Source organism: Rutidosis leptorrhynchoides, chromosome 5, assembly GCF_046630445.1.
Source record: "Rutidosis leptorrhynchoides isolate AG116_Rl617_1_P2 chromosome 5, CSIRO_AGI_Rlap_v1, whole genome shotgun sequence".
In the NCBI taxonomy this organism is placed as follows: Eukaryota; Viridiplantae; Streptophyta; class Magnoliopsida; order Asterales; family Asteraceae; genus Rutidosis; species Rutidosis leptorrhynchoides.
Genome location: NC_092337.1, coordinates 202,428,319 through 202,716,676, shown reverse-complemented (window position 1 = coordinate 202,716,676; position 288,358 = coordinate 202,428,319).

Genomic DNA, 288,358 nt, shown 5'->3' with positions numbered 1-288,358 from the left:
AACCATTATGTAATGGTCGTGTGTAAACAGGATATTTTAGATTATCATTATTTGATAATCTACGTAAAGCTTTTTAAACCTTTATTGATGACATAAAGGTTATGGTTTGTTTTAAAAATGAATGCAGTCTTTAAAAAATGTCTCATATAGAGGTCAAAACCTCGCAACGAAATCAATTAATATGGAACGTTTTTAATCAATAAGAACGGGACATTTCAACCGGAGGCATTTGTTTTAGGCTAAACAAATGTCTACCAAATTGGCTTGATTGTGAACATATTGTTTTGCATGCTTGGTTGTTTATTGTATGATTGTGGATTGTATGTTTGTATGCTACAAGTTAATCACACAAGTTAACAACAAACAAAACTAAAATTTAATTGGTTAAATTAGACGTTATTAAACACATGCAAAACGACAATTTAAATGGTTAAATTGAAATGGCAAAAGGACATTAATAAATGGTTATTAACAACACCAAAAGGATTATGATAATCGGTTATTAAAGCATAATAAAATGGTTTATTCCAAAGTAATAAAATTGGCTTTATTACATGACATGAAAAATGGATTTTCAAATAGACCATACACTAAATGCATGTTGGTGTATGGTACAATAGTTTTCTTAAACTAGAATTATTGAAAACTTAAAAATCCCTTATTAACAAGGCAAACAAGTTAATCGCCATCCTTTTGTGTAACACTTAAAAATATTAGGGAATTCATAATGGGATAAAGGTCACCTAACCGTTATGAGCAAACTAATACGATTAAGGTAAATTTCGCACACTTGTGGGATAAAGGTCACCTAACCACTTGTATGTTGAATTTACACGTTTACACAAGTAGGACGACTTGATTTGGGAATCAAGAACTTAGGGTCACCGAAGCATGATGAACAAATAGGCGTTGATGGGATAAATATGCCATGCAAAAGGATTGCATGATCCCATAACTTAGAAGTTACAAAAGGATTGCAATTGTCATATAATGACTACTGTAACGACCCTGGAATTTCCAATGTTATTTTATTAATTATTATTATTATTAATACGCATGTTTAAACGAATGTACGTTATTACATTTACATGTTGCCATGATTGCCCGAACTTGACTTTAATGGCCCGAAACGTCTTTGTGACACCCGGAACTTTCACGAATAATATTTTTAGATATTATTTACATTCATGATTAAATTTATTAATCATTTTAATTAACTAAGACTATTAGTTAGTTACTTGGGCTTTAATTGGTTTAACTTGTGATTTATTGAACTTGGGCTTTGTTTGATGTTGTGGACTCTTGATATTGGGCTTCCAAGCCCACCCTACATTATTAGTGGACTTAGTTAGCCCACTCTTCCACTTGTAAGTATTACTTGAACCTTAACTAGTTAGTTTGGAAGACTTGGAATCTAGTTGGCACTTAATCCCCATGTACACCATTCTATTAACCAACTTTTGACATCTTTACATGCATGTAACCATCAAACAACTCTCCCCTCCCTTTTTTTGCTGCAGAACCGTGGGGTACCATGGGGGGGATGGGATTCAAATCTTTTCTTTTACATCCCTTGTTCATTTGTAAATCTCATTCTCAAACACACACATTACTTGCATCTTATTTTCTCTCTTTTCTCTTCATACTTGTTGAGGACTTCGGACCGTTTACTTGCACACCTTTCCCGACTACTACTTTACCGCTACATATCATTGTGAGTTATAGCATTCCCTTTTTACTTTAAACTTATTTTGGGAACTGAGAATACATGCGGATTTTATGTTTTACATACTAGGCACGAGTACTTAAACTTATATATGTGTGGGTTATACAACGACATAAACATTCCCTTTAGCTCGGTAACATTTAATCATTGGTTTTTGAACCGTGAACGCGAATCTTAGATATGGATCCATAGGATTTTACATCCCCACTCGGGCTAGTAGCGCTAGCATTTAACGAGTGTTTAATACTTCGTAGACATACGCACTTGCCAAGTGTACTTTCAGGGGGTATAAACGTTAAGTTAGTTACCAAGTACCCACGGTTAGCATATACTTTTACATACTTTCGAAACGCTCTTTGTAGCACTGAAATATCGTGGCCTACTTACGTTGCTGTTATACTTAAATTATAGCTCACCAACCTTTGTGTTGACATTTTTAAGCATGTATTTCTCAGGTGCTTGAGGTTGCTTCCGCCGTGTACTAGTTTGTGCTGTAGACACCCGCTGCTTAGAGTTGTCAACGCATGAACTACTTTACTTTGCATTCAAACATTTGTACTTTTGAATTATGACTTGTAACGACCTTTGTGGTCACATACACTTATTTATTGCTTCTACTTAGTGAAGCATACTTTTGGATTGTAAAACTTTCGATGTTGGTTTGACATCACTTTTAATTATGAATGCAAACTCTTTTTGAAAATGCATATAGTACTTAACCTTGTAATGATCCTGTTGTTGATGGTCCGTACATGATGATTTGGTACGGGGCGTCACAACTACCTAGCTAAATCAAATGACGGGATAAAGGTCACCTAAGCGAAATTTGGTTTACCGTTGGATTCTAAAATTCAATAAATATCAATTGGATTTAAAGGGTATTGATTGTTAAAATTAAAATTGATACTTAAACAACTTTGTTAAAATTTTGTAGATGGCCGCCAATAACAACAACATTCCAAATGCACCAATAAACTTTAACAACCTATCGTTGAGGTCAATCCTCGAAAAGGAAAAACTCAACCATACGAACTTCATGGATTGGTTCCGCAATCTAAGAATTGTCCTCAAACTAGAGGACAGGGCGTATGTGTTGGAAGACCCCATTACCGATCAACCGGACGAGGATGATACGGAATGCATGGCTTATTGGGAGAAATATTGCACCGATTCCTTGCAAGTTTCTTGCCTCATGCTTGGGACTATGATACCCGAACTCCAAAAGGATTTTGAGCATCATAGTGCATATGAAATGATCACACAGTTGAAGGAGATGTTCCTTCAACAAGCTCGTGTCGAGTGCTTTGAAACGGTCCGAACGCTTCATGCATGTCGGATGGACGACTCCCAATCCGTTTCATCTTATGTCCTTAAGATGAAAAGCCTAATTGATCGAGCGAACCGTCTAAACTGCAATGTGTCTAATGAATTAGCCACGGACCTTATCCTTAACTCTTTGTCAAAGAGGTTTGACACATTTGTAATGAATTACAATATGAATGGATGGGATAAGAGCATTGGCAAAGTACACGCCATGCTTAAGACAGCCGAAGCGAGCATGGGTAAAAGGGCTTCACCCATGTTTATGATCAATGAAGGCGGGTCCAAAAACAATAACACTTCTAAGCCAAAGGCGGCTAAGAGGAAGGGACCCGCCTACCAAGGCAAAGGCAAGGGAAAAGGGAAGATGGTTACCCCAACCAACCACAACAAGAAGCAAAAGGTTGCCGGAAAGGCTAACCCCAAGGAAGATCCGTGCTTTGGTTGCGGTGAGATGGGTCACTGGAAACGCAACTGCCCGGTCTACCTAAAGGAGTTGAAGGAAAAGAGGGATGCAGGGCAATCCTCAGGTAATGTATATATGGTATACATTGAGCTTAGTATTACTTCTTCTAATACATGGGTATTAGACACGGGATGTGGAACTCACATTTGCAATTCTATGCAGGGGTTCAAAAGAAGTAAACAAGAAGCGGGAACATCAAGTCTCTACATGGGAAATGGAGCTAAGGTGCTGATAATGCTAAAAACGAACATATATTTCATAGCATTATTCCTCAAGAAAGACAAGCTTTTAGTTGCAATTGTTCTATTTAAAAGTGATATTCGTTTAAATAATAAAAGGTGAAGACAAAAGACAGATTCGACGAATTGAAGACGCAAACGACCAAAAAGCTCAAAAGTACAAAAGACAATCAAAGAGGTTCCAATTATTGATAAGAAACGTCTCGAAATTACAAGAGTACAAGATTCAAAATGCAAAGTACAAAATATAAAATTGTACGCAAGGACGTTCGAAAATCCGGAACCGGGACCAGAGTCAACTCTCAACGCTCGACGCAACGGACTAAAAATTACAAGTTAACTATGAACATAAATATAATATAATATTTAAATAATTCTTATAATTATTTAATATATTATATTTATTTAAAACCGTCGGTAAACAAAGAGCCAAACTCCTCTTTGCTGTAATTTCAAAATCCGCGACTCGCGGAGTTTGAAGACAAAATTGGCCGCGAGTCGCGGACCCCCAAAATGAGAAACTGCCTATAAAGCCAACCGAATTCTGAGCATTTTTCATAATCTTTTTCTTCTCCTCATTCATACGTAATATATATATATATATATATATATATATATATATATATATATATATATATATATATATATATATATATATATATATATATTTATAATTTATATTTTAATTTTAATTATAATTCTAATAATAAGGGTATGTTAGCGAATGTTGTAAGGGTGTAAGTCGAAATTCTGTCCGTGTAACGCTACGCTATTTTTAATCATTGTAAGTTATGTTCAACCTTTTTATATTAATGTCTCGTAGCTAAGTTATTATTATGCTTATTTAATCCAAAGTAATCATGATGTTGGGCTAATCACTAAAATTGGGTAATTGGGCTTTGTACCATAATTGGGGTTTGGACAAAAGAACGACACTTGTGGAAATTAGACTATGGGCTAATAATGGGTTTTATATTAACTAAACAATACCTTGTTAATTTAATATACAAACTTATAATTCGACGTATTTATATATAACCACATACGCTTGACTGGGTACGGTGGGCGGGATATCTATAAATACCAATAATTATTCATTTTACCGGATACGGAACTGGATTAATAGTTAATAGACCTGTTGAAACAGGGGTGAATTACATTCAAGGGTAATTGGTGTAATTGTTAACAAAGTAGTAAAACCTTGGTTTACACGTAGTCGATAACCTGGTGTAATTATTAAACAAAGTATTAAAATCTTGTTACAGTTTAAGTCCCCAATTAGTTGGAATATTTAACTTCGGGTATAAGAATAATTTGACGAGGACACTCGCACTTTATATTTATGACAGATGGACTGTTATGGACAAAAACCAGATGGACATATTAAATAATCCAGGATAAAGGACAATTAACCCATGGGCATAAAACTAAAATCAACACGTCAAACATCATGATTACGGAAGTTTAAATAAGCATAATTCTTTTATTTCATATTTAATTTCCTTTATTTTATATTTAATTGCACTTCTAATTATCGCATTTTTATTGTTATTGTATTCAATTGCACTTTCAATTATCGTACTTTTTAATTATCGCAAGTTTATTTTATCGCATTTTTATTATTCGCAATTTCATTATCATTATTTACTTGCCGCTTTAATTTAAGTCTTGTATTTATTTTTAATATTTTACATTTGGTTTTAACTGGACTAAAGTTTTAAAATCGACAAACCGGTCATTAAACGGTAAAAACCCCCCTTTATAATAATAATAATATTATTTATATATATATATATTTGTATTTTTATAAAAGTAAACTAATATAGCGTTTAGTTTTGTTTAAAAAGATTCCCTGTGGAACGAACCGGACTTACTAAAAACTACACTACTGTACGATTAGGTACACTGCCTATAAGTGTTATAGCAAGGTTTAAGTATATCCATTCTATAAATAAATAAATATCTTGTGTAAAAATGCATCGTATTTAATAGTATTTTCTATAAATGTTTAATAGTATTTTATACCCCTTAGCTTCCACATCAAGTATTTTTGGCGCCGCTGCCGGGGAGAATTCTTAAACGCCGGAAGCGCAACGCTAATATATAAAAAAAAAAGATTTTTAGTTTACTTTTATTAAAATTCGTTTTTGTAAAAATACGTTTTAAATATTCGAAAATATAAAAAGAAAAACAAAAATATAAATATTTTTAAGATTTTGTTAAATATTTAAGTTTTATAAAGTATCTTTATTTTGTAAAAATATAAGTTTTATTTAATTTATTTTATAAATATATTTTATAAATAAAAAAAAAAACCGAAAAAAAAATAAAATAAAATATATATAAATCTATTTTTTTTATTGTTATAAAGTATTTTATTTTTATCTTAGTTATTAAAGATAAGTTTTATTTAAATTATATAAATATTTTAATTAATATAAACAGAAAATATAAAAATTAAAAACAGAAAATAAAAAAAAATATAAATAAAGAAAAACGCGTTGAATTTAAATAACCTGTCAGTTGAAAACTGGAACCCCGCGACTCGCGGGGTTTGATGCATTAAGTACCGCAACTCGCGGAGTAATCCTGACACGCTGACAGAAACCCTAAACTGAATTAATTACGGGGTAATTAATTATTATTATTATTATTTAACCCTAATTATTATTATTATTATAATTAGTTTTATTTTAACTTTTACTTTTTATTTAATTTATGTATTTAGTATTAATTAGTTTTATTAAATTGTAAAATTAATAGTTTTAATAAATAAATAATATAAAAATAATATTTTTATAAAAATTGTAATTTTTACAACTTTTTGTATATTTTTATATTTTGTCCCTTTTTAATCGTTGTAGCGTAATATTTGTATTTTTAGCTAGTTTTTAGTTTTAAACTTAGTTTTTGCCATAGTTATTTTTACTTCTAGATTTTTAGGCTTTGCCGTAAAATCCCTTAAGTACTTTTTCTTTAGACTAAGATTTACGTGCTTTAGAATTTTGCGACGCCTTTTTAAATTTTAGTTTCTTTTTAAGTTATTTCCATTTGAGATTTAGTTTTTCCTGTAAGCTTTAATATTTTTAGACACCTTTTACTATGTACCAATTATCATTCCAATTAGTAATCTCAATTTGCGATTATAATTTTAAGTTAGTTGTAGTAATAAGGTTAGGTTAGTCAAGTATTTTTAAGTTTTTATAAGTTTCTTTAATTTTTTTTATTTTTCCGTCACCTTTTTATTTTTCAACCATTTTTCTTTTTCGACCTTTTTCGACGAACTCATTTTCTTTCTTATTTCTCGCTATTCTAGTTTTTAGGACATAGATTTTTATTCTACTTCTTATCTAAATTTCTTAAAATTACGAAAATTTATTTTAAGTGGTTAAATTGATAGACATCAAAATTTTCTGGTTCGTAGTAATAGTTGGATTTGTACGTGGACCGGGTTATTGGAGCCATACAGTCCTCAATTATATTGAGACCAAACGAATCCTGCCCCTCTGCTGCATCTTTTGGCTATTCGAAACGTGGGCAAAATCAGAAAAGTCTATTAATTGGATAACTTATTATAATTTTTCTTTCCTTTTAAAAACTAATAGGATATTCAGTGAATGCACCGAGCAAGACGTTCACCACCTTTTGTACGTTCACCACCTTTAACTAGATCAAGACATTTAGCAAATATAACCGCCGTTGATTTTTTTTTAGAATCGTCATCCAGTCGACCAAGTACTTCAGTTCAAATTTCCGATAATCCATTTTTTGAACCCGACCTTACAATTGAGAATCCGGAGAATATTCAGGAACGGTTCGTAGATCCTGAACCATTAAACTTTCCTCCGGAACCACCAATCATTCAAACAGAGATTGTTGAGGAACGAACCATTAAATCAGAATCCTCTAGTGATTCCGATTCAACAAATTCAATTATGGAGAATCTGGAACCTTTAAGTATGGAAGGCCGAATGAGAGCTAAACGCACTGGCCAAGGTCACACAATTACTCATCCAGAAATTAATGCGCCAGATTATGAAATCAAAGGACAAATTCTACACATGGTGACTAATCAATGCCAATTTAGTGGTGCGCCGAAGGAAGATCCAAATGAACATCTACATACCTTTAATAGGATCTGCACACTATTTAAAATCCGAGAAGTGGAGGATGAACAGATATATCTCATGTTATTTCCCTGGACTTTAAAGGGAGAAGCCAAAGATTGGTTGGAATCGTTACCTGAAGGGGCGATTGATACATGGGATGTTTTAGTTGATAAATTTCTTAAACAATTCTTTCCTGCATCTAAAGCCGTAAGACTTCAAGCAGAAATTGTTACGTTCACACAGAAACCAAATGAAACTCTATATGAGGCATGGACATGATATGGAAAGTTATTAAGAGGATGTCCGCAACATGGTTTAGACACCTGTCAAATAGTACAAATATTCTACCAAGGATGCGACATCACTACAAGGAAAGACATAGATATAGCAGCTGGTGGTTCTATTATGAAGAAAACCGAAACTGATGCTTACAAAATTATTGATAACACTGCTTCCCACTCACATGAGTGGCACCAAGAAAAAGATATCGTTAGATCATCTAAAGCAGCTAGAGCCGATTCTAGCCATGACTTAGATTCCATTTCCGCAAAGATAGATGCTGTGGAGAGACGAATGGAAAAGATGACTAAAGATATTCACTCAATACGAATTAGTTGTGAGCAGTGTGGAGGACCACATTTGACAAAAGATTGTCTCAGTATTGAATTAACAATGGAACAAAGAGAGAATATTTCATACATAAACCAAAGGCCTGGAAATAATTATCAGAATAATTATCAACCGCCAAGACCGATTTACAATCAAAACCAGAATTATAACAGAAATATTCCATACAACAACCAACAAGGTCCTAGCAATCAACAAGTATCCAATAATACTTACAATCAGCAAAGACCTAATTTTCAAAACAAACCACCACAACAAACTGATGATAAAAAGCTGAATTTAGAAGATATGATGACGAAGCTAGTTGAAACTCAAACGCAGTTTTTCACACCTCAGAAACAAACCAATGAACAAAATGCTCAAGCATTTAGAAATCAACAAGCTTCTATTCAAAATCTAGAACAAGAAGTAAGTAACCTAGCAAGGTTAATAGGTGAAAGAAAACCGGGAAGTCTACCTAGTGATACAAATGCTAACCCCCGGAATGAAACAGCTAAAGCTATTACCACAAGAAGTGGTACAACACTTAAACCACCTGAAATACCTATAACTTCTGATGAAGCTATTCCTACTCCACAAGAACCACAACCTGATCAAGATAAGGAAAAAGAACCGGTAGTTGAAAAGGTTAATGAAGATAACACAGTTAAGGCTAAACCTTATGTTAAACCATACCAACCACCACTTCCTTACCCGAGTAAAATGAAGAAAGAGAAACTTGAAGCCGAGCAATCCAAATTCTTGGATATGTTTAAACAAATAAATGTAAATCTTCCTTTCATTGATGTGATTTCAGGAATGCCTAGATATGCTAAATTCTTGAAAGATCTAATTTCAAATAGAAAGAAAATGGAAGAACTCTCGGCTGTTACTATGAATGCTAATTGTTCAGCAGTGCTGTTGAATAAGATACCAGAAAAACTATCTGATCCAGGAAGTTTCACAATTCCATGTTTTCTGGGTAGTCTTAGTTCAATAGAAGCATTGGCAGACTTAGGTGCTAGTATAAATCTAATGCCGTATTCACTATACGCTAAACTAGACCTTGGAGAATTGAAACCAACCAGAATAAGCATACAACTAGCCGATAGATCAATAAAATATCCTAGAGGGATAATGGAGAACATGCTAGTTAAAGTTGGTACTTTAGTATTTCCAGTAGATTTTGTTGTTCTGGACATGGAAGAAGATTCTCAAGTTCCTCTCATATTAGGAAGACCATTCTTAAACACGGCTAAAGCAATGATAGACGTGTTCGGTAAGAAATTGACCCTAAGTATAGAGGATGAGAGTGTTACCTTTTCAGTTGATAGAGCAATGCAACAACCACAATCTGCAGATGATACATGTTATTATATTCAAACTATAGATGCACATGCAGAATTATTAGAAGAATTTCCAGAATTACAAGGAACAGGAGAATGTTCTTTAGGAGAAGGTAATGAATCAATTGATGAAGCTGAAATGTTAGCTACACTTATAGCTAATGGATATTGAAATGTCCCGTTCTTATTGATTAAAAACGTTCCATATTAATTGATTTCGTTGCGAGGTTTTGACCTCTATATGAGACGTTTTTCAAAGACTGCATTCATTTTTAAAACAAACCATAACCTTTATTTCATAGATAAAGGTTTTAAAAAGCTTTACGTAGATTATCAAATAATGATAATCTAAAATATCCTGTTTACACACGACCATTACATAATGGTTTACAATACAAATATGTTACAACAAAATAAGTTTCTTGAATGCAATTTTTACACAATATCATACAAGTATGGACTCCAAATCTCGTCCTTATTTAAGTATGCGACAGCGGAAGCTCTTAATAATCACCTGAGAATAAACATGCTTAAAACGTCAACAAAAATGTTGGTGAGTTATAGGTTTAACCTATATATATCAAATCATAATAATAGACCACAAGATTTCATATTTCAATACACATCCCATACATAGAGATAAAAATCATTCATATGGTGAACACCTGGTAACCGACATTAACAAGATGCATATATAAGAATATCCCCATCATTCCGGGACACCCTTCGGATATGATATAAATTTCGAAGTACTAAAGCATCCGGTACTTTGGATGGGGTTTGTTAAGCCCAATAGATCTATCTTTAGGATTCGCGTCAATTAGGGTGTCTGTTCCCTAATTCTTAGATTACCAGACTTAATAAAAAGGGGCATATTCAATTTCGATAATTCAACCATAGAATGTAGTTTCACGTACTTGTGTCTATTTTGTAAATCATTTATAAAACCTGCATGTATTCTCATCCCAAAAATATTAGATTTTAAAAGTGGGACTATAACTCACTTTCACAGATTTTTACTTCGTCGGGAAGTAAGACTTGGCCACTGGTTGATTCACGAACCTATAACAATATATACATATATATCAAAGTATGTTCAAAATATATTTACAACACTTTTAATATATTTTGATGTTTTAAGTTTATTAAGTCAGCTGTCCTCGTTAGTAACCTACAACTAGTTGTCCACAGTTAGATGTACAGAAATAAATCGATAAATATTATCTTGAATCAATCCACGACCCAGTGTATACGTATCTCAGTATTGATCACAACTCAAACTATATATATTTTGGAATCAACCTCAACCCTGTATAGCTAACTCCAACATTCACATATAGAGTGTCTATGGTTGTTCCGAAATATATATAGATGTGTCGACATGATAGGTCGAAACATTGTATACGTGTCTATGGTATCTCAAGATTACATAATATATAATACAAGTTGATTAAGTTATGGTTGGAATAGATTTGTTACCAATTTTCACGTAGCTAAAATGAGAAAAATTATCCAATCTTGTTTTACCCATAACTTCTTCATTTTAAATCCGTTTTGAGTGAATCAAATTGCTATGGTTTCATATTGAACTCTATTTTTTTGAATCTAAACAGAAATGTATAGGTTTATAGTCGGAAAAATAAGTTACAAGTCGTTTTTGTAAAGGTAGTCATTTCAGTCGAAAGAACGACGTCTAGATGACCATTTTAGAAAACATACTTCCACTTTGAGTTTAATCATAATTTTTGGATATAGTTTCATGTTCATAATAAAAATCATTTTCTCAGAATAACAACTTTAAAATCAAAGTTTATCATAGTTTTTAATTAACTAACCCAAAACAGCCCGCGGTGTTACTACGACGGCGTAAATCCGGTTTTACGGTGTTTTTCGTGTTTCCAGGTTTTAAATCATTAAGTTAGCATATCATATAGATATAGAACATGTGTGTAGTTAATTTTAAAAGTCAAGTTAGAAGGATTAACTTTTGTTTGCGAACAAGTTTAGAATTAACTAAACTATGTTCTAGTGATTACAAGTTTAAACCTTCGAATAAGATAGCTTTATATGTATGAATCGAATGATGTTATGAACATCATTACTACCTTAAGTTCCTTGGATAAACCTACTGGAAAAGAGAAAAATGGATCTAGCTTCAATGGATCCTTGGATGGCTCGAAGTTCTTGAAGCAGAATCATGACACGAAAACAAGTTCAAGTAAGATCATCACTTGAAATAAGATTGTTATAGTTATAGAAATTGAACCAGAGTTTGAATATGATTATTACCTTGTATTAGAATGATAACCTACTGTAAGAAACAAAGATTTCTTGAGGTTGGATGATCACCTTACAAGATTGGAAGTGAGCTAGCAAACTTGAAAGTATTCTTGATTTTATGAAACTAGAACTTTTGGAATTTATGAAGAACACTTAGAACTTGAAGATAGAACTTGAGAGAGATCAATTAGATGAAGAAAATTGAAGAATGAAAGTGTTTGTAGGTGTTTTTGGTCGTTGGTGTATGGATTAGATATAAAGGATATGTAATTTTGTTTTCATGTAAATAAGTCATGAATGATTACTCATATTTTTGTAATTTTATGAGATATTTCATGCTAGTTGCCAAATGATGGTTCCCACATGTGTTAGGTAACTCACATGGGCTGCTAAGAGCTGATCATTGGAGTGTATATACCAATAGTACATACATCTAAAAGCTGTGTATTGTACGAGTACGAATACGGGTGCATACGAGTAGAATTGTTGATGAAACTGAACGAGGATGTAATTGTAAGCATTTTTGTTAAGTAGAAGTATTTTGATAAGTGTATTGAAGTCTTTCAAAAGTGTATAAATACATATTAAAACACTACATGTATATACATTTTAACTGAGTCGTTAAGTCATCGTTAGTCGTTACATGTAAGTGTTGTTTTGAAACCTTTAGGTTAACGATCTTGTTAAATGTTGTTAACCCAATGTTTATAATATCAAATGAGATTTTAAATTATTATATTATCATGATATTATCATGTATGAATATCTCTTAATATGATATATATACGTTAAATATCTTTACAACGATAATCGTTACATATATGTCTCGTTTAAAAATCATTAAGTTAGTAGTCTTGTTTTTACATATGTAGTTCATTGTTAATATACTTAATGATATGTTTACTTATCATAGTATCATGTTAACTATATATATATCCATATATATGTCATCATATAGTTTTTACAAGTTTTAACGTTCGTGAATCACCGGTCAACTTGGGTGGTCAATTGTCTATATGAAACATATTTCAATTAATCAAGTCTTAACAAGTTTGATTGCTTAACATGTTGGAAACATTTAATGATGTAAATATCAATCTCAATTAATATATATAAACATGGAAAAGTTCGGGTCACTACAGTACCTACCAGTTAAATAAATTTCGTCCCGAAATTTTAAGCTGTTGAAGGTGTTGACTAATCTTCTGGAAATAGATGCGGGTATTTCTTCTTCATCTGATCTTCACGCTCCCAGGTGAACTCGGGTCCTCTACGAGCATTCCATCGAACCTTAACAATTGGTATCTTGTTTTGCTTAAGTCTTTTAACCTCACGATCCATTATTTCGACGGGTTCTTCGAGGAATTGAAGTTTTTCGTTGATTTGGATTTCATCTAACGGAATAGTGATATCTTCTTTAGCAAAACATTTCTTCAAATTCGAGACGTGGAAAGTGTTATGTACAGCCGCGAGTTGTTGAGGTAACTCAAGTCGGTAAGCTACTGGTCCGACACGATCAATAATCTTGAATGGTCCAATATACCTTGGATTTAATTTCCCTCGTTTACCAAATCGAACAACGCCTTTCCAAGGTGCAACTTTAAGCATGACCATCTCTCCAATTTCAAATTCTATATCTTTTCTTTTAATGTCAGCGTAGCTCTTTTGTCGACTTTGGGCGGTTTTCAACCGTTGTTGAATTTGGATGATATTCTCGGTAGTTTCTTGTATAATCTCCGGACCCGTAATCTGTCTATCCCCCACTTCACTCCAACAAATCGGAGACCTGCACTTTCTACCATAAAGTGCTTCAAACGGCGCCATCTCAATGCTTGAATGGTAGCTGTTGTTGTAGGAAAATTCTGCTAACGGTAGATGTCGATCCCAACTGTTTCCGAAATCAATAACACATGCTCGTAGCATGTCTTCAAGCGTTTGTATCGTCCTTTCGCTCTGCCCATCAGTTTGTGGATGATAGGCAGTACTCATGTCTAGACGAGTTCCTAATGCTTGCTGTAATGTCTGCCAGAATCTTGAAATAAATCTGCCATCCCTATCAGAGATAATAGAGATTGGTATTCCATGTCTGGAGACGACTTCCTTCAAATACAGTTGTGCTAACTTCTCCATCTTGTCATCTTCTCTTATTGGTAGGAAGTGTGCTGATTTGGTGAGACGATCAACTATTACCCAAATAGTATCAAAACCACTTGCAGTCCTTGGCAATTTAGTGATGAAATCCATGGTAATGTTTTCCCATTTCCATTCCGGGATTTCGGGTTGTTGAAGTAGACCTGATGGTTTCTGATGCTCAGCTTTGACCTTAGAACACGTCAAACATTCTCCTACGTATTTAGCAACATCGGCTTTCATACCCGGCCACCAAAAATGTTTCTTGAGATCCTTGTACATCTTCCCCGTTCCAGGATGTATTGAGTATCTGGTTTTATGAGCTTCTCTAAGTACCATTTCTCTCATATCTCCAAATTTTGGTACCCAAATCCTTTCAGCCCTATACCGGGTTCCGTCTTCCCGAATATTAAGATGCTTCTCCGATCCTTTGGGTATTTCATCCTTTAAATTTTCCTCTTTTAAAACTCCTTGTTGCGCCTCCTTTATTTGAGTAGTAAGGTTATTATGAATCATTATATTCATAGATTTTACTCGAATGGGTTCTCTGTCCTTCCTGCTCAAGGCATCGGCTACCACATTTGCCTTCCCCGGGTGGTAACGAATCTCAAAGTCGTAATCATTCAATAATTCAATCCACCTACGCTGCCTCATATTCAGTTGTTTCTGATTAAATATGTGTTGAAGACTTTTGTGGTCGGTATATATAATACTTTTGACCCCATATAAGTAGTGCCTCCAAGTCTTTAATGCAAAAACAACCGCGCCTAATTCCAAATCATGCGTCGTATAATTTTGTTCGTGAATCTTCAATTGTCTAGACGCATAAGCAATCACCTTCGTTCGTTGCATTAATACACAACCGAGACCTTGCTTTGATGCGTCACAATAAATCACAAAATCATCATTCCCTTCAGGCAATGACAATATAGGTGCCGTAGTTAGCTTTTTCTTCAATAACTGAAACGCTTTCTCTTGTTCATCATTCCATTCAAATTTCTTCCCTTTATGCGTTAATACAGTCAAGGGTTTTGCTATTCTGGAAAAGTTTTGGATGAACCTTCTGTAGTAACCAGCTAGTCCTAAAAACTGGCGTATGTGTTTCGGAGTTTTCGGGGTTTCCCACTTTTCAACAGTTTCTATCTTTGCCGGATCCACCTTAATACCTTCTTTGTTCACTATGTGACCGAGGAATTGAACTTCTTCCAACCAAAATGCACACTTTGAAAACTTAGCATACAATTCTTCCTTCCTCAATACTTCTAACACCTTTCTCAAATGTTCACCGTGTTCTTGGTCATTCTTTGAGTAAATAAGTATGTCATCAATGAAAACAATGACAAACTTGTCAAGGTATGGTCCACACACTCGGTTCATAAGGTCCATGAACACAGCTGGTGCATTAGTTAAACCAAACGGCATGACCATAAACTCGTAATGACCGTAACGTGTTCTGAAAGCAGTCTTTGGAATATCATCTTCTTTCACCCGCATTTGATGATACCCGGAACGTAAGTCAATCTTTGAATAAACAGACGAGCCTTGTAGTTGATCAAATAAGTCGTCGATTCTCGGTAGTGGGTAGCGGTTCTTGATGGTAAGTTTGTTCAACTCTCGGTAGTCGATACACAACCTGAATGTACCATCTTTCTTCTTGACAAACAAAACAGGAGCTCCCCACGGTGATGTGCTTGGTCGAATGAAACCACGCTCTAAAAGTTCTTGTAATTGGCTTTGCAGTTCTTTCATCTCGCTGGGTGCGAGTCTGTAAGGAGCACGAGCTATTGGTGCAGCTCCTGGTACAAGATCTATTTGAAATTCAACGGATCGATGTGGGGGTAATCCCGGTAATTCTTTCGGAAATACATCGGGAAATTCTTTTGCGACGGGAACATCATTGATGCTCTTTTCTTCAGTTTGTACTTTCTCGACGTGTGCTAGAACAGCATAGCAACCTTTTCTTATTAGTTTTTGTGCCTTCAAATTACTAATAAGATGTAGCTTCGTGTTGCCCTTTTCTCCGTACACCATTAAGGGTTTTCCTTTTTCTCGTATAATGCGAATTGCATTTTTGTAACAAACGATCTCCGCTTTCACTTCTTTCAACCAGTCCATACCGATTATCACATCAAAACTCCCTAACTCTACTGGTATCAAATCAATCTTAAATGTTTCGCTAACCAGTTTAATTTCTCGATTCCGACATATATTATCTGCTGAAATTAATTTACCATTTGCTAATTCGAGTAAAAATTTACTATCCAAAGGCGTCAATGGACAACTTAATTTAGCACAAAAATCTCTACTCATATAGCTTCTATCCGCACCCGAATCAAATAAAACGTAAGCAGATTTATTGTCAATAAGAAACGTACCCGTAACAAGCTCCGGGTCTTCCTGTGCCTCTGCCGCATTAATATTGAAAACTCTTCCACGGCCTTGTCCATTCGTGTTCTCCTGGTTCGGGCAATTTCTAATAATGTGGCCCGGTTTTCCACATTTATAACAAACTACATTGGCATAACTTGCTCTGACACTACTTGCTCCGCCATTACTCGTTCCGACACCATTTGTTCCTTTCGTTCTATTAACCCCTGGTCCGTAGACCTCACACTTCGCCGCGCTATGACCATTTCTTTTACACTTGTTGCAAAATTTGGTGCAGAACCCCGAGTGATTCTTTTCACACCTTTGGCATAGCTGCTTCTGATTGTTGTTGTTGTTGCGGTTATTATTGTTGTTGGGATGATTGTTGTAGTTGCTGTTGTTGTTGTTGTTGTTGTTGGGCCGTTTGTTGTAGTTGCGATTGATGTTGCGATTGTTGGGATAATTGTTGCGATTATTGTTGTAATTGCTGTTGTTGTTGTATTGGTGATTCTTATCACCGTTTTCCTCCCACTTTCTTTTGACTTGCTTCACATTGGCCTCTTCAGCAGTCTGTTCTTTAATTCTTTCTTCAATTTGGTTCACGAGTTTGTGAGCCATTCTACATGCCTGTTGTATGGAGGCGGGCTCGTGTGAACTTATATCTTCTTGGATTCTTTCCGGTAATCCTTTCACAAACGCGTCGATCTTCTCTTCCTCATCTTCGAATGCTCCCGGACACAATAGGCACAATTCTGTGAATCGTCTTTCGTACGTGGTAATATCAAATCCTTGGGTTCGTAACCCTCTAAGTTCTGTCTTGAGCTTATTGACCTCGGTTCTGGGACGGTACTTCTCGTTCATCAAGTGCTTGAATGCTGACCACGGTAGTGCGTACGCATCGTCTTGTCCCACTTGCTCTAGATAGGTATTCCACCATGTTAACGCAGAACCTGTGAAGGTATGCGTAGCGTACTTTACTTTGTCCTCTTCAGTACACTTACTTATGGCAAACACCGATTCGACCTTCTCGGTCCACCGTTTCAATCCGATCGGTCCTTCGGTTCCATCAAATTCCAAAGGTTTGCAGGCAGTGAATTCTTTGTAGGTGCATCCTACACGATTTCCTGTACTGTTAGATCCAAGGTTATTGTTGGTATGTAGCGCAGCCTGTACTGCGGCTATGTTTGAAGCTAGAAAAGTACGGAATTCCTCTTCATTCATATTCACGGTGTGTCGAGTAGTCGGTGCCATTTCCTTCAAAATAGTTAAATGGAACAAGTTAATCATACAGAATATTAAGAGTAGTTAATAGTATTTCGTAGCATAATATGAACTCATTTATAAAAGCTTTTTCTTCATATTAGCGTTTTATAAGTTTAAATTCGGGTAGTACCTACCCGTTAAGTTCATACTTAGTAGCTAATATACAATTCAACTACTACAATTCTATATGAAAAACTGATTATAATAATATTTCGCGTTCAAACTTTTATACAATATTTTACAAACTTACAATACCGCTTATTTTACATAAAGCTTGAAATATAGCACACAATAACTTTGATACAAGATAGTTGTGAAGATAATTCTAGCTAGTACACAAGTCGTTCAGCAAAGGCAATAAAGACACGTAATTCATACGTCCAGAAACAAGTCATGCATTCTGGTTTTACTAGGACTACTTCCCATCCTTGGTCTTGTGCAACATAACCGTTATGGCCGTTTATAAGACAGCGTGTTGTAATGTCGTCAAATGGACGAGGGTTACGTAATGTCCAACAGTCCCGTAACAATCTAAAAACCTCATTTCTTACCCCAATTACCGACTCCGTCACTTGTGGGAACGTTTTGTTTAATAGTTGTAGCCCGATGTTCTTGTTCTCACTTTGGTGAGAAGCGAACATTACTAATCCGTAAGCATAACATGCTTCTTTATGTTGCATGTTAGCCGCTTTTTCTAAATCACGAAGTCCAATATTCGGATATATTGAGTCAAAATAATTTCTTAACCCATTGCGTAAAATAGCATTTGGGTTCCCCGCAATATATGCGTCAAAGTAAACACATCGTAACTTATGGGTTTCCCAATGTGATATCCCCCATCTTTCAAACGAAAGTCTCTTATAAACCAAGACATTCTTGGAACGTTCTTCGAATGTCTTACAAACTGATCTCGCCTTAAATAGTTGTGCCGAGGAATTCTGACCGACTCTAGACAAGATTTCATCAATCATGTCTCCGGGTAGGTCTCTTAAAATATTGGGTTGTCTATCCATTTTGCGTTTTTATACTGTAAAATAGACAAGAGTTAGATTCATAAAAAAAAATTTACTTATTAATACAAGCAATTTTTACATATATCATAAAGCATAAGCACACTACATTACATATATTACACCACATGAATACAACTATCTTATTCCGACTCGCTTGTTTCTTCTTCTTCGGTTTTGGTTCGTTTTGCCAAGTTTCTAGGGATATATGATTTTCCCCTAATACGAGCCGTCGTTATCCACATTGGTTTAGAAAAACCTGGTGGTTTAGAGGTTCCCGGGTCATTGTTACAACTTAAGGACTTCGGGGGTTGACGATACATATAAAGTTCATCGGGGTTGGAATTAGATTTCTCTATTTTTATGCCCTTTCCCTTATTATTTTCTTTTGCCTTTTTAAATTCAGTTGGGGTAATTTCTATAACATCATCGGAATTCTCGTCGGAATCCGATTCATCGGAGAATTGGTAATCCTCCCAATATTTTGCTTCCTTGGCGGAAACACCATTGACCATAATTAACCTTGGTCGGTTGGTTGAGGATTTTCTTTTACTTAACCGTTTTATTATTTCCCCCACCGGTTCTATTTCTTCATCCGGTTCCGATTCTTCTTCCGGTTCCGATTCTTCTTCCGGTTCCGACTCTTCTTCCGGTTCCTCTTCGGGAACTTGTGAATCAGTCCACGAATCATTCCAATTTACATTTGACTCTTCATTATTATTATTAGGTGAGTCAATGGGACTTGTTCTAGAGGTAGACATCTATCACATAATATCAAACGCGTTAAGAGATTAATATATCACATAATATTCACATGTTAAAAATATATAGTTTCCAACAAAATTTGTTAAGCAATCATTTTTCAAGTAAACACGGTCGAAGTCCAGACTCACTAATGCATCCTAACAAACTCGATAAGACACACTAATGCAAAATTCTGGTTCTCTAAGACCAACGCTCGGATACCAACTGAAATGTCCCGTTCTTATTGATTAAAAACGTTCCATATTAATTGATTTCGTTGCGAGGTTTTGACCTCTATATGAGACGTTTTTCAAAGACTGCATTCATTTTTAAAACAAACCATAACCTTTATTTCATAGATAAAGGTTTTAAAAAGCTTTACGTAGATTATCAAATAATGATAATCTAAAATATCCTGTTTACACACGACCATTACATAATGGTTTACAATACAAATATGTTACAACAAAATAAGTTTCTTGAATGCAATTTTTACACAATATCATACAAGTATGGACTCCAAATCTCGTCCTTATTTAAGTATGCGACAGCGGAAGCTCTTAATAATCACCTGAGAATAAACATGCTTAAAACGTCAACAAAAATGTTGGTGAGTTATAGGTTTAACCTATATATATCAAATCATAATAATAGACCACAAGATTTCATATTTCAATACACATCCCATACATAGAGATAAAAATCATTCATATGGTGAACACCTGGTAACCGACATTAACAAGATGCATATATAAGAATATCCCCATCATTCCGGGACACCCTTCGGATATGATATAAATTTCGAAGTACTAAAGCATCCGGTACTTTGGATGGGGTTTGTTAAGCCCAATAGATCTATCTTTAGGATTCGCGTCAATTAGGGTGTCTGTTCCCTAATTCTTAGATTACCAGACTTAATAAAAAGGGGCATATTCAATTTCGATAATTCAACCATAGAATGTAGTTTCACGTACTTGTGTCTATTTTGTAAATCATTTATAAAACCTGCATGTATTCTCATCCCAAAAATATTAGATTTTAAAAGTGGGACTATAACTCACTTTCACAGATTTTTACTTCGTCGGGAAGTAAGACTTGGCCACTGGTTGATTCACGAACCTATAACAATATATACATATATATCAAAGTATGTTCAAAATATATTTACAACACTTTTAATATATTTTGATGTTTTAAGTTTATTAAGTCAGCTGTCCTCGTTAGTAACCTACAACTAGTTGTCCACAGTTAGATGTACAGAAATAAATCGATAAATATTATCTTGAATCAATCCACGACCCAGTGTATACGTATCTCAGTATTGATCACAACTCAAACTATATATATTTTGGAATCAACCTCAACCCTGTATAGCTAACTCCAACATTCACATATAGAGTGTCTATGGTTGTTCCGAAATATATATAGATGTGTCGACATGATAGGTCGAAACATTGTATACGTGTCTATGGTATCTCAAGATTACATAATATATAATACAAGTTGATTAAGTTATGGTTGGAATAGATTTGTTACCAATTTTCACGTAGCTAAAATGAGAAAAATTATCCAATCTTGTTTTACCCATAACTTCTTCATTTTAAATCCGTTTTGAGTGAATCAAATTGCTATGGTTTCATATTGAACTCTATTTTTTTGAATCTAAACAGAAATGTATAGGTTTATAGTCGGAAAAATAAGTTACAAGTCGTTTTTGTAAAGGTAGTCATTTCAGTCGAAAGAACGACGTCTAGATGACCATTTTAGAAAACATACTTCCACTTTGAGTTTAATCATAATTTTTGGATATAGTTTCATGTTCATAATAAAAATCATTTTCTCAGAATAACAACTTTAAAATCAAAGTTTATCATAGTTTTTAATTAACTAACCCAAAACAGCCAGCGGTGTTACTACGACGGCGTAAATCCGGTTTTACGGTGTTTTTCGTGTTTCCAGGTTTTAAATCATTAAGTTAGCATATCATATAGATATAGAACATGTGTGTAGTTAATTTTAAAAGTCAAGTTAGAAGGATTAACTTTTGTTTGCGAACAAGTTTAGAATTAACTAAACTATGTTCTAGTGATTACAAGTTTAAACCTTCGAATAAGATAGCTTTATATGTATGAATCGAATGATGTTATGAACATCATTACTACCTTAAGTTCCTTGGATAAACCTACTGGAAAAGAGAAAAATGGATCTAGCTTCAATGGATCCTTGGATGGCTCGAAGTTCTTGAAGCAGAATCATGACACGAAAACAAGTTCAAGTAAGATCATCACTTGAAATAAGATTGTTATAGTTATAGAAATTGAACCAGAGTTTGAATATGATTATTACCTTGTATTAGAATGATAACCTACTGTAAGAAACAAAGATTTCTTGAGGTTGGATGATCACCTTACAAGATTGGAAGTGAGCTAGCAAACTTGAAAGTATTCTTGATTTTATGAAACTAGAACTTTTGGAATTTATGAAGAACACTTAGAACTTGAAGATAGAACTTGAGAGAGATCAATTAGATGAAGAAAATTGAAGAATGAAAGTGTTTGTAGGTGTTTTTGGTCGTTGGTGTATGGATTAGATATAAAGGATATGTAATTTTGTTTTCATGTAAATAAGTCATGAATGATTACTCATATTTTTGTAATTTTATGAGATATTTCATGCTAGTTGCCAAATGATGGTTCCCACATGTGTTAGGTAACTCACATGGGCTGCTAAGAGCTGATCATTGGAGTGTATATACCAATAGTACATACATCTAAAAGCTGTGTATTGTACGAGTACGAATACGGGTGCATACGAGTAGAATTGTTGATGAAACTGAACGAGGATGTAATTGTAAGCATTTTTGTTAAGTAGAAGTATTTTGATAAGTGTATTGAAGTCTTTCAAAACTGTATAAATACATATTAAAACACTACATGTATATACATTTTAACTGAGTCGTTAAGTCATCGTTAGTCGTTACATGTAAGTGTTGTTTTGAAACCTTTAGGTTAACGATCTTGTTAAATGTTGTTAACCCAATGTTTATAATATCAAATGAGATTTTAAATTATTATATTATCATGATATTATCATGTATGAATATCTCTTAATATGATATATATACGTTAAATATCTTTACAACGATAATCGTTACATATATGTCTCGTTTAAAAATCATTAAGTTAGTAGTCTTGTTTTTACATATGTAGTTCATTGTTAATATACTTAATGATATGTTTACTTATCATAGTATCATGTTAACTATATATATATCCATATATATGTCATCATATAGTTTTTACAAGTTTTAACGTTCGTGAATCACCGGTCAACTTGGGTGGTCAATTGTCTATATGAAACATATTTCAATTAATCAAGTCTTAACAAGTTTGATTGCTTAACATGTTGGAAACATTTAATGATGTAAATATCAATCTCAATTAATATATATAAACATGGAAAAGTTCGGGTCACTACAGATATGAACCAACAACAGAAGAAATTCAAATGCTAAAAGAAGAAGACAGATATCGATACAAATCATCGATAAAAGAACCTTCGAAATTAGAGTTAAAGCCACTTCCAAACCATTTGGAATACGCTTATTTACATGGTGAATCTGAATTACCTGTAATAATATCATCTTCTCTTATTGAAAATGAGAAATCACAACTCATTTCTGTGTTGAAAGCTCATAAACCAGCCATTGCATGGAAGATTCATGATATTAAAGGAATAAGTCCTTCGTATTGCACACATAAAATCCTTATGGAAGAAGGTCATAAAACGTATGTGCAACGCCAACGAAGACTAAATCCTAATATGCAAGATGTAGTTAAGAAAGAGATTATTAAACTGCTAGATGCAGGTTTAATTTATCCAATCTCTGATAGTCCATGGGTAAGCCCAGTTCAATGCGTACCTAAGAAGGGTGGCATGACTGTCATTATAAATGAGAAAAATGAGCTTATTCCTACTAGGACTGTAACAGGATGGCGTGTGTGTATTGATTACAGAAAATTAAATGACGCCACCAGAAAAGATCACTTTCCCTTACATTTCATAGATCAAATGTTGGAAAGATTAGCCGGAAATAGTTACTATTGTTTTCTAGATGGATTTTTCGGATATTTTCAAATTCCAATAGCACCAGAAGATCAAGAGAAAACCACATTCACGTGCCCTTATGGTACTTTTGCTTACAAATGCATGCCATTTGGACTTTGCAACGCCCCTGCAACCTTTCAAAGGTGTATGATGGCGATTTTTCACGACATGATAGAAAAATGCATGGAAGTTTTCATGGATGACTTTTCAGTCTTCGGTGATACATTTGAATCATGTCTAGTTAATCTGGAACAAATGCTTCTTAGATGCGAACAATCAAATCTAGTACTTAATTGGGAGAAATGCCATTTCATGGTTAAAGAAGGCATCGTTCTTGGTCATAAAATTTCAAAAGAAGGAATTGAAGTGGATAGAGCTAAAGTAGATGTAATTGCTAAACTTCCACATCCCACCAATGTTAGAGGAGTTAGGAGTTTTCTAGAGCATGCCGGTTTTTACCGACGTTTCATAAAAGATTTTTCTAAAATTGCCACTCCTATGAATAAACTCCTAGAAAAGGATGCTCCATTCATCTTTTCAGATGAGTGTATCAAATCTTTTAATATTCTTAAAGAAAAACTTACTAATGCACCGATCATGATAACACCAAATTGGAATCTACCATTTGAATTAATGTGCGATGCAAGTGATTTTGCAATGGGAGCCGTTTTAGGACAAAGGATTGAAAAACGATTTCAACCTATATATTATGCTAGTAAGACGTTACAAGGAGCACAAACAAACTATACAACTACTGAAAAAGAACTCCTTGCTATTGTCTTTGCTTTTGACAAATTTCGATCATATCTCATTCTAGCAAAAACGGTGGTCTATACCGACCATTCTGCTCTTAGATACCTATTTTCAAAACAAGATGCTAAACCAAGATTAATCCGTTGGATCTTACTCTTACAAGAGTTTGATATTGAAATCCGAGATAAAAGAGGAGCAGAAAATCTCGCCGCTGATCATCTTTCTCGTCTTGAAAATCCCGAATTAGAAGTTCTAAATGAATCGGCCATACAAGACAACTTTCCTGATGAATATCTATTGAATATCTATTGAAGATAGATTATAAAGAAATACCATGGTTTGCAGACTATGCAAACTATTTAGTATGTGGATTCCTTGAAAAAGGATTATCGTACCAAAGACGAAAGAAATTCTTCAGTGATATAAAACACTATTTCTGGGAAGATCCACATCTGTTTAAAAGTTGTCCCGATGGAATAATACGCCGATGTGTATTTGGAGATGAAGCTAGTAAAATATTAAACCATTGTCACACAGGACCAACAGGAGGGCATTATGGGCCTCAACTAACAGCAAGAAAAGTTTATGATGCTGGATTCTATTGGCCTACAATTTACAAAGACGCACACCTTCTTTGCAAATCCTGTGATGCTTGTCAAAGGGCCGGAAAAATAAGTCAACGTGATGAAATGCCACAAAATGTCATCCAAGTATGTGAAGTATTTGACATTTGGGGTATTGACTTTATGGGTCCATTTCCAAAATCTCATAATAATCTATATATACTCATAGCCATTGATTATGTATCTAAATGGGCGGAAGCACAAGCTCTCCCAACTAACGATGCACGAGTTGTAGTCAACTTTTTAAAACGTCTTTTTGCAAGGTTTGGAACACCGAAAGCTTTAATAAGTGATCGGGGTACTCATTTCTGTAATAATCAACTTGAGAAAGTTCTTAAAAGATATGGAGTAACTCATAAAATCTCCACCGCATATCATCCACAAACAAGTGGACAAGTTGAAAATACCAACCGAGCTTTAAAACGTATTCTAGATAAAACCGTAGGATCAAATCCGAAGGAATGGTCCATTAAATTGGAGGATGCACTCTGGGCTTTTAGAACAGCCTACAAAACTCCAATTGGAACCACACCTTTTAGACTTGTTTATAGAAAAGCATGTCATCTTCCAGTAGAAATTGAACACAAAGCATTTTGGGCTTTGAAAACATGTAATCTTGATTTACATGAAGCTGGACGTCTACAATTAAGTCAACTAAACGAATTAGAAGAATTAAGACATGAAGCATACGAAAATTCTTTAATCTATAAAGAAAGAACGAAGAAATGGCATGATAAAAGAATCAGAAGTTCAAAAGAATTTAAAGAAGGAGACAGCGTTCTTCTTTTCAATTCACGATTCAAGCTATTTCCTGGAAAATTGAAATCAAGATGGTCTGGACCATTCATAGTCAAAAGAGTTTTCCCATACGGAACGATAGAATTAATAAATTCAAATGGGATTGAATTTAAAGTTAATGGTCACAGAGTTAAACATTACATACATGGTCCGATGGAAGTCGACAACGAAGTTAATCACAATTTCGACACCACAGCTAACTAAGTGTGGGGAGAATCAAGTCTTTAAAGGATAATATGTATTTCTGTTAGAGTTAGATTGTCTGTTTTCGTGTAGTTCTCGAAAATGGAACCCGAATGGTCTTTCCCTAGCAGACCCTAAAGAACTAGTCTTCTCCCCCCATTCTGAATTTTTATTTTTTTTTAGGTTTTTACGAAATGAAGACTGCCTGTGAACTAAACCATGGTCTAATGCTACACGCTTTGATCACTAAACGAAATAATGACATACTACCGAGTGAATTAGTATCAGTAATCAGAGAAAGAATGGACGGAGTTAGAAAAGAATCCAGATGCGAGGATAATAAGTTACAATTTGGTAAAGGAAAATCAAAATCCGCAGCGAAAAGAAGAGCACGACACCTAGAAAGATGTCACAAATGCGGAAAATGGTCACATGGAGGTAAATGTTCAAATAATCAAACCTATTCAAATACCGAATTTGTTACTTTATGCAGAGACGGACCGTTCATATGTTTAGAAGAAAAGACACTGAATGCTCGAGGTTACGCCTATGTAGCTATGGAAAACCAATTAAACCGACTATCTTATGAATGGGATAGATCATATAACTAAGAAATCTATTTCACAGGTATGTTTGTATAGTTTTTATTTTATTTTATTTTTAACCTTTTGATAATAAACGCTAATTTGTTCGCTAAAAAGTATTAAATTGGTATTGAATAAAATTAGGTTTGGCGACCGAAATTATTGATATCATTCAAAAATTTATTACATCACTGCGAAATTTAACGTTTATTCTTAAGGTATAAATATCTTTAATCAATCAACTCAAAATATTTCAAAAATTCGTCATGAGTTAAATTAGGTTTTGGAACCGAAATTACTTTACCGAAAAGAGGGGCGCATATTTTTGATAATATTTGATTGATTAAAGTGGGATAAAAAGCCAAAAAGATTTTTAATTTTATTTTTTACCATGTTTTTAAAATTAATATATAAATCTTAAATTAATATTGTAAACTTTGTAAAAACAATATTTTTAAAATTGTAAATATTTGAAAAATTAAAATAAGTTTGGTGTGAATTTTTAATTTTTAAAATATGAATTTTTAATTTTATGCATTTCAAATTTTTAAGTTTGGTGTGAATTTTTAATATTAATTTTGAATTTTATAATTAAATTGTGTGAATTTAAAAACAAAAATTTACTTTATCTCATTAAGTTAAAAATATGATTTTTAAAATTCGTCGTAAGTTGAAGACTAGGTCTTTGAACCGAAATTGCTTTACCCGAGGGAGGGACGAGAACTTTTATTATCATTATTTTTAATCTTATTGAATTAAAGTATGCCAAAAACATTAAAAAACCAAAAAAATCTTAGCTTTTAAAACAATCGCTACAAAAAGACAAATTTTAAAAATTTTGTCGAGGGACGGACTAGGACATCGATCCGAAACGACCTCGTCCTAAATAACAAGGGAAACAAAATTTTAAAAATTAATTACTTAATTATTTTATAAGTTAATGATTATATAAAAAAAAAAAAAAAAAAAACCAAACTCCGCGACTCGCGAAGTTTGAAGGCTTAAATGCCGCGAGTCGCGGAGGGGTCGGATTACAGAAAAAAAAATAAGAGCTGAAACAGCTCATTCCACACAAAACCCACAGAAAAAACTGCGAACATACTGCCGCAAAAACCCGAAAAATACACCCCAAAATCACAATTTTTAACCGTTAATCACCAAATTTTTTACTAAAATCATGTTGAGAAGGATGCTATCTAGGAATTACTCAAGAAAAACGGTAAATTTCTACACCTAAACACCATTTAATCCGAAATTTGGTATTCTTGAGCAAATTTGGGGCTTTTTGATATAAATAGGTTATGGCCGATTTTTGTCACGAATTGTTGCTAAATTAAGTAGTGTAACATGTTTAGGTAGTTAAATGATCCAAACTTTGAGCCTAAACATGATTTTGAGAATTAAAGTGGACTTTTTCAAGTCTAAAAATTCATGAACTTGATTTTTGAAAGATAATGCCATTTGAGACTTGTTTAATTTCTAGTAATGATTATTTTGACATGTTATTTGAGTTGAATGCTTATGAACTTGGCGAACATTTTCGTATATGCTTATTTGAAAAAGTGTAGATTTGATGAAAATATGAAAATGAGCTTAAGTTTGATATAAATTGATCATGTCATTGTAATTATTTTGATTGATGATTTTGCTGACACTAATGCATATTTGGATGCACAAAAATTGTGTTTGATGTGTTTTGCAGACTGAAAGGGGTGAATCTTCATCCCAAGCTCGCAATGCTCCTGCTGAGAATGCGGAACAACAGGAGGTGGATAACTACTACAAGCAGGATATACCTCATCCAGTCATGACCTTTTCTGATATGCACTTGGAAGAGTTGCACCCGAACCTGAGATTTGACAGACTTTGGATAGATTATCCAAAATATCAAAGGGGTTTGCATACTCTTCATTCTAAGGTTGTTGAGGTACCGAGGGTCATAGAATGGGGACCCTTAGAAGCTGTAGAATTGGCCGGGCCAATTAGGAAATTACTTGTACAGAGGTATGGTAATTCTACTTTTAATGACTGGGTACATTTATTCACCATGCGTAGACCTGTATATAAAGTATGGTGTGAAGAATTGTTGTGTAGTATAGAGTTGAATGATCGGGTAACTAGTTTAACCGATCGATCTTTTATTAGATTTTTGTTAGGCGGTTCGATGCGCCACATGTCTTTACTGGACATGGCTCAGGCTTTACGTATATATACGCCTGAGGAGTTAGCATCTGCCGATTGTAGAGGGTTGATACTAAACGGTAGAAAGATAGATGAAAATTTTGATACACACGGTGTGTGGAGTCAAATGACAAGCCATCACCGTTTCAAAGGGGGAAATTACTCTTATTTGGATATAGATAGAGCCGAATTAAGAGTAATTCATAGGTTTTTAGCTAATTCGATTACACAAAGGGGTAAGAACAAGGAAAAGGTAAATGAACAGGATTTGTTTTACCATATGTGTATTCGAGACCCACAAAACGCTGTAAGTATACCGTATTGTGTGGGTTATTATTTATCAGCTATGGTTCGGGGGATGAGACCGCATAGCATAATAGGAGGTGGTATTTTTATTACTTTGATTGGTGAATATCTCGGTGTGGATATAAGTCGGGGGGGATTATTAGTCGAAGAACCAGAACCCCGCGATACTATAGGTTTAAATGTATACCATGGTGCGAAAGTTTTGAAGAGGCGAAATAACGCCGCAGTACCATACCATGGTAGACATCCACAGGTTGAGAGAAACCAACAGCAAGGTAATGTAGGAGGGGGGAATGAGATGCAAGAAATGCAAAGGTTTATAGCTTCTCAGGAGTACGAAAATGCTAGACAGAGAGCATTTGAAGATTGGCAAGTTCATCAGAACCAAATCAGAGCTCATTGCCAACATATAGGTAGAAACTATATTCCTACACCGAAACCCATCTTCCCTCCCTGGACTATAGAGATGCAACCACCGTATCCTACGTATAACCCTGCCGAAGCATTCTATAGCACCTATGGTTATGCCTGGAACCCCTATTGGTACCAGTATCATCCCTAGTATACTTAGTTTTATTTATTTTGTAATTTGTAATGATTGATACGTTTAATACTTTTGTTAATATTGTAATAGTTTTTATAATTGTCTAACTTTTATTCTTAGATTTTAATAATTTTTGAATGTGGGGTAATATACCAAACTTCAAAAATATGTATATATGTTTGCAGTTTATCTTATGTACACAACAGGGTAAAACAACGCATTTTCAAAGACTGGCATTAAGTTCAGCAAAAGCAACTAATTTTGACGACAAGATGCAAAATATATGTGAAATAACAACAAGACGGAATGAACAAATGATGTGCACCATTTATCATTCAGCAAACAAACGCCAATATATTTGGAAACTTTGGTAAAAATTTAATCATTTTCACACAAATCAACCTCAATAATTTAAATTATTACTGATTTCTTGCAAATGAGGGCATTGCAAGATCTTAAGTGTGGGAAGGGGTTAAATTCTTTCGGATTTTAAAATTTTTTACTTTATACACTTGGTTACCATTAAAAATACTAGTAAAGCAGTAGTTGTATTAGAATCTAGTGCTCTTTGATAAAAAAGAACAGCCCTAGTCTTATATACTGACTACCCAATTCTAGTAAAATTTTTAAAAATTTTCAATTAAATGAACTCAAAATCATGTTTATACATATTTATGAACGATAAAACTAGGTTTTAACACCGAAATTATTGTAACCTCGGAAAGAACATAAATTGAGAAACAAACCAAAATGTTAAAATTCATTTAAAATGGAATAGAGGACGATAAAAAGGAAAATAAAAGCCAAGTGTGGGAAAATTTACCAAGTTATCTTAAACATATATCACATATATCTGTAACAAATAACTGAAAATACTTTTGCTTGGGACTAAACTAAACTGTTTTACCCGATGAAAGAAAAGAAGAGATGGATCTACACGATGAATCAATTCCATCATTAAAAGGAAGTAAAGTCTTCCGAAAAAGACACGCGCTTCTTGATTTAGGTCATGAAGTTGTCGTCCAGACCAGCTGTAGGTTGACGAAAAATCGAGAAAAGTCATCACTAAAATCAGCAGGAAATCCACGGACCTCAGCATTAAACAGGGTCGCCAAGTGGTCAGATTTATCCTAACCATGAGAAGGATTTATTTCGTAAAATGGGGGGGCACCATGCAAATTAGCTGGATAAGACTAATGAATCAGATCCCCAGAAAGGATAATCTCCTTAAAGATTAAAAATCAGCTTTTAAGCCTGATATTACTCAATCCTAGAGATTGACCTTAAAGATTGAGAATTCAAACTCATGGAATTCAATGATATCTAAACTCGAGCTTGAACGAGAAAATATTTTGATCAAAATTACAAACCGATTTGTTTTCTGAAAACCCTATTTTCAATGCGTTCATTACCATTGAACGTAAAATCCTAGGAATTCACCTGGAATTCATTAGGTCACCTGAACTAAATCGGGTGTCAACCGTAAGAACGGTGGTTGCATAGTGGTCAAAGACAGGACCTTGTGCCATACCGAAAAATTATAAGGGTGAGCTTTACTATTGCTCCTACCAAGGATAGTAATTGCGTCCGACACGTTATAGACCATAATTAAAAGCATGTCAGGGGACATTGCCTTAACAGTTGCTTGTTCAACGCTTTCCTTTACAACTGGACTGTAGTTTATCGAAAAGTAATATACGAGACAAGTAAACTGGACGTGTTGCTTTCCAAATACAAGGTTAGCAAGTGGGTGACACAAAACCATAAGTTTTGAGCTAAAATTTTCAAATCTGAAACCCACCAAACCCACAAAAATATTTTGCAAACACCGGTAAAGGGTTATTCCGGAAAACTTATCTAGGGTAAAAACTAGATTTAATTTTTTTTAAAAAGATCAAATGTTTTCATAAAGATCCAATTTCCTTAATGGATCTAAATTTTTATAGTCATGTGGGACTGTAAACCATATCGTTACTACCATTGTTTATACCGCCGTATAGAAAATCACTGATGCACAAAGTGTGAAGAATAAAGAAGTGATTCTAGTATTTCAAGACGATATTGCTTGAGGACAAGCAACGCTCAAGTGTGGGAATATTTGATAATGCTAAAAACGAACATATATTTCATAGCATTATTCCTCAAGAAAGACAAGCTTTTAGTTGCAATTGTTCTATTTAAAAGTGATATTCGTTTAAATAATAAAAGGTGAAGACAAAAGACAGATTCGACGAATTGAAGACGCAAACGACCAAAAAGCTCAAAAGTACAAAAGACAATCAAAGAGGTTCCAATTATTGATAAGAAACGTCTCGAAATTACAAGAGTACAAGATTCAAAACGCAAAGTACAAAATATAAAATTGTATGCAAGGACGTTCGAAAATCCGGAACCGGGACCAGAGTCAACTCTCAACGCTCGACGCAACGGACTAAAAATTACAAGTTAACTATGCACATAAATATAATATAATATTTAAATAATTCTTATAATTATTTAATATATTATATTTATTTAAAACCGTCGGTAAACAAAGAGCCTAACTCCTCTGAGCTGTAATTTCAAACTCCGCGACTCGCGGTGTTTGAAGGCAAAATTGGCCGCGAGTCGCGGACCCCCAAAATGAGAAACTGCCTATAAAGCCAACCGAATTCTGAGCATTTTTCATAATCTTTTTCTTCTCCTCATTCATACGTAAAATATATATATATATTTATAATTTATATTTTAATTTTAATTATAATTCTAATAATAAGGGTATGTTAGCGAATGTTGTAAGGGTGTAAGTCGAAATTCTGTCCGTGTAACGCTACGCTATTTTTAATCATTGTAAGTTATGTTCAACCTTTTTATATTAATGTCTCGTAGCTAAGTTATTATTATGCTTATTTAATCCGAAGTAATCATGATGTTGGGCTAATCACTAAAATTGGGTAATTGGGCTTTGTACCATAATTGGGGTTTGGACAAAAGAACGACACTTGTGGAAATTAGACTATGGGCTATTAATGGGTTTTATATTAACTAAACAATACCTTGTTAATTTAATATACAAACTTATAATTCAACGTATTTATATTTTACCACATACGCTTGACTGGGTACGGTGGGCGGGATATCTATAAATACCAATAATTATTCATTTTACCGGATACGGAACTGGATTAATAGTTAATAGACCTGTTGAAACAGGGGTGAATTACATTCAAGGGTAATTGGTGTAATTGTTAACAAAGTAGTAAAACCTTGGTTTACACGCAGTCGATAACCTGGTGTAATTATTAAACAAAGTATTAAAATCTTGTTACAGTTTAAGTCCCCAATTAGTTGGAATATTTAACTTCGGGTATAAGAATAATTTGACGAGGACACTCGCACTTTATATTTATGACTGATGGACTGTTATGGACAAAAACCAGATGGACATATTAAATAATCCAGGACAAAGGACAATTAACCCATGGGCATAAAACTAAAATCAACACGTCAAACATCATGATTACGGAAGTTTAAATAAGCATAATTCTTTTATTTCATATTTAATTTCCTTTATTTTATATTTAATTGCACTTCTAATTATCGCATTTTTATTGTTATTGTATTCAATTGCACTTTCAATTATCGTACTTTTTAATTATCGCAAGTTTATTTTATCGCATTTTTATTATTTGCAATTTCATTATCATTATTTACTTGCCGCTTTAATTTAAGTCTTGTATTTATTTTTAATATTTTACATTTGGTTTTAACTGCGACTAAAGTTTTAAAATCGACAAACCGGTCATTAAACGATAAAAACCCCCCTTTATAATAATAATATTATTTATATATATATATTTGTATTTTTATAAAAGTAAACTAATATAGCGTTAAGCTTTGTTTAAAAAGATTCCCTGTGGAACGAACCGGACTTACTAAAAACTACACTACTGTACGATTAGGTACACTGCCTATAAGTGTTGTAGCAAGGTTTAAGTATATCCATTCTATAAATAAATAAATATCTTGTGTAAAAATGTATCGTATTTAATAGTATTTTCTATAAAAGTTTAATAGTATTTTATACCCCTTAGCTTCCACATCAGGTGCACGTAGTAGCTCAAGGAGACTTTATTCTAAAGCTTCCAAGTGGTTTGGAACTTATATTGAAAAATGTTTTGTATGCACCTGATTTATCGCGAAACATTATTTCTGTATCCCGTTTAAAACAATATGGTTTTTATCTTAGTTTCATTAATGATGATATCCATGTTTCTTTAGATAATGTGTTCTATTTTAAGGCTTCGCCTTTGAATGGTATTTATGAATTGGTTCATGATGACACACCACATGATAGCTCAATATTCCATGCAAACACCAAGAAACTCAAAAGGGATTTGAGTGATTCCTACTTATGGCATTGTCGCCTTGGTCACATAAACAAGAATCGAATGCATACACTTCAAAAGAATGGACTTTTGAAATCAAATGAACTAGACTCGTTTGATGTGTGTGAATCTTGTTTACAAGGCAAAATGACTAAAGCACCATTCAAAGGGACCTATGAAAGGGCTAAGGACTTATTGGGATTAATACATTTGGATGTATGTGGACCCTTTAAGCCCATGACTAGGAATGATGAAAGATACTTCGTTACTTTCATTGATGACTTCAGTCGTTTCGGATATGTCTACTTGTTAAGACATAAGGACGAAACTTTTGAAGCATTCAAAGAGTATCAAAACGAAGTACAAAATCAACTCAATAAGACAATCAAGGTACTTCGTACCGATAGAGGAGGTGAATACCTAATCGATGCTTTCCAATATCATTTTAGAAGTTGTGGGATTATATCGCAACTTACTCCACCCGGGACACCACAACTTAATGGTGTATCCGAAAGGAGGAACCGAACCCTAATGGATATGGTTCGATCTATGATGGCTAGAAGCTCGTTACCTCTATCATTCTGGGGTTATTGTCTATGCTCCGCGGCTCGTATTCTAAATATAGCCCCAACCAAGAAAGTGGAACGAACTCCTCATGAGATGTGGTTTGGAAAACCTCCATCTCTATCATACTTAAAGGTGTGGGGATGTGAAGCTTATCCTAAGCGTTACGTCCCTAATAAGTTGAATGCTCGATCCATGAAGTGTATCTTCATAGGATATCCCAAGGATAATATGAGATATTATTTCTATGATCCATCCGAGCAGAATGTATTTGTTGCTCGGAAGGCGGAATTCCTTGAAACTAAGTTCCTAATGGAAGGAAATAGTGAAAGAAAGATAGATCTTGAAGAGGTTCAAAATCAAGTAGATGATACACAATTGGCTGACACTAGTACTCAACATCAAAATGTTGAGAGTGATCAAATGGATGATCAAAATACACAAGACGTTCGCAGATCTAGTAGGATTAGTAATCCTCCTGAGAGATATGGGTTTCTCATGGATGGTTGCTATGTGGTTGATTTGGATGAACCAACAAACTACCAAGATGCTTTATCAAGGATTGATAAGGATAAATGGCAGGAAGCCATGAACGCTGAGATGCAATCCATGTATGACAACTAAGTTTGGGAACTTGTTGAACAACCTACTGGCTCAAGGCTAGTTGATTGTAAATGGCTTTTCAAAATGAAAACCGACATACATGGAAACTTGGATACATATAAAGCTAGACTTGTAGCAAAAGGTTTCACTCAAACTCAAGGGGTTGACTATGATGAAACTTTTTCGCCTGTGGCAATGCTAAAGTCTATTAGGATATTACTTGCCATTGCTGCTCATTATGATTATGAAATATGGCAAATGGATGTCAAGACCGCTTTCCTAAATGGACATCTTGAGGAAGATGTCTATATGGTTCAGCCTGAAGGTTTTGTTGATCCGAAGTGTCCTAAAAAGGTATGCAAGTTAAAGAAGTCAATCTACGGATTGAAACAAGCATCTAGAATGTGGAATCATCGTTTTAATGAGGAAGCCAAGAAATTTGGCTTCATTAAAAATGGTGATGAAGCTTGTGTATACAAGAAAGCTAGTGGGAGCACTATCATGTTCCTTGTATTATATGTAGATGATATATTATTATTTGGGAACGATATTCTGAAAATGCAAGGTGTTAAAACTTGGCTAAGTAAATGCTTCTCCATTAAGAATCTTGGAGAAGCACAATACGTTTTGGGGATTCGGATCTACAGGGATAGATCCAAGAAACTGATAGGTTTGAATCAAAGTGCATACATTGAAAAGATCTTGAAAAGGTTCAAGATGGAGAACTCTAAGAAAGGTTTGGTACCTATTCAAAGAGGAACGCTCCTTAGTTCATCTCAGTGCCCCACCACGAAAGATGAACGGGAGAGAATGAAGAAAGTCCCATATGCGTCTGCCATTGGGTCAATCATGTATGTAATGATATGCACTAGACCGGATGTGTCATGCGCTTTTAGCCTGACAAGTAGATACCAGAATAACCCAGGAAATAGTCATTGGATTACTGTCAAAAGTATATTGAAATACCTTAGGAGGACTAAGGATATGTTTCTGATATATGGGTCTGGTGAGGAGGAACTCGCTGTAAAAGGTTACGTGGATGCGAGCTTCCAAACTGATCGAGATGATTCTCGATCACAATCCGGTTATGTCTTCACATTAAATGGAGGTGCGGTCTCTTGGAAGAGTTCAAAACAGGATGTTGTTGCTTTATCCACTACAGAGTCAGAGTACATCGCCGCATCATTGGCAGCTCAGGAAGCTGCATGGATAAAGAAATTCATCGACGACTTAGGAGTAGTCCCTTCCATTCAGGACCCTCTTGAGATCTTTTGTGACAACGAGGGTGCGATTGCTCAAATCAAGGAACCTCGTGCTCACCAAAAGACCCGTCACATTGAGCGGAGATTCAACTACATAAGGGATGAAGTTGAAAAGGGAAAGATATGTATTCGCAAAGTTCATACAGATCTTAATATAGCGGATCCTCTCACGAAGCTCTTACATGGAGCAAAACATACTGGACTTGTTTGTGCATTAGGCCTTCGATATTCTAGTGATTGGTCATGATCTGTTTTAAGTATTGTATCGGAACAAAATTGTTCAAACTCATTAATATAATTATGGCATTAATTTATTTTGAGTTATGTTCCTATTTTGCATATTTTATCCATGAATAAGTAATTATTCTAAATTCCGTAGTCGATCACATTTGTGGGAACAAGTGTGAGGTTTAGATTATTATGAACTTGGATTGGTTTACATTCATGGGATGAATGTGGGGCAAGGTTGCAACCAAGGTTCATAGATATTTGTGGGATACAAATATTGGAAGACCCGCCCTCAAGATTTACTAAATGGAGCATTTGTGGTTGATCACATGTAATCTTGAGTAAAGGCGAATATCATTGTATCCTCTGACCTGAGATACATATTGGATTCGGATATCTACCAAGTATTGTGCCTTGATTCTTTCCTTCGCTATTCTGAAATATGGTAGTTCATAAGGAGGAGCTCAGGTATAATGCAAGGTATATATTAAGGACGTATGTAGTCAAGATGGAATTTGTCCCTCTTATTCGTTGAGAGTCAGATGTCTAAGGCCTGATAAAGTTAAATCTAAAGGAGAGTGATCACTCTGTATCTCTTGGATTTAACATGACATCCAGGACGAAAGGATATAATGAAAAGATTCACCTATTCATATTTGAGATGGTAACTCGAAAGGGATGATGTTATTGAATGGCACAAAGTCATAACATATTGGGGGTGATGGACGGTCGTTAGGTGGTATCCATCACTTGCATTAATTTCTTATGTTTCTCGTGCAAGTGGGAGATTGAAGGTATTTCGTATGCCCGAGAGACATATTAAATTAACGTGGCTAATATGTTTTGATCCAAGTCGGGTCATACCCAATAACAAACTTACTGACACCTTATTCGTATTTGATCTTAGCGATTGGATCATTGATTAAATACGTGACACTTGAACTTTAAGAAAAATGGTTTTCTCAAATATTACTTGATGTGTATATAAATTATGGAATAATTTATATAATAAGGAGTTAATTATTTATAGGTTAAATAATTAATTATGTTATGTTACATTTTATAAAATGGGTTTTATATATAATGTGTACATAATTTATAAATTGCAAGTTTATAAATTTGTTATAAATAAAACAAATAAGTTTATAAATGTTGCTAGTTTATAAATTATGCCATGTATTATAAAACTATTTTATAAACAAGGAAGTGGCATTGGAAGTATGAGAGGCATGCTAGAGATTTCAAGGCTTTCCCATTTCCATATACATGCATACTCCTTGACCAAGAAAGACACACTTGCAATTAACACTTCAAAAATTCTGCAAAAAAACTGCCATATACAGCAGCTGAATGCCGTGGGGTTTTCGGTCCAAAGGTGGTTCACAAATTTAATTTTTGCAAGCTATATTCAAGTGTTATCAGATACTAACCAAAGTACAAGGTGTTGGTGCAAAGTTTGGGGTATATCTACTTGCGGTTTCATACTTTTGGAGCTCCATTCATCATCATCTTCATCATCATCTATCAACTAGCTAGGAGAAGGTATATACTCTCTTCTTGCTTCTAGTTTGTAAGTATGTTTCACAACTTGATCCTAATTGGGATTTAACTTCAATTGGTTAAAGTATAACAAGTTCTAAAATGGTAATACTTCATGCTTCCGCTTAATTTGATCTTTAAATGTTTCAAGTATGTTTATGAACTTGTTAAATCACAACAGGTTTGAGGCTAAATTGATGGTTCAAGGCTAAAGGCCTAGCTTGGTGCAAAATTGACCAAGTCTTGAGCCAAATTGTGTGAAAAATGATCAAGTACTAAAAATTGGAACCAAGAACATCGTTCTGACTTTTGGAAGGGCGTTCCAATGTGCTTCATGCTAAGAACGACATTTTTAATTTATGGAATGTCGTTCCATTACGAAGGAAATTGGGAAAATCACATCAGAAAGTTTTGGGCCATTTCATGAACGACGTTCTACATCTAAGAACGACGTACCTCCTTCGTGTTTTCAAGAACGACGTACTTGATCCAACAATGACGTTCCAGTTCCACGTTTTGAGGAAACACATTCCTTAAGTAGGAACGATGTTCCTACCTGCAGTTCAGAAATCTAGTTACCCGACTATAAATACTTAATGATAGGATTTTTGGGGAGAGGAATCATTGTAGCTGCAGTCTTATCCTAAATTTCACCCTAAGAACCCTGATTTCATCAATTAGTTAGAAATTAAGGAAGATTTGAAGGATCAAGCTCAAATGGGTGTTAGTCTAGCATTATATATTCGATTTGGGTTGTAATTCCCACCTTTGTTGTTCATTTACTTCACTTATTAGTTAGCTAATGATCCATTGCTAGTGATTTTTTGAACTTAATTTTGATTATATAAGTTGTTGATCATTTGTAAGTGATTTTAAATGGGATGTAATTTATACTTCAACATGTTTTGCATGATCTAGACAATCAAGGAAAGAATTTCAAGTGATTGTGTCCTCTAATTGGATTAGTTTTCAAAATGTTCTTAGTCAAAACTAGTGGTGTTTAGTTTCCTTTAGTGATTTTGATTACTAAAGACTTTTAAGTGATTTTAATCCAAGTATAATCTCAATGACTTCTCATGATACAACTTTGTTAGGTCTCTAGAAAGAGCTAACTATATCCCTTAGATTGTAAGGGAGGTGTTCTATAGATGAGGGCTATATATAAAACACCAAGCCTCCCTTAGTCACTAACATTAACCACCGATTTGTAATGTATTCAAGAGAGCTGTGGAATATAGTTGACTAGTTTGACTAATGCTCTCTACATTCATGTGGTTAATTGTTCACATTCATGGTATTCATGAGATCTAAGATCCTACAATTGGTATCAGAGCTCCCAGGGAGTGATATTACATCACTATATCGATTCAGAGATGGAAGATTACAGAATATTATCACATTCGGTTAGATTGAATTAGATTTGGTAACATTGAATTTGATAATCTGACGCTCAGATTCTTGTGATAAGTTTAGTGAAGGTTTATTAGATTGATTAGAAAGAGTTTTGATCATCATTACAGCTTTTTAACAACAATTATGGAGAATCAATTTGATTTTTAGAGTTCGTGTCTAAAACTCTCGGTATTGATCAATTCCAGCTTGATTCTGTATTTTAGAGAAGGTTTGTGGATTCAGTTGTGATCGTGAGGTATTTAATCACATTGTTGACGGTTCAATTTCTTCAATTATTCAAGTTTTGAAGATTCGATCAACATTCGATATCTTAACTGCCATACCGAATCTGCTTCATAGTTGGGAATTCATCTTAAGTGTTACATATTGTTGTGTGTTAGTGATTCTATCACATTCGATTTGATAATACGCAGCTAATTGGTGTGGTTTGAGATAAGATTCGATTGATTTTCTAATTTCTATATTAGACTCGATTTGTCAACTGCTACAGTTGACATTCAGTATCCTTTACATTCGGTATCATTGATATTCTATGTGTTACTAACTTGTTTCCTTGTGTAGCAAGGTTACCGAATCTAATTCAAAGGAATTGGATTGTGTTTGCATTCAAAATATTACAGAATTTGACTACCGAGTCAAATACTGAACCAGAATCTCGGTTACTTTTAATCCTTTGGTTTTAAGTGTTCTGAGGCTTCAAGTCTTGTGGTTACCGAATTTATACTGAATCTGGGTGTGATACTTGTGTTACTGATCAGTTTCTGATACAGAATCTGCTACAGTACCGAACCAATTACCAAATCTGCTACAGTACCGAACCAATTACCGAATCTGCTACCAAACAATTAACCGAATCTGTTACAGTACCGAATCTGACACTTTTGTTCGATTTTTGTGCACCCTCATCTTAGATTGTATTTAATACCGAATCTTTATCGAATCTACCTCAATTTTAAGATGTCTACCCAAGATACATTGATCGTTGAATCAGATTCTCGAGCTCCAGTGTTGTTTGATGGCAAGTACACTCAGTGGCTCCACCGTATCACTCAGTACATAGACTACAAGGGTGAGAAAGCGAAGTACATATGAGCTTCTCTGAGAGATGGTCCAGTTATATAGTATCATCCGGATACTGGGATGCCAATTCCAGTCTATGAACTTTCTGGTGATAGATGCGAGAGAGCTCAGGGTGACATAGAGGCTAAGAACATTATTATGCAAGCTATCCCATATGAATTGTTTGAAAATGTTGATAGAAACACCACAGCAAAAGACATATGGGATGAGATCAAACGACAGCAAGAAGGTTATGACATGTCCGATGTTACTAAACTGAATAAGGCTCTTGGATTTTATAAAGATTTTGTGACGATCCGGGAATTTCTGACTAAATTTAAACTTAATCTTTATATGATTTCGATACGATAAGCAAAGTCTGTAATGTTGAGTCTAGAAAATTTTGAAACGATGTTCATATATTTCAAATAACCTTTGACTATTTCCGACGATTCACGAACAATTATGTGTAAATATATATGTATATATATATATATATATATATATATATATATATATACATATATATAAATTCCATACATAAGGAATGTTATATATATTGTAAATAATAAATATTAAAGATCCAATATATTATAATTAGTAAAATTGATAAAATTTATAAATTCTATTATATTAAATGTAATTACAAGTTAAAACATAAATATTATATTAATAATGTTATTATTACTATAAAAACTTATTAAGAATATTATATATATGGAAATAAAGTTTAATACATGTAAAATGTTATATTAATGTTATTATTATTATTATTAGAAAATAATAAAATTATTTTTATTATTATCATTAATAAGTAATATGATATATAATACAATATATATAAAATGTATAATTAATATATGTTATCATATAGTATTACTAATTAAATTCAATTACAAGATTGAATATAGTTGTTATATTAATGTCATTAACACTACTTTCATTATAAAGGATAATATTAATATTTGTACTATTAATATTAATATAAAATATATATGTATGAAGATGTAAAATTTGATATATACAAGTATTATTAATATTATTATCATTATTATTTCTATTATTATTATTATTATTATTATTATTATTATTATTATTATTATTATTATTATTATTATTATTATTATTATTATTATTATTATTATTATTATTATTATTATTATTATAATTATTATTATTATTATTATTATTATTATTATTACTATTATTATTATTATTATTATTATTATTATTATTATTATTATTATTATTATTATTATTATTATTATTATTATTATTATAATTATTATTATAATTATTATTAGTTTCATTATGATTAACAAAATTAATATTAATATTAAATACTAAGGTTTGTAATTAATATTATTTTGTTTCTTTATATAATCAATTTACAAATATACATATATATCAAAATATATTGATACAGATGCCGATATATACATAGATACACATATTGCTTACATATGCTACTGAGGATAGTATACACGTATTTTTTTTATTTATTTATCCACATCTGATTCAACTTTGTTCCTTATCTATATTTCTGTTATACCCGTGAGAGATGTCGATTTCCAGCAACCCTACCATAAGACTTTGATAGATTATTATTGTGGAATCAATTATTTGAACATCGATTATATCAACCACTTGTATTCTAAATATACCTACTGCAATTCGTAGGAAATCAAAAAAAGAAGAAGAAACCGTCGGTTCCTCTCTTGTGTCACATTTTGCTAAACCACGAATTCAATTACAACTTGAAAATCTATAAACGCAGTCTTGGTAGGAATCATATGCTCGAACTATCTGTAAGTTTTCATTCAATAATTTCTCAAATTACTCATGAATTTTGAAGTCAAACCTTCAAAAATTAAAAGTCAAACCTGTGTTCTTCCATCAAATTAAAATTTTATAGATCGATTCTGTTGAAATTAATGATTGAGAAAGTTTCTATGAGTCATTTGAAACACAATACATGTTATAGGTATTTTCTAAAACGATCGCGAATTAAAAATCAAATGTTGAGTTCATACTTTTTTTTTCACGAACAGTTATGTTCTTTCTTTTTATTATTATTATTATTATTATTTTTTTGGTTGTTAATCCAAAACGAACACAATTATGGTTGATTCTATTCTAATACCACGTTTTAATTCGAAGTTGTAATTTTCAATTTTAATTGTTTTGGTCACAGTTAGTTTTAAGATAGAAGAAGAAGAAATAGGGAGGAGATATACGGGATTTAAATAATTAGGGGGAAATAACTTTAGATAAGTTTAACTGGACGAATGGTTGGGTGTTGGAGGTTTGAACTGGAGGTCTGGGGTTCGAAACCAGGCAACTGCAAGAATTTTTTTTATTTATAAAAGCTTTCTTGAGATGTTGGGCTTGTGGACTGGGCTTGTTAACTTGCAATTGGACTGCTATTATGTTGGACAGTTATTGAATTGGGCCGAGCTCCATACTTTTCTGATTGGGCTGCTATGATTAACAATAAACAATGTTAGCATAAGTCAAAAGAATATAACGTGATAATAATAATAGAAAATCAGTGGCAGATGAATGGTTTAGGGAGTTTTGGGTTTGAACGAGAGGTTATGGGTTCGAGCCCTGTCTGGGGCACTTTGTTTTTGGGAAAAACTTTTGAGGTAGTTAAGATATATTTGTTATTATTAATTATTATTGTTATTATTGTTATCATTATTATTATTATTGGTTAGTGTTATAATGGTTAAGATAACTATTATTATTACTATCATTAATACAATTAATATTATTATCATTATTATTATTATTATTATTAATAATATCATTATTATTATTGTTATTATTATTATTATTATTATTATTATTATTATTATTATTATTATTATTATTATTATTATTATTATTATTATTATTATTATTATTATTATTATTATCATTATTATTATTATTATTATTATTATTATTATTATTATTATTATTATTATTATTATTATTAATACTATTAATATTATTATTATTATTATGATTATTATTAATATTATCAATATAAGTATCATTATTAATAAAATTATCATTTTTAGAATTATTATTATTATTATCAGTATTATTATTATGATTAGTAGTATTAATAACATTCTTATATTTTAACATTATTATTAGTATTATTATCATTATTAGCATATATCATTATTTTTATTATTATAAGTATTATCATTTTTATTAACATTACTATATAATATCAAAATATTTTAAATAAATATTTATAGAAGTAAACTCACTGTAGTAATAGTACATACTAATTAATTATTTAAAGTGAATAATATAAATATATCTAACTTAGTATTTAATATAACAAATTATGAATTTTTAAAGCTATATAGTATTAATTATTTTAAATATATATACAAAGTAAGTATATAGGACATATAATTTAAGATATAAAATATAAATTTGTTCGATTACAATTATATGTGTTAATATAAATATAAATGATATAGGTTCTTGAATCCGAGTCCAACCATGCATTGTTCAATGACGTCATATGTATTTTTACTACAAAATACAGTATCGTGAGTTTCATTTGCTCCCTTTTAAATGCTTTTGCAATATATATTTTTGGGACTGAGAATACATGCGCTGCTTTTATAATTGTTTTTCGAAATAGACACAAGTAATCGAAACTACATTCTATGGTTGGATTATCGAATCGAATATGCCCCTTTTTAGCTTGGTAGCCTAAGAATTAGGGAAATGGCCCCTAATTGACGCGAATCCTAAAGATAGATCTATGGACCTTGACACGTCCCATTCGGGTTACGAATGCTTTAGTACTTCGATTATCATGTCCGATGAGAGTCCCGGAATGATGGGGATATTCTATATGCATCCTGTTAGTTTGGTTATTAAGCGTTCACCATATGAATGATTTTTATCTCTATGCAGTTTGCAAAATGCCTGATATGAGATGTATATTTATGGGAAATGGAAATGAAAATCTTGTGGTCTATTAAAATAATGGAAATAATTATTTATGATAAACTAATAAACTCACCAACCTTTTGGTTGACACTTTAAAGCATGTTTATTCTCAGGTATGAAAGAAATCTTCCGCTGTGCATTTGCTCATTTTAGAGATATTACTTGGAGTCATTCATGACATATTTCAAAAGACGTTGCATTCGAGTCGTTGAGTTCATCAAGATTATTATTAAGTCAATTATAGTTGGATATATTATGAAATGGTATGCATGCTGTCAACTTTCGATGTAATGAAAGTTTGTCTTTTAAAAACGAATGCAATGTTTGTAAAATGTATCATATAGAGGTCAAGTACCTCGTGATGTAACCAAATGTAATGCATTCGTCCAGATGGTTTAGATTTCAAGTAGGAACTCGAAGAATAACTCAAGGAAACCTACCGTCGTTTCAATGGTGTTCTCAATGAGTTGAAAAAGTGCAAGATTACAAAAGTAAATGCTGAAATCAACATGAAGTTCCTCAAAAAGCTCAATGTTGATTGGCTTCCTTATGGAACCATCATTCGATCTACCAAAGACATTGACAAGATAACTATTCATGAGCTTGTTAGAGTTCTTATGCATTATCAATCAGAGGTGTCTAAACTTCAAGAGGGAAGGAAAGAGTCTTCTCCGGGTGATCCAATTGCTCTAATTGCCAAAAAGAAGAGCAAATCATTTACTACTTCCAAAAGCTTATCCAAGAAAGTGCTTGTTGAGGAATCAACTGATTCTGAAGAGTTGAATCTTTCTGATGTTGATGATTCTCACCTTGAATTAGTCAAGATGGCCGCCATGTTCACCAAAGCCTTAAACAAACACAAGTTCAAAGGTAAATCAAGCAATCAACGCAAGAACTCATCTTCTTCCTCCTACTACAAGAAACCTGATCAATCAAAACATCAACGTACTGATAATTCCAAGAAGGAAGATTCAATCTGTTTTAATTGTGGCAAAGCTGGTCTTTACTCTCGTGAGTGCAAGATGCCTAAGAAAAAGGATGCAGCTTACTACAAGAAGAAAATGTTGATTGCAAAGATTGTAGAAACTGGAGGAGAGCTGAAACCGGTTGATGGTACTTGGTTTAACTGGACCGATGATTCAGATTCAGAGATGGAACATGCAAATGTTTGCAAGGTGACTAAGCTCATCAAAGTAAAGGAAGCAATGGAGAATTCTGACTCAACATCTGATGACGATGAGGTACAATCAACTGAAATCCCACCTGATTTTAATAAATACAAAATGACTTGATGAAGAATCTGGTCTCAATGTCAAAAGAAGTTAAAGGCTTAAAATTTGAAAACGAGGTTTTAAAAGATAAAATCAAACTTAATGAGACCAAACCTTCATCATCTAAATTACAATCGGAGATGCAAAGATTGAAAGTCCAACTCAGCTTTACGAAAATTGAGTTGGAAGATTTAAAAAGACAATTCATCCGATTAAAATCGAAAGGGCTGATTATCGTCTAAAATCAGAACGTCTTGCGGAAAAAGTTCAATTCTTAGAAAAAGATTTTTCTGATTTGAAAAACCAACATGAACCCACACTTTCAAAGCTAAACAAGAAAATTATTCAATTGAAGACACCATAATTGAGAAGAACACTGAAATTTCTTCATTGTCAAAAGAGTCTCTTCAAATGAAAGCTCAACTTGCTCGATATGAGGAAAAACTCTATCGAACAGAGCAACCTAAAGCTATCATTGATATGGAACTTTCAAAACAAAAAATTTTCATGAATAGACAAAAAATGATTCATGGTGATAAGTGGGGGTTGGGTTATGAAGATCCTAAGATTTTAGATGATGCTTCCAAAAAGATTCCAGGATTATATCATTCTGATTATTTTCAAGCTGGTTTACCGTCTCATTTTGTGCATGTATCTGATGCTGATTTTGATGATATTATTGTTAATCGCAAATCTAAAACATACCATCAAATTAGCTTAATGTATGAGAAAATTAATGCTAAAATGGGTAAAATCAAATCCTGATTTCTTAAAAGAACTTGTTGAATCTTAAAAGAATATGCAACATGCTAACTATGTACCTAAACGTAGACTGGTTTATATTCCTACACTCATGCTAGAGAAATATATTTTAATGCTTGAGAATGAAGTGTTTAACAAACCTAGTTTTAGCATTATTGCCATAGATGAGGTGTTTGATGAACCAACTTTTGATGTAAAACCAATGCTACCGGTCTTACCTACATGTTCTATTTTTGATGACTTTATCTATGAAGACCTAGCACATGAACTTACTATCTTGTTTGAGTCAGTATCACTAGGTCACACGGCTTCTGATGTTAAGGTAGAACCTAAGGTAGAACCAAAAGTTGAACCTAAGGTAGAACCTAAAGAGGAAAAACCTGCAGAATTAGATTTTTTTTCATCTAGTTGACAAATTTGAAAAAGAGAACATAGAATTGCAACTTAGATGCAAACACTTGAAACAAATGTGTGAATTGTGTGAACAATTGCCTAAACTTCCTAAGAAAGAATATACTTATGATTTTAAGGAAGGTGAAGTTTTAGTATCTGCTGAAGATTTATGTCTTGAGATTAAAAGCTTGAATCGAAAGATAGTTCAACTAAAATAGGTAACAACACAACAGATTGCTATGCAAGCACACACATCACAAATGCTTACTAAGTGTATGAATACTATTTCTGAGTGTAATGGTGATATGTAACTAACGGACGGTTTTATTTATGCGATGTCGTTAGGTTGCTGGATGCCCGATTCAGTAGCACACAGTGTCTTCGTTTATTTATATTTTGCGTGGCCTAAATTTACTTTTACTTTCTAAGGTGTAGAAGGTGTAAGTTAACCTAGTGTCGAATTTTATGCTGATTAACGAATTGAATATCAAGTGGATAATTATCTTTTAGTTAAATTACCTGGATAGAAGATAGTAGTTGATTTTAGGTAAAGGTCCTAAATGCAGAAAAGTAAATAAAGTGGGAGGATATCTAGAGTATGCAGATCAAGGAAATGTTGACCAAGATATCAGTATTGGGTTAGGAAAAAGTAATTATGCTTATGTTAAGACTATGCTTGGATTGTTGTAGATCTGGTTGGATGAGCCAATTACAGAGACCTACTTATCTCTGAACTCTCGTAGTTCTCTTTGAGCAGTGAGAAGTATGTCACTCGGTCGTATAACTGAAGTGTAACAATACCTCAGAGGTTATCCTCAGTAAAGTACTAGGTTTATTAGTGAGTTAAGCTCTAATCCTAACCCTCGTTATCAGTCCAGATAACTGAATAACAACGTGCTGTGTTGATTGAACACTGATCACAAACGGAAGGAGTCCGTCGGTTTAAGTTGGCAAAACCTTAAGTGAAAACTAACAACCATTACATCATACTAATGAGATTACAACAAATCAAACATTATACAGCATTACAGTTAATATACTGATAGTAAAGCAGATAGAAACCTACTGAGTACCTAAACAGTTGATATGACTAAGACCTAGGGCAACAATCAGACAAGAACATGGAATAGGTTTGAGTCATACAGTTAAGGCACTAACTAGATCTTAACATCTCCTAAGAGGTCTCTTCGGAACAGTTAATAGGCATACTAGGTCATTCATGTCTCAATTCCTAGGTTCCGTGTCCTAAAAGTGCATCAGATGCCTCTCGGGAACTCCGGCTATACCGAGTTCATAGAATCTTCAGATACAGTATAACCAGGGGTCTTAATCCTATGAAGTAGCTAATTTCATATAGGTGGACAAGTCCTGATCACAACTTAAGTTGGTCAATCCTTAAGATGCTAGCATACAAATCTATCAGACTTCCTAGTTCAGCATTATAACAGTAACCGTACTATATTAACATAATTACGCTAACCCAAACTTCTATCATGGCAACATACAGATAAATTAAGCTATCATGGCAATATCGGAACGCATTATTAAACATAAAAGATAAGAACACATGTTTAATACAAAAGACAAGCATTTCGGATAAAAACCTGAAAGAGCCGAACTAATCTGCCCGGGATCGCAGGGACTCGCCGGGATATCCTCCGGAAAATAAAATCTAAGCTAACTACTAACTAAAAACTAACTAAAAATTGAAAAAAATAAATTGAATTGTAAGTTGAGTGTGTTGGAATGAATGGAGAAAGGCCCTTAAATAGACCAGAATTTGGCCAAATACAGTCGGCAAGCCGTATGGCCTTGCAGGCCGTATGCAAGGCATGCCATATGGTGGCTCGTTTGTTGGCACGTATTTGGTAGGCCGTATCCATATGGCAGGCCGTATGGCAGGCCGGATGGCAGGCCGTATTTGGTGCTGACCAGCCTTGATTCACTGGATCATAACTTGATTTCTTGTCTTTCACCGTTTTTGCTCTAGAATCTTCATTTTAGCTCCGTTTTACTTGATTCTTTTTGCATTGCCTTTGTAATCACTTAATCTACAAAATCAACCGAAAAAGCGATAATTTTTTCGACAAAGTTTTAATCTTTATTGTTTTAGGGCTTAATTTAGGGGGTAAAAACGTGACTTTTTGCCCGATATCAAATACCTCACACTTAGCTTTGCTTGTCCTCAAGCAAGAAAGCGAGAATATCAGGATCTTTTTACTAGATTCTTCTCTGCCCTACCCGTAGATCTTTTATTATGCCTTCATCAGAAGTCGGCACATCTTTCAAAAGTATTAGAAAAGTTTCGAGCTCCGATGATTTGGCCTCTAGATTTCAATTGCGTCTATAGTAGAAAAGGCGTACTTTCCAACTCTCGGATGTAGAGTATACATGATCAGGCTCCTCACTGACAGATCACTCATATCACTCAAGTGTTTAGGGTGTCCTATTCTAATTGTATTATAGCTCAGAAGCCATTCGTGTGATAGTTCTCATCATAGGCTTGGTAAAGCATCGATATCTCCACCGGTTAACTAAGGACGGCACTGATCTTCTTCCTAAGCATTCTTTCAAGAGGAAGATGGGTTATAGGGTTTGGATGGAAATTTATGACTTTGGTGAAAGATATCCAGATCTTTTGAGAGAATTGATAGACTTTGATTCTTCAGAGTATCCATTTTGGATAGATAATGACTGAGAATTTCGTAAAGGTTTTCTTCGGAAGAGACGGATTTTTCTAAGACTTTGTCTAGAATTTTCTTTTGCTCTTCCAGCATTCTTCTTCAGGGCATCTTCTCGGGTTTCTTTTTGCCTTATTAGAGACTTTTCTCTTAGAGACTTTGCTCTTTCATAAACAATTTTGTTTTTTTTTAGCATACCCTTTCTTCATAACTTTTGTCTTTCTTTCCTGGTGTCCAGAGAGGAATTGATAATCCACTAAAAATAGGTCTTTGACCTATCAAAAACAATCAGGGGTTTGGAATCTTTCGACTAGTGCTTTTGAAGCGAATTTTGATCGATCTATCTCTTCATTTATCTCTGGATCTTTGGATGAATGGAAAGGGGAATGAATGGTGTATTTTGGGAGTGAATTTGGGGTGAATATTTCTGATTCATCAACTCTTTATGTGAGTTGGTCGGTTTAAAATTGCGTGGAGTGGAAACGGAAATGGATGGCTTTTTGTCTTCTCTATTCAGAATGATTTCGGAAGGAGTATCGCACCTGCACCACGTATGGCGCTTACTAACCATTGGTCTTGAAACGTATGTCTGAACCAAGTTCTAATTTGAACCGCACACCGGCACACTCATCAATTGAAATAACAAAGTACTGTAGATTTGATAGGTCATACAGATACTTTGGGTCCAAGATTCCTCATTTTTTAGAGTAGGGGTCGTGCTTGATCATGCGTAGCCTTTAACATATTTTCTTAAAAGAAATCTTTTGACACAAAACATTAGTTTTAGCTTAATCGTTCTGTTCTAATGAATGTTCCGAAAACCGATTTTTAGCAATTTTATTAGATCTTTTGGGTAAAAACAAAGTAAGAATTTTTCAAAATTACCCAATATCCATTGCTTAATTACTTTTGGACAAAAGAATTTTTCAAAACCTGGCATTTTATGGTTACTTGACTTTAAAACTTTCGACCTTTAAAAACCTTACCCATTACCCCACACTTAGAAGAACATTGTCCCTAATATTCTCTTAGAAAGAATATTTTGATACTATAAAAATTAAGGACATGACTTCTAAAATTCTAGGTTAGTTGCGGGGGTTACCCCACACTTAGATATTTTAGCGCGTTATAGTTGAAATAGGTTTGAGGAAGGATTACTTCCCTATGGTCGTGTTACTTTCCTAGTGCTGGACCTTCCTACGGTCAATCTCCTACGTACCAGTCTCTTTTAATAATATTTCTACATGAAGAAAAAAGAGAAAGGCAGCATTTCCACTATATATAATTTTTTTTAGTACAATGCTTCAAAAAGAAAAAAAAACTTAAAAATAAAATAAAGATAAAGTAGTCTATGGGATACTATCCTGGTCAATGTGTGTCGGCTCCGCAAAGTATCTGAAGATCTCGTCATCCTCTAGGTTCGGCAAGTGCTCGAAATGCTGCCCTATATCCATCTCAGGGCCAAGTATAGACTCTAGACATAAGTCTCTCAGCATCTCCAGGTGGGATAAGTCTGGGAAAGGCTCCTCGTCAGGTATGCTCCCAGTGATCTCAAATGCCTGGGCCGTTGGCGGCTCCACTGAAATAGGAATAGTGACTAAATGACAACCCTCTGGTAACACAGTGACTGGAACTGGAACTGGCTCTGTGACTGGGGCAGGAGGCGTGATGGGGATAGGAGTAGCATGTGCAGGCATAGCAGCTGAGGCAACAGAGTGAACTGAAGCTGGTGTGGAACGCCTGGGTGTAGCTCGTCGTGTCGGATGAACAAGGCGTGCTAGCCTAAATGAAGATGGGCCCAGAGTGCTGCGTGGCATCCCCTCACGCTGGAGGTATGCTCTCAGAGCCTTGTAAAGTCTCTGCTGATCTCTGAGTAGTGCCCATGCAACATCAGGGTCACTCAACGTAGCTCTGTAATGTATCACTATCTCTGGTTCATGCGTATCTGGCAACTGTGTGTGCTCGGCTGGTCTCCTGGCTAGATGTCTAGATCGTAGGACGGGAGGAGCTGGCGGTGCTGTGCCAATATCCTCCTCTACACTCTCTAATATCAATCACCTTGGGCCTAATTGCCCTGTTGACGGCCTGTTCTGATCAGTACTGCTTCCGGATGAGTAAACTACAGGAGTCCTTCTCCTGCGAACGGGAATGTAAGCTGAAATAATATCTTAAGATTGAAAATAAAAGTGAAAAAATAAGTAATAAAAAGGATAAGCAAGGGGTACCTCCCAAGAGCGCTTTGTTTATCAAGTCGTTACAGCTCGACTTTTCCTTGTCAGATCTTCAGAATGGATCAAAGGAGAAGAGGTGCTCCTCCTTATCGTGGTCTTCTAAATAGGCTTTCAACCGATGACCATTGACCTTGAAATTACCAGTAGGTCCTTCCAACTCCACGGTTCTGTGTGGAAAAGCGTGTACAACTTTGTATGGGCCACTCCATCTTGATCTAAATTTTCTCACAAACTTCTTGAACCGAGAATGGAATAGAAGAACTTTATCTCCAGGGGCGAACTTTGTAGGGATTAATTTTGCATCATGCGTAAGCTTCGTTCGTTCCTTGTAGATGTATGAAGTTTCATATGCTTGGTCTTTCAATTCGGCGAGTTCGTTTAATTGCATTTTCCTATGTCTTCCGGTAACTGAGGGATCGAGGTTGCAGGTCTTCAACGCCTAGAGAGCTTTGTATTCGAGTTCTAGCGGAAGGTGACAAGCTTTTCCATAGATCATTCGGTAGGGTGTAGTTCCTAGAGGATTCTTGTAAGCAGTCCAGAATGTCCACAGAGCATCATCTATTTTTTTGGCACATTTATTTCCATGATGGCTGACAGTTCGTTCTAAGATTCTTTTGAGTGCTCTGTTCCTGACCTCTGCTTGTCCGTTGGTCTGTGGATGATAGCCAGTGGACATCTTGTGGGTAACTCCGTATTGTTGCATCACCTTCATACACTGAGTGTTACAGAAGTGTGTGCCTCTATCACTTATTATCGCACGGGGAGCTCCAAATCTGCAGAATAGTCTCTTCAGGAAATTTGTGACGACTTTGGCATCATTAGTCGGAAATGCTTAAGCTTCGACCCATCTGGAGACGTAATCTACTACTACGAGGACATATTCTTTCCCGTTAGACTTTGAGAATGGGCCCATGAAGTCTAATCCCCATATATCGAAGATCTTGTAAGCTTGGATATTAGTCCTAGGCATCTCGTTCTTCATAGAGATATTGCCTTGTCTTTGGCATGCGTCGCAACGCTTTACCAGCTCTTGCGCATCTCGAAATATAGACGGCCAATAGAATCCTGATTCGTAGACCTTCCTCGCGGTTAAGTTTTCTCCATGATGACCTCCAGTTGGTCCATGGTGACATTGGTGAAGAATCCCTGCTGCTTGCTTTTCATATACGCATCTCCTTATTATCTGATCAGGGCAAATTCTAAACAAGTAGGGATCATCCCAGTAGTAGTACTTGACATCCCTGAAGAACTTCCTTCTCCGGGAGGTACTCATCCCCTTTTGTACTACTCCGGAAACTAGGTAGTTGGCCATGTCGGCATACCAAGGAGTGTCATTAAACTGTGATCCTATGTGAGTTTGTCCTAAACTCATAAGCTGTTCTTCCAAAAATTTATCTCTGATATCTTGATCGGCAAGTTTTTCCATCGTTGTGTTTTCCAAACGACTAAGATGATCTGCTGTGATGTTCTTTGCTCCTTTCTTGTCTTTAATCTCAATGTCGAATTCTTGAAGGAGTAAGATCCATCGGAGGAGTCTTGGCTTTGCATCTTGCTTTGTGAATAGATATTTGAGGGCTGAATGATCTGTATAGACTGTAGTCCTGGACAGGATAAGATAGGAACGGAATTTGTCGAAGGCGAATACTACGGCTAGCAGCTCCTTCTTCGTGGTAGTGTAATTCTCTTGAGCTCCGGTTAAGGTTTTGCTTGCGTAATAGATTGGATGAAAGTGTTTATCTACCCGTTGTCCAAGAACTGATCCAACTGCGAAATTGCTCGCATCACACATGATCTCAAAGGGTAGACTCTAATCAGGAGCTATCATGATCGGTGCATGTGTTAGCTGCTCTTTCAGATAGTTGAATGCTTTTCGACATTCTTCATCGAAGACAAACGGGACTTCCTTTCCTAAGAGGTGAGTGAGAGGTCGTGTGACCTTTGAAAAATCCTTAATGAATTGTCGGTAGAAACCGGCGTGTCCTAGGAAAATCCTTATTGCTCTTACTGTGGTAGGTTCTGGAAGTTTAGTGATAGTCTCAATCTTTGCCTTATCAACTTCTATTCCTACTTTAGAGATCTTATGTCCTAAAACTATCCCTTCTTTTACCATGAAGTGACATTTTTCCCAATTGAGAACTAGATTTGACTCTTCACACCGGGTGAGCATCTTGTCAAGGTTTGATAGGCACGAATCAAAGGTACTACCATAGACTGAGAAGTCATCTATGAAGACTTCCATACAATGCTCAATCATGTCGTGGAATATTGCTACCATGCATCGCTGAAATATAGCTGGTGCATTGCATAACCCAAAGGGCATACGTCGATAAGCAAATGTTCCATAAGGACACGTAAAGGTTGTTTTCTCTTGGTCCTTTGGATCGAGGGGAATTTGAAAGTAGCCAGAAAAACCGTCTAGGAAACAGTAGTATTCATTTCCTGATAGACGTTCCAACATTTGATCAATGAAAGGTAATGGAAAATGATCCTTTCGGGTTGCATCGTTTAATTTACGATAGTCTATGCAAACCCTCCAACCGGTGACTTCCCGAGTTGGAATAAGTTCATTATTCTCATTTTGAATTACGGTCGTCCCTCCCTTTTTGGGTACCACTTGAATAGGACTGACCCATGGTGAATCGGAGATGGGATAGATCAGACCGGCATCCAGAAGTTTGATTACTTCTTTCTTGACGACTTCTTGAATCATAGGGTTGACCCTTCTTTGCCTCTGAACTGATGGTTTGAAATCATCCTCCATGAAGATCTTGTGGGTGCAATAGTTGGGGCTGATCCCTTTGATGTCGAAGATCTTCCAAGCAATTGCCTTCTTATGTGATTTCAATACTTGAATCAATTTCGCCTTCTCTTGTGGCACGATGTCTTTCGATATGATCACATGGAGTTGCGATTCTCCTTCTAAGAATGCATACTCCAGATTGTCGGGTAACTTCTTCAATTCCAATTCCGGAGGCTCCTCGATAGATGGCTTCATTCTAGCTATCTCCTTTCGGTCTAACGAGTCGTATCTCTCCTGGAATTCTGAATCTTCAGTAGCGGTCACTGATGCTATCTGTTCTTCATTTCTGGAAATTGTCCTTCTTAATGCTTCCTCTTCAGAAACATATTCTTTAGTTTCGAAGGTAGGTTCGGGAAACTCCTCATAGTCTTCCCTTGACTGGGGTTCCTGATATACCGGAATGAAATCTGTTTCTTCATTCGGTCTTCTCCTTAATAGGGGTAAAGGAATGCGTTGTCCTAGCGGTGCTATTTGAATAGTATTACCAAGAATGTTACTTTCAAAGAGGGGAGATATGGGATGACTAAGGTCTATGGCTGAATGGTTGTCGAGATTTCCTTTAGGAGATGTAAAGAACAGATCCTTAGAAATTTGATCTTGACTGCATATGGCCATAGTCTCTTCCAGGTATCCGTTGATGAGCTCTTGAAAAGAATCAGAGAGATTCACATCTTCTTCCGCAGGATGGTTCATGAGGCGATCAACATTAAATGTGATTTCTTCTCCTCCAACCCTTAACTTTAGAGATTTCTAGTGAACGTCAATTACGACCTTGGCAGTATTTAGGAATGGTCTGCCAAGAATGAGTGGGACCTTCGTGTCTTCCTTAATATCCATAATGACGAAATCAACAGGAATCTTAACTGATCTGTCCGCGAGTTGGATAGTCATTCTGGTTGGTCTTAAATCATTTAATCCTAGCTTCTTGAATAATGAATAGGGCATTAGGTTCACACTGGCTCCTAAGTCTGCTAACGCATTGCTAATTTGGACATCTTGCAAGTAGCAAGGTACCGTAAATCTTCCTGTATCTCCTAACTTAGGGGGAATTCCATGCTGTAACACTAACGAGCATTCTTCACTTAAGGGCAAGCTAACTATCTCTCTTAATCTCTCTTTGTTTGAAAGCAGTTCTTTGAAAAATTTAGCGCAGTTTGGCATCTCTACTAAAGCATCTACTAGACGTACATTCAAATGCAAATTCTTAATAATATCCCAATACTTAGCAAATTATGCTTCTTGTTTTTCCTTCCTAAGCCTACCTGGGAAAGGTATGCGGGCACGCGGAATGATTTCCGGGGCCTTAGGAGAGATAGGTTCCAGTGGATTGATGACTGGGTCAATTGGCACAGGTTCCTTATCGGAAAAATCTTGTATGGGTATGTTGACAGTTGTTTCTTTTCCTCCTCTAGTAATTACTATGGCATCAAACTCACTACACTCTATATCAATTTTAGTGGTTAATCGTTTAAGTGTAAGCTGAAAATTCGTGATTAATTCTTCAAAAGTCTATATCAAAGTGTCGAACTTGTTCTGGCATTCTATGACTTGAAGGTTTATCATATATTGTTTTTTCATAAATTCAGCTAAAATTTCCTTAGAGTGGAGAGTAGGTTTGTGCAATGGAAAAATCATATTATAATCCGAGCTATTTTGCTGTTTGTGTGCCCATCTAGGGTAAGGATACCTTAGATTGGTTCTAGTAGCATCGTGGTTTTTAGGAATTTGTAAACTTTGAAGAGTGAGGGTGAGATCTTGTAACCTGGTTTCCAGTATTTTTACCGTAAGAGCGAAGACATCATCCTTCTCAGCAGCTTCATTGTTCCAATCTTCCTGTTGTGCAGCTATTGTGTCCAAGAGATCCCATGCTTCATCCGCCGTTCGAGATATGAAATTGCCTTGCGAAGCCATGTCTAGGAGAGACTTATCATCCTTGGTCAAACCATTATAAAGCGTACAGACTATGTCTGCCCGACTTAACAAATGATTCGGACATCTTTTAAGCATAATCTTTACTCTATTCCATGCTAGACACAATGACTCATTTTCTTTTTGAGAAACGTTAGTGATGTCATTTCTTAAACAGGTTTGTAGGGATGGTGGATAAAATTTGTTTAGAAATTTAGTGGCTAAATCCTCCCATGTATGATTTGAATTCGGATTAAGTGCGTCTAACCAAGCTGAAGCGTGTGCAGAAAGTGAATATTGAAAGAGATGAAGTTTTAAAATGTTTTTCATGTGTGATTCCTCCTTAAAAGAGTCAACCAGACTGATAAATTTGTTTATGTGAAAGTTAGGATCGTAGTCGGTAATTCTTGAAATTTACAAATCATACTAACTAGTTTAATCATGTGTGAACTGATTTCAGGAATTCCTTCGGTTCCTAAGGTGATTGGTCCTCCTCTTTCCTCTAAGCATGACTTATGCGTAGAAGCAAGGGTGTCTTGTTGTTCCATTTTTTTTAGTTTTCTGTTTAAAAAGACTTAAAAGTAACTTTTAGAAAATATTAATTTACTAAAAGGATCGATAATTTAATAAAAACAATTATTCTTGAAATTCGGTCGCTAACCAGATCGAATATCTTAACTGATAGGACTTCTCACAGATTACTTGTATCTAGGTGGCCAGGCCGACTATGGAGAGGCAGGATCCTTTTGGTTTCAATATAATTGGAGACTGTTCGGAAAATCCAATAACCAAGTCCGTGTATAATTGTCTTTCTTAGACACCACCAAACAATACTTTGTCTATTTAAAATCTTTCTCGATCAAAATATTCGATCCCCGGAAACGGCGCCAAGAGAAACAGTGATATGTTACTAACGGACGGTTTTATTTCTGCGGTGTCGTTAGGTCGCAGGATGACCAATTCGGTAGCACACAGTGTCTTCGTTTATTTATATTTTGCGGGGCCTAAATTTACTTTTACTTTCTAAGGTGTAGAAGGTGTAAGTTAACCTAGTGTCAAATTTTATGCTGATTAACGAATTGAAGATCAAGTGGATAATTGTCTTTTAGTTAAATTACCTGGATTGAAGATAGTAGTTGATTTTAGCTAAAGGTCCTGAATGCAAAAAAGTAAACAAAGTGGGAGGATATCTGGAGTATACAGATCAAGGAAATGTTGACCAAGATATCAGTATTGGGTTAGGAAAAGGTAATTATGCTTATGTTAAGACTATGCTTGGATTGTTGTGTATCTGGTTGGATGAGACAATTACACAGACCTACTTATCTCTGAACTCTCGGAGTTCTCTTTGAGCAGTGAGAAGTATGTCACTCGGTCGTATAACTGAAGTGTAACAATACCTCGAAGGTTATCCTCAGTAAAGTACTAGGTTTATTAGTGAGTTAAGCTCTAATCCTAACCCTCGTTATCAGTCCAGATAACTGATAACAACGTGCCGTGTTGATTGAACACTGATCACAAACGGAAGGAGTCCGTCGGTTTAAGTTGGCAAAACTTTAAGTGAAAACTAACAACCATTACATCATACTAATGAGATTACAACAAATCAAACATTATACATCATTACCGTTAATATACTGATAGTAAAGCAGATAGAAACCTACTGAGTACCTAAACAGTTGATATGACTAAGACCTAGGGCAACAATCACACAAGAACATGCAATAGGCTTGGGTTATACAGTCAAGGCACTAACTAGATCTTAACAGCTCCTAAGAGGTCTCTTCGGAATAGTTAATAGGCATTATAGGTCATTCATATCTCAATTCCTAGGTTCCGTGTCCTAAAAGTGCATCAGATGCCTCTCAGGAACTCCGGCCATACCGAGTTCAGAGAATCTTCAGATACAGTATAACCAGGGGTCTTAATCCTATGAAGTAGCTAATTTCATATAGGTGTACAAGTCCTGATCACAACCTAAGTTGGTTAATCCTTAAGATGCTAGCATACAAATCTATCAGACTTCCTAGTTCAGCATTATAACAGTAACCGTACTATATTAACATAATTACGCTAACCCAAACTTCTATCATGGCAACATACAGATAAATTAAGCTATCATGGCAATATCGGAACGCATTATTAAACATAAAAGATAAGAACACATGTTTAATACAAAAGACAAGCGTTTCGGATAAAAACCTGAAAGAGCCGAACTAATCTACCCGGGATCGCAGGGACTCACCTGGATATCCTCCGGAAAATAAAAGCTAAGCTAACTACTAACTAAAAACTAACTAAAAATTGAAAAAAATAAATTGAATTGTAAGTTGAGTGTGTTGGAATGAATCGAGAAAGGCCCTTAAATAGACCATAATTTAGCCAAAAACGGCCGGCAAGCCGGATGGTGGGCCGTATTTGGCAGGCTGTATGCAAGGTAGGCCGTATGGTGGCTCATTTGTTGACACATATTTGGCAGGCCGTATCCATATGGCAGGCCGGATGGCAGGCCGTATTTGGTGCTGACCAGCCTTGATTCACTGGATCGTAACTTGATTTCTTGTCTTTCACCGTTTTCGCTCTAGAATCTTCGTTTTAGCTCCATTTTACTTGATTCTTTTTTTATCGCCTTTGTAATCACTTAATCTACAAAATCAACCAAAAAAGCGATAAATTTTTCGACAAAGTTTTAATCTTTATTGTTTTAGGGCTTAATTTAGGGTGTAAAAACGTGACGTTTTGCCCGATATCAAATGGCGGGATTGATAAGACGGTTAAGGGTAAATCACAATCAAATGTTTCTAAAGTTTCAACACCCATTACCATTCTTAAAAATCCTTTACGATCTCAATTTGAGAAAAGAGTTTCAAAGGTTACACCTTCACCATAATTCATTGTGAAGAAGGTACATCATCCAGATGGTTCATGTTTGTGATGACCCGACAAAATCGCTATTGACGGCGCTGTTAACTTAGGTCCCGTTACGTGGTCATAAGTCTTTAAAACAAAGTTTGACAAAAAACATGTCGCATTCATTTCAAATGTAAGGATGTTTCAAGGTTTACAAAAGTAGTTCGATAACTAGTTACGTTACAATGTTTAAGTACAAATGAAACCTATGCGACACAATTTAAGTAAAGTTAAAAGACGCTCCATGTATGCATGTATACTCGACATCCAAGCAAGTATCAAAATATTGTGATAAAGCATGTACCACTTAGCATTCAAGAACCTGAGAGAAACATAGAAAATCTGTCAACGAAAAGGTTGGTGAAATCATAGGTTTAGTAAGTATGTATATTGAACCACAAGATTTATAACGTTGAAATAATAGTAAACCATTCCAAAAGTTGTTGTATCACGAGCACCCAATTATCAAGACTTAACTGTATACGAACCCCGACATCATAGTGTTAGAACTACACTATACTCAAAAATATATTTCATCCGCTAACAGTAGCTAACCGTCCGAATGAGGGTTTGTCAAACCCGTATGGATCCACACAACATAAGTTCTCGCTTACACCCTACAAGTGTAACTAATGATAATTGAATTGAGGCTTTTTGTTCTAACTCGTACGTAGAATGTTTGTTTTTGTACTTGTGTTCACTTTGTAAAACGGAAAGTTTATGTTTTCTCATCCCAAGTATAAGTGTAAAGGAGTAAAAGTGGGACTATAATCTCACCTTGAGTGCACGAGTATAAAGGTACTTTACAAAGTAAACTTGTGCAAGAACGAATGCTAGTTTTGACCTAAACAAGTAGATTGTATCAATACCGATACAATACGGTCGGTCAAAGTTGTTCAATTAGTCCTATGGTTCGTTACGACTCGATTAATATAGCATGTGAGTCAAATTGTCAAGTTTCATGCAAGATATAAGTATAAAAGAAGATTAGAACGATTACATAAGTTTTTGGTTAAGTTTGACTAAAAGTCAAACTTGATCAAAGTCAAAGTCAAAGTCAATGAGGTCGGGTATCCGACTATTGTACATAAAAACGTAGTTATATATAAGCATGTTGGCCAAGTTTCATGTTAATCGGAGTTGCGAGTAAGCGGGAATGAAAATTAAAAAACACAAAAAAAAAAAAAATTGGGACAGAGGATATCTCGCGATCGTGAGGTTGCAGGCCTTCCAGGCTTCGCGATCGTGAAGGTTTGGTTTCCAGGTGCTGAATGCTGTTTTTTGTCAAGTCTCGAACCAAACTTCACCCAAACACATTTTATGAACCGAAAACACTAAAAACGCATACCATACATCGTTGGAAAGGTATTTTAACAAGGAATACAACTAGATACATATCATCAATCATTCCAAACATTTATTACACCAAAATACATCATTAATGTTCTACATAATTACTCCAAGTTCATTAAATGCATTTCATGATTCGGGAACCCAATTTACATGCCGTTTCGAAGGTAATTAAACATACATTGCAACTAAACACTTACCAACAACATTTCATATTATTCAATGCATCAAAAGTTCATATTTAAGTCTATCAAACCCTAACTAAAAATCACAAAATCAATAATCATGTTAGTGAAGTTTTTCAAGTCAACCTACACATCAAATTGAAGCAAATGATGCTAGTAACACATTTAATACATGAACTTTAACATATAACAACATTTAATCAACCAAAACTCAAGATTAAACTAGTCACTTTTCAAATTCATGCAAGTTACACCAAAATGACAAGAACAAGCATACAAATCACATATTCATGTTAGACTCGAGCCATAGACACTAAATAACACACTTTTAAGTTCATAAATCGAATTTAGAGAAATTTGAGTTTTTATAAAATCTCACCCCAAGTAATGAAATTGGTACCAAATTAAAGGTCTTGAGTAGTAGATCACAAATATGTAATTTGCTTTAATGTTAGTTTCCTTGAAATGATTTAGATGATGATTCTTTGTTAATGAAGAAAATGGAGAAAAAGTGGAAGTAGCAAAATGGAAGAAGAAGTGGGAGGTGGAAATGAGTGGTGGGATGTGGGGTATGACTAGTTAACCTAGTCACTAGTTTGGCCCCTTGGCAATATTAGTCCCTCGAGTTTAAAAGTGGGTGCGTGAATTAACCATACGAATTCTTTTAAATATGCTAGAGTAAACGAGAGATGTTATAATTAAATAACAGACTTTAAAATAATTAAACGGAAAGTAAACGGAAAAAGAGGGTTATTACAATGTTCAAGTGAAAAACTTCCTCTGATGTTAATGATAAAGCATACAAAGGAAAGTCTTTTACCAAAACCAAAGAAGTCTTCAAAACAAACCACGAGTCCAAAACCTGATTTGAGTGAGTTTGATGCAAAGGAATGTAAACTAAAAATGGAAATTTTGCAAAATTGAAATACTCAAGTGACAACTGAAAAGTTCGGACGTCTAACTAACAAAGGTGTTTTTCTTGTCACAGGTTATAATCCTAACTTGAATTACAAGTCTGTATGGGTTCCTAAGTCCACGACTAAGAAAGTAGCAAACTAAAAAAAGAAATCTGCTATTCGATCTAGGAAGTCATCGCATGTTTTTCAATTCTCTTGTGTGAACAAAACATCTACTTGGAATAAATTGTGTGTAAAGACTTCTGTCGATGATGTAAAAATTGATATCACTTATGATGCTTCATGTAATGTGGCTTTAGATGATGCTTTAATGTCTAAATTGCATGCTTCTTTACGTGATACATTAATCTGTGATCCAAAGTTTTTTGTTGGTACTAATCGTAGAGGACCCAAGAAACTTTGGGTACCTAAACTCTAAGAAAATTAACTTTGACAGGCTTTCAACGTCAGTGTGTGGTACATCGAATCCGGTTGTTCTCGACACATGACGGGCGATAAATCCTTGCTTGTCAATTTTGTTGACAAATTCCTAGGAACGGTTACTTTTGGAAATGATGAGATTGCAGCGATAACGGGTTATGGAGATTATGTGAAAAATGGCATAACGATCAAACAGGTCTCATATGTTGAGGATTTGGGGTGCAGTTTGTTTAGTGTCAGCCAATTTTGCGATGGAGATCTCAAAGTTCTGTTTGAACATCGTCAATGCTCGGTGCAATCCACTGTTGGAAATGATCTCCTTGTTGGTAAACGTTGTGCTTCACTATATACTATTGACCTCAATATTGCACCATCACATGGAAACATGTGTTTGGCTACTCGTTCTACAAAAGAAAATTCATGGTTATGGCATCATCGGATGTCACATCTGAATTACAAGGGTATTAATCGACTAGTCTCTAAAGACTTAGTTGATGGTATTCCCAGCTTTCAATATGATAAGCATCATGTATGTCCATCATGTGCGATGGGTAAGCTGAAATGGACCAATCATCCGCTTAAGCAAAACCCCAGTACTTCATCGTCTTTGCAATTATTGCATATGGACTTATGTGGACCCATGAGAATTTCTAGCCTCGGTGGCAGGAAACATGTGCTTGTCATTGTATTCCCAACTCAATCGACTACTGTCAAGACCTGTCCTAATCCATCCGGACTAAGTCCATATCGATTATAAACGATTCGCAACAGTTGATTACATCGCGAGGTACTTGACCTCTATATGATACATTTTACAAACATTGCATTCGTTTTTGAAAAGACAATATTTCATTACATCAAAAGTGGACAACATGCATACCATTTTATAATATCTAACTATAATTGACGTAATAATAATCTTGACGAACTCAACGACTCGAATGCAACATCTTTTGAAATATGTCATGAATGACTCCAAGTAATATCTTTAAAATGAGCAATTGCACAGCGGAAGATTTCTTTCATACCTGAGAATAAACATGCTTTCAAGTATCAACCAAAAGGTTGGTGAGTTCATTAGTTTAACATAAATAATCATTTCATAATTTTAATAGACCACAAGATTTCATATTTCCATTTCTCATAAACATACGTCCCATGCATAGAGACAAAAATATCATTCATATGGATTGAACACCTGGTAATCGACATTCACAATATACATATAAGAATATCCCCATCATTCCGGGATCCTCCTTCAGACATGATATAAATTTCGAAGTACTAAAGCATCCGGTACTTTGGATGGGACTTGTTGGGCCCGATAGATCTATCTTTAGGATTCGCGTCAATTAGGGTGTCTGTTCCCTAATTCTTAGATTACCAGACTTAATAAAAAGGGGCATATTCGACTTCGATAATTCAACCATAGAATGTAGTTTCGATTACTTGTGTCTATATCGTAAAACATTTATAAAAGCAACGCATGTATTCTCAGTCCCAAAAATATATATATAAAAAGGGAGTAATGAAACTCACCATACTGTATTTTGTAGTAAAAATACATATAACATCATTGAATAAGTGTAAGGTTGGCCTCGGATTCACGAACCTATATCATTTGTATATTTATTAGCATACGTATTTGTAATCGAACAAATAATATATTTTACTATTAGTGATATAATTTTTATATTGATAAATTATATGTTATTTTATATATATTTAAATAAACAACAATTTTTAATATAGTTAAGTTTTATATTATATATCTTTTTATTTAAGAAATCTTTTGTCTACATAATATAGTTATAATAATAGAAGAATAAGTATACTGATAAAATAATAATTTTCTTAATAATAATGTTAATAGTATTTATAATAGTTTATATATATATATATATATATATATATATATATATATATATATATATATATATATATATATATATATATAAATACATATTCAAAGCAATGATACTTTTTAGTAATGATTATATTAATTTTTAATAATAACAATACTCGTTAATGATAATCATTTTAATAAAGGTGATACTATTAATAATACTTATGCCAATATTAATAATTCTAATAATTATAGAAAATGATACTAATACTAATAATATACTTATGTTAATAATAATAATTCTAATATTTATAAAATGATAATAATAATAATCATAATCATACTAGTGATAATAATACTTAAAATGATAATTTTTGGTAATGTTATTAATAGTACATACAATATTAATATGATAAAGTTAATAACAATATTAGTAACGATAATAACAAAAATACATAAGGACATTACAAAATAATAATATTATCAATGATGATAATATTTATAAGATTATTAATAGTAATACTAAAAATATAATACTAGTAATAACGCTAATGATATAAATAACTATATTAATGATATTCATAATATTACTAATACCTAATAATAATAATAATAATTGATAATTGATATTTATTACATATATTAGTAGTATTCTTAACAATAATAATTACAATACTAATATTAATAACAATAACTATAATAATCATATTTATAATAATAATAATAATAATCATAATAGAAATAAAAGAACTACCTTAATAAGCTTTCAACAAAAAGAATGTCCCAGCCCGGAATTGAACCCAAGACCCCTCGTTCCTCATCACAACCTGGTAACCATTGATCTATTTTGTATTTTCTAATTTATACCTATAACAATTATATATAACCTATAATTCTGTTTTCTAATTTACTCATCTCCTTCTTCCCTAAATCCCACGACCAAATTCAATCTATAACCAATCAATTGGTTTACCAGCTATTTTTATCAATTCGTATCCAACACGGAAATACTCAACTGAAATTAATTGGATTAACAATCAACAAAAATAAATAAATAAATAAATAAAAATGCTGCTGTCGCAGCTTTTAGATAAAAAAAATAATGTTCTTCGATTTTTATTGAGTTTTAGGAAATTGTTATAACACGAATTTGTTTGCAAATTGCTTATAGAAACTAACGGAATCTTCAATTGGACTTGAATCATCAAAATGAGTTCGAATTTCCTCAAGAACAATTTGTTTGACTTTTATTTCAAAAACCTTTGACTCTGAAATTCTAACTCGATATAAAAAATTGGGATTTGAGGTTTTACAGGAAGTTTACATATATGATTCCTAACACAACTGCGTTATTAGATTTTGTAGTTTGATCCGAAAATCGATTTTAGATAAAATGGGTTTTTGAAGAAGAAAGAAAAAAAAATATAAGAGAGTTATTGAATGTGGTTTTTCTTTCACAATTGCATTAGTTTAATATCTATATTGAATCTGAATAAATGAGTAATACACTGGTAAATCACAGGTTTTTGTATTGTGGTGTAACAAAGTCGACACACTCACATGTAGAACAGAAATATGAAAAAAAAATATATAACTGATTGTAATATCTATATATCGTGTACTATCTGTTTTGATTTGCAATTTATTTGAATATTATTTAATTATATATATATTTATATTTATATATTTAGTCCTAATATTTGTGTATATCTTTATTTATCTTTAATAACTAAACTTTTTAATTAATACATATAACAATGATAATAATATTCCTAATATCATAACTATTAATAATAAAATTTATGGTAATCTAATGATAATAATAATAATATTATTTTTAATAATAATGATAACCATAACTATGGAATTTATAACAATAATATTATTTATATTTATAATAATACTAATATTATTAATGATAATAATAATATTAATAATAATACTATAATAATTTATACAACAAATTTCATGTCTATATGTTATATATTGAAAATAATACTATTAATATTACTGATTTTAATATTAGTATTAGTATTGATAATACTTATGAAAGTAATAATAATATCCTTAGTATAACAACTATGTTTTTAATTTGTAATTAACTTTGATATATTAATATTTTATAATATTTAATTTTTATATATAATAACTTATTTTATCTCAATGTTTAAATTTATATTCTTATAATTTCAAATTATTATCAATACTTATATTTATACATATTTATTTACAAATAATTGTTCGTGAATCGTCGGGCATGGTCGAAGGTCAAATGTATACATGGACGCAGCTCAAAGGATTTTGAGACTTTAACATTACAGACTTCGCTTATCATGTCGAGCTTATATAAAGATTTAGTTTAAAATTAGTCGGAAATTCCCGGGTCATCACAGTACCTACCCGTTAAAGAAATTTCGTCCCGAAATTTGAGTGAGGTCGTCATGGTTAACCATAAAATTTTTTTCATGACTAATATGAGTTGATAAATAGAGTTTTATCATCATTGAGTAATATGGATAAAATGATTCGTTTAATCGAAGCGTATGAATGAAGCTATCACAAAAGATCGAGATGAAGAAATGGAGATTTTCTATAACTTTTGTCGTAGTCGTAATTGAATTCCGGAATTCAAGGGAGTTAAAGAAAATCTTCGAAATCTGAGAGATTTGATTCTTCGACGAATAAGGAGATTAAAATCTCTATAATTAAATACGGTAATCTGCCTCGATTACTCTGTCTAATATTTCCATTATAAATTAAGTTCTTACGTTCCATTATTCTCACCATTCCTATACTCTCTTTCTTAGTTCTTACATCCAAAAGATTGTGAAAATGCTTAATCCCGTTCTAATCCTTGTCCTTATCCTTACTATCACAACAATTATTCTCCTTTTCCAACTTCCACCGGCGGAATCTGTTTTCTTCTACTTCGCTCTTGGGGTTATAGTGTTTTTAATTCTCCCGTGTCTTTATGTTGCGTTAAACATTGATATACACGGTTTGTAGTTTATGTGTTGTTATCGGGATTTACATCTTCCCTTATACTTCGAAGTCCTTTATCCTGCTTTCTATAATCATTGTCATCCCCAGTTAATACTCCTTCCTATTTGCTGCGATTTATACTCCAAGTAACGGTCCAGAATTCATAGGTGTGGAGTTTCGAATGAGCTTCATGCTTTTGTTTTCTTTTTGCAAGTAACGGTCCAGAATTCATAGGTGTGGAGTTTCGAATGAGCTTAATGTTCTAAACAAGAAAGAACGTAATAGCATGATTTGATTTGTCAAATTACCAGAATCACTGAGAATAGAACTATCAAGAATATATTTTCTTGATATGTTCAGAAGTCAATCAGAATGAAAGATTATGTAACATGACACATGATGACGTTATAATTTGTGAATCATCACGTTTAATTAGAAATTCAGCATGACTTACTGTAATATAATCACGTTGATCAAGTGTCATTATATTATACTAACTCATGCATCAGTTCCCAACATTACTTCAATAACGTTCATATTTTAAACTTGAAAGTTTACAGAATATAGAAACTAACAGTTTCTATATGATGTAACACTGATAGCACGAAGAGATTAATGATTTCAGATAAGAATAGTTATGAAAATATCTTCAGAAATATGGAGGATATTTATAATGAAAGATACGATAATATCTTTGAATATCTAAGATCAGAGGATGATGGAGACTATTGTCCGCAAGAGTTTAGAGTAAGGAGTAAGATATTAGCTAAAGACTTCAGCAGGCATTGAATCATTTGGATTCTTTGAAGTTAAACTTATTCTTTGTGATTTGTCCACGGTTTCCTTCATAGTTTCGCATAATCCGTTTTCCAGTTCCAACTTTTCTGAGCTTTTCCAACATACTATTCTTTATCATCAAACTTCCAGCGATTAAGGTCGTTTACAGTTGCCTACAGTTTCTGCTGCTTCATTCAGCTTTTTCAAAGTTCAATGTATTAATTTGTGGAATCGCTGAGAATTTCGAGATTATCGATTGATGCATTCCGGTACTTGGTATGGTAATTATTGTTACAAGATGCCGATGAGTTCATGATAAGACTTCAATAGATAAATATATTGATTTGTCGTAGAGATTTGAGCCAAGGAGCAACGAGGTTGTGGCTACATGTACTGGTGATGTGGTGGAATATAAAAGGTTCCCCAATAACAATAAAAGAGAACACATATATATCAAGGTTATAATAAGGTTGTTTCGAATGAAAAGTCGAAGTTGACTTGCTGGAGCTGTGACAAAATTTGCTACTTTGAAAGGAATTTTCAAGTTATTTTGGGTAATAATAACACTAAGGAATTAGCACAATTACGTGTTAAACATTTACTCAATTTTCGAGAGTTTTTCAAGTGCATAACTATATGCATGAATCTTTCCTTCCGTAGATGAAGTGCGGTTGGTTCATCCTCTCGATTGAGGTGTTTTCAAGAATCATAAAAGGTTTGAACGCAGGTTGTAATTGTCAAGATACAAATGGGGTTTAAGATGAAATCAAGTGGCAAACTTGAAGAATTGTTTAGTTTCATATGTTATAATCAATATTTTAATTCATTTTTAATTGTCCAATCTTATTAGTCCACAGTCGATAGTCCATAATTGACAGTCCAATAATTCATATATAGTTTAATATATAATATTCGAATTAATTAATACATATCGTGACCCGTGTACATGTCTCAGACTCGATCACAACTCAAAGTATATATATTATTATAGAATCAACCTCAACCCTGTATAGAGAACTCGATCATTACTGCATATAGAGTGTCTATGGTTATTCCAAATAATATATATATATATATATATATGCGTCGATATGATATGTCAAAACTTTGTAAACGTGTCCCGATATTTAAAGTGCGTAAAATAAATAACAGAAATTAAATGACGATAAATAAAGTTGCGAGAATGTAAATTGTGATAATTAAATTTCGATAAATAAATTGCGTTACGGAATTAACAGTTAGCTAGGATTTTGTTAGCGTGGATTCTTAACAAAATTTCATATTGTTAATTAGTCTGTTTCTAATCAATTTTTATTGTGTTCATTATTTCTTCATTATGCCACTTGTTGGATTCTGGTAAGTCAAAATCCAAATATGAAATTGAATTTGAATGAAAATGATTATTCTGCGGTGAACGGATTCATATATCTGTGGATGTAAATAGGATGGTAAACGACTGTTGAATCAGATTCGAAGAATGTACAGTGTATCTTATTAACGTGAAATCTAAATATTTCTCGGGTATTACCTACCCGTTAAAATATTTTCACCATTAATTGTTTGTACAAAATAATTTTTTTTTTTAATTACAATCTTTATGAAAATGTACTTACATATATATTCTCTTCAGATGTAATCATGGATTTAATGAGTTAATATGATATTAAACTCATTTGATTTTCGATTTAAGCTAGAATAAATAATCTCTAAAACTTTTAGAAACCACATATTCTTCGCAGAATATTTCTTCAATGAAGTTATAAATTAGTACTTCATCGTTCATTGTTGTTGGTACTCCTTGATTTCTATGGTGCGTATGACGTTGATGTTCGTGTGACAGATGGTGAAGTTGAGATTTGCGATACGGTTGTTGTTGGTGGTGGTAATGGTACTGTTGGCATTGATGATGGTGGTACTGGTTATGCTGCTGGTGCTGCTGCTGGTGTTTGTAACCTTCGCACCATATTCTCTAAAGCCGTTACCCGAGCGCGAAGTTCGTTGACTTGTTCTATTACACCGGGGTGATTATCGGTTTGGATGAGCCGATAAATATAATCTAGAATTTGGTATAGTATATAATCGTGACGAGATACTCTGGAAATGAGAGAGAAAATTGTGTTTCGGACAGGTTCGCCGGTAAATGCTTCAGGTTCTTCGCCAAGAGGGCAATGCGGGGGATGGAAAGGATCGCCTTCTTCTTGTCTCCAGTGATTGAGGAGGCTACGAACCCATCCCCAATTCATCCAGAATAGATGATGACTGATTGGTTGATCCATTCCGGTTACACTATTTGCGGAGCTTGAGTGGGATTCCATTTCGGAATCAGAGTGGCTTGAACTGGTGACGAATTCCATTTCGTACGATTGGATAAAGGATTTTCGATATGAAAAGATTTTCGGCTATCGGATGGTATTCTATATATATATATATATATATATATATATATATATATATATATAGAATAAAAGTTTCGTAGATTATGGAGGAATTTATGGGATACGTCAGGTAAAGTTTACAGTAATAAATACGATAAGATATGATTTAGCAGATACGCTAAGATATGAATTTTGTCTATACACTATTCATGCAATCAATGCAGTAAGATGTGTCTAAACTAAGAATGATAAGCAAGTGATTTTTCGACAAGAAATGATAAGAAAAACTTTTAACATGCAGACACGGTCGAAGTCCAGACTCGCTAATGCATCCTAACGACTATCAGTTAGACACACTAATGCAAGACCTGGTTCGCTAAGACCACCGCTCTGAAACCAACTGTCAAGACCCATCTTAATCCATCCGGACAAAGTCCATATCGATTATAAACGATTCACAACAGTTGATTACATCGCGAGGTACTTGACCTCTATATGATACATTTTACAAACATTGCATTAGTTTTTGAAAAGACAATATTTCATTACATTGAAAGTGGACGGCATACATACCATTTTATAATATCTAACTATAATTGACTTAATAATAATCTTGACGAACTCAACGACTCGAATGCAACATCTTTTGAAATATGTCATGAATGACTCCAAGTAATATCTTTAAAAAAATCAATTGCACAGCGGAAGATTTCTTTCATATCTGAGAATAAACATGCTTTCAAGTGTCAACCAAAAGGTTGGTGAGTTCATTAGTTTAACATAAATAATCATTTCATAATTTTAATAGACTACAAGATTTCATATTTCCATTTCTCATAAACATACGTCCCATGCATAGAGACAAAAATATCATTCATATGGATTGAACACCTGGTAATCGACATTCATAATATACATATAAGAATATCCCCATCATTCCGGGATCCTCCTTCGGACATGATATAAATTTCGAAGTACTAAAGCATCCGGTACTTTGGATGGGGTTTGTTGGGCCCGATAGATCTATCTTTAGGATTCGCGTCAATTAGGGTGTCTGTTCCCTAATTCTTAGATTACCAGACTTAATAAAAAGGGGCATATTCGACTTCGATAATTCAACCATAGAATGTAGTTTCGATTACTTGTGTCTATATCGTAAAACATTTATAAAAGCAACGCATGTATTCTCAGTCCCAAAAATATATATATAAAAAGGGAGTAATGAAACTCACCATACTGTATTTTGTAGTAAAAATACATATAACATCATTGAATAAGTGTAAGGTTGGCCTCGGATTCACGAACCTATATTATTTGTATATTTATTAGCACACGTATTTGTAATCGAACAAATAATATATTTTACTATTAGTGATATAATTTTTATATTGATAAATTATATGTTATTTTATATATATTTAAATAAACAACAATTTTTAATATAGTTAAGTTTTATATTATATATCTTTTTATTTAAGAAATCTTTTGTCTACATAATATAGTTATAATAATAGTAGAATAAGTATACTGATAAAATAATAATTTTCTTAATAATAATGTTAATAGTATTTATAATAGTTTTTATATATATATAAAAAAAATACATATTCAAAGCAATGATACTTTTTAGTAATGATTATATTGATTTTTAATAATAACAATACTCGTTAATGATAATCATTTTAATAAAGGTGATACTATTAATAATAATACTTATGCCAATATTAATAATTCTAATAATTATAGAAAATGATACTAATACTAATAATATACTTATGTTAATAATAATAGTTCTAATATTTATAAAATGATAATAATAATAATAATCATAATCATACTAGTGATAATAATACTTAAAATGATAATTTTTGGTAATGTTATTAATAGTACATACAATATTAATATGATAAAGTTAATAACAATATTAGTAACGAAAATAACAAAAATACATAAGGACATTACAAAGTAATAATATTATCAATGATGATAATATTTATAAGATTATTAATAATAATACTAAAAATATAATACTAGTAATAACGCTAATGATAGTAATAACTATATTAATGATATTCATAATATTACTAATACCTAATAATAATAATAATTGATAATTGATATTTATTACATATATTAGTAGTATTCTTAACAATAATAATTACAATACTAATATTAATAACAATAACTATAATAATCATATTTATAATAATAATAATAATCATAATAGAAATAAAAGAACTACCTTAATAAGCTTTCAACAAAAAGAATGTCCCAGCCCGGAATTGAACCCTAGCCCCCTCATTCCTCATCACAACCTGGTAACCATCGATCTATTTCGTATTTTCTGATTTATACCCATAACAATTATATATAACCTATAATTCTGTTTTCTAATTTACTCATCTCCTTCTTCCCTAAATCCTACGACCAAATTCAATCTATAACCAATCAATTGGTTTACCAGCTATTTTTATCAATTCGTATCCAACACAGAAATACTCAACTGAAATTAATTGGATTAACAATCAATAAAAAAAATATAAATAAATAAAAATGCTGCTGTCGCAGCTTTTAGATAAAAAAAAATGTTCTTCGATTTTTATTGAGTTTTAGGAAATTGTTATAACATGAATTTGTTTGCAAATTGCTTATAGAAACTAACGGAATCTTCAATTGGACTTGAATCATCAAAACGAGTTCGAATTTCCTCAAGAACAATTTGTTTGACTTTTATTTCAAAAACCTTTGACTCCAAAATTCTAACTCGATATAAAAAATTGGGATTTGAGGTTTTACAGGAAGTTTACATATATGATTCCTAACACAACTGCGTTATTAGATTTTGTATTTTGATCCGAAAATCGATTATATATAAAATGGGTTTACGAAGAAGAAAGAAAAAAAAATATAAGAGAGTTATTGAATGTGGTTTTTCTTTCACAATTGCAGTAGTTTAATATCTATATTGAATCTGAATAAACGAGTAATACACTGGTAAATCACGGGTTTTTGTATTGTGGTGTAAAAAAGTTGACACACTCACTTGTAGAACAGAAATATGAAAAAAAAATATATAACTGATTGTGATATCTATATATCGTGTACTATCTGTTTTGATTTGCAATTTATTTGAATATTATTTAATTATATCTATATTTATATTTATATATTTAGTCCTAATATTTGTGTATATCTTTATTTATCTTTAATAACTAAACTTTTTAATTAATACATATAAAAATAATAATAATATTCCTAATATCATAACTATTAATAATAAAATTTATGGTAATCTAATGATAATAATAATAATATTATTTTTAATAATAATGATAACCATAACTATGGAATTTATAACAATAATATTATTTATATTTATAATAATGCTAATATTATTAATGATAATCATAATATTAGTAATAATACTATAATAATTTATACAACAAATTTCATGTCTATATGCTATATATTGAAAATAATACTATTAATATTACTAATTTTAATATTAGTATTAGTATTGATAATACTTATGAAAGTAATAATAATATCCTTAGTATAACAACTATGTTTTTAATTTGTAATTAACTTTAATATATTAATATTTTATAATATTTAATTTTTATATATAATAACTTATTTTATCTCAATGTTTAAATTTATATTCTTATAATTTCAAATTATTATCAATACTTATATTTATACATATTTATTTACAAATAATTGTTCGTGAATCGTCGGGCATGGTCGAAGGTCAAATGTATACATGAACGCAGCTCAAAGGATTTTGAGACTTTAACATTACAGAATTCGCTTATCATGTCGAGCTTATATAAAGATTTAGTTCAAAATTAGTCGAAAATTCCCGGGTCATCACAACTACCCTGGAGACTCAACCAAGTCTCTTTGATGAAGATTCAACACCAACTGATTCACATGTTGTTTCTTCATCCTCCCTCCCACCTCCTGATGATAATCTTGAACCAATTCAAGATACTTCCGTTGATACAACTTCAGTTGTTTCTCCAGAAACTTAAATGAATCCATTAGAAAATGTTACATCAGCATAAGAGGATCATGGCTCAACGTCAACAACAGTTGATGTTTCAATGGATGCCACTGATGTTCAACCTCTTCCACATAACAACCGATGGACTAAAAGTCATCCGATAGATCTTATCATTGGTGATGCATCTGCTCCAGTTTCAACTCGAAGGGCTACTCGGAATATGTGTTTATGCACTGCCTTTCTTAGTAAGATTGAACCAACAACAGTTGCTCAAGCTTTACTAGATCTGAACTGGGTGGTAGCAATGCAAGAAGAGATCAAGCAATTTAAACGATTAAAAGTATGGCGATTAGTTCTAAGTCCAGCGGGTCAACGACCAATAGGGGTTAAGTGGATTTTCAAAAACAAGAAGGATTTTGATGGAATTGTGGTTCGAAATAAGGCACGTCTTATGGCTAAGGGATACCGACAATAAGATGGTATTGATTATGATGAAATGTTTGCTCCGGTTGCAAGGATTGAGGCTATTCATCTATTTATTACATTTGCTTATCATATGAAGTTCACGTTGTTTCAAATGGATGTCAAAACCACTTTTCTGAATGGTAATCTTCAAGAGGAAGTTTATGTTGATCAACCCGAAGGCTTTGTTGATCACATTCATCCAAACCACGTTTACCACTTGGAGAAATCTTTGTATGGTCTAAAGCAAGCACCGCGTGCATGGTACGAGACCTTGACAAAGTACTTACTGGATACTGGCTTTTCTTGTGGAACGATTGATACAACGCTCTTCATCTGTAAAAACCACGATCACATTCTCTTGGTTCAAATTTACGTTGATGACATTATTTTTGGTTCCACGTCCCCGACTTTATGCAAATAATTTGGTGACCTTATGGCCAAAAAATTCAAAATGAGCATGCTTGACCAGCTCAATTTCTTCTTGGGGTTACAAGTAAAACAATTATCAAACGGGATTTTTATCAGTCAAACAAAGTATATCAATGATATGCTAAAACATTTTAAAATGACTGCTTTAAAACCAATGACAACCCCAATGAGGACATTACTGGATGCTGATACTAATGGGGAACCCTTTGATATTACGCTTTATAGAAGCATGGTTGGTTCTTTAATGTAATTAACTACGAGCAGACCGGACATTACACTTGCTTTAACAGTCAGTGCTCGCTTTCAGTCAAACCCTAAGAAATCACACTCCAAAGCAGTGGTTAGAATTTTTCAGTACCTTAAAGGTACACCTAACCATGGAATCTGGTATCCTCATGGATTCGATTTCAATCTCACTGCTTACACAGATGCTGATCATGGCGGTTGCCATGTTGATAGGAAAAGCACATCTGGATCAACTCTGATGTTTGGAAATAGACTAGTCGGTTGGTCATACAAAAAGCAGAACTGTGTGTCCTTATCAACAACTGAGCCTGAGTATATTGCTGCAGCTCACTGTTGTTCACAAGTTTTGTGAATGCAAACTCAACTTTTGGACTATGGCTTTAAGATTTCTAAGACCCCAATTTACTGTGATTCACTAAGTGCTATTGCAATAACTAGCAACTTGGTCCAGCATTCTAAGACTAAAAACATAGATATTTGTTATCATTTCATTAAGGACCATGTAGAAAAAGGAGATGTAGGGTTATACTTTGTGCCTATCAAAGTGCAATTAGCTAACATGTTCACTAAACCATTAGATGAACTTAGGCTAAAGTTCTTGATAAAAGAAATTGGCATGGTAGAATATAGTGCTTGACATTCCTTAGCTGTATTGAGGGGGAGTATATACTTTCTAGGGGGAGCAAATGATTCCTTATGCTTTAGAAACTTTCTTTCAAGGGGGAGCTTTTATTTTCTGATAACTTCCTGAGTTTATTGTTTCAATAGTTACGAAAGGGGGAAGTAACTAATTGATATCATCTTTCAAGGGAGAGTTAATACATTTTCTTGGGACAAATCAAAATGCTGATTTACTTAATTGTACATCACATTTTGAGGGGGAGAAAAAGGGAGAAAATGAAAAGAAAATTGTTTTTCAAAAGTGAATTCATAAATTCTTTGTTTTAAATCTGAAATAATTCACAGAGGCTTGTATACATATCAGTATGCATCCCGCTTCAACAATTGATATCACTGAAGATTTATACTTTGTAGATAATTCAAAGTGTTTTAAGTACAAATCTTGTTTTGAGAAAATTCATAAAAACTTGAAAAGTTAAAATCCAAAAAGAATTGAATTTTGACTGAATAAATGCTATTTTTAGCATTATACCGAATCTGACAACCAACAATGCAGATTTGGTAAGTTCAAAACTTTCAAAAAGTATCTCAGAAAAGTTGTTCATTGAAAATGTGATAAACTTGTTATATCCTTGATAAAGATTTGTCAAGATTTGAAGTAAAACTGATTAAAAGTTGAAAAATGGACTGCATTCGGTAAATTGGCCCATTCGGTAAGGCCCATGTTTTTAAGTGTATTCGGTATCTATAAATAGGAGGGTCAAAGTCAAACTTTCTCTCACATTGAGTTAATTGCATACCGAATCTGATTAAACTTACCGAATCTGCTTAATCTACCGAATCCGTCATTCTCTATCTTCAAATCTTTGGTATTTCTTCATTTTAATCAAGTTTAAGATGCACATGTTGTATATCTGAGATATATAATAAATATAAACCAGAAAAGATCAATAACAACAGGATTATGACACTTAATTTTGAAATATTGTTGATTATACCGAATCTGAGTCTGAAATCTTTAAGCTTAGATTAAACTCAATTGACTAGGTTGATTGACATGAAATCTTTTCTAATCTGTGTTAAATTGATTGATCTATCAATTGAACGAGTCGAATTGCATGATTAATTGATTATTTAATGGATTATGTATATACTGAATGTCTTCATGATACAGTACCGAGTCTGTTCAAACAACTAACATGTCTTTCTGATTTATTCGAGTTGTTAATTGATTATAGTTATGATTTTGCGTGATATGAGACTGAATATGCATGTTTGAGTGATTATCTGTGAATTTTGGAGTTACCGAATCTGTTCTTGGCTTGTTACCGAGTCTGATGTTTGGTACATTGAAATAATTTGTTTTTAATTTGAAAAAATTAACATGCTTATTCTAAATCATTGAAATGGAAACTCAAGCAAATTTGGTGATCGAATCTGGAATTTTTCATGAATACTGAATCTGCGTTGTATGACTAAGTGTTGTTCTGATTCTTTATGTAACATATTTGATTATACATGATGGTTTAGTAATGTGTTGAATTTCATTTGGATATCATATTTGTCAAATGTTAGTGCATAATTGGAATAAATGATGTTTATAACTTCGAAAATCCATAAAATTTATAAAATCTGAAAAATACAAAGGATTTCAAAGGAAATAAGAATAGAAATATGTGCTTTGTGATAACATCTTGTGGTCTTATATTTCTTATTTATACAGCTAAATGGCGAACAATCACTTCATCAATTCTGAAACCAACATCCATTGCAACTACTGGACTGCTATTCTAGAGAGGTATACTTTATGGCCTGCTCTAAGCTCAACTGTTAGTGTACCTATTACAGACTTGAGTCTTCTTAACCGAACAATCAAGTTTGTAGAGGTTATACAACCTACTGCTGCCAATCCATAGGGAGACCCTACTAGATTTGAATTTGAGCTGAGAGGGGTACAAGGATTGAGGAGAATTACAAAAGCTGACTTTAGGAGGATCTTTCAGCTTCTTCTAGTATAAAATACTCCTGCTTTTCCATCTACTCAACAGATGATGAACTCAGTATTCCAACTTGGATATGCTGGAGACACTGGTGTTCCTATGGCTAAGTTTCAAAAGAAATACTTACACTCCCGATGGTATGTTATCTTCTCGATCATCAACAGATGTCTACTAATGATAGGGAGTGGATCAGACAGCTTGACAGTGCCAATGCTTAAGCTTTTCTACTCATTCACACTAGTGGAAAACCCAGATTATGCAGAACTCTTGTGGGATCTGGTTCAAGCTCAAGTAGATAAAATAAGGAGTTCTTACATTCCTTGTGAAAGGTTTTTCAGTATTTTTATCCATGATGCTATAAATGGTTGTAGAAAAGAAAATATTTTTGTACCAGGTACACATGGATTACATATGAAGAGATTTGAGGAGTTAAAGATGAATACTCAAGTGATTTCAGAAAATCAATTCACTGCGCCAATTCCAAATTGGCTAGTGATGCTAGCTGAACCCCAAGACGCTCGAATGCATTCTTATTTTGAGGCGGTAGGTATACCTCTTTCGAACCCGGTACAACAAGAACAAGTTGAACCAGCCGCGGTTCCAGTCCCAGAGGTCGTAGAAGAACCTATAGTACAACCACCCGAGCCAGCTAATCCTCCACTTGGGATAAACCTCAAACGCCCTAGGGTAACTCAACAAGCTCAACCCGTGAGGATCAGGGAACCTAGTCCTCTTAGGATTGAACCTACGCTATCAACCACACCTGAGGATAGCAGTGACACCGATTCATCAGCAACTGAATCATCTTCAGAAAATTCTCCAAAGAGAACACGATATATGCCCGATGAGATGATTCAGACTCCGCCAACCCAACGAGTAACTAGATTTAGGACTTCGACTCCTATCGTCCGCCAAACAGTACTCCAACCAGTGGTAATATGGATCAAGACTTAGAGCCAACTTGGTCACCTTCACCCATCTCCGTATCACATCCAACAATAACAGTAAGCCCTACACTAAATGAAGCGCAAGCTTCGGTAGGCAAGAGAGCTGAAAGCATGGATGGTAAAAATACCAATCAGCCCATCCAACCTAATCATGACTTAATAATAAATTCTACCAAGCAAGATGCTTCGGCATCTAAAGAAGTAAAGTCTTCCTCTGCAGTAATGTGACATCTCGGAAATTTTCGACTAAATTTAAACCTAACTTTTATATAATTCCGACGATTCACGAACCATTAATTATAAGTAATTAAGTATTAATATTAATTTGTTATATTAACATTATTGTTATTTATCATCATTTACAAGTATTACAACTATTACTAATGTTATTATTATTATTATTAATAATTATTAATAACATTAATATTATTAGTATTATCACTTTTACTAAAAGTGATAAGATTATTATTAAGATTATTATAAATATCTTTATTATTAATACATTTATTATTAAAAGTGTTATTAACATTCTATAATGATTATTATTATTAATTATAAATAAAATTATCATTTTTATCATTAATATTGTTATATTAATATTGTTATCATTATTTTTATTTATCATTAATAATATTATTATTATCATTATTATTACTTTTATTATTATATTATCAAATTATTATTATTAATATATTTATTAATTAGTTATTATTAAAAATAAATAAAAAGTCAAGAACAATGTACTAAATCAGTATATATAAATCTGTTTTATTTTTTTAATTTTTTTCTTTCCCTCTGTAATTGACTTCTGTGTTTTTTTATGTATTTTATTTATCTGCTTTTATTTTTTATATATAATCGTGATATTTTTCTGCTTCTTTTCCAAAACAATGAGCGAGCTTTAATTTTTTATTGAATCCATTCAGTCTATAAATCAATTGATCATTCTCAACAGATTTAATAGACTTCCTCTCATCAATTATCAAATTTAACATATATATATATATATATATATATATATATATATATATATATATATATTAATTCTTATTTTTTTATTTTTTTACCATCGGTCCCTCTGTTATTGCTCATTTTTCTAAAAGCTAGAATTTTAATCCATTTCAAAATCCTTAAATGTAGAGTTGTTAGGAATCCTCTAAATGATCTTTCTCTAAAATTTGAAGTTCCAATTCGTTGTATTAATCACGAATTTTTGAGTCAAAGTTTCAAAATTTAAAAGTCAACTTTTGTTCTCAATCGAATTCGAGATTCTGTTATAATTTAAGTTAAATTGATGATTCCTAAAGTTTCTAAGAATGATTTGAACTTATTTCATGTAGTAGCCTTTATCTAAAACGAGCTCAAATTCAAAAATCACATTTTTTTTAAAAGTTGCGACAGCAGTAGCTGTTTTAATAATTTTTTTATTTTTTATTTTTTTAAATTATCAAGAACACTCTTGTTAGTTTATGGCCGTTACAAGTTGTAATTGAATTCGTAACTCGTTATCTTGATTGTTGAAGTTCCATGGTAGACTAGATTTCAAGAAGAAGAAGAATATGAAACAAATAAGAAAAACGGGTTACATTTATATTATTTGGGTGTAATTCCAGAAAAGCAAGTATGGAGTGATGGTTGAGGGTGTTAGTGTGCGAGCGGGAGGTCTCGGGTTCGAGCCCGGTTCGAGACATTTTTTTAAAGGCTTATAAGGCAGTTCTTACTATTATTATTATTATTATTATTATTATTATTATTATTATTATTATTATTATTATTATTATTATTATTATTATTATTATTATTATTATTATTATTATTATTATTATTATTATTATTATGATTATTATTATTATTATTATTATTATTATTATTATTATTATTATTATTATTATTATGATTATTATTATTATGATTATTATGATTATTATTATTATTATTATTATTATTATTATTATTATTATTATTATTATTATTATTGTTATTATTGTTGTTATTATTATTATTATCATTATTATTATTATTATTATTATTATTATTATTATTATTATTATGATAATTATTATTATTATTATCATTAATCTAATTAGTAGTATTATCATTATTATTATTACTAGCATCATCATTAAGTATTGTTATTATTATTTTTATTATTATTATTATTATAGTTATTATTATTATTTTGAAAGGAATACAATTTATTATTATCATTGTTATTACTATTAGTATCATTTTATATTTATAAGTATTATTATTAATGTTATCATTATTATTATTACTAATATGTTTATTTTATTAGTATTATTATTATTAAAAAGTATTATCATTATTATCATTTTTACAAAAATTATTATTTTTGAAATCATAACACTATATTATTATTATTATTATTATTATTATTATTATTATTATTATTATTATTATTATTATTATTATTATTATTATTATTATTATTATTATTTTTATTACTAGTATCATTATGAATATTACCATTATCATTATGAATATTATTATTATTATTATTACAAAATAATACAACTCTTTATTCATTATCATTATTAAAATCATTTTATCAAACAAATACTTATATATATATATATATATATATATATATATATATATATATATATATATATATATATATATATATATATATATATATATATATATATATATATAGAAATATATAACAAGTGAAATAATATATATAAACTTATTCGATTACAAGTATATGTGTTAATATATATTTGATATAGGTTCGTGAATCCGAGGTCAACTCTGTACTTGTTCAGTGCCATCCTATGCATATTTACTACAAACTATCGTATCGTATCGTATCGTGAGTTTCATTTGCTCCCTTTTTATCTATATTTTTGGGCTGAGAATACATATACTATTTTTATAACTGATAGACACAAGTACAAACTTATTATGCGACCAACATGAGTATTTTTATTGTGTTCATTTGAAACATGCAAAACCCTGCTTTATAATGTCATTAATTGCTAGATGAATTAAAGTGGCAAACGGAATTATTATAGATAGCACTATTGGGAGTAACGTCCCGCACTGTTGACCTCAGGTCAATTGGTGGTATAATAATGATCTTGACAATTACATATGTATTGTTACGGGGTAAAATCATTTAGTTTTGATATTATACGCTCATGGCATACTTTTGATATACATGATATATCGTCTTTTATTAAATCTTGTGATCTATTACTGAAATCATTATTTATGACAAACCTATGAACTCACTCAACCTCGTGTTGACTTTTTAAGCATGTTTATTCTCAGGTACTTAAATATTGCTTCCGCTGTATATCTACTACTTTGATGATGATTTCTTGCCATGCTTGGAGTCTACATGCATTACTTACCAATTCATTTAAAAATATTTAATGTCCTAAACACAATGTAATCTATTTATCTTCCGCTGCAAAACTCAATAAAACGTCTCATATAGAGTCGTTCTCGTTTATACAACTGTGATTTGATATAATTAGTCACAAATACCCAGGCCCTATTTGGGGGTGTGACACAAATGGTATTAGAGCAGTATTGTTGTAGAGAACCAGGTTTGCATTTTATGTGTGCCTTATACAATTAGGTACCCTAGCAATGTAGGACTACAACTTTTCTTGACCATAGTGCCTTTAATTGTTAAATTCTACACTATACCTTAGAAACTTTACTAATTAAATTCTTTAATCTTTCTTAGAATGTCGAGCCAACCTAAGAACTCTGCTCACTCTCCTAAGTACTATCCAATTCCGCCACCACATTTAAATGCGACACCATGATTTCTAAAATTCTTGACATTACTTTGTCATCTATCATGGTTTTGTGTATTACACATGTATTACATGAAATGTTAACCATGATTCTTGAAATCTCTACTATTCATATTCATTACTTTCAAAATCTTTGCTTTCTCGTTATTTTTTATCATTGAATTTTCTTGACGAGCGACGTCTACGAAACTCTAGAATGGAAGGGTTTGGATTACCGACTTAAGAGATCCTATAGCTCAAGCCCCTAGACCTGAATAGGCCATTACGAATTGAAAGTCTTTAATCAAAAGTTTATCTGATTACATACTTATCATTTTTTTTATCTCGACATGTCATACTGCAATTATTCCATAAATGAAGTATAAACAAATCATATCTTATCATATCTATCCCAATAGACTTTGTCTAACACTTTTCCTAAATTTCCTCCGTAAATTACGGAATCCCTTTGCTATATATATGTATTCAAGGAAACGAATATATCATTCAGTATCCAACACCCATTTCATATCAAACCTTATTCTAGCTACATAATATGGATTTCTCACTTGATTCCTCGAGCTCCACAGACAGCGTAATCAGAATGAACGAACCAATCAGTCATCATCTTTTTTGGATGAATTGGGGATGGGTTCGTAGCCGACTCAATCAATGGAGAAGTGAAGAAGGTGATCCTTTTCACCCACCACATTGCCCTATTGGCGAAGAACCTGAAGCACTTACCGGCGAACCAGTTCGGAACACCATTTTCACCCTCATTTCCAGGATATCCCGCCACGAATATATAATATCTAGAATTCTAGATCTTATTCATCCCCTTGTCCGAACCGCCAATCATCCCAAAATAATAGCAGAAGTCAATGATGCTCGAGTGGTGGCTCTAGAGAATATGGTGCAAAATCTAAGAGCATCAGCAGCATAACCAGCACCGACAGCACCACCAGTATCAGCAACAGCAACATAAATACCAACAACAACATCCGTATCCCACACCTCAACATCACACTCGGTACCTCAAACATCAACATCATATGCCCCATAGAAACCAAGGAATATTAGTAATAATGAGTTAAGATGTATTGACTCATTTTTCCTGAAGAATTATATATGTATACCTTATATATATATATATGGTTTGGAACAATAAAAAATCTTTTCGTACTAAGCTATTACGTGTGAATCTTAACTAGTACTACTTGGTTAATTCATATCACTAATATGCTATGATGTACATCCTTCGTTAATGACTTAACAATCGTTAATCACTGCTTCAACACAATAAACTCCATTTCATAATAAATCAAGTGTAACAATGAAGGTATTGATTCATAACTTCATTTGAAACATCTCATTTTCTTCATACGTGTCTTAAGGTACTTATTTAATCGTTAGAACATTTATAATTCGCTTGTTTATGTGATTAAACAATTTAAAGTGTTAAATTGATGTATACGAGATATATTTATATATTACGTTGGAAATTGGATGCATGTTGAAATGTCCCGTTCATATTGATTATAAACATTCCATATTAATTGATTTCGTTGCGAGGTTTTGACCTCTATATTAGACGTTTTTCAAAGACTGCATTTATTTTTAAAACAACCATAACCTTTATTTTATCAATAAAGGTTTTAAAAGCATTACATAGATTATCAAATAATGATAATCTAAAATATACTGTTTACACATGACCATTACATAATGGTTTACAATAGAAATATATTACATCGACATATGTTTCTTGAATGCAGTTTTTACACAATATCATACAAACATGGACTCTAAATCTTGTCCTTATTTTAGTATGCAACAGCGGAAGCTCTTAGTATTCACCTGAGAATAAACTTGCTTTAAACGTCAACAAAAATGTTGGTGAGTTATAGGTTTAACCTATATATATCAAATCGTAACAATAGACCACAAGATTTCATATTTCAATACACATCCCATACATAGAGATAAAAATCATTCATATGGTGAACACCTGGTAACCGACATTAACAAGATGCATATATAAGAATATCCCCATCATTCCAGGACACCCTTCGGATATGATATAAATTTCGAAGTACTAAAGCATCCGGTACTTTGGATGGGGTTTGTTAGGCCCAATAGATCTATCTTTAGGATTCACCGACATTAACAAGATGCATATATAAGAATATCCCCATCATTCTGGGATACCCTTCGGATATGATATAAATTTCGAAGTACTAAAGCATCCGGTACTTTGGATGGGGTTTGTTAGGCCCAATAGATCTATCTTTAGGATTCGCGTCAATTAGGGTGTCTGTTTCCTAATTCTTAGATTACCAGACTTAATAAAAAGGGGCATATTCGATTTCGATAATTCAACCATAGAATGTAGTTTCACGTACTTGTGTCTATTTTGTAAATCATTTATAAAACCTGCATGTATTCTCATCCCAAAAATATTAGATTTTAAAAGTGGGACTATAACTCACTTTCACAGATATTTCCTTCCTCGGAAATAAGACTTGGCCACGGATCGATTCACGAACCTATACAAATATGTACATATATATCAAAGTATGATCAAAATATAATTACAACCATTTTTATTATGTTATAAAGATTTGAGTGTATTAAGTCAGCTGTCCTCGTTAATAACCTACAACTAGTTGTCCACAGTTAGATGTACAGAAATAAATCGATATATATTATCTTGAATCAATCCACGACCCAGTGTATACACGTCTCAGGCTAGATCATAACTCAAAGTATATATATTTTTGGAATCAACCTCAACCCTGTATAGCTAACTCCAACATTACTGCATATAGCGTGTCTATGGTTGTTCCAAATAATATATATACATGGGTCGATATGATATGTCAAAACATTTTTATACGTGTTTATGGTATCTCAAGATTACATAATATATTAGAATACATGTATAATACAATATAAGTTAGCTAGGATATGATTTGTATAGAATTGTTAAACATTTGCCGTAGCTAAAAAGAGCAAAAATATCCAATCTTGTTTTACCCATAACTTCTTCATTTTAAATCCGTTTTGAGTGAATCAAATTGCTATGGTTTCATATTCAACTCTAATTTAAGAATCAAAATAGAAAATGTATAGGTTTATAGTCAGAAATTTAAGTTACATGTCAATTACTAAAGAGGTAGTCATTTCCGTCGAAAGAACGACATCTTGATGACCATTTTGAAAAACATACTTTCACTTTGAGTTTAACCAAGATTTTTGGATATAGTTTCATATTCATATGAAAAATCATTTTCCCAGAAGAACAACTTTTAAATCAAAGTTTATCATAGTTTTTAATTATCCAAACCAAAACAGCCCCCCGGTTTCACTACGACGGTGTATATCCGATTTTATGGTGTTCATCGTGTTTCCAGGTTTTAAATCATTAAGTTAGCATATCATATAGATATAGAACATGTGTTTATTTGATTTTAAAAGTCAAATTAGAAGGATTAACTTTTGTTTGCGAACAAGTTTAGAATTAACTAAACTATGTTCTAGTGATTACAAGTTTAAACCTTCGAATAAGATAGCTTTATATGTATGAATCGAATGATGTTATGAACATCATTACTACCTCAAGTTTTCTGGATAAAACTACTAGAAATGAGAAAAATGGATCTAGCTTCAAAGGATCCTTGGATGGCTTGAAAGTTCTTGAAGCAGAATCATGACACGAAAACAGTTCAAGTAAGATTTTCACTCGAAATAAGATTGTTATAGTTGTAGAAATTGAATAAAAGTTTGAATATGAATATTACCTTGAATTAGAAAGATAACCTACTGTAAATAACAAAGGTTCCTTGATCTTAGATGATTACTTGGAATGGATTAGAAATCTTGGAAGTAGACTTGCAAACTTGGAAGTATTCTTGATTTTTATGAAACTATACTTATGGAATTTATGAAGAACACTTAGAACTTGAAGATGGAACTTGATAGAGATCAATTAGATGAAGAAAATTGTAGAATGAAAGTTTTTGTAAGTGTTTTTGGTCGTTGGTATATGGATTAGATATAAAGAATATGTAATTTTTTTTTCATGTAAATAAGTCATGAATGATTACTAATATTTTTGTTATTTTATGAGATATTTCATGCTAGTTTCCAAATGATGGTTCCTAAATGTGTTAGGTGACTCACCTGGGTTGCTAAGAGCTGATCATTGGAGTGTATATACCAATAGTACATACATATAAAAGCTGTGTATTGTACGAGTACGAATACGGGTGCATACGAGTAGAATTGTTGATGAAACTGAATGAGGATGTAATTGTAAGCATTTTTGTAGTAGACCTGATGGTTTCTGATGTTTAGCTTTGACCTTAGAATACGTCAAACATTCTCCTACATATTTTGCAATATCGGCTTTCATACCCGGCCACCAAAAGTGTTTCTTGAGATCTTTATACATCTTCCCCGCTCCGAGATGTATTGAATATCTGGTTTTATGTGCTTCCTTAAGTACCATTTCTCTCACATCTCCAAACCTTGGTACCCAAATTCTATCAGCCCTATATCGGGTTCCGTCTTCCCGAATATTAAGATGTTTCTCTGATCCTTTGGGTATCTCATTCTTCAACTTTCCTTCTTTTACAACCCCCTGTTGCGCCTCCTTTATTTGAGTAGTAAGGCTAGTATGAATAATTATATTCATAGCTTTTACTCGTATAGGTTCTATGTCCTTTCTACTTAAAGCGTCAGCTACCACATTCGCCTACCCCGGGTGGTATCGAATCTCAAAATCATAATCATTCAACAGTTCAATCCACCTGTGTTGTCTCATATTCAGTTGCTTCTGATTAAATATATGTTGGAGACTTTTGTGGTCGGTATATATAATACTTTTGACCCCATATAAATAATGCCTCCAAGTCTTTAATGCAAAAACAACAGCACCCAATTCCAAATCGTGAGTCGTATAATTTTGCTCGTGAATCTTCAATTATCTAGACGCATAAGCAATCACCTTTGTTCGTTGCATTAATACACAACCGAGACCTTGCTTTGATGCGTCACAATAAATCACAAAATCATCATTCCCTTCAGGCAATGACAATATAGGTGCCGTAGTTAGCTTTTTCTTCAATAACTGAAACGCCTTCTCTTGTTCATCCTTCCATTCAAATTTCTTCCCTTTATGCGTTAATGCAGTCAAGGGTTTTGCTATTTTGGAGAAATCTTGGATGAATCTTCTGTAGTAACCAGCCAATCCTAAAAATTGACGTATATGCTTCAGAGTTTTTAGGGTTTCCCACTTTTCAACGGTTTTGATCTTTGCCGGGTCCACCTGGATACCTTCTTTGTTCACTATGTGACCGAGGAATTGAACTTCTTCCAACCAAAATGCACACTTTGAAAACTTAGCGTACAGTTTTTCTTTCCTCAATACTTCTAGCACTTTTCTCAAATGTTCTTCGTGCTCTTGATCATTCTTTGAGTAAATAAGTATGTCATCGATGAAAACAATGACAAACTTGTCAAGATATGGCCCACACACTCGGTTCATAAGGTCCATGAACACAGCTGGTGCGTTAGTCAATCCAAACGGCATAACCATAAACTCGTAATGACCATAACGCGTCCTAAAAGCAGTTTTTGGAACATCATCCTCCTTTACTCGCATTTGATGATATCCAGAACGTAAATCGATTTTCGAATAAACTGACGAGCCTTGTAGTTGATCAAATAAGTCGTCAATTCTCGGCCATGGATAACGGTTTTTGATGGTAAGTTTATTCAACTCTCTGTAGTCAATACACAACCTAAATATACCATCCTTCTTCTTGACAAACAAAATAGGAGCTCCCTATGGTGATGTGCTTGGTCGAATGAAACCACGTTCTAATAGTTCTTGCAGTTGGCTTTGCAGTTCTTTCATCTCGCTGGGTGCGAGTCTGTAAGGAGCATGAGCTATTGGTGCAGCTCCTGGTACAAGATCTATTTGAAATTCAACAGATCGATGTGGAGGTAGTCCTGGTAATTCTTTCGGAAATACATCGGGAAATTCTTTTGCGACGGGAACATCATTGATGCTCTTTTCTTCAGTTTTTACTTTCTCGACGTGTGATAGAACAACATAGCAACCTTTTCTTATTAGTTTTTGTGCCTTCAAATTACTAATAAGATGTAGCTTCGTGTTGCCCTTTTCTCCGTACACCATTAAGGGTTCTCCTTCTTCTCGTACAATGCGAATTGCATTTTTGTAACATACGATCTCTGCTTTCATCTCCTTCAGCCAGTCCATGCCAACTATTACATCAAAACTCCCTAACTCTACTGGTATCAAATCAATCTTAAATATTTCACTACCCAGTTTAATTTATCGATTCCGGCATATATAATCTGCTGAAATTAATTTATCGTTTGCTAATTCGAGTAAAAATTTACTATCCAATGGCATCAATAGACAACTTAATTTAGCACAAAAATCTCTACTCATATAGCTTCTGTCCGCACCCGAATCAAATAAAACGTAAGCAGATTTTTTGTCAATAAGAAACGTACCCGTAACAAGTTCCGGGTCTTCCTGTGCCTCTGCCGCATTAATATTGAATACTCTTCCGCGGCCTTGTCCATTCGTGTTCTCCTGGTTCGGGAAATTTCTAATAATGTGGCCTGGTTTTCCACATTTATAACAAACTACATTGGCATAACTTGCTCCGACACTACTTGCTCCGCCATTACTCATTCCGACACCATTTGTTCCTTATGTTCTGTTAACCCCTGGTCCATAGACCTCATACTTCGCCGCGCTATGACCATTTCTTTTACACTTGTTGCAAAATTTGGTGCAGAACCTCAAGTGATACTTTTCACACCTTTGGCATAGCTGCTTCTGATTGTTGTTGTTGTTGCGGTTGTTATTGTTGTTGGGATGATTGTTGTAGTTGTTGTTGTTGTTGTTGTTGTTGTTGTTGTTGTTGTTGTTGTTGTTGTTGTTGTTGTTGTTGTTGTTGTTGTTGTTGTTGTGCCGTTTGTTGTAGTTGCGATTGATGTTGCGATTATTAGGATAGTTGTTGTTGTATTGGCGACTCTTATCACCATTTTCCTCCCACTGTCTTTTGACTAGCTTCACGTTGGCCTCTTCGGCCGCCTGTTCTTTAATTCTTCCCTCAATCTGGTTCACTAGTTTGTGAGCCATTCTACATGCCTTTTGTATGGAGGCAGGCTCGTGTGAACTTATATCTTCTTGGATTCTCTCCGGTAACCCTTTCACAAACGCGTCGATCTTCTCTTCATCATCTTCAAATGCTCTCGGACACAATAGGCACAATTCTGTGAATCGTCTTTCGTACGAAGTAATATCGAATCCCTGTGTTCGTAACCCTCTAAGTTCTGACTTGAGCTTATTGACCTCAGTTCTGGGACGGTACTTCTCGTTCATCAAGTGCTTGAATGCTGACCACGGTAGCGCGTAAGTAGCATCTTGTCCCACTTGCTCAAGATAGGTATTCCACTTTGTTAACGCAATACCTGTGAAGTTATGCGTAGCGTACTTCACTTTGTCTCCTTCAGCACACTTACTTATGGCAAATACCGATTCAACTTTCTCGGTCAACCGTTTCAATCCGATTGGTCCTTCGGTCCTATCAAATTCTGAAGGTTTGCAGGCAGTGAATTCCTTGTAGGAGCATCCTACACGATTTCTTGCGCTGTTAGCTGTATTGCTAGATTCAGAGTTATTGTTGGTATGTAGCGCGGCCTGTACTGCGGATATGTTTGAAGCAAGAAAGGCACGAAATTCCTCTTCGCTCATATTCAAGGTGTGTCGAGTAGTCGGTGCCATTTCCTTCAAAATAGGCAAATGAAACAAGTTAATCATACAGAATATTAAGAGTAGTCAATAGTATCTCGTAGCATAATATGAACTTATTTATAAAAGCTTTTTCTTCATATTAGCGTTTTATAAGTTTAAATTCGGGTACTACCTACCCGTTAAGTTCATACTTAGTAGCTAATATACAATTCAACTACTACAATTCCATATGAAAAACTGATTATAATAATATATCACATACAAATATTCATCAAACTTACAACTTCGCTATATTATTTATAACATGAAATATAGTACACTATGATACATGACAGTTTTGAAGATAAATCTAGTTAATACGCAAGTTGTTCAGCAAAGGAAATAAACACACGTAATTCATAAGTCCAGAAACAAGCCATGCATTCTGGTTTTACTAAGACGACTTCCCATCCTTGGTCTTGTGGAAAATAACCGTTATGACCATTGGCTAGGCAGCATGTTGTAATGTCGTCAAAAGGATGAGGGTTTCGTAATGTCCAAGAGCCCTGTAATAATCTAAAAACCTTGTTTCTCACCCCAACTACTGAATCCGTCACTTGTGGGAAAGTTTTATTTAAAAGCTGCAATCCGATGTTCTTTTTCTCACTTTGGTAAGAAGTGAACATCACTAACCCGTAAGCATAACATGCTTCTTTATGTTGCATGTTAGAAGTTCTTTCTAATTCACGAAATCCTATGTTGGGATATGTCGAGTCAAAATAGGTTCTTAACCCGTAGCATAAAATTGCATTTGGGTTCCCCGCATTTAATGCTTTAAAGAAAACACAGCGTAACTTAAAGTCTCCCCAATGTGATATACCCCACCTATCAAAGGAAAGCCTTTTATAAACTAAGGCATTTCTGGAAAGTCTTTCAAAAGTTTGACAAGTTAATTTCGCCATAACTAAATGTGCTGATGAATTCTGACCGACTCTAGACAAGATTTCCTCAATCATATCCTCTGGTAGGTCTTCTAAAATATTCGGTTGCCTACCCTTAACATCCATTTTGTTTTTATATTTTAAAATAGACAAGGATTAGATTCGTAATAACAAACAATACAAGCAATTTTTACATAGAACATAAAAGTACAAGCACACTATAATACATTTATTACACAACATGCTCACACCCCTCTAATCTGAATCACTGGTTTCTTCTTCTTCGGACTTGGTTCTTTTTCCTAATTTTCTAGGGATATATGATGTTCCTCTAATACGAGCCGTCGTTTTCCACATTGGTTTAGAAAAACCTGGTGGTTTAGAGGTTCCCGGGTTATTGTCACGACATTGAAAATACGGGTGTTGACGGTACATATAAAGTTCATCGGGTCGTAATCAGATTTCTCTATTTTGATGCCTTTTCCCTTATTATTTTCTTTTGCCTCATTAAATTGGGTCGGGGTAATTTCTATAACATCATCGGAATCCTCATCAGGATCCGATTCATCGGAAAATTAGTAATTTTCCCAATATTTTGCTTCCTTAGCAGAAACACCATTGACCATTATTAACTTTGGTCCATTGGTTGAGGATTTTCTTTTATTTGATCGGTTTTCTGTGGTTCCTACTATTCCCCCCTCTGGAACCTCTTCTTCTTCCGGTTCCTCTTCTTCTGGTTCCTCTTCTTCCGGTTCCGTTTCCTCTTCTTCCGGTTCTTCGGGAACTTGTTAATCTTGCCAATATATATTCGACTCTTCATTATTATTAGGTGAGTCAATGGGATTTGTGCTAGAGGTAGACATCTATCACACAATATCAAACATGTTAAGAGATTAATATATCACATAATATTTACATGTTAATAATATATAGTTTCCAACAAAAATGTTAAGCAATCATTTTTAAAGAAAACACGGTCGAAGTTCAGACTCACTAATGCATCCTAACACACTCGATAAGACACACTAATGCAAATTTTCTGGTTCTCTAAGACCAACGCTCGGATACCAACTGAAATGTCCCATTCATATTGATTATAAACGTTCCATATTAATTGATTTCGTTGCTAGGTTTTGACCTCTATATGAGACTTTTTTCAAAGACTGCATTTATTTTTAAAACAACCATAACCTTTATTTTATCAATAAAGGTTTTAAAAGCATTAAGTAGATTATTAAATAATGGTAATCTAAAATATACTGTTTACACATGACCATTACATAATGGTTTACAATAGAAATATATTACATCGACATATGTTTCTTGAATGCAGTTTTTACACAATATCATACAAACATGGACTCCAAATCTTGTTCTTATTTTAGTATGCAACAGCGGAAGCTCTTAGTATTCACCTGAGAATAAACATACTTTAAACGTCAACAAAAATGTTGGTGAGTTATAGGTTTAACCTATATATATCAAATCGTAACAATAGACCACAAGATTTCATATTTCAATACACATCCCATACATAGAGATAAAAATCATTCATATAGTGAACACCTGGTAACCGACATTAACAAGATGCATATATAAGAATATCCCCATCATTCCGGGACACCCTTCGGATATGATATGAATTTTGAAGTACTAAAGCATTCGGTACTTTAGATGGGGTTTGTTAGGCCCAATAGATCTATCTTTAGGATTCGCGTCAATTAGGGTATCTGTTCCCTAATTCTTAGATTACCAGACTTAATAAAAAGGGGCCTATTCGATTTCGATAATTCAACCATAGAATGTAGTTTCACGTACTTGTGTCTATTTTGTAAATCATTTATAAAACCTGCATGTATTCTCATCCCAAAAATATTAGATTTTAAAAGTGGGACTATAACTCACTTTCACATATATTTCCTTCCTCGAAAATAAGACTTGGCCACGGATCGATTTACGAACCTATACAAATATGTACATATATATCAAAGTACGATAAAAATATAATTACAACCATTTTTATTATGTTTTAAAGATTTGAGTGTATTAAGTCAGCTGTCTTCGTTAAAAACCTACAACTAGTTGTCCACAGTTAGATGTACATAAATAAATCGATATATATTATCTTGAATCAATCCACGACCCAGTGTATACACATCTCAGGCTAGATCACAACTCAAAGTATATATATTTTTGTAAATCAACCTCAACCCTGTATAGTTAACTCCAACATTACTGCATATAGAGTGTCTATGGTTGTTACAAATAATATATATACATGGGTTGATATGATATGTCAAAACATTTGAATACGTGTCTATGGTATCTCAAGATTACATAATATATTAGAATACATGTATAATACAATATAAGTTAGCTAGGATATGATTTGTATAGATTTGTTAAACATTTCGCTAAAAAGATCAAAAATATCCAATCTTGTTTTGCCCATAACTTCTTCATTTTAAATCCGTTTTGAGTGAATCAAATTGATATGGTTTCATATTGAACTCTAATTTAAGAATCCAAATAGAAAAAGTATAGGTTTATAGTCGGAAATTTAAGTTACATGTCAATTACTAAAGAGGTAGTCATTTTCGTCGAAAGAACGACATCTTGATAACCATTTTGAAAAACATACTTTCACTTTGAGTTTAACCAAGATTTTTGGATATAGTTTCATGTTCATATGAAAAATCATTTTCCCATAAGAATAAATTTTAAATCAAAGTTTATCATAGTTTTTAGTTATCCAAACCAAAACAGCCCCCCAGTTTCACTACGACGGCGTATATCCAATATTATGGTGTTCATCGTGTTTCCAGGTTTTAAATCATTAAGTTAGCATATCATATTGATATAGAACATGTGTTTAGTTGATTTTAAAATTAAAGTTAGAAGGATTAACTTTTGTTTGCGAACAAGTTTAGAATTAACTAAACTATGTTCTAGTGATTACAAGTTTAAACCTTCGAATAAGATAGCTTTATATGTATGAATCGAATGATGTTATGAACATCATTACTACCTCAAGTTTTCTGGATAAAACTACTAGAAATGAGAAAAATTGATCTAGCTTCAAAGGATCCTTGAAAGGCTTGAAAGTTCTTGAAGCAGCATCATGACACGAAAACAGTTCAAGTAAGATTTTCACTTGAAATAAGATTGTTATAGTTGTAGAAATTGAATAAAAGTTTGAATATGAATATTACCTTGAATTAGAAAGATAACCTACTGTAAATAACAAAGGTTCCTTGATCTTAGATGATTACTTGGAATGAATTAGAAAGCTTGGAAGTAGATTTGCAAACTTGGAAGTATTCTTGATTTTTATGAAACTATACTTATGGAATTTATGAAGAACACTTAGAACTTGAAGATGGAACTTGAGAGAGATCAATTAGATGAAGAAAATTGAAGAATTAAAGTGTTTGTAAGTGTTTTTGGTCATTGGTATATGGATTAGATATAAAGGGTATGTAATTTTGTTTTCATGTAAATAAGTCATGAATGATTACTAATATTTTTGTAATTTTATGAGATATTTCATGCTAGTTGCCAAATGATGGTTCCCAGATGTGTTATGTGACTCACATGGGCTGCTAAGAGCTAATCATTGGAGTGTATATACCAATAGTACATACATCTAAAAGCTGTGTATTGTACGAGTACGAATACGGGTGCATACGAGTAGAATTGTTGATGAAACTGAACGAGGATGTAATTGTAAGCATTTTTGTTAAGTAGAAGTACTTTGATATGTGTCTTGAAGTCTTTCAAAAGTGTAAGAATACATATCAAAACACAACATGTATATACATTCTAATGGAGTCGTTAAGTCTTCGCTAGTCGTTACATGTAAGTGTTATTTTGACACCTTTAAGTTAACGATCTCAATTAGTGTTGTTAACCCAATGTTTATTATATCAAATTAGATGTTAAACTATTATGTTATCATGATATTATGATGTATGAATATCTCTTAATATGATATATACATTAAAATATCGTTACAACGATAATCGTTACAACGATAATCGTTACATATAAGTCTCGTTTCGTAATTTTTGAGTTAGTAGTCTTGTTTTTACATATGTAGTTCATTGTTAACACACTTAATGATATATTTAAATATCATTTTATCATGTTAAATATAGTGTATCAATATCTTAATATGATACATATGTATTTAGTAGACGTTATCATAACGATAATCGTTATATATATCATTTCGAGTTTCTTAACTTAGTAATCTCATTTCTTATGTATATCACACATTGTTAATATACTTAGTGAGATACTTACTCATCATAATCTCATGTCAACCATATATATATATATGTCTATATATACCACAACATGTAGTTTTTACAAATTTGTAACGTTCGTGAATCGCCGGTCAACTTGGGTGATCAATTGTCTATATGAAACTTATTTCATTTAATCAAGTCTTAACAAGTTTGATTGCTTAACACGTTGGAAACATTTAGTCATGTAAATATCATTCTCAATGAATATATATAAACATGGAAAAGTTTGGGTCACTACACATGTATAAGTATATGCATGGGTTTTGATAGTGTTAAGTCATGTGAGACTTAAAGACGAAGTTCAAACGAATATAAGAAGCGTGAACGAGGTGTACAAGTTGAATAAATCAATGTTGATTTAAAATAGTGGAAATGGTCAGTTGCAGCACAACGCCGCGTCACGATGGAGTGGGCCGCGCCGCGGCATCTCACGTAAATCAGAGTCAGGGGGCGGGCTAAAGAGGATCTGATTTCCTTTAATTGTAGCGCCGCGACGATATGGGCCGCGCCACGACAGACCTGCCAATCTAACTCCGAATTTAGTTTTAAAAAGGGTTAATTTGAGGGTGTTTTCATCTTTTCACGTTTGAATCCGATTTGTGGCTCAAATGTCAACCACTTATCTCATTTAATTCATTATCATTTCCCTTTTCTTTCCAATTTCTCTTCCAAAACACAAAACCCTTTTAGATTAAAAGTGAGATTCGAAGGTGAAGACTTGTGATTCCATCTTTGGAGCAAATAGGAAATTTGTTCTCCTCGTTCTTAGCTACGACTTGATAGTGTTGGTAAGTCTTAACTCCATGTTTTAAGTTTTAGTTAATTTATGGCTAGGGTTTGGGCCATTTGAGACTTGAAATACCCATTTGGGAAATTAATGGGTGAATTTGTGATATATTGATGTAAGGAAAACCCTAATGGCTATAATCTAGGGGTTGGTCATGAAAATTGGGATTTATAAGTGTTAAATGTGTTGTTAGTCACTAATACACTTGTTTAATGATGAAAGATTTGTTAATGGGTTTAAGTTTGACCAAAGTTGAAAGTCTATGGGTTAAGATGGGTCAAATGGACAATTGTTGACGTAGTTGGGTAAGATGGGTATGAAATACTCTAAGTTGTGTTAGTTGGAGTTAGTAGATTCTAATCACTAGCTTTTAGTGATTTATGATGAGTCATGGCCATTAATGGGCAGTTTTGGGTGGATCTGAGTCATTTAATGCATTAGGTTATTAAATGCTCAAGTGTAAGTGTTGGTGGTTAATTCCACTAGTTTGTATGTTAATTAAATGCATAATGTGATAGGTGCATTACATTGAAGGTTGCGAGCTTGATTTCCTAGTTCACCAAAGATGATAAGGTGAGTGGAGTAATTATACGTATGTGTATATGACGTATTTATTTGTGAATGTTATGGTATGAACCATCGAGCCAGTTTTGCCATAACATGTATGTGACAAGTGTCAAAGTGTGAACCATCGAGCCGGTAGCACTATAAAATCATGATGTGAACCATGGAGCCGGTAGCATCAAAGTGTGAACCATCGAGCCGGTAGCACTATAAAATAAGGCATGAACCATCTAGCCAGTAGCACTGAAGTGTGAACCAAAGAGCCGGTAGCACTATAAAATCATGATGTGAACCATCGAGCTGGTAGCATCAAGTGTGAACCATCGAGCCGGTAGCACTATAAAAGAGTATGACTCAAATGCGTATGGTGTGAACCATCGAGCCGGTAGCACCATAGAGTTTATGTTTAACCATATGGGGGTTTGTTGATTGTTTAGAATATTATATATATATTGTATTGAGTATATGCTAATGCGGTTTTGTGATATTGTACAATTTGTTAGTATTACAAGTATGATGACATGCTATTTGAGTTACAAGTTTGTATACGATAATGTGTAAGTGGTTGTAAGTAAGTAGGTTATATTTGTATATGTATAACTATTGCACTCACTAAGATTTAGCTTACCCTCTCGTTGTTTACATTTTTAGGTGCGAACAAGGAGAAAGGAAAAGGGGTTATTGGGCATTAGATTCCCATGGTGTTTGCTAGTTAAAGCTTTTGGAAGATGACCTAATGTTTTGGGCAGTTTAGCCCCAAACCATGCTCGAGTGTAGTTTGGATTAAAACTATCATTTTAAATGGGTCGAACTTGTAGTACATTTGATTAATGGCCTTAGTGCCTTTTTGTAAACATTAAACTTGTTGTACATTTTAATGGGTTGCATGGAATGGTTTATATCATTCCAATGGCACGTTAATGATCATAAAAAAAAATATATCCGGTTGAATACGGGTTGGGTTGTTTCAAGTGGTATCAAAGCATGGTCTAAGGGATTTAGGCGACTTGAGATAGGTGCCTAGACTTAGACTTTATTGTGTATGCGTTTTATGCGGGACTTGTAGGAGACGGGTCGGACCGGGTGTGGTTAGTGCGTAGTTTATGTGATCTAACCTTGTACTAATTGTTTTGTATTATGTTTTGAAATCATCAAGCGAGATAGACGTTGTACTAGCGAGTTAATGCGACGTGCTCGCATAACAATGATTAGTTACCATTGTTACGGGTTCAAGTCATGTCAAGCAAGCGATGTACGATGATTGTTGAGCAAGATGGAGTGGTGTGGTATATTTATGACTTGTCCTTCGTTTCGTTGGTTAACCTATTTCTGTTTTGTAGAATGAAGATGAGAAATGGTCATTATACCGAAAATGAAGGCCCGAGCGATAACTCCGAATTCACGGCCAAGGTCGAGGCCATCATAAAAAAGCAAAGAGCGGAATTCATTGGGATGTCCAAAAGGTTTTCCAAGAATCGGTTGATGGGCAAGTAACCGAGTTAATAAACGAACGAATGAATGCCGCGATCGAAGAGGCATTAGAAGCTAGAAATATTCATCCTAGGGGCGAAGGGGGTGATGGTAATGGTGGATATAGGAGGCGAGACTTCCATTACAAAAATTTCAAGGATGCTCAACCTCCTATATTTAATGGAGTGAGAGATCCATTGAAAAGCACATGTTAGATCTCCGACATCGAGGGGGATTTTCGTACCGCCGAATGTCCTCCCGAGAAGAAGACGAGATACAGTTCTAGTATGTTGCGTGAAGAAGCTAAGTTGTGGTGGGACAATAAAATTAAGTTTTATGGTGAAGAGCAATGCATGAGCTTGACTTGGGAAGAGTTCAAAAAGGAATTTTTCAAAGAATACTGAACTCCTTCCGAACTTGATAAAATCCGGGATGAGTTGCACAATTTGCGACAAGGTTCAATGGACTTGGTTACCCTCAAGTCGACCTTTTTGGCAAAGACTCGTTTTTGCCCGGAGTATGTTGGCGATGATCACAAGTTGATGCTAGATTTTTATCGTACACTAAGCGATGAGTTAAAGTGTAAGATTAGTCGAGGAATGGCTAAGTCTTTTGAGGAATTGTTTGAGTTAGCCCGGGGCTTCGAATCGGAAGTCCCAAAGCAAAGCGATTTCTATTTCTCTAAGAGAAAATTTGAAGGTTCGAGTCATTCGAACTTTTCGAACAAAAAGAGCAAGAAGGGTTCCGAAAGTGCTAATAGCGTGAAGAAGGGTGGTTCTTTGAGTTATAGACCCACGTGTTTCAATTGTAATCAAAGGTGGCACTTGGCCCGTGATTGTACCAAAGCGCCGAGTAAACTTACTTGTTACAGTTGTAGTAAAGAAGGGCACCGAAGGCCGGAGTGTCCCGATTTGAACACCGATCATGTTAAACGGTTAGAAAAGGCGGCGGGTATGACTAGGGGATGCAATTATTTGATGACTAATGATGAGGCCAAACAATCCAACGAAGTTGTCTCAGGTACTTTCAGGGTTAACTCTAATCCGGTAAGGTTCCTATTTGATAGCGCTGCTAATTTATCGTTTGTTTCTCCAAAATTTGTGCCTAAACTTAATAAGCCGCTAGCTAAGTTAAGTCATCTGGTAGAAGTTGAAATAGCGGATGGTAAAACGGTGCTAGGTGTAACATCCCGCATTTTTCCGTTAAATTATTTTAACGCCCGTCTTTTTATTTTAATAATATCTTCCGTATATAGATTCGTATCCTTCGTTAGCTAACGTTCTTAATATTTTCCGTTATTGAATTATAACAACTTCCGTTTACTCTCGCTTATTTAAGATATTCGTTCGATTAAATCACGTACCCGCTTTTAAACTCGAGGGACTAAAATTGACACGGGGCAAACTAGTTGACTAGGTCAGCTAGTCCACCCCAATCACCACCATTCAATCATCTCCATCTCTCTCACTTTCTCTCTAGCAAGAACACACACACATTTACCAAATTCATTCAATCATCATCTAAATTCGATCTAGGAGGCTTACAACAAAATAAATTACATATTCGTGATCCTCTCTTCATCCTTTTCATTTTGGTACCAACTTCATCTCGTTTGGGTAACATTTCTAAAACTCTAGATTTCTCTAAATTCGTATTTTTGACTTGAAATGGTGTTAGTTAGTATCTATGGCTCATTGTGATGTCGTGTATGTAATTTGTATGCTCGATCTTGTTATTTGGTGTAACTAGCATGAACACTTGAAATGGGTTAGTTTAACCCTTGATTTTGATTGATTTAACGTTGTTAGATGTTAAACCAATTGTGTTAAAAGTGTTACTAGCATCGTTAGTTTCGTTTTGGTATGTTGGATGATATGAAAACCTTGCGTTAACATGCTTATTGATTTTGTGATTCTTAATTAGGGTTTGATGAACCTTAAAATGAACTTTTGATTCATTGAATGCTTGTTAATGTTGTTAGTAAGTGTTTAGTTGCAATGTACGTTTAATTACCTTCGAAACGGCATATCGTATGTGTAGATTGGACTACCGAATCATGAAATGAATTTGTGAACTTGAAACTTGGAAAACGAACTCTAAATGATCACTTGACGAGAATTCGGTTATTTTAAAGGATAAACTCGATTGATGATATGTGGTTAGTTGTATCCTTTGTCAAAATACCTTCCCGATGATATAGGATACATGTTTTGATTGTTTGCGGGTCATAAATTGGGATTGTTTGAGTTTTGGTTCGTGCATTTCTTTGTTGCAGCAAAACAGGGCCTGGATACAGATCTGGACGCCGTCCAGATTCTTGGATGCCGTCCAGCCCTTCAGACTTGGATGCCATCCAGTATTTTGGACGCCGTCCAGGCCTTCAATACTGGACGCCGTCCAGCCATTTTGGACGCCGTCCAGATGGCCTATCAGGTGCTGTCCAGTTTGGTCGTTTTTCGATTAATTCTAACTATGCTACGCACCTCCGATTAACATGAAACTTGACTAACATGCTTATATATGATTAAAAACCTCAGAAAAATAGTTCGGGACCCGACCCGAACGTGTTGACTTTTTCGTTGACTTTGACCCGACCAAGTTTGACTTATAGCCAAACTTAACCGAATACTTATGCAATCTCTCTAACTTGCTTCTATACTTGTATCTTGCATGAAAATTGACAATTTGATTCACATGCTACTTAATCGAGTCGTAAAGAGCCATAGGACTAATTGAACATCCTTGACCAATCGTGTTTACCATTATTGATACAACTTACTTGTTTAGGTCAAGACTAGCATTGTTCTTTGCACACGTTTACTTGTTGAAGTACTTTATTACTCGTGCACTCAAGGTGAGATCATAGTCCCACTTTTACTCTTTTGAATTTACATTTGGGATGAGAAAACATAAACGTTTCTTTTTACTAAGTGAACACTAGTACAGGAAAACAAACATTCTACATACGAGTTTAGAACAAAATCCTCAATTCAATTATCATTAGTTACACTTGCCGGGTGTAAGCGTGAACTTATGTTATGTGGATCCATATGGGTTTGACAAACCCTAATTCAGACGGTTCGCTACCGTCTACGAATGAAATATATTTTTGAGAATCAGTGTATGTTCTAACACTAAGGTGATGGGGTTCAATGGGAGAAATGTTAAGCATTGATAATTGGGTGCTTGTGAAACAAATTTTGGAATGGTTAACTATTATTTCGATGTTGCAAATCTTGTGGTTCAATCTACTTATTTACTCACTTACTTACTTAAACCTATGATTTCACCAACGTTTTCGTTGATAGATTTCTATGTTTTTCTCAGGTCTTTGAACGATATGTGTTACATGCTTCCGCTCATTATTTTGATACTTGCTTTGGATGTCGAGTATTTATGCATACATGGAGCATCTTTTGGCTACTTTTAAATTGTGTCGCATAGGTTTCATTTGTACTTATAACTTTGTAACGTAACTTTTGGATGAACAATTCTTGTAAACTAGGGAACAATCTTTACTTTTGCAATGAATGCGACATATTTTGGTCAAACGTTATTTTAAAGACTTATGACCACGTAACGGGACCTAAGTAGTCGGTGCCGTCAAATGACGATTTTGTCGGGTCGCTACAATTGGTATCAGAGCGTTGGTTGTAGGGATTTAGAGTTCATTGGTGTCAACCCTGAGTCATAGGGTACATTAGTGAGTCTAGACTACAACCGGCATATAGACTTGGAGTAGGAATTACTTGACTACTTGTGCATTTATACTCGATCTCTTCTATTCACATCTAACTCTTATTCTACCTTAATCTCACGTGGTTGATTTGATTGACACGCCACCTTGACTATATGAAATGATGTCGAATGCACATATGAATCAGGGTAATATAATTTCCGGGATTATATTACGGTGACTCATATGAACATTCCGACATTATGACATAAAGAATTTAAGGCGAGTCAAGGAAAAAAAAAAATTTCCTCTTTATCTTGATTTCCATATCACGATTAGTATTATTAATAATACTAAACAACGGTATTCATGTGTCATGAAGGAACAATGGCTCACCAAGGTCAACCCAATACTCCTTCCGAAACTCTCGAACAAGCTCTTCAACGAATGATAACCACCACCGTGGGTGCGGCCGTGGCCGATCACTTTTCCAACAACAATAATCATGGAGCTGGTAATTCAAACGAGGGGTGCTCCTACAAGAACTTCATGGGGTGCAAACCTCCCACTTTCGATGGAACCGAGGGACCGGTTGCTCTCACCAGATGGTTTGAACAAACGGAAGCCATTTTTAACATAAGCGGTTGTCGGGACCAAGATAAGGTCAAGTTTTCCACCCTCACTCTCACCGGTATTGCTCTCTCATGGTGGAACACGTATGTACAATCAGTGGGTATCGATGAAGCCCACGCACTCTCTTGGACCGAATTAAGAGAAAGAATGATCACCGAATACTTTCCGCGTAACGAGACTCGAAGGCTTGAACAGGGGCTAAGAAATTTACAAACGGTCCGGAATGACCTTGAAGCTTATAATCAACGGTTTGCTGAACTAGTCTTAATGTGTCCAAACCTCATGACTCTCGAGTCCCTAAGAGTTGAACTTTACATGGATGGCCTTCCGAAGAGCATTCAACACAGGGTGATGTCATCCAAACCCACCAACCTACAAGAGGCTTTAACGATGGCTCGCCAATCTATAGAAACGGTGGATGAAATTGAAGCACCGGCACCAACGGCCGAGGACCAACCGGGTAACAACAAAAGAAAATGGGAAGCCTCTCAATCCAGCAACTACAACAGCAACAACTTTTCCAAGGAACCTTTCACCTCCGTCGGCAAGAAAAGTTATGCTGGAACTCGACCTTTTTGCAACAAATGCCACAAGCATCACTTTGGTGAATGTGGCAAGCTAATTTGCCACCGGTGCCAGGGAAGTGGTCATATTACCAAATATTGTGGGAGTATCGCCCCCGTCAGTCAAAAGGGGCCCAATGTACCAAAAACGGGTGTTTGTTTCGAATGTGGCCAACCGGGTCATTTTAGGAATGCGTGTCCAACGAAGAAAGCCAACCCCAACACACGCGGCCGAACTTCCAACATTAACACCGAGGATGCCCGAGACGACATGAACTAGTCACGGGTACGTTTCTTCTTAACAACTCCTATACTTCATGTTTATTCGATTCGGATGTCGATAAATGTTTTGTATCCAAGGCTTTGGAGCCTACTATTTGCACTCCACCACCCCCCCTAGATATTACTTAGGCCATTCAAGTGACCAACGGAAAACTATTGCGTGCCGACAAATTTTATCGGAGGGTGTACGTTAAACTTATTGGGTGGATAATTTGAATTTTGATTTGACCCCTATAGAACTAGGGAACCCAAAACCTATTCGTTAGGAAGGGAATGTTTTCCCCACATATATGTGATTTTAGTGAACTAAATATTTTCCGTTTAAGAACCGATATCCTCTTCCCCGCATCAATAACCTCTTGAACCGTTACAAGAATCTCACGCATATTCCAAAATCGACCTCCATTCTAGTTATCATCAATTGAGGGTTAAGGGAGACGATGTCTCCTAAACCGCTTTCCAAACTCGCTACGATAGTTATAAATTTCTTTTAGTGCCGTTCAGTTTATCTAAGGCTCCGTCCGTACTCATAGACATCCTGAATCGCGTATGTAAACTTATATAGACAATCCGTCATCATATCCATGGGTGATGTCCTAACCTATTCAATTCACGTGAAGAAGAAAAACAAACAACATCTTCATCTTACGCTCGAACTCTTGAGAAAAGAACAACTCTATGCCGAATTCTCCAAGTGAGAATTTTGGTTAAACGAAGTCCAAATTCTAAACCATGTTGTTAGTGGTCAAGGTTAATTTTGGAGAAACCCTCACGACTCTGACTTGTATTCGTAAAATCCTGGATCTCGCGGTTATTACCGAAGAATAATTTCCGATTTTTCCCGTATCGCTCGTCCTCTAACCTCGTTAACTTACTAAGGGAAAGATTTATACATTTTCGTGTCCGAACTTTGAACGTGATTTTTCACACCAACCGTACTAGCTAAATTCGTGTAGCACAAAATGGAACTCAAATATGGAAATATTTCTGCGTGAACGCCTGAAGGGCATCCTCTTTCGACTCAAAACCAAGGAAACTGAAATTCGTTATTTTTGCCTGAAAAAAAAAATGTGGAATACTTAATTATAGATCCGATCAATCTTCTCGTCATCACGTACCACGATACATAACTCTGCTATTTCACTATTACCGTCTGTTATTACTGGGACCCAAGATAACAGACAATTCAAGGATACCCCTTTACTTTTGACTTATCGTCCTTATGCTTCTGATATGGCCAACTACTACTCAACTCCGAACTATACAACTACGTGTACTATCTCGTTTCCCACCAAGTCTCAACATTTGGCCACTAGATGCGCGATATGGCTACCTCAAGATATAAACTCATCCTATTCTAAGTTATCATTTCACTCCTATCTTTTCGCTCGTACTTCCGTATACGAAAACCTTTTTATATAGTTTCTCAATGGAGAGAGATGCTCTTCACGTGTCACTAGTATTCACCACGAGGGTGACTAGCCCTTACGAACGTTTTTCGGTAGCCGATAAGAAACTTGTACCAACGGACGCTTTCGAACCCTAACTAACTTGTCCAAGCATATCTTAAGAAATTATATTCCAACACGGTGTATCATTGTCAATTATCCCGGATCGAAAATACTCGTTACACATCTTGTTTACAAGAAGCCTTCGGAACACGTTTAGATGTGAGTATTGCGTATCTTCCACAAACAGACGAGCTAAGCAAACGAACAATTTACATCTTGGAAAGACATGTTACAAACTTGTATTGTCGCCTTTAGTTGATCCCTCTTACAACAGTAGTTACCACTTGCGTGTTAACGCGCACTTTTCGAAACTTTATATAACCACAAATGTTGTTCTCCTATTCGTTGGACCGAAGTAGGTGACAAGCAAATCATCAGATCTGAAATCATTCAAGAAATAACCTTTGAGATAGTTCAAGTCCGAGAAGGGCTCAAGACGGCCCGTGGTCGCCAAAGGAGTTATACCAATGTTAGATGAAAATCTCTCAAATTTAAAGTCAGTAACCGTGTAATATTGAAAACCACACCTTGGAAAGGTGTAATCCGTTTCGGGAAATCGAGGAAATTTATATCCACAATATTGATCCTTTTGAAATCTTGGGGCGTATTGGAACCGCTTCCTACCGTTTAGAACTTCCTACTCAATTAAGTTTCCGTTTACCTTACGTTTCATGTAACAAACTTAGATAAGTGTCCTGCGGAATAGGAACGTGCTATCCTTCTAGATAAACTTACTCTTGATGACAACTCCTCTTCGTAGAAAGACCGGTTGAAATTGTGGATCGTAAAACCAAGCATTAATACAACATAAAACCCCGACTGTCCAAATTTGTGGGAATGCCCAAGGACGTATCTTCACTTATTCATAGCATTGACAATGCAAGGTCTCAAGGAAGAGACATCGACTATTACTTCCAACTAAATTTCGGGACGAAATTTCTTTTAAGGTGTGGGTAATGTAACATCCCGCATTTTTCTGTTAAATTATTTTAACGCCCGTCTTTTTATTTTAATAATATCTTCCGTATATAGATTCGTATCCTTCATTAGCTAACGTTCTTAATATTTTCCGTTATTGAATTATAACAACTTCCGTTTACTCTCGCTTATTTAAGATATTCGTTCGATTAAATCACGTACCCGCTTTTAAACTCAAGGGACTAAAATTGACATGGGGCAAACTAGTTGACTAGGTCAACTAGTCCACCCCAATCACCACCATTCAATCATCTCCATCTCTCTCTCTTTCTCTCTAGCAAGAACACACACACATTTACCAAATTCATTCAATCATCATCTAAATTCGATCTAGGAGGCTTACAACAAAATAAATTACATATTCGTAATCCTCTCTTCATCCTTTTCATTTTGGTACCAACTTCATCTCGTTTGGGTAACATTTCTAAAACTCTAGATTTCTCTAAATTCGTATTTTTGACTTGAAATGGTGTTAGTTAGTGTCTATGGCTCATTGTGATATCGTGTATGTAATTTGTATGCTCGATCTTTTTATTTGGTGTAACTAGCATGAACACTTGAAATGGGTTAGTTTAACCCTTGATTTTGATTGATTAAACATTGTTAGATGTTAAACCCATTGTGTTAAAAGTGTTACTAGCATCGTTAGTTTCGTTTTGGTATGTTGGATGATATGAAAACCTTGCGTTAACATGATTATTGATTTTGTGATTCTTAATTAGGGTTTGATGAACCTTAAAATGAACTTTTGATGCATTGAATGCTTGTTAATGTTGTTAGTAAGTGTTTAGTTGCAATGTACGTTTAATTACCTTCAAAACGGCATATCGTATGTGTAGATTGGACTACCGAATCATGAAATGAATTTGTGAACTTGAAACTTGGAAAACGAACTCTAAATGATCACTTGATGAGAATTCGGTTATTGTAAAGGATAAACTCGATTGATGATATGTGGTTAGTTGTATCCTTTGTCAAAATACCTTCCCGATGATATAGGATACATGTTTTGATTGTTTGCGGGTCATAAATTGGGATTGTTTGAGTTTTGGTTCGTGCATTTCTTTGTTGCAGCAAAACAGGGCCTGGATACAGATCTGGACGCCGTCCAGATTCTTGGATGCCGTCCAGCCCTTCAGACTTGGACACCATCCAGTATTTTGGACGCCGTCCAGGCCTTCAATACTGGACGCCGTCCAGCCATTTTGGACGCCGTCCAGATGGCCTATCAGGTGCTGTCTAGTTTGGTCATTTTTCGATTAATTCTAACTATGCTACGCACCTCCGATTAACATGAAACTTGACTAACATGCTTATATATGATTAAAAACCTCAGAAAAATAGTTCGGGACCCGACCCGAACGTGTTGACTTTTTCGTTGACTTTGACCCGACCAAGTTTGACTTATAGCCAAACTTAACCGAATACTTATGCAATCTCTCTAACTTGCTTCTATACTTGTATCTTGCATGAAAATTGACAATTTGATTCACATGCTACTTAATCGAGTCGTAAAGAGCCATAGGACTAATTGAACATCCTTGACCAATCGCGTTTACCATTATTGATACAACTTACTTGTTTAGGTCAAGACTAGCATTGTTCTTTGCACACGTTTACTTGTTGAAGTACTTTATTACTCGTGCACTCAAGGTGAGATCATAGTCCCACTTTTACTTATTTGAATTTACATTTGGGATGAGAAAACATAAACGTTTCTTTTTACTAAGTGAACACAAGTACAGGAAAACAAACATTCTACATACGAGTTTAGAACAAAATCCTCAATTCAATTATCATTAGTTACACTTGCCGGGTGTAAGCGTGAACTTATGTTATGTGGATCCATATGGGTTTGACAAACCCTCATTCAGACGGTTCGCTACCGTCTACGAATGAAATATATTTTCGAGAATCAGTGTATGTTCTAACACTAAGGTGATGGGGTTCAATGGGAGAAATGTTAAGCATTGATAATTGGGTGCTCGTGAAACAAATTTTGGAATGGTTAACTATTATTTCGATGTTGCAAATCTTGTGGTTCAATCTACTTATTTACTCACTTACTTACTTAAACCTATGATTTCACCAACGTTTTCGTTGACAGATTTCTATGTTTTTCTCAGGTCTTTGAACGATATGTGTTACATGCTTCCGCTCATTATTTTGATACTTGCTTTGGATGTCGAGTATTTATGCATACATGGAGCATCTTTTGGCTACTTTTAAATTGTGTCGCATAGGTTTCATTTGTACTTATAACTTTGTAACGTAACTTTTGGATGAACAATTCTTGTAAACTAGGGAACAATCTTTACTTTTGTAATGAATGCGACATATTTTGGTCAAACGTTATTTTAAAGACTTATGACCACGTAACGGGACCTAAGTAGTCGGCGCCGTCAAATGACGATTTTGTCGGGTTGCTACACTAGGGGTTGATGTTTGTAATGATTGTGATATTGTGTTCGGTTCCGAAACGTTTAAAATCGATCTCATTCCGATGACTTTGGGTGAGTTTGATATTGTCGTTGGTATGGATTGGCTCGATCGTTATAGAGCCGATATTGCATGCCATGAAAAGTCTATTAGGGTAAAGACCCCAAGTGGGGGAGAACTAATTATTCATGGTGAGAGACGGAGAAGACTTATGCCGATATGCACTCTTGCACGGGCACGTCGTTTTCTTAATAGTGGTGCTATGGCTTTTTTTACCCATGTAGTTGATACTCGCAAAGAGCCACCATCCATTCGTGAAATTTCGGTGGTTAGTGAATTCGAAGACGTTTTTCCGGACGAATTACCGGGTGTCCCGGCAGAAAGACAAGTTGAATTTTGCATTGAGTTGGTTCCGGGTGCTACTCCCGTTGCTAAAACTCCTTATCGTTTAGCGCCGTCCGAAATGCAAGAATTGTTAAATCAAACCCAAGAGTTACTTGAGAAGGGTTTTATTCGACCGAGTGCTTCGCCATGGGGCGCTCCAGTTTTATTCGTGAAAAAGAAGGACGGTAGTATGCGGATGTGCATCGATTATCAGGAGTTAAATAAAGTGACGATAAAGAATCGTTATCCATTGCCTCGGATTGACGATTTGTTTGACCAAATCCAAGGTGCAACTTATTTCTCTAAGATCGATCTACGGTCCGGCTATCACCAAATGCGGGTCCGTAAGGAAGATATTGAGAAAACGGCCTTTCGAACGCGTTACGGGCATTTTGAGTTTGTAGTTGTGCCTCTTGGTCTTACGAATGCACCGGAGGTATTCATGGATCTTATGAACCGAGTGTGCCAACCTATGTTGGACAAGTCGGTAATTGTGTTCATTGACGACATACTTGTCTATTCGAATAGTATGAAGGAACATGAACATCATTTGCGTGGTGTGTTGAAGACGTTGCGGAAGGAGAAGTTGTATGCAAAATTCTCCAAATGTGAATTTTGGCTAAGGGAAGTTCATTTCCTTGGCCATATTGTGAACAAAGATGGTATTCAAGTAGATCCGGGGAAGATTGAGACGGTGAAAACTTGGGAACGACCGACTACGCCTACGGAAATTCGAAGTTTTCTCAGATTTGCCGGTTATTACCGTCGGTTTATCCAAGACTTTTCTAAGATTGCTTCTCCATTGATGAAATTGATGAGAAAGAACGCGAGATTTAATTGGGAAAACGAGCAAGAAATTGCTTTTCAATTGTTAAAAGAGAAGTTATGTCAAGCTCCAGTGTTAGTATTGTCGGAAGTGGTAGAAGACATGATGGTTTATTATGATGCTTCTTTAAATGAGATCGGTTATGTTCTAATGCAAAGAGGTAAAGTCATCGCGTATGCCTCTCGACAATTAAAGGAACACGAAACGAGATATCCGACTCATGATCTTGAGTTGGCGGCGGTTGTTCATGCATTGAAAATTTGGCGCCATTACTTGTATGGTGTCAAGTGTACGATTTATTCGGATCACAAGAGCCTAAAACATCTTTTTGATCAACGAGATTTGAATTATCGTCAACGTAGATGGATGGATGTGGTAAAAGACTATGATTGTGAAATACTTTATCATCCGGGCAAGGCGAATGTGGTCACGGATGCGTTAAGCCTAAAAAGTCAACATCCGGCGATACGAGTAGGATCGTTACGCATGATTATTATGAACGTTTTCCTTGTAAAGCTCGGTGAGATTCAAATTGAAGCTTATGTTAATAATAAGCATGAAGAACGAATCGTGGGGAAAACGGAGTCTATTACCTTAGGCCCGCATGGTTTGTTATCCTTTCAAGGACGGGTGTGGGTGCCTAAAATGGGTGATAATCGACGAGTGCTACTTGATGAAGCGCATAAGTCAAAGTATTCCATTCACCTGGGCGCAACGAAAATGTATCTTGATTTGAGAAAGGAGTATTGGTGGCCGGGCATGAAACGTTATGTTGTTAAGTATGTTGAACAATGCGTCATGTGTTTGCAAGTTAAGGCCGAACACCAAAAGCCGTATGGTATGTTACAACCGTTAGAAATCCCGAAATGGAAATGGGAGCATATTACCATGGATTTCATTACAAAGTTACCAAAGACGGCGAGAACCAAATTTGATTCGATTTGGGTGATAGTTGATCGATTGACGAAGAGTGCCTTATTTCTTCCCATTCGGAAAGCGATATCATCGGAGACTTTGGCTAAGTTATTCATCAAGGAAGTGATATCAAGGCATGGGCTTCCTATATCTATTATTTCGGATCGAGATACTCGTTTCACATCTCGATTTTGGGAAAAGTTTCATGAAGATATGGGTACACAATTGAAATTGAGCACGGCGTACCATCCTCAAACGGATGGCCAAACTGAACGTTCGAATCAAACATTGGAGGATATGTTACGGACGTGTATTATCAATTTCGGTGGTAGTTGGGATGAGCACTTACCGTTGGTGGAATTCTCGTACAATAATAGTTATCATACTAGTATTGGAATGCCACCGTACGAGATGCTTTATGGGCATAGGTGTCGAACCCCGATTTGTTGGGGTGAGGTGGGTCAAAAAGAAATTGGGAGTACCGATTTAGTTCTAGAGACGAATAGTAAGATTGATATGATTCGGGCTCATTTGAAAAAGACTCAAGATAGACAAAAGTCGTATGCTAACAAACGAAGGCGACCGATCGAATTCCAAGAAGGCGACATGGTGATGCTTAAGGTTTCACAATGGAAAGGTGTTATTCGGTTTCAAAAATGAGGAAAGTTAGCTCCTCAGTTTATTGGTCCTTTTAAGATTTTAGCTCATGTTGGTGAAGTCGCGTATCGTTTGGAGTTACCCGAAGAGCTTGCGGGGATCTATAATACATTTCATGTTTCCCACCTCCGTAAGTGTCTTGCGGCTGATTCTTCGTGGGTACCTTTAGACGAAATCGAACTAAACAACAAGTTAGAGTATGTTAAGAAGCCGATTGCTATACTCGATGAGAAGGTAAAGAGGTTAAGGAATAAAGAGGTGAGGACTTTTAAAGTTCAATGGAGTCGTAGTAAGGGTTCCGAGTTTACGTGGGAACCCGAAGAGTTTGTATTGGTGTATCTTCCTAATTGTCATGCGGCTTGGATCACGAGGACGCACTCTAATTCAAGTGGAGGAGAGTTGTAACATCCCGTTTTCTTCATACGTGTCTTAAGGTACTTATTTAATCGTTAGAACGTTTATAATTCGCTTGTTTATGTGATTAAACGATTTAAAGTGTTAACTTGATGTATATACGAGATATATTTATATATTACGTTGGAAATTGGATGCATGTATAAGTATATGCATGGGTTTTGATAGTGTTAAGTCATGTGAGACTTAAAGACGAAGTTCAAACGAATATAGGAAGCGTGAACGAGGTGTACAAGTCGAATAAATCATTGTTGATTTAAAATAGTCGAAATGGTCAGTTGCAGCACAACGCCGCGCCGCGATGGAGTGGGCTGCGTCGCTGCATCTCATGTAAATCAGAGTCAGGAAGCGGGCTAAAGAGGATCTGATTTCCTTTAATTGTCGCGCCGCGATGATATGGGCCGCGCCGCAGCAGACCTGCCAATCTGACTCCGAATTCAATTTTAAAAAGGGTTAATTTGAGGGTATTTTTGTCTTTTCGCATTTCGATCAGATTTGTGGCTCAAATGTCAACCACTTATCTCATTTAATTCATTATCATTTCCCTTTTCTTTCCAATTTCTCTTCCAATACACAAAACCATTTTAGATTAAAAGTGAGATTCGAAGGTGAAGACTTGTGATTCGATCTTTGGAGCAAATAGGAAATTTGTTCTCGTCGTTCTTAGCTACGACTTTATAGTGTTGGTAAGTCTTAACTCCATGTTTTAAGTTTTAGTTAATTTATGGCTAGGGTTTGGGCCATTTGAGACTTGTAAGACCCATTTGGGAAATTAATGGGTGAATTTGTGTTATATTGATGTAAAGAAAACCCTAATGGCTATAATCTAGGGTTTGGTCATGAAAATTGGGATTTTTAAGTGTTAAATGTGTTGTTAGTCACTAATACACTTGTTTAATGATGAAAGATTTGTTAATGGGTTTAAGTTTGACCAAAGCTGAAAGTCTATGGGTTAAGATGGGTCAAATGGGCAATTGTTGACCTAGTTGGGTGAGATGGGTATGAAATACTCTAAGTTGTATTAGTTGGAGTTAGTAGACTCTAATCACTAGCTTTTAGTGATTTATGATGAGTCATGGTCATTAATGGGCGGTTTTGGGTGGATGTGAGTCATTTAATGCATTAGGTCATTAAATGCTCAAGTGTAAGTGTTGGTGGTTAATTCCACTAGTTTGTATGTTAATTAAATGCATAATGTGATATGTGCATGTAACAACCCGACTTTTTCCGTTTACTATCGTTAATTGTCCGTTAAATATTTAACGGTGATTGCTTAGATTTATGTGTTTAATAGAATTAAATACATACTTATTAGAGGAATGTTTGAATTAATATGTTATATTAATTTACGAACTTATTTTGGTTAGCCAAATAACTAGAAATGTTACGATTAAGTTTATCGTCTAAAATGCTTTTCAGTTTACGGAACTCAGAAAAACGACACAATAATTATTTTCGATAATTATTGACTTTAAGAAAATTATTTTTAATTTATTATTTATTTAATGAATTAAACTCGGTGATTGTGTTTCAATGACTAGTTAATGTTTCGGAGATCCGGTACGATTAACGGCAACGAAACGGACCACGCGTGTACAAGTAAATTAGCAAAACGAGCCCAGGACACCCCTGTAGAGCCCCATTCGGCTGAATACCCTATGGGCACCCCTTTTGGACTTTTAATTTCTTATTTGGGCTATGTAATTAATTGGTGGATTAGATTAAGGCCCTAAAATAGGATATAAAAGAAAAAGGAAACTTGTAAACCCTCACAATTCACAAATAGAAGTCGACATCTACCTCCTCCCTCCCCTCTCTTGGCCGTCGGCCTTCACACACAAACACATTCAAAACTCAAATTAGAAGAAAGCTTGTACACGAACGTTGTTCCAATCGTCGTTCTCTACGCGTTAGTGTGTTCGATTTAATTTTTTGAGGTATAATTGTAAACCCTAATCTTTATAAATCAGTTTTTTTGGTCAATTACATAGTGTATTAGAGTCTAGTGCTCAATTAATGATGTCTAGTGTTGTTAATTGTTGATTGATTGCGTAATTAACGTTGTTTGATTGAAAAACGAATTTGTTTATTGATGATCTGATTAAATTGATATGATATCTGAATTTGTAATATGTTTAATTAGAAAGATATATTAAAAATGTATTAATTTTAGACTCCGATTTTGCGTGATTTCGTTATAGTATGCTCAAGATATGCGTAATCGAAGTTTACGTTAGGGTTTGCATGAAATATTAATTTTCTGAGTTGCATGCTATGTGTTTTAGCTTATATAAAGTGTACTAATATATTCCTTGTGAAAAGTTATGCAATTTGGACTAAAGATTTGCGTCGAAAGGTTATGTAATGCTCCCGTTATGATAAAACGAATATTTGATTTGTAAAGTATGCTGAATCTGTCTTTAAGTTCACATAAAAATTTCTAGAATGAACTAGGAATTAATTTAGACTTTTATCTTCTGGAATATGTTATTTTATATGTTACTTGACATGTTTCATTTTTATGCAAACTTGCGAGAACGTGATTTTCCATGAGATAAATGCTCGTCTAAATGATATGTCCGATTGATGGTCAGAAACTAATGAGTCTGTAATTTTTTGAAAATATTTACGAATTGGCTAAATAAATGCTTCTGATTATTTTATCCCTTAAATTATGAGATGTATTGAGATGATACCAATTGGCCGTTCATTAAAATGTATTTTCTATATTTTTTGAAAAATGTTTAAAAATTGACGCGCGAGCAGAAATTTCTGTAATGAACTCAGACTTGATCCCTTCTGAATTCTGACTTTTAATTATCGTATGAGGCTTTGGCTGGACTTTTTGGAATTGATTTTAAGTCTAGTTATGATCTGGAGTTGGTCCTAATTTTATGAATTATGTGCTATGTGCTATGAGTGTATTTCTTTACGACGTATGATTTTCGAAGGATTACTTTAAGGTACGGAAAATGCGATATACTAAACTACGAGCGTTAACATGTTATGCGACCTATGTTTGACTTATTGACCATGTTTGCATGACCTACTGATATGTTTGACTTTAGTTGATGACTTTGACCGAGTTGACTTTTGGTTTGACTTTGGTTGACTTTTGTTGACTTGCTTGGATTAGTTGACTTTTACTTATTCGTTGAGTCAGTCTGAGCACTAGGACTTCGCGTACACTATGGGTTGACGAAGTTTGACCTATTAGTGTATACTTAAGATGATTTACTTGATTAGGTTGCGTTGTTCAGTCGAGAGTTTCGATAACAGTACGATTTGCTAAGATCTTTACGAGTGCTTTTGCTAAGGTGAGTCTACACTCCCTACTATGTTTTTACAGGGATGAGATGCATGATTTTTACAAATTTTTTACGTGTTTGGCACAAGTAACTTACTAAGATTATACATATGAGTTCAGATCAAAAATCCCTTAACTTGATTATATTAATTACTCTGTAAGCTCGACTTATAGGGACGGTACCGTTAGGTTTGTCAAACCTTACCGCAATGTTAAACAGGTGCTTATGTACTTGTAACACGTACACTTGATCGGTGTATTGCCTGTATAGGGTAAACTAAAGACGTGTGCTCGGCTCACGCAAAGGTTAAAGCTTTATAATCAAGTGCTCATGATAATGTATACTTTTTCAGTGATGTTTTCTAAGAAAATATTGTGGCCTTACTTAAGAAATGATTTACTAAACCTGTAGATTCACTCAACGTTTTTCGTTGACATTTTGCATGTTTCATCTCAGGTACATAGAGCTAGTGCTTCCGCTTTATTTGAAGTTATATGATGTTTGCTGCTAGAACTGGACGACGTCCAGCACGTTTACCGTTTTCATTTCAAGAACATATATTCGCATTTAAACAGTTTTCTTTTAAGATGTTTGGGTTCATAGACATTAGTCATTGACGTCAAATGTTTCCAGTTACATTTTCTTTATTAAATGACTTTGTTTAAATGATTAATGCAAATATTTTTCGAAAACGTCTCATATAGAAGGCGTGACCGCTAAACTGTGGGAGCAGGAGTTAATATTCCGTTAGTGGATTCTGATAGGGTATTACATTTGGTATCAGAGCAGATCAGTTACCTAGGACTAGGCTGCATTAGAGAGTCGAACATTAGGACAACTAGTGCGTCTAGACTGTAACCATAGACTTGTTAAGTTACATGAACCCTAGTTAAATAAATTACTATGTTACTTGGTATCTATTATGGTATGATTACTAAGTGACTAACTTTGTGTTTTTCCTTGAGTGCTAAATGACTTCTTCCAATCCTATCATTCTTACCGACTCCGACATGGAATCCGAAGAAACCATGCAAGCGCAAGGAAATACGATACTGGAATTTGTGGATGATACCGAATCGGAACTCAAGATGGAAACCGAGCATGAGAATGAGCCTAAAGGAAAGGAACCGGTGAAATGTCCCGTTCTTATTGATTAAAAACGTTCCATATTAATTGATTTCGTTGCGAGGTTTTGACCTCTATATGAGACGTTTTTCAAAGACTGCATTCATTTTAAAACAAACCATAACCTTTATTTCATCAATAAAGGTTTAAAAAGCTTTATGTAGATTATCAAATAATGATAATCTAAAATATCCTGTTTACACACAACCATTACATAATGGTTTACAATACAAATATGTTACAACAAAATAAGTTTCTTGAATGCAGTTTTTACACAATATCATACAAGCATGGACTCCAAATCTTGTCCTTATTTAAGTATGCGACAGTGGAAGCTCTTAATAATCACCTGAGAATAAACATGCTTAAAACGTCAACAAAAATGTTGGTGAGTTATAGGTTTAACCTATATATATCAAATCATAATAATAGACTACAAGATTTCATATTTCAATACACATCCCATACATAGAGATAAAAATCATTCATATGATGAACACCTGGTAACCGACATTAACAAGATGCATATATAAGAATATCCCCATCATTCCGGGACACCCTTCGGATATGATATAAATTTCGAAGTACTAAAGCATCCGGTACTTTGGATGGGGTTTGTTAGGCCCAATAGATCTATCTTTAGGATTCGCGTCAATTAGGGTGTCTGTTCCCTAATTCTTAGATTACCAGACTTAATAAAAAAGGGCATATTCGATTTCGATAATTCAACCATAGAATGTAGTTTCACGTACTTGTGTCTATTTTGTAAATCATTTATAAAACCTGCATGTATTCTCATCCAAAAAATATTAGATTTTAAAAGTGGGACTATAACTCACTTTCACAGATTTTTACTTCGTCGGGAAGTAAGACTTGGCCACTGGTTGATTCACGAACCTATAACAATATATACATATATATCAAAGTATGTTCAAAATATATTTACAACACTTTTAATATATTTTGATGTTTTAAGTTTATTAAGTCAGCTGTCCTCGTTAGTAACCTACAACTAGTTGTCCACAATTAGATGTACAGAAATAAATCGATAAATATTAAGTCAGCTGTCCTCGTTAGTAACCTACAAATAGTTGTCCACAGTTAGATGTACATAAATAAATCGATAAAAATTATCTTGAATCAATCCACGACCTAGTGTATACGTATCTCAGTATTGATCACAACTCAAACTATATATATTTTGGAATCAACCTCAACCCTGTATAGCTAACTCCAACATTCACATATAGAGTGTCTATGGTTGTTCCGAAATATATATAGATGTGTCGACATGATAGGTCGAAACATTGTATACGTGTCTATGGTATCTCAAGATTACATAATATACAATACAAGTTGATTAAGTTATGGTTGGAATAGATTTGTTACCAATTTTCACGTAGCTAAAATGAGAAAAATTATCCAATCTTGTTTTACCCATAACTTCTTCATTTTAAATCCGTTTTGAGTGAATCAAATTGCTATGGTTTCATATTGAACTCTATTTTATGAATCTAAACCGAAAAAGTATAGGTTTATAGTCAGAAAAATAAGTTACAAGTCGTTTTTGTAAAGGTAGTCATTTCAGTCGAAAGAACGACGGCTAGATGACCATTTTAGAAAACATACTTCCACTTTGAGTTTAACCATAATTTTTGGATATAGTTTCATGTTCATAATAAAAATCATTTTCCCAGAATAACAACTTTTATATCAAAGTTTATCATAGTTTTTAATTAACTAACCCAAAACAGCCCGCGGTGTTACTACGACGGCGTAAATCCGGTTTTACGGTGTTTTTCGTGTTTCCAGGTTTTAAATCATTAAGTTAGCATATCGTATAGATATAGAACATGTGTTTAATTGATTTTAAAAGTCAAGTTAGAAGGATTAACTTTTGTTTGCGAACAAGTTTAGAATTAACTAAACTATGTTCTAGTGATTACAAGTTTAAACCTTCGAATAAGATAGCTTTATATGTATGAATCGAATGATGTTATGAACATCATTACTACCTTAAGTTCATTGGATAAATCTACTGGAAAAGAGAAAAAAATGGATCTAGCTTCAACGGATCCTTGGATGGCTCGAAGTTCTTGAAGCAGAATCATGACACGAAAACAAGTTCAAGTAAGATCATCACTTGAAATAAGATTGTTATAGTTATAGAAATTGAACCAAATTTTGAATATAATTATTACCTTCAACACATAGAATGTAATTCTCTCTAACTATAAACTATAAACTATCTTAATTCGAGTAAAAATCTTACTTGAACTTGTTTTTGTGTCATGATCCTACTTCAAGAACTTTCAAGCCATCCAAGATCCTTTGAAGCTAGATCATTTCTTGTCACTTCCAGTAGGTTTACCTACTAAACTTGAGGTAGTAATGATGTTCATAACATCATTCGATTCATATATATAAAACTATCTTATTCGAAGGTTTAAACTCGTAATCACTAGAACATAGTTTAGTTAATTCTAAACTTGTTCGCAAACAAAAGTTAATCCTTCTAACTTGACTTTTAAAATTAACTAAAAACATGTTCTATATCTTTATGATATGCTAACTTAATGATTTAAAACCTGGAAACACGAAAAACACCGTAAAACCGGATTTACGCCGTCGTAGTAACACCGCGGGCTGTTTTGGGTTAGATAATTAAAAACTATGATAAACTTTGATTTAAAAGTTGTTATTCTGAGAAAATGATTTTTATTATGAACATGAAACTATATCCAAAAATTATGGTTAAACTCAAAGTGGAAGAATGTTTTCTGAAATGGTCATCTAGACGTCGTTCTTTCGACTAAAATGACTACCTTTACAAAAATGACTTGTAACTTATTTTTCCAACTATAAACCTATACTTTTCTGTTTAGATTCATAAAATCAAGTTCAATATGAAACCATAGCAATTTGATTCACTCAAAACGGATTTAAAATGAAGAAGTTATGGGTAAAACAAGATTGGATAATTTTCTCATTTTAGCTACGTGAAAATTGGTAACAAATCTATTCCAACCATAACTTAATCAACTTGTATTGTATATTATGTAATCTTGAGATACCATAGACACGTATACAATGTTTCGACCTATCATGTCGACACATCTATATATATTTCGGAACAACCATAGACACTCTATATGTGAATGTTGGAGTTAGCTATACAGGGTTGAGGTTGATTCCAAAATATATTAAAAGTGTTGTAAATATATTTTAAACATACTTTGATATATATGTATATATTGTTATAGGTTCGTGAATCAACCAGTGGCCAAGTCTTACTTCCCGACGAAGTAAAAATCTGTGAAAGTGAGTTATAGTCCCACTTTTAAAATCTAATATTTTTGGGATGAGAATACATGTAGGTTTTATAAATGATTTACAAAATAGACACAAGTACGTGAAACTACATTCTATGGTTGAATTATCGAAATCGAATATGCCCCTTTTTATTAAGTCTGGTAATCTAAGAATTAGGGAATATACACCCTAATTGACGCGAATCCTAAAGATAGATCTATTGGGCCTAACAAACCCCATCCAAAGTACCGGATGCTTTAGTACTTCGAAATTTATATCATATCCGAAGGGTGTCCCGGAATGATGGGGATATTCTTATATATATGCATCTTGTTAATGTCGGTTACCAGGTGTTCACCATATGAATGATTTTTATCTCTATGTATGGGATGTGTATTGAAATATGAAATCTTGTGGTCTATTGTTACGATTTGATATATATAGGTTAAACCTATAACTCACCAACATTTTTGTTGACGTTTAAAGCATGTTTATTCTCAGGTGAATACTAAGAGCTTCCGCTGTTGCATACTAAAATAAGGACAAGATTTGGAGTCCATGTTTGTATGATATTGTGTAAAAACTGCATTCAAGAAACTGATTTCGATGTAACATATTTGTATTGTAAACCATTATGTAATGGTCGTGTGTAAACAGGATATTTTAGATTATCATTATTTGATAATCTACGTAAAGATTTTTAAACCTTTATTTATGAAATAAAGGTTATGGTTTGTTTTAAAAATGAATGCAGTCTTTGAAAAACGTCTCATATAGAGGTCAAAACCTCGCAACGAAATCAATTAATATGGAACGTTTTTAATCAATAAGAACGGGACATTTCAGTTGGTATCAGAGCGTTGGTCTTAGAGAACCAGAAAATTTGCATTAGTGTATCTTATCGAGTTTGTTAGGATGCATTAGTGAGTCTGGACTTCGACCGTGTTTTCTTTAAAAATGATTGCTTAACATTTTTGTTGGAAACTATATATTTTTAACATATGAATATTATGTGATATATTAATCTCTTAACGTGTTTGATATTATGTGATAGATGTCTACCTCTAGAACAAGTCCCATTGACTCACCTAATAATAATGAAGAGTCAAATGTAAATTGGAATGATTCGTGGACTGATTCACAAGTTCCCGAAGAGGAACCGGAAGAAGAGTCGGAACCGGAAGAAGAATCGGAACCGGAAGAAGAATCGGAACCGGAAGAAGAAATAGAACCGGTGGGGGAAATAATAAAACGGTTAAGTAAAAGAGAATCCTCAACCAACCGACCAAGGTTAATTATGGTCAATGGTGTTTCCGCCAAGGAAGCAAAATATTGGGAGGATTACCGATTCTCCGATGAATCGGATTCCGACGAGAATTCCGATGATGTTATAGAAATTACCCCAACTGAATTTAAAAAGGCAAAAGAAAATAATAAGGGAAAGGGCATAAAAATAGAGAAATCTAATTCCAACCCCGATGAACTTTATATGTATCGTCAACCCCCGAAGTCCTTAAGTTGTAACAATGACCCGGGAACCTCTAAACCACCAGGTTTTTCTAAACCAATGTGGACAACGACGGCTCGTATTAGGGGAACATCATATATCCCTAGAAACTTGGCAAAACGAACCAAAACCGAACAAGAAGAAACGAGCGAGTCGAAATAAGATAGTTGTATTCGTGTGGTGTAATATATGTAATATAGTGTGCTTATGCTTTATGATATATGTAAAAATTGCTTGTATTAATAAGTATTTTTTTTTATGAATCTAACTCTTGTCTATTTTACAGTATAAAAACACAAAATGGATAGACAACCCAATATTTTAAGAGACCTACCCGGAGACATGATTGATGAAATCTTGTCTAGAGTCGGTCAGAATTCCTCGGCACAACTATTTAAGGCGAGATCAGTTTGTAAGACATTCGAAGAACGTTCCAAGAATGCCTTGGTTTATAAAAGGCTTTCGTTCGAAAGATGGGGGATATCACATTGGGAAATCCATAAGTTACGATGTGTTTACTTTGACGCATATATTGCGGAGAACCCAAATGCTATTTTACGCAACGGGTTAAGAAATTATTTTGACTCAGTATATCCGAATATAGGACTTCGTGATTTAGAAAAAGCGGCTAACATGCAACATAAAGAAGCATGTTATGCTTACGGGTTAGTAATGTTCGCTTCTCACCAAAGTGAGAACAAGAACATCGGGCTACAACTATTAAACAAAACGTTCCCACAAGTGACGGAGTCGGTAATTGGGGGTAAGAAATGAGGTTTTTAGATTGTTACGGGACTGTTGGACATTACGTAACCCTCGTCCCTTTGACGACGTTACAACACGCTGTCTTATCAACGGCCATAACGGTTATGTTCCACAAGACCAAGGATGGGAAGTAGTCCTAGTAAAACCAGAATACATGACTTGTTTCTGGACGTATGAATTACGTGTCTTTATTGCCTTTGCTGGACGACTTGTGTACTAGCTAGAATTATCTTCACAACTATCTTGTATCAAAGTTATTGTGTGCTATATTTCATGCTTTATGTAAAATAAGCGGTATTGTAAGTTTGTAAAATATTGTATAAAAGTTTGAACGCGAAATATTATTACAATCAGTTTTTCATATAGAATTGTAGTAGTTGAATTGTATATTAGCTACTAAGTATGAACTTAACGGGTAGGTACTACCCGAATTTAAACTTATAAAACGCTAATATGAAGAAAAAGCTTTTATAAATGAGTTCATATTATGCTACAAAATACTATTAACTACTCTTAATATTCTGTATGATTAACTTGTTCCATTTGACTATTTTGAAGGAAATGGCACCGACTACTCGACACACCGTGAATATGAATGAAGAGGAATTCCGTACTTTTCTAGCTTCAAACATAGCCGCAGTACAGGCTGCGCTACATACCAACAATAACCTTGGATCTAGCAGTACAGGAAATCGTGTAGGATGCACCTACAAAGAATTCACTGCCTGCAAACCTTTGGAATTTGATGGAACCGAAGGACCGATCGGATTGAAACGGTGGACCGAGAAGGTTGAATCGGTGTTTGCCATAAGTAAGTGTACTGAAAAGGACAAAGTAAAGTACGCTATGCATACCTTCACAGGTTCTGCGTTAACATGGTCGAATACCTATCTAGAGCAAGTGGGACAAGACGATGCGTACGCACTATCGTGGTCAGCATTCAAGCACTTGATGAACGAGAAGTACCATCCCAGAACCGAGGTTAATAAGCTCAAGACAGAACTTAGAGGGTTACGAACCCAAGGATTTGATATTACCACATACGGAAGATGATTCACAGAATTGTGCCTATTGTGTCCGGGAGCATTCGAAGATGAGGAAGAGAAGATCGACGCGTTTGTGAAAGGATTACCGGAAAGAATCCAAGAAGATATAAGTTCACACGAGCCCGCCTCCATACAACAGGCATGTAGAATGGCTCACAATCTAGTGAACCAGATTGAAGAAACAATTAAAGAACAGACTACTGAAGAGGCCAATGTGAAGCAAGTCAAAAGAAAGTGGGAGGAAAACGGTGATAAGAATCACCAATACAACAACAACAGCAATTACAACAATAATCGCAACAATTATCCCAACAATCGCAACATCAATCGCAACTACAACCAACGGCCCAACAATAACAACAACAACAACAACTACAACAATCATCCCAACAACGATATTAACCGCAACAACAACAACAACAACAACAACAACAACAACAATCAGAAGCAGCTATGCCAAAGGTGTGAAAAGTATCACTCGGGGTTCTGCACCAAATTTTGCAACAAGTGTAAAAGAAATGGTCATAGCGCGGCGAAGTGTGAGGTCTACGGACCAGGGGTTAATAGAACGAAAGGAACAAATGGTGTCGGAACAAGTAATGGCGGAGCAAGTAGTGTCGGAGCAAGTTATGCCAATGTAGTTTATTATAAATGTGGAAAACCGGGCCACATTATTAGAAATTGCCCGAACCAGGAGAACACAAATGGACAAGGCCGCGGAAGAGTTTTCAATATTAATGCGGCAGAGGCACAGGAAGACCCAGAGCTTGTTACGGGTACGTTTCTTATTGACAATAAATTTGCTTACGTTTTATTTGATTCGGGTGCGGATAGAAGCTATATGAGTAGAGATTTTTATGCTAAATTAAGTTGTCCATTGACGCCTTTGGATAGTAAATTTTTACTCGAATTAGCAAATGGTAAATTAATTTCAGCAGATAATATATGTCGGAATCGAGAAATTAAACTGGTTAGCGAAACATTTAAGATTGATTTGATACCAGTAGAGTTAGGGAGTTTTGATGTGATAATCGGTATGGACTGGTTGAAAGAAGTGAAAGCAAAGATCGTTTGTTACAAAAATGCAATTTGCATTATACGAGAAAAAGGAAAACCCTTAATGGTGTACGGAGAAAAGGGCAACACGAAGCTACATCTTATTAGTAATTTGAAGGCACAAAAACTAATAATAAAAGGTTGCTATGCTGTTCTAGCACACGTCGAGAAAGTACAAACTGAAGAAAAGAGCATCAATGATGTTCCCATTGCAAAAGAATTTCCCGATGTATTTCCGAAAGAATTACCGGGATTACCCCCACAGCGATCCGTTGAATTTCAAATAGATCTTGTACCAGGAGCTGCACCAATAGCTCGTGCTCCTTACAGACTCGCACCCAGCGAGATGAAAGAACTGCAAAGCCAATTACAAGAACTTTTAGAGCGTGGTTTCATTCGACCAAGCACATCACCGTGGGGAGCTCCTGTTTTGTTTGTCAAGAAGAAAGATGGTACATTCAGGTTGTGTATCGACTACCGAGAGTTGAACAAACTTACCATCAAGAACCGCTACCCACTACCGAGAATCGACGACTTATTTGATCAACTACAAGGCTCGTCTGTTTATTCAAAGATTGACTTACGTTCCGGGTATCATCAAATGCGGGTGAAAGAAGATGATATTCCAAAGACTGCTTTCAGAACACGTTACGGTCATTACGAGTTTATGGTTATGCCGTTTAGTTTAACTAATGCACCAGCTGTGTTCATGGACCTTATGAACCGAGTGTGTGGACCATACCTTGACAAGTTTGTCATTGTTTTCATTGATGACATACTTATTTACTCAAAGAATGACCAAGAACACGGTGAACATTTGAGAAAGGTGTTAGAAGTATTGAGGAAGGAAGAATTGTACGCTAAATTTTCAAAGTGTGCATTTTGGTTGGAAGAAGTTCAATTCCTCGGTCACATAGTGAACAAAGAAGGTATTAAGGTGGATCCGGCAAAGATAGAAACTGTTGAAAAGTGGGAAACCCCGAAAACTCCGAAACACATACAACAGTTTTTAGGACTAGCTGGTTACTACAGAAGGTTCATCCAAGACTTTTCTAGAATAGCAAAACCCTTGACTTCATTAACGCATAAAGGGAAGAAATTTGAATGGAATGATGAACAAGAGAAAGCGTTTCAGTTATTGAAGAAAAAGCTAACTACGGCACCTATATTGTCATTGCCTGAAGAAAATGATGATTTTGTGATTTATTGTGATGCATCAAAGCAAGGTCTCGGTTGTGTATTAATGCAACGAACGAAGGTGATTGCTTATGCGTCTAGACAATTGAAGATTCACGAACAAAATTATACGACGCATGATTTGGAATTAGGCGCGGTTGTTTTTGCATTAAAGACTTGGAGGCACTACTTATATGGGGTCAAAAGTATTATATATACCGACCACAAAAGTCTTCAACACATATTTAATCAAAAACAACTGAATATGAGGCAGCGTAGGTGGATTGAATTATTGAATGATTACGACTTTGAGATTCGTTGCCACCCGGGGAAGGCAAATGTGGTAGCCGATGCCTTGAGCAGGAAGGACAGAGAACCCATTCGAGTAAAATCTATGAATATAATAATTCATAATAACCTTACTACTCAAATAAAGGAGGCGCAACAAGGAGTTTTAAAAAAGGGAAATTTAAAGGATGAAATACCCAAAGGATCGGAGAAGCATCTTAATATTCGGGAAGATGGAACCCGGTATAGGGCTGAAAGGATTTGGGTACCAAAATTTGGAGATATGAGAGAAATGGTACTTAGAGAAGCTCATCAAACCAGATACTCAATACATCCTGGAACGGGGAAGATGTACAAGGATCTCAAGAAACATTTTTGGTGGCCGGGTATGAAAGCCGATGTTACTAAATACGTAGGAGAATGTTTGACGTGTTCTAAGGTCAAAGCCGAGCATCAGAAACCATCAGGTCTACTTCAACAACCCGAAATCCCGGAATGGAAATGGGAAAACATTACCATGGATTTCATCACTAAATTGCCAAGGACTGCAAGTGGTTTTGATACTATTTGGGTAATAGTTGATCGTCTCACCAAATCAGCACACTTCCTGCCAATAAGAGAAGATGACAAGAAGGAGAAGTTAGCACGACTGTATTTGAAGGAAGTCGTCTCCAGACATGGAATACCAATCTCTATTATCTCTGATAGGGATGGCAGATTTATTTCAAGATTCTGGCAGACATTACAGCAAGCATTAGGAACTCGTCTAGACATGAGTACTGCCTATCATCCACAAACTGATGGGCAGAGCGAAAGGATGATACAAACGCTTGAAGACATGCTACGAGCATGTGTTATTGATTTCGGAAACAGTTGGGATCGACATCTACCGTTAGCAGAATTTTCCTACAACAACAGCTACCATTCAAGCATTGAGATGGCGCCGTTTGAAGCACTTTATGGTAGAAAGTGCAGGTCTCCGATTTGTTGGAGTGAAGTGGGGGATAGACAGATTACGGGTCCGGAGATTATACAAGAAACTACCGAGAAGATCATCCAAATTCAACAACGGTTGAAAACTGCCCAAAGTCGACAAAAGAGCTACGCTGACATCAAAAGAAAAGATATAGAATTTGAAATTGGAGAGATGGTCATGCTTAAAGTTGCACCTTGGAAAGGCGTTGTTCGATTTGGTAAACGAGGGAAATTAAATCCAAGGTATATTGGACCATTCAAGATTATTGATCGTGTCGGACCAGTAGCTTATCGACTTGAGTTACCTCAACAACTCGCGGCTGTACATAACACTTTCCACGTCTCAAATTTGAAGAAATGTTTTGCTAAAGAAGATCTCACTATTCCGTCAGATGAAATCCAAATCAACGAAAAACTCCAATTCATCGAAGAACCCGTCGAAATAATGGATCGTGAGGTTAAAAGACTTAAGCAAAACAAGATACCAATTGTTAAGGTTCGATGGAATGCTCGTAGAGGACCCGAGTTCACCTGGGAGCGTGAAGATCAGATGAAGAAGAAATACCCACATCTATTTCTAGAAGATTCGTCAACACCTTCAACAGCTTAACATTTCGGGACGAAATTTATTTAACGGGTAGGTACTGTAGTGACCCGAACTTTTCCATGTTTATATATGTTAATTGAGATTGATATTTACATGGTTAAATGTTTCCAACATGTTAAGCAATCAAACTTGTTAAGACTTGATTAATTGAAATATGTTTCATATAGACAATTGACCACCCAAGTTGACCGGCGATTCACGAACGTTAAAACTTGTAAAAACGACATGACGATATATATATGGATATACATATGGTTAACATGAGATTATGATAAGTAAGTATCTCCATAATTATATTAACAATGAGTTATATACATATAAACAAGACTACTAACTTAAGGATTTCGAAACGAGACATATATGTAACGATTATCGTTGTAACGACATTTAAATGTATATATATCATATTAAGATATATTAATATATCATAATATCATGATAATATAATAATTTAACATCTCATTAGATATAATAAACAATGGGTTAACAACATTAATTGAGATCGTTAACTTAAAGGTTTCAAAACAACACTTACATATAACGACTAACGATGACTTAACAACTCAGTTAAAATGTATATACATGTAGTGTATTTAGATGTATTAAAATACTTTTGGAAGACTTCAAGACATATATCAAAACACTCATACTTAACGAAACTGGTTACAGTTACTTTCCCATTCTTTTCTTTCATCAAGAATTCTAGTCGTATTCTTACCCGTATTATACACACCTTCATAACGTACTTACTATGGGTATATACCAATAGGAACTAGCATGGGATTCCACTCTTGATTATGTCATGTATGACTAATCAATTTTAACTTCTACCATGAGCTAGTCAACTAACTAGAACTCCTTTTAACCCCACTCACCACTCACCAATTACCACTCATCATTCACTCCATTTCACTTCTAATTCTCTTTCTAATTCTCTCTCAACACACACACACACACTATTATGAATGTATTTTTCCAGTAGTTAATCATCATCTTCATCAAAAATCACTTCAAGAATCAAGCTAATATCATCATAGGAAGAACACTTCAAGAACACTTCAAAAATCCCTTCAAGTTTACTAATTTACTTCCAAGCTTTCTAATCCATTCCAAGTAATCATCTAAGATCAAGAAACCTTTTTTATATACAGTAGGTTATCTTTCTTATTCAAGGTAATATTCATATTCAAACTTTGATTCAATTTCTATAACTATAAACTATCTTAATTCGAGTAAAAATCTTACTTGAACTTGTTTTTGTGTCATGATCCTACTTCAAGAACTTTCAAGCCATCCAAGATCCATTGAAGCTAGATCATTTCTTGTCACTTCCAGTAGGTTTACCTACTAAACTTGAGGTAGTAATGATGTTCATAACATCATTCGATTCATATATATAAAACTATCTTATCCGAAGGTTTAAACTCGTAATCACTAGAACATAGTTTAGTTAATTCTAAACTTGTTCGCAAACAAAAGTTAATTCTTCTAACTTGAATTTTAAAATTAACTAAAAACATGTTCTATATCTTTATGATATGCTAACTTAATGATTTAAAACCTGGAAACACGAAAAACACCGTAAAACCGGATTTACGCCGTCGTAGTAACACCGCGGGCTGTTTTGGGTTAGTTAATTAAAAACTATGATAAACTTTGATTTAAAAGTTGTTATTCTGAGATAATGATTTTTATTATGAACATGAAACTATATCCAAAAATTATGGTTAAACTCAAAGTGGAAGTATGTTTTCTAAAATGGTCATCTAGACGTCGTTCTTTCGACTAAAATGACTACCTTTACAAAAATGACTTGTAACTTATTTTTCCGACTATAAACCTATACTTTTCTGTTTAGATTCATAAAATAGAGTTCAATATGAAACCATAGCAATTTGATTCACTCAAAACGGATTTAAAATGAAGAAGTTATGGGTAAAACAAGATTGGATAATTTTTCTCATTTTAGCTACGTGAAAATTGGTAACAAATCTATTCCAACCATAACTTAATCAACTTGTATTGTATATTATGTAATCTTGAGATACCATAGACACGTATACAATGTTTCGACCTATCATGTCGACACATCTATATATATTTCGGAACAACCATAGACACTCTATATGTGAATGTTGGAGTTAGCTATACAGGGTTGAGGTTGATTCCAAAATATATATAGTTTGAGTTGTGATCAATACTGAGATACGTATACACTGGGTCGTGGATTGATTCAAGATAATATTTATCGATTTATTTCTGTACATCTAACTGTGGACAACTAGTTGTAGGTTACTAACGAGGACATCTGACTTAATAAACTTAAAATATCAAAATATATTAAAAGTGTTGTAAATATATTTTAAACATACTTTGATATATATGTATATATTGTTATAGGTTCGTGAATCAACCAGTGGCCAAGTTTTACTTCCCGATGAAGTAAAAATCTGTGAAAGTGAGTTATAGTCCCACTTTTAAAATCTAATATTTTTGGGATGAGAATACATGCAGGTTTTATAAATGATTTACAAAATAGACACAAGTACGTGAAACTACATTCTATGGTTGAATTATCGAAATCGAATATGCCCCTTTTTATTAAGTCTGGTAATCTAAGAATTAGGGAACAGACACCCTAATTGACGCGAATCCTAAAGATAGATCTATTGGGCCTAACAAACCCCATCCAAAGTACCGGATGCTTTAGTACTTCGAAATTTATATCATATCCGAAGGGTGTCCCAGAATGATGGGGATATTCTTATATATATGCATCTTGTTAATGTCGGTTACCAGGTGTTCACCATATGAATGATTTTTATCTCTATGTATGGGATGTGTATTGAAATATGAAATCTTGTGGTCTATTGTTACGATTTGATATATATAGGTTAAACCTATAACTCACCAACATTTTTGTTGACGTTTAAAGCATGTTTATTCTCAGGTGAATACTAAGAGCTTCCGCTGTTGCATACTAAAATAAGGACAAGATTTGGAGTCCATGTTTGTATGATATTGTGTAAAAACTGCATTCAAGAAACTGATTTCGATGTAACATATTTGTATTGTAAACCATTATGTAATGGTCGTGTGTAAACATGATATTTTAGATTATCATTATTTGATAATCTACGTAAAGCTTTTTAAACCTTTATTTATGAAATAAAGGTTATGGTTTGTTTTAAAAATGAATGCAGTCTTTGAAAAACGTCTCATATAGAGGTCAAAACCTCGCAACGAAATCAATTAATATGGAACGTTTTTAATTAATAAGAACGGGACATTTCAGTTGGTATCAAACCGTTGGTCTTAGAGAACCAGAAAATTTGCATTAGTGTGTCTTATCGAGTTTGTTAGGATGCATTAGTGAGTCTGGACTTCGACCGTGTTTTCTTTAAAAATGATTGCTTAACATTTTTGTTGTAAACTATATATTTTTAACATATGAATATTATGTGATATATTAATCTCTTAACATGTTTGATATTATGTGATAGATGTCTACCTCTAGAACAAGTCCCATTGACTCACCTAATAATAATGAAGAGTCAAATATAAATTGGAATGATTCGTGGACTGATTCACAAGTTCCCGAAGAGGAACCGGAAGAAGAGTCGGAACCGGAAGAAGAATCGGAACCGGAAGAAGAATCGGAACCGGAAGAAGAAATAGAACCGGTGGGGGAAATAATAAAACGGTTAAGTAAAAGAGAATCCTCAACCAACCGACCAAGGTTAATTATGGTCAATGGTGTTTTCGCCAAGGAAGCAAAATATTGGGAAAATTACCGATTCTCCGATGAATCGGATTCCGACGAGAATTCCGATGATGTTATAGAAATTACCCCAACAGAATTTAAAAAGGCAAAAGAAAATAATAAGGGAAAGGGCATAAAAATAGAGAAATCTAATTCCAACCCCGATGAACTTTATATGTATCGTCAACCCCCAAAGTCCTTAAGTTGTAACAATGACCCGGGAACCTCTAAACCACCAGGTTTTTCTAAACCAATGTGGACAACGACGGATCGTATTAGGGGAACATCATATATCCCTAGAAACTTGGCAAAACGAACCAAAACCGAACAAGAAGAAACGAGCGAGTCGAAATAAGATCGTTGTATTCGTGTGGTGTAATATATGTAATATAGTGTGCTTATGCTTTATGATATATGTAAAAATTGCTTGTATTAATAAGTATTTTTTTTTATGAATCTAACTCTTGTCTATTTTACAGTATAAAAACACAAAATGGATTGATAACCCAATATTTTAAGAGACCTACCCGGAGACATGATTGATGAAATCTTGTCTAGAGTCGGTCAGAATTCCTCGGCACAACTATTTAAGGCGAGATCAGTTTGTAAGACATTCGAAGAACGTTCCAAGAATGCCTTGGTTTATAAAAGGCTTTCGTTCGAAAGATGGGGGATATCACATTGGGAAATCCATAAGTTACGATGTGTTTACTTTGACGCATATATTGCGGAGAACCCAAATGCTATTTTACGCAACGGGTTAAGAAATTATTTTGACTCAGTATATCCGAATATAGGACTTCGTGATTTAGAAAAAGCGGCTAACATGCAACATAAAGAAGCATGTTATGCTTACGGGTTAGTAATGTTCGCTTCTCACCAAAGTGAGAACAAGAACATCGGGCTACAACTATTAAACAAAACGTTCCCACAAGTGACGGAGTCGGTAATTGGGGTAAGAAATGAGGTTTTTAGATTGTTACGGGACTGTTGGACATTACGTAACCCTCATCCCTTTGACGACGTTACAACACGCTGTCTTATCAATGGCCATAACGGTTATGTTCCACAAGACCAAGGATGGGAAGTAGTCCTAGTAAAACCAGAATGCATGACTTGTTTCTGGACGTATGAATTACGTGTCTTTATTGCCTTTGCTGGACGACTTGTGTACTAGCTAGAATTATCTTCACAACTATCTTGTATCAAAGTTATTGTGTGCTATATTTCATGCTTTATGTAAAATAAGCGGTATTGTAAGTTTGTAAAATATTGTATAAAAGTTTGAACGCGAAATATTATTACAATCAGTTTTTCATATAGAATTGTAGTAGTTGAATTGTATATTAGCTACTAAGTATGAACTTAACGGGTAGGTACTACCCGAATTTAAACTTATAAAACGCTAATATGAAGAAAAAGCTTTTATAAATGAGTTCATATTATGCTACGAAATACTATTAACTACTCTTAATATTCTGTATGATTAACTTGTTCCATTTGACTATTTTGAAGGAAATGGCACCGACTACTCGACACACCGTGAATATGAATGAAGAGGAATTCCGTACTTTTCTAGCTTCAAACATAGCCGCAGTACAGGCTGCGCTACATACCAACAATAACCTTGGATCTAGCAGTACAGGAAATCGTGTAGGATGCACCTACAAAGAATTCACTGCCTGCAAACCTTTGGAATTTGATGGAACCGAAGGACCGATCGGATTGAAACGGTGGACCGAGAAGGTCGAATCGGTGTTTGCCATAAGTAAGTGTACTGAAGAGAACAAAGTAAAGTACGCTACGCATACCTTCACAGGTTCTGCGTTAACATGGTGGAATACCTATCTAGAGCAAGTGGGACAAGACGATAATCGTTACATATATGTCTCGTTTCGAAATCCTTAAGTTAGTAGTCTTGTTTATATGTATATAACTCATTGTTAATATACTTATGGAGATACTTACTTATCATAATCTCATGTTAACCATATGTATATCCATATATATATCGTCATGTCGTTTTTACAAGTTTTAACGTTCGTGAATCGCCGGTCAACTTGGGTGGTCAATTGTCTATATGAAACATATTTCAATTAATCAAGTCTTAACAAGTTTGATTGCTTAACATGTTGGAAACATTTAATCATGTAAATATCAATCTCAATTAATATATATAAACATGGAAAAGTTCAGGTCACTACAGTACCTACCCGTTAAATAAATTTCGTCAGAAAATTTTAAGCTGTTGAAGGTGTTGACGAATCTTCTGGAAATAGATGCGGGTATTTCTTCTTCATCTGATCTTCATGCTCCCAGGTGAACTCAGATCCTCTACGAGCATTCCATCAAACCTTAACAATTGGTATCTTGTTTTGCTTAAGTCTTTTAACCTCACGATCCATTATTTCGACGGGTTCATCGATGAATTGAAGTTTTTCGTTGATTTGGATTTCATCTAACGGAATAGTGAGATCTTCTTTAGTAAAACATTTCTTCAAATTCGAGACGTGGAAAGTGTTATGTACAGCCGCGAGTTGTTGAGGTAACTCAAGTCGGTAAGCTACTGGTCCGACACGATCAATAATCTTGAATGGTCCAATATACCTTGGATTTAATTTCCCTCGTTTACCAAATCGAACAACGCCTTTCCAAGGTGCAACTTTAAGCATGACCATCTCTCCAATTTCAAATTCTATATCTTTTCTTTTAATGTCAGCGTAGCTCTTTTGTCGACTTTGGGCGGTTTTTAACCGTTGTTGAATTTGGATGATCTTCTCGGTAGTTTCTTGTATAATCTCCGAACCAGTAATCTGTCTATCCCCCACTTCACTCCAACAAATCGGAGACCTGCACTTTCTACCATAAAGTGCTTCAAACGGCGCCATCTCAATGCTTGAATGGTAGCTGTTGTTGTAGGAAAATTCTGCTAACGGTAGATGTCGATCCCAACTGTTTCCGAAATCAATAACACATGCTCGTAGCATGTCTTCAAGCATTTGTATCGTCCTTTCACTCTGTCCATCAGTTTGTGGATGATAGGCAGTACTCATGTCTAGACGAGTTCCTAACGCTTGCTGTAATATCTGCCAGAATCTTGAAATAAACCTGCCATCCCTATCAGAGATAATAGAGATTGGTATTCCATGTCTGGAGACGACTTCCTTCAAATACAGTCGTGCTAACTTCTCCATCTTGTCATCTTCTCTTATTGGCAGGAAGTGTGCTGATTTGGTGAGACGATCAACTATTACCCAAATAGTATCAAAACCACTTGCAGTCCTTGGCAATTTAGTGATGAAATCAATGGTAATATTTTCCCATTTCCATTCCGGGATTTCGGGTTGTTGAAGTAGACCTGATGGTTTCTGATGCTCAGCTTTGACCTTAGAACACGTCAAACATTCTCCTACGTATTTAGCAACATCGGATTTCATACCCGGCCACCAAAAATATTTCTTGAGATCCTTGTACATCTTCCCCGTTCCAGGATGTATTGATTATCTGGTTTTATATGCTTCTCTAAGTACCATTTCTCTCATATCTCCAAATTTTGGTACCCAAATCCTTTCAGCCCTATACCGGGTTCCGTCTTCCCGAATATTAAGATGCTTCTCTGATCCTTTGGGTATTTCATCCTTTAAATTTCCCTCTTTTAAAACTCCTTGTTGCGCCTCCTTTATTTGAGTAGTAAGGTTATTATGAATCATTATATTCATAGATTTTACTCGAATGGGTTCTCTGTCGTTCCTGCTCAAGGCATCGGCTACCACATTTGCCTTCTCCGGGTGGTAACGAATCTCAAAGTCGTAATCATTCAATAATTCAATCCACCTACGCTGCCTCATATTCAGTTGTTTCTGATTAAATATGTGTTGAAGACTTTTGTGGTCGGTATATATAATACTTTTGACCCCATATAAGTAGTGCCTCCAAGTCTTTAATGCAAAAACAACTGCGCCTAATTCCAAATCATGCGTCGTATAATTTTGTTCGTGAATCTTCAATTGTCTAGACGCATAAGTAATCACCTTCGTTCGTTGCATTAATACTGAAAGGACCCGTTCATATACATTATAAACGATTCACAATAGTTGATTACATCGCGAGATATTTGACCTCTATATGATACGTTTTACAAACATTGCATTCGTTTTTAAAAGACAAACTTTCTTTACATCAAAAATTGACGGCATGCATACCATTTCATATTACATCCAACTATAATTGACTTAATATTAATCTTGATGAACTCAATGACTCGAATGCAACGTCTTTCAAAGTATGTCATGAATGACTCCAGGTAATATCCTTAAAATGACCTAATGCACAGCGGAAGATTTCTTTAATACCTGAGAATAAACATGCTTTAAAGTGTCAACCAAAAGGTTGGTGAGTTCATTAGTTTATCATAATCAATCATTTCCGTAATAGTAATAGACCACAAGATTTCAGTTTTCATAAATATCCGTACACTCGCAAGTGTTTAAAAGCATTCTATAAGTTGTAGGCACCCGGTAACAAGCCTTAACGTTCATGTTTTACCCTCTGAAGTACACCAGATCAGGTGTGTTTAAACTAACCTCGAAGTACTAAAGCATCCCATAGTCAGGATGGGGTTTGTCAGGCCCAATAGATATATATTTAGGATTCGCGCCTACCGTACATAGACAAGTAGTTTAATGTTACCAAGCTAAGGGTATATTTCTGGTTTAAACCCACGTAGAATTAGTTTTAGTACTTGTGCCTATTTCGTAAAACATTTATAAAACAACGCATGTATTCTCAGCCCAAAAATATATATTGCAAAAGCAATTAAAAAGGGAGCAAATGAAACTCACAATACTTTATTTCATAGCAATTATGTATATGACGGCACTGAACAAGTGTAGGGTTTGTCTCGAATTCACGAACGTATCAATATTGTGATTCAATATTGCAGGAAAGTACGTAGACGCAACGAAAATGATAAACGTTAGGTTGACCTCACGAGCAATACCCTCGATCAATACCCATAACCTCCATAGCTATAACCCATAATTTCCTTAGCTCTATCACGTTTGAAAACTTATTTTGAAATCGTCTGAGTATAACTCCGTCGTAGTATTTTATGTATACTAATAATATCTTGAAATAATACAAAGAAAATATATATATGTAATTCGATTGAGAGAGTTTAGAGAAATATATTTTCAAGTTTCTATGAAATAATGAAACCTATTCAATTCTATTTATAATAGATTTTTGAATTATTAAAGTGAATTATTAAAGTATGAATTATTAAAGTGAATTATTAAAGTGAATTATTAAAGTATGAATTATTAAAGTGAATTATTAAAGTGAATTATTAAAATATGAATTATTAAAGTGAATTATTAAAGTATGAATTATTAAAGTTAAAGTAAAGTTAAAGTAAAGTAATGGTAAAGTTAAAGTATAGTAAAAGTATAAAACTATATACGTATAATACGCGTATAAATATATATAATATTAATTTAAATCGTTATATAAATTTAATAAAATAAAATATAAATATCGTTATCTTTATCATACTGGTTAAGTAATGGGTTGTCAAAAGTGATTCTAGATATTTATAAAAGATATATACGTTTTAATAATAAAGTTCTTTTTAAACTGAAAACGTTTTTTGTACTTTTAAAACTAAATCAAATAAATATGATAATTTTGTTTTCTAAAACTAAATATATTTAAGAATCATTTTGTTAAAAGGTTAAAATAATGGAAATCGTTATATAATAAAACATTTTAGAAAAGTAGAATTATATATATTCATAATAGGTTTCAAGTTTTTAAATTACAGTTTATTGGTGAAGCATGGGATAAAGTCCAAAGGTTAAATAAACGTATGAAATTATCTTAATGAAAAATGTCGAGTTACTTAACTTGTCGATATCCAACATCTAAGTTATTTACACTCCACGTTCTTATTTTCATATTAAATAAAATGAAAGTTAACATAGTTATCTTATCAAGGTCACAAGGAAAATATTATAAAACATGCCTTGGAAATTAAACATGAATTTCCACTAACCCTTGTCTAGTTCCTGTTAATAGACACATTTGTTCTTATTTATAAATCACTTTACCATTTTCCAAATGTTGTCAAAAAGAATAGATTTCTTAAATCACAGTGGACCTCATAACATAGGCCCGTAATCATATCATAATGTATCTGATAATTCAATCATTTGATATTATCTCTTAATTCTGTCGATAAATATATCGAAATAAATACGTTCATGTAAAGTATCATATATCTAATACTTTGTTAATGTTTTCAGTTAATATTATATATTATATATACATATCTATATACTCATAATTGTTCGTCAATCGTCGAACACGGTCAAAGGGTAATTGATTACATGAATGTAGTTCCAAACTTTTTGAGATTCAACATTACAAATTCTGCTTATCGTGTCGGAAACATATAAAGGTTAAGTTTAAATTTGGTCAGAAATTTCCGGGTCGTCACAGTACCTACCCGTTAAAGAAATTTCGTCCCGAAATTTGACCGAGGTCGTCGTGGCTAACAATAAGAATGTTATTATGACGAATTAAGTTGATTCATAGGGTTTTATCATGATTGAGAAATATGGATAAAATAATTCGATTACTCGAAACGTATGAGTGAAGCTATCGTAAAAGAGTGAAATGAAAAAATAGGGATTCATCTTATCTTTTGACGTCATCACGGTTGATCTCCGGATTAAAGAAAATCTTTGTAATCTATATAGGATTTGATTCTTCGGTGATTAAGGAAATTATGATCCTCTTCGATTTAATGCGATGATTTATCTCAATTTTTCTGTCGGATATTTCACTATAAATCCACCTCCTTCGTTTCTTTTTAATTCACACCTTCTATTCTATCTCCCTCAATTCTTACTTTAAAATTATTCGTCAATATGCTTCATCCAGTGCTAATTCTCGATATACTCCTCACTTTCATATTTGTCGTTCTTCTTTTTCATCTACCTCCAGAAGAATCTATTTACTTCTACTATACTCTTGGTTTTATAGTGTTTTTAGTTCTCCCGTGTCTTTATATTGCTATATGCATCGATATATACGGTTTATAGTTTCTGGGTTGTTGTTGGGTTTTATATCTTCCCTTATATTTCGATGTCCCTGCTTCTGTCTTCTATAATCATTGTCATCCCCAATTAATGCTCTCTTTTATTTGCTGCGATTTATACTCCAATTTCTATTTCGGAGTTTTTTCCTTTCGTTTCTTCTTCTTGCGATTAAGCACCGCTTGTAATGGTCCAGAATTCGCATATATGAATTTTGGAATGAACATTGTTAATGTTCTAAGAAGGAAATTGTAATGGCACGATCTCGACTTGTCAAATTACTAGAATACCTCAGAAAAGGCCGAATCTTCAAGAAATATTTTCTTGATATTTTAGAGGTTAAAGAGAATACAAGAGTCGTGTAACATAGCACATGATGACGTTATGATCTGTGAATCATCACATTCCATTTAGAAACTCAGCATGACTTACTGTAATATAATCACGTTGATCAAGTGTCATTATATTATACGAGTTCATGCTTCAGTTCCCAACACTACTTCAAAAATATTCCTATTTTAAATTCGAAAGTTTCAGAATTTAGAAACTAAAATAGTTTCTTTTATGATGTAATACAGACAGCACGAAGAGGTAAATGATTTCAGATAAGAATAATTATGGAAATATCTTCAGAAATATGGAGGATATTTATAATGAAAGATACGATGATATCTTAAAATTTCTAATATCAGAAGATGATGAAGAATATTGTCCGTAAGGGTTTAGAGTCAGGAGCAAGGTATTTGATAATGACTTCAGCAGACACGGAATCATTTGGATTCTTTGAAGGTAGATCTCGTCCTTGTGATTTATCCACAGCCTTCTTCATGGTTTGCTCAATCCGTATTTTTCAGTACCAAATCTTCTCTTTTTCTGAGCTTTGCCAACACACTACTCTTTATCATCAAACTTTTTACTGTTAAGGTCGTTTATAGTTTTTGCTGCTTCATCAGTATTTCGAGAACTAGTTCGCAGTTTAGGGTGTTTTTCAGAAACTTCACATTCAAAGTATATAAGTCCAGAAGATAGACACATATAATTGTTGGCGTAGACATGCTGCGAGATTTCAAAATACTGATTGCTAATTTCCGATGATTCGTATGGCAATTCTCGTTACAAGATGCAGATGAGTAAATGATGGGGTTTTGATAAATATAAAGATTTTTCGAAAAGTCAAAGATCAATGAAGTTGTTAATAAGTTTACTACTAATGTGGCGAGATATGAAAGGTTCCCCGGTAATAATGATGAAGGGGTAATCATTATAATAAGGCTTATTCAAATGAACAATTGAAGTTGGTTTGCTGGAGCTGTGACAAAACCGTCTATTTTTAGAAGGGATTGAAAAGTTATTTTAGCTAGTAAATGCCAAAAGGTCTGACATGGATACATGTTAAATCATGACTTTGGTTTCAAGAGTTTTTCAGGTACGTAACTATGGATAACATGTGGTTGGATCATCATCTCGATTGTTCATTATTTGAAGTGTCTTCAGGTATTTCGAAGGGCTTGAACACAGATTATAATCGTTAATATACATACGATGTTCTAACACAGTTTTGAAGTTAAAGTATAGCTTTGAAAGATGTAAGAATCTAAGAGTGATGATACCGGTTATAACTTGAATTGAATTCGACGATTTCAAAATCAGAATATGTAATTAGATTTTTGAATGAGTATGGTTGTTTTGATTTCTATAAAAGAATTTATATTGTTTTAAAAGTAGGGAGTATAATGGATGATTTGCTGAATCAGATTCGAAGAATGTAACATATTAATTGTGAATTTATATATCTCTCGGGTATTACCTACCCGTTAAAAAAATGTCACAATTAATATTTTGTACAAAAGAATTTTATTACAGTCTTTATGGAAATATATGTGTATATTTCTTCAGATGTAATATAGATTTAATGAGTTAATATTAAATTAAACTCACTTGATTTATCGTTAAGGCTAGGATAGATAATTTCTAAACTTTAGATATTACATAATCATCGTAGAATGTTTTCCCAATGAAGTTATGAATCAATACTTCATCGTTGTGGTATTCCTTAGTATCTACAGGGCGTATGACGTTGATGCTCATGGGACAGATTGTGAAGTTGAGGTTTGCGATACGGTTGTTGTTGGTGGTGGTAATGGTATTGTTGATGTTATTAATGGTGGTATTGGTTATGTTGCTGGTGCTGCTGCTGGTGTTTGTAACCTTTGCACCATATTCTCCAAAGCCACTACCCGATCGCGAAGCTCGTTGACTTCTTCTATTACACCGGGGTGATTGTCGGTTCGGACAAGCGGATAAATAAGATCTAGAATTTGGTGTAGTATATAATCATGACGAGATACTCTGGAAATGAGAGGGAAAATGGTGTTTCGGACAGGTTCGCCGGTAAGTGCTTCAGGTTCATTGCCAAGAGGGCAATGTGGTGGATGGAAAGGATCGCCTTCTTCTTGTCTCCAATGATAAGGAGGCTACGAACCCATCCCCAATTCATCCAGAATAGATTATGGCTGATTGGTTGATCCATTCCAGTCACACTGCTTTCGGAGCTTGAGTGGGATTCCATTTCAGAATCCGAGGAACTTGAACTGATGACGAATTCCATTTCATACGATTTGATAAAGAATTTTTCGATACGAAATGATTTTCCGGCTATCGGGTGGTATTCTAACTACATAGAATATCTATATATATAGATCAAAAGATTTCATAGATTACGGAAGAATTTACGGAATATGTCAGGAAAAGCTTACGGTAATAGATACGATAAGATATGATTTAGCAGATACGCTAAGATATGAATTTTGTCTATACACTATTCATGCAATCAATGCAGCAAGACATGTCTAGACTAAGAATGATAAGCAGGTAATTTCCTAAGGATGGTAAATAGATGATTTCCGACTAAAAATGATAAACAAAACTTTTGACATGCAAACACGGTCGAAGTCCAGACTCACTAATGCATCTTAACAACTATCAGTTAGACACACTAATGCAAGACCTGGTTCGCTAAGACCACAGCTCTGATACCAACTGAAAGGAACCGTTCATATACATTATAAACGATTCACAATATTTGATTACATCGCGAGATATTTGACCTCTATATGATACGTTTTACAAACATTGCATTCGTTTTTAAAAGACAAACTTTCTTTACATCAAAAATTGACGGCATGCATACCATTTCATATTACATCCAACTATAATTGACTTAATATTAATCTTGATGAACTCAATGACTCGAATGCAACGTCTTTCAATGTATGTCATGAATGACTCCAGGTAATATCCTTAAAATGAGCTAATGCACAGCGGAAGATTTCTTTAATACCTGAGAATAAACATGCTTTAAAGTGTCAACCAAAAGGTTGGTGAGTTCATTAGTTTATCATAATCAATCATTTCCGTAATAGTAATAGACCACAAGATTTCAATTTTCATAAATATCCGTACACTCGCAAGTGTTTAAAAGCATTTTATAAGTTGTAGGCACCCGGTAACAAGCCTTAACGTTCATGTTTTACCCTCTGAAGTACACCAGATCTGGTGTGTTTAAACTAACCTCGAAGTACTAAAGCATCCCATAGTCAGGATGGGGTTTGTCAGGCCCAATAGATCTATCTTTAGGATTCGCGCCTACCGTACATAGATAAGTAGTTTAATGTTACCAAGCTAAGGGTATATTTCTGGTTTAAACCCACGTAGAATTAGTTTTAGTACTTGTGCCTATTTCGTAAAACATTTATAAAACAGCGCATGTATTCTCAGCCCAAAAATATATATTGCAAAAGCAATTAAAAAGGGAGCAAATGAAACTCACAATACTTTATTTCGTAGCAATTATGTATATGACGGCACTGAACAAGTGTAGGGTTTGTCTCGGATTCACGAACATATCAATATTGTGATTCAATATTGCAGGAAAGTACGTAGACGCACCGAAAATGATAAACGTTAGGTTGACCTCGCGAGCAATACCCTCGATCAATACCCATAACCTCCATAGCTATAACCCATAATTTCCTTAGCTCTATCACGTTTGAAAACTTATTTTGAAATCGTCTGAGTATAACTCCGTCGTAGTATTTTATGTATACTAATAATATCTTGAAATAATACAAAGAAAATATATATATGTAATTCGATTGAGAGAGTTTAGAGAAATATATTTTCAAGTTTCTATGAAATAATGAAACCTATTCAATTCTATTTATAATAGATTTTTGAATTATTAAAGTGAATTATTAAAGTATGAATTATTAAAGTGAATTATTAAAGTGAATTATTAAAGTATGAATTATTAAAGTGAATTATTAAAGTGAATTATTAAAGTATGAATTATTAAAGTGAATTATTAAAGTGATTTATTAAAGTATGAATTATTAAAGTATGAATTATTAAAGTTAAAGTAAAGTGAAAGTAAAGTAAAGGTAAAGTTAAAGTATAGTAAAAGTATAAAACTATATACGTATAATACGCGTATAAATATATATAATATTAATTTAAATCGTTATATATATTTAATAAAATAAAATATAAATATCGTTATCTTTATCATACTGGTTAAGTAATGGGTTGTCAAAAGTGGTTATAGATATTTATAAAAGATATATACGTTTTAATAATAAAGTTCTTTTTAAACTGAAAACGTTTTTTGTACTTTTAAAACTAAATCAAATAAATATGATAATTTTATTTTCTAAAACTAAATATATTTAAGAATCATTTTGTTAAAAGGTTAAAATAATGGAAATCGTTATATCATAAAACATTTTAGAAAAGTAGAATTATATATATTCATAATAGGTTTCAAGTTTTTAAATTACAGTTTATTGGTGAAGCATGGGATAAAGTCCAAAGGTTAAATAAACGTATGAAATTATCTTAATGAAAAATGTCGAGTTACTTAACTTGTCGATATCCAACATCTAAGTTATTTACACTCCACGTTCTTATTTTCATATTAAATAAAATGAAAGTTAACATAGTTATCTTATCAAGGTCACAAGGAAAATATTATAAAACATGCCTTGGAAATTAAACATGAATTTCCACTAACCCTTGTCTAGTTCCCGTTAATTGACACATTTGTTCTTATTTATAAATCACTTTACCATTTTCCAAATGTTGTCAAAAAGAATAGATTTCTTAAATCACAGTGGACCTCATAACATAGGCCCGTAATCATATCATAATGTATCTGATAATTCAATCATTTGATATTATCTCTTAATTCTGTCGATAAATATATCAAAATAAATACGTTCATGTAAAGTATCATATATCTAATACTTTGTTAATGTTTTCAGTTAATATTATATATTATATATACATATCTATATACTCATAATTGTTTGTCAATCGTCGAACACGGTCAAAGGGTAATTGATTACATGAATGTAGTTCCAAACTTTTTGAGATTCAACATTACAAATTCTGCTTATCGTGTCGGAAACATATAAAGGTTAAGTTTAAATTTGGTCGGAAATTTCCGGGTCATCACAAATACACAACCGAGACCTTGCTTTGATGCGTCATAATAAATCACAAAATCATCATTCCCTTCAGGCAATGACAATATATGTGCCGTAGTTAGCTTTTTCTTCAATAACTGAAACGCTTTCTCTTGTTCATCATTCCATTCAAATTTCTTCCCTTTATGCGTTAATGCAGTCAAGGGTTTTGCTATTCTGGAAAAGTCTTGGATGAACCTTCTGTAGTTACCGGCTAGTCCTAAAAACTGGCGTATGTGTTTCGGAGTTTTTGGGGTTTCCCACTTTTCAACAGTTTCTATCTTTGCCGGATCCACCTTAATACCTTCTTTGTTCACTATGTGACCGAGGAATTGAACTTCTTCCAACCAAAATGCACACTTTGAAAACTTAGCGTACAATTCTTCCTTCCTCAATACTTCTAACACCTTTCTCAAATGTTCACCGTGTTCTTGGTCATTCTTTGAGTAAATAAGTATGTCATCAATGAAAACAATGACAAACTTGTCAAGGTATGGTCCACACACTCGGTTCATAAGGTCCATGAACACAGCTGGTGCATTAGTTAAACCAAACGGCATGACCATAAACTCGTAATGACCGTAACGTGTTCTGAAAGCAGTCTTTGGAATATCATCTTCTTTCACCCACATTTGATGATACCCAGAACGTAAGTCAATCTTTGAATAAACAGACGAGCCTTGTAGTTGATCAAATAAGTCGTCGATTCTCTGTAGTGGGTAGCGGTTCTTGATGGTAAGTTTGTTCAACTCTCGGTAGTCGATACACAACCTGAATGTACCATCTTTCTTCTTGACAAACAAAACAGGAGCTCCCCACGGTGATGTGCTTGGTTGAATGAAACCACGCTCTAAAAGTTCTTGTAATTGGCTTTGTAGTTCTTTCATCTCGCTGGGTGCGAGTCTGTAAGGAGCACGAGCTATTGGTGCAGCTCCTGGTACAAGATCTATTTGAAATTCAATGGATCGATGTGGGGGTAATCCCGGTAATTCTTTTGGAAATACATCGGGAAATTCTTTTGCAATGGGAACATCATTGATGCTCTTTTCTTCAGTTTGTACTTTCTCGACATGTGCTAGAACAGCATAGCAACCTTTTCTTATTAGTTTTTGTGCCTTCAAATTACTAATAAGATGTAGCTTCGTGTTGCCCTTTTCTCCGTACACCATTAAGGGTTTTCCTTTTTCTCGTATAATTCGAATTGCATTTTTGTAACAGACGATCTCTGCTTTCACTTCCTTCAACCAGTCCATACCGATTATCACATCAAAACTCCCTAACTCTACTGGTACCAAATCAATCTTAAATGTTTCGCTAACCAGTTTAATTTCTCGATTTCGACATATATTATCTGCTTAAATTAATTTACCATTTGCTAATTCGAGTAAAAATTTACTATCCAAAGGCGTCAATGGACAACTTAATTTAGCACAAAAATCTCTACTCATATAGCTTCTATCCGCACCCGAATCAAATAAAACGTAAGAAGATTTATTGTCAATAAGAAACATACCCGTAACAAGCTCCGGGTCTTCCTGTGCCTCTGCCGCATTAATATTGAAAACTCTTCCGCGGCATTGTCCATTCGTGTTCTCCTGGTTCGGGCAATTTCTAATAATGTGGCCCGGTTTTCCACATTTATAACAAACTACATTGGCATAACTTGCTCCGACACTACTTGCTCCGCCATTACTCGTTCCGACACCATTTATTGCTTTCGTTCTGTTAACCCCTGGTCCGTAGACCTCACACTTTGCCGTGCTATGACCATTTCTTTTACACTTGTTGCAAAATTTGGTGCAGAACCCCGAGTGATACTTTTCACACCTTTGGCATAGCTGCTTCTGATTGTTGTTGTTGTTGCGGTTGTTATTGTTGTTGGGATGATTGTTGTAGTTGTTGTTGTTGTTGTTGTTGTTGTTGTTGTTGGGCCGTTTTTTGTAGTTGCGATTGATGTTGCGATTGTTGGGATAATTGTTGCGATTATTATTATAATTGCTGTTGTTGTTGTATTGGTGATTCTTATTACCGTTTTCCTCCCACTTTCTTTTGACTTGCTTCACATTGGCCTCTTCAGCAGTCTGTTCTTTAATTCTTTCTTCAATCTGGTTCTCTAGTTTGTGAGCCATTCTACATGCCTGTTGTATGGAGGCGGGCTCGTGTGAACTTATATCTTCTTGGATTCTTTCCGGTAATCCTTTCACAAACGCGTCGATCTTCTCTTCCTCATCTTCGAATGCTCCCGGACACAATAGGCACAATTCTATGAATCGTTTTTCGTACGTGGTAATATCAAATCCTTGGGTTCGTAACCCTCTAAGTTCTGTCTTGAGCTTATTGACCTCGGTTCTGGGACGGTACTTCTCGTTCATCAAGTGCTTGATTGCTGACCACGGTAGTGTGTACGCATCGTCTTGTCCCACTTGCTCTAGATAGGTATTCCACCATGTTAACGCAGAACCTGTGAAGGTATGCGTAGCGTACTTCACTTTGTCCTCTTCAGTACACTTACTTATGGAAAACACCGATTCGACCTTCTCGGTCCACCGTTTCAATCCGATCGGTCCTTCGGTTCCATCAAATTCCAAATGTTTGCAGGCAGTGAATTCTTTGTAGGTGCATCCTACACGATTTCTTGTACTACAAGATCCAAGGTTATTATTGGTATGTAGCGCAGCCTGTACTGCGGCTATGTTTGAAGCTAGAAAAGTACGAAATTCCTCTTCATTCATATTCACGGTGTGTCGAGTTGTCGGTGCCATTTCCTTCAAAATAGTCAAATGGAACAAGTTAATTATACAGAATATTAAGAGTAGTTAATAGTATTTCGTAGCATAATATGAACTCATTTATAAAAGCTTTTTCTTCATATTAGCGTTTTATAAGTTTAAATTCGGGTAGTACCTACCCGTTAAGTTCATACTTAGTAGCTAATATACAATTCAACTACTACAATTCTATATGAAAAACTGATTATAATAATATTTCACGTTTAAACTTTTATACAATATTTTACAAACTTACAATACCGCTTATTTTACATATAGCATGAAATATAGCACACAATAAATTTGATACAAGATGGTTGTGAAGATAATTCTAGCTAGTACACAAGTCGTTCAGCAAAGGCAATAAAGACACGTAATTCATACGTCCAGAAACAAGTCATGCATTCTGGTTTTACTAGGATTACTTCTCATCCTTGGTCTTGTGGAACATAACCGTTATGGCCGTTGATAAGACAGCGTGTTGTAACGTCGTCAAAGGGAAGAGGGTTACGTAATGTCCAACAGTCCCGTAACAATCTAAAAACCTCATTTCTTACCCCAATTACCGACTCCGTCACTTGTGGGAACGTTTTGTTTAATAGTTGTAGCTCGATGTTCTTGTTCTCACTTTGGTGAGAAGCGAACATTACTAACCTGTAAGCATAGCATGCTTCTTTATGTTGCATGTTAGCCGCTTTTTCTAAATCATGAAGTCCTATATTCGGATACATTGAGTCAAAATAATTTCTTAACCCGTTGCGTAAAATAGCATTTGGGTTCCCCGCAATATATGCATCAAAGTAAACACATCGTAACTTATGGGTTTCCCAATGTGATATCCCCCATCTTTCAAACGAAAGTCTCTTATAAACCAAGACATTCTTGGAACGTTCTTCGAATGTCTTACAAACTGATTTCGCCTTAAATAGTTGTGCCTAGGAATTCTGACCGACTCTAGACAAGATTTCATCAATCATGTCTCCGGGTAGGTCTCTTAAAATATTGGGCTGTCTATCCATTTTGTGTTTTTAAACTATAAAATAGACAAGAGTTAGATTCATAAAAAAAATTACTTATTAATACAAGCAATTTTTACATATATCATAAAGCATAAGCACACTATATTACATATATTACACCACACGAATACAACTATCTTATTCCGACTCGCTCGTTTCTTCTTCTTCAGTTTTGGTTCATTTTGCCAAGTTTCTAGGGATATATGATGTTCCCCTAATTCGAGCCGTCATTTTCCACATTGGTTTAGAAAAACCTGGTGGTTTAGAGGTTCCCGGGTCATTGTTACAACTTAAGGGCTTCAGGGGTTGACGATACATATAAAGTTCATCGGGGTTGGAATTAGATTTCTCTATTTTTATGCCCTTTCTCTTATTATTTTCTTTTGCCTTTTTAAATTCAGTTTGGGTAATTTCTATAACATCATCGGAATTCTCGTCGGAATCCGATTCATCGGAGAATTGGTAATCCTCCCAATATTTTGCTTCCTTGGCGGAAACACCATTGACCATAATTAACCTTGGTCGGCTGGTTGAGGATTTTCTTTTACTTAACCATTTTATTATTTCCCCCACCGGTTCTATTTCCTCCTCCGGTTCATCCTCTTCCGGTTCTGATTCTTCTTCCGGTTCCGACTCTTCTTCCGGTTCCTTTTCGGGAACTTGTGAATCAGTCCACGAATCATTCCAATTTACATTTGACTCTTCATTATTATTAGGTGAGTCAATGGGACTTGTTCTAGAGGTAGACATCTATCACATAATATCAAACGCGTTAATAGATTAATATATCACATAATATTCACATGTTAAAAATATATAGTTTCCAACAAAATTTGTTAAGCAATCATTTTTCAAGTAAACACGGTCGAAGTCCAGACTCACTAATGCATCCTAACAAACTAGATAATACACACTAATGCAAAATTCTGGTTCTCTAAGACCAACGCTCGGATACCAACTGAAATGTCCCATTCTTATTGATTAAAAACGTTCCATATTAATTGATTTCGTTGCGAGGTTTTGACCTCTATATGAGACGTTTTTCAAAGACTGCATTCATTTTAAAGCAAACCATAACCTTTATTTCATCAATAAAGGTTTAAAAAGCTTTACGTAGATTATCAAATAATGATAATCTAAAATATCCTGTTTACACACAACCATTACATAATGGTTTACAATACAAATATGTTACAACAAAATAAGTTTCTTGAATGCAGTTTTTACACAATATCATACAAGCATGGACTCCAAATCTTGTCCTTATTTAAGTATGCGACAGCGGAAGCTCTTAATAATCACCTGAGAATAAACATGCTTAAAACATCAACAAAAATGTTGGTGAGTTATAGGTTTAACCTATATATATCAAATCATAATAATAGACCACAAGATTTCATATTTCAATGCAGATCCCATACATAGAGATAAAAATCATTCATATGGTGAACACCTGGTAACCGACATTAACAAGATGCATATATAAGAATATCCCCATCATTCCGGGACACCCTTCGGATATGATATAAATTTCGAAGTACTAAAGCATCCGGTACTTTCGATGGGGTTTGTTAGGCCCAATAGATCTATCTTTAGGATTCGCGTCAATTAGGGTGTCTGTTCCCTAATTCTTAGATTACCAGACTTAATAAAAAAGGGCATATTCGATTTCAATAATTCAACCATAGAATGTAGTTTCACGTACTTGTGTCTATTTTGTAATTCATTTATAAAACCTGCATGTATTCTCATCCCAAAAATATTAGATTTTAAAAGTGGGACTATAACTCACTTTCACAGATTTTTACTTCGTCGGGAAGTAAGACTTGGCCACTGGTTGATTCACGAACCTATAACAATATATACATATATATCAAAGTATGTTCAAAATATATTTACAACACTTTTAATATATTTTGATGTTTTAAGTTTATTAAGTCAGCTGTCCTCGTTAGTAACCTACAACTAGTTGTCCACAGTTAGATGTACAGAAATAAATCGATAAATATTATCTTGAATCAATCCACGACCCAGTGTATACGTATCTCAGTATTGATCACAACTCAAACTATATATATTTTGGAATCAACCTCAACCCTGTATAGCTAACTCCAACATTCACATATAGAGTGTCTATGGTTGTTCCGAAATATATATAGATGTGTCGACATGATAGGTCGAAACATTGTATACGTGTCTATGGTATCTCAAGATTACATAATATACAATACAAGTTGATTAAGTTATGGTTGGAATAGATTTGTTACCAATTTTCACGTAGCTAAAATGAGAAAAATTATCCAATCTTGTTTTACCCATAACTTCTTCATTTTAAATCCGTTTTGAGTGAATCAAATTGCTATGGTTTCATATTGAACTCTATTTTATGAATCTAAACCGAAAAAGTATAGGTTTATAGTCAGAAAAATAAGTTACAAGTCGTTTTTGTAAAGGTAGTCATTTCAGTCGAAAGAACGACGGCTAGATGACCATTTTAGAAAACATACTTCCACTTTGAGTTTAACCATAATTTTTGGATATAGTTTCATGTTCATAATAAAAATAATTTTCCCAGAATAACAACTTTTAAATCAAAGTTTATCATAGTTTTTAATTAACTAACCCAAAACAGCCCGCGGTGTTACTATGACGGCGTAAATCCGGTTTTACGGTGTTTTTCGTGTTTCCAGGTTTTAAATCATTAAGTTAGCATATCATATAGATATAGAACATGTGTTTAGTTGATTTTAAAAGTCAATTTAGAAGGATTAACTTTTGTTTGCGAACAAGTTTAGAATTAACTAAACTATGTTCTAGTGATTACAAGTTTAAACCTTCGAATAAGATAGCTTTATATGTATAAATCGAATGATGTTATGAACATCATTACTACCTTAAGTTCCTTGGATAAACCTACTGGAAAAGAGAAAAAAATGGATCTAGCTTCAACGGATCCTTGGATGGCTCGAAGTTCTTGGAGCAGAATCATGACACGAAAACAAGTTCAAGTAAGATCATCACTTGAAATAAGATTGTTATAGTTATAGAAATTGAACCAAATTTTGAATATAATTATTAACTTGTATTAGAATGATAACCTACTGTAAGAAACAAAGATTTCTTGAGGTTGGATGATCACCTTACAAGATTGGAAGTGAGCTAGCAAACTTGAAAGTATTCTTGATTTTATGTAACTAGAACTTGTAGAATTTATGAAGAACACTTAGAACTTGAAGATAGAACTTGAGAGAGATCAATTAGATGAAGAAAATTGAAGAATGAAAGTGTTTGTAGTTGTTTTTGGTCGTTGGTGTATGGATTAGATATAAAGGATATGTAATTTTGTTTTCATGTAAATAAGTCATGAATGATTACTCATATTTTTGTAATTTTATGAGATATTTCATGCTAGTTGCCAAATGATGGTTCCCACATGTGTTAGGTGACTCACATGGGCTGCTAAGAGCTGATCATTAGAGTGTATATACCAATAGTACATACATCTAAAAGCTGTGTATTGTACGAGTACGAATACGGGTGCATACGAGTAGAATTGTTGATGAAACTGAACGAGGATGTAATTGTAAGCATTTTTGTTAAGTAGAAGTATTTTGATAAGTGTATTGAAGTCTTTCAAAAGTGTATAAATACATATTAAAACACTACATGTATATACATTTTAACTGAGTCGTTAAGTCATCGTTAGTCGTTACATGTAAGTGTTGTTTTGAAACCTTTAGGTTAACGATCTTGTTAAATGTTGTTAACCCAATATTTATAATATCAAATGAGATTTTAAATTATTATATTATCATGATATTATCATGTATGAATATCTCTTAATATGATATATATATATATACATTAAATGTCTTTAAAACGATAATCGTTACATATATGTCTCGTTTAAAAATCATTAAGTTAGTAGTCTTGTTTTTACATATGTAGTTCATTTTTAATATACTTAATGATATGTTTACTTATCATAGTATCATGTTAACTATATATATATCCATATATATTTCATCATATAGTTTTTACAAGTTTTAACGTTCATGAATCACCGGTCAACTTGGGTGGTCAGTTGTGTATATGAAACATATTTCAATTAATCAAGTCTTAACAAGTTTGATTGCTTAACATATTGGAAACATTTAATCATGTAAATATCAATCTCAATTAATATATATAAACATGGAAAAGTTCAGGTCACTACAACCGGCAGAGGATTCCGAGGAAGAATCGGAGCCCGAATCTGAATCCGAACCCGATGTACCCGATTCACCCTAGTCACCTTTTGTTAAACCCGATTTTTTTAACCCCTATGGACCGAGAGGCTACCGTAGGATACCAAAAGGACCTGCTCGGCATAATAACACATTTTATAAGAGTTTTCGCTATGATAACCAGTCACTTGAGATGTGTCGCCGTTTTCATCCCTATGACGCTTCTACATCTACTTCTAAACCTAGTACCTCTACTGCTGCTGCTAATGACAACAACCCTAGTGACCTCACATTACGAGTCGAAAATTTGGAGAGAATGGTCAAGTACTTGTTGAAGGAACTCCAGAAACGCAAATAGAGATCGCTCGACTAGACTTGTTCCACGCTATTGAACATTATTTGATTATTATTGTTTATTATATGATGCTCGCACATACATTGTTAGATGTGGCTTTACTTATGTTGTTTTCTTATGACATGAGAAATATGTTACTTTCGTTGGTTTTGCATGATTATTGAATGAAGAGTTTGTTTCTTTAAGTATTGGGTTATTAATGACGATTTATGTTTAGTGTTGCTACTGCTATTGCTAATTAGTGATAATGATTACTAGTGTACGTTGTTCTTACTACTGCAACTACTAAACGCTATGTATCGCTACTACATATCACTAGAGCTACTAGAATCGTTATGATTTAATATTAGTTACTATGCATCGTTCCGTTGCTAGTATATTTTATATATCGATTTCGTTGACACTAACCGAATGTATTATCTTGGCCAGAATGATAATGCCGCCCAAGCCAGTTTCCCAAGCTGATGTTCGTCGGTGGATTACCGAAGGATTGACCGAGGCTGTGGCAGAACTCCGTAATGGAACCAACAATAACAATGTGAACGCTACGAATCAGAGAAACCAGGATACGACCAATACTCAGAACAATGGACAAGCAGGGTATACGTATAAGACTTTCTCGAGTTATGAACCAAGCTCTTTTAATGGCACCGAAGGTCCAGTTGGTTTGACTCATTGGTTTGAGAAGCTCGAGTCAGTTTTCCGTATCAGTGGTTGTAGAGATGCGGATAGAACGAAGTTTACAACTTCTAAGTTATCAGATGGCGCCTTGACATGGTGGAATACTTATGCAAATTTCGTAGGTATGGATCAGGCTTTTGAGACTCCATGGGAGGATTTGAAACGACGGATGATTGAAGAGTATTGTCCCTACACTGAAACTGTTAAGATGGAGCGAGAACTCCAAAACCTGAAGCTAGTGGGTACTGATTTGACTAGTTACAACAAGAGATTCTTTAAGCTTGCTCTCATGTGTCCACATATGGTTACTCCCGAACGCCGTAAGATCACTCTTTATGCGAACAGTTTGACCGAGAATATTCAAAACGGTGTAACTACTTCGAAGCCGAGAACTATACAAGAAGCTTTCAAGATGGCTAGTGAGTTAATCGATCAGGTTGAACAGCGAGGAAAGACTCCCGCCTCAAATGAGATTAGAACTCATGATAATAAGAGGAAATGGAATAATAACAACAACTCAGGGAAGAATTACAATCATCAGCCCTTTAAGAAACAAGATACTGCTAAGAGTAATGTTGCAACCCCAAAAGCTAATTCTGGTTATAAGGGAAAGTTCCCGTTGTGTGCTAAGTGTAATAGGCATCATCCGGGGGATTGTTTGAGAAAGTGTGACAAGTTCAAGAGGAGTGGACATTTGGCTGCCGAGTGTAAGACCGGTACAAAAGTGTGTTATGGGTGCGGAAACGAATGTCATTTCTGAAAGGATTGCCCAACTACTAGTAAGGCTAATGAACCTGCAAGAGGAAGAGCTTTCAACATTAACTCCAGTGAAGCTCGTGATGATCCTAAGCTAGTCACGGGTACGTTTCTTCTCGATAATCAACATGTTTATGTACTTTTCGATTCCGGAGCTGATAAAAGGTTTGTGTCTAGAGATTTTTCCCATAAACTTAAGAATGTTGTATCGTCATTAGAAAACTTATATTCCATAGAGCTAGATAATGGTAATCTAATGAGTGCTGATAAGGTTTACCATGATTGTACTTTGACTTTGGCTGGAATGTCGTTTAAGATAGATGTGATACCGATTAAACTAGGAAGTTTCGACCTTGTAGTTCGAATGGACTGGTTAGCTGAGAATAGAGCCGACATTGTTTGTCATCAGAAAGTGATTCGCATTCCTGTTACTGAAGGTGAACCTCTAATGGTGTATGGAGAGCGAAGCAACACGCCGTTACATTTCATTAACTATTTGAAGGTGTAGAAACACATGATAAAGGGTTGTCTTGCTATGCTAGTTCACGTGAGCAAAACTGAATCTGAAGGCAAGAAAATCGAAGATGTGTCCATTGTTACAGAATTTCTCGATGTTTTTCCAGATGAGTTACCCGGATTACCTCCGCGTAGATATGTAGAGTTCCAGATTGATTTAGTTCCTGGAGCAGCGCCAGTAGCGCGTGCACCGTATAGACTTGCACCACCCGAATTACAAGAGTTATCTAGTCAACTGCAAGAACTTTTAGATAAAGGATTCATTCGACCGAGATCGTCACCATGGGGAGCTCCAGTACTGTTTGTGAAGAAGAAGGATGGATCTATGAGACTCTGTATTGATTATAGGGAGTTGAATAAGTTGACTATCAAGAATAGATATCCGTTGCCGAGGATTGATGACTTGTTTGATCAACTTCAAGGATCGGCATGTTATTCTAAGATCGATCTAAGGTCAGGTTATCATCAGATGAGGGTGAAGGAAGCTGATATACCAAAGACAGCGTTTAGGACACGCTATGGCCATCATGAATTTACTGTAATGCCGTTTGGATTGACGAACGTACCAGCTGTGTTCATGGATCTCATGAAACGTGTGTGTAAGCCATATCTAGACAAGTTTGTTATAGTGTTTATCGATGATATATTGGTATACTCTAAAAATGAGAAAGAACATGAGCAACATCTCCGTTTGTTACTAGAGATGCTCAGGAAGGAGCAGTTGTACGCGAAATTTTCAAAATGTGACTTTTGGTTGCGAGAAGTGCAATTTTTGGGTCATATCGTAGGAGTCAATGGTATTCAAGTTGATCCTGCGAAGATAAAGACAGTAAAAAAATGGGATACTTCTAAGTCGCCAACGCAGATACGACAATTTTTAGGACTTGCTGGTTACTATAGAAGATTCATTGAGGGATTTTCTACTATTGCCCGACCATTAACAGCATTGACTCACAAGGGTAAGAAGTATGAATGGACCGAGTTGCATGAAGCTACATTCCAGTTGTTAAAAGAGAAGTTAACGACTGCGCCGATTTTGTCTTTGCCCAAAGGAACCGAGGATTTCGTAGTCTACTGCGATTCTTCACGACAAGGTTTTGGTTGTGTGTTGATGCAACGTACGAAAGTGATTGCTTATGCATCCCGACAATTGAAGATACATAAGTTGAACTATACGACTCACGATCTAGAACTTGGTGCTGTAGTTTTTGTACTGAAAATGTGGAGACATTATCTGTATGGTACTAAGTTCACTGTATTCACTGATCACAAGAGTCTGCAGCATATTTTCGATCAAAAATAGCTTAATATGAGACAGAGACGTTGGATCGAATTGTTGAACGATTACGATTGTGACATTAGCTATCATCCCGATAAGGCTAATGTAGTGGCAAATGCTTTGAGTAGGAAGGAGAGAGCTAAGCCTATTCGAGTTAGAGCATTGAATTTGACTATTCGAAGGAACCTTACTTCTCAGATACGTGACGCACAGCTAGAGGCGTTGAAAGAAGAGAACGTTGCTACTGAATCACTTCGAGGAATTGATAAGAAGTATGTTACTCGAGATGATGGAACCTGGTATTTTATCGATAGGATATGGGTACTGAAGTTTGGCGGATTAAGGGAACTAATGCTAGAAGAGGCACACAAGACAAGGTATTCTATTCACCCTGGATCCGACAAGATGTACCAAGATCTTAAGGCACTGTATTGGTGGCCTAATATGAAAGCCGAAATCGCTACTTATGTTGGTAAGTGCTTGACTTGTGCTAAAGTTAAGGCAGAGCATCAGAAACCGTCAGGTTTGCTGACACAACCAGAGATTCCCCTATGAAAGTGGGAGAATATTACGATGGATTTTATCAACAAGTTGCTAAAAACGGTCAGAGGTTATGATACGATTTGGGTTATCGTTAATCGTCTTACGAAGTCTGCTCATTTTCTACCGATTAAGGAAACGGATAAGATGGAGAGGTTGGCACAAATTTACATAAAGGAAGTAATTTCACGACATGGAGTGCCGCTATCCATTATTTCCGACAGAGATAGTAGATTTACATCCAGATTTTGGCAAGCTTTGCAAGATGCCATGGGAACTCGTTTAGACATGAGTACAGCCTACCATCCACAGACTGATGGGCAAAGTGAGAGGACGATTCAGACACTAAAAGACATGTTAAGAGCATGTGTGATTGATTTTGGAATTGGATGGGATAGACATCTACCGTTAGTAGAGTTTTCCTACAACAATAGTTATCACGCAAGTATAAAGGCAGTGCCTTTTGAAGCACTGTATGGCAGAAAGTGCAGATCACCTTTATGTTGTACTGAGTTAGGAGATAGTCAGTTAACTGGTCCTGAGATTGTACATGAAACGACTGAGAAAATCGTGCAGATTCGAGAAAGAATGAAAGCAGCACGAGATCGTCAAAAGAGCTATACAGATCTTAAAAGGAAAGATTTGGAATTTCAGGTTGGAGATAAGGTTATGCTTAAAGTGTCACCCTGGAAGGGTGTAGTGCGCTTTGGAAAGAGAGAAAAATTAAGTCCGAGGTATATTGGATCGTTTGAGATTACCGAAAGAATTGGATCGGTAGCGTATAGATTGAAACTACCGTAGGAACTTAGCGAGATTCACGATACTTTTCATGTTTCCAATTTGAAGAGATGCTTATCAGATGAAAGTTTGGTGATTCCTTTAGATGAAGTGAAAGTAGATCCTAAGCTTAATTTCATTGAAGAGCCTGTTGAGATTATGGATCGCGAGATTAAGCAACTAAAGCAAAGCAGAATTCCACTGGTAAAGGTTAGATGGAATGCCCGAAGAGGACCGGAATTCACGTGGGAGCGTGAAGATCAGATGAGGCTTAAGTATCCGCAACTGTTTCCCGAGGAGACGACTACGGTGGATGACCACTAAAATTTCGGGACGAAATTTTTCATAACAGGTGGGTAATGTAACAACCTGACTTTTTCCATTTACTATCGTTAATTGTCCGTTAAGTATTTAACGGTGATTGCTTAGATTTGTGTGTTTAATAGAATTAAATACATACTTATTAGAGGAATGTTTGAATTAATATGTTATATTAATTTACGAACTTATTTCTGTTAGCGAAATAACTAGAAACGTTACGATTAAGTTTATCGTCTAGAAAGCTTTTTAGTTTACGGAACTCAGAAAAACGACACAATAATTATTTTCAATAATTATTGACTTTAAGAAAATTATTTTTAATTTATTATTTATTTAATGAATTAAACTCGGTGATTGTGTTTCAATGACTAGTTAATGTTCCGGAGACCCGATACGATTAACGGCAACGAAACGGACCACGCGCGTATAAGTAAATTAGCAAAACGAGCCCAGGACACCCCTGTAGAGCACCATTCGGCCGAATACCCCATGGGCACCCCTTTTGGACTTTTAATTTCTTATTTGGGCTATGTAATTAATTGGTGGATTAGATTAAGGCCCTAAACTAGGATATAAAAGAAAAAGGAAACTTGTAAACCCTCACAATTCACAAATAGAAATCGACATCTCCCTCCTCCCTCCCCTCTCTTGGCCGTTGGCCTTCACACATACACACACACATTCAAAACTCAAAATTAGAAGAAAGCTTGTACACGAACGTTGTTCCAATCGTCGTTCTCTGCGCGTTAGTGTGTTCAATTTAATCCTTTGAGGTATAATTGTAAACCCTAATCTTTATAAATCAGTTTTTTTGGTCAATTACATAGTGTATTAGAGTCTAGTGCTCAATTAATGATGTCTAGTGTTGTTAATTGTTGATTGATTGCGTAATTAACGTTGTTTGATTGAAAAACGAAATTGTTTATTAATGATCTGATTAAATTGATACGAGATTTGACTTTTTAATATGTTTAATTAGAAAGATATCAAAAATTTATTAATTTTAGACTCCGATTTTGCGTGATTTCGTTATCGTATGCTCAAGATATGCGTAATCGAAGTTTACGTTAGGGTTTGCATGAAATCCGAATTTTATGAGTTCCATGCTATGTGTTCTAGCTTATATAAAGTGTACTAATGTATTCCTTTTGAAAAGTTATGCAATTTGGACTAAAGTTTTGTGTCGAAAGGTTATGTAATGCTCCCGTTATGATAAAACGAATATTTGATTTGTAAAGTATGTTGAATCTGTTTTTAAGTTCACATAAAAACTTCTAGAATGAACTAGGAATTGATTTATACTTTTATCTTCTGGAATATGTTATTTTATATGTTACTTGACATGTTTCATTTGTATGCAAACTTGCAAAAGTGTGATTTTCCATGAGATAAATGCTCGTCTAAATGATATGTCCGATTGATGGTCAGAAACTGATGAGTCTGTAATTGGTTTGAAAATTTGTACGGATTGGCTAAATAAATGCTTCTAATTATTTTATCACTTAAATTTTGAGATGTCTTGAGATGACACCAATTGGCTGTTCTTTAAAATCTATTTTCTATATTTTTCTAAAAATGTTTAAAAACTGACACGCGAGCAGAAATTTCTGTAATGAACTCATACTTGATCCCTTCTGACTTCTGACTTTTAATTATCGTATGAGGCTTTGGCTGGACATTTTAGAATTTATTTTAAGTCTAGTTATGATCTGGAGTTGGTTATAAATTTATAAATTATGTGCTATGTGCTATGAGTGTATTTCTTTACAACGTATGATTTTCGAAGGATTACTTTAAGGTACGCAAAATGCGATATACAAAACTACGAGCGTTAACATGTTATACGACCTATGTTTGACTTATTGACCATGTTTACATGACCTATTGAGATGTTTGACTTTAGTTGATCACTTTGACCGAGCTGACTTTTGGTTTGACTTTGGTTGACTTTTGTTGACTTGCTTGGATTAGTTGACTTTTACTTATTCGTTGAGTCAGTCTGAGCACTAGGACTTTGCGTACACTATGGGTTGACGAAGTTTGACCTATTAGTGTATACTTAAGATGATTTACTTGATTAGGTTACGTTGTTCAGTCGAGAGTTTCGACAACAGTACGATTTGCTAAGATCTTTACGAGTGCTTTTGCTAAGGTGAGTCTACAGTCCCTACTACGTTTTTACAGGGATGAGATGCATGCTTTTTACAAATGTTTTACGTATTTGGCACAAGTAACTTACTAAGATTATACATATGAGTTCAGATAAAAAATTCCTTAGCTTGATTATATTAATTACTTTGTAATCTCGACTTATAGGGACGGTACCGTTAGGTTTGACAAACCTCACCGCAACGTTAAATAGGTGCTTATGTAGTTGTAACACGTACACTTGATCGGTGTATTACCAGTATAGGGTAAACTAAAGACGTGTGCTCGGATCACACTGTGATGCCCCGTACAAAACTATCGTGTACGAACCATCAACAACAGGATCATTACAAGGTCAAATACTATATGCTATTTCAAAAAGAGTTTGCATTCATGATAAAAGGTGATGTTTTAACCAACGTCAAATGTTTAACATCCGAAAGTATCCTTCAACGAATAGCAAGCAAAAATAATAGTACGTGACCCGTAGGTCGTTACAATTACATCGTTCAAAAGTAATAAAGTCTGAATGCAAGATAAAATGTTTCATGCGGTGACATCTCTAGTAAGCACAGCGAAAGTCTACAAGGCATGACTAGTACAGTGGAAGCAAGCAAACCTTAAGCACATGAGAAAAACATGCTTAAAAATGTCAACACAAAGGTTGGTGAGCTATAGTTTAAGTATAATAGTAATGTAAGGTAGGCTACGAGATTTCAGTGCTTTAAACAGTGTTTCAAAATAGTATGAAAAGTATATGTATAACCGTGGGCACTTGGTAACTAACTTAATGTTTATCACCCCCTAAAAGTACACGTGGCGAGTGCGTATGTTTACGAAGTATTAAACACCCGTTAAATGCTAGCGCTACTAGCCCGAGTGGGGATATCAAACCCTATGGATCCATATCTAAGATTCGAGTTCACTGGTTCAAAGACTAATGACTAAGCGTTACCGAGCTAAGGGGAAAGTTTATGCCGTTGTATAACCCACACATATATAAATTTTAAGTACTCGTTCCTAGTATGTAAAACGTAAAAATGCGCATGTATTCTCAGTTCCCAAAACAGTTAAAGTAAAAAGGGATGCTATAACTCACAGTGAAAAGTAGTAACAAAGTTGATTTGGGAAAAGTAAGCAAGTAGTTGTCCAAACGGGTCCTCAACCTAAGTCAAAAGTTACTAAGTCAGTAAATCGTTCCCAAAGGTTTAAATGTATGTAAATTAGGTCTTAAGTATCATCATCATTCATCATTAAACAAAAAGTGTAAAATAAGTTTCGTTCAAGAAAAGAGTTTAAAACAAAGGCTGATTTCGTTCAGCCGTATAACGACCCTCATTTTTTTTTCTTTCCATCTATATAATGCCCGAACAAAAGATTTAAGTAAAATGAATAAACTCTAAGTATTAATAAAAGGTCGTTATATAACATACAAAATTAACGAATGTTAAACGAATAATAAATTTTATTCAACAACGTACGCGTAAGAATTTTTATAAAAAAAAAAATGTCATAACATGATTACATATAAAATACTTATATTACTTTTTTTAGTTAATAAATTATACAATTAACTATATAATAAATACAAGTATATATAAATGTAATAACATATATAAAACTAATAAAATTATAAAGTAATAATTTAATTAAATAAAAACCACATTTAGTATTTATAATTTTATAAATACCGAATATATATTTATATTTATCAAAATTCGTATTTAATAATTAAATAAAAATATAAATTAATTTAGTTAACATTTTCAGAACTATGAAATATAAATATTCCATTTTTATAAAAAAATATATATATATAAACACCCCGTCATGGGCTTCGGCCGATTGTAAAAAAAAAGTATTTTTATATATAAACTAGATCTAGATGCACTTTTATTTATTTTATTCCTACTTTTAATTTTACTTTTATTTATTTATATTTTGAAATGATGGCATGACTGGCCATAAATACTTTTAATTTTTTTACAAGACACTAGTTATTTTTTATAAACTTTTGTATTTTTTTATTTTCTCTTTACCAAAAATTGTAACTATAAATACCATAGCCTAGTTCACAAATTTGTACACCAAAAACTTGAAGAATTCTCTCTCAAATCTCTGGATTTTTTTTTTGTAAGTTCTCTATATTATTTTTATAGTTTTATTTCAGTTTTTATTATGTTTTTATGTTAGCCGATTGTTAAATACAAATTAAATTCAAGTTAATTATAAATAAATAAAATAAATACTTGATAATTAGTATAAAGTATCATAATGGTTATAAAAATTATTTTTATGATTTATATATTCGGAAACTATATTAATTTATATTTAAAAATGAATTATTAAATTATCGGTAAATACATGTAAATGCATAATAAATATTAAACAAATTTATATAACTGATCTAATAATTTTCGAGTGTCACACATGATGTAAAAACATTTCTGGAACTGAATGTTTGGTTTATTTATCATTTTATATATTTATTTTCTATTTATCATTGTTTCGGTAATTATATGTAAATACATATAAATAGAGATAAATGTTTTTAAATAATGAGAACTATATGTACTGAAGGAAAACAGTTGGAAAACAATTAAAAATGATGTAAAAATTATTTTTAGAATTATTAACTATTTATTTATATTTAATTCTGATTATATACATAAAACAAAACAAAATTTGAAATAAATAGTTAAGTTAGTAATATAAGTATACAAATAATTTTCTCGAGATTGTAAAACTTGAACAAACAATCGAAAATTATAAAAGTTGATTTTCAAAGTCGAATTATATTTTTTTGTTATTTAATATTAGAAATAGAGCAAATTTCGAATTAAATATTTAAATCTGTAATATATATATATATAAATAATTTTCTTGAGTTTAGTACACTTATGGAAGGTCAAGAAAAATATAAAATATTTTATTTGAGTTAAATTGGTATTTTATACATAATTAACAATGAATTATTGTAAACCGAGAGCAAAATTTGAAATAAATACTTAAACATCATAACAATGAATTATAAAATTTTCCTAAGTTTATATTGATCAGTAGATCCTAAGAAAAATATTAGATGTGATTTAAAACATATTTATCTATTTAATTGTATTTAACTATTAAAACAATAATAGCAAATAATAATTAATGCATAAAAACTAGTATTAATGTATAGAAAATTTTTATAAAGTTTTAAACATGTTACCTTCTAATAAGAAGTCAATAAAATGTTAGTGAGCATTATTAGACAATTATTAATGCTTATATTGATCTAAAACTTAAATTTAAACTATATATATATGTATCCTTACATGTATAATAAATATAAGATATAAATTAAAATACTAAACCCTAAACCTTTAATACTACCTCTAATTACTACTACACTAATTTAACCTACTTATCTTATACTACTATTTTTACGTATAAGTATAACTTAAACTTTAAACCTAAAACGTATTGGAAGGGTATATTAGACGGGTATAGATCTTGATCTTTCTCGGAGGAGTGGACGCTTGAAAGTCTAGGCGGAGAGTTTAGGCTTCCGATTTAAAGGGTCCTGTGGTTCAGAACCCTATGACCTGAAAAGGCCATTCGAATTGAAAGTGTTAGATTGGAAGTTCGTCTAATATGAAAAGCCTTTCCAAAACAAGAAACCTTCTTTATTAAGAAACTTACTAAACATGGAAACTTAGTAAAGGAAACTACACTTAAACATTCATAAATTTATCTTAACAAAGGGCAAAACATCTAAACTATTCTCAACTTATTCTTAGGTTGACTTCTCCGTGCTTCGATCATCCATACTTTCTCTTTAAGGAATACTTTCACTCACCGAATTACTAAGGTGACTTTCATAGCCACACTCTTATTGCTATAGCACTTTTTATACTTACTGGGGTGAGTCACATGCTGCTTTTATACTTTAAACAACTTAGATACAAGTACGAACTTAAACTGTGCTATGACTAGCTTATGCTACTAAGAGCCCACAGTGATATTTTTTAATTGCTTTCAGGATAAGGCATTCTTAATTATTGGGGGTAGGCCTATCGGGAGTAATGTCCCCGATACACTTGACTGCGATGTCTTTGTATTACTTAATAATGATTTAATACATGGTGATAAGGTACTCTCAACTTATCATCGGGGCAACAAAACAAACGTTTAGTCTAAAATATCACGAATCAGTGCTACTTTTGGATCTGCATGATCTACTTTTATAACAAATCTTGTGGTCTAAGAACAAACGGTCAATCATATTTGTTAAACCTATGAATTTCACTCAACCTTTTTGGTTGACACTTTTAGCATGTTTGTCTCAGGTACTGAATGATCAGGACCTCTATATCTACTGCTTATGTGATGACTTACTTGGCTAGGATCAAGACTTATTGCATATTTACTTTTCTGCATTTGAACAATTTATAATTCTTGTAACGACATTATTAATCCTTTCGCTGCAATTTGGTTTTATTCATATAGTTATTGTTCTCATTTTATAATATGTTGGTAAGTATTATGATATTGAATCACATTTCGCCCAGGCCCTAACTGGGGGGTATGACAGATTGGTATCAGAGCTTAAACAGGCTGTTATAGAGAATCAGGATTGCATTTTATGTGTGCCTTACTTGTTAGCTAGGGTACCTTAGCAATCTAGGAAACTATAACCTTTCCTGCCTTAGACTTTAAAGCACTTAGGATTACCTTAGAATGTTAAAGCAAAGAGTTCAACCCTACCTCTCATTCTTTACAATCCTAGCTTAAAAATCTAATCAAAATCTCTATCTTAATGTTAGGATGTCAAGCTATCATCAAATAAACAAAATGACTCTTTTCAAACCAGCTGAGGAAGATACTGAAGGATCTTCTACCGAAAAATCAGTTCGAAGCCCACTTTATAGTCCTCCTTCACCACCAATGAACTATAGCCCAAACACTCGTTACAACTCGCGTGGGTCTCCCGAATATTATCCAACCCCGAGAAATGAAAGCAAAGGAAAATATCCTGCCAATTCTGCTGACTCTGACTCTCATCAATCGATGAATACTCCCGAATGGAATGCTCTTCAAAACCTCCCTAACTACGATAGTGACTTCTTAGATTATGAGCCTGAAGAAGAGCCTATTAAAGAATCATCTGAAAACTCATCTCGAAAGAGAAAACAAACTGAACCCTCCGCCACTAGAGAAGCCGGTCCATTATTTTGTAATAACATTGAGCACGTGATTGTGAAGAGTAACCTCCTCAACCTTCAGCGAAGTTGTGATAAGAATAAAGAGTATAGTAGGCGCCATGTTGCTCGGATAGAAATGCTTCTAAACAACCTAGAAAAAGAAAACACAATCTTGAAACAAATCATCAAAGAGTCCTTCGACTCTCAAACGGAAAGACTAGAAAAACTTGTGAAAAATAACATGGACAAAGTGATGGAGACAGTAATGAAAATGAAGATTGAGGAAGAACGGAATACCCGTTGGGGAAAGCACTCTCTTGCCTACCTCCAAGAACTATTTGAGTCTAAGATGAAAATAGAGAAAAACCGAATCAATCATCAACTGGCTATCAAGGAATTCAACAACAACTTTGTCAACAGCCGCATCACTAACCTCTACGATAATCTTGAATACCTCCACGAGAAACAAAAGGAGAAAAATGAAAAGATAGAGAAATTTATGAAGGAAGCTGAGAATGAGAAAAAGAAGAACTAAAACCTATCTTTTGTTTTCCTATTTTCCGTTTACCCATCTATGTAAAGGCTTATGCCTAAACTTTTTCCATTCCAAACTCGTATAATAAAGGCTTATATAATGCCTCGTTTCTAATAATGTTAAGTGTTTATTTAAGCATATTGTCTTATTCACCTATGTGTGTTCTGCAAACGTTATAAATCATGATTTTAAACTTATAACACCTTGATTCTTCAACTAATAATGTATTTATGTATTGAAGATCAATGGCTCACTCAACTCGTGGCAACAACAACAACAACAACAATCTTATACCAAATGTCACTCTTTCTACTGAGCAATTTCAATTGCTGCTAGCGGCCGCCCAAGGCAATAACAATAACAATCATAATGTTCCTTCTAAAACTTACTCCTATAAAGATTTTAAGAACTGTAAACCACCCACTTTTAGTGGAAAAGAAGAAGCCGTAGAACTGGTCCGATGGTTTGAAAAGCTAGAATCAATCTTCCGTGTCTGTAACTGCGGAGATAATGATCGAGTGAAGTTTTCCACAAGTTCACTCACTGGAAATGCTATGACATGGTGGACTGCTTATACCAAATCTGTGGGAATATATAATGCTAATGCTACCCCATGGGATGAACTCAAAGGCATGATGATCACTAAGTTTTGCCCAAGAAGTCAAGTCCAAAAGCTCGAAGCTGAGTACTGGGAACTCAGAGTTAAAGGAACCGATATCGAAAGCTATACCAATCATTTTTTGGAGCTTTCTACCTTATGTCCAGAAATGTTCCCAACTGAAGCCCGCAAGATAGAGCGGTATATCGAGGGTCTACCCGAAGATGTTCAAGGAAATGTGATTTCTGCCGAAAAGGTTACTGTGGATGCTGTGATCCACATGGCACAGAGTTTAATGATGGCTAAACGTAGGAGAGTTTCGGCTAATAAACAAGTCGAAGTTAAAAACGGTGACAATAAGAGGAAATTTGAACCATCTCAGGGTTCAGATCAAAATGTTAACAAGAAACCGGGGAATGGTACGAGACCCGGTTATTAGGGTACTAGTCCGTTTTGTTCTAAATGTGAAAGGCATCATCCGGGAAAGTGTATTGCTGTGTGTACAATATGTAAGAAGATAGGCCATGCTGCAAAGACTTGTAGAACCCTACCTCAGAATAGAGCCATTGTTCCAGCTAGAGCTCCTCCAACATGCTATACTTGTGGTGAAAAGGGGCATATTAGCCCGAATTGTCCAAAGAAGAAAGATACTCCAGCTACTGGAGCAAATGCTACTGTCAAAGGTCGTACTTTTGTGATTACTGCTGCAGAAGCCAGTGATGAGGATGAGGTCATTACCGGTACATACCTCGTCAATAATTGTTATGCCACTATTTTATTTGATACGGGAGCCGATAAGAGTTATGTGTCAAATGAGTTTTGCACCCTTTTTACTGAAAAGCCCCAAACCCTACAAACCAGACGATTAGTAGAAGTGGCTAATGGGAAGTTAATGAAAGTTGATAAAATATATAAAAACTGCAACCTAATTCTAGCCGATAAGGAATTCAAGATAGACCTTTTGCCGGTCGAGCTAGGTAGTTTCGATGTAGTGGTTGGAATGGATTGGTTAGGTCCATTGAGAGCAGCCATCATGTGTTTCAATAAGACCATTCAAATTCCGTTAGGAAGTGGAGAAACTCTTATTATCCAAGGCAAACGGAGTTGTTCCAATCTTAATATCATCTCATGTCTTAAAGCCCGTAAGTACCTTGTGAAAGGTTACTCTGCCATACTAGCTCACGTTAAAATGATCGAATCTGAAGAAACGCGTATTGAAAATGTCCCGGTTGTTAAAGATTTTCCCAATGTGTTTCCCGAAGATCTCCCTGGTCTTCCACCGCCTCGTCAAGTTGAGTTTCAAATCGATTTATCTCCAGGTGCTGCACCCATTGCTAAAGCACCGTATCGTTTAGCACCTTCCGAAATGAAGGAACTTTCTAACCAACTCCAAGAACTTTTGGATCTAGGTTTTATTCGTCCAAGTTCATCCCCGTGGGGAGCTCTTATCTTATTTGTCAAAAAGAAAGATGGTACGTTGAGAATGTGTATTGATTACCGAGAACTTAACAAGCTTACCATAAAGAACCGTTACCCGTTACCTCGCATTGATGATCTATTCGACCAACTTCAAGGGTCAAGCATTTATTCTAAGATTGATTTAAGATCCGGTTATCACCAGCTCAGAGTCAAGGAGTCCGACATTCCTAAGACTGCATTCCGCACCCGATACGGACATTACGAATTTTGTGTTATGCCTTTCGGTTTAACCAATGCTCCAGCCGTATTTATGGATCTTATGAACCGTGTTTGCAAGCCCTACCTTGATAAATTCATTATTATTTTCATCGACGACATCTTGATCTATTCTAAAAGCGAGAAAGAACATGAGCAACATTTATGATTGATTCTTGAACTCTTAAGAAAAGAACAACTCTACGCAAAATTTTATAAGTGTGAGTTTTGGCTTAGAACCATACAATTCCTTGGACATGTTGTAGATAGTAATGGAATACATGTCGATCCCGCTAAAATCACCGCTGTTCAGAATTGGGAAGTGCCAAAGACTGCGAAGCATATTCGCCAATTTTTGGGACTTACCGGTTACTACCAAGATTTATTAAAGATTTTTCTCTTCTTGCAAAGCCTCTCACCAAGTTAACTCACAAAGGGAAGAAATTCGAGTGGTCCGAAGAACAAGAGTCTGCGTTTAAGATTCTGAAAGAGAAGTTGACCACTGCTCCGATCTTATCTTTACCTGAAGGTTCCGACGATTTTGTTGTCTACTGCGATGCCTCGAAACAAGGGTTCGGTTGTGTTCTAATGCAACGCAAGAAGGTTATCGCTTATGCCTCCTGACAATTAAAGAAACATGAAGTTAATTACACCACACACGATTTGGAGTTAGGTGCTGTGGTATTTGCTCTGAAGATGTGGCGACATTATCTATACGGTACTAAGTTTACGATATTCACCGACCATAAGAGTCTTCAACATGTCTTTAATCAGAAACAGCTAAACATGAGACAGAGACGATGGCTCGAATTGTTAAATGATTATGATTGTGAACTAAAGTATCATCCGGGAAAGGCAAATGTAATTGCTGATGCTCTAAGTCGAAAGGACGAAGTTAGGCGTGTTCGTGCCTTGAATCTTAAGATCAAATCGAATCTCATCTCTCGAATCTGCGAAGTTCAAGTTGAAGCTATCAAACCTACACTTATCGAAGGAGAAGGACCTATAAATTTCGAAAACCAACTGCAAGTTAAGTCCAATGGTACAAGATACTTTGGTAATCGAATTTGGGTTCCTCATTATGGTAATCTCCATGAACTAGTCTTGGATGAAGCACATAAGACTAGGTATTCTATTCATCCCGGTTCTAATAAAATGTATCAGGATATGAAAGAGTTCTACTGGTGGCCCAACATGAAAGGCGACATTGATACTTATGTGAGTAAGTGTCTTACTTGTTCGAAAGTCAAAGCCGAGCACCAAAAGCCTTCTGGTCTTCTAACTCAACCCGATATTCCACAGTGGAAGTGGGATGGTATAGCTATGGACTTTATCACAAAATTTCCTAAGACTGCAAATGGCAATGATACGATTTGGGTCATAGTTGATCATCTCACTAAGTCTGCACATTTCATACCAATCAAAGAGACTGACAGAATGGAAAAGTTAGCTCGACTCTATGTTAAAGAGATTGTTACTCGTCATGGTGTCCCTACTTCTATTATCTCGGATTGCGATAGTCGATTTACTTCCAATTTCTGGAAATCCTTGCAAGCGTCTCTTGGAACTCGACTCGACATGAGTACAGCTTATCATCCGCAAACGGACGGTCAAAGTGAACAAACTATCCAAACTTTGGAGGATATGCTACGAGCATGTGTTATCGATTTCGGTAAAAGGTGGGATAAACACCTACCTTTAGTCGAGTTTTCTTACAACAACAGCTATCACTCTAGTATTAAAGCTACACCATTCGAAGCTTTATACGGTCGCAAATGTAGATCTCCGTTATGTTGGGATGAACTCGAGGACAGACAATTAACTGGTCCTGAACTTATTCATGAAACTTCCGAAAAGATCGTGCAAATCAAGAAGCGTTTAGAAACCGCTCGTAGTCGACAAAAGAGTTATACCGACCCTCACCGAAAACCGTTAGAATTCCAAGTTGGAGATAACGTTATGTTGAAAGTATCTCCTTGGAAAGGTGTTATCCGCTTCGGTAAACGAAGTAAACTCAGTCCGCGTTATGTTGGACCTTTCAAAGTTATTCAAAGAATCGGTCCCGTTGCGTATCGATTAGAACTTCCAGCTGAACTAAGTCAACTACATGATGTGTTTCATGTCTCAAATCTGAAAAAGTGTCTCGCCGAAGATACTCTTGTTATTCCTTTGAATGATATCCGCATTGATGAGCAAATGCACTTTGTCGAAGAACCTATAGAGATTATGAAAGAAGAGGTCAAAGAGACTCGTAAGAGCAACATACCTATTGTTAAAGTCCATTGGAATTCGCGTAGGGGCCCCGAATATACCTGGGAACGCAAAGACCAAATGATACGGAAATACCCCCATCTCTTCCCAACTGTTGATGAAGCAGACGGGAACTCCACTTAAAACTTCGGGATGAAGTTTTCATTAATGGGGATGTACTATAACGACCCTAATTTTTTTTTTCTTTCCATCTATATAATGCCCGAATAAAAGATTTAAGTAAAATGAATAAACTCTAAGTTTTAATAAAAGGTCGTTATATAACATACGAAATTAACGAATGTTAAATGAATAATAAATTTTATTCAACAACGTACGCGTAAGAATTTTTATAAAAAAAAATTATGTCATAACATGATTACATATAAAATACTTATATTACTTTTTTTAGTTAATATATTATACAATTAACAATATAATAAATACAAGTATATATAAATGTAGTAACATATATAAAACTAATAAAATTATAAAGTAATAATTTAATTAAATAAAAACCACATTTAGTATTTATAATTTTATAAATACCGAATATATATTTATATTTATTAAAATTCATATTTAATAATTAAATAAAAATAGAAATTAATTTAGTTAACATTTTTAGAACTATGAAATATAAATATTCTGTTTTTATAAAATATATATATATATATATATATATATATATATATATATATATATATATATATATATATATATATATATATATATATATATATATATAAACACCCCATCATGGGCTTCGGCCGATTGTAAAAAAAAAGAAAGTATTTTTATATATAAACTAGATCTAGATCCACTTTTATTTATTTTATTCCTACTTTTAATTTTACTTTTATTTATTTATATTTTGAAATGATGGCATGACTGGCCATAAATACTTTTAATTTTTTTTTACAAGACACTAGTTATTTTTTATAAACTTTTGTATTTTTTTATTTTTTCTTTACCAAAAATTGTAACTATAAATACCATAGCCTAGTTCACAAATTTTTACACCAAAAACTTGAAGAATTCTCTCTCAAATCTCTGGAATTTTTTTTTTTTGTAAGTTCTCTATATTTTTTTTATAGTTTTATTTCAGTTTTTATTATGTTTTTATGTTAGCCGATTGTTAAATACAAATTAAATTCAAGTTAATTATAAATAAATAAAATAAATACATGATAATTAGTATAAAGTATCATAATGGTTATAAAAATTATCTTTATGATTTATATATTCGGAAACTATATTAATTTATATTTAAAAATGAATTATTAAATTATCGATAAATACATGTAAATGCATAATAAATATTAAACGAATTTATATAATTGATCTAATAATTTTTGAGTGTCACACATGATGTAAAAACATTTCTGGAACTGAATGTTTGGTTTATTTATCATTTTATATATTTATTTTCTATTTATCATTGTTTCGGTAATTATATGTAAATACATATAAATAGAGATAAATGTTTTTAAATAATGAGAACTATATGTACTGAAGTAAAACAGTTGTAAAACAATTAAAAATGATGTAAAAATTATTTTTAGAATTATTAACTATTTATTTATATTTAATTCCGATTATATACATAAAACAAAACAAAATTTGAAATAAATAGTTAAGTCAGTAATATAAGTATACAAATAATTTTCCTGAGATTGTAATACTTGAACAAACAAGCAAAAATTATAAAAGTTGATTTTCAAAGTCGAATTATATTTTTTTTATTATTTAATATTAGAAATAATGCAAATTTCGAATTAAATATTTAAATCTGTAACATATATATATAAATAATTTTCTTGAGTTTAGTACACTTATGGAAGATCACGAAAAATATAAAATATTTTATTTGAGTTAAATTGGTATTTTATACATAATTAACTATGAATTATTGTAAACCGAGAGCAAAATTTGAAATAAATACTTAAACATCATAACAATGAATTATAAAATTTTCCTATGTTTATATTGATCAGTAGATCCTAAAAAAAATATTAGATGTGATTTAAAACATATTTATCTATTTAATTGTATTTAGCTATTAAAACAATAATAGCAAATAATAATTAATGCAAAAAAACTAGTATTAATGTATAGAAAATTTTTATAAAGTTTTAACCATGTTACCTTCTAATAAGAAGTCAATAAAATGTTAGTGATCATTATTAGACAATTATTAATGCTTATATTGATCTAAAACTTAAATTTAAACTATATATATATATATATATATATATATATATATATATATATATATATATATATATATATATATATCCTTACATGTATAATAAATATAAGATATAAATTAAAATACTAAACCCTAAACCTTTAATACTACCTCTAATTACTACTACTCTAATTTAACCTACTTATTTAATACTACTATTATTACGTATAAGTATCACTTAAACTTTAAACCTAACACGTATTGGAAGGGTATATTAGACGGGTATAGATCTTGATCTTTCTCGGAGGAGTGGACGCTCGAAAGTCTAGGCGGAGAGTTTGGGCTTCCGATTTAAAGGGTCTTGTGGCTCAGAACTCTATGACCTGAAAAGGCCATTCGAATTGAAAGTGTTAGATTGGAAGTTCGTCTAATATGAAAAGCCTTTCCAAAACGAGAAACCTTCTTTAATAAGAAACTTACTAAACATGGAAATTTAGTAAAGGAAACTACACTTAAACATTCATAAATTTATCTTAACAAAGGGCAAAACATCTAAACTATTCTCAACTTATTCTTAGGTTGACTTCTCCGTGCTTCGATCATCCATACTTTCTCTTTAAGGAATACTTTCACTCACCGAATTACTAAGGTGACTTTCAAAGCCACACTCTTATTGCTATAGCACTTTTTATACTTACTGGGGTGAGACACATGCTGCTTTTATACTTTAAACAACTTAGATACAAGTACGAACTTAAAATGTGCTATGACTAGCTTATGCTACAAAGACCCCACAGTGATATTTTTTAATTGCTTTCAGGATAAGGCATTCTTAATTATTGGGGGTAGGCCTATCGGGAGTAACGTCCCCGATACACTTGACCGCGATGTCTTTGTATTACTTAATAATGATTTAAAACATGGTGATAAGGTACTCTCAACTTATCATCGGGGCAACAAAACAAACGTTTAGTCTAAAATATCACGAATCAGTACTACTTTTGGATCTGCGTGATCTACTTTTATAACAAATCTTGTGGTCTAAGAACAAACGGTCAATCATATTTGTTAAACCTATGAATTTCACTCAACCTTTTTGGTTGACACTTTTAGCATGTTTGTCTCATGTACTGAATGATCAGGACCTCTATATCTACTGCTTATGTGATGACTTACTTGGCTAGGATCAAGACTTATCGCATATTTACTTTTCTGCATTTGAACAATTTATAATTCTTGTAACGACATTATTAATCCTTCAGCTGCAATTTGGTTTTATTCATATAGTTATTGTTCTCATTTTATAATATGTTGGTAAGTATTATGATATTGAATCACATTTCGCCCAGGCCCTAACTAGGGATGTGACAAGCTGCTACGACCTCTATACAAACTGAAATAAGGTGAGGCCAGTGGCCATGGCTCCGTATATGAGTTCCCTAGAGGCTGACCAATTTCCAGAACCAAACTCGTCTTCGTTTGACCGTGGTGATGGTTTAAGTGCGAGTAGGTCAGAAATTTTAGCACAACGTTAATAGGGTGTAGTGACTTTCGGGAGGCCATAGACCCTAAACCGTAACTCGGATTAAGACGAGATCTAAATGGGAAATCATCTACTCGAACCGAACTAACTAAAAATCAACTTTACAGTAGCCAAGGTAGTCTAATCAGTTACAGAAACAGTAAGAAAGGTGTTCCGGTGGGTTCTTGGTGCTTGATGCTCATCACGGTTCTCATCCTTGATGCGTATAGCTTCAAGTGTACAACTCGTTGATGGGTTTGCATCATCTTAACCAAGGTTTGACCATCATAACACTAGTGTAAGTCTAAGATAAGTTGCACAACTCACTTAACAGTTGTATGTAGTTTGATGAACCAAAGTTACATCAAGATCTTAGATCCGACACATACATGAGTTACAAAAGTAATATTAAGCTACAAACTTGAAAGTAAACTAAATAATCAAGATCTTAAGTTGTAGAACTTAGATCTTAGCTAGATCTTAAAGATCCTAGACAAGAAAGTCTAGATCTAGTGTTCTTAAGTTATATCCTAAGTTACAAAACTTGGATCTACACTTTAATGAAACCATAAGTTATGAAACTTAGATTTTCAACTTGAAAAATGTATGTAAGCTTGTAAGCTCTTATTTACAACAAGATTAGAAGACCATAAGCTATAGAAACTTAGATCCAACACAAGTATATGAAGTTATAACTAGAAAGTTATACTTCCATGTTCTTGAACTTATAAAGTTAACTTTGGTTCAAGAAAAATGAGATCAAGATTAACTAGTAACACTTGACCAACAAAACCAAAATCACGAATTGAACAAGTACAAGAAATGAAGAAATAAACTAATCTACAAGTTAATAAGTTCATGGTTATTCATACTTTTAAAGATTTAAGCCAAGACTTTGATCTTTAAGGAAGTAAACCTTAAGTTTACAACATGAACTCAAGTATGATTATAAACTCATGAACTTTAAATCTTTTAAAACATTAAGTGTAGAACCATAAACTAGAAAGTTTAGGTTCTTGTTTATTCTTGTAAATACAAGATAATATGAAGAATTAAACTAGAAAGTTTGATTCTTGCAACTAGTAAGTAAACAATCAACAAACAACAAGTAACTTAAACAAGTAAAAGAATAAGTAATAAAACAAACAAATGATGATGATATACATGTATATGTTTCAGTTTTTGAAGAGAAAAAAAAGAGGAAAAGAAGCCTTGTAACTTACAAGTTTGAGAGAGAATGAAGAGAAAAAGAAAAGCAAGTAAGTTGTGTGTGTGGAGTGAATGAAAACTAGTGAATAAGTAATACAAAAAAAAAGTTTGAACTCCTCTTTTCTCCCTAGGTTGGCCGACGTTTTGAGAGGCAAAAGGGGAAGGTTAAGTTCTTGCTTTCTAATGTGGGAGAAGGTGTTAGCTTGAAATGGTATTAATGCTAAATAGTTATGGGAACAAGGTGTAAAGATACGAGTAACTAGATTCCTTCACTAATGTTAATTAATCCATGCTTCCATTAATAAATCACTAGCTTAAATGATGGGCTTACAAGTCCATTAAGTGTGTAGGGTGGGCTTCCAAGTCCATGTTCAATAATAAAAGGCCCAAGTCCAAGTATGTAATAATTAATCAAATAAAGCCCAAGTAATTAACTAGTAACCCTAGTTAATTAAAAATGATTAATAAAAATAATCATGAATGTAAATAATATTCGAAAATATTATTCGTTAAAAGTTCGTGTGTCACAAAGATGAGTCGGGACATGCAAAGTCAAGTACGGTAACAAGTAAATGTATAAAAATACATTCATTAAACACAAGCATTAATAATAAATATTATTAGTTAAACGTTGGAAAATCCAGGGTCGTTACATTACCCACCTGTTAAAGAAAATTTCGTCCCGAAATTTTAAGCTGAGGTAGATGGAGGAGTCGGGAAAAGGTGAGGATACTTCTGCATCATTTGATCCTCTCGTTCCCAGGTAAACTCAGGTCCTCGTTTGGCATTCCATCGTACTCGGACGATCAGAATCTTGTTGTGTTTCAAAGTTTTGACCTCACGGTCCATAATTTCGACAGGCTCTTCCACAAAGTGGAGATTGTCGTCAATCGTAAGTTCCTCCAATGGTATGACATGTTCCGGTTCAGTAAGACACTTCTTCAAATTTGATACATGAAAAGTAGGATGAACTGAGCTCAATTGAGTTGGAAGATCCAGACGGTAAACAACGGGTCCAACACGCTCCAAGATTTCAAAAGGACTAATGTATCACGGGTTGAGCTTCCCACGTTTTCCAAAACGGATCACACCTTTCCAAGGCGCGACCTTCAACATTACATAGTCACCCACGTTGAATTCAAAGTCCTTACATTTAAGGTCGGCATAACTCTTTTGACGATCACGGGCCGTCTTGAGTCTCGCTTGAATTTGGACAATCTTCTCAATTGTTTCATTGACTATCTCAGGTCCGGTAATTTGCATTTTGCCTACATCGGCCCAACAAATAGGAGATCGGCACTTGCGGCCATACAATGCTTCAAAAGGTGCGGCATTAATACTCGAATGATAACTGTTGTTGTAAGAGAATTCGGCTAGCGGTAAATGCCTTTCCCAAGCCTTTCCAAAATCAATGACACATGCACGCAACATGTCCTCCAAAGTCTGAATCGTGCGTTCGCTTTGTCCATCGGTCTGTGGGTGATATGCAGTGCTCATGTCGAGACGAGTTCCCAAGGCTTCTTGCAAAGAACGCCAAAATCTGGAAGTAAAACGGGGATCGCGATCTGAGATGATCGATAAAGGCACACCATGATGAGATACAACCTCTTTGATGTATAGTGGAGCGAGTCTTTCCATCGTATCCGTTTCCTTCATGGCTAAGAAGTGTGCAGATTTAGTAAGACGGTCAACAATAACCCAGATGGTATCGTGTCCGCCCACCGTCTTTGGCAGCTTTGTAATGAAGTCCATTGTTATCCTTTCCCACTTCCATTGCGGGATTTCCGATTGTTAAAGTAATCCAGAGGGCCTCTGATGTTCGGCCTTAACTTTCGAGCAAGTCAAACACTTCCCAACATAAGTTGCAACGTCCTTCTTAAGATTAGGCCACCAGTACTGTTCCTTAAGATCGTGGTATCGGCTCCTGGATGAATCGAATATCTCAACTTGTGGGCTTCATCTAATATAAGGTTCCGTAGATCTCCATAACGGGGTACCCAGATTCTTTCGGCATAGCATCGAAGTCCAGTTTCCTTAACCTCGAATCGTGAGACGAGAATGTTCAAGTATTCAGGAGATATATTCTCCTCCTTAAGAGCCTCATCTTGGCCTGCTAGGATCTGGCTATTGAGGTTCGAATGAATGGTGATGTTCAGTGCCCGAACACGAAGAGGTGCCATCCTCTCCTTGCGGCTCAAAGCGTCCGCTACAACATTGGCCTTGCCAGGGTGATAACGAAGTTCACAATCATAGTCGTTCGGTGTCTCGATCCATCGACGCTGTCTCATATTCAGTTGCTTCTGATCGAAGATGTGTTGGAGGCTTTTATGATTGGTGAAAATAGTGCTCTTAGTTCCATAAAGATAGTGCCTCCATAGTTTTAATGCAAAGACAACGGCTCCAAGCTCGAGATCGTGAGTAGTGTAATTTTGCTCGTGAATCTTCAGTCGTCGGGAGGCGTAAGCGATAACCTTTGTGCGTTGCATCAGTACACAACCAAAACCACTTTTCGAAGCATCGCAATAAATGACGAAATCGTCTCTGCCCTCAGGAAGTGATAAGATAGGTGCGGTGGTTAACTTCTTTTTCAAGGTTTGAAACGCTGATTCTTGTTCGAGTTCCTAAATGAACTTCTTCCCTTTGTGAGTCAGCGCGGTCAAAGGACGCGCAATCAGAGAGAATCCTTCAATATTTCTTCGGTAGTAACCGGCGAGGCCTAAAAATTGACAGATATGAGTCGGAGTAGTGGGGGTTTCCCACTTGCTGATAGCTTCGATCTTTGCGGGATCAACCTTGATACATTGATCACTCACAACGTGACCCAGAAATTGGACTTCCTTCAATCAAAACTCACACTTGGAGAATTTGGCATAAAGTTGCTCTTGTCTCAAGAGTTCCAACACTAGACGAAGATGTTGTTCATGTTCTTCTTCACTTTTGGAGTAGATGAGGATATCATCTATGAAGACGATAACGAACTTATCCAGGTATGGCTTGCAGACACGATTCATGAGATCCATAAACACGGCAGGTGCGTTGGTTAAACAGAATGGCATCACAAGAAACTCATAATGACCATAACGAGTTCTGAATTCAGTCTTCATCACGTCGCTCTCTTTCACCCTTAACTGGTGATAACCAGATCGCAAATCGATCTTAGAGTAAACACTCGATCCTTGCAGTTGATCAAAAAGATCGTCGATTCGGGGAAGAGGATACCGATTTTTGATCGTCAATTTGTTGAGTTCACGGTAGTCGATACACATGCGGAATGATCCGTCCTTCTTCTTCACAAATAAAACAGGTGCGCCCCAAGGCAAGAAACTTGGTTGGATAAATCCAAGGTCTAGCAGTTCTTGTAATTGGCTCTGCAACTCTTGCATTTCGGAAAGTGCGAGTCGATAAGGTGCGCGAGCTACAGGTGCAGCTCCTAGCACTAAATCGATCTGAAACTCTACTGCTCTCAGTGGTGGTAATCCAGGCAATTCTTTTGGAAAGACATCGGAAAATTCGTTCACAATCCGTACATCATCCACGCTCTTCATCTCGATTTCTAATGTTTTCACATGTGCTAGGACATCAAGACGTCCTTTCTTCATGATCTTTTGTGCTTTCATGCAACTAATGAGATTCAGTTTCGAGCTACATCTCTCTCCGTAAATAATCAGTGGCTCACCATTTCCGTGTGGTATACGAAGAGCTTTATCTCCACAGATAATGTCAGCCTTTATCTTGGTCAACCAGTCCATACCGACAATAACATCAAAGCTTCCCAACTTAATGGGTATCAAGTCAATCTCGAAATCCACACCAGCTATGTTGATAATAGCTCTTCAGCTAATTTGGTCAACTTTCTCAAGTTTTCCATTGGCTACCTCTACAAGCATACTCTCCTTTAAAGGAACTAACGACCAATTTATCTTAGAGCAAAAGTGTCTACATACATAACTTCTATCGGCACCAGTATCAAATAGGACAGAAGCTAATAAATTGTTGATAGCGAATATACCTGTGACCAAGTCGGGGTTCTCACGAGCATCCCTTGCATTTACATTGAAAGCTCTACCATGCGGTGGTCCGCCATCCTTTCGCTTATTAGGACACTCATTTCTGAAGTGGCCTATCTGTCCGCATTCATAACACTTTCTCGATCCATTGGGGTTTGGCTTCCCAGTCATGGTGGTGATCTTGCAGTCTCTACCAATATGCCCGGTCCTTTTACACTTTTCACAAACAACGTTACAATACCCAGTATGGTGTTTGTAGCACCTCTTGCACTGCGGTAGGGTACCCTTGTAATTGGGGTTCGGATTGGGGTTCCTTCCATCGTTGTGCCTCTTGGCGAGAGTTTGATCATAGGCTCTCCCCTTGTTGTTATCCCACTTACGCTTATCACTATTACCCTCTTCGGACTTAGCCTTTTCCGGTTCATCGATGATAATTTGGTTCATTAAGGTGTGCGCCATGCGCATTGCTTCCGGGACATTGGGTGGCTTAGACGAGGTGAAATTTCCCTTAATGGACTTAGGAAGTCCCCATAAATACCTTTCCATATGCTTAAACTCCGGGGAAACCATGGTAGGACACATCAGGGCTAATTCCAGATACCTACGGTTGTAACCATCGAGATCGTTTCCCACAACCTTCAACTGCATAAACTCAATCTCCATTTTCTGGATCTCTGTCCTAGGGCAATACTCTTCAATCATGGCCCCTTTGAATTCTTCCCACGGCGTAGCATATGCCTCATCAATACCCTTTACTTGAGCCAGTGTGTTCCACCAGGTTAGTGCGCCATCTGACAGCGTACATGAAGCATACTTGGTTTTGTTCGCCTCTGAGCAGTTACTAACTCGAAACACAGATTCTAATTTCTCAAACCACCTAGTGAGACCAACTGGCCCCTCAGTTCCACTAAAGTTGTGGGGCTTGCAGCTTTGAAACTCTTTATATGTGCACCCATTACGAATGGGCTGGATAACCGGTGGCGGTGGATCTTGGGGGTTCATTTCCGCTAAAGCTGCGGCGACTCGTTCATTGATCATTTCCTCGATTTGGGCTACGGTGGGTTTTGATCTTCCGTTGGCCATTGATGTTCTAAACAAAATTTTTGACTCAAGTCAAAATCCAGTATTCAATAAATAATAATACAGTATATGGTAACCAACATGGAATTCACACATCACATATAATGCAACTAGATACAGATACCACAAAATCATCATACAGTAACGTAAATAGAACACTGTGCAAGAATTAAACAACATAAAGTTCCATTCATTAATAATAAGTTGCATACATCCGCATATGTTCGTACTGTACATAAGTAAAACATAAAACTACAAATGAGATTACATAAAGAAATCTAATACAAATGTCCTATGGTGATGGTGGGTGTAGGATGTCCATTACGTGGGACATCTGGTCCTCGAGCTCAGTTACCCGAGCACGGAGGATCTCCACTTCCCTTGTCAGAATCCTCGGGTGCTTCCTCGGGATCCTCGTCGGAATCCTCATCACTGGAGTCATCAGAGGATGAGTCGTCAGATAATGAGTCGTCGGAATCATCTGGGGGTGGCTGCACGGGTGGCTCTCCTCGGGCGGCCATCATCAGTCGGTATCTGAAAGGCGGGATTGGCACGAGACGTCCATCGGGAAGGCGTCGACACTAATGGTTATGCTCATTACGGACCGGACCTTCCCCAAGTTCCGCGGGAATCACAGTACTACCGGAATGGTGCTGTGGCTCCGAGGGTCCTGGGGCAAGTGGAGCTGGAATCTCCTGTAGGTCCTCGGCTTCGTCAGAGGTGATCACTGGGCCGGGCGCATGGCTACTGGCTCCAGAGGATGAAGCGCCGGAGTCGCTGGAAGATGTAGATGACGGGATCGAGTTAGCAACAACGGTAGGTGAGGTGGCCGATGAGTCCGAGTCGCTCTCCGAGTGAATGATAGTGGACGGGGCATCTGACATCTGAACAAGGAAAAATAACTTTTTCCATGTCAGTAAGTCATAAAGCAAGCACGTATTAGGCAAAGTAACTACGACAGTCTAGATCATGTATAGCGGTAAGTAGCATGGCAATAACGACAAGTATCATGCAATCAAAAGCAGATAATAGCATGCAGTAGTGAAATCATGTAGTAGCATACGGCATATAGCAGTAAAAGTAAGCAGCAGCATGCAGCAAGTTTCGCAGAAACAAGTAAACTAGCAAGTTGTAGATTAGTCCTATTAGTGAATCCTACTCGGTCGGGTCTTGACTCACTAATGCAACCTAATTCCCTACAACAAATGCTCTGTTACCAAATGTGATGCCCCGTACAAAACCATCGTGTACGAACCATCAATAACAGGATCATTACAAGGTCAAATAATATATGCTGTTTCAAAAAGAGTTTGCATTCATGATAAAAGGTGACGTTTTAACCAATGTCAAATGTTTAACATTCGAAAGTATGCTTCAACGAATAGCAAGCAAAAATAATAGTACGTGACCCGTAGGTCGTTACAATTACATCATTCAAAAGTAATAAAGTCTGAATGCAAGATAAAATGTTTCATGCGGTGACATCTCTAGTAAGCACAGCGAAAGTCTACAAGGCATGATTAGTACAGCGGAATCAAGCAAACCTTAAGTACCTGAGAAAAACATGCTTAAAAACGTCAACACAAAGGTTGGTGAGCTATAGTTTAAGTATAACAGTAATGTAAGGTAGGCCACGAGATTTCAGTGCTTCAAACAGCGTTTCAAAACAGTATGAAAAGTATATGTATAACCGTGGGCACTTGATAACTAACTTAACGTTTATCACCCCCTAAAAGTACACTTGGCGAGTGCGTATGTTTACGAAGTATTAAAAACCCATTAAATGCTAGCGCTACTAGCCCGAGTGGGGATGTCAAACCCTATGGATCCATATCTAAGATTCGCGTTCACCGGTTCAAAGACCAATGACTAAACGTTACCGAGCTAAGGGGAAAGTTTATGCCGTTGTATAACCCACACATATATAAAGTTTAAGTACTTGTGCCTAGTATGTAAAACTTAAAAATACGCATGTATTCTCAGTTCCTAAAACAGTTAAAGTAAAAAAGGGATGCTATAACTCACAGTGAAAAGTAGTAACAAAGTTGATTCGGGAAAAGTAAGCAAGTAGTTGTCCAAACGGATCCTCAACCTAAGTCAAAAGTTACTAAGTCAGTAAATCATTCCCAAAGGTTTAAATGTATGTAAATTAGGTCTTAAGTATCATCATCATTCATCATTAAACAAAAAGTGTAAAGTAAGTTTCGTTCAAGAAAAGAGTTTAAAACAAAGGCTGACTTCGTTCAGCAGCTACGACCTCTATACAAATTGAAATAAGGTGAGGAAAGTGGCCATGGCTCTGTATATGAGTCCCCTAGAGGCTGACCAATTTACAGAACCAAACTCGTCTTCATTTGACCGTGGTGACGGTTTAAGTGCGAGTAGGTCAGAAATTTCAGCACAACGTTAATAGGGTGTAGTGACTTTCGGGAGGCCATAGACCCTAAACTGTAACTCGGATTAAGACAAGGTCTAAACGGAAAATCATCTACTCGAACCAAAATAACTGAAAATCAACTTTACAGTAGCCCAAGTAGTCTGATCGGTTCCAGAAACAGTAAGAAAGGTGTTCCGGTGGGTTCTTGGTGCTTGATGCTCATCACGGTTCTCATTCTTGATGTGTATAGCTTCAAGTGTACAACTCGTTGATGGGTTTGCATCATCTTAACCAAGTTTTGACCATAATAACACTAGTGTAAGTCTAAGATAAGTTGCACAACTCACTTAACAGTTGTATGTAGTTTGATGAACCAAAGTTACATCAAGATCTTAGATCCGACACATACATGAGTTATAAAAGTAATATTAAGCTACAAACTTGAAAGTAAACTAAATAATCAAGATCTTAAGTTGTAGAACTTAGATTTTAGCTAGATCTTAAAGATCTTAGACTAGAAAGTCTATATCTAGTGTTCTTAAGTTAGATCCTAAGTTACAAATCTTGGATCTACACTTTAATGAAACCATAAGTTATGAAACTTAGATTTTCAACTTGAAAAATGTATGTAAGCTTGTAAGCACTTATTTACAATAAGATTAGAAGACCATAAGCTATAGAAACTTAGATCCAACACAAGTATATGAAGTTATAACTAGAAAGTTATACTTCCATGTTCTTGAACTTATAAAGTTAACTTTGGTTCAAGAAAAATGAGATCAAGATTAACTAGTAACACTTGACCAACAAAACCAAAATCACAAATTGAACAAGTACAAGAAATGAAGAAATAAACTAATCTACAAGTTAATAAGTTCATGGTTGTTCATACTTTTAAAGAATTAAGCTAAGGCTTTGATCTTTAAGGAAGTAAACCTTAAGTTTACAACATGAACTCAAGTATGATTATAAACTCATGAACTTTAAATCTTTTAAAACATTAAGTGTAGAACCATAAACTAGAAAGTTTAGGTTCTTGTTTGTTCTTGTAAATACAAGATAATATGAATAATTAAACCAGAAAGTTTGATTCTTTCAACTAATAAGTAAACAATCAACAAACAACAAGTAACTTAAACAATTAAAAGAACAAGTAATAAAACAAACAAATGATGATGATATACATGTATATGTTTTGGTTTTTGAAGAGAAAAAGAAGAGAAAAAGAAGCCTTGTAACTTACAAGTTTGAGAGAGAATGAAGAGAAAAAGAAAAGCAAGTAAGTTGTGTGTGTGAAGTGAATGAAAACTAGTGAATAAGTAATACAAAAAAAAAAGTTTGAACTCCTCTTTTCTCCCTAGGTTGGCCGACGGTTTGAGAGGCAAAAGGGGAAGGTCAAGTTCTTGCTTTCTAATGTGGGAGAAGGTGTTAGCTTGAAATGGTATTAAAGCTAAATACTTATGGGAAAAAGGTGTAAAGATACAAGTAACTAGATTCCTTCACTAATGTTAATTAATCCATGCTTCCATTAATAAATCACTAGCTTAAATGATGGGCTTACAAGTCCATTAAGTGTGTAGGGTGGGCTTCCAAGTCCATGTTCAATAATAAAAGGCCCAAGTCCAAGTATGTAACAATTAATCAAATAAAGCACAAGTAATTAACTAGAAACCCTAGTTAATTAAAAATGATTAATAAAAATAATCATGAATGTAAATAATATTCGAAAATATTATTCGTTAAAAGTTCGTGTGTCACAAAGACGAGTCGGGACATGCAAAGTCAAGTACGGTAACAAGTAAATGTATAAAAATACATTCATTAAACACAAGCATTAATAATAAATATTATTAATTAAACGTTGGAAAATCCAGGGTCGTTACACACGCAAAGGTTAAAGCTTTATAATCAAGTGTTCATGATAATGTATACTTTTCCAGTGATGTTTTCTAAGAAAATCTTGTGGCCTTACTTAAGAAATAATTTACTAAACCTGTAGATTCACTCAACGTTTTGCGTTGACATTTTTCATGTTTCATCTCAAGTACATAGAGCTAGTGCTTCCGCTTTATTTGAAGTTATATGTTGTTTGCTGCTATAACTAGACGGCGTCCAGCATGTTTACCGTTTTCATTTCAAGAACATATATTCGCATTTAAACAGTTTTCTTTTAAGATGTTTGGGTTCATAGACATTAGTCATTGACGTCAAATGTTTCCAGTTACATTTCCTTTATTAAATGACTTTGTTTTAATGATTAATGCGAATATTTTTCGGAAACGTCTCATATAGAGGGTGTGACCGCTAAACTGTGGGACCAGGAGTTAATATTCCGTTAGTGGATTCTGACGGGGTATTACAGTGCATTACATTGAAGGTCGCGAGCTTGATTTCCTAGTTCACCAAAGATGATAAGGGGAGTGGAGTAATTATACGTATGTGTATATGACGTATTTATTTGTGAATGTTATGGTATGAACCATCGAGCCGGTAGTGCCATAACATGTATGTTACAAATTTCAAAGTGTGAACTATCGAGTCGGTAGCACTATAAAATCATGATGTGAACCATCGTGCCGGTATCATCAAAGTGTGAACCATCGAGCCGGTAGCACTATAAAATAAGGCGTGAACCATCGAGCCGGTAGCGCCAAAGTGTGAACCAAAGAGCCGGTAGCACTATAAAATCATGATGTGAACCATCGAGCCGGTAGCATCAAGTGTGAACCATCGAGCTGGTAGCACTATAAAAGAGTATGACTCAAATGCGTATGGTGTGAACCATCGAGTCGGTAGCACCATAGTGTTTATGGTTAACCATATGGGGGTTTGTTGATTGTGTGCTAGTTGAAGCTTTTGGAAGACGACCTAATGTTTTGGGTAGTTTAGCCCCAAACCATGCTCGGGTGTAGTTTGGATTAAAACTATCATTTTAAATGGGTCGAACTTGTAGTACATTTGATTAATGGCCTTGGTGCCTTTTTGTAAACATTAAACTTAATGTACGTTTTAATGGGTTGCATGGAATGGTTTTTATCATTCCAATGGCACGTTAATGATCATAAAAAATAAAAAAAAAATAAAAAAATTTATCCTGTTGAATACGGGTTGGGTTGTTTCATCATTAGAGAAATATTCAGCGACGATAATGTAATCTATAAAGTTTTGGAGATTATTTATTCTCGTTTCAATCGTAAATCAAATGAGTTTAATATTATATTTTTAATGACCCATCCTAATCCATCTGGACGAATACATTACATTTGGTTACATCGCGAGGTTCTTGACCTCTAAATGATACATTTTACAAACATTGCATTCGTTTTTAAAAGACAAACTTTCATCACATCGAAAGTTAACGGCATGCATACCATTTCACAATATATCCAAACTATAAATGACTTGATAATATTCTTGATGGACTCAACGACTCAAATGCAACGTCTTTTTAAATATATGCCATGAATGACTCCAAGTAATGTCTCTAAAATGAGCAAATGCACAGCGGAAGATTTCTTTCATACCTGAGAATAAACATGCTTTCAAGTGTTCACCAAAAGGTTGGTGAGTTCATAGGTTTATCATAAACAATAAAATTCATCATTTTGATAGACCACAAGATTTTAAATGCAGTACACCTATCTCGTGTACAAAACCATTTTTCGTAATGCTTAGCAGAGTAGGTTCGTATCCTTTTCTCCCTCGTAGGTTGCCTCGCGATTTTTAAATAATCGTGCACATATCTTGTGCACAAAACTAATACACATAACCTGTGTATAAAAATCATTCTCTCGATACATAACATTCATTTCGATTTCATTGCTCAACATGGTAACCGACCTTAACATATAATGCGCATCAATAATATCCCCAAAACAGAATATCTCGTCTGTATAATATATAAACTTCAAAGTACTAAACACCAAGCCCACTAGCTCTTCCGTCTAGTGAACATTCTGGGTGGGGGTGTTAAACCCGGTAGCTACCTTTAGGATTCGCGTGAATTAGGGCCATACCCGATTCTAATTCTTAGGTTACCAAGCAATGATAATCAGGGGAAAAATATTCACATCAATGGGTGGCAATTATCATGTCCACATAAATTAAATAATAATCCACAGAACTTTTGTCTGCATAATAATTCATTCGAAGAATATTTTGCTTGTGTCTATCTCGTCAATCATTTATAGAAGCATTTCATGTATTCGCAGTTCAAAAATGTATTTCAAAAGCGTTTAATAAAGCAGTTGTAAATGAAACGACCAGTCCTAATCCATCCAGATGAAGTCCATATCGATTACAAACGATTCACAATAGTTGGTTACATCGCGAGGTACTTGACCTCTATATGATACAATTTTACAAACATTGCAATTCATTTTTAAAAGATAAACTTTCATTACATCTAAAGTTGACTACATGCATACCATTTCATAATACATCCAACTATAATTGTCTTAATAATAATCTTGTTGAATTCAACGATCGAATGCAACGTCTTTCAAAATATGCCATGAATGACTCCAAGTAATATCCCTAAAATGAGCTAATGCACAATGGAAGATTTCTTTAATACTTGAGAATAAACATGCTTTAAAGTGTCAACTAAAAGGTTGGTGAGTTCATTAGGTTATCATAATCATTTATTTTCATCATTTTAATAGACCACAAGAATTTCATTTCCAGTTCTCATAAATATACGTCCCATGCATGGAGACAAAAATCATTCATATGGTGAACACCTGGTAACCGACATTAACAAGATGCATATAAGAATATCCCCTATCATTCCGGGAAATCCTTCGGACATGATAAAACAACATCGAAGTACTAAAGCATCCGATACTTTAGATGGGGTTCGTTAGGCCCAATAGATCTATCTTTAGGATTCACGTCAATTAGTAGATCGGTTTACTAATTCTTAGGTTACCAAGCAAAAGGGGCATATTCGGCTTCGATCATTCACCCATATAATGTAGTTTCAATTACTTGTGTCTATTTCGTAAAACATTTATAAAAATTGCGCATGTATTCTCAGCCCAAAAATATAAAGGGTAAAAAGGCAAATGAAACTCACCTAATATATTTTGTAGTAAAAATACATATGACTATATTGAACAATGCAGGGTTGGTCTCGGATTCACGAACCTATAACATTTGTATATATATTAAAATATATACTCGTAAATGACTAAATCTTTATATTATTTTCAATAATATACTTGTTAAATTATTTGTTATACAGATATATATATATATATTGATTTATCTATTTTATTTAACTAGCGTTTATCTATCATTATTACATATTAATAGTAATAATTTATATTAGGGTTTATTTATAAAGAAAATATATATGTATATATTAATGTATATATTATATATATAGCTTAGTTATTATATTGTTAATAATAAAAGTATAGTGATATGTTGTTTTAATATTCTTGTAATGTATTTTTTTTATATAAAAATATTTATTTGTAGTAATATTAATAATAATAACTATGAATATAACAATTTTACTACTAATGATAATAATGATAATAAGTTTAATTATAACCATACTAATAATAATGGTGTTATTACTAATACTTTTGTTGATAATAACAATAATAATACCAACAATTTGTAAAATGATACTAATAACAACATTTATAATAATTTGTATTATGGTCATAATAATAATAATAATAATAATGATACTAATAATGATCATAATTATAATAATGGTAATACATATATTAATATTAGTAATAATAATAACAATAATGCTAAGTAATGATGTTTAGTAATAATAATAATTATAACAAAAATCATTAATACTAGTAATAATAATAACATTCATAATAATAATAATAATAATAATAATAATAATAATAATAATAATAATAATAATAATAATAATAATAATAATAATAATAATAATAATAATAATAATAATAATAATAATAATAATAATAATAATAATAATAATACTAAATTTTAAAAAATAAAAACTACCTTTCAAAGAGTCCTTAAAAAAGAAAAGCCTCAAACCGGGTTCGAACCCGTGACCTCTTGCTCCCCGACAACAACACCTAACCATTCTGCCATACCTATTTTTTTGATTATACCTGTCCACGAAAAATATATGACCCGTATCTATTTCCTATTAATTTTCCTTCTTCACCTTCACTAATGAATCGAACAAGGTTCAATTCTAACTAATCTTATGTTGATTAATTTATTTTAGGAATCAAATTTGCTGCATAATCGGTTAGAAAATATCCAGATTAATTTAAAACAAAAGAATATTAGAAAGAAAAAAAAAACGTTGTATAAGAATCTGTTAAATGCGTATGAACATAACATTTGATTTTTAAATGGAAGTTGTTTGAGACTACGATTCCTAAATGAAACCTGTTTGAAATCCCTCCTAGAAACTTTCTCCATGATCAATTTAACTCAAAACATCAACATGAATCCGAATTTGATGATGAACACTGGTTTTGACTTTTTAAATTTCAAGCTTTGACTCATTATTTGGAACTCGATAGGACGATTAGATTCTGAAACTTTACAGACAGGTTTAAAAAGATTTCTAACAACTCCACATTATTACATTTTTGAATTTTGTTTGGAATTGTGTTTTTGCCAAAAAAAAAAAAATAAAGAACAGCGGTTTATCGAGCTGGGTATTGATTTTTTTTTGTTTTTCTGTTTTTTTTTTTTTTTTTTGGTTTTTGATTAGAGAATGAGAAATTAGGAAATGTTATAGCGTGCCAGTAATAAAGCTTGTGAATGATTGAGGAGACAAAAACAAATTTTTCATGGTTGTTTTATAGCTAACTTGGAATCGTTCGTACCAAAAAAACAGAAAAATAGAGAAAGTTGAAAGAAATGGATAACAGATACATGTGATTGTATCTGTAGATGTCGATATATATACATCTGATGTTATCTATCTAAATCTGATTTTAGGTACCTTAATCAGTATTTATATTTTGTATTAAATTTCTATTAATAATTAATATATGTTAATAATAATAATATGGTTAATATTGTAAAAAAATATTAATAATAATTATAATGATAGAAGTACTGTATTTTTCAATGGTAAGGATAATTAATAATTTTAATAGTAATAATGGTTCTTAATACTTAATAGATATATGATTTTAATAGTACAATTAATATTACAAATAATAATAAAAAAATTCAAATAATATATTAATATTGATAATACAAATAATAATATTGATATTAATATTAATATTAATGATGAGAATAATACTAGTAATATAGATACAACAAATTTTGCTTATCAAATCTCATGTTTATATATTATGTATTAAATTAATAATATTAATAATTCTGGTATCAATATTAATAATGCAAGTAAAATCCACTAATATAATAACTATATTATAACTTGTAATTATATCTAATGTATTAACATTACATATTATTAATTATGTAATATTCATATATTCGAATATTTAATACAATATACATAATATATTAATTGTGTAACAAAAAAAAATTATATATATCTATTTACATAGATTCATTTTAACAACAGCTTAATTGTTCTGCATATTACTTTATATTTACACTTTATCTCTATTAAATTGTATTATATTAATTCAAATTAATATATACACTTATATTTATATATTTATTTGCACACAATTGTTCGTGAATCGTCGAACATAGTTAAAGGGTAATTGATTTCATGAATATAGTTCCAAAATTTTCGAGACTCAACATTACAGACTTTGCTTATCTTGTCGAATTCATATAAAGATCAAGTTTAAATTTGGTCGAAAATTTCCGGGTCGTCACAGTACCTACCCGTTAAAGAAATTTCATCCCGAAATTTGAGTGGAGTTGTCATAGTTACCAATAAGTATTTTTTTATGACGCTTACAGGCTGGAAATTAGAGTTTTATCATCAGTGAGTAAAATGGATAAATCAATTCGTTTATGCAAAGAGTACAAGTGAAGCTACCATAAAAGAGTGAACTGAAGAAATAGAGATTCGTCTTAACTTTTGACGTAGTCAAGGTTGAATTCAGGAAAATAAGGTTTGTCTTAACTTTTGACGTTGTCTCTATTGAATTCCGAAATTCAAGGGATTTAAAGAAAATCTTCGAAATCTAAAAGATTTGATTCTTCGGTAAATCAGGAATTTAGGATCTCTCTAATTAAATGCAGAGATCTGTCTTATTTCACTATCAAATATTTTACTATAAATTACTTCTTCTGTTTCGTATCTTTTACCATTCCTATACTCAATTTCCAAATTCAAAATATTGTGAAAATGCTTAATCCAGTTCTAATCCTTGATATTTTCATAATTATCATTTCTGTCATCCTTCTTTTCAATCTTCCACCAGGAAAAATCTGTTTACTTTTACTATTGCCTTGGGGTGATATTATTCTTAATTATATCGTGTCTTTATATTGCTATTTGTATTAATATCCACGGTTTGTAACCTCCGTGTTGCTATTGAGCTTTATATTTTCTCTTATATTTTGGAGCTCTTTGCCTTTTTATTCTCCTCTCGACCCCTAGTAAAATGAGTAATAGTCCAAAATTCATAAGTATGGAGTTTCGAATGAACTTAATGTTCTAAACAAGAAAGAACGTAATAGCACGATTTGATTGGTCAAATTATCAGAATCACTGAGAATAGAACTATCAAGAATATACTTTCTTGATATGTTCAAAGGTTAAGCAGAATGAAAGAGTTATGTAACATGGCACATGATGACGTTAAGATCTGTGAATCATCACGTTCCATTAGAAACTCAACATGACTTACTATAATATAATCACGTTGATCAAGTGTCATTATATTATCCTAACTCATGCTTCAGTTCCCAATACTACTTCAAAATTCATTCATAGTTTATACTTAGATTTTACAGAAATTTCCAATATAATGTATTACAGATAGCACGAAGAGGTATATAATTTCGGAAGAGAATGTTTAAGAAAATATCCTCAGAAATATCGAAGATATTTATGATGATATTTTGGAATTTCCAAGTTCGAAGGTTGATGAATAAAACTTTTCCGCAAGATTTTAACATGACTTCGGAGCAAGATATTCTCTAAAGATTTCAACGGATTCAGAATTACCTAGATTCTTTGAATATAGGGTATGGTCCTTGTATTTTTCCTTGGTCTCCTTCGTGGTTAGCTCAATCCGTTTTCCAGTTCCAACTTTTCTGAGCTTTTCCAACATACTATTCTTTATCATCAAACTTCCGATGGTTAAGGTCGTTTACGATTGTCTACAGTTTCTACTGCTTCATTCAGCTTTTTCAACATTTAAGTATTGATTCGTAGACTGGGTGCTTCTCAGAATTTTAGAATTGATGATCAAAATTTCCAGAAATTACACGTTATATATATATATATATATATAACTGTTGAAGTGAAAACACTGCGAGATTCAAGACTAATGATTGATGATTCCCGGGAGTTGGTATGGCGGTTATTGTTACAGAATGTAGATGAGTACATGATGAGACTTTAATAGATAAATATAGTGATTTGTCTGGGAGATTTAAGCCAAAGAACAACGAGGGTACGTCTGTTGGTAATATTGCAGAATGTAAAAGGTTTCCCGGTAACAATAACAATGGCAAACGTATATATCATAGTTATAATAAGGTTGATTCGAACGAAAAGTCGAAGTTGATTTGCTGAAGCTGTGAGAAAATTTGCTAATTTGAAAAGGAATTGCAAAGTAATTTTCGGTAATAACAATGCCAAAGGAGCTAGCACAGATACATGTTAAACATTTACTCACGTTCCGAGTGTTTTCAGGTGCATAACTATATGCATAAATCTTTTCTATCGTAGATGAAGTGCGGTTGGTTCATCCTCTCGATTGAGGTGTTTTCAAGAATCATGAAAGGTTTAAACGCGAATTATAATCGTCAAGATACAAGTGAGGTTTAAGATGAAATCAAGTGGAAAACTTGAAGAATTATTTAGTTGCATATGTTATAATCAATATTTTAATTCATTTTAATTGTCCAATGTTGGCAGTCCACAGTTAGCAGTACACAATTAGTAATTTAATAATTCATATATAGTTTAATATATAATTTTCGAATTAATTAATACGTATCGTGACCCGTGTACATGTCTCAGACTCGATCACAACTCAAAGTATATATATTATTTGAGAATCAACCTCAACCTTGTATAGAGAACTCGATCATTACTGCATATAGAGTGTCTATGGTGATTCCAAATAATATATATAGATGTGTCGATATGATATGTCAAAACCTTGTATATGTGTCCCGATATTTAAAGTGCGTAAAATAATTACAGAAATTAAATGACGATAAATAAAATTGCGAGAATAAAAATTGCGATAATTAAATTGCGATAAATAAATTGCGATAAATAAATTGCGATAAATAAATTGTGATAAATAAATGTAATACGGAATTAACAGTTAGCTAGGAACAGTTAGCTAGGATTTTGTTAGCGTGAATTCTTAACAAAATTCCTTATAGTTAATTTGTCTGCTTCTAACAAATTTTATTTTGTCAAATATTTTCTTCATTATGCCACTTGTTGGATTCTGATAGGTCAAAATCCAAATATGAAATTGAATGAAAATGATTATTCTGCGGTGAACGGATACGTATATCGGTGGTTGTAAGTAGGATAGTAAATGACTGTTGAATCAGAATCGAAGAATGTACACTGTAACTTATTAATGTGAAATCTAAATATTCCTTGGGTATTACCTACCTGTTAAAATATTTTCACCATTAACAGTTTGTATGAAAGAATTTTTAATTACAATCTTTATGAAAATATATATACATATATATTTTCTTCTGATATAATCATGGATTTAATGAGTTAATGTGATATTAATATCATTTGATTTACCGTTAGAACTAGAATATATAATCTCTAAAACATTGAAGATTACATAATCGTCATGTCGAACGAAGATAAATGATGTAGAACGATTCGTAGAACGATGATTATGCTTGAGGTACATAATGAGATGTTGAGGCGTGTTTTGTTAAAACTTGAGTTGTTGGTGGTACTGGTATTGATGTTGGTGGTACTGTTGGTGCCGGTGATATTGCTGAAGCTGATACATTTTGTACCATATTTTCCAAGGCTACAACTCGGGCGCGAAGCTCGTTGACTTCTTCCATTACTCCAGGATGATTGTAGGTCGGAACGAGCGGATGAATAAGGTTTAGAATTGTGTCTCGAACAGGTTCGCCGGTAAGTGCTTCAGGTTCTTCTCCAAGAGCGCAATTTGGTTGGTGGAAAGGATTGCCTTCTTCGCGTCTCCATCGGTTAAGTCGACTACGAACCCATCAGATGAATTGGGGATGGATGATTTGTTGATTCATTCTAGTGACACTGCTTTAGAGCTTAGGTGAAACTCCATATCGGAATAGCTATCGGAATAACTATCGGAATGGCTATCGAAATCCGAGGGACTCGATCTGGTTGAGGGATTCATCTCGTACGATCAGATGAAGGATTTTCGATAAGAAATAGATTATAGGATGTAGATTAGTACCCTGCAATATATAATTTACATATGCATATATAATACTAAAATCCCATAAGTTACGGAGGAATCTACGGAAGCTGTCAGGCAAAGGTAACAATAACAGATACGCTAAGATATGAATTTATCTATACATTGTCTATGCAATAGAGGCTGTAAGACATGTCTAGACTAAGAATGATAAGCAGATGATTTCCGACTAAAAATAATAAGCAAAACTTTTGACATGCAGACACGGTCGAAGTCCAGACCCACTAATGCATCTAAACAACTATCAGTTAGACACACTAATGCAAGACCTGGTTCGCTAAGACCACCGCTCTGATACCAACTGAAGTGACCCGTCCTAATCTATCCGAACGAAGTCCATATCGATTACAAACGATTCATAATAGTTGGTTACATCGTGAGGTACTTGACCTCTATATGATACAATTTTACAAACATTGCAATTCGTTTTTAAAAGACAAACTTTCATTACATCTAAAGTTGACGGCATGCATACCATTTCATAATACATCCAACTATAATTGTCTTAATAATAATCTTGTTGAATTCAACGACTCGAATGCAACGCCTTTCAAAACATGCCATGAATGACTCCAAGTAATATCCCTAAAATGAGCTAATGCACAGCGGAAGATTTCTTTAATACCTGAGAATAAACATGCTTTAAAGTGTCAAACAAAAGGTTGGTGAGTTCATTATTTTATCATAATCATTTATTTTCATCATTTTAATAGACCACAAGAATTTCATTTCCAGTTCTCATAAATATACGTCCAATGCATAGAGACAAAAATCATTCATATGGTGAACACCTGGTAACCGATATTAACAAGATGCATATAAGAATATCCCCTATCATTCCGGGAAATCCTTCGGACATGATAAAACAACATCGAAGTACTAAAGCATCTGGTACTTTGGATGGGGTTCGTTAGGCCCAATAGATCTATCTTTAGGATTCGCGTCAATTAGTATATCGGTTTACTAATTCTTAAGTTACCAAGCAAAAGGGGCATATTCGGCTTCGATCATTCACCCATATAATGTAGTTTCAATTACTTGGGTCTATTTCGTAAAACATTTATAAAAATTGCGCATGTATTCTCAGCCCAAAAATATAAAGAGTAAAAAGGCAAATGAAACTCACCTAATGTATTTTGTAGTAAAAATACATATGACAATAATGAACAATGCAGGGTTGCCCTCGGATTCACGAACCTATAACATTTGTATATATATATTAAAATATATACTCGTAAATGACTAAATCTTTATATTATTTTCAATAATATACTTGTTAAATTATTTGTTATATAGATATATTCATATTGATTTATCTATTTTATTTAACTAGCGTTAATCTTTCATTATTACATATTAATAGTAATAATTTATATTAGGGTTTATTTATAAAGAAAATATATATGTATATATTAATTTATATATTATATATATAGCTTAGTTATTATATTTTTAAGAATAAAAGTATAGTGATATGTGATTTTAATATTCTTGTAATGTATTTTTTTTATATAAAAATATTTATTTGTAGTAATATTAATAATAATAACTATGAATATAACAATTTTACTTCTAATGATAATAATGATAATAAGTTTAATTATAACCATACTAATAATAATGGTGTTATTACTAATACTTTTGTCGATAATAACAATAATAATACCAACAATTTGTAAAATGATACTAATAACAACATTTATAATAATTTGTATTATGGTCATAATAATAATAATAATACTAATGATCATAATTATAATAATGGTAATACATATATTAATATTAGTAATAATAATAACAATAATGCTAAGTAATGATAATTAGTAATAATAATAATTATAACAAATATCATTAATACTAGTAATAACAATAACATTCATAATAATAATAATAATAATAATAATAATAATAATAATAATAATAATAATAATAATAATAATAATAATAATAATAATAATAATAATAATAATAATAAATTTTTAAAAATAAAAACTACCTTTAAAAGAGTCCTTAAAAAAGAAAAGCCTCAAACCGGGTTCGAACCCGTGACCTCTTGCTCCCCGACAACAACACCTAACCATTCTCCCATACCCATTTTTCTAATTATACCTATCCACGAAAAATATATGACCCGTATATATTTCCTATTAATTTTCCTTCTTCACCTTCACTAATGAATCGATCAAGGTTCAATTCTAACTAATCTTATGTTGATTAATTTATTTTAGGAATCAAATTTGCTGCATAATCGGTTAGAAAATATCCAGATTAATTTAAAACAAAAGAATATTAGAAAAAAAACGCTGTATAAGTACCTGTTAAATGCGTATGAACATAACATTTGATTTTTAAATGGAAGTTGTTTGAGACTACGATTCCTAAATGAAACCTATTTGAAATCCCTCCTAGAAACTTTCTCCATGATCAATTTAACTCAAAACATCAACATGAATCCGAATTTGACGATGAAGACTGGTTTTGACTTTTTAAATTTCAAGCTTTGACTCGTTATTTGGAACTCGATAGGACGAATTAGATTCTGAAACTTTATAGACAGTTTTAGAAAAAGATTTCTAACAAATCCACATTATTACATTTTTGAATTTCATTTGGAATTGTGTTTTTGCCAAAAAAAATAAAGAATAGCGGTTTATCGAGCTGGGTATTGATTTTTTTTTCTATTTTTTTTATTAGAGAATGAGAAATTAGGAAATGTTATAGTGTGCCAGTAATAAAGCTTGTAATATTCGAATGATTGAGGAGACAAAAACAAATTTTTCCTGGTTGTTTTATAGCTAACTTGGAATCGTTCGTACCAAAAAAATAGAAAAATAGAGAAAGTTGAAAGAGATGGATAACAGATACATGTGATTGTATCTGTAGATGTCGATATATATACATCTGATGTTATCTATCTAAATCTAATTTTATGTACCTTAATCAGTATTTATATTTTATATTAAATTTCTATTAATAATTAATATATATTAATGATAATAATATGGTTAATATTATAAAAAATATTAATAATAATTATAATGATAGAAGTACTGTATTTTTCAATGGGAAGGATAATTAATAATTTTAATAGTAATAATGGTTCTTAATACTTAATAAATATACGATTTTAATAGTACAATTAATATTACAAATAATAATAAAAAAAAATTCAAATACTATATTAATATTGATAATACAAATAATTATATTGATATTAATATTAATATTAATGATGAGAATAATACTAATAATATAGATATAACAAATTTTGCTTATCAAATCTCATGTTTATATATTATGTATTAAATTAATAATTTTAATAATACTGGTATCAATATTAATAATGCAAGTAATATTCACTAATATAATAACTATATTATATATTATTAATTATGTAATATTCATATATTCGAATATTTAATACAATATACATAATATATTAATTGAGTAACAAAAAAAAATTATATATATCTATTTACATAGATTCATTTTAACAACAGCTTAATTGTTCTGCATATTACTTTATATTTACACTTTATCTCTATTAAACTGTATTATATTGTAACTCCCTGTTTTTCCCCGTACATAATTTATAGGTGTATTGTGTATGTACGATAGGCGTATGAAGGGTTCGGGACATGTTTGGGTGTTGAGGTCTTGTATGCAAGAAAATGACTCAGATCACGTGGAACGTCGCGGCACGACAAATGGGGTCGGTGCGCAGCAATCAACTAGAAATCAGATCAGAAAGTGTGGTAAAGAAGGCACCAGACTCAGGCAAAGGTCGCGGCGCGACCATTAATGCCGCGGCGCGGCATACTGTGCGAACTGGCACCAGATTCTTGTAAAATTAAATGAAGTTCAAGGGTAATTTGGTCATTTTGTGTTTGAGCCAGATTTGAGGCTTTAACCTCATCCAATCATTTTATTTTCCTAATTTCATTTTCCTTTTCTTCTCATTTTTCTCTCAAAACTCAAACACCCAATTGAATTCAAAGGGATTTTTGAAAAGGAAGAAGCGGGATTTGATCTTTGGCGTAGTTGACTAGGTTGTTCTCCTCGTTCTTGGCTACACGGTGATACTAGTGGTAAGCTCTAACTCTGAATTTCATTTTCGTGTTCATCATTCAAATTTGGGGCTTTTGATTGTACGATTCATAGGTGAAACCCGTTTAGTTGTTAATTAGAGATTAACACCAATATTCGGGTTTATTGTTGTTAAAGGCGGGTTTTGGGTTGGTTAATGATTTAGCCATGTTTAAGACTGGTAAATGGTGTACAATCACTAGCATTAGTGATTATTGGTGTTTTGGAGACTTTTAAGGTTTTCGTGGTTGACTAATTTTGACTAGAGTCAAAATTAGGGTTTGTTGAGGATTATGACCCGAATGTCGATTCGTTGAGGTTTGTAAACTTAAAATGGATTAAGTTGAAGTATAAAACATGTTTTGGTGTCAAAACTTGTAAATGGTGAGATTTTGACCCTATGGGTCAAAATTAGGGTTTATGGGCGATTTTGAGAACGATAAGTGTTTAACACTTGTGTTCGGGTTTAATTGGCATATTAGGACCATTATCACTTGTGTTAGTGATTATTGGTTAGTTTGGGCACGGTTTGTGCTTGGAAGTGCAATTGGGTCGAAATGGCACTAAGTGTCGAATTGGGTTGGTTTGTAAGTCAACCCTAATTGTGTGTTGTTGTATTTGTGATAATGGATTAGGTACTTTTCATTGACGAGTTGCGGATTAGTTGGAAGCATTTCTTCAAGGCGACAAGGTGAGTGTTAATATCCTATATGCATATGTATGTGTAGGATGGGTGCGGGTCGGGTGAAGTGATTCTCGGCTATAGAGCTCACTTCACATATAGGTGGATTTGATGGACTTTTATATGAGTCCAATTAGCACGTTTGAGCATTTTAGTTGACCACCTTTGGCGAGGTACACGCTTGTGTGTACGTTATCACACGTGGTTGTGATTTGAATGTTATAACCCCAATGGCGAAGAGTTGATTTTGTTGTGAAGTGGATGACCCCGATGTGGTGGATTTTATAATCCTGTGACCGTGGGTTTTGATGTTGAGAAGTGAATCGCGTGTAGTTCGGATTCACGATGACTCGTGTAGTTTGGTCATCTAATTGAGGTAGTAATCTCGTGTGGTTTCGGATTGCTAAGGCTCGTGTCGTTCGGCCAACCTCAATGTTGTGAAGATAGTAATCTCGTGTGGGTTCGGATTACTAAGGCTCGTGTAGCTCGGCCAATCTTCATTGTGGCGTTTGGTATTCGGTAATGGGTAAAGGGGTTAACCTTATTCGTTTTATATTGTTATATATATATTATTGTAATGTTGTGTTGTAGCTAACCCTCCGGGTGTAGCTTATTGGCATTGTTCACATCGTCGTTGGTGAACTTATACTTTGTTGATATCTTTAGCTTGTTGCTTAGAGATCGTACGGTATGCTTAGTGTAGTTGCCTTATACATGGATGCTTCGGTATGCGGTATTTGATATTTGTGTGGCGTGTCCATTTTATACATATATATGTATGTAGTATATTATCATTCACTAAGCGTTAGCTTACCCTCTCGTTGTTGATATTTTTATAGGTTCGCATGCTTGGCGGCTCGGGTAAGCTTGGGAATTAGAGATCTTGGCTAGGTTGCTTAGAAGATCTTGCTTTTGTACTCGATTAGGATTTGGGTAGCGTAGTCCCAAATCACCATGCTCGGTTTGGTTGGAAACTAAACTAGTCGGGTCGTGTATGTCCGTTTGGACAATTAACTAATGTATTAAATGTTTTAAGGTTATTAAACCTTCTATTGTAATTAAAGATGTTTATGGAAGAACAATTGGGACCTAAAGTATTATTTAACGCGTATTAAAAGGAAAAATTTTTATGGGCCAGTTTTAATACGGGTTGGGTTGTTTCATATATTAATTCAAATTAATATATACACTTATATTTATATATTTATTTGCACACAATTGTTCGTGAATCGTCGAACACAGTTAAAGGGTAATTGATTTCATGAATATAGTTCCAAAATTTTCGAGACTCAACATTACAGACTTTGCTTATCTTGTCGAATTCATATAAAGATCAAGTTTAAATTTGGTCGAAAATTTTCGGGTCGTCACAGTAAAAACATCACATGTATTCTCAGTCCCAAAAATGTAAAGATTAAAAGGGAGCAAATGAACTCACAATATTGTATTTTGTAGTAAAAATACATATGACGATACTGAACAATGCATGGTTAACCTCAGATTCACGAACCTATATCAATTGTATATCTATTAAAACATATACTCGTAATCGAATAATTCTATTTATTATTAATGATGTATTTGTTATATTAATAATTTATAAGTTTCATTATTTATTTATATTTTCATTTTATATACGTAGATATATTAATATAGTTAAGTTATGTAATTTAAATATATTTTTGTATATAAAAATCTTTATTTTTATACCTATAACGTTAACAACGTTATGAAAACTTTTAATTTTAGTAATCATAATTATTTTAATAATGATAATATTGATAATAATAATAATAATAATGGTAGTTTTAATGATAGTAAAATAATAATTTTAATAAAAATGATAATAATGTTAACAATTTTTAATAATATCAACACTATTAATGATAATCATATTAGTACTAATGATGATAATATTTATAATAACACTTATGTTACTAATAATAATAATAATAATAATAATAATAATAATAATAATAATAATAATAATAATAATAATAATAATAATAATAATAATAATAATAATAATAATAATAATAATAATAATAATAGTACTAAGAAAATACTAATGCTAATATTTATGAAAACAATAATAATTTATATTACTTTTATAATAATCATAATAATATTAATCATAATCATAAAAAATGATAATACTAGTAATGATAATAAGGATTATAATACTTATAATTATGGTAATAATAATAATTATAATACTACTAATAACAATAATAATAACAATCATAATAATAACAATAATAATTATGATCATCACAATATCACTTATAATAATAATCATAATATTAACAATAATAATAATAATAATAATAATAATAATAATAATCATAATAATTACTATTAATAATAAAGATAGAAATAAAATAAAAGTGTATACCCTTTCCAAGCTTTTTCTAAAAAGAAATGTCCCAGACCAGAATCGAATCCGAGTCCTCTCGCTCACCCGACAACTCCCTAAACATTCGTCTGCCTTTGTTTTACTCAAATATATAGGGTCTTAATTATATTTAACCCAAAACTAGATGTTTCCCTTTCTCTTCTTCTTCACAGAATCAAATCGATCCCCAAAACAATTTTAATAATCATAACAGCAAGTTTGTTTTAAAACATGGGATCTGAAATATATATAAAACCTGCTATGATGCTTTTGACTATCAGAAAGGAAATTAAAGAAAATTGCGTTTGCAGACTTATGAAGAACACGATGAGCATAAATCTTGATTTTGGAATTAGGACACATTTAGATGATGATTACAAAATGAAATTTGTTTTAAATCATTCATAAAATCTTTTTGAATTATCAATTACAACAGAAACAGCCTATAAACCGTCAATTCGATCTTTGAACACCCGTTTGATTTTTTGATTCAAAACTTTGACCTCAAAATTCGTACTTGATTCTACAAATTAATAAATGAAACTTTGCAGATAGTTTAAGGAGATGATTCCTATCACAACTGCATTTATGGAATTTGAAATTGGATTCATTTTTGAGCTATTGATGAAAAGTTTACACGAACAGAGAAACGTGCGGTTTCTTTTTAGTTTTTGATTTTTTTTTTTCGTAATTTAGTAGAGAATGAGTTATATAATGTAATTAAGTGGTCGATGCTGTAACAAAATGGATCAACGTTGTATTGTAGTGGAATGGTGGTCGACAGTTTCAGCTAAACAGACAAGAATAGAAGTAAAAGAAAGAAAAAGAATAAAACTTGATGTGGATCTTAAACAGATTTTGTCCAGTATATAAACAAATTGATTCAATCATATAGACAAATGAAACAGGTCAGAAAATGATATTAAACAGCTTTTGTAGTTTTCTGTATTTAATTTTTAGTAAAAATTAATAATAAATATATTAATATTACAAATAATAATTATATTAATAATAATTATAGTAATAATAATAAATGATATTAACTAAACTTAATAATAATATTATTACTAATAATAATTTGTATTTATTTATTTATTATTATTACTTTTTTTATTTTTATTTTTTATACTATGAACATAAAGATAATAATAATAATAATGACTAAAATTCTAATAATGACTAAATATAATATTAATGATCTTAATAAGGATAATAATGATAATATTAGAAATATCAATTTAAATGTATCAACTTTTCATATCTATAATATATAGTAATATTAATAATACTGATACTATTATTAACATTAATATTAATAATATTAATGAGGTAATACTAATTTTTGTATAATAACTATATTTTTAACTTGTAATCTCATTTAATATATTAATATTATATATTATACATTATTTACTAATCTATATATACTAACATATAATATTTAGACATTTTATATATAATCCCATATACATAATAATTATTTAGAGGAATAATATATTTTTATATATAGTTTTAGTTTAATAACAAATTTATTATCTTGAATATTATTTTACATTCTTACTCTGATCATTAAATTGAAATTTTATTATTCCAAATTATTATATATATTTATATTTATATATATATATATATTTACAAACAATTGTTCATGAATCGCCGGGAATGGTCGATGGTCAAATGCATTCATGTAAACTGTTCCAAAGTTTTCAAGACTCATCATTACAGACTTTGCTTATCGTGTCAGAAACATATAAAGATTAAGTTTAAATTTGGTCAGAAATTTTCGGGTCGTCACAGTACCTACCCGTTAAAGAAATTTCGTCCCCAAAATTTTATCGAGATCGTCATGGCTAACAGTAAGAATGTTTTCCTAACGAATATGAGCTGATAAATAGAGTTTTATTACTATTGAGTAACATGAATAAGATAATTCAATTACTCGAAGAGTATAAGCGAAGTTATAGCAAAAGTTTAAAATAAAGAAATACAGATTCGTCTTAACTTTTGACATAGTCATGGTTGATTTCCGGAATTCCAGGGATTTAAAGATAATCTTCGAATCTATATAAGATTTGATTCTTCGATAATTCAGGAAATTAGGATCTCTCTAATTAAATGCGGAGATCTGCCTTGATTTCTTTATCAGATTTTTCATTATAAATTAACTTCTTCCGTTCCATTACTTTTACCATTCCTATACTCAATTCCCAAATTCAAAAGATTGTGAAAATGCTTAATCCAGTTCTGATACTTGTCCTTATCCTGACTATCGCAATAATCATTCTCATTTTCCAACTTCCACCAGAGGAATCTATTTACTTCTACCTCGCCCTTGAGGTTATAGTGTTTTTAATTCTCCCGTGTCTTTATGTTGCGATAAACATTGATATACATGGTTTGTAATTTATGTGTTGTTATCGGGCTTTATAATCTCCCTTATATTTCGGAGTTTCATACTTTTGTTTTTCTCTTTCCAACTTTAAGCCAAGCGAATAATGGTCCAGAATTCATAGGTATGAAGTTTGGTATGAACATAACTAGTGTTTTGAGAGAGGGATTGCAATAGCACGATCTTGATTGGTTAAATTACCAGAATTGAAGGAAAAAGATTATACTATCAAGAAAATATGTTCTTGATATGTTTGGAGATTAGATAGAATATAAGAGTCGTGTAACATGACACATGATGACGGTAGGGTCTGTGAATCATCATGTTCCATTAAAAACTCAGCATGACTTACTGTAATATAATCACGTTGATCAAGTGTCATTATATTATACTAACTCATGCATCAGTTCCCAACACTGCTTCAACATCATTCAGATTTTAAATTCGAATCTTTCAGAATTTAGAAACTAAAACAGTTTCCTTTTATAAAATAACACAGATAGTGCGAAGAGATAATTAATATCGGACGAGAATATTTATGAAGATATCTTCAGAAATATTGAGGATATTTATAATGAAAGGTACGATGATATCTTATAATTTCTAATATCGATGTATGATAATGAAGATTTGTCTGTAAAAGTGTAGAGTCAGGAGCAAGGTATTCGTTAATGACTTCGGCAGATACTGAATCATTTGGATTCTTTGAAGGCAGATTTAGTCTTTGTGATTTGTCCATAGCCTCCTTCATGGTTCGCTCAATCCATTTTCCAGTTTCAACTTTTCTGAGCTTTGCCAACATACTATTCTTTATCATCACACTTCCGACGGTTAAAGTTGTTTACGATTGTCTACAGTTTCTGCTGCTTCATTTCAGCTTTTTCAAAATTTGGAGTATTGATTCGTAGACTGGATGCTTTTCGAAATTTCAGAATGGATGATCATAATTCTAAGAGATAAATGTTATATGTATACATATAACTGTTGATGTAGAAACGTTGCGAGATTCAAAATACTGATTTACAAGATGCGGATAAGTATATGATAGAGTTTTAATGAACAAATATAATGGTTTTTCGGAGAGACTTAAGCCAATGAGTAATGATGTTGCTGATAAGTTTACTACTAATGCGGTGGAATATAAACGGTTCTCCGGTAACGATAACGAAAGGCAAACATATATATCAAAGTTATAATATGACTTATTCGAATGAAAGGTCGATGTTGATTTGCTGGAGCTGTGACAAAATTGGCTAATTTGAAAAGGAATTATAAAGTTGTTTTCGGTAATAACAACACCAAAGGAGCTAGCACAGATACGTGTTAAACTTTTACTCAGGTTCCAAGAGTTTTTCAGGTGCATAACTATATGCATAAATCTTTCCTTCCGTTGATGAGATGTAGTTGGTTCATTCTCTTGATTGAGGTGTTCTCAAGAATCATGAAAGGTATGAACGCAGATTGTAATCGTCAAGATACAAATGAGGTTTAAGATGAAATCAAGTGGCAAACTTGAAGTAGTGTTTAGTTTCATATGTTATAATCAATATTTTAATTCATTTTAATTGTCCAATATTATTAGTCCACAATTAGTAGTCCACAATTAGTAGTTCAACAATTCATATATAGTTTAATATATAATATTCGAAATAATTAATACGTGTCGTGACCCATTATATACATGTCCCAGACTCGATCATAACTCAAAGTATATATATTATTATAGAATTAACCTCAACTCTGTATAGCTAACTCGAGCATTACTGCATATAGAGTGTCTATGGTTATTCCAAATAATATATATAGATGCGTCGAGATGATATGTCAAAACCTTGTATACGTGTCCCGATATTTAAAGTGCGTAAAATAAATAACAGAAATTAAATGACGATAAATAAAATTGCGAGAATTAAAATTGCCATAAATAAAATGTAATAAGTAATTAACAGTTAGCTAGGATTTTTGTTAGCGTGGATTCTTAACAAAATTTCTCATAGTTAATTTGTTTGTTTCTAACAAGTTTTATTTTGTCCAATGTTTTCTTCATTATGCCACTTGTCGGATTCTGATAGGTCAAAATCCAAATATGAAATTGAATGAAATGGTTATTCTGCGGTGAACGGATACGTATATCTGTGGATGTAAGTAGGATAGTAAATGACTGTTGAATCAGATTCGAAGAATGTACAGTGTAACTTATTAATGTGAAATCAAAATATTCCTCGGGTATTACCTACCCGTTAAAATATTTTCACCATTAACAGTTTGTACAAAGAATTTCTAATTACGATTCTTATGAAAATATATATACATATATATTTTTTCAGATGTAATCATGGATTTAATGAGTAGATATAATATTAAACTCATTTGATTTACCGTTAGATCTAGAATACATAATCTCTAAAACATTAGAGATTACATAATCATCATAAAGAACGAAGATAGCCGATGTAGAACAAGATGTAGAACGAAGATTATACTCGAGGTATAGATTGCGATGTTGAGGCATGTGATGTTAGAACTTGGGTTGTTGGTGGTACTGGTGTTGATGTTGGTGGTACTGTTGGTGCTGATGATGTTGTTGAAGCTGGTAAGTTTTGCAACATATTCTCCAAATTTATTACTCGAGCGCGAAGCTCTTTGACTTCTTCCATTATTCCGGGATGATTGTCGGTCGGAACGAGCGGGTGAATTAGATCTAGAATTCGAGATAGTATATAATCGTGACGAGATACTTTGGAAATGAGAGAGAAAATAGTATTACGAACAGGTTCGCCGGTAAGTGCTTCAGGTTCTTCGCCAAAAGGGAAAGTCGATGGATGGAAAGGATCACCTTCTTCTCGTCTCCATTAATTAAGTTGACTACGAACCCATCCCTTATCCATCCAGAATTGATGATGGCTGATTGGTTGATTCATTCTGGTGACACTGCTTCCGGTACTTGGGTGAACATCCATGTCGGAATAGCTGTCGGTATTCCAAAGAACATGAACTAGTGGCGAGTTCCATTTCGTACGATTGAGTAAAGGGTTTTTTTTCGATATGAAATGATTTTCGGCTTTCGCATGGTATTCTAATTACATAAAATATATATATATATATATATATATATATATATATATATATATATATATATATATATATATATATATATATATATATATATATATATATATATATATATATATATATATATATATATATATATATAGAACAAAAGATTTCGTAGATTACGGAGGAATTTACGGAATATGTCAGGCAAAGTTTACAGTAACAACTACGCTAAGATATGAATTGGCAGATACGCAAAGATATGAATTTTGTCTATACACTATTCATGCAATCAATGCGATAAGATGTGTCTAGACTAAGAATGATAAGCAGGTACTTTCCGACAAAAATGATAAGCAAAACTTTTGACATGCAGACACGGTCGAAGTCCAGACTCACTAATGCATCCTAACGACTATCAATTAGATACACTAATGTATAAACTTCAAAGTACTAAACACCACGCCCACTAGCTCTTCCGTCTAGTGAACATTCTGGGTGGGGGTGTTAAACCCGGTAGCTACCTTTAGGATTCGCGTGAATTAGGGCCATACTCGATTCTAATTCTTAGGTTACCAAGCAATGATAATCAGGGGAAAAATATTCACATCAATTGGTGGCAATTATCATGTCCACATAAATTCAATAATAATCCACAGAACTTCTGTCTGCATAATAATTCATTCGAGGAATGTTTTGCTTATGTCTATCTAGTCAAATATTTATAAAAGCATTTCATGTATTCGCAGTTCAAAAATGTATTTCAAAAGCATTAATAAAGCAGTTGTAAAAACATCGCATGTATTCTCAGTCCCAAAAATGTAAAGAGTAAAAGGGAGCAAATGAACTGACAATACTGTATTTTGTAGTAAAAATACATATGACGATACTGAACAATGCAGGGTTGACCTCGAATTCACGAACCTATATCAATTGTATATCTATTAAAACATATACTCGTAATCGAATAATTCTATTTATTATTAATGATGTATTTGTTATATTAATAATTTATAAGTTTCATTATTTATTTATAATTTCATTTTATATACGTAGATATATTAATATAGTTAAGTTATGTAATTTAAATATATTTTTGTATATAAAAATCTTTATTTTTATACCTATAACCTTAACAACGTTATGAAAACTTTTAATTTTAGTAATCATAATTATTTTAATAATAATAATATTGATAATATTGATAATAATAATAATAATAATAATAATAATATTAATAATAATAATAATAATAATAATAATAATAATAATAATAATGGTAGTTTTATTGACGGTAAAATAATAATTTTAATAAAAATGATAATAATGTTAACAATTTTTAATAATATCAACACTATTAATGATAATCATATTAGTACTAATAATGATAATATTTATAATAACACTTATGTTACTAATAATAATAATAATAATAATAATAATAATAATAATAATAATAATAATAATAATAATAATAATAATAATAATAATAATAATAATAATAATAATAATAATAGTACTAAAAAAATACTAATGCTTATATTTATGAAAACAATAATAATTTATATTACTTTTATAATAATCATAATAATATTAATCATAATCATAAAAAATGATAATACTATTAATGATAATAAGGATTATAATACTTATAAGTATGGTAATAATAATAATTATAATACTACTAATAACAATAATAATAACAATCATAATAATAACAATAATAATTATGATCATCACAATATCACTTATAATAATAATCATAATATTAACAACAACAACAACAACAACAACAATAATAATAATAATAATAATAATAATAATAATAATAATAATAATAATAATAATAATAATAATAATAATAATAATAATAATAATAATATTAACAATAATAATAATAATAATAATAATAATAATAATAATAATAATAATAATAATAATAATAATAATAATCATAATAATAATAATAATAATAATAATAATTACTATTAATAATAAAGATAGAAATAAAATAAAAGTGTATACCCTTTCCAAGCTTTTTCTAAAAAGAAATGTCCCAGACCAGAATCAAACCCGAGTCCTCCCGCTCACCTAACAACTCCCTAACCATTCATCTGCCTTTGTTTTACTCAAATATATAGGGTCTTAATTATATTTAACCCAAAACTAGCTGTTTCCCTTTCTCTTCTTCTTCACAGAATCAAATCGATCCCCAAAATAATTTTAATAATCATAACAGCAAGTTTGTTTTAAAACTTAGAATCTAAAATATATATAAAACCTACTATGATGCTTTTGACTATCAGAAAGGAAATTAAAGAAAATTGCGTTTGCAGACTTATGAAGAACACGATGAGCATAAATCTTGATTTTGGAATTAGGACACATTTAGAAGATGATTACAAAATGAAATTTGTTTTAAATCATTCATAAAATCTTTTTGAATCATCAATTACAACAGAAACAACCTATAAACCGTCAATTCGATCTTTGAACACCCGTTTGACTTTTTGATTCGAAACTTTGACCTCAAGATTCGTACTTGATTCTACAAATTAATAAATGAAACTTTGCAGATAGTTTAAGGAGATGATTCCTATCACAACTGCATTTATGGAATTTGAAATTGGATTCGTTTTTGAGCTATTGATGAAAAGTTTACACGAACAGAGAAACGTGCTGTTTCTTTTAAGTTTTTGATTTTTTTTCGTAATGTAGCAGAGAATGAGTTATATAATGTAATTAAGTGGTTGATGCTGTAACAAAATGGATCAAAGTTGTATTGTAGTGGAATGGTGGTCGACAGTTTCAGCTAAACAGACAAGAACAGAAGTAAAAGAAAGAAAAAGAATAAAACTTGATGTGGATCTTAAACAGATTTTGTCCAGTATATAAACAAATTGATTCAATCATATAGACAAATTAAATAGGTCAGAAAACGATATTAAACAGCTTTTGTAGTTTTCTTTATTTAATTTTTAGTAAAAATTAATAATAAATATATTAATATTACTAATAATAATTATATTAATAATAATTATAATAATAATAAATGATATTAACTAAACTTAATAATAATATTATTACTAATAATAATTTGTATTTATTTATTTATTTATTATTATTATTATTTATTTATTTATTTTTTTATACAATGAACATAAAGATAATAATAATAATGACTAAAATTCTAATATTACTAAATATAATATTAATGATCTTAATAATGATAATAATGATAATATTAGTAATATCAATTTAAATGTATCAACTTTTCATATCTATAATATATAGTAATATTAATAATACTGATACTATTATTAACATTAATATTAATAATATTAATGAGGTAATACTAGTTTTTGTATAATAACTATATTTTTAACTTGTAATCTCATTTAATATATTAATATTATATATTAAACATTATTTACTAATCTATATATAGTAACATATAATATTTAGACCTTTTATATATAATCCCATATACATAATAATTATTTAGAGGAATCATATATTTTTATATATAGCTTTAGTTTAATAACAAAATTATTATCTTGAATATTATTTTACATTCTTACTCTGATCATTAAATTGAAATTTTATTATTCCAAATTATTATATATATTTATATTTATTTACAAACAATTGTTCGTGAATCGCTGGGAATGGTCGATGGTCAAATGCATTCATGTAAACTGTTCCAAAGTTTTCAAGACTCATCATTACAGACTTTGCTTATCGTGTCAGAAACATATAAAGATTAACTTTAAATTTGGTCAGAAATTTCCGGGTCATCACAATATTAACTCATTAAATCCATGATTACATCTGAAGGAAAATATATATGTACGTATATTATCATAAAGATTGTAACTAAATATTCTGTTGTACAAACTGTTGTACAAACTGTTGATGGTTAAAATATTTTAACGGGTAGGTAATGTCCGAGAAATATTTATATCTCACATTAATATGTTACATTGTACATTCTTCAATTCTGATTCTCATGAATTATATTCATTCGTATTCTGTGATGAATTATCACATCAAACCACCGAAATTATCATTCATTACTTTTGAAATTTACAACATTTCTTCTTCAACCGTTAGATCCGTTGACAGTTACATCATGCATTCAACGATCAAATTCAAAATCCTTGAAAATACCTTAGAACTATAACCAACGATTCAGATTCGTTAACCCTAATAATGCTGATGAAGCTGCAAAAGCTGTAGATGGTCTTAATGACCAGAATCTTGATAATAAAGAATTGTGTGTTGGAAAATCTCAAAAGAAAATCTGGTATTGAAGAATGGATTGAGCAAAACATAAAGGAAGCTGTGGATAAATCACAAATACTAAACCTGTATTCAAAGAATCTAGATGATTCAGTATCTGCTGAAATCATTAGCAATTACCCTGCTCCTTACTTATCTTAAATCCTTACAGAAGAACTTTCCTCATTATCATTTGATCTTAGAAAATTCTAAGATATCATCGTATCTTTCGTTTTAAATATCCTCAATATTTCTGAAGATATCTTCATAACGATTCTTGTCCGCAATTAATTAGTTCTTTGCGACATCTTTATTACATCATAAAGGAAACTATTTTAGTTTCTATATTCTGTAAAATTTGAGTTTAAATTATGAATGATTTGAAGAAGTGTTGGGATTTGAAGCATGAGTTAGTATAATGTAATGACGTTAGGCCAACGTGATTATATTACAGTAAGTCATGCTAAATTTCTAATAGAAGATGATGATTTATAGACTTTATAATCATCATTTGCCATGTTACACGACTCTTACATTCTACTTAACCTCTAAACATATCAAGAACATATATTCTTGATAGTTCTATCCTCAGTGATCCTGGTAATTTAATAAATCAAATCATGATATTACGTTCCTTTCTTCTTAGAACATTAGGTTCATTTGAAACTTCATACCTACGAATTCTCTACCATTATTCGCTTTACTTAAAGTCGAGAAGAGAAAACAAGAGCATAGAGCTCCGATATATAGAGGAAAATATAAAGCCCGATAACAACACTAAAATTACAAACCGTGTATATCAATATGTATAGCAATATAAAGACACGGGAGAACTAAAAACATAATAAATCTAAGAACATAGTAGAAGTAAACTGACTCTTCCGGTGACAGATGAAAAAGAAGAACGATAGATATAAAAGTCAGGACTATATCCAGAATTAGAACTGGATGGAGCATATTAATAAATCTTTTGGAAGTATGAATTGAGGAAAGAAAGTATAGAAGTGGTGAAGATAATGAAACGAAAGAAGCTAATTTATAGCAAAATTCCAGACACAGCAATCGAGGCAATTCACCGCATTTAATCAAAGAAAATCCCAAATTCCTTAATTACCGGAGAATCAAATCATGTGCAGATTATGAAGATTTTCTTTAATCCCTTAAATTCTGGAAATCAATCGTGACTACGTCAAAAGTTAAAGCAAACAGATATTTCTTCATTTCAATCTTTTACGATATCATCGTTTATACTCTTCCTGTAATCGAATCATTTTATCTATATTACTCAATAGTGATAAAACTCTATTTATCAACTCATATTCGTCACGAAAACATTTTTATTGTTAGCCATGATGACCACAATCAAATTTCGGGACGAAATTTCTTTTAACGGGTAGGTACAGTGACAACCCGGAAATTTCTGACTAAATTTAAACCTAACTTTTATATAATTCTGACAATTCACGAACCATTAATTATAAATAATTAAGTATTAATATTAATTTTTTATATTAACATTATTATTATTTATCATCATTTACAAGTATTACGGCTATTACTAATGTTATTATTATTATTAATAATTATTAATAACATTAATATTATTATTATTATCACTTTTACTAAAAGTGATAAGATTATTATTAACATTATTATAAATATCTTTATTATTAATACATTTATTATTAAAAGTGTTATTAACATTCTATAATGATTATTATTATTAATTATAAACAAAATTATCATTTTTATCATTAATATTGTTATATTAATATTGTTATCATTATTTTTATTTATCACTAATAATATTATTATTATTATCATTATTATTACTTATATTATTATATTATCAAATTATTATTTTTAATATATTTATTAATTAGTTATTATTAAAAATAAATAAAAATTCAAGAACAATATACTAAATCAGTATATATAAATCTGTTTTATTTTTTTTATTTTTTTCTTTCCCTATGTAATTGACTTCTGCTTTTTCCTATTTATTTTATTTATCTGCTTTTATTTTTTATATATAATCGTGATATTTTTCTGCTTCTTTTCCAAAACAATTAGCGAGCCATTCAGTCTATAAATCAATTGATCATTCTCAACAGATTCAATCGACTTCCTCTCATCAATTATCAAATTTAACAGATATATATATATATATATATATATATATATATATATATATATATATATATATATATATATATATATATATATATATATATATATATATATATATTAATCTTTTTTTTTACCATCGGTCCCTCTGTTATTGCTCATTTTTCTAAAAGCTCGAATTTGTAATCCATTTCAAAATCCTTAAATGTAGAGTTGTTAGGAATCCTCTAAACGATCTTTCTCCAAAATTTGAAGTTCCAATTCGTTGTATTAATTACGAATTTTTGAGTCAAAGTTTCAAAATTTAAAAGTCAACTTTTGTTCATCAATCGAATTCGAGATTTCTATTATAATTCAAGTTAAATTGATGATTCCTAAAGTTTCTAAGAATGATTTTGAACTTATTTCGTGTAGTAACCTTTATCTAAAACGAGCTCGAATTCAAAAATCACATTTTTTTAAAAGTTGCGACAGCAGTAGCTGTTTTAATAATTTTTTATTTTTTATTTTTTATTTTTTTTAATTATCAAGAACACTCTTGTTAGTTTATGGCTGTTACAAGTCGTAATTGAATTCGTAAACTCATTATCTTGATTGTTGAAGTTCCATGGTAGACTAAATTTCATGAAGAAGAAGAATAGGAAACAAATAAGAAAAACGGGTTACATTTATATTATTTGGGTGTAATTCCAGAAAAAACAAGTATGGAGTGATGGTTGAGGGTGTTAGTGTGCGAGCGGGAGGTCTTGGGTTCGAGCTCGGTTTGGGGCATTTTTTTTAAAGGCTTATAAGGTAGTTATTATTATTATTATTATTATTATTATTATTATTATTATTATTATTATTATTATTATTATTATTATTATTATTATTATTATTATTATTATTATTATTATTATTATTGTTATTATTATTATTATTATTATTATTATTATTATTATTATTATTATTATTATTATTATTTTTATTATTATTATTATTATTATGATTATTATTATTATTATCATTAATCTAATTCGTAGTATTATCATTATTATTATTTCTGGTATCATCATTAAGTATTGTTGTTATTATTATTATTATTATATTATTATTATTATTATTATTATTATTATTATTATTATTATTATTATTATTATTATAGTTATTATTATTATTTTAAAAGGAATACAAATTATTATTATCATTGTTATTAGTATTAGTATCATTTTATATTTATAAGTATTATTATTAATGTTATCATTATTATTATTACTAATATGATTATCTTTATTAGTATTATTATTATTATTAAAAAGTATTATCATTATTATCATTTTTACAAAAATTATTATTTTTGCTATCATTAACACTATATTATTATTATTATTATTATTATTATTATTATTATTATTATTATTATTATTATTATTATTATTATTATTATTATTATTATTATTATTATTATTATTATTTTTATTACTAGTATCATTATGAATATTACCATTATCATTATGAATATTATTATTATTATTATTATTATTATTATTATTATTATTATTATTATTATTATTATTATTATTATTATTATTATTATTATTATTATTATTATTATTATTATTATTATTATTATTATTACAAAATAATACAACTCTTTATTCATTATCATTATTAAAATCATTTTATCAAACAAATACTTATATATAGAATATATATATATATATATATATATATATATATATATATATATATATATATATATATATATATATATATATATATATATATAACAACTGAAATAATATATATAAACTTATTCGATTACAAGTATATGTGTTGATATATATACTTGATATAGGTTCGTGAATCTGAGGTCAACTCTGTACTTGTTCAGTATCATCCTATGCATATTTACTACAAACTATCGTATCGTATCGTGAGTTTCATTTGCTCCCTTTTTATCTATATTTTTGGGCTGAGAATACATATACTCTTTTTATAACTGATAGACACAAGTACAAACTTATTATGCGACCAACATGAGTATTTTTATTGTGTTCATTTGAAACATGCAAAACCCTGCTTTGTAATATCATTAATTGCTAGATGAATTAAAGTGGCAAACAGAATTATTATAGATAGCGCTATTGGGAGTAACATCCCGCACTATTGACCTCAGGTCAATTGGTGGTATAATAATGATCTCGACAATTACATATGTATTGTTACGGGGTAAAATCGTTTAGTTTTGATATTATACGCTCGTGGCATACTTTTGATATATATGATATATCGTCTTTTATTAAATTTTGTGATCTATTACTGAAATCATTATTTATGACAAACCTATGAACTCACTCAACCTCGTGTTGACTTTTTAAGCATGTTTATTCCCAGGTACTTAAATATTGCTTCCGCTCTATAACTGCTGCTTTGATGATGATTTCTTGCATGCTTGGAGTCTACATGCATTACTTACCAATTCATTTAAAAACATTTAATGTCCTAAACACAATGTAATCTATTTATCTTCTACTGCAAAACTCAATAAAATGTCTCATATAGAGTCGTTCTCGTTTATACAACTTTGATTTGATATAATTAGTCATAAATACCCCAGGCCCTATTTGGGGGTGTGACAAGTAAAGTCTGTGTTGACTCAATTGATTGAGGAAACTCAATCATTGAAGTCCAGAACGGCCGAAGGGGAGCCGAAAAACCTGGAAAAGGCACCCTGCGTATCGGCCAGAAATCCTCTTGATATACTTCATCTAAGTGATATTGTATTGCCTCAATGTACAACAGGGCCTGGAGGTCCGTCTTATTTTGATGAGGGAGATCTGCCGCTTCCCATGGAAATGAATCAACATGACAATCCTTCGGGATATTTATCAGACTTTCAGTAGACTGTTCCTTTGGTTCAAGAAATTGATCCATTGGTTCAAACCACTTCTCTTCCGGATTCTGAATCTCGGGGTCAGGGGGATAAGTTCTTAACTGAAAGAGATGTGCCACCTCATGGTATATCAATGATTTCAGGAGTCGAAGATAGTAATATCTCTGTGAGAGCTAAACCGACGGGTAGTTCTGCTACTCTGTCAGAGTCCCATGAGACTAAAGTCATGGAGGCGGGTGATTCAATCTAATCTTCGCCAACGACAACTCCGGTTGTTGCCCTACTTCCATCAGAAGGGGATATCACGAATCTGACTAGTAGTACCTACATCCATACATATAAGAATAATACCGCACGCTTATCCTTACCTGACCTCACGGTAAATCAAACACTTTCATCGACATCACCTTCAACAGATGTTTTTGCTGCTGCTGTTCCACCTAGTTTCACTGTTGTTTCACCAACTGATTCAAATTCTCGAATTTCGAATAGATATGGATTTAGATATCTCTCTGATAATGAGGTCGAGGAACTCTACCTAGCTGAATTTGTACGTAGAAATGATCTTGATGAAGTTCGTGATACAATGATGATTTATCTTGAACAAGCAAGGTTAGTGTATCCTCTGTCTCCATTCAAATCACCTGGACCAATTCATATGCCTGAACATGATGATTTCAATCCCGACAATCTTCATGAGGCAGAGAATAGACATGGTTCAAGGTCAGTTGTTTTTCAAAGATCAACGTATGAAGCTGGTTCGTCTAGTCAACATATGGGAAAAGACGATGTAATTGATATTTCTGATTCTGTAAGTGATGAAATTGAGGAGATTCAATACGAAAGTTTTCTAGATGAATCGGTTAATCAGAGAGAAGGTGACTCAGGAACGTTAATGATAATGGATGTGGTTACACAGATTGAGGATAAGTCAGCACCATAGGATAATTGCAACTTTGATAACATCGAAGTTATCTTGAAAAAAACAAGTGTTGTGGATGAGTTTAGTGAGCATCAATTTGTCAACATTACATCTCCAACCGAGGAATTTGGGATTTATTTTGAAAAGGAGATTTTCTCAAATGGTGAAATTGACACTACAACACCTCCTAACCCCGACGTTTCTTTCCAAATATCAGAAATTGTTCTTGATCATAGTGCTGATTATCTGCTCAGTGATGAAGAAGAAAAGCTAATTCTTCGTTCTCCATTCATCAAACAACAAGCTTACAAAATTTATGCTGACTCCGATCTAGTCCTTTCATCCTCAATGAGTGTTCTTGGTGCATGGAAATATCATAAGAAACCTGAATACCTCAAAGCCTATCTGAATGTTCACAATAACTTCAAATTGAAGAATGAGGAGAAACTTCAAGTACAGAGTAATTCAGAAATAAAAAGCATTAACAAGATTTTGATGATTAACAAGGGTGGAGTGAAGATACAACTATTCTACGTAACAAGAATGGATGATGAGGAATATCATTTTTTAGAGGCAGATTTTGATAGCTTAAAGATGGACGACATCATCTTCATCTATAACTATTTGATTGATATGAATGAATCTGCAACAATATGTCATGCTACTGCAATGAAGGCAGTCTACAGATTTATTCTAGACTCAATGAGATGGATGTTGGATCATGATTTTCAAATGGGATTGGAGTCTGGACATAAAAAGATTGGAATCAAACCTCCAAATCAAGTGGTTGATTGTGACGACCCGAAAAATTTTGACTAATTTTAAATCAAACTCTCGATACGATTTAATATTTTTGAAACGATAAGCAAAGTCTGTAATGTTAAGTCTAAAAATTTTTGAACTGTTTTCATGAATTCATTTAACCTTCGACTGTTCCCGACAATTCACGAACAACTGTTTGTAAATAGATACGTATATATATAAATATATATTAATTTGAAATATTATATGATGTAATTATTAGAATTAATATTGAAAACATATCTATATATATAAATGAAGTATATTGAATTCATATTTATAATTTCGAATTTATTTAGTTAACGATAGTAACACTCAATTATCATTTGATCGATATTAAACAAGTTAAAAACCAACCTATGTGGTTTTAAAAATAAACGATGAATTGAAAATGAGATTATAAGTTATAGCCTTATCAAAAACATATTTAGAATCTATTAGAAAAATTTTAATATTACGTAATGGTTACTTGGGACTGAGCTCTAATTACAAATCCACTTTTTAAGATTTATTTTTACACATTAAAAGACCGAAATAAATAAATATATTTAGTAAAAGTTGGGATCTTTCCGAAGTCTTTTATCCGCCACTGATTAATAACGCATCACGAAATAATATCCCTAATAAACTGTCGGTACAAATTATCAAATTTGAGACTGCTCACTTTTCATTATCACATGTTTAATTAGTTTTAATATATTATAATTATTATTATATTATTATTATTATTAATCATTAATCTAACTTTATAGTTATACAGACACATATATCCACTATCATAATATGCCTATCTCTCATCCACTAACATACACAGTTATATCTGTGATTTGAATATTGATTGAAAGGTCACTGTTGTTGATTGATTTCCATTTCAATTATATACACATCTACATTTATATATATGACATACATATACGCATATTAATTTATCTCCTAACTTCTTCTTCTTCTCCTCACAACCATCGGCCACATTGAACCACCCATCACCTCCACTAGTTATTTCTACTGCTTTTCTGTTAGTAAAAACTCAACACCACACGCCACCATGTAATCACGTACAACTATTTCGGCTCAAACCAAAGACCACCCAAGTTGTTTATGTTTTTCTTTCGTGAACCCACGACACAACAAGACCCAAACCACCTGTTCTTTTCATTCATGTACAACTTGAAATAAACCATCATCGCCACCATTTTGCAGCCTGTAACCTCCACCTTCAACCCTTCTTCTTCAACCTTCAACACCACCATGAAACTTTCGTGATAAACTGCAGCTGCTCCTCGATTAATTACTTCTGTTTTACTGCAACTTTCTTGCCCGACAACCCCCACAAAAACTACTATTGATCATCATCCCCACCAAGCAACCTACCACTATTTCTATTTTGCTGTCCGAAGACCATCACCACCTACATGTTCTTTATTTCTCCCTATATTCTTAATTGGGTTGCTACTGCTTTCGGTTGAAACAACACACGCACACCCTTATCAATAAAGTTACTGTTGATCATCACCATAACCCACTACTGTTGTGATGTTCTACTGATCGACAGCTGCAGTTAGTATCTTCTTTTTTCCCGATGTAAACCGACACCTGTGTTTGACAACCACCACCAACTATCACTCTCTTTCTTCGGTTCCTTCACGAATCCATAAACCTCCACCAACACCCACCTAGCTACTACTATTACAGCCAAGAAACACCACAGCACCGCCATCAACTACAACGTCTTGCTGCTGTTGTTACTTTTCTTCGTGACTCAAAATTGCCAAGAGCATCCTTTTGTTATTTACTGTTGCACGATATTGTTTTGACTAAACTATTGCTCGAACGTTCCTGTTTTCTTCCTTCATGTCTGCTGCAAATTGTATCCCTCTTTACTGTTCGACAAATAATCACCAAAACATCATTGACCACCATTTTCGCTGTTTTATTGCTGCTACTACTCTCATCTGTTTTTCTGTTTAAACCGAACCCAAAACACCACCCTTCAACTTCTGTTTCATCTTCATGAAACAACAAATAACCCTAAATCATCGTGAACCACCAAGACAATCATCGTACAGCTGCTACACATCCTATTACGATTAATCAAATCCAAACATCCACCACAAACCGCTTTAGATTCCTGCTACTACTCGACTTTTCTTTCTTTTTCTTTCTTTTTCAAACCTGCTACAGCTGCGGTGCATTATTAGCTTTGTCTTGATCATAACAGTGAAGTCCTTTTGAATTTTATCTGTCTTGGGCTTTTAATACAGTGTGGGCTGAAGCCCATTACCTAGTTTATGTATAATCAGTCCTAATCGGCCTGACAATTCACTTGGGCTAATTACTGTTGCTTGGCGTATTGCTATTGTTGTACATTTTTGTCCCAGCTGATGAAGACAATGAGGTGATACGATGATGTTATTATGATTATGATTATGATTATAATTATGATGACAATGATGAATGATGATAGAACATGATGAAGACGTGATTGTTTTGATGATAATAATAAAACTTAGATAAAGATAATAATTGATGATGGTGTTAATGTTAATGATGATGATGATTAGGAAGCGAGATAATTTGATGATATGGTTTTGTGGATAGGTAACGGGTTTCGTTTTGAATCAACTTAGAAACCATAAAAATTATGATTTTTGCTTAAAATTTAAAAGTGATGTCAACGATGTATATTGATGATGATGGAGACGGATTATTAGATATGGATGATGATAGTTGGTTGTGATTAGCCTCGGTTAAATTAATTGTAAGAAGAAGAAGAAAATGAAAACCGATTCATAATATGGTTAAATATATATGGGTTACAAGTTTAACCAGAAAAAAAATGGAGGAGTGGTCTTGGAGTATTATCGGTTTAGCGGGAGGTCGCGGGTTCAAATCCGGGCTTGAGCATTTTTTTAAGGGCTACTTCTTTGAGGTAGTTTACTTATTACTCATTATTATTATTGTTATTAATATTAATATTATTATTATTATTATTATTATTATTATTATTATTATTATTATTATTATTATTATTATTATTATTATTATCATTAGGTTATTATTATTAGTATCATTAGGATTAAAAACCATTATCATTAATATTAAATATTATTATTATAGTTATCATCATTATTAGTATTATTATTAAAACTATTAATATCAATATCATTACTAAATCTAATTATTTTTAGTATTATTATTATCATAAAAAGATACAAATTTTTATTTTCATTATTAATATTATCTTACCAAATAAATATTAGTTGCATGAAAATATATTTAATACATATAACGTAACAAAATTAATATTTTTATTTATTTAAAATATATAAAATGAATATATGAGACATATACGTTATTAATATAAAAATGATATAACTAATAAATTTATGTATATATAAATTTGTTTGATTTCAATTATGTGTGTTAATATATATATAAATGATATAGGTTCATGAATCAGAGGCCAACCTTGCATAGTTCAGTTCCGTCGTATGCATATTTTTATTACAAAATATCGTATCGTGAGTTTCATTAGCTCCCTTTTTAAATGATTTTGCAATATATATTTTTGGGACTGAGAATACATGCGCTGCTTTTTTAATAGTTTTACGAAATAGACACAAGTAATCGAAACTACATTCTATGGTTGGATTATCGAAATTGAATATCACCCTTTTAGCTTGGTAGCTTAAGAATTAGGGAACAGACCCCCTAATTGACGCGAATCCTGAAGATAGATCTATGGGCCTAACAAACCCCATCCAGGGTATGGATGCTTTAGTACTTCAATTTTATATACAGATGAGTGTATCTGTATATTTAGGGATATTCTAGATGCATTTGTTAATGTCGGTTACCAGGTGTTCACCATATGAATGAATTTTTATACAGATGAGTGTTCCTTTATTATGATTTTTGCAGATGAGTGTTCCTGCAGTTAACTATGAAAATAAAATCTTGTGGTCTATTAAAATTATGGAATTGAATGATTATGATTAACCTATGAATTCACCAACCTTTTGGTTGACACTTTTAAGCATGTTTATTCTCAGGTACGAAAGAAATCTTCCGCTGTGCATTTGCTCAATTTAAAGATATTACTTGGAGTCATTCATGGCATATAGAGGTCAGTACCTCGCAATGGAACCAAATGTTGAAGACTTCATCCAGGTGGATTAGGACGGGTTGCTTCAGTTGGTATCAGAGTGGTGGTCTTAGCGAACCAGGTCTTGCATTAGTGTGTCTAACTGATAGTCGTTAGGATGCATTAGCAATTCTGGACTTTGACCTTAGCTGCATATTATAAGTTTTGTTTATCATTCCTAGTGGATTACCTGCTTATTATTCCTAAGTCTTGACACGTGTTTTGCATTTATTGCATACACGGTGTATAGACGAATCATATCCTATCATATCTATTACCGTGGATCTTATTTGGCACTTTTCACAATTTTCTCCGTAAATTACGGAATCTTTTTGCTATATATATATATATATATATATATATATATATATATATATATATATATATATATATATATATATATATATATATATATATATATATATATATATATATTTGAGAAGACGGAGATATCATCCAGTATTCAGCCCTCAATTCATATCACAGATCATTTCATAACTTTCTGTGATCGCGTAAGATGGCCTCTTCGAAAAGACCAAGATCCTCCAGCTCCGAAGACAGCGTGACGGGAGCGCACCAACCGATCAACTACCGTGATTTCTTTAGAAAATGGGGATGGGTTCGCGAAATACTTACCCTATGGAGAAATGAAGAAGGTACTCCATATCACGAGCCGAACTTACCACCTAACGTCGGAGTACTCGATCCGCTTACCGACGAACCTGTTCGCAATACCATTTTCACACTTTTCGCACGGATTTTCCGCCTCGAAGGTCGACTCGATGTAGTTAAAGATAGTATTCATTCTCTACTCCTAAATTCTAATCAGATAGGATTATTAGAAGAAGTTAGAAGACTTCGAACTAAATATCAAGAATTGACACACCTTACGGAAGAATGGGTAGAACTAATTCATAGACTCGAGCGTAAAGTAGAAACCCTGGAGGTGACGGTGTTCGATTTGGAAGCTAGGCTCGCATCTACTACGCAGGTACCACAAGCAGTACCAACACCAACAGCAACACCACCAGTACCAGCATCCTCTCCAGCACCACAAGTACTGCAATCATCACAAGCTCCGTAGGCACCACAGACACCGAAGAGTACCGAGAATGATGAATTGTGAAATATTAATTCATTACTTTCGGTTCACGATTAAAAGGATATACATATATATGTTTATGTATATCTCGAGATCGTAATAAAAATTCTTTTCATATTAACCATAACGTGTGAATTTTTAACGGGTAGGTAATACTCGAGAAAAATAAAAGAAGCTTTAAAGGGCTTTTATCATATTTAATTCACATATGCTATCATTCACATCTTTCATCAACGATTTAACAATCGATATCTATAATCTTTAATCTTCGTTCTACATATCATTCTACATCATTTATCTTCGTTCTACATGGTGATTATGTAATCTCTAATGTTTTAGAGATTATATATTCTGGTTCTAACAGTAAATAAAATGAGATTAATATCATATTAACTCATTAAATCCATGATTACCTCTGAAGAAAATATGTATGTAAGTACATTTTCATAAAGATTGTAATTAAAAATTCTTTTGTATAAACTGTTAATGGTGAAAATATTTTAACGGGTAGGTAATACCCGAGGAATATTTAGATTTCACGTTAATAAGTTACACTGTACGTTCTTCAATTCAGATTCATCAGTCATTAATAATACTGCTCAAATCCACATATATACGTATCCGTTCATCCATGAATAACCATTTTCATTCCAAATCAATTTCATATACGAATTTTTACCAATCAGAATCCAAGTCAAGATTTGACAAGTGGCATAATGAAGAAAATAATGGACAAAATAAAATTGATTAGTAACCAATTAATTAACTACGTAAAATTTTAAATCTATACTAACCAAATCCTAGCTAACTGTTCATATACCCATTATGACTATTTCCTTATTAAATTTTATTTACTGTAATTTTAATTATCGCAATTAATTATCGCAAATTTAATACTCGCAATTTTATTTATCATCATTTAAATACTGTTATTTATTTTACACACTTTAAATATCTTCATTTAAATACTGTCATAATATACTAGCCTCAGTTAATCCCGAGACAATATAATATAACTTTGATTAACTAGATTATATATTGAACTATTAGACTATTAGACTATTGGACTACTAACATTGGACTACTAACTTTGGACAATTAAAAAGTGTTAAAAGAGTAGGAAATATTAATTATATCACATTTTGATTTAAAATATTGCTAATAAGTTACAACTTCTACAGTTAAACATTCCTTCAAGTTTGCCACTTGATTCCATCTTAAACATCATTTGTATCTTGACAATTACAATCTTCATTCAAACCATTTAAACTCCTGAAAACACCTCGGATTGATAACCAATGATTCAGATATGAGAGTGCTGATGAAGCAGCAAAAGCTATAGATGGTCCTAATGACCAGAAGCTTAATAATAAAGAATGGTGTGTTGAAAAGGCTCAATTTTGAAACTGAAAAACGAAGTGAACAGACTATGAAGGAGGCTGTGGATAAATCACAAAATCTGTACTGACAGAATCCATATGATTCTGTATCTGTTGAAATCTTTAGCGAATACTTTGCTCCTTATTTATTCTAAATCCTTGCGGAAAAATCTTCTTCATTATCCTTTGATTCTAGATATTCTAAAATTACTAAGATATCATCATATCTTTCAGTATAAATATCTTTGATATTTCTGAAAGATATCTTCCTAACTATTCATGTCCGAAATTATTTATCTCTTCGTGCTATCTGTATTACATCATAAAGGAAACTGTTTTAGTTTCTATATTCTGTAAAATTCGAGTTTAATTTATGAATGGTTTCTGGAGAAGTGTTAGGAATTGAAGCATGAGTTAGTATAATATAATGACGCCCGGCCAATGTGATTATATTACAGTAACTCATGCTGAATTTCTAATGAAACGTGATGATGGTTCATAGACCTTACCCTCATCATGTGTCATGTTACATAACTCTTCATTCTATTTAACCTCTGAACATATCAAGAAAATATATTCTTGATATTTCTATCTTCCGTGATTTTGGTAATTTAACAAATCAAATCGTGCTATAACGTTCCTTTCTGCTTAGAACATTATGATCATTTGAAACTTCATACTTACGACCATTACTTGCTTACAAAAGCATGAAGCTCCGAAATATAAGGGAAAATATAAAGCCCGATAACAGCACATAAATTACAAACCGTGTATATCTATGTTAAGACACGGGAGAATTATAAATACAACAATTCCAAGAGTGAAGTAGAAGTAAACTGATTCTTTCAGTGGGAGTTGGAATAGAAGGATGATTGTTGCAATGGCCAGAAAAATATCAAGAACCAGAACTGGATTTAGCATTTTCAAAATCTTTTAGAAGTATGAATAGAGGAAGAAAGTATAAGATTGGTGAAAGATAATGGATCCGAAGAGAATAATTTATAGTAAAATGTCAGACATAGCAATCGAGGCAGATTACCGCATTTAATTAAAGAGATCTTAATTTCCTTAATCACCGAAGAATCAAATCTTATATAGATTTTGAAGATTTTCTCTAAATTCCTTGAAATCCGAAAATGAACTGTGACTACGTCAAAAGATAAGACGAACCTTTATTTTACTCAGTTCACTCTTTTGTGACAGCTTCACTCGTACGCTTCACATAATCGAATCGTTTTATCTATATTAATCAATAATGATAAAACTCTATTTATCAACTCATATTCGTCATGAAAACATTTTTATTGTTAGCCATGACGACCTCACTCAAATTTCGGGACAAAATTTCTTTAACGGGTAGGTAATGTGACGACCCAAAAATTTTTGACTAATTTTAAATCAAACTCTCGATACGATTTAATATTTTTGACACGATAAGCAAAGTCTGTAATGTTATGTCTCAAAAATTTTGAACTGTTTTCATGAAATCATTTGACCTTCGACTGTTCTCGACGATTCACGAACAACTGTTTGTAAATAGATACGTATATATATAAATATATATTAATTTGAAATATTATATGATGTAATTATTAGAATTAATATTGAAAACATATCTATATATATAAATGAAGTATATTGAATTCATATTTATAATTTTGAATTTATTTAGTTAACGATAGTAACACTCAATTATCATTCGATCGAAATTAAACAAGTTAAAAACCAACCTATGTGATTTTAAAAATAAACGTTGAATTGAAAATGAGATTATAAGTTATAGACTTATTAAAAACATACTTAGAATCTATTAGTCAAATTTTAATATTACGTAATTGTTACTTGGGACTAAGCTCTAATTACAAATCCACTTTTTAAGATTTATTTTTACACATTAAAAGACCGAAATAAATAAATATATTTAGTAAAAGTTGGGATCTTTCCGAAGACTTTTATCCGGCACAGATTAAGAACGCATCACGAAATAATATCATTAATAAACTGTTGGTACAAATTATCAAATTTGAGACTGCTCACTTTTCATTATCACATGTTTTATTAGTTTTAATATATTATAATTATTATTATATTATTATTATTAATCATTAATCTAACTTTATAGTTATACGGACACATATATCCACTATCATAATATGCCTATCTCTCATCCACTAACATACACAGTTATATCCGTGATTTGAATATTGATTGAAAGGTCACTGTTGTTGATTGATTTCCATTTCAATTATATACACAGCTGCATTTATATATATGACATACATATACGCATATTAATTTATCTCCTTACTTCTTCATCTTCTTCTCCTCACAACCATCGGCCACCTTGAACCACCCATCACCCCCACTAGTTATTGCTACTATTTTTCTGTTAGTAAAAACTCAACACCACACGCCACCATGTAATTACCTACAACTATTTTGGCTCAAACTAAAGACCACCCAAGTTCGTTTATGTTTTTCTTTCGTGAACCCACAACACAACAAGACCCAAACCACCTGTTCTTCTACTTCTTGTACAACTTGAAATAAACCATCATCACCACCATTTTACAGCCTGTAACCGCCACCTTCAACCCTTCTTCTTCAACCTTCAACACCACCATGAAACTTTCGTGATAAACTGCAGCTGCTCCTCGATTAATTGCTTATGTTTTGCTGCAAATTTCTTACCCGACAACCCCCACAAAAACTACTATTGATCATCATCCCCACCAAGCAACCTACCACTATTTCTGTTTTGTTGTCCGAAGACCATCGCCACCTACATGTTCTTTATTTCTCCCTATGTTCTTAATTGGGTTGCTACTGCTTTCTGTTGAAACAACACACGCACACCCTTATCAATAAAGTTACTGTTGATCATCACCATAACCCACTACTGTTGTGATGTTCTACTGATTGACAGCTGCAGTTAGTATCTTCTTTTTTCTCACTGTAAACCGTCACCTGTGTTTAACAACCACCACCAACTATCACTCTCTTTCTCCGGTTCCTTCACAAATCCATAAACCTCCACCAATACCCACCTAGCTGCTACTATTTTAGCCAAGAAACACCACAGCACCGCCATCAACTGCAGCATCTTGCTGCTGTTGTTACTTTTCTTCGTGACTCAAAACTGCTAAGAGCATCACCTTTTATTATTTACTGTTGCACGATATTGTTTTGACTAAACTACTGCTCGAACGTTCCTGTTTTCTTCCTTCCTGTCTGCTGCAAATTGTATCCCTCTTTACTGTTCGATAAACAATCACCAAAACACCATTGACCACCATTTTCACTGTTTTATTGCTGCTACTACTCTCATCTATTTTTCTGTTTAAACCAAACCCAAAACACCACCCTTCTACTTCTGTTTCATCTTCGTGAAACAACGAATAAACCTAAATCATCGTGAACCACCAAGACAATCATCGTACAGCTGCTACACATCCTATTATGATTAATCAAATCCAAACATCCACCATAAACTGCTTTAGATTCCTGCTACTACTCGAGTTTTCTTTCTATTTCTTTCTTTTTCGAACCTGCTATAGCTGCGGTGCATTATTAGCTTTGTCTTGATCATAACAGCGAAGTCCTTTTGAATTTTATCTATCTTGGGCTTTTGATACAGTGTGAGCCGAAGCCCATTACCCAATTTATGGATAATCAGTCCTAATCGGCCCGACAATTCACTTGGTCTAATTACTGTTGCTTGGCGTATTGCTATTGCTGTACGTTTTTGTCCAACCTGATGAAGACAATGAGGTGATACGATGATGTTATTATAAGTATGATTATGATTATAATTATGATGACAATGATGAGTGATGATAGAACATGATAAAGACGTGATTATTTTGATGATAATAATAAAACTTAGATAAAGATAATAATTGATGATGGTGTTAATGTTAATGATGATGATGATTAGGAAGCGAGATAATTTGATGATATGGTTTTGTAGATAGGTAACGGGTTTCGTTTTGAATCAACTTAGAAACCATAACAATTATGATTTTTTCTTAAAATTTAAAAGTGATGTCAACGATGTATATTGATGATGATGATGGAGATGGATTATTAGATATGGATGATGATAGTTGGTTGTGATTAGCCTCGGTTAAATTAATTGTTAAGAAGAAGAAGAAAATGAAAACCGATTCATAATTGGGTTAAATATATATGGGTTACAAGTTTAACTAGAAAAATAAAAATGGAGGAGTGGTCTTGGAGTATTATCGGGTTAGTGGGAGGTCGCTGGTTCAAACCCGGGCTTGGGCATTTTTTTAAGGGCTAATTCTTTGAGGTAGTTTAATTATTACTCATTATTATTATTGTTATTAATATTATTATTATTATTATTATTATTATTATTATTATTATTATTATTATTATTATTATTATTATTATTATTATTATTATAAATATTATTAATATTATTATTATTATTAATATTAATATTATTATTATTATTATTATTATTATTATTATTATTATTATTATTATTATTATCAGGTTATTATTATTAGTATCATTAGGATTAAAAACCATTATCATTAATATTGAAAATTATTATTATTGTTATTTTCATTATTAGTATTATTATCAAAACTATTAATAGCAGTATCATTACAAAATCTAATTATTTTTAGTATTATTATTATCATAAAAAGATACAAATTTTTATTTTCATTATTAATATTATCTTACCAAATAAATATTAGTTACATGAAAATATATTTAATACATATAACGTAACAAAATTAATATTTTTATTTATTTAAAATATATAAAATGAATATATGAGACATATACGTTATTAATATAAAAATGATATAGCTGATAAATTTATGTATATATAAATTTGTTCGATTGCAATTATGTGTGTTAATATATATATATATATATATATATATATATATATATATATATATATATATATATATATATATATATATATATATATATATATATATATATATATATATATATATATATGATATAGGTTTCGTGAATCCGAGGCCAACCTTGCATTGTTCAGTTCCATCGTATGCATATTTTTACTACAAAATATCGTATCGTGAGTTTCATTTGCTCCCTTTTTAAATTCTTTTGCAATATATATTTTTGGGACTGAGAATACATGCGCTGCTTTTATAAATGTTTTACGAAATAGACACAAGTAATCGAAACTAGATTCTATGGTTGGATTATCGAAATTGAATATCACCCTTTTAGCTTAGTAGCCTAAGAATTAGGGAACAGACCCCCTAATTGACGCGAATCCTAAAGATATATCTATGGGCCTAACAAACCCCATCCAGGTTATGGATGCTTTAGTACTTCGATTTTATATACAGATGAGTGTACCTGTATATTTGGGGATATTCTAGATTCATTTGTTAATGTTGGTTACCAGGTGTTCACCATATGAATGAATTTTTATACAGATTAGTGTTCCTGTATTATGATTTTTGCAGATGAGTGTTCCTGCAGTTAACTATGAAAATGAAATCTTGTGTTCTATTAAAATTATGGAATTGAATGATTATGATAAACCTATGAACTCACCAACCTTTTGGTTGACACTTTTAAGCATGTTTATTCTCATGTACGAAAGAAATCTTCCGCTGTGCATTTGCTCAATTTAAAGATATTACTTGGAGTCATTCATGGCATATAGAGGTCAGTACCTCGCAATGGAACCAAATGTTGAAGACTTCGTCCAGGTTGATTAGGACGGGTTGCTTCATTGATGACTTAAGATACATGTCCTTACTTGAAGTAAGTGACTGTCGATATGGGTTTCTGTTTGTTAACTCTCACTACATAAAGGTCTTCATCAGAGTTTCAGACTTCAGAAGATATTCAGACGGAACTTTAATGTATGGTTTCAAATATCTTAGATGGAGACTTATTTACAAGTGCTACTCGACAGGAGATAGTGAGATAGTCAAGTACATTCTTACAAGATTAAAGAGTCATCTCAAAACAAGAGTAAACATAAGAAGATATGAGGGACTCGAAGGATTCAAATCAAAGATTCATTTCAGAGGAACAAAGTACCTTTAGATGTTTCAAATAGGATTATATTGTAAATTTCACATTTAACACTAAGGGGGAGATAGTTAGGACCCCAAAGTATGTATAGTGTTAATGTGAAACATGCTTAAATGAAGGTTCCTTAGAAGAGGGCTGATATGGCTGAAACGAATGTTATTATTTATGCGGTGTCGTTAGGTCGCAACACGTCAGAATCAGCTACCAAGAGGGGGTACTGTTTTACATTTATATTTAGTTGGGCCTAAATCATAGTACTACTTATTATAAGTAAGGGAAGTATGACCTAGAGTCGTATTTTTAAGATATCAGTAGTACCGAACCTATATTTAATGCTTAAGATAGTTATGAAGGAGTAGTGGTTACCTAATTTTGGGTTTTTCTAGTTTATAAGACAGATAAAGTAAATGCGATAAAATTCGTAATTCAGATAAGGTTAAAGCAAGTGCATACTATGATTTCATCAGTTATTCTGCCGAGATTATGAAATGCTGGCTCATGAATAGGCAGAGGCCTTGTAATCATTACACTGGTCCTAAACGCCCTTTTCGTAAAACATGTCACTGGGTAATGAGATATGTAACATCCCGCCTTTTTCCATTTACTTTTTTGTTATACTAATATAAAGTCCGTTATATGTTTATAACATCTCCCGTTGATACGCGTTTTAAATTTTCTCGTTTAGGTAATTCACGCACCCGAACGAAAGTTGAGGGACTAAACTTGACAAGGGATCAAACCCTTGACTAGGTCAAAGGGTCAAACCCTTTCACTCATTCATTATCATCTCCATCTCTCTCTCTCTTTCTCTCTAGCAAGAACACACACACCATTTCCAAATTCATTCAATCATCATCTAAATCCGATCTAGGAGGCTTACAACAAAATAAATTACATATTCGTAATCCTCTCTACATCCTTTTCATTTTGGTACCAACTTCATCTCGTTTGGGTAACATTTCTAAAACTCTAGATTTCTCTAAATTCGTGTTTTTGACTTGAAATGGTGTTAGTTAGTGTCTATGGCTCATTGTGATGTCGTGTATGTAATTTGTATGCTCGATCTCGTTGTTTTAGTATAACTAGCATGAACTTGAATTTTGGTGTGTTGTTCTTGAATTTTGGATGATCATATGTTGTTAGATGTTAAAAGTTCATGTTTTAATTGTGTTCCTAGTATCACTAGCTTCAATTTGATGTGTAGGTTGCTTGAGAAAACTCCATAAACTTGATTAGTGATTTTTGGTGAATTTGGGTTAGGGTTTGATAAGCTTGAAATGAATAGATGATACATTGAATGCCATGAATTATTGTTAGTAAGTAGTTAGTTGTATTGCATGCTCGATTACCTACAAAACGGCGTGTTGTATGTATGCATTAAATGCCCGAATCATAAATGTGCACTTATCAAATTCGAGTATTAAATGTGTGAATTAATCGATCATTTATTTTGGAAAGTCGATTGTTACAAATAATGTTTTTGGTTGGTGAAATATATTTAGTTGTGTTCTTTGTCAAATTACCTTTCCAACGATATAAGGTGCGAGTTCTAAGAGTTAGCGGTTTGTAATTTATGCTTGAAAGAGTTTTGATTTGGGACTTGAACAATTGAGACTGACCAGGTACCAGCGCACGGCCAATGCCGCGGCGCGGCCAGCTTATGTCGCGGCGCGACATAAGCCGTGGTCAGGTTCTGACCTCCATGTTCAAAATACGAAAAATGTTTGGCATACTACGGACCTCCGATTCACATGAAACTTGTTCTAACATGCTCATATATGATTAAAAACCTCAGAAAAATAGTTCGGGACCCGACCCGAACATGTTGACTTTTTCGTTGACTTTGACCCGACCAAGTTGACTTTTAATCAAACTTAACCAAATATTTGTGCAATCGTTCTAACATGTTTTTATACTTGTACCTTGCATGAAACATGACAATTTGATTCACATGCTATTATGATCGAGTCTTAACGAGCCATAGGAATAATTGAACATCTTTGACCTATCGTCTTTACCGTTAATGATACAACCTATTGTTTAGGTCAAGACTAGCATTGTTCTTTGCACACGTTTACTTGTTGAAGTACTTTACTACTCGTGCACTCAAGGTGAGATCATAGTCCCACTTTATTTTTTTTTGAACTTACATTTGGGATGAGAAAACATAAACATTTCTTTACTAAGTGAACACAAGTACAGGAAAACAAACATTCTACATACGAGTTTAGAACAAAATCCTCAATTCGATTATCATTAGTTACACTTGCCGGGTGTAAGCGAGAACTTATGTTGTATGGATCCATATGGGTTTGACAAACCCTCATTTAAACGGTTCGCTACCGTTTACGAATGAAATATATTTTCGAGAAACAGTGTATGTTCTAGCACTAAGTGATGGGGTTCTATGGAAGGAATGTTAAGCATTGATAATTGGGTGCTCGTGAAACAAACTTTTGGAATGTATTACTATTATTTCATTGATGCAAATCTTGTGGTTCACTTGTACTTACTTACTTAAACCTATGATTTCACCAACGTTTTCGTTGACAGATTTCTATGTTTTTCTCAGGTCCTTGAACGATACATGATACATGCTTCCGCTCATTATTTGATACTTGCATTGGATGTCGAGTATATGTGCATACATGGAGCGTCTTTTGACTTTATTTAAAACTGTGTCGCATAGGATTTCGTTTGTACTTAACTTTGTGACGTAACTTTTGGATGAACAATTCTTGTAAACTGGGGAACAATCTTTACTTTTGAAATGAATGCGACATCTTTTGGTCAAACGTTGTTTTAAAGACTTATGACCACGTAATGGGACCTAAGTAGACGGCGCCGTCAAACATGATTTGGTCGGGTCGCTACAGATGGTATCAGAGCTGGTTTAACCTTAGCCGTAAAGGTAGTCACGCGCGCCGGCTGTTAGACCGGGCACTCATACGGACTATGCTTTTTGGCGGGTTAATTGTAGAGGGGGTTCTCACAGTGTTACCTGTGACGAAGCATTGGCTCTTACCCCTTGCGATCCCTTGGAATTTGAGGGTTGGCAGTTTGGCAGAAATGCGGGCCGTAAAATCAGTGTCTGATGTACACTTAGTGGTCACCAAGCGGTTAGCTGGAAAGGCACTGGGTGGGTTTCTACCCCATCTGTCGCTACAGATGGTATCAGAGCGTTGGTTGTAGGGATTTAGAGTTCATTGGTGTCGACCCCGAGTCATAGGGTACATTGGTGAGTCTAGACTACAACCGGCATATAGACTTGAAGTAGGAATTACTTGACTACTTGTGCATTTATACTCGAACGCTTCTACTCATATCTACTCTTAGTTCATCTTAATCTCACGTTGTTTAATTTGTTTGACACGCCACCTTGACTATATGAAATGATGTCGAATGCACATATGAATCAGGGTAATATAATTTCCGGGATTATATTACGGTGACTCATATGAACGTTCCGACATTATGACATAAAGAATTTAAGGCGAGTCGAGGAAAAACTTCTCTTTATCTTTATTCTATATCACGGTTAGTATTATTGAGAATACTAATCAATGATATTCTTGTGTCTTGAAGGAACAATGGCTCCTCGTAGTGTACGCCGCAATGAAACTCCCGAACAAGCTCTCGAACGGATGATAGCTACCGCCGTAGATGCGGCCATGGCCGGTCACTCATCCAACAACAATAATAATAACAACCACAACAACAACAACAACAACAACAACAACAACAACAATGGAGCCGGTAACTCAAACAAAGGATGCTCCTATAAAGCTTTCATGGGGTGCAAACCTCACACTTTTGATGGAACCGGGGGACCGGTCGTGCTCACCCGATGGTTTGAGCAAACGGAAGCCGTCTTTAGCATAAGCGGTTGTCGGGACCAAGACAAGGTCAAATACTCCACTCACACCTTCGCCGGTGTCGCTCTTACATGGTGGAATACTTATGTACAATCGGTGGGTACCGATGAAGCTCACGCCCTCTCTTGGGCCGACTTGAGGGAAAAGATGATTGTCGAATATTTCCCTCGTGAAGAAACCCGAAGGCTCGAACAAGAGCTAAGAACTTTAAAGGCGATCGGAAATGATCTCAAGGCTTATAATCAACGATTTTCCGAACTAGCCTTGATGTGCCCAAATCTTGTGAACCCCGAAGCTTTAAGGGTTGAACTTTACATGGATCGTCTTCCAAAGAGCATCAAATACGGAGTAATGTCATCCAAACCCCCTAATCATCAAGAAGCTTTGAACATGGCCCGCAAATTGATAGAGATAGTGGACGAAATCGTAGTACCGGCACCTAAAGCCGAGGACAAGTCGGGTAACAACAAAAGAAAATGGGAAGCTCCCCAATCAAGCAACAACAACTTTGCCAAGAAATCTTTCACCTCCGATGGCAAGAAGGGTTATGCCAGAATTCTACCTCTTTGCAACAAATGCAACAAACATCACTTTGGCGAATGTAGTAAGCTAATTTGCCATCGGTGCCAAGGAATTGGTCATAAGGCCAACGATTGTAAAAGTGCCACTCCCGTCGCTCGAAAGTGGCCCAATGCACCAAAGACGGGCACTTGTTACGAATGTGGCCAAACGGGCCATTATAGAAATGCATGCCCGAAGAGGAAAGATAACCCAAATACGCGCGGCAGAGCTTTCAACATCAACACCGAGGGAGCCCGGGATGACACTGAACTAGTCACGGGTACGTTTCTTCTCAACAATTCTTATGTCTCTTGCTTATTCGATTCGGGTGCCGACAAATGCTTTGTATCCAAGACCTTGACTCATTCTTTTAGCATTCCACCTCTTCCACTAGATACGACTTATACCATTGAAGTGGCCAACGGAAAACTATTGAGTGCCGACACATATTACCAGGGGTGTACGTTAAACATTTTGGGTAATGAGTTTGAAATTGACTTGATACCCATGGAACTAGGGAGCTTCGATGTAATAATCGGTATGAATTGGCTAGCCAAAACAAAATCTCACATCCTTTGTGATCTTAACGCAATCTGAATTCCTATCGAGAATGGTGAACCTTTGATCGTCTATGGCGATAAGAGTTGCACCGGACTCAACCTCGTTTCGTGTATTAAAGTTAGAAAACTACTCCGTAAGGGTTGTTTTGCGATCCTTGCTCACGTTAAGAAAGTCGAGTCCGATGAGAAGCACCTCGATGATGTGCCAATTGTTAATGACTATTCCGATGTATTTCCCGATGAATTGCCGGGTCTTCCACCTCATCGACCGGTTGAATTCCAAATCGATCTTATTCCGGGAGCCGCACCCGTAGCACGTGCACCGTATAGACTCGCTCCATCCGAAATGCAAGAATTGCAAAGTCAAATCCAAGAACTACTTGATCGTGGTTTTATCCAACCTAGCCATTCACCTTGGGGCGCTCCGATTTTGTTTGTTAAAAAGAAAGACGGATCCCTACGAATGTGCATTGACTATCGTGAACTAAACAAATTGACGGTTAAGAACCGATATCCTCTTCCTCGCATCGATGACCTCTTTGATCAACTACAAGGGTCTTGTGTATATTCAAAAATTGATCTCCGCTCGGGTTATCATCAATTGAGGGTTAAGGGGGAAGATGTCTCCAAAACCGCTTTCCGAACTCGTTATGGTAGTTATGAATTCCTTGTCATGCCATTTGGTCTCACTAACGCACCGGCGGTGTTCATGGATCTTATGAACCGCGTGTGCAAACCGTATCTTGACAAATTCGTTATCGTGTTCATCGATGATATTTTAGTCTATTCAAAAAGCGAAGAAGAACACGAGGAACACCTCCGACTTGTGCTTGAACTTTTAAGACAAGAACAACTCTATGCCAAATTCTCCAAGTGTGAATTTTGGTTAAAGGAAGTTCAATTTCTTGGTCACGTTGTAAGCGATCAAGGTATTAAAGTCGATCCCACGAAAATCGAAGCCATTAGTAAATGGGAGACTCCTACTACTCCTACTCACATTCGTCAATTCTTGGGTCTCGCCGGGTACTACCGTAGATTCATCGAAAACTTCTCTTTGGTTGCACGTCCTCTAACCGCATTAACTCACAAGGGAAAGAAATTCATTTGGGCGACCGAGCAAGAATCCGCGTTTCAGATCTTGAAAACGAAGCTAACCACCGCTCCTATCTTGTCACTTCCCGAAGGCAATGATGACTTTGTTGTATACTGCGATGCCTCGAAACATGGTTTTGGGTGTGTATTGATGCAACGAACGAAAGTCATTGCTTATGCTTCTCGACAACTCAAAATTCATGAACAAAACTACACGACGCATGATCTCGAACTCGGAGCCGTTGTCTTCGCACTTAAAATGTGGAGACACTATCTTTATGGAACCAAGAGTACTATCTTCACCGATCACAAAAGCCTTCAACACATCTTCGATCAAAAGCAACTAAACATGAGACAACAAAGGTGGATTGAAACTTTGAACGATTACAATTGCGAGCTTCGTTACCATCCCGGGAAGGCAAACGTAGTAGCCGATGCCTTAAGTCAAAAAGAAAGAGCGGTGCCTCTTCGTGTCTGAGCCTTAAACATCACCATCCACACAAACCTAAATAGCCAAATTCGGGTAGCCCAAGATGAGGCTCTCAAGGATGAAAACTTTTCACACGAGCCATTGAACATTCTCGTCTCTCGATTCGAAATTAGGGAGACCGGACTCCGATATTTCACCGGAAGAATTTGGGTACCTAGTTATGGGGACTTGCGAAGCCTTATTTTAGACGAAGCCCATAAGTCAAGATATTCGATTCACCCCAGTGCCAATAAGATGTACCACGACCTTAAACAACTATATTGGTGGCCGAACATCAAAAGGGACGTAGCTACTTATGTTTCCAAGTGTTTGACATGTTCCAAAGTCAAAGCCGAACACCAAAGACCGTCCGAACTACTTCAACAACCCGAGATCCCGCAATGGAAGTGGGAAAGGATAGCGATGGATTTTATCACCAAACTACCAAAGACGGTTGGCGGTTATGATACTATTTGGGTCATTATTGACCGACTCACCAAATCCGCGCACTTTCTAGCCATGAAAGAAACCGACAACATGGAGAAACTCGCACAACTCTACATCAAAGAAATCGTAGCCCGACACGGTGTACCCTTATCGATTATCTCCGACCGAGATGGCCGTTTTGTTTCTAGATTTTGGCGTACTTTGCAAGAAGCATTGGGAACGCGTTTAGACATGAGCACCGTATATCATCCACAAACCGACGAATAAAGCGAACGCACAATTCAAACCTTGGAAGACATGCTACGAGCTTGCGTTTTTGACTTTGGAAAAGCTTGGGATAAGCACTTGCCTCTCGCCGAATTCTCCTACAACAATAGTTATCACGCGAGTATTAACGCCGCACCATTCGAAGCATTATATGGCCGAAGATGTCGTTCTCCTCTTTGTTGGGCCGAAGTAGGCGACAAACAAATCACCGGTCCCGAACTTATTCATGAAACAACCGAGAAGATCGTTCAAATCCGAGATAGGCTTCGGACGGCCCGGAGTCGTCAAAAGTGCTATACCGACAAAAGACGCAACGACCTTGAATTTCAAGTCGGTGACCGCATCATGTTAAAAGTCGCACCTTGGAAGGGTGTAATTCGTTTTGGGAAACGCGGGAAGCTAAATCCGCGGTATATTGGCCCTTTCGAAATCTTGGAGCGTATTGGAACCGTTGCTTATCGTTTAGATCTTCCGCCTCAATTGAACTCCGTTCATCCTACCTTCCATGTATCTAACTTGAAAAAGTGTCTTGCCGAACCCGATATCGTCATCCCTCTCGAGGAACTTACTATTGATGACAAACTTCATTTTGTGGAGGAACCGGTTGAAATTGTGGACACCTCCGTCAAGAAATTGAAACAAAGCCGAATTCCGATTGTTAAAGTCCGTTGGAACGCCAAAAGGGGACCCGAGTTTACTTGGGAAAGACAAGATCAAATGCAAAGGAAGTATCCTCATCTATTCGTGAATTCGGAAACGCAAGATCTCAAGGAAGAAACAACGACTACTACGCCTACTTAAATTTCGGGACGAAATTTCTTTTAAGGAGTAGGTAATGTAACATCCCGCCTTTTTCCATTTACTTTTCCGTTATACTAATATAAAGTCCGTTATATGTTTATAACATCTCCCGTTGATACACGTTTTAAATTTTCTCGTTTAGGTAATTCACGCACCCGAACGAAAGTTGAGGGACTAAACTTGACAAGGGATCAAACCCTTGACTAGGTCAAAGGGTCAAACCCCTTTCACTCATTCATTATCATCTCCATCTCTCTCTCTCTTTCTCTCTAGCAAGAACACACACACCATTTCCAAATTCATTCAATCATCATCTAAATCCGATCTAGGAGGCTTACAACAAAATAAATTACATATTCGTAATCCTCTCTTCATCCTCTTCATTTTGGTACCAACTTCATCTCGTTTGGGTAACATTTCTAAAACTCTAGATTTCTCTAAATTCGTGTTTTTGACTTGAAATGGTGTTAGTTAGTGTCTATGGCTCATTGTGATGTCGTGTATGTAATTTGTATGCTCGATCTCGTTGTTTTAGTATAACTAGCAAGAACTTGAATTTTGGTGTGTTGTTCTTGAATTTTGGATGATCATATGTTGTTAGATGTTAAAAGTTCATGTTCTAATTGTGTTCCTAGTATCACTAGCTTCAATTTGATGTGTAGGTTGCTTAAGAAAACTCCATAAACTTGATTAGTGATTTTTGGTGAATTTGGGTTAGGGTTTGATAAGCTTGAAATGAATAGATGATACATTGAATGCCTTGAATTATTGTTAGTAAGTAGTTAGTTGTATTGTATGCTCGATTACCTACAAAACGGCGTGTTGTATGTATGCATTAAATGCCCGAATCATAAATGTGCACTTATCAAATTCGAGTATTAAATGTGTGCATTAATCGATCATTTATTTTGGAAAGCCGATTGTTACAAATAATGTTTTTGGTTGGTGAAATATATTTAGTTGTGTTCTTTGTCAAATTACCTTTTCAACGATATAAGGTGCGAGTTCTAAGAGTTAGCGGTTTGTAATTTATGCTTGAAAGAGTTTTGATTTGGGACTTGAACAATTGAGACTGACCATGTACCAGCGCACGGCCAATGCCGCGGCGCGGCCAGCTTATGTCGCGGCGCGACATAAGCCGTGGTCAGGTTCTGACCTCCATGTTCAAAATACGAAAAATGTTTGGCATACTACGGACCTCCGATTCACATGAAACTTGTTCTAACATGCTCATATATGATTAAAAACCTCAGAAAAATAGTTCGGGACCCGACCCGAACATGTTGACTTTTTCGTTGACTTTGACCCGACCAAGTTGACTTTTAATCAAACTTAACCAAATATTTGTGCAATCGTTCTAACATGTTTTTATACTTGTACCTTGCATGAAACATGACAATTTGATTCACATGCTATTATGATCGAGTCTTAACGAGCCATAGGACTAATTGAACATCTTTGACCTATCGTGTTTACCGTTAATGATACAACCTATTGTTTAGGTCAAGACTAGCATTGTTCTTTGCACACGTTTACTTGTTGAAGTACTTTACTACTCGTGCACTCAAGGTGAGATCATAGTCCCACTTTTATTTTATTTTTGAACTTACATTTGGGATGAGAAAACATAAACATTTCTTTACTAAGTGAACACAAGTACAGGAAAACAAACATTCTACATACGAGTTTAGAACAAAATCCTCAATTCGATTATCATTAGTTACACTTGCCGGGTGTAAGCGAGAACTTATGTTGTATGGATCCATATGGGTTTGACAAACCCTAATTTAAACGGTTCGCTACCGTTTACGAATGAAATATATTTTCGAGAAACAGTGTATGTTCTAGCACTAAGTGATGGGGTTCTATGGAAGGAATGTTAAGCATTGATAATTGGGTGCTCGTGAAACAAACTTTTGGAATGTATTACTATTATTTCATTGATGCAAATCTTGTGGTTCACTTGTACTTACTTACTTAAACCTATGATTTCACCAACGTTTTCGTTGACAGATTTCTATGTTTTTCTCAGGTCCTTGAACGATACATGATTCATGCTTCCGCTCATTATTTGATACTTGCATTGGATGTCGAGTATATGTGCATACATGGAGCGTCTTTTGACTTTATTTAAAACGGTGTCGCATAGGATTTCGTTTGTACTTAACTTTGTGACGTAACTTTTGGATGAACAATTCTTGTAAACTGGGGAACAATCTTTACTTTTGAAATGAATGCGACATCTTTTGGTCAAACGTTGTTTTAAAGACTTATGACCACGTAACAGGACCTAAGTAGACGGCGCCGTCAAACATGATTTGGCCGGGTCGCTACAAGATAGGCTTGAAGATTCTGAATAGACAGCAACGTCCCTTACTCACGACGCCCGTGCAGTCTGACTACAGGCATACACGTTCAGACGGCTCATCCAATTGAGCGACTCGGTTGGGTGACGTATTAACATTCCACAAAGGTCTAAACTTTCTTAAGCATAATAGAATACAGGGTTTACCATATCCAAGAGACGTGATGTGTTTCAATGCTTTCGTTAATGATTGGTTTTAAAAGATAGTTAGGCCCTTAAAAAGAGTTCAACCATAAAGAACATCATGGCCAAGTCAGGTTGACTTCCATGAACACGTTCGGTTATCCTAACGGTCCAATCCTTTATGTGTTTAAACAAACAGTTCCTTAATTAACTAAGAATCCCTCAAGTGGGGTGCAATGCTTGAGACCGCGTTATGGTGCAGTGTACTAATCAACACTGACCGGGTTCCATGGCCTTACTTAGCAGAGGTACAGCTTACAATAATCGTTGTGCTTCAGCCTGCACGTACGAAGTTTATATTCTTGGTGACTACACTAGCATGGTCTGGGACCGACAATATACTAAGGGTCTAATCAGATGTTTCACTACGAAAGAGTCCTCAGTCGAAATCCAAAGCTTGATAGACTTAATACAACCGGTGTGCCTCAGTCGATCTTACATTGTATTCGATAGACTTCTCTTACCAAGGGGTGACACAGATAGTGTACTCTGAATCGAGGTTCGCGACTTCCCAATAACAGAGCCAATAACTACGTTCTATTAGTTGGAAAAGCGATTGAGTTTAAAGCATAATCGGAAAGCATTTTAACAACATACACAAACCATAACATTATTTCGGCATTATAACTGGTTATATCATAGCATACACTAAAGATAACTACTCGCTAATCATGGAAACAACATCACAGAACATAATGATAGAAGACATTATATAAAGATAAAGGATAGAAGTACCAGTAGATTATACGAGTTCCGAATACAAAAGTGACAACTTAAAACTCCAGACCGCTCCTAATACAATCTTCGACATTCTTCTTCGGGTACTAGGTTCCCCGCACGGAGTCGAAGTCCTTAAAAGTATGACTAATATTGTACAAGAGAGAGAAAGAAGTGAATTAAAGTGTGTGTTGGAATGAATGACAAAGACCCTTTAAATAAGCATGAAATTTTGCATGCAAACAGCTGGCAGGCCATTTGGCAGGCTATTTGCAGGGGCCGTTTGATAGACCAAGCCGTTTGCAAGGGCCGTTTAACTTGGGCATGTGGCAGGCCGTTTGCAAGCCAGGCAAGCCATTTGGCAGGCCATTTGGCAAGCTGTTTGGCAGGCCGTTTGGCTTGCTGATTCGCTGGATCGTAACTGATTTCTTGTCTTTCACCATTTTTACTCTAGAATCTTCGTTTTAGCTCCGATTCTCTTGATTCTTTTTGCACCGTCTTCGTAATTACTTGCTCTTCAATTTTAACCGACGAAGCGGGTATTTTGCCGATAAACTTCGAATCTTTCTTGTTTTTGGGCATTAATACTAGGGTGAAAACGTGACTTTTTAGCCGATATCAAGGTCTATATAAGGAACCTAAGTAGTCCTAATTAGATAGCCATTGCCTTGTAAACTAGTTTAAGAAGCTGTGGAATGTAATTTTACTTATTCTCTCTAATACCGAATCTGTTCTTCACTTACCAAATCTCATTCTAACTCATCACATCTTCTAATCTCACTATGATCTGACCTATCAAACTTGATTATGGTTTAGTTGTGATATTATGTGAGTTTGAAAAGTTTGACTTGATTATGGTTTAGCAGTGATATTAGACGTTTGCTAGTTCAACAACAAATGAGATAACAACTGGAACAAATAGGGGCAATCCAAGCATAAGAGTGGATTAGTAAAGTGGACACTACTTAGTTAATTCGTATCTTATCTCGTTATTTCGCTTTACTATTGAAAGTTTTAGTTTTTAGTCAAAATCAATCAAAAACCCCCCAATCAAACCTAGGATGATTATTAGTTTTCGATATTCAATCAAACCACTCTCTTAGGATGAACGTGAATTGAATGCTTACATGAAAAGTGCTATGATGACCGGGTCCTAGTTGGTCGTTAGTTGTGTGTGTGCTTATTATGGTATTTGAATCTTGTTATATAATTAAGAGTATTTGGTGCATGCCCATCAGCCATCGTCACCCGATCTTCAAACCTTGAAGCTCTTATACCACTTGTTAGGAATTCAGGACCCAACAAGACAATTGATTTACACCAATAACTAACCCACGAATGACAAGAATTAGCTAAATCATAAAAATGATAAAATAAAGATAAATGACACAAAAATTTAACGTGGTTTTAATCCACCGGCGCAAACCAAGGATTTTCTACTTTAAATTCCGTGCACACAATCACAGGTTACAATAGGGTATTTTTTATAGTGCAAACAGAACAACGAAACAGAAACAAATAAGGAATCCTAAAGAAGTACTTATCAATACATCATACAAATCTCACGATCGTAATTACTTTCTCGCGACCGTAATTCCTTCAAGTTGGGAACTCCAAAACCTACTATTACAAATTCGCGACCGTAGCCCCTTTTTCGCCACCGCAAGATACTCTCTTGCTTTTTTAAACCGACTTCACACATCTAATAGTTGTCACTAGTTTTAATTGTTTGTTTGCTAGATATCATAAGAGAAGACTAAATTAGACGGTGTGGTTGCATAATCCCCTTCTTTCTTTTTACTTTCTTTGCATTCTTTAGCTTCTCGCTAGCTTTGTTTCCTTAGTAAACTCTTTTGTCGTTCAAAAAAGGAAAAAAACTAACAGTCAAAGAAACAAAAGAATCAACGACCTTAAAAATCAACCACAACAAGGACTAGAAGAACGAAAAATTGGCAGCTATCGCCTGAACGATCTAGGTAATTGATTATAACGCAAACAAACTAAACAACAACCAAATACAAACCCAACCTAATGAGCATCTTAAATGCCATTTACGTTGAAATTTCTCAACTCTTCCCCGTGCACTTTTTCCTTCTTTTATGCTTTCTCTTTTGGTTTATGATTGATCAACTTTGCCTCAACTTTATCTACCTCAAAATTCTTCATAAAAGAATAAAAAAATTTGAAAGAGGAACCCAAGATGCCTTTGCAACCTTTAAGACTGGAAAAATTCCTTAACTTCACAAAAAATCCTACTCCCATATCATATAGGATCTCCGAGCTGACAATAAAACCCTCACCTTTAATCAAACCACCCTTGGGCTTAAATTACTCATCTTCTTCTTGATCATGTAAAATGAATGAGTTGCACACATCCGGTTTGTATTCTTTGTTATTTTTCTTCTCAACCTCCTTAGAAGAGTCAGCAGGGTCTACACCTTTACCTAAATTAGTAACTGAAGAAGCTTTGATCATTTTAATGTTATTCTAAACCAAAGCACAAGTAGAATGCCAACTTTTACCCACATAGTGGCAAACTTTAGAGGCATCCTCCATACCCGTCTAACCAACAAGAGCAAAACCACTACCCGTAAACGATACATCACCCCCTTTAGCCACCCCATTGGCTTCAACAAACATAGTCGTTCTTCCACCTTCTCCCTTTAACATTTGACTTGTTAGTGCATATTTTTGTATGTCCCTAGTGTTGGTTCAATGTACACGTCATAACACAAATCTATACTACCGCTTATATACAGGCCTATGGGGTCACACACATTAGCATTTAGACACCAATTATTATATATTGTTGATATATAATTATAATGAAATGCCCAACAATAAAGCAGGTTCACAGCTCAACAATTAAAACAAGTTTTCGGTCCCACTAGTTTCTCAAGCCTAACTTATCACCATGCTATATATTTATTGAAAGTAAAACTAGATCATACATGTCCCAACAAGAAAACATGGTCCATATACTTTTAAAAAGTAATTCACCCACTAAGAATAAATTATTGCAACTTGGGATAATTAGTTCCAAGGTGAAACACCTATCTAATACGGAGTATATCATTATATTGATAAATGGATCGATGACATGTAAAAGTAACCAACCTCATCACTTAACTTCATCATCACCATTATTACTTCGCTTTGTTGCAAAAATATATATAAATTAGCAGTATGGCTGTAGTTCAAATAGGAGTAAAGTAACAGCTAGCATGAACATTTTAATGATGGAATTGGGGTGTTGATGCATGTTTGTATTCGGATATCAATAGGGAATACAAAAAAAATGGCATCAGCGAGTATATGATGGTGGTTATTGTTTGGTTTTGGGTTCATACGAGTGGGTTTTGGTTTAGCAAAGGACATCCTTGAATCGACAGAAACATGTAGTTGCAGTAAACCGTGGTTGTTTGTTGAGGTTTATGGTGGATTTACAATGGTTACTTTGGAAGTGACCATGGTGGTGTTGATGGTTCTTGATAGGTTCTCGGTCATGAAACAACAAGGAAGAAAATAATGATTATGTGATCATTCGGGTTACGATTGTGCTATAAAATAAAAACGAGAAAGTGGCAACGGGTGTGGTGGTTTGTTCATGGAGATGATGGTTCCATGGTGGTGATTGTGTATAATGGTGTAATGGCGGATGGGGGTGACGGATGGCTAGGGAGGTCAAGGTTGATGGTGGGTTTTCTAGTTTATGTAAGTAGTATATGCATATGCTTAAGTATATCATATATATATTGAGAGGATAAATGGTGACTTAGACAAAAAAAATAGAAAAAGGTAATGCATCACCAATAATAACAAGTTGTAAAGAACAAAAGTAACACAGTATTACTTTCGATTATCTTGGTTCACGGATATGTACTATCATAACTATACAATATAATAATAAATATAATAATATTAATAAGTAATATCAAGAGTTAAGTGAAAGATTCTGAAAACAGAATGCACAGTATTCCATTATAATATAATTTAGAATTTAAACGTGTTAAATTGTTAGCCGTCACCATTTACGGACTAAATTTCGTTCCCCGATGTTAATCAGTGGCGAATAAAAGTGTTCAGAAAATCCCATATTTTTAAATTAACTATATTTATTTATTTTGGTCTTTATGGTATAAAATTCGATCATTAAATTATTAAATAAAAAGTACATCAAATGTCCCACTCGATTCTGGGTAAAATATAAAAAGTGTTAAAATTTAATAACTAGATCCTAAATACATTTTTAGTAAGCCTAAAATTTATAGAACTCATTTTCGGATCATCGTTTATTTTAAAATTATATAAGTTTGAATTAAACTTCTCTAAATAATAATCGAAATGTCCAACAACTATTATAAACATTTAATATTTATTTTTAATATACATTATATATATATATATATATATATATCTATTTACAAATAGTTGTTCGTGAATCGTCGGTAATGGTCGAAGGTCAATTGAATATATGAAACAGTTCAAAATTTTTGAGACTCAACGTTACAGACTTTGCTTATCGTGTCAAAAATATTAATTTGTATCGAGAGTTTGGTTTAAAATTAGTCAAAAAATTTCGGGTCACTACAGTACCTACCCGTTAAAGAAATTTCGTCCCAAAATTTGAATGAGGTCGTCATGGCTAGCAATAAAAATTTTTTCATGATGAATATGAATTGATAAATAGAATTTTATCACCATTGCATAATATAGATAAAATAATTCGATCATGCAAAGAGTACGAATGAAGCTATCACAAAAGTGTGAAATGAATAATTGCATGTTCGTCTTAATCAGTGACGTAGTCACGGTTGAATTCCTGAATTCAAGAGAAAAGGTAGAACTATCAAGATAATATGTTCTTGATATGTTTAGAGGTTAGATAGAATGTAAGAGTCGTGTAACATGACACATGATGACGGTATGGTCTGTGAATCGTCACGTTTCATTTAGAAACTCAGCATGACTTACTGTAATATAATCACGTTGATCAAGTGTCATTATATTATACTAACTCATGCATCAGTTCCCAACACTACTTCAAAAAAAAACATTCATACTTTAAATTCGAATTTTTAAAGAAATTTAGAAACTAAAATGGTTTCCTTTATGATCTAATATAGATAGCAGGAAGAGATAAATAATTTCGGACAAGAATATTTATGAAAATATCCTCAGAAATATCGAAGATATTTATGATGATATTTTGGAATTTCCAAGTTCGAAGGTTGATGAAGAAAAATTTTTCCGCAAGATTTTAACATGACTTCGGAGCAAGATATTCTCTAAAGATTTCAACGGATCCAGAATTACCTGTATTCTTAAAAATAGGGTATGGTCCTTGTATTTGTCCTTGGTCTCCTTCGTGGTTAGCTCAATCCGTTTTCCAGTTCCAACTTTTCTGAGCTTTACCAACATACTATTCTTTATCATCAAACTTCCGATGATTAAGGTCGTTTACGGTTGTCTACGGTTTCTACTGCTTCATTCAGCTTTTTCAACATTCAGAGTATTGATTTGTAGACTGAGTGCTTTTCAGAATTTCAGAATGAAAGATCATAATTCTAAGAGATAAATGTTATACGTATACATATAACTGTTGATATATAAACACTGCGAGATGTCGAAATACTGATTATTGATTCTTGGTAATTGGTATGGCAATTCTCGTTACAATATGCGGATGAGTATATGATAGGGTTATAATAAGGTTACTCCGGATGAAAAGTCAAAATTGTCTTGGTGGAGCTGTGACAAAATTGGCTAATTTGAAAAGAAATTGCGTTGTTATTTTCAGAAATAACAATACCAGAGAAGCTAGCACAGATATGTGTTAAAATTTTATATAGGTTCCGAGAGTTTTCAGGTGAATAACTATATGTATCAATCTTTTCTTCCGTAGATGAAGTGCGGTTGGTTCATTCTCTCGATTGAGGTGTGATCAATCCTTAATTAATGATGTTACTTAATTACGGATTGAGTGCAATAAGATTGTAATGGAGGATGGAATGTTTGATGATTATTTTGGGCCCCGATGATCGTCTTTCACTTTAACTATCAAGTGATCAACCACCCCGACCTGGTCTTGATTGTTAATTAGCATAATTCACCTTTGCACGGTGTAAAAATCCCTTGGGCAAGATCACAAGTGGAAATTACAAAGGCTTGGGAAAAATGGCAGAGAATCAACAACCTATAAATGAGAGGCCAAGCTCCCTATTTATAGGATTCGAAATATCCGCGAGTTACTTAACTATCTGCAGAAACTCAGCGGATTAAACCGCGATCTTGCATTAATAAGAAAACATAACCGCTGTACTTATTTTCAGCGAATATTGCATAGCTTTGCCTTATAATTCGCGTAGTTCTGCCTTTGGCTTTTAGCAAATAAAATATACATATACAATGCCATGTATATGATCAAGTCCCCCCAGTTTACTATGATGCATTTTCGCGAAGCTAATGCATCATGATAAACTCTAAAAATAAAGAAATGCTTCTTAAAATAGTTCGTAAACAATATTTTATATTTTTTACCGACCATTTATTACCGTTGTTTTTATTAAGCTCAACGCGTAATTACAACGGTAACTTTCACCAATCTGTCAAATCAGCACGCTGTAACGGCTAGAAAATTACCGTTTACACGTTGCGGTAATTTCAGCCATTTAAATGCAATGATTGTCTTTTCAACTTGCTCTCCCTAATTCCAATTATAAATAGCTGGTTATTCCGTATAAAAATTTTACGCCTTTTCTCTCCCAATTTCGCATTCAATCGTATTCTGCCAATCACAATCGTACTTTGCAATTAGCCAATCCAACCTTCAATTTCATCAATTCAACCTCCGTTTTAGCTTTTCTTATCATCAATGGCTTCCTTTTCATCTATGCACTCTCCGGGGGGTTATGTTTCCTATATGACGGAAACAAAACTCCAAACCTTACAAGAGTGGTATCCGCCACTTGCACAATTTGTACCTACCGTACCTTTACCAGAAGAGCGAGCTGACACTCCCCCTAAGGGGATGATCACTGTATATGAGGCTGCCATCTCTCAAGGCAACCTTCGATTTCCTCTTACCACATTTTTCGTAGTGTCTGCGAATACTATAAGATTGACATGATGCAGCTCCATCCGAATGCGATTAATAAAATTGTGCTGTTCGAGATGTACTACAATGCCACCAACGTACAACCGCTGCTAAACGTGTTTCGCGCGTGTAACAGTCTAATTTTATATGATGTGGGATGGTTTTCATTCCGTAGCAAGCTGGGTACAATGGTTTCGCCTAAGGACTCAATAGGCAACTGGCGCAGTTCGTTCTTTTATATCAATGACACCGCCTATGTGGACAGCGACATACCCAGAGCATGGGGTACAGAACTTGATCCCGATCTCAATGAGAAACCTGTACTTGATGATCTTGAGCATGATATTCTCAAGACACTCAAAAACGCAGGCCTAATTCTACGAGCTTATTCAAATGTACCGCTGTACATCGGCAGAGTTTCAATTCAATGGCCTTGGAACGATTATGACGCGCTTTTGGTTGACCAGGCAAAAAATGGTATTTCGCTTAAACTTATCGCATAATACTTTCTATAGTTTTCGCAGTATATTTTTGCTTCACATAACACTATATGTGTATATTTTCGCAGTGATTGCTCTTGACCTTATCATGAGGTCTGCCGATATCAGCAGGATCAGCCCTGCTCGTCGCCTAAAAAATGGCGACGGCGAGATTATACTTATTGATGAGCCAATCATCAATACATGTTATATTACTGGTGGCGAGGACCGCGGCAAGCGAAAAGTTATGGAAGGGGCCCCCACTCCACGCAAAAGACGACGACGGTCTCTTTCTGAACAAGAAACAAGTAAGTGATTGCTAAGTTCGCAGTATTCGTTCATTATGCGCTTTGTTATTTTCGCATAGATTCACTACATTTGTTTATCTGATTATAGTTGTTCTTTCAGAGTCATCCGCTGAAACCACCCCGCTCTACAACATCAGAGGGAGCATTCCAACAGATGTTCTTGAAGAGCCCGAGAGTGAAGATTTGTCTCTTCCATCTGACGCAGAAGCGTCTAATCAAGAGGAAGAAGGAGAAGCTGATGCAGAAGAAACCGCGGCCGCAGAACAGGCCAACAAATTATACCGTAGACTCTATAAATTTCTCCCCAAGGAGACAAAGGATAAATATCGTAGTTTATCATACCCCGAAGATGCAAGACAGCGATTGTACAATTGTTATAATGCTCTTTTTCTTACTGTTGACAGCATGGAGCGATTCACCAAAATGTCGGATGAATATGATGAGGCAGTGAAGGCTGCCAACACTCAGGAGAAAAGAGCGCAAAGAGCTGAAGCAAAGCTTAAAAAGGCAACGGAAGAGATCGCCAGGCTTAATAGTAAGGCGAACACTACGGAACATGAGTTATCTCAGCTTGTCAAGTATTTACCCAAGTTCGCAGATAAAGTAATGGATTCAAAACCTGTTACTGAGAAATTTCAGGCGTATGCCTAAGCCGCAAAACTTGCACGCTGCGAATGGCATGACCTTTTATACAAGCTTGGCGACCTTTCTCAACCCCTACCTTCTGACATGGCGAATGAAATATGCGCCACAGACGATGCTCGCGAAGCACTTGAGAAGGCGAAGAAGGAGGTTGAGAAGGTGAGAATTCCTGCCTTGGAGGAGCTCAGTCAGCGTGAAGGCGTTTCGTTCGCTGATATTAAAGCATTAGAGCTTTAAGTTTATGTTAGCTATTTTTTGATGTATGCTCGCAATCTTAAATTGCGTTTTAATGTAATTATTCGCGATGCGTTCGCTCTGAATATCAATCACTTATTTACAATTCGTAGTTGCAACTTCTTTTATTTATATAGCGCTTTACTTTAACATTTATCCATAATTCAGACTTGTCCATTGCAATTTCCGCATTCGCTATTGTGCACATAACAAAGCATACTTTATGCGAAACAATCTTTTAACATTATGAATCTTCTAAGTCCGACACATCGATCCTTAGGCAAATTTTAGCATTGCGAAGCATCTAAGTGTTGGCAAGATTAGACACTTAGGAAAATTTATCCTTTCGCAATTATTTTCAAATTGACACAAGTGTGCAATTTCATCACCTGGTTTTTATCAACTTATTCCGCAATGCATTTTTGCATTTTCATAACATTTAAGCAGGCTATGCTTAGCGAAAATCATGCCACCTTACTTAAAGCATTCGCAGAACAAACATTAACTTAGTGTTATAAAAGGCAAATAATTGTATTCTACAAAAAAGCACTACGCGTGGCCACACGCAGTGTTTTTGCTTTGTAAAGAAACAATTACTAACACTGAAATTAACTTTGCTTTATTCATTATTATTTCGCATTACAAGATTCGAAACATAAACACAACTATCATATTCGCATCATTATATCATTCATTGATGAATTTTGCCTTAGCATCTTATTACAACTTTTAAATTTTCGCACTACTCAGGATTAACAGAATGTCCTTCAATACCCAAATTCTCATTTGCCATATTCATGGCGCAGAACGGCTCCACTTTCGCAGAAATCAGCGTGCCAATGCCCTTGTTAACAGAAAATTTTAGCATACCATGTATAGTAGATTGTACAGATTCAATAAAGCTTGGCGCCTTAGCGACTCATCGCTGTCATCAACTAGCTCCATTTGTAATTCCAACAGGCCAACAGGCCAGGATGACTCTCCTGAGAACCCAGCAAGTGAAACCGCAGTAGGTTTCATCAAAGCTTGAATGTTCGCGGGTAGCTTGCTAAATCATTGTTCGTACATGACGTCGACACTGCTACCAGTGCCCACATGTACATTCATTATCATTATACCAGTATTCGCAATGCGACATGAGACCACTATAGGTTTATCAACATCCGCAGTCAAACTTGCAGGAGGAAACGTAATAGAAGGACATTTCCAACTGACAATTTGTTCTGAAATTTGCAATACTGACATTTCGCCCTGCACTTCTACCACATTAATTACCTGAATTCTGCGCTGATTGTCTTTCTTGCTCACCATCTTTACTCCCATATTTTTCACTGCTGGAGCCATATTCTCAACCGCGTTCGACGCATTCGAGGTGTTAGCTTCTGTAGGCATTATAATCGCATTCGCAGTGTTTTGTGCGATTAAATGGTCCAGCTTGCCTTGCTCATATGCTTCTGCAATGAATTCCGCCAAATCCCTACAACGATTGGTATCATGACCGTAATCGTCATGAAAAACACAAAATTTTGATCTGTTGTGTAACAACCCAACCCGTTAACCATCCGAAAACGTGCCAGAAATTTTTTTTTCCTGAGACAGCCCTTCTGGACGGCTTCCAAAAGCTTGGACGGTGTCCAGCCCTTAAGACCTGGATGGCGTCCAGCAGATCTGGACGGCGTCCAGAATGCCTGCCAGATTCTGTCTTGCTTAACGATTTCACACGGGCGAAAAACCCGCTTCCCGACACTTTTAAACCAAGACACTTTCACAATATGTTATAATAATTAAAACTAAGAGTTTTCCACAATAAAACCGAGTTTTACAACAACGGGCCCACATGGACCCAAATTACCACAAAGTGACCATTTCGACCCACTTAGTTAAATTCAAAACATAGACCGAGCATGGGATTGAGGATACGCTACCAATCCTACTCAAATCCAAAAGCAAGTCTTCTAAAGCAAACTACGCAAGTCCACTAGTTCCCACACTTACCCGAGCCACCTCATCCATGCAATCTATAAAAATGTAAACAACGAGAGGGTAAGCTAACGCTTAGTGAGTGATAATATACTACATACATATATATGTATAAAATAGACACGCCACACAATATCAAATACCACATACCGAAGCATCCATGAATAAGGCAACTACACTAAGCATACCGTACGATCACTAAGCAACAAGCTAACAACATCAACAATGAGTAAGTTCACCTACGACAATGTAAACAAATGCCAATAAGCTACACCCGGAGGGTTAGCTACATCACCACAATACAACATTATATGTATACAATATTTAACATGCTAAACAATCACAAACACAATATGGTTAACCATAACGCTATGGTGCTACCGGCTCGTGGTTCACACCATACGTATTTGAGTCATACTCTTTTATAGTGCTACCAGCTCATGGTTCACACTTCGACGCTACTGGCTCGTGGTTCACGCCTCATTTTATAGTGCTACCGGCTCGTGGTTCACACTCGATGCTACCGGCTCGTGGTTCACATCTATTTTTATAGTGCTACCGGCTCGTGGTTCACACTCGATGTTACCGGCTCGTGGTACACATCTTATCGCACACATGTTATGGCGCTACCGGCTCGATGGTTCATACCATAACACCCAAAAATAAATACGCCATATACACGTACGTATAAATACTCCACTCACAATATTAACCCTTCGCCATTGGGGTTATATAATCCACATCACACGCCCATGTGATAACGTACACACAAAGTGTGCACCTCATCAAAGGTGGTCAACCAAGATGCACAACCGTGCCAATTGGACCTATACACAAGTCCATCAATCCTCCTATATGTGAAGTGAGCTCTATAACCGAGAACCACTTCACCCGACCCGCACCCATCCTACACATACATATGCACATAGGATATTAACACTCACCTTGTCGTCTTGATGAATGCCTCCGAATAATCCGCAACCCGTCAATGGAAAGTACCTATTCCATTATCACATTACAAACAACACAATTAGGGTTGACTTCAAACCAACCCAATTTACACTTAATGCAAATTTCGACCCAAATGCACCTCCAAGCACAAACCGTGCCCAAACTAACCAAATAATCACTAACACGAGTTAAAATGGTCCTAACACACCGATTAAACCCGAACACAAGTGTTAAACACATGTCTTACCCAATTTGACACCAAAATCCTAATTTTGACCCATTTCAAAATTAGTTAACCAAACTCACCCAAAAGGGTTCCAACACTTCCATAATCACTAATCCTAGTGATTAAACTCCAAATCAAACCCTAATCAAGGCCAAATCGTCAACCGACCCAAAACCCTCCAAGTGACAAGAATAAATAGTCACCATAAACCCATTTCATCATCTAAAAGGGTTTCTCAACAAACTAGCTCAAAACCCTAACTTGAATATCAAATCTAAACAAATGAAATTCGGAGTTTGAGCTTACCAATGCTACCACAACGTAGCTAGGAGCGAGATGAACAACTTTAGAACCCGAGATTTAGCGAGAATCCAACTCCTTCTTCTCCAAATCAACCACTCTCTCTCTCTAAAACTCTTACTCTCTCACTAGAACAAGATGAGAGTGTTTGTGTGGTGTAAAGTGATCCAAAAATGATCAAGGGATCAGCCTTGAAGGCTCCAAACCGGCACCCAAGTGAAATTACCATTTTACCCATTTATAACAAATTAAAACAGCTGGCTCGATAGACAGTTTGGACGGCGTCCCAAACCTTGGACGGCGTCCCACCTTTTGTTGCTGGATGGAATCCCCCTATCTGGACGGTGTCCCGATCTACTACAAAATCAGAAACAGAAACAGGGTGTTACAACTCTCCCCCACTTAGAATCGATCACGTCCTCGTGATCCTCGTCACTTAACCAAACGGACCACACCCTACGGTCCTCAAACATAAGTCCCAATCCGACTTTCCTAGGCAACTCTTCCCATTGGATCACCTTTAATAACTAAAATCGTCACCCGCAATTTATCAAAACCACATCCGAGCACTAATACCTGCTCAAATCCCCATATCGGGAAAAACTCAACCAATCTCGTACCGAGATATAAATTCCTTAGCGTACCTTTACCAAGGACAACGCTAAAAGCGACCAAGTCTCAACCTAAAGTCAACAATCCGAACGTTGAAGATCGAACCACACGAATCCTTACGGATTACACTTACCACCTAACATCCTTTGTAGTGTGCAATACAACCAATACGCCACTATCCTAACATCATAAGCAACGGCTAAAACCAAAAGCGCCCAAAATGACTATGGCAACGCTAATCCTAAGGTGTACAAAATCGACTATTGTCACACCCGTAACAACATATGAGCGAAACACGGCTATCGCATCACTAAACACACAACATGGTCCTCACGATCCCACCATCGGTGTATAAAACAACCGATAGATCACTCAACACCTGATGAAGTCAGCGGACCCCGTCAACGGTCATGCTTCGCCGATATATCACTACTCCCATGATGGAGTCAGCGGACCCCAAAGGTCATGCTTCGCCAATCAACGATCTCATGATGAAGTCAGCCGACCCCGAAAGTCATGCTTCACCAATCAACGATCTCATGATGAAGTCAGCCCCCCCGAAAGTCATGCTTCACCAACCAACGCCCTTTTGACCTCGAACAACGAGTAGCGTAACATCGCGCTCTGCTACGCCATAGTGAATCCTAATGGATACCACTAACCATTCCCAAAATCGAGCAAGAACCACCTATCTCGAACATAGGCACAAAACAACCATTCTCCAAAAGAGGACCTGACACGCACATCCCTTAACCGAGGGATCTCACCTTGCTCGCCAAACACGTCCATTATCTCTCAACGAGATTTACCACATTACCACCTCGGCGATAATTTAAATCCCAACCATAAGTACAATTTAACTGAAATTGTACCCTAACACGAATCGACCAAAACTAGGTCCCAACACAAGTTTCGGATCTACCATAAGCATTATCCGAATTTTCACCCTAAGGCCTCCTCGTGCGGGAGTGTAACTCCCCCACTTGGAACTACGTTCCATATCCACAACTCGTACTACCGTACAGTGCTACCAAAGGTAGACTTTACCAACAATTGGGCTCACACGACCCATCACCACATCTTGCTCCAACCTTGAGCATACGAAGGATTTTATCCTATCCTTAAACACTTCAAACGAAAAGTGTACCACAAATTACACAAACTATACCCTCGCAATCATCCAATTGCTTTAGTTTGTCAAATTTCACCTAGTCACTCATGTACTTAAGGGTTTCACTTCGGTACCCTAAGTACAATGTAACCATAACACAATCGGAGTCGAACACCACACTAGTAGGTATAAAAGAGGCACCTAATGTCGCGTCACGTAGACTCCTTTACCAACATACATCGAGATAAAAAAACTCGATTTCTCGGGTTTCATCCCACACGTCAAACCTCATGGTTCATCAACTTCAACACAAAAGCGAACACGCGCTTAACAACCGACACCAAAACCCATTTCCATGGCTTGGTAGAAACATTTCCCAAATACTAAGGAATGCTTGGTTACGCCAAGTCTTACGCCCTTTGCTCGATAATCGAAACGTCACCATAGGGTACTTCCATTAGGAACGTCACCCATATCAATAACATGCACAACATAATGCATCTAATAAACTCAACTCAACGGCACATAATAAATAATCAAAGGACATATTTATTAAAATGAAACGTGCCTTAACGTCTCCTTGCCGTACCTGTCCCCGCTAACTTGGGACACTCTGACTTACGATGTCCTTCTTCTTGGCAATGGAAGCACACCATGCCATCACCCCTTGGCACCGAACATTTCCAAGACTTGTGACCTCTCACGCTACAATTATAACACCTAGACGCACTAGAATCTGATATACTCGTCCATGTACCACCCGTGCTCACACTCGGACCCTTAGTCCTCTTACTTGGAGCACCATACGAAACAACCCTTCTCTCACTTGAAGGTTCACCAATCTTCGATCGCGAATACGACTCAAAACCTCTAGCCACCGCGAATAATTCAGCAAACGACTTCGCGTAACCCCGGCTAATCTTACTCTTCAAGTCATCATTCAAAGTCCGATAGAAATCCTCCATCAACAAACGATCATTCCCCAAATACTCCGGGCAAAAACGAGCCTTCGTCATAAAGGTCGTCTTGAGAGTATTCAAATCCATAGAACCCTGTTGCAAATTTCGCAACCCATTACGCAATTTCGACAAGTCGGCCAAAGTCCGGAACTCCTCGAAGAATTCCTTCCTAAACTCGTCCCACGATAACGCCATAAACGCTTCACCGCCGACAAGATCAATCTTACCATCCAACCAATCCTTCGCCCTACCCCGCAACAAACTAGTAGCGAGTCTCGTATTTTTCTCGGGAGGGCATTCAATAGTACGAAAACACCCTTCGACATCCGAGATCCAAGTTGTGCTTATCAAAGGATCCTGTTTCCCGTCATACATCGGGGGTTTAGTCCTCATGAAGCTCTTAAGACAACGCTCCATATCACCACTATTTTGAAGTTCGGAATACTTCCTATCCATCTCTTCCCGTAACGCACCCACTTGCTCCACAACGGCGGCAGCAACTCTAGCGTTAAACTCTACGTCGTTCGTCTCGATCCCACTTCCCGTCGCCATTCTAAGGAATGCAAAGCGATTAGATCACGAACGTATAAAGCACACACACAACACCGCCCCATCTTGCTAAACACTCGTCGTACATCACTTGTTTTGCATGATTTGCACCCGTAATAAGGTTTGCAAGTCCTTATTATGCACACACGCCGCATCAACTCGTTAGTACAATGACCGCCTCGCTTGATGATATAAACAAACACAAACAAAATTCTACGTGATATAAACACACGCGAGAATTATTATCACAACACAATAACATATTAATAATATCCGCATTAGTAATATAAACATTAGTCAACCTATGAACAAGGCACTAACTAAACCCATTTCAACCCGTAATCCTACAAGTCCCGCAACAAATTAAGCACACACAAAAGTCTAAGTCTAGGCACCTCTCTCAAGTCACCTAAATCCCTTAGACCATACTCTGATACCACTTGTAACAACCCAACCCGTTAACCATCCGAAAACGTGCCAGAAATTTTTTTTTTCCTGAGACAGCCCTTCTGGACGGCGTCAAAAACTTTGACGGCGTCCAGCCCTTAAGACCTGGACGGCGTCCAGCAGATCTGGACGGCGTCCAGAATGCCTGCCAGATTCTGTCTTGCTTAACGATTTCACACGGGCGAAAAACCCGCTTCCCGACACTTTTAAACCAAGACACTTTCACAATATGTTATAATAATTAAAACTAAGAGTTTTCCACAATAAAACCGAGTTTTACAACAACGGGCCCACATGGACCCAAATTACCACAAAGTGACCATTTCGACCCACTTAGTTAAATTCAAAACATAGACCGAACATGGGATTGGGGATACGCTACCAATCCTAATCAAATCCAAAAGCAAGTCTTCTAAAGCAAACTACGCAAGTCCACTAGTTCCCACGCTTAACCGAGCCACCTCATCCATGTAATCTATAAAAATGTAAACAACGAGAGGGTAAGCTAACGCTTAGTGAGTGATAATATACTACATACATATATATGTATAAAATGGACACGCCACACAATATCAAATACCGCATACCGAAGCATCCATGAATAAGGCAACTACACTAAGCATACCGTACGATCACTAAGCAACAAGCTAACAACATCAACAATGAGTAAGTTCACCAACGACAATGTGAACAAATGCCAATAAGCTACACCCGGAGGGTTAGCTACATCACGACAATACAACATTATACGTATACAATATTTAACATGCTAAACAATCACAAACACAATATGGTTAACCATAACGCTATGGTACTACCGGCTCGTGGTTCACACCATACGTATTTGAGTCATACTCTTTTATAATGCTACCGGCTCGTGGTTTACACTTCGATGCTACCGGCTCGTGGTTCATGCTTCGTTTTATAGTGCTACCGGCTCGTGGTTCACACTCGATGCTACCGGCTCGTGGTTCACATCTATTTTTATAGTGCTACCGGCTCGTGGTTTACACTCGATGTTACCGGCTCGTGGTTCACATCTTATCGCACACATGTTATGGCACTACCGGCTCGATGGTTCATACCATAACACTCAAAAATAAATACGCCAAATACACGTACGTATAAATACTCCACTCACAATATTAACCCTTCGCCATTGGGGTTATATAATCCACATCACACGCCCATGTGATAACGTACACATAAAGTGTGCACCTCGTCAAAGGTGGTCAACCAAGACGCACAACCGTGCCAATTGGACATATACACAAGTCCATCAATCCACCTATATGTGAAGTGAGCTCTATAACCGAGAACCACTTCACCCGACCCGCACCCATCCTACACATACATATGCACATAGGATATTAACACTCACCTTGTCGTCTTGATGAATGCCTCCGAATAATCCACAACCCGTCAATGGAAAGTACCTATTTCATTATCACATTACAAACAACACAATTAGGGTTGACTTACAAACCAACCCAATTTACACTTATTGCAAATTTCGACCCAAATGCACCTCCAAGCACAAACCGTGCCCAAACTAACCAAATAATCACTAACACGAGTTAAAATGGTCCTAACACACCGATTAAACCCTAACACAAGTGTTAAACACGTGTCTTACCCAATTTGACACCAAAACCCTAATTTTGACCCATTTCAAAATTAGTTAACCAAACTCACCCAAAAGGGTTCCAACACTTCCATAATCACTAATCCTAGTGATTAAACTCCAAATCAAACCCTAATCAAGGCCAAATCATCAACCGACCCAAAACCCGCCAAGTGACAAGAATAAATAGTCACCATAAACCCATTTCATCATCTAAAATGGTTTCTCAACAAACTAGCTCAAAACCCTAACTTGAATATCAAATCTAAACAAATAAAATTCGGAGTTTGAGCTTACCAATGCTACCACAACGTAGCTAGGAGCGAGATGACCAACTTTAGAACCCGAGCTTTAGCGAGAATCCAACTCCTTCTTCTCCAAATCAACCTCTATCTCTTTCTCTAAAACTCTTACTCTCTCACTAGAACAAGATGAGAGTGTTTGTGTGGGTGTAAAGTGATCCAAAAATGATCAAGGGATCAGCCTTGAAGTCTCCAAATCGGCACCCAAGTGAAATTACCATTTTACCCATTTATAACAAATTAAAACAGCTGGCACGACAGACAGTTTGGACGGCGTTCCAAACCTTGGACGGCGTCCCACCTTTTGTTGCTGGACGGCGTCCCCCTATCTGGACGGCGTCCCGATCTATTACAAAATCAGAAACAGAAACAGGGTGTTACATGTCGCGCCTGCTATTTTCTCCCAAAGGCCGCGGATCAGGAAAAGACTTAGCAACTCTCTCTTGCAAAAAAATTTCCTTGGGCATTTTTGTTAGCGACTGAATGATATTGAATGATTCATTGCTCCACTTTCGAGTAGAATAGCGATCACGGCGTCCATAACCATGGTTATCATTTTGGTCTTGAAACCTGTCATTTCGCGGATATCCAACGCCGCCATTTCTCCGCGAAAAACCTGATCCGCAGTAATTATCACTGTTACCATCGCGAAAAGAGTCATTGTCATCTCGCCAACTTTTCTCTCTACCACATCCACACGCAGGGGTTATATTGCTATCCTCTCCACCGCGGAGATAATCATATGTTTCCTGTTGAACTTTTGCAGAGGTCGGCGGAACGTCTCTCCGCTATCTCCGCACAAGAGTAGGATGTCGCTGTGGGTTAATAGCATGCAAAAAACCAGAAATTTTCTGATCTTCATTCAATCGTGGAATTTTTTGGCACTCATAAATGTACCGCGTAAGTAATGCGCTCAAAGTTTCATTATTGCCTTGCTTAATATCGTGACATTCGATATGTGTCTTTTTTGCGGTAACAGATTTTGAAACCGCAGCAAAAAAATTTCGCGCAAATCGACAAAGCCAATGATACTGCGAGATTGCAGACTATGAAACCACTCCCTTGCTGACCCTTGCAAAGCCATGGGGAATACTCTACACGCAACTGGTTCATCCCAGTTATAGGTGCTCACCACCCCCTCAAAGCGTTGTAGAAAATCTAAGGGATCGGTTAGACCCAAATAGACTCCCAGAGTTGCCAGCACGATCGGCGGAGAAACAATTGGATAATCAGAAATGTGCTGGACAATCTTGTCCGCAGCAGTAGTGATTTCTGTTGCCTTTTTTGTGCGAACATCTGTATTATCTGCACAAAATTTAGTAAGCATGTCTTGCAAAAAATTTGGTTGGTCAAACTTATGTTGCATTGACTTTGGCGCAATGCTTCTGAAAGCATCCGCCAAAAAATTCTGGGCATTTTCTCTGCGAGCAGCGTCAGATGTGTCACCTTCTTCCCCATAGCGAAGGAAAGGTGTTGGTGGTCGCTTTCGCTTAACATGTGGATTTTTAACAAACTCTTCTACGTTGTCCGAATCATCAGAAAATTCGCTCTCTTCTCTTGGTGTTTTTGCCATTTTTGATTTGTATGCAGAGTTCAAATGAATGCGATCTTCTGCATTATCAGTATCGCTATCATTATGCTCAAGAACTAGACGATCAACTTGTGATCCTGAATCATTCAATGGCCATAAGTAAGTGCGCGGTATGCGAAATTCGCAATTACGCTTAGCATCTCTCTTAGCTTGCTCGATTGCAGTACCAACAATTTTTTCAGTTCGTAGACTAGATTTTCCAGATAAAGCTTTTGGTCACTTCCCATCAGCGATTGTTTCATTGCGATTTTGCAGCAAAGTTCTTCGCGCAATCATTTTTTCAGCAGCAACTTCTGGCTGCGAGTCACTAGCATTGTTTTCAGTAGATGTTTTAGCGATCGGTTCTTGAACCAATTTTCTCGCGGTTATACTATCATTTGTTTGCAATGGAAATATCACAGCGTTTTGCGAATCACCAGGTAGTGCATCATCATTCGCAGAAACGCCAGTTTGCTTTGCATTTGTCATCATGATTGTCGAGCAGATCGACTAATTGCGTATTACAAAAGCACCTGTAAATCATCACAACAAAAACACGATTGGAATTAAACCAGAGAATTAATCGTTTGATAGCACGAAAAAAAAAATTTCAGTTTAATTTGTAAAACGTGTCCCACGAATGGCGCCAATTGATCAATCCTTAATTAATGATGTTACTTAATTACGGATTGAGTGCAATAAGATTGTAATGGAGGATGGAATGTTTGATGATTATTTTGCACCCCGATGATCGTCTTTCACTTTAACTATCAAGTGATCAACCACCCCGACCCGGTCTTGATTGTTAATTAGCATAATTCACCTTTGCGCGGTGTAAAAATCCCTTGGGCAAGATCACAAGTGGAAATTACAAAGGCTTGGGCAAAATGGCAGAGAATCAACAACCTATAAATGAGAGGCCAAGCTCCCTATTTATAGGATTCGAAATATCCGCGGTCCGCGAGTTACTTAACTATCTGCGGAAACTCAGCGGATTAAACCGCGATCTTGCATTAATGCGAAAACATAACTGATGTACTTATTTTCAGCGAATATTGCATAGCTTTGCCTTATAATTCGCGTAGTTCTGCCTTTGGCTTTTAGCAAATAAAATATACATATACAATGCCATGTATATGATCAAGGTGTTTTCAAGAATCATGAAAGGTTTGAACGCAGATAGTAATCGTCAAGATACAAATGATATTTAAGATGAAATCAAGTGGCAAACTTGAAGAAATGTTTAGTTTCATATGTTATAATCAATATTTTAATTCATTTTAATTGTCCAATGTTATTAGTCCACGGTCGATAGTCCACAGTTAACAGTCCAATAATTCATATATAGTTTAATTTATAATATTCGATTTAATTAATACGTATCGTGACCCGTGTACATGTCTCAGACTCGATCACAACTCAAAGTATATATATTATTGTAGAATCAACCTCAACCATGTATAGCTAACTCTATCATTACTGCATATAGAGTGTGTATGGTTATTCTAAATAATATATATAGATGCGTCGATATGATATGTCAAAACCTTGTATACGTGTCCCGATATTTAAAATGCGTAGAATAAATAACAGAAATTAAATGACAATAAATAAAATTGCGAGAATTAAATTGCGATAAAATAATTTGCGATAAATAAAATGTAATCAGTTAGCTAGGAACAGTTAGCTGGAAACAGTTAGTGTGGATTCTTAACAAAATTTATCATAGTTAATTTGTCTGTTTCTAACAAATTTTATTTTGTCCAATGTTTTCTTCATTATGCCAGTTGTTGGATTCTGGTAAATCAAAATCCAAATATGAAATTGGATGAAAATGGTTATTCGGTGGTGAACGGATATGTATATCAGTGGTTGTAAGTAGGATAGTAAATAACTGTTGAATCAGCTTCGAAGAATGTACAGTGTAACTTATTAATGTGAAATCTAAATATTCCTCGTGTATTACCTACCCGTTAAAATATTTTCACCATTAACAGTTTGTACAAAAGACTTTTAATTAAAATTTTTATGAAAATATATATACATATATATTTACTTCAGATGTAATCATGGATTTAATGAGTCAATATGATATTAATCTCATTTGATTTACCGTTAGAACTAGAATATATAATCTCTAAAACATTAGAGATTACATAATCGCCATGAGGAACGAATGTAATTGATGTAGAAGGATACGTAGAATGATGATTATACTCGAGATAAAGAATGAGATGTTGATGCATGGATTGTTGATGTTACTGGTGCTGTTACTACTGGTACTGTTGGTGACGGTGATGTTGCTGAAGCTGGTAAATTTTGCACCATATTCTCCAAATTGATTATTCAAGCGCGAAACTCGTTGACTTTTTCCATTATTTCGGGATGATTGTCGGTCGGAACGAGCGGATGAATAAGATTTAGAATAGTAGCTATTACGTAATCGTTGCGAGCTATGTGGGTAAATATGGTGTTTTGAACTAGTTCGCCGGTAAGTGCTTCAGGTTCATCGCCAAGAAGGAAATTTGGTTGGTGGAATGTATCGCCTTTTTCTCGTTTCCATTGGTTAAGTTGACTACGAACTCATCAGATGAATTGGGGATGGCTGATTGGTTGATTCATTCTGGTGACGCTACTTTCGGAGCTTAGGTGAACATTCATGTTGGAATAGTTGTCGGGTTCCGAAGAACTTGAACTAGTGACGAGTTCCATTTCGTACGATTAAGTAAAGGATCTTTCGGTAGGAAATGACTTTCGGCTATCAAATGGTATTCTAATTACATAGAATATCTATCTATATAGAACAAAAGATTTCGTAGATTACAGAGGAATTTACGGAATATATCAGGAAAAGTATATAGTAACAGATATGCTAAGATATGGATTAGAAGATACGCTAAGATATGAATTTTGTCTCTACACTATTCATGCAATCAATGCATTAAGATGTGTCTAGACTAAGAATGATAAGAAAGTGATTCCCTAAGAGTGATAAGCAGGTAATTTTTGACACAAAATGATAAGCAAAACTTTTGACATGCAGACACGGTCGAAGTCCAGACTCACTAATGCATCTAAACAACTATCAGTTAGGCACATTAATGCAAGACCTGGTTAGCTAAGACCTCCGCTCTGATACCAACTCTAATTCAGTTGAGGAAACCACACGTCCCACCCAGTGCCTTCCCAGCTAACCGCATGGTGACCACTGAGTGTACCTCAGACACTGATTTTACGGCCCCGCCTCTCGACAAAACCAACCATATTCGGACCGCGAGGAGTAAGAGTCAATGCTTCATCACAGGTAACACTGTGAGAACCCCTCTATGATTAAGCTGAAGAAACAGCTTAAACCAGCTCTGATACCACCTGAAATGCCCAACAATAAAGCAGGTTCACAGCTCAACAATTAAAATAAGTTTTTGGTCCCACTAGTTTCTCAAGCCCAACTTATCACCATGCTATATATTTATTGAAAGTAAAACTAGATCATACATGTCCCAACAAGAAAACATGGTCCATATACTTTTAAAAAGTAATTCACCCACTAAGAATAAATTATTGCAACTTGGGATAATTAGTTCCAAGGTGAAACACCTATCTAATACGAAGTATATCATTATATTGATAAATGGATCGATGACATGTAAAAGTAACTAACCTCATCATTTAACTTCATCATCACCATTATTACTTCGCTTTGTTGCAAAAAATATATCTAAATTAGAAGCATGGCTGTAGTTCGAATAGGAGTAAAGTAACAGCTAGCATGAACCTTTTAATGATGGAATTGGGGTGTTGATGCATGTTTGTATTCAGATATCAGCAGGGAATACAAAAAAAAATGGCAGCAGCGAGTATATGATGGTGGTTATTGTTTGGTTTTGGGTTCATACAAGTGGGTTTTGGTTTGGCAAAGGAAATCCTTGAATCGACAGAAACATGTAGTTGCAGAAAATTGTGGTTGTTTGTTGAGGTTTATGGTGGATTTACAATGGTGACTTTGGAAGTAACCAAGGTGGTGTTGATGGTTCTTGATGGGTTCTCGGTCAGGAAACAACAAGGAAGAAAATAATGATTATGTGATCATTCGGGTTGCGATTGTGCTATAAAATAAAAACGAGAAAGTGGCAACGGGTGTGGTGGCTTGTTCATGGAGATGATGGTTCCATGGTGGTGATTGTGTATAATGGTGTAATGGCAGATGGGGGTGACGGATGGCTAGGGAGTTCAAGGTTGATGGTGGGTTTTCAAGTTTATGTAAGTAGTATATGCATATGCTTAAGTATATCATATATATATTGAGAGGATAAATGGTGACTTAGACAAAAAATAGAAAAAGCTAAAGCATCACCAATGATAACAAGTTGTAAAGAACAAAAGTAACACAGTATTACTTTCGATTATCTTGGTTCACGGATATGTACTATCATAACTGAAATGTCCCGTTCTTATTGATTAAAAACGTTCCATATTAATTGATTTCGTTGCGAGGTTTTGACCTCTATATGAGACGTTTTTCAAAGACTGCATTCATTTTTAAAACAAACCATAACCTTTATTTCATAAATAAAGGTTTAAAAAGCTTTACGTAGATTATCAAATAATGATAATCTAAAATATCCTGTTTACACACGGCCATTACATAATGGTTTACAATACAAATATGTTACATCGAATTCAGTTTCTTGAATGCAGTTTTTACACAATATCATACAAACATGGACTCCAAATCTTGTCCTTATTTTAGTATGCAACAGCGGAAGCTCTTAATATTCACCTGAGAATAAACATGCTTTAAACGTCAACAAAAATGTTGGTGAGTTATAGGTTTAACCTATATATATCAAATCGTAACAATAGACCACAAGATTTCATATTTCAATACACATCCCATACATAGAGATAAAAATCATTCATATGGTGAACACCTGGTAACCGACAATAACAAGATGCATATATAAGAATATTCCCATCATTCCGGGACACCCTTCGGATATGATATAAATTTCGAAGTACTAAAGCATCCGGTACTTTGGATGGGGTTTGTTAGGCCCAATAGATCTATCTTTAGGATTCGCGTCAATTAGGGTGTCTGTTCTACCAGACTTAATAAAAAGGGGCATATTCGATTTCGATAATTCAACCATAGAATGTAGTTTCACGTACTTGTGTCTATTTTGTAAATCATTTATAAAACCTGCATGTATTCTCATCCCAAAAATATTAGATTTTAAAAGTGGGACTATAACTCACTTTCACAGATTTTTACTTCGTCGGGAAGTAAGACTTGGCCACTGTTGATTCACGAACCTATAACAATATATACATATATATTAAAGTATGTTCAAAATATATTTACAACACTTTTAATATATTTTGATGTTTTAAGTTTATTAAGTCAGCTGTCCTCGTTAGTAACCTATAACTAGTTGTCCACAGTTAGATGTACAGAAATAAATCGATAAATATTATCTTGAATCAATCCACGACCCAGTGTATACGTATCTCAGTATTGATCACAACTCAAACTATATATATTTTGGAATCAACCTCAACCCTGTATAGCTAACTCCAACATTCACATATAGAGTGTCTATGGTTGTTCCGAAATATATATAGATGTGTCGACATGATAGGTCGAAACATTGTATACGTGTCTATGGTATCTCAAGATTACATAATATACAATACAAGTTGATTAAGTTATGGTTGGAATAGATTTGTTACCAATTTTCACGTAGCTAAAATGAGAAAAATTATCCAATCTTGTTTTACCCATAACTTCTTCATTTTAAATCCGTTTTGAGTGAATCAAATTGTTATGATTTCATATTGAACTCTATTTTATGAATCTAAACAGAAAAAGTATAGGTTTATAGTCGGAAAAATAAGTTACAAGTCGTTTTTGTAAAGGTAGTCATTTCAGTCGAAAGAACGACGTCTAGATGACCATTTTAGAAAACATACTTCCACTTTGAGTTTAACCATAATTTTTGGATATAGTTTCATGTTCATAATAAAAATCATTTTCTCAGAATAAAAACTTTTAAATCAAAGTTTATCATAGTTTTTAATTAACTAACCCAAAACAGCCCGCGGTGTTACTACGACGGCGTAAATCCGGTTTTACGGTGTTTTTCGTGTTTCCAGGTTTTAAATCATTAAGTTAGCATATCATATAGATATAGAACATGTGTTTAGTTGATTTTAAAAGTCAAGTTAGAAGGATTAACTTTTGTTTGCGAACAAGTTTAGAATTAACTAAACTATGTTCTAGTGATTACAAGTTTAAACCTTCGAATAAGATAGCTTTATATGTATGAATCGAATGATGTTATGAACATCATTACTACCTTAATTTCCTTGGATAAACCTACTGGAAAAGAGAAAAATGGATCTAGCTTCAATGGATCCTTGGATGGCTCGAAGTTCTTGAAGCAGAATCATGACACGAAAACAAGTTCAAGTAAGATCATCACTTGAAATAAGATTGTTATAGTTATAGAAATTGAACCAAAGTTTGAATATGATTATTACCTTGTATTAGAATGATAACCTACTGTAAGAAACAAAGATTTCTTGAGGTTGGATGATCACCTTACAAGATTGGAAGTGAGCTAGCAAACTTGAAAGTATTCTTGATTTTATGAAACTAGAACTTTTGGAATTTATGAAGAACACTTAGAACTTGAAGATAGAACTTGAGAGAGATCAATTAGATGAAGAAAATTGAAGAATGAAAGTGTTTGTAGGTGTTTTTGGTCGTTGGTGTATGGATTAGATATAAAGGATATGTAATTTTGTTTTCATGTAAATAAGTCATGAATGATTACTCATATTTTTGTAATTTTATGAGATATTTCATGCTAGTTGCCAAATGATGGTTCCCACATGTGTTAGGTGACTCACATGGGCTGCTAAGAGCTGATCATTGGAGTGTATATACCAATAGTACATACATCTAAAAGCTGTGTATTGTACGAGTACGAATACGGGTGCATACGAGTAGAATTGTTGATGAAACTGAACGAGGATGTAATTGTAAGCATTTTTGTTAAGTAGAAGTATTTTGATAAGTGTATTGAAGTCTTTCAAAAGTGTATAAATACATATTAAAACACTACATGTATATACATTTTAACTGAGTCGTTAAGTCATCGTTAGTCGTTACATGTAAGTGTTGTTTTGAAACCTTTAGGTTAACGATCTTGTTAAATGTTGTTAACCCAATGTTTATAATATCAAATGAGATTTTAAATTATTATATTATCATGATATTATCATGTATGAATATCTCTTAATATGATATATATACATTAAATGTCTTCACAACGATAATCGTTACATATATGTCTCGTTTAAAAATCATTAAGTTAGTAGTCTTGTTTTTACATATGTAGTTCATTGTTAATATACTTTATGATATGTTTTCTTATCATAGTATCATGTTAACTATATATATATCCATATATATGTCATCATATAGTTTTTACAAGTTTTAGCGTTCGTGAATCACCGATCAACTTGGGTGGTCAATTGTCTATATGAAACATATTTCAATTAATCAAGTCTTAAAAAGTTTGATTGCTTAACATGTTGGAAACATTTAATCATGTAAATATCAATCTCAATTAATATATATAAACATGGAAAAGTTCGGGTCACTACAGTACCTACCCGTTAAATAAATTTCGTCCCGAAATTTTAAGCTGTTGAAGGTGTTGACGAATCTTCTGGAAATAGATGCGGGTATTTCTTCTTCATCTGATCTTCACGCTCCCAGGTGAACTCGGGTCCTCTACGAGCATTCCATCGAACCTTAACAATTGGTATCTTGTTTTGCTTAAGTCTTTTAACCTCACGATCCATTATTTCGACGGGTTCTTAGATGAATTGAAGTTTTTCGTTGATTTGGATTTCATCTAACGGAATAGTGAGATCTTCTTTAGCAAAACATTTCTTTAAATTCGAGACGTGGAAAGTGTTATGTACAGCCGCGAGTTGTTGAGGTAACTCTAGTCGGTAAGCTACTGGTCCGACACGATCAATAATCTTGAATGGTCCAATATACCTTGGATTTAATTTCCCTCGTTTACCAAATCGAACAACGCCTTTCCAAGGTGCAACTTTAAGCATGACCATCTCTCCAATTTCAAATTCTATATCTTTTCTTTTAATGTCAGCGTAGCTCTTTTGTCGACTTTGGGCGGTTTTCAACCGTTGTTGAATTTGGATGATCTTCTCGGTAGTTTCTTGTATAATCTCCGGACCCGTAATCTGTCTATCCCCCACTTCACTCCAACAAATCGGAGACCTGCACTTTCTACCATAAAGTCCTTCAAACGGTGCCATCTCAATGCTTGAATGGTAGCTGTTGTTGTAGGAAAATTCTGCTAACGGTAGATGTCGATCCCAACTGTTTCCGAAATCAATAACACATGCTCGTAGCATGTCTTCAAGCGTTTGTATCGTCCTTTCGCTCTGCCCATCAGTTTGTGGATGATAGGCAGTACTCATGTCTAGAGGAGTTCCTAATGCTTGCTGTAATGTCTGCCAGAATCTTGAAATAAATCTGCCATCCCTATCAGAGATAATAGAGATTGGTATTCCATGTCTGGAGACGACTTCCTTCAAATACAGTCGTGCTAACTTCTCCATCTTGTCATCTTCTCTTATTGGTAGGAAGTGTGCTGATTTGGTGAGACGATCAACTATTACCCAAATAGTATCAAAACCACTTGCAGTCCTTGGCAATTTAGTGATGAAATCCATGGTAATGTTTTCCCATTTCCATTCCGGGATTTCGGGTTGTTGAAGTAGACCTGATGGTTTCTGATGCTCAGCTTTGACCTTAGAACACGTCAAACATTCTCCTACGTATTTAGCAACATCGGCTTTCATACCCGGCCACCAAAAATGTTTCTTGAGATCCTTGTACATCTTCCCCGTTCCAGGATGTATTGAGTATCTGGTTTTATGAGCTTCTCTAAGTACCATTTCTCTCATATCTCCAAATTTTGGTACCCAAATCCTTTCAGCCCTATACCGGGTTCCGTCTTCCCGAATATTAAGATGCTTCTCCGATCCTTTGGGTATTTCATCCTTTAAATTTCCCTCTTTTAAAACTCCTTGTTGCGCCTCCTTTATTTGAGTAGTAATGTTATTATGAATCATTATATTCATAGATTTTACTCGAATGGGTTCTCTGTCCTTCCTGCTCAAGGCATCGGCTACCACATTTGCCTTCCCCGGGTGGTAACGAATCTCAAAGTCGTAATCATTCAATAATTCAATCCACCTACGCTGCCTCATATTCAGTTGTTTCTGATTAAATATGTGTTGAAGACTTTTGTGGTCGGTATATATAATACTTTTGACCCCATATAAGTAGTGCCTCCAAGTCTTTAATGCAAAAACAACCGCGCCTAATTCCAAATCATGCGTCGTATAATTTTGTTCGTGAATCTTCAATTGTCTAGACGCATAAGCAATCACCTTCGTTCGTTGCATTAATACACAACCGAGACCTTGCTTTGATGCATCACAATAAATCACAAAATCATCATTCCCTTCAGGCAATGACAATATAGGTGCCGTAGTTAGCTTTTTCTTCAATAACTGAAACGCTTTCTCTTGTTCATCATTCCATTCAAATTTCTTCCCTTTATGCGTTAATGCAGTCAAGGGTTTTGCTATTCTGGAAAAGTCTTGGATGAACCTTCTGTAGTAACCAGCTAGTCCTAAAAACTGGCGTATGTGTTTCGGAGTTTTCGGGGTTTCCCACTTTTCTACAGTTTCTATCTTTGCCGGATCCACCTTAATACCTTCTTTGTTCACTATGTGACCGAGAAATTGAACTTCTTCCAACCAAAATGCACACTTTGAAAACTTAGCGTACAATTCTTCCTTCCTCAATACTTCTAACACCTTTCTCAAATGTTCACCGTGTTCTTGGTCATTCTTTGAGTAAATAAGTATGTCATCAATGAAAACAATGACAAACTTGTCAAGGTATGGTCCACACACTCGGTTCATAAGGTCCATGAACACAGCTGGTGCATTAGTTAAACCAAACGGCATGACCATAAACTCGTAATGACCGTAACGTGTTCTGAAAGCAGTCTTTGGAATATCATCTTCTTTCACCCGCATTTGATGATACCCGGAACGTAACTCAATCTTTGAATAAACAGACGAGCCTTGTAGTTGATCAAATAAGTCGTCGATTCTCGGTAGTGGGTAGCGGTTCTTGATGGTAAGTTTGTTCAACTCTCGGTAGTCGATACACAACCTGAATGTACCATCTTTCTTCTTGACAAACAAAACAGGAGCTCCCCACGGTGATGTGCTTGGTCGAATGAAACCACGCTCTAAAAGTTCTTGTAATTGGCTTTGCAGTTCTTTCATCTCGCTGGGTGCGAGTCTGTAAGGAGCACGAGCTATTGGTGCAGCTCCTGGTACAAGATCTATTTGAAATTCAACGGATCGATGTGGGGGTAATCCCGGTAATTCTTTCGGAAATACATCGGGAAATTCTTTTGCAATGGGAACATCATTGATGCTCTTTTCTTCAGTTTGTACTTTCTCGACATGTGCTAGAACAGCATAGCAACCTTTTCTTATTAGTTTTTGTGCCTTCAAATTACTAATAAGATGTAGCTTCGTGTTGCCCTTTTCTCCGTACACCATTAAGGGTTTTCCTTTTTCTCGTATAATGCGAATTGCATTTTTGTAACAAACGATCTCCGCTTTCACTTCTTTCAACCAGTCCATACCGATTATCACATCAAAACTCCCTAACTCTACTGGTATCAAATCAATCTTAAATGTTTCGCTAACCAGTTTAATTTCTCGATTCCGACATATATTATCTGCTGAAATTAATTTACCATTTGCTAATTCGAGTAAAAATTTACTATCCAAAGGCGTCAATGGACAACTTAATTTAGCACAAAAATCTCTACTCATATAGCTTCTATCCGCACCCGAATCAAATAAAACGTAAGCAGATTTATTGTCAATAAGAAACGTACCCGTAACAAGCTCCGGGTCTTCCTGTGCCTCTACCGCATTAATATTGAAAACTCTTCCACGGCCTTGTCCATTCGTGTTCTCCTGGTTCGGGCAATTTCTAATAATGTGGCCTGGTTTTCCACATTTATAACAAACTACATTGGCATAACTTGCTCCGACACTACTTGCTCCGCCATTACTCGTTCCGACACCATTTGTTCCTTTCGTTCTATTAACCCCTGGTCCGTAGACCTCACACTTCGCCGCGCTATGACCATTTCTTTTACACTTGTTGCAAAATTTGGTGCAGAACCCCGAATGATTCTTTTCACACCTTTGGCATAGCTGCTTCTGATTGTTGTTGTTGTTGCGGTTATTATTGTTGTTGGGATGATTGTTGTAGTTGCGGTTATTATTGTTGTTGGGATGATTGTTGTAGTTGCTGTTGTTGTTGTTGTTGTTGTTGTTGTTGTTGTTGGGCCGTTTGTTGTAGTTGCGATTGATGTTGCGATTGTTGGGATAATTGTTGCGATTATTGTTGTAATTGCTGTTGTTGTTGTATTGGTGATTCTTATCACCGTTTTCCTCCCACTTTCTTTTGACTTGCTTCACATTGGCCTCTTCAGTAGTCTGTTCTTTAATTCTTTCTTCAATCTGGTTCACTAGTTTGTGAGCCATTCTACATGCCTGTTGTATGGAGGCGGGCTCGTGTGAACTTATATCTTCTTGGATTCTTTCCGGTAATCCTTTCACAAATGCGTCGATCTTCTCTTCCTCATCTTCGAATGCTCCCGGACACAATAGGCACAATTCTGTGAATCGTCTTTCGTACGTGGTAATATCAAATCCTTGGGTTCGTAACCCTCTAAGTTCTGTCTTGAGCTTATTGACCTCGGTTCTGGGACGGTACTTCTCGTTCATCAAGTGCTTGAATGCTGACCACGGTAGTGCGTACGCATCATCTTGTCCCACTTGCTCTAGATAGGTATTCCACCATGTTAACGCAGAACCTGTGAAGGTATGCGTAGCGTACTTCACTTTGTCCTCTTCAGTACACTTACTTATGGCAAACACCGATTCAACCTTCTCGGTCCACCGTTTCAATCCGATCGGTCCTTCGGTTCCATCAAATTCCAAAGGTTTGCAGGCAGTGAATTCTTTGTAGGTGCATCCTACACGATTTCCTGTACTGCTAGATCCAAGGTTATTGTTGGTATGTAGCGCAGCCTGTACTGCGGCTATGTTTGAAGCTAGAAAAGTACGGAATTCCTCTTCATTCATATTCACGGTGTGTCGAGTAGTCGGTGCCATTTCCTTCAAAATAGTTAAATGGAACAAGTTAATCATACAGAATATTAAGAGTAGTTAATAGTATTTTGTAGCATAATATGAACTCATTTATAAAAGCTTTTTCTTCATATTAGCGTTTTATAAGTTTAAATTCGGGTAGTACCTACCCGTTAAGTTCATACTTAGTAGCTAATATACAATTCAACTACTACAATTCTATATGAAAAACTGATTGTAATAATATTTCGCGTTCAAACTTTTATACAATATTTTACAAACTTACAATACCGCTTATTTTACATAAAGCATGAAATATAGCACACAATAACTTTGATACAAGATAGTTGTGAAGACAATTCTAGCTAGTACACAAGTCGTTCAGCAAAGGCAATAAAGACACGTAATTCATACGTCCAGAAACAAGTCATGCATTCTGGTTTTACTAGGACTACTTCCCATCCTTGGTCTTGTGCAACATAACCGTTATGGCCGTTGATAAGACAGCGTGTTGTAACGTCATCAAAGGGACGAGGGTTACGTAATGTCCAACAGTCCCGTAATAATCTAAAAACCTCATTTCTTACCCCAATTACCGACTCCGTCACTTGTGGAAACGTTTTGTTTAATAGTTGTAGCCCGATGTTCTTGTTCTCACTTTGGTGAGAAGCGAACATTACTAATCCGTAAGCATAACATGCTTCTTTATGTTGCATGTTAGCCGCTTTTTCTAAATCACGAAGTCCAATATTCGGATATATTGAGTCAAAATAATTTCTTAACCCGTTGCGTAAAATAGCATTTGGGTTCCCCGCAATATATGCGTCAAAGTAAACACATCGTAACTTATGGGTTTCCCAATGTGATATCCCCCATCTTTCAAACGAAAGTCTCTTATAAACCAAGACATTCTTGGAACGTTCTTCGAATGTCTTACAAACTGATCTCGCCTTAAATAGTTGTGCCGAAGAATTCTGGCCGACTCTAGACAAGATTTCATCAATCATGTCTCCGGGTAGGTCTCTTAAAATATTGGGTTGTCTATCCATTTTGTGTTTTTAAACTGTAAAATAGACAAGAGTTAGATTCATAAAAAAATACTTATTAATACAAGCAATTTTTACATATATCATAAAGCATAAGAACACTATATTACATATATTACACCACACGAATACAACTATCTTATTCCGACTCGCTCGTTTCTTCTTCTTCGGTTTTGGTTCGTTTTGCCAAGTTTCTAGGGATATATGATGTTCCCCTAATAGGAGCCGTCGTTGTCCACATTGGTTTAGAAAAACCTGGTGGTTTAGAGGTTCCCGGGTCATTGTTACAACTTAAGGACTTCGGGGGTTGACGATACATATAAAGTTCATCGGGGTTGGAATTAGATTTCTCTATTTTTATGCCCTTTCCCTTATTATTTTCTTTTGCCTTTTTAAATTCAGTTGGGGTAATTTCTATAACATCATCGGAATTCTCGTCGGAATCCGATTCATCGGAGAATTGGTAATCCTCCCAATATTTTGCTTCCATGGCGGAAACACCATTGACCATAATTAACCTTGGTCGGTTGGTTGAGGATTTTCTTTTACTTAACCATTTTATTATTTCCCCCACCGGTTCTATTTCTTCATCCGGTTCCGATTCTTCTTCCGGTTCCGATTCTTCTTCCGGTTCCGACTCTTCTTCCGGTTCCTCTTCGGGAACTTGTGAATCAGTCCACGAATCATTCCAATTTACATTTGACTCTTCATTATTATTAGGTGAGTCAATGGGACTTGTTCTAGAGGTAGACATCTATCACATAATATCAAACGCGTTAAGAGATTAATATATCACATAATATTCACATGTTAAAAATATATAGTTTCCAACAAAATTTGTTAAGCAATCATTTTTCAAGTAAACACGGTCGAAGTCCAGACTCACTAATGCATCCTAACAAACTAGATAAGACACACTAATGCAAAATTTTCTGGTTCTCTAAGACCAACGCTCGGATACCAACTGAAATGTCCCGTTCTTATTGATTAAAAACGTTCCATATTAATTGATTTCGTTGCGAGGTTTTGACCTCTATATGAGACGTTTTTCAAAGACTGCATTCATTTTTAAAACAAACCATAACCTTTATTTCATAAATAAAGGTTTAAAAAGCTTTACGTAGATTATCAAATAATGATAATCTAAAATATCCTGTTTACACACGGCCATTACATAATGGTTTACAATACAAATATGTTACATCGAATTCAGTTTCTTGAATGCAGTTTTTACACAATATCATACAAACATGGACTCCAAATCTTGTCCTTATTTTAGTATGCAACAGCGGAAGCTCTTAATATTCACCTGAGAATAAACATGCTTTAAACGTCAACAAAAATGTTGGTGAGTTATAGGTTTAACCTATATATATCAAATCGTAACAATAGACCACAAGATTTCATATTTCAATACACATCCCATACATAGAGATAAAAATCATTCATATGGTGAACACCTGGTAACCGACAATAACAAGATGCATATATAAGAATATCCCCATCATTCCGGGACACCCTTCGGATATGATATAAATTTCGAAGTACTAAAGCATCCGGTACTTTGGATGGGGTTTGTTAGGCCCAATAGATCTATCTTTAGGATTCACGTCAATTAGGGTGTCTGTTCCCTAATTCTTAGATTACCAGACTTAATAAAAAGGGGCATATTCGATTTCGATAATTCAACCATAGAATGTAGTTTCACGTACTTGTGTCTATTTTGTAAATCATTTATAAAACCTGCATGTATTCTCATCCCAAAAATATTAGATTTTAAAAGTGGGACTATAACTCACTTTCACAGATTTTTACTTCGTCGGGAAGTAAGACTTGGCCACTGTTGATTCACGAACCTATAACAATATATACATATATATTAAAGTATGTTCAAAATATATTTACAACACTTTTAATATATTTTGATGTTTTAAGTTTATTAAGTCAGCTGTCCTCGTTAGTAACCTATAACTAGTTGTCCACAGTTAGATGTACAGAAATAAATCGATAAATATTATCTTGAATCAATCCACGACCCAGTGTATACGTATCTCAGTATTGATCACAACTCAAACTATATATATTTTGGAATCAACCTCAACCCTGTATAGCTAACTCCAACATTCACATATAGAGTGTCTATGGTTGTTCCGAAATATATATAGATGTGTCGACATGATAGGTCGAAACATTGTATACGTGTCTATGGTATCTCAAGATTACATAATATACAATACAAGTTGATTAAGTTATGGTTGGAATAGATTTGTTACCAATTTTCACGTAGCTAAAATGAGAAAAATTATCCAATCTTGTTTTACCCATAACTTCTTCATTTTAAATCCGTTTTGAGTGAATCAAATTGCTATGATTTCATATTGAACTCTATTTTATGAATCTAAACAGAAAAAGTATAGGTTTATAGTCGGAAAAATAAGTTACAAGTCATTTTTGTAAAGGTAGTCATTTCAGTCGAAAGAACGACGTCTAGATGACCATTTTAGAAAACATACTTCCACTTTGAGTTTAACCATAATTTTTGGATATAGTTTCATGTTCATAATAAAAATCATTTTCTCAGAATAACAACTTTTAAATCAAAGTTTATCATAGTTTTTAATTAACTAACCCAAAACAGCCCGCGGTGTTACTACGACGGCGTAAATCCGGTTTTACGGTGTTTTTCGTGTTTCCAGGTTTTAAATCATTAAGTTAGCATATCATATAGATATAGAACATGTGTTTAGTTGATTTTAAAAGTCAAGTTAGAAGGATTAACTTTTGTTTGCGAACAAGTTTAGAATTAACTAAACTATGTTCTAGTGATTACAAGTTTAAACCTTCGAATAAGATAGCTTTATATGTATGAATCGAATGATGTTATGAACATCATTACTACCTTAATTTCCTTGGATAAACCTACTGGAAAAGAGAAAAATGGATCTAGCTTCAATGGATCCTTGGATGGCTCGAAGTTCTTGAAGCAGAATCATGACACGAAAACAAGTTCAAGTAAGATCATCACTTGAAATAAGATTGTTATAGTTATAGAAATTGAACCAAAGTTTGAATATGATTATTACCTTGTATTAGAATGATAACCTACTGTAAGAAACAAAGATTTCTTGAGGTTGGATGATCACCTTACAAGATTGGAAGTGAGCTAGCAAACTTGAAAGTATTCTTGATTTTATGAAACTAGAACTTTTGGAATTTATGAAGAACACTTAGAACTTGAAGATAGAACTTGAGAGAGATCAATTAGATGAAGAAAATTGAAGAATGAAAGTGTTTGTAGGTGTTTTTGGTCGTTGGTGTATGGATTAGATATAAAGGATATGTAATTTTGTTTTCATGTAAATAAGTCATGAATGATTACTCATATTTTTGTAATTTTATGAGATATTTCATGCTAGTTGCCAAATGATGGTTCCCACATGTGTTAGGTGACTCACATGGGCTGCTAAGAGCTGATCATTGGAGTGTATATACCAATAGTACATACATCTAAAAGCTGTGTATTGTACGAGTACGAATACGGGTGCATACGAGTAGAATTGTTGATGAAACTGAACGAGGATGTAATTGTAAGCATTTTTGTTAAGTAGAAGTATTTTGATAAGTGTATTGAAGTCTTTCAAAAGTGTATAAATACATATTAAAACACTACATGTATATACATTTTAACTGAGTCGTTAAGTCATCGTTAGTCGTTACATGTAAGTGTTGTTTTGAAACCTTTAGGTTAACGATCTTGTTAAATGTTGTTAACCCAATGTTTATAATATCAAATGAGATTTTAAATTATTATATTATCATGATATTATCATGTATGAATATCTCTTAATATGATATATATACATTAAATGTCTTCACAACGATAATCGTTACATATATGTCTCGTTTAAAAATCATTAAGTTAGTAGTCTTGTTTTTACATATGTAGTTCATTGTTAATATACTTTATGATATGTTTTCTTATCATAGTATCATGTTAACTATATATATATCTATATATATGTCATCATATAGTTTTTACAAGTTTTAGCGTTCGTGAATCACCGATCAACTTGGGTGGTCAATTGTCTATATGAAACATATTTCAATTAATCAAGTCTTAAAAAGTTTGATTGCTTAACATGTTGGAAACATTTAATCATGTAAATATCAATCTCAATTAATATATATAAACATGGAAAAGTTCGGGTCACTACAATAACTATATAATATAATAATAAATATAATAATATTAATAAGTAATATCAAGAGTTAAGTGAAAGATTCTGAAAACTGAATGCACAGTATTCCATTATAATATAATTTAGAATTTAAACGTGTTAAATTGTTAGCCGTCACCATTTACGAACTAAATTTCATTCCCCGATGTTAATCAGTGGCGAATAAAAGTGTTCAGAAAAATTCCATATTTTTAAATTAACTATATTTATTTATTTTGGTCTTTATGGTATAAAATTCGATCATTAAATTATTAAATAAAAAGTACATCAAATGTCCCACTCGATTCTGGGTAAAATATAAAAAGTGTTAAAATTTAATAACTAGATCCTAAATACATTTTTAGTAAGCCTAAAATTTATAGAACTCATTTTCGGATCACCATTTATTTTAAAATCATAAAAGTTTGAATTAAACTTCTCTAAATAATAATCGAAACGTCCAACAACTATTATAATCATTTAATATTTATTTTTAATATACATTATATATACATATATATGTATCTATTTACAAATAGTTGTTCGTGAATCGTCGGTAATGGTCGAAGGTCAATTGAATATATGAAACAGTTCAAAATTTTTGAGACTCAACGTCATAGACTTTGCTTATCGTGTCAAAAATATTAATTCGTATCGAGAGTTTGGTTTAAAATTAGTCGAAAATTTCCGGGTCACTACATATAACCTATAGTTTGAGTAAATTTAATTTAATTAAATAAGATTTAATTAAATTTAGTATTAAGAGTTTTGTCTTTAATTATATTTTAGTAATAATAATTAATGAAAATCAATGTCGGCTAAGTAAAATTGATTTGCAAGTTGAGAATCTTTTTTTTATGTTTTAAAGATTACATCAAATCTTGAGAATCTTTTAAAGATTACATCAAATCTTTATATATATATAAAAAGGAATCAATATGATTTGAAAAGATAGTTAATTTTAAGATACATATCAATTTATATATTATCTTAAAATAAAATAAAAATAATATATAATGGATCACAAGATCTGCAATATTGGGTGGAAAGGTTTAACAAATCAAAAGGTGTAGATTTGGTTACCTACTCCCATTAAAAAGAAATCCTTTTTAAAACTCCATCGTTAGAAACAAAAAGAGTTGGTTTTATTTTGTTTACCTACTCCCATTACAAAGAAGTCTTAAAAGTATAAAAGGATACGAAAGTTACACACTTGCATTATGTGAATAAGTAAGAATCTTTTTAATCACACACAGATTGTTTTGAGTGTTGCTCAAAACGAGCAAAGAGACACAAAATATTTAATTTACTTTTCAACAATATAAGCAATATTTGATATTGTTTCTGGTTATACGGACTAGCATCCGATTGGTGTTTCTTGACGTACTGTGTGGATCAACCCTAGAGATATTCATACACTTTGAATATATGTTTCAACCTAGACATGTTGAGTTCTTTCTACTGCTCATGCATCTCTCACTAAAGCATCTGATTGGTGTTGCTTGACGTGCTGTGTGGATCAACCCTAGAGATATTCATATACTTTGAATATATGTTTCAACCTAGACATGGAGAGTTCTTTCTACCGCTCTTGCATCGCTCACTAAAGGTATATCTAAACTCCTCTTTGTGAATTTATTAGTTAACAATTATTAGTGGTGTAATTGGATATTGTTAAGATCGTTAATCGTGTGAATGTTTTACTTGAAAGTTTATAATAAAATAAATGATGTTTATTTTTAAAGTTAATAAAAGATGTTTATTTTCATGTTCCGCTGCATTTATAAAATTTAAAAGTACACACGGTTTTCCATCACCTAGTTCATATCGAGTCTGTATATATATTTCGGTCATTTGGTATTAAACATTTATGTAAAGAGACAATGGACTTTTGGATATTTGTGTTCACCTTACTTGAATGATTATGTATATTTTCATGTTTATTTAATCGTTGGTTGTTTAGATAATGAAATCATTAAAATTAAATCTAAAGTTAAATTGACTGGCCACTCGTAACATAGACTCCGTTGTGCGAAAGTCCATTGTGCGACAAAGACTTCATAAGTGTGCGAAGTGTCCATCGTGCCATGTACATATAATGATACTACTATATCCTCTTATATATAAATGTAATATATATTTTATATATTTAATATTTAATATATTAATATATTTTTTTCCATTTAATATTTAATATTATATTAATATAAACCAAGCATCATAGCACATCTGATAAAAACGCCACTATATCCTATATATCCACTAAAATAGATATTAGTTAACCATTACAAAATGGCATAAACAGTAAATACAAGTGCTTAAATGATATATGTATAATATATAGTAGTATCATTACATGTATATTAATATTTATACCGTATGAAATAAATGATCAAGCGTATTTCCGTTAACCATTTGATCAAGCGTATTTTATCAACTGGTTAGGGAATGGTTCCCGATAATATGTTCGGGTGCAAAAAATGTTGTTTGAATGTTTGGGAATTAGTTGTTCGTTCTTCGATCCGGATACCATGACTAACTCAGTTAGAGATGAGTATCTCAAAAGGGTGGTGCACAACAAAGCCGAATGTATTCGACTTGGGTATGGACCAAGTGAGTGAGTCAATGAGTTGAGTTGAGTTGAGAGAATACTTCAGGAAGAGAAAGTATCAGCTCTCATTTAATGATTGTGATGTGACTTGTCATATTTGTTTCTAGGGAATGACAGTAGCATATTTATAGAATTATAGGTAAACACTAGGGTTGGTATTGTTTATGGGCCTGACCACGCTGACATTTCATTCCATTATGGGCTGACCAACATTGGTAATTAGGCCCAAATCTCTTATGCCTTATTTGTCGGGCTTACGTCCACACTGATGACACATGTGCGCCTCCCATTGGTGGGGCTTATATGGCGTCCTTCCTTTGTTCTGGGCTTACGTGTAAACATTATCGTGGACCATGATCCGGAGACCGTCACTAAGTATTGCCGGATTTGGTCTTAGTAACGGTTTAACTGATGACGTTATCTATACGTCATCCGAGAACCGTTTGCTTGTTTGTTGTACTTGTTGTCTTTTGATTGCAGTATCTTCCTTATTTGATTTATACTACGTTGCTAACCGGACGTTGACTGGTTGACGATTTCCCTCTTTTGTGAGCTTTGGCTAAGTGTTTACGGTTATCGGATAGCGTATCCGTTAGGTGTATCATTAATAAACATATTTTTACGCCACTAATACTATATACTACACTTATTTTATTTAATCGAGTATGTGTATGTTACTTATAAAAGCAGCAACAATGTAACAGTCCTCAAAATAATTGTCTTGTGACTATTCTTTAGATTTAGCTTTATGGTGTATTGGTGAAAGTTGAAACCTTTTTGTTTTTTAAAGTCAACACGGTTGATTTAGACTTAACCTAATGACGCACAAATATGATTGAAAGAATATCACTAATTTAAATTGTAGATTTAATTATTATGGCTTGAATATTTATTATAATTGTTGATTGCTGTATTCCATGGTTGTACACATGCATTGTAACCATGGATAAGCCATATGTAGGTTTTAATAATATAGTTATTAAAATTATGATTGCACACATAGCCCATAATGTCCCAACCTATGTATGATTGTTGTGATTGTTGATTACGGCAATATTATGTCATGTTAATTATTTATTTTATTAGAAGGCCATTTTGAAGCCAAAGTTGTATTTTATTTATTTTTCAATTTCATGGTATTTATTTATGTTTATTCTAAATTGTAAAAGTATTAGATTAGTTGTATTTTTCAATTTTAAATAAATGTAATAAGATGAAGATTGAAGATATAGATGCAACGTGAAGTTTGACTTAGAAGATGGCGAACAGGTTAAGTTAACAACGATGGCGTTTGTCAAGTTTTTCACTTGGTTATTGAATCAAGTGGGAGCTACGATATTACCCTTAGTTTGACCTATTGATCCCATTTCGGCTCATGGGATTAAGCATAGGATTTTTGGGCTAAGCTATGTGTGTGTGATGTATGGTTGTGTTTTATTTTATGAATTTATATTTAATTGTTGATTATAATATATGCTAAATGTTTTTGATGAAAACATCAAATAAAACCGGTAACGAGTTTTAAGATTAAAATTGATGTTTTTAAAAAGTTAAACTCTAACGAGTTTAAAGTTAAATGTTTTTTGAAACTCAAATAATATATATGGGCGACATATTTTAAAACTGTTTTAAAATGATACACAATGTGTATTTGTTATTTTTATATATAACATAAAATAACAAACTAGACGCATAAACACGATTGACATATATATAATTGGTTAAAATATTTTTTAACTAATAGTGTAGCGAATCTTGTGTGCATGCATTATTCGTTGACACGAACGTTTTCTAAAATACCCGTCAAATTTAAGTCATGCCATCTAATGAGCTTGCAAACACTCCTTGTTATTTTTCTGATCTAGTGAGACTAGACTGAATTATAGCCACGAGGTGGATTTTTCGATCTAGTGAGACTAGCGTGAATTTCCACTATTTCCAAATTGGACGACTTAATCGTATTCACGGTGAGACCTGAGTTCGAGGCAAGGATGGGACAAACATGCCATTAGATAATAGTGGTTTGTTGGACTACATATATCTCTAGGTCCCATAAAGATCTAAGAGTTGTACTTGTAAAGTAATTGGTACCCGCTACCTACCAATAGACTCCATAACTGCTAGCTGATCAACAGATGTGGCTATGGAACCTCTATGTGGATCTTAGGCTTTCGTAAATTAATTGATTTTAAAAATTATAAGAAAACTTGGGTAGTTAATTTATTAAAGCGCAATATCGAAAATACTAAATTGAATCTTATATCTGTTGTAGATGTCAAATAATCAAAACGTAAACCAAAACACACTTCCTTCTTTGTTGGAGAAGGATAAACTCAATGTTCAAACTTCCTAGACTGGCACTGCAACCTGAGAATTGTTCTCAAGCATGAATGGAAGTTGAACAAAATTAGAACCCTTATCTGATCCTCCTATTTGCATAGCTCCTGCTGCTCAGCAAAATGCTTATCGGAAGTTGTTCGATGAGTAGGAGAAGTAGGATGAAAGGGTGAAAAAGAATAATTCGAATACTTTGTGGAAGGGATATGGTAAATCATTTGCCAGGAAAATATTCCACCTTCCAAGAAGTAAATCCCAATAAAAGACATCGAATGTTTCTATTTTGGAAAAGTTGGCAATTGGAGAAGGAAGTTGTCCTATCTACCAATCTGAGCTGAGAAAAGGCAATGCTGTTAAGACTAGCAAACTCAGGTATATCTCATATACGGTTATATACTTTTTCTAGTGATTCCTGGATATTTGTTAACTGGTTGTGGCCTTCACACCTGTAACAATATGAAGGGAATGAGAAGAAGTAATAGAATGAAGAAAGGCACACTGAATTTGCGAGTGGGCAATTGAATCAAGCTTCGGTTCAAGCCATTGGTCAATATGAGCTTACTCTTCCAAGTGGTCTTATTGTTTTATTGAAACATTGTTATTATGCTCCTAGTATTAGGAGCAATATGATTTGAAAGATGCTGGTTTTGAACTTGCATTTACGCACTTTGATATTTCAATTTCTAAGGATAATAAATTTTTTTATCTTAATGCCTATCCAAGTGATGGTATTTTTGAAATTGATATGCATGGTGTGATTTCAAATGAGAATTCTATGTATACCTGTACTGCCAAGCAATTCAAGCAACACTTAAATAAGACCTATCTATGACATTGTCATTTTGGTCATATAAGCAACGCATTTCAAAACTCCATTCTTATGAACTTTTGGAATTAAATGGCTTTGATTCATTTGATGTATGTGAGTAATATTTATGTGAAATGATGACAAAGGCTCATTTCTCCGATTTAGGTGAAAGAGCTACATATCTTTTAGGACTAATACATATTAATGTATGTTACCCTTTTAGAACAATGTCTAGAAATGGTAAATCTTGCTTCATTAAATTAACTATGGTTATAGTAGATATGGTTATGTTTACTTTCTGAAACATAAACATTAAGTTTTTGAAACGTTTAAGTTCTTCAAAAATGAAATAAATAATCAGCTTGGAAATATATTTAAATCACTTCACTCTGATGGAGGAAGTGAGTATATGAGTCAAGAGTTTTTGGACCACCTGTAGAATTGTGGGATTGTCTTACAATTCACTCCACCTCACACATCACTACTCAATGGTGAGTTTGAATGGAGGAATTGAACTTTACTCGATATGGTTCAATCTATGATGAGTCTGACTACTCTACCATTGTCTTTTTGCGGTTATGCATTAGAGTCTGCTGCAGGCATACTCAATATGGTTCCAACTAAGAAGGTAGAAAAGACACCATATGAAGTATGGCATGGAAAGATTCTAAAGTTGTCTTATTTGAAATTATGGGGTTGTGAAGTGTATGTGAAGCATGACACTTCAAACAAATTAAAACCCTGAAGTATTAAATTTCACTTTATGGAATACCCAAAGGAAACAATGGGTTACTACTTCTACTACGAAGCTAAAAACAAAGTGTTTTCTGCTCGGTCTACTGAATTCTTTAAAAAAGAGATCTTCTCTTATAAGAATTTAGTGGGAGTAAAGTAGATCTTGAAGAAATTCAAGAACCACAAAGTAACATACCTTCTATAAGCACTAGCAATCTACACGTTGAATCTGAGCGCATTGTTGGTGAGCCAAAACGTGTTGCACCTGCACTTCATAGATCTAGTAGAACTCCTCATCGGCATAAGAGGTTTGATTATCTGATTAATTTAGATGAACCTCACATAGAGGATTATGAACCCTCTAGCTACCGTGAGGCCATATAAGATCACGAATCTTAAAAATGGCGAGATACTATGAATGCAAATATGCAGTCCATGAAAGATAATCAAGTAAGTGACTTGATTTCTTCCACCCAATTGTAAGATAATGGAGTGTGAATGAGTCTTCAAAGAGAATACTAGCATGGACGGTAATGTAAACACTTTTAAAACTCGATTCGTGGCAAAAGCTTATGATGAAACTTTTCCACTGATCGCGAGCTTTATAAATTAAGATATTTATTGCCCTAGCTACTTTTCATGATTATGAAGTATGGTAAATGGATATTATAAATATTTTTCTAAATGGCTGATGTGCAGCGGGGTGTATATAAAATAGTTATTAATTTTTGCAGGAAAAACTATTAAATACGATACAATTTTACACAAGATATTTATTTATTTAGAGAATGGATATACTTAAACCTTGCTACAACACTTATAGGCAGTGTACGTAATCGTACAGTAGTGTAGTTTTTAGTAAATCCGGTTCGTTCCACAGGGAATCTTTTTTAAACAAAGCTCAACGCTATATTAATTTACTTTTATAAAAATACAAACATATATATAAGTAATATTATTATTATAAAGGGGGGTTTTTACCGTTTAATGACCGGTTTGTCGATTTTAAGACTTTAGTCGCAGTTAAAACCTAATGTAAAATATAAAATAAATACAAGACTTAAATTAAAGCGTAAAGTAAATAACGATAATGAAATTGCGAATAATAAAAGTGCGATAAAATAAACTTGCGATAATTAAAAAGGATGATAATTAAAAGTGCAATTAAATAACAATAAATAAAAGTGCGATAATTAGAAGTGCAATTAAATATAAAATAAAGGAAATTAAATATGAAATAAAAGAATTATGCTTATTTAAACTTCTGTAATCATGATGTTTGACGTGTTGATTTTAGTTTTATGCCCATGGGTTAATTGTCCTTTGTCCTGGATTATTTAATATGTTCGTCTGGTTTTTGTCCATAACAGTCCATCAGTCATAAATATAAAGTGCGAGTGTCCTCGTCAAATTATTATTATACCCGAAGTTAAATATTCTAACTAATTGGGGATTCGAATTGTAACAAGGTTTTAATACTTTGTTTAATGAATACACCAGGTTATCGACTGCGTGTAAACCAAGGTTTTACTACTTTGTTAACAATTACACCAATTACCCTTGAATGTAATTTCACCCCTGTTTTAATTATTCTAGTGGCTATTAATCCATTCCCGTGTCCGGTTAAATGAACGATTATTCGTACATATAAATACCCCGCCCATCGTGTCCGATCGAGTGTATATGGTAATTTATAGGGACGCCCAATTGTAAATCTTTATATTAACATTAACAAACTATCATTTAGTTAAACAAATATAAAGCCCATTAATAGCTCATAGTCTAATTTCCACAAGTGTCGTTCTTTTGTCCAAACCCCAATTATGGTACAAAGCCCAATTACCCAATTTTAGTAATTAGCCCACCATCATGATTACTTCGTTTTAAATAAGCATAATAATAACTTAGCTACGAGACATTAATGTAAAAAGGTTGAACATAACTTACAATGATTAAAAATAGCGTAGCGTTACACGGACAGAATTTCGACTTACACCCTTACAACATTCGCTAACATACCCTTATTATTAGAATTATAATTAAAATTAAAATATAAATTATAAATATATATATATATTTTACGTATGAGAAGAAGAAGAAAAAGATGGATGAAAATGATCAGAATTCGGTTTGCTTTATAGGGAGTTTCAAAACTGGGGGCTCCGCGACTCGCGGTGAAATCCTCTTCAAACTCCGCGAGTCGCGGAGAATGAATTTACAGCTCAGTCCCTTTGGAGTCTTTCTCTGCCGACGGTTTTTATTTATAAATATAATATATATATAATTAATATAATTAATTATATATTATATTATATTTATATACATAGTTAACTTGTAATTTTTAGTCTGTTGCGTCGAGCGTTAAGAGTTGACTCTGGTCCCGGTTCCGGATTTTCGAACGTCCTTGCGTACAATTTAATATCTTGTACTTTGCGTTTTGAATCTTGTACTCTTGTAATTTCGAGACGTTTCTTATCAATAATTGGAACCTTTTTGATTGTCTTTTGTACTTTTGAGCTTTTTGGTCGTTTGCGTCTTCAATTCATCGAATCTGTCTTTTGTCTCTACCTTTTATTATTTAAACGAATATCACTTGTAAATAGAACAATTGCAACTAAAAGCTTGTCTTTCTTGAGGAATAATGCTATGAAATATATGTTCGTTTTTAGCATTATCAAATATTCCCACACTTGAGCGTTGCTTGTCCTCAAGCAATATCGTCTTGAAATACTAGAATCACTTCTTTATTCTTCACACTTTGTACATCAGTGATTTTCTATACGGCGGTATTGTAGTGACCCGAACTTTTCCATGTTTATATACATTAATTGAGATTGATGTTTACATGATTAAATGTTTCCAACATGTTAAGCAATCAAACTTGTTAAGACTTGATTAATTGAAATAGGTTTCATATAGACAATTGACCACCCAAGTTGACCGGTGATTCACGAACGTTAAAACTTGTAAAAAAACTATATGATGACATATATATGGTTATATATATAGTTAACATGATATTATGATAAGTAAACATATCATTAATTATATTAACAATGAACTACATATGTAAAAACAAGACTACTAACTTAATGATTTTGAAACGAGACATATATGTAACGTTTATCGTTGTAACGACATTTAATATATATATATCATATTAAGAGATATTCGTACATCATAATATCATGATAATATAATAATTTAAAATCTCTTTTGATATTATAAACATTGGGTTAACAACATTTAACAAGATCGTTAACCTAAAGGTTTCAAAACAACACTTACATGTAACGACTAACGATGACTTAACGACTCAGTTAAAATGTATATACATGTAGTGTTTTAATATGTATTTATACACTTTTTAAAGACTTCAATACACTTATCAAAATACTTCTACTTAACAAAAATGCTTACAATTACATTCTCGTTCAGTTTCATCAACAATTCTACTCGTATGCACCCGTATTCGTACTCGTACAATACACAGCTTTTAGATGTATGTACTATTGGTATATACACTCCAATGATCAGCTCTTAGAAGCCCATGTGAGTCACCTAACACATGTGGGAACCATCATTTGGCAACTAGCATGAAATATCTCATAAGATTACAAAAATATGAGTAATCATTCATGACTTATTTACATGAAAACAAAATTACATATCCTTTATATCTAATCCATACACCAACGACCAAAAACACCTACAAACACTTTCATTCTTCAATTTTCTTCATCTAATTGAACTCTCTCAAGTTCTATCTTCACGTTCTAAGTGTTCTTCATAAATTCCAAAAGTTCTAGTTTCATAAAATCAAGAATACTTTCAAGTTTGCTAGCTCACTTCCAATCTTGTAAGGTGATCATCCAACCTCAAGAAATCTTTGTTTCTTACAGTAGGTTATCATTCTAATACAAGGTAATAATCATATTCAAACTTTGGTTCAATTTCTATAACTATAACAATCTTATTTCAAGTGATGATCTTACTTGAACTTGTTTTCGTGTCAT